We start from the raw sequence: 288,358 nt of genomic DNA, 5'->3' as shown, positions 1-288,358 counted from the left end.
GGCTGCAAACCGCAGAGCTCTTAATTGGCCGATCTAGGACAAACTTCTAAAAAATAAGGGCTGTGTCAGTTCTAACTCCAAGACCCCTACGTTTTACTTCTAAGAGCAAGATAAGGTAAGGATACAATATGTTTTCTGTTCCTCGAGAGGAGCTTTGCCAAGTCTGAAAAATAGGCATTTACCAGGCAGGAAGGGTCTAATGATAGATCAAGTTGCATTATTCATTCATTCAACCTTTTATTTATACTCGAGAAACCATTGAGGGGTCGCCATCCTTTACAATGACATCGAGTCCGTTACAAAGACAAAGGAAGAAAGGAAGCAAGATGGGAACCAGGATGTATGAAACACCGAACCAGCAGTTTTGGGATTTGATTGAAAATATGGTCTTTTAGCCTCTGTTGCATCAGTTTTTTATTTAATTCTGTCTCTTGTGAGTCTCTGATTAGTCAGTCTCTTCCCACAATGCACTGGAAAGAATTGGTCACCTGCAGGACCAGCAGACATTCAAGCATGAATATTTTACAAATTGCTGAGTAAAATGTAGACAGAGTGAGTTATAGGTTTTTGCCCCTAAATATTCAATTTCACAGGTGATTTATGAGCTCCTGGCTCACATAACGCCACAGAAGTCGTAGTTCTCACAGGACGGCTCAAATAGAAAATTGACTAAGGGGATTCAGCAACACTCCCTAAAAAAAACCTGCATGTCCTAGCCAAGTGCGGTATCCGAAGCATGTGCGATCTGAGTCCTCTCTCTGCAGCTCTTGCGAGGACATTTCAGGATAATTATAATAGGATTTTGTTGCTATCTATAGAAAGGATAGAGAGAGGTTAGAAGTGTTTACTCACTCTTTCCACCCCCTACCGGAAGAGTCAATCAATAGTTAAAAACCCCTAAGAAAAGCTTTATATAAAAATGAAATGAAACAAAAAGGTCAGAAATAAAAGAAAATGTCAAAACAAAGTGGTAATGACGGCCAGGAGGCAGTGAGAGATGCTGTTATAAAAAGAGACAGTGGTAGCTTGTGCTCACTGTGTGCTGATGCATTAATGGAGATGGCACGTCATTATGTAAAGCTAGTGAGTTGATTACAACTGAGAGGGATTTTATCAGGAAATTCAAACATACACTCCATGATTTTAGCAAAATGTCACATTGAGTGATTACAAATGGAGCCTGAACTATGTGGAAACAGGCAATATAATGAGTGTCAGTCTTAAAAAAGGCCTTTTTTCTTGACAAGATGACATGTTTGGAGATAATATAATAATATGTGTATTTGATACAGCCCCAACTGTGAAATAATAACAATATGAAAAAAATGAAATAATATGATATCACCACTATCAACCAAACAGGTTAGATTTGGTTTATAATAACATTTGATTACATATTATGCAACCATCAAGTGTATGAAGTTTTGACTATAATGGAAGACTTTCTCAGTGTGTAATTATGATCAATAAATAAGCATTACTAAGTGAAACATTTAAAATATAAAAGATAGTTATATTATGTCTCTAGATTATCCATTTATCTACCCAAAATCCAATCATTTTAAGAAATGCACTGCATATTGTTGCTTTTGGTTACTCATCTGTCCTTGTATCATATTCAAAGTTAAGGTATTTGTTCAGGTGCTGCTGGGATGGATTGAGCAGTGACAGTTAAAACAGTGTGTGACTGATGTGCAGATAAACCTAATGATCAGGTAAGAAAGGGAGAACTTTTACTAATCTTTATATCTGCACTTTCTTTCCATTCTGCTATGACAACTGTCCCTAAGACGCAATCGAGAGTTCCTGTGAAATCACGTGATGGAAAGATTGTCTCGGCTGTTTCCGGATGAAGGACCTTCTGGCCTATCAGAGACATGTCAAAGGACACAGCGCATTACAGCAGTACACAGTGTACAGTGTTTCTGCTGCTCCATAATCCTCATTCAGACCACGGGACTTGGTTTCTGACAAACACTTCTTAGACAACACTGCAACGCAAGCAAGAAGAGGCGAACAGAGAAACAGGGAGAGAGGAAAAAAACAAGCGAGAGAAGACAGACAGAAAGTCGCAGAGAGACAGGACAAAGGAAAGTAAAGGGGCCGGTGTAACACAGTGTGTGTCCACCCTGCAGCGTCTTAATGGCTTAATGGCTGCCAAATGCTGTGACCTTGGCACCCAGGGCAGATTTAAAGCAGTACCAGGAACACACAAGCTGCTTTAGGAGCTGTGCAGTGGAGGAAGAATTAATGGAGGCTCCACATTTAAGATTCGGCTGCTCAGTAACAATTTGAGTTAAATGAACTGGACTCAGCTGAAACACATTTAGTCCTAGCGAAACAGTTTGTCTAATGGGGATAAACGTTTGGTTGAAGGTCAATGGTAATGCTGCTCTGTGCCTTTGTCTCACTCTTTTCTAGGATTATGATCAAAATCTACTGTGGGCTCCTTAATCACTTTGGTGACCTTTCCCCCCTAAACGTTGATTCTTGACAGGTCCAATGAATGACTGCCCACGTAAAATGTGCATTATATATTTACAGTCCCCACAAGATGAATCCTAACTTTTTTCTGCCCCTAAAGAAAAAGAGGTTTCTTATGAGAAATAAAGTGGGCTAATTATTAACTCTTCACAATTTTAGAAGACAGCATAATACCATAAGACTTAATTATTTAGTTTCGCCTATATTGTTTGACGCACTGGATGTCTTTGATGTCACACTGGGTGGTGTAGTGTGTAATTTATCTGTATACATCTAAAAGCATAAACGTGCACTCACCCAACCCATTTGGACCTTCAGCAACACACATATATATATATATATATATATATATATATATATATATAATAGAATAATATATATATTGTGCATGGGATCTTATACACAGTCTCTACACAGTATCTCTATCTTTGGCTCATTATCCATGTACAGTACATGTTCATAACTTCCCATAATGGCCCATTGCTATAATTGTTATTTATATATAGTCTCTCTCTCTCCTTCTCTCTCTTTCTCTCTCTCTCTTTCTTTCTTTCTCTCGCCCCACGCCACCCCACCCCAATCCACCAAAATGCTCTTGTCTGTAAATTATAGAGCGTGGTCTAGACCTACTCTATCTATAAAGTGTGCTGAGATACAGCTGACCCTATAATTACAATTGAATTGAATGATTGTGTCTTACTATCAATACATCATCCCACAGCCAACGTCATGGTGTGTTAAAATAGAAAAGGTTCATTGTCTTGGGAGCATGACTGTGCTCAGTAGATGTTATCAGATCGGTCAGGGGCTCAACAAAAAATTACAATTCATCCGTTGGGGACACCATAAATATCAACCGCAAAGTTGTAGACATAGAGTATCTACCTCTGGACAACAGACTGCTATGAATCAATAAAGCGTGGGGGTGGGGATGATGTCCCAGCCAGGGTCAACGTGAACAGGGCGAAGTAGGAAATTAGAGAAATGGACAGGGGAAAAAAACACAAGATAAAATGAAAGAATGGATGAAGTGAGTGCCTGGGCAGAGAAACCTTGCGCCCTGATCGATATGCGGAGGTATTTCTGGAACAACAGGGACATGGATCCGTTGGACAGCTGCTGTTTCTGCCACCCAGGTCATCTAAGCTGCTGCTCTCAACAGTCATATTGTTTTCATCCATTGTTACACTGAGGTTGTGCTCATATTGACTAATTTATGATGTGCTGCACTATGATTAACATTGGGAGCAGATTGTTTATAGTTCAATTCAATGCAATGTTAATAATACACACAGACTTTTTTAACGCCCGATAGCATCAATCAAGACTCGTGTTCTGCTCACTGGAAGCAGCAGATGTTGGAGGCACAGGTTTCTGGGTTCTGAAAGTCCCTTCTCTATGGAACAAACTTTGAGCTAGCTATGGCAAGGATTGAAAAAACATTTGGATCGTGCAACAAGGCAGGCCTGCTTGGTTCTTTCGGGGAATGATTGTAAAAATTTACAAAGAATACGTTTAGGTAGTTTACTTACTGGGACGTTTTGGGATTGATTGGTGGGGTTTGGTATGGACGAAGTACACACAGAGATACATTGGCAAAGAGCTGATGAGGTTTAACCATGTATCCAGCTAATTTAAACAGGTCACGTTACTGTGTTGTGTGAACAGTTAACGTCATTTAATATGTATTATATTGTATGTGGCATTTGGTGTATCTTTTCTCTCCTCTCCTAGAATGTTTTCATTAATTCTTATATACATTTGTTGATAAGGGTGAGCATACAAAACTAAATTTGGAAAATTTGAGCCGAAGGTGGCAAAACCAGGAGCTACTCTCGTTATATTCCCTCCGACTCAAACTGTCCTCAGTGCTTTTGATTTTGGTTTTATTGCTACGGAGAGAAATGGAGACCACATGCAACATTTGGGGACCTGAGTCAGTAGTTTACATGACAAACTCAGTGTATCATTAGGATCTGAATGGTATTCAGTCTCAGATAGAGACAGAGACACGGAAGAGTCACGATTATAGTAATTACCCCGAAGAGAAGCGTGTGGCTGGTCGATGTGAAGCTCTGGGCTGAAATTACCCAGACATGCTATGTTATTAGCCATCTAGGCAGGGTGATCACTGCCCACCTACACTGGAGCACAATGGAAGCTGCTCTGCTGTGGATCCGCTAGATGAAGGTAATTTGATGAGTCTTTGTTGCTTTGTAGAGACCATTTTTTGGTGATCTTTGTAAAATAACAAATATTCCACAGAGCAAATATTTCAAAAAGAAATATACACACAATGCTTGCACACAGCATCAAAGACAATCTCCAAACCCCCCATAATTTATAAGATTTCCAAGTTCAATTTTCATATTTTGCCCCATGCTCAAAGGAGCACCGCTAAAAATGTTGATTATGTCATAAAAGTAAGTCTATAAAAGAAAAAAATGCAAATTAAAATAAGGTTTCACACTTTTTTTAAAGCAATTTCTCTTAGTATATCGACTAAAATGATCAAATCATTATGATGACTGCAAATATTACTACTCGTCGCCCTTTTCTGCAAAAAACAAAATACAATTCAGAGCCGCTGTTACATGTGGACACATCTGAAGGTTTTAGTTGAACCAGTTATTTAATATATTGATCACTATGGTTTTTAAACAATGCCCTTTGTTGGGGGATTGAATCTTTGAAACATTGCAGCAATTTATCGCTATACAGCACCAGAAAAGTTTGTAAATTAGATAGAATCTTTTCTTAAAGCAGCTATGAATTCAGAAGTAACTTTACACTGCAATAACAAACCTTCAAATGATCCTGGTGGAACTGAGAAGAGACACACGCAACAAGATGGTTTATCAAAAGGTGGTTATCACAAGCTCCACTTACGTAGTTTTTGTGGAGCTTTAAGCGCATCGCTTGGCCTTCATCAGCGGATGGAGTTTGTTCCATATTGAGTAAGTCCATCCTCTGATGAAGGCGATACGATGCAACTAAGACAAGCTCCAAATCAGGAGAGGTTAACAGAATAAAAACAGAAAAGGATATGAGCTGTATGGGGTAAATCTGCTACAGGTGGAGGGGATGGATGCTGGCCAAAAGATGTGCGAAATAAGCAGAGACTGTTAATTGTGGTCATTGTTAGATTGGTTTAATTTAAGCAGAACCTCCATCAGATGCTCATTAGAGTCAGATACTTGGCCGCAGCTCTGACAGGACCCTCAGCCTAAGTCTAAGCCTAAATTACACATCTAGTGACCTTATGTCACACAATGTAATGTTGGAACAAGTGCACACTCACTGAGGCACATCAGATCAAACCTCTTGCCCCTGCACACACCGGTTAGCTGTGATACATGGCTGAATCAGTGACCTCCTCCTCATCTGCAGGAAACCACATTTACAATTTAAGAGATGTGTTTTCAGAGTTTGAGCTTTATGGCCATGGTTCTCAGCAGGAAACCAATGGAGTGCCTATTGCGGGTAGGGAATGAGTTCTTACAAGTGAAGGAGTTCAAGTACCTTGGGGTCTTGTTTGCGAGTGAGGGGACAATGGAGCGAGAGATTGGCAGGGGAATCAGAGAAGCGGGGGCAGTATTGCATTTACTTTACCGCAACCAGAAGGCAAACCGGCTTAATGTAAAGTTCAATTTTTCTACCCTAGGGTCATGAAGGCTGCGTCATGACCGAAAGAACGAGGTCCCCGGATAAGCAGATAAAGATGGAGATGGTTTTATGTTTAGTAGTGCTGCATTACTTGCAGTGTGTGACCAAGTCATTTTTGCTCAAGTCCCAAGTAAGTCTCAAGTCATTTCGTCCATCTCTCAAGCAACTGTCAAGTTGTTCTTTTGGGGTCAAGTCAACACACAGGTTATGTCAAGTCAAGGCGAGTGCTAGGTTAAGCCAAGTCAAGTCCCAAATCAAGTCACTTTTTTTTTTAACCATAGATAAAGCACTCTTACCTGTAGTATGTGGTCTATATAAAGACAAGGTAGCCCAACTAATAAAATGATCGGCTGGTTTGTATGACGTGAGCTTTTGAGTCCAATTGTGATTCACAGTTTGCGCTGCTACAGCTGCATAGCATGCTTGATATTTAGACAGAAACGTCACAACATTAAGTGATATTATTGAATATTTAACAGCTAACATTCAAACTTATGAAAAAACGCAAGTCAGCGAGTCATCATGCGTAGAGTCAAGTCTCGAGTCATTGACTAAAAAGTCCAACTTGAGTCTCAAGTCATTGTTTTTTTTTTAAGCCGTCAAAACGGTGACTCAAGTCAACTCAAGTCCAAGTCCAAGTCTCATGTCCACATCTCTGATTACTTGTGTTTATGCACAGGGCAGAGAGGGATCTCTTCTGATGGGATTCTGTTCCACTGCAGAATTAAACCTCCGAACTCCACGTCATGTGAGGCGAGGCTAACTGACAAAAGATAGAAATTAGAATGAACGTGTGTAGGTAGCTGCATGTGTAAGAACTCTCCTCTGATTAAAAAATTTAAAAAAACAAACTCATTCTTGTAATCCACCATAATGCTTCTGCACAGCCATGCGGTAGATGTTAACATTTAGTCAGCTGCAGGAAATATCACCGATGTCGCTCCTAAACTGAAGACAAATAAAGTAGTGAAAAAAGAAAAGACAGCGTGGCAGCGTGGTAGCTGTGGTACGCTCCTTCCCACTGACAGCCTGACATGGAGACATTTACCAACAAAAGATTTACAGCAAACAGCAAACCACTTTGGATCACCCTCTCTCCTGCTGGAGTGAGACATCCTTCTCGTTTGAATAGAAGCATTCAATATTGGAAAGCTATAGTACATTAGTGTATAAACATCATTCTGCTACACTCTGAAAGCACTGAAGACATCTGAGTGGCTCCTTACTGCCGTCTGGGAAAAGATGCTCCATACATAATGCTGATGCAGACCCTGTACACACACCACCAATGGCTCACTTTCACGTGTCCTGAAGTTTGTGTTTCAATTTTGAAAAGTTGCAAGTGTTTCAATGATTGCTATTTAGTAAATCAACAAAGAAAAAGCTCCATGCCAATGCAACTATGAAGGGCTTAGCTGCTCCCTGCGTTGCTGACATGCTCTGTGTAATACACACGTGTCAGATCCCTCAGATCATCAAGTTAATGTCTTCTCACTATACCAAGAAATCAATTCTTAATCAGCTTAGTAATTTAGTGCTACTCTCTGGAATTATCTACCACAGGAACTAAGTTCTGCTCCAACAGTATCTTCTTCCAAAAGCACACTTTAAAAAAATCCTTTTTTTTCCTCCCCAAGCTATTAGTTAAATTAGGTTGAAAATAGGGATAGACCTATTATCGGCCTTGGGCGATTATTGAGCCGTTTTTTGGGGGATTTTGTAGATGATCAGTATCAGCGTTTTATTCGACGGATAACCGATAAAGTTCATATAAGTTTTAAGTTTCAATTCATAAAAGAAGTGTGCTACTTCGGCTCTGCTACAGCTCTGTCTGTCCCTTTTCTTTGGTTTCACTGTCCACTGAGTCTGACTCAATGTCCCGCCCTCAACACTATCTGACTCCCTGTTACTGGCTGTTATCTAGAAAGTTTCTAATTTGTGAAATAATATCTTAAAGCATTTACACAAAGTTTTGTGTTGGAGTTTGTAACATTCCAACATCTTAAATATGACTTAAAAGAGTTTTATTTTCACTATAAATGCACATCGCTTCAAAATATCGATTATCACTTTCATTAACTACTAATAATCAGATTGGTATCGGCCTTGAAAAACCAGTATCGTCACTCCATAGTTTAAAGTGCGTAGTTAGGTAAAGTAGTACATGTACTTTATCTTAGAAGGAGTATTTTTTTAATCTTTATTATTCCTTTTTTAATAATAATGATATTATGTACTTATCGTATTCTACTTTTACTGTAATACTATTTAATTTTGTTTTTATCAGCATGAGTTGTGCCTTTTTCTTCTTGCTTGCTTTTATTTTGAAGCACGTTGAATTTTCGTCTGTCAGATGAAATGTGCTATAGAAATAAACTTGACATGAATATGAAGCACTGCTTATACTCTGGTGGCTGGCGTGCGTCCATGTCGGGTAACTTGCCTTCACATTACGTGTCATTTTTCTGTCGCGGATCGGTCCTTGCATGTGGAGGACAATGGGACAACGGATTCCCGGTGCTATACAGGAGGGAAACTAAACAAGTGTACAACAGGAACATAGGCCAACATCCAAATGTTCAAAACTACAATCCTAAAAGTAACGTGAAAAATCTGTTTGGTTTTACCTAATCTGATGCCAGATTTGCAGCAAATCGCAACATCGTCAGAGTTTACTGAGGCAAAAGTCACGCCATTCCCCCAAATTAACCATATTACATAAACTGCTCATGTGCAGATGGAAATATAGGCAAACACACCGGTAATCACCCAGATGTGCATACAAACATACTAGCACCAAATAATTGCATAAAGCTAAAGTAGGATGTAGGTTTCTTTTGACAGTAAGTCTCAGTAATAAATCTAACATTCCCGTTCATTTAAACATACACATAGAGTAAGTGGTTGAGATGAATATTGTTTAGCTGGTCCCCAGTCTGACTGCTGACCAACCAATGCCCTCTGTCATAAAACTGTGTTCAGTGGTCACTCTGTTCCCAGATCTCAGTAACAGTAACAATCAATAGAAACAATGTTCACACAGTGGCACGCTATTATTTTATGATTACTTTAGGGATGCAATTGACGATTATTCTCATCATTGATTCATGTATCGATGAATTTGTTTTTTTGGTCAATGAAATGTAAGAAAATGGGGAAAAAACAACCAGTGTTTTCCAAATTTTAAAGCCCTTGAATGATATTATTTATGGTTGAACCTTCTTTTTTGTTGATGGACATAGACATTAAATGCAACATATAAAGAACTATGATTATAGCCATTTACATCATTCATCAGAATCTTAGACTTAGACTTAGACTTAGACTTCTCTTTATTGATCCTTTGGGATGACTCCCGCAGGAAATTGAAAGTTCCAGCAGCAGTTTTTAGCAAGAACAAAGAAATAAAAAATAGATAAAAAGACAGTATAAAGACAACAAAATCAACAAAATACCAATAAAAATTATAACAACTAGCTACTGGAGAGGCAGCCGTCTGCCACAGCGCCAAAACTACTCTGCTCAGCAACAGGCTGGTTTACGTTGAGATTTTTACACAACTCTAAAATGATAATTTCCTCTTTACTAATGAAGTGGTTCATTTAAATATACCAAACTGATCCAATAAACTGTATATCTCATACCTATTTGGCAACCTGATTGTTATTCTAAATTCATCTGTAAACAATATTAATAAGTAGAGGGTGTCAGGTTTAGCCCACGTGGAGAACAGACATAATTATTTTAATTATTTTAGGGTTGCCTTGTTTTATCAGATGGGAAATTCTACATGAGTTGCACATCATTTCTTAACCTAAACTTTTTGTGTCTGGAAACTCCACAATTTTAATCTTATTTAAAAAAAAAAAAGGGTTTAATTGCAAAGCTGATCACCGTGAGACTGTGCACAGTTTGGACCTTTTTTGAGTCAAGCAACACTGTCATTAGATGAAAATCTTATTGGACTGTGTTCGCACTGTAATTGCCCCCCCCCCCCCCCCCCACACACACACACCCTTTCTCCTTCCACCCTTCTGCAGGTCAGACAGTGGACAGGACAGACTATCCAACCTGCCAACAGTTAGTCTATTTACAGCAACAGCAGTCCTGGTAAAAGCTCCAAAGGAGATTAAGCCATACTCCTAAGTCATACTGTGTGTGTGTGTGTGTGTGTGTGTGTGTGTGTGTGGGTGTGGGTGTGGGTGTGGGTGTGGGTGTGGTGTGTGTCCATGAACAGGTGACCATGGTACAGACACGCTGTCATAACTCACTGTTGGTTCCATCCAAACTCATTCACTATACATAACAAGATACAACATAAGACAAGACAAAAGTTTGCTGATATTCAAAATCTGAATATTAGGACAAAGTTTGTGGATGATAATAGAACATATACATGTTCTAACTTGTTAAAGTCTATATTATTGCTTTGACCAATTGAAATTACCAACATGTCTAGCCAAAAGCACTAAAATACATTTGACCGACTTTCAATCAAAATTAAACAATCCTGTTTTAGTGTGTGTGGTGTGTGTGTGTGTGTGTGTGTGTGTGTGTGTGTGTGTGTGTGTGTGTGTGTGTGTGTGTGTGTGTGTGTGTGTTGTGTGACTCGCTTCAAAAGATGCAAAGAGAACATGTAAAAAAAAATGCATTCTGAGCCAAAAATAAGAAGATTACACAGATTATGTAAGTGTATGAAACTAATCTTTATTATTGGAGCATGTAATACTCATGTTATCCAATAAAACTCAAAACTATCATGGATATTTGTCCATCTGGACTCTGAACTGCTGTATGTGTGTGAGACCAAAGGAAAGAGTGTGTTTGCACCAGAACAACTGCTGAACCATGTTTTCCAAATGTCCAGGTAATGCTTTTGTTCTAATCAGCAGTAGCACTAAGCTGTACATGTCACCAGGAAGGGGGATTCCTATTGGCCGAGAGCTGAGCATCATCCCTGCTGCTCCAGAGTGACACACGGCCGGTGTCAGAGCACAGCGGCCTAAGCAGCTTCCCTCCTGCTGACACCACGGTTCCATCATCGTCACATGGAGCTCACATGGCCAGTGTGTTGTATTTATAGAGTGATGAACTATCTGTAAACTCTTATCGTGTAAGACTGCGTGTGCATACATAAATATATTTATATATACTGTATATATATATATATATATATATAATCCTAGTATGGTTTTCTATGATTCATGGTTCAGTGCAGGAAAAAAAGGCCACTCACTTCCTCTCCATTCACTGCTATTAACTTTACTGAAATTCTGCACAAAATGAAATGGAAATCAATTTAAAAAAAACAAATGGCAAACTTCACAACACTTTTACAATAAAAGTAGTTGATATAGAAGCTGTCGCCATGGTCCCGCTACACGTTCTGCAATGCCATGTTCATCTGCTACACTCTGAGGTGCCCAGCTACGTCCTGCTACGCCTTGTAATGCAGCACAGTGCCCTGCTATGCCATGAACTACTACAAAGAACTGCTCCAAACTACTATTTTTTCTATTTTTGTTACTGCCACTCTTCATTCTAACCCCAACCGGCCCGTCAGACACCGCCTACCAAGAGCCTGGGTCTGACCGAGGTTTCTGCCTAAAGGAAGTTTTTTCCTCGCCACTGTCGCACTGTTGCTTGCTCTGGAGGAAACTACTAGAACTGTTGGGTCCTTGTAAATTCTGGAGTGTGGTCTAGACCTACTCTATCTGTATAGTGTCTCGAGATAACTCTTGTTATGAATTGATACTATAAATAAAATTGAATTGAATTGAATTGAATTGAATTGAATTGAATTGATATCGGCTGCATTTCATTTCCAGGACTGTTTAGGTGCTGTCAGGAATTCCACCAAACGCCTGTAATTTTTCGTCCGGATGTCCGTCCCCTTCCGCTTTCTTTGTGTTGATGTTCTAACCTCTGGTAGATTTATGAGGACTATGGTTACCTGGTCCTCAGATCTCTGCAGGGTAAATCCAGACAGCTAGCTAGACTATCTGTCCAATCTGAGTTTTCTGTTGCACGACTAAAACGTTCCACCAAAACAAGTTCCTTCCAGAGGCTATTTTGCAGAGACACCGCCATTGAGTCCGGCCCGTAGCACCACTCAAGATGATTGTGATTGGTTCAAAGAAATACCATTAAACCAGAGCATGTTTTTCTCCCTACCCAGAATGCTGTGTGGACTAGCCAGACCCTCCTATGCTGTGCTGTGGAGGAAGGTCTGGCAACGCGAGACTACAATAAAATCAATTTGTAGGCAGCCTCTTCCTAATGTGCAATATTTCAGCCTCATGGATGGAACTAGAACTAATGCTCGACTCCTTCTTTCGGACTGAAATTATTCAAATGTAGCCCCAAAGATATAATATCTCGTATGTATGATAGAGATTTCAAACTTCCATGTTTTGTATACTTGTGTTGAATCAGCCATTAAAGCTCATATGGCACTCCTCTCCTCTTTTCTCTTTATTTTGTTGACTCACGAACTGGAAAAAGGTCCAATGTATTCCAACACAGTGGCAGTTAATACGTTCCCTCCAGTAATACAGATTGACCATCAGTAGTGTTTTTAAATTATAATGAGAAATTAGTTATGGCCTAATTCTGACAAATGCTGCTTGAATAGTGTTTTAAGGCGCTGTCTGTCTGCTGCCTGTCTGTCTGTCTGCTCTGCTGCAGACAATTAAACTAGCACAGTAAGCTTACTGTGGTGAACAAATGTTTGTTTTAAGCTTGCAGTGTGTACTACTGCACAAATCTTAGAGGGAGCAATCATTTGACAGACACTATGCAGCTTGCAGTACACAAACACATAAAGCTGATCTCCCTGGAAATCCACAGGCTTCCTATTTATACAGAAAACATCATCAATGTCTTTTTTTTCATCAGATGCAAAAAAAAATATTGAACCATGTGAACTCCGTCATGACATCCGGAATACTTTAATCTGTCCCCAAAAAATGGAAATGAAACTAAAGAAATGTTGCAGTAATCCTGGAAAGGAAATTTGTTTTTTTTGCCTTGACATGCACAAACGCACACACACACGCACGCACGCACACACACACAACACACACACACACATATATATACAAATATCTCATTTAAAGCTGAGTGGGAACAGTGCAATTTATTGTGTCATCGACTGCATTTCCAAACTCAATCTTTTCCCCTTCCATCAAACTATTCTTTATGAATAAGTTGTGGTGCAATAAAGATCAGATTCAGAGAGATCAACTGTGCAACAGATTGCTATTGATCCGTCAGACTTTCTCGTACTACTACTCCTTGATGAAGGCAAGGCTAGTCCTGACAGCCGAGAAAGATAGTTATACATGAGTGGCGACAGATGGTTAAAGGTTTTATTCTGTGTTTTTCAAGCTATTTAGATGAAACAAACTGCAAAGTAACGTTATTGGATAATTGTACACCTTTAACTAACGTTTTGCCACTGACAGACTCAGATTATTATTCTGAGTAACATCTAATGTCTGGCATCATTATGGAAAGGATCCCTACAGAAGTCATCCTTTTTGTTTAAAGAGTAAATTTCTTTTTTTTTTTTTAAACAGGGAACATCCCCAAAATCCCTATCACCAAATCCACCAGACTCCATTTAAATTAGGCAGTTTAACAAGGACATTGCTTCTGGTGTAACAACAGTTTCAGCATCATTTACTGCATTCAGGTAAATTTGTATGCAACAATTTATGGTGCAAATGTCTTAATTTATTATTATTCTCCTTCTCTTGTTCAAAACTTCCAGCATATTCAAAACATCATGTGGATCTAGAGAACGAGACCTTGTTAAAGCCGAACCGGCCACGTTTACGGTACATAAAAGACATGTAATCACAAGCTTTTTCACACTCCTGTTGTGTTCTTTAGTCACTCAAAGTAGCACAAGGAAGACACAGTTCTTGTTTTCCGAACATGTTCCCAGCCCCCTGAACAGTTATTTTGCCTCTTTTTGGGGAGTGGGTTGTCTTTCATATATTTTTAGGCGGACATATCTACCTATTCTGAATATTTTCCTCTTTTTTTGGGGGGGTGGGGGGGCATATCCCCTGCATCCCAACCACCCTGAAATCTAGTGAATCCAGTTATCTCCAGTGTATTAGGTTGCAGGCTGTATCCTTAGAGACGGATATGTCACACCCTGGACAAATAAAACCCCAAACCATCTGCATTGATACATATTGCTAGAGGAAACGTGAAAAGTATGTTATGTTTCGTTTGGTCTTTTGCAATCTGGGTGAATTGATCCCTCAAACATCAACACCCCCCCCCCCCCCCCCCCCCACCCACACACACACACACACACTAGCGAGGACCATAGGACAGTCCTCTACAGTGCTAACAAGCCAGAACGCAGGAGAATACGCAACAGTCCAGTAATCCATCCTCCCCCGTCCTCCTCAGTGTCTCTGTTCTTTGCAGGTGAAGAGGGATTATGGTCTTGATAGCTCCCTAATGGCCTCTGATGCAGCTACGTGGATCGGCATGAGGCTGCTAATCATCGAGACAGGCCGCTCGGAGCAGGAGGAAACGGTTCAACAGAGTTCACGGGGCGTCTCCGACTCGTGTCCAGGAATGATTGAGAACTACCTCCGAGTTTTACATTGTGGCATCGACACATAAAAACACACACAATCCTGTTTTAGTGGTGTGAAATAATTGAGTGTGTGTTGTATAGGAACTTTGACATCCAATTAGTTAAGTCCCAGTTGTAAGGGGCCCTTATAGACATAGACATATGACAAAACATAAACAACATAAAAAACATAGACATTATATGTCTATGTTTATAGAGCTCAACAGTGACCGCCCAACTTTTTTAACGGCTCTGTTTCCAGAATGTTTTTTCTCCCATTCAATTGTTTCATTGACGTTTTTAAAACTGCTTTAATAAAGAGTTTTAAGTCTGGAACGAAGCCAACCAGCTACAAGACGATTAGTGAGCATACAACATTTGATTCAGCACAAAAAAAAGTTTTGAAAATGACAAAGAGGTGAAGGTACAAGACCATGTACAGAAACTATCATAGACTTCAATGGAGAAGCTCTTTCTAGCCGTTTGCGGTATGGTAAATGTTTCTATGGCAACAGCGAGTTGGATCAATCCGAGGCGTTGCTGTTTCACTTAGGATTGTGGGTACTGTATTTTTTTACTATAATATCATGGATGTTTTGGATAAGTTAACGGATACGTTTTTTCTTAAAACAAGCTTGATTTCATACAGACTTCTAGCTTCTTCAGGCGAAACTTTTTCTTCCACAACCACGGAGCTCGTGGTCCGCCTACCTCGGATAGTTTAGACATTATGGCTGATGATCTAAATCCTTTTAGAGAAAATCAATGGGATTTTAACTTCCGAATTACACTGTTGAGCAATATTATTGCTGGTGTTGTTATAGTTATGTTACAGTTACTTTCCTTCACTGTCAAAATTATAAATGGCCCAGACAAAATCTGCCCCAAATCATTTTTACCCAATATTTGAACAACTCATGGGCAATTTTAGACCCTTTTTAGGGGGGTTACATTTAGTCTCAGCCCCCATAAAAATTATAACAATAAAAAACTTTTTAAATCAATTTTGGTGCCTCAAGTGAGAGGTTGTGAACTTGTCTGTTAGTGACGAAAGACAAACAATTACAGGTTCAAAGGGCTTGAAACAGGTTTAAAATCCTGTGCGTCTGTCTCCGATGCTAGGCAACTGTAACCCCGTCAAGGAAACGGTCAACGGAAACGTGATGTTGGCCAATCAGAGGAGGTTGCGCCAGACTTCCACCTTTGGCTGATCTTTAATCTGCCAGAGGGAGAGTAGGAAACGGTTATGATGTTTAACGTTGGTAGTCCCCAGAGAAGAGGGTGAAGGTGAGAACGGTAATTTCATGGCAGAGATTAGAACCCAAAATGAAACGTAAACCACTCAAATTATCGCTGAATGTCAGAACATGGTGTCAAATTGGTCGTTATCACTCTGACTTATACATTGTTTTAAGTGTTTAGCTCAGAGATTATCGGCTAATGAAATTAGTGCTGATTACTGAGCGGGGGAGGGTTAACACTGGAGCACTGTAACACTGCACCGTGTCAATAGGGCCCCTAAAGGTCTGATCCTAGAATCACCCCTGGAACAACTTATTGGTTGACATCAAAATATTCATATCATGCATGCAACATTATGCAAGGAACGAACATCTCGGAACAGCAGTGCAGCTCTGCTGAAGCCAGACAGGGACAGGAGTCACTTCGTAAGTTACAATGCTAAGCATCACAGCAGGACCAAATGCATGCTACTAAAGCTTACTTTGACAATTTGGTGCCAGTTTCCTGCCCTCACAGCTGATTCATTGAAGAGAACCGTGTAGATGACAGAATAGAATACTCGGATCATACAAATCCTGTGTTTGTGACAACTTCTGAAATCCACCTTTACAAGTGAACATACCTAAATATTGTTTCTATAAGCTCAGTTATGTCAGGCTCTTTAACCGGGTACTCCAGCACTTCAATAAAGTAAAGGGACTGACAGCTCCGTATAACAGTTATTTCATAGTTGTTGGCTCGAGTCGAGTTAAGGAGTCTCGCTTTTGTTCTATGTCAGTCCAGTTTCTGTGTCTCCGTTCTACGATCAAACTAATGGAAAGAAATGATTTAAGCAAGAAGGGTTAAAAACCTGTGCAGCAGAGGCAGAGATATCCTGACATTATGGATCAAGCTTCAAAGGCATCAATATGTGTATCATCAATAATGCAACTCAAAAGTATCTTCTCATCAGACCCTCTCTAACTGCTAAAATGCCCACGTCTTTCACATGAACTCCACAGCTCCAAGGTCAGATAACCCTGATGACATCATCAGGGTTAAGTTTCTCAGTCTTGACAAAGCCCGTCCAGAAACACAGACGGCATTTTACAACTTGTTTCATAAGCTGAATACGACTATGACTAACTGTATATCCACAACGTTCCACTTCTGGGAATGCTCTAGTGCTGTACTTAAAGAAAAATCCTCCCATTTAAAAACTGGAAACAATCCAAATAGTCCTGTGTTTAATCAGCTAATCATTCCAGCTGGGCTTGTAGCCGTAGCTACATGTAGTTTTGTGTGCAAACATCTTAATCTGTAAAGGAACTAGTGACTAAAGCCATCAGATTAATGTTATGGAGTAAAAAGTACAACATTTCTCTCTGAAATGTAGCGGAGTACAAGTAAAAAGTGGCATGTAAAGAAAAGTACGAGTACCTCAAATTTGTCAGTCTGCCAGTGTCTGCCAGTTATTTTTTTTGAAAGTGCCCGCCCTTTTCCAAATAGTTTTCAATGATGGATTCTCAGATGGTTCAGTGTAACAATCCATGTCAGGTAACAGTGAGCGTACTATGGAGCAGAAAATCATTCTAGTGTGGATCCGGGGGCGTTTTATTATTTTTTCCCAAAGGATCATAGCACCAGACTCTATTTTAGAGTGTAATTTCCCTTTACGAGCATGAGTAAGTTTCAAATCTGAGTAGGTAAACAATTTGCCGGGCTGTTGCCTAGCAATATAATTCCACTGGAAAAAAAAAGGTGTGTGTGCAGCTGTTGTTACCTTTGCAGCCACAGATGAGCTGGGTTTCTCCAGCAGATCCCAGAGCTTCTGTCTCTTGTCGGGACAGCAGCCGTGTTCCTCCTCCTCCCCCTCGTTCTCCCTCAGTGTATCCGCCTCCCTCCGCAGCTCCTCGTTCATCTGCTCCTTCTTCTGGTGGTACCGCGCCTGGCAGCACGACTCCAAGTAGATCTCGTCGATCCCCCAGTAGTCCAGCTCCTGGCCGAAGGACAGGGCGCACATCTCCTCCATCATGTGCAGCTTCCCCGTTCTGTAGAAGTTGAGGATGGAGGAGAAGGCCACCGGGTGCCGGTCGAAGAAGTACTCGTTCTCATTTAGGGTGTAGTCGTCGCAGATCTCCAGCAGCGACTCGTGGGTGTTGCAGTCTCTTAGCCGCCCCAGACGGGTTCTGGGCAGCCTGTCCAATGTTCTCCACAGGACTTCATGTGTGAGACCTCCGACATTGAGCCTGACTCGCCGGGAGCGGGCCTTAATGCGGATGATGTCGATGGGCTCAGGGGGGAGCACAGGCCCTGCGAGCGCGGGCCCTGCGGCAGATCGCGGGTTGTTGACTTTGGGTGTGCTGAAGACCCCTCTTTCTGTCATGTTTGCTCTGCGTGTGCTGCTGTCTTACTGTGGGAGTGGGTTACCTCAGGTTTTCGTGGCCAGTGTGTGTGTGTGTGTGTTGTGTGTGTGTGTGTGCTTGTGTGTGTGGGAGAGTGTCTGGAGCTTGTTTTGCTCAATGAGATGATGATGGTGCTCCACCGAGCTCACCTGGGTGGGTTCGGACCACTGAACTCCTCGTTACATCCATGGCTGGAAAACAAGACATCATGCGTTAACAAGTCGAACAGAGTAGTGTAAACTGTTTTATAAAATTCTCCTAAACGGCCTCTGGAGCCTCTTCACTGACCACAAGATGCGCAACTATCAATATAGAAATGACAGATGGTTTCAAAACATTATCCTGACAAAGCGCTGACATGTACCAGCCTGTGATCATCCATCTACCTTCTTCCTGTCTTAACTATAGAGAAAATAATTCATAATCTCTGCTCATTTTACTCAGCAATTAGGTCATGTAAATCAGATTTATCAAAAAAGAATTCCAAAAAATGTGTAAAACTAGTTGTAATAAGTTGTCTAAGAAGGTGTTACACAGAATTTGGTGACAATTTATACTTCGTCCTTTCTAAACAGGCAAATAAAAACAGTTACATTTTGACCCAGGAAGACAGCAGGTGGGATTATGTGCTGACATTAAAACAATTGATATGATTTCAAAACAGTATTCTGACCAAATTGATATACTGAATACCAGCCTGTGAAAATCCATCAACATACTGCACGTTCCTCTGATGTTACTAGTCAAAAATAGGTCATAACTTCTGCTTTTTTAACTAAACAATAGGTATATAGGATTATTAATCATAATTTCTAAAAGAAAATGTAAAAATAGTCAGAATAATTGGAATGAAGTTGTCTAAGAAGGTGTTTCACAGAAGTGGCTGATGATGTATACTTTGTGCTTTATAAACAGGCAAACCAGACCGGGTGATATTTGACCCGGGCAGACAACAGGTGCATGGTGGAATGATGGAAGACAACACGAGGGTTAAAGACACCGAGTTATACAGTCCCAGTAAGTCCCATGGCTTGTTTAGCTTGCTAAGGGGCCCCAAAGCAACATCATTTTTCTTCCAAAAAAACTAAATCTGTGGTTGCATGTCTCGCTCAATTGGACAATTGGACATGAGAAGCTGGAGGTCTTGCCATCAAAACCTACAATCAGCATCCAGCCTCTCTATCCAATGCAATGGGCTGGTAAATATTTCCTATATTAGGAACATGGCCTATATATGCACAAAAAGGGTCTTAAACTTGAATTTTAAACCTCTACAGCAGAGGTCTTCAACAGGGGGTCCGCGACCCCTAGGGGGTCCTTAGAGTCAAAATATATTTGTTGTTATGTTTTCCCCAAAAAATAAAAAATGTCTAAAAATGTATATTAACATGAATCTAACCTATTATTAGCTAAGCTAAATCGGCCTATTTGTAAAAAACAACAACAACAACATTGATGATAGGTTTGCTGGCCTGTAGGTAAGGGAGACCCTATGGAAGCTATCCACAGATACAGGTAAGATTATGATGATCCACATGATGATATATGAATATGTAAATAATTTTTAATTGAAATAGCTTAGTATTGTAGGGCAACCATGAGAAGGTGTGTTTATAGGCTTTAGGGCACCATACACGTTACTGTATGTACACTGTGTGTAGTGGGGGGGTCCCTGATCGTCTCTCTTTCAGGTTAGGGGTCCTGGGCCTGGAAAACATTGAAGACCCCTGCTCTGCTCAACAGGATGGGGGGTCAAAATCAGATAATGCTGAAGGGCCCACCTCAAGGCCCTGATCATGTCAGTCACTACTCTGCTACTACAGTAGAAAAATGTTGAGAGAGAGAGAGAGAGAGAAAAAGAGAGAGAGAGTGAGAGAAAGAGAGAGACGAAGAGAAGGTCAATAGAGGCTAGCAGCTAACCCTTGCAGGTTAATCTGTCCATGTCGACTAGATACAGGGGCAGAGCACGAGGGTGTGGGTGGCACCGGACAGATCCAATCCACTTATCTACTCTAAAATACCACGCTCCGTGTCATGAGTTCACAGCCTGCATGATCGGAGAGAGGACTTGCTGCAGATATAAGGATTATGGATGCCATTTTATTGTATTCATTTCATTTGTAGTGATTATTCAGATGTCTGTCTGCAATAAATATGTCAAACGTTTCATCTGAATTGTAGGCTAGTTGGCTGGAACACGACATACAGTTTGAGATCTTAAAATCATATATACAGTATATATTTGGTTCAGTGAGTTGCAGACACATAACACCAATTAAAAATGACAAATGTGAGTAAATGGAAAATATTGGAGATGCACTGTGGTATCTGGTAGCCCTGTCAAACCCCGGAGACTCATCAACATTTAGAAAACATTGGCATTTTTTAATTAAAAAGAATGCTCTAAATCACCGAATAATGAAACGGTATATGTTTGAAAACCTGTTCAAATGTTTTCTTATGCAATGAATACCAATTGGAATCCAGTCTGAGAGAAGGAAGGAAATCTAAACTGGATTTTTTAAATATTTGTTTTTACCTGGAAGCCTTTCCCCGGTTTAACTATAAAGGCTTAAGTTGCCATTAGAAGTCCTCTGACTGCGGGATCTTTATCTGATTGTGTAATGGAGTTCCACAAATCCCAGTGGTGGCATTAGGCTTCGTCTCCCCAGGCTCAACTCTGCCTTAGTTAATTATAGCCCGGCTGTGTTCTCCTGGGACACTCATAAGGACACGCCGCTACGTCACAACCAAGCTGCTACTTCACTAAAAATCTGTCTTATTTAGTCCTTCCCCTCCGAAATACACGAGGATTCCTTTCTGTGACATCGACATTAAGATTAACGACTGATTACAGTTCATATCTTGGGTTTATTAAACCAGGCTTCACTTAATTACATGACTAATTAGATGACATAGCTGACTGTTTTTTTTTTTTAGTATCCGACTCATTTCTTCTTCATCAAACCAGACAAAATGCAGAGCCAAGTTAAATCCTTTACATACAACACAGAATAAGAGTCAATAGTGTGAGTGTCCAATTGGTTGTCAAGGGATTAAGGAGACAGGCTTTACCTGTGATTATGCACCTGGGCCCACATTAAGTTTAAAAAGTACAAGGTAGCGAGAAAGTGGATAGAAAGTAGATCTGGACCAACACAAAGGACGACTAGGTCTTCTATCACATTTGTCAATCAACCTGCCGCTGTTATTAAAATACATGTGTTATACATACATATGAAGGGTCTGTAAAGTCAAAAAGTCTCCATGTGTAGCCCACCTCTGTGCAAACTGCTGCCGACATTAGTGGAAAGCCGAACTCTTCCAGGAGGTCCCACCATAGCACACAGTTAGTTATCCCAGCTGCTTCGTCTGCCCTCCGGCCGCTGATTCACGAAGCCTCCCGAGAGCACCCAGACCGCCGCAGATCCACATTATGGCGCAAATCTATTAGCACAAGAGGGAAAGTGTCCCGGGAAACGATGCGTCTGCGGAGCCGAGCGCCATGAGGACACACACAGCGGCTACAGAGAGAAAGAGGGACAAGTGTGAGCCGGCTGGCCCGAAGAGCTATCGGATCGTCCCTGAGGAAGAGAGAATAAGGGGATGAGCGAGAGGAGAGAGAGAGAGAGAGAGAGAGAGAGAGAGAGAGAGAGAGAGAGAGAGAGAGAGAGAGGTAATTGGATTGAGGCGTTCAGCACCATGGACAGCTCCACTTGCTTTCAGCTGAACTCTTTATTAAACACACTTTGTTGGCTCTGGGGAGAATGTGACTGACTGATCCATCTTTACTTCTGATTTCTCTCAAAAAATCATATAGATATTACCACTTAAATGATGCAGTTTGTTAGGTTTTCAACTTTATATAACATACAGAAAGGGTAGCAGTGCCAAGGTGCTTAACCTTTATCAGAATACGTAGTGTGGAGAGTTTCCGCTGATTGTCAGGTTTCTGACCCTATGATAGTCATAATTTCATAATTACATAGTGCTCCGGCGCCGTAGCGGTGCGGGTGTAAATTCCGCGTTCCGATGTAGCTCCACCCCGGCTCCGCCCCTCTCCCCCTGAGCCATCGGTCAAAACTCCCGGCTCCAAAAAGCTTCTGATCACCGGCAAACAAGAGACTCAGGAAGATGTCAATCAATAAATCAATCAATCGATACCCACGCAGTCCGGGGAAGAGGTCTAATAAACCAGATTACCGTAGACCCTTTTTTAAAAATGTCTATATCTGAAATCTGTTTTTTTTTTTTAACCAAATTACCACAAAAAAACTGGATTGGATTCCATACAACGCTCTTTGCAAATACAATTCACAAATCACTTTCATTCCTTTTGATCTTAACTATTAGTCAAAATAATTCATAATTTCTGCTTTTTTAAACTCAAATATTAAGTATAATTCTACATCAATGAGGGTTACTGACCATGAATTCCCAAAATATACTGTACAACTAGTGGTAGTAAGGTGGTGTTAGTGAAAACAATAATCTGACATTCTGACAAAAGTGGCAATTCTTTTGTCCGCTTTTGACCCGGGAAGACAACACAAGGGTTAAAAGCTGAGGGGTGAATGGGAGCATGGTGCCTTCACCTCCTCCCCCCCACACAGGGACTCACTCGGCATTGAATTATAAATCTGACATTAAAGCAATGAAGCTTTTTTTCTTATATTTTTTCCCCTTTTATTTCTTGCCTACTTTAAGAGCACTTGAATTCAATTACATTTTATTCATAATATCAAATCATAACCACAACTACAAGCAGTTATTACGGGGTCCAAGTCTCCCAGCGACCCGGGACCCAATGCGTAACGGGGGGGGAGGCAAAGGTCTGGAAATATGGAAAGGTGTGAGCCGCAAGGTCTGCGGTGCATCGACGTCGCAAATATCCCGTTAACTGAGTAACAGGGCCAATCCTGGTCTACGTTGACTGTAGCGCCCCCTTATGGCCGACCGTCGCCAAATCTGCCACAGAGCCTCAGAGCAGCATGCCGAACAAGCATCAGGAGTTTCATGTTGATATCAATGTCCCATTTGCATGCATCGAGTTACAGACCAAAACATAGAAACGTTGATTATAGCGCCATCTAACGGCCGAGCAGACATTTAAAATCAAAGTGTGTTAAAACAGAGAAAAGTTATATTTATTGTAAGTACACACATGGATGTGGATATGAATATGGATACAACATGGAAACACAACCAGCCACCTTGAATACCAATTCCTCCTTCTACTTTTCGGCCCTAATGAGAGTCTGGGTCACAGGAAGAAGCCCAGACATCACACGCCCTCAACAAGTTCACCAGCTCCTCCCAGGGGATCTCAAACTGTCCCCAGGTCTGTCCTGGTGTCTCCGCTCAGTCCACATTACCTTCACAGGGAGGGGGCGTCCTGATCACATGGTGATGAATGAAATCTTTATTTCAAGCGATAAAAGGAAAAAGAAAAGAATATACAGTACATGGAAAAGGGTTAGGTAAGCCCCAGTCCTTCCCACAGCTAAATCCCATTTAAGGAGTCACAAATCAACAAGATAACTGAAACAGACCATTTTAAATAACACAAACATACTAATCCAATTTATGTCCTTCTTTACCTAGCGATTAGGACCATAAGGAACATTATGATTAACATCAGCAGAATTCTTTACTCTCCTTCCTCTGTACTTTTCAAAAATATAGCTATTGCACCTATATATTTTTTTTAAAAATTGCAACATATTTACAGTTTATTTGATCAATTCCTTCAGGCTATTTCACCAAGAATGGGATGTTATGCAGACCGTGTGTAGATAAGGCACCAAATCTGACCACGCTGCCGACAGGGTTGGTAACTATTTCAGATTTACACTTTTTGTTTTAATATAGTGTCTGAAATAGTCTTTACACCCCGACAGCATTAAATAAGTTATGGGCTCTGAAAAAGGAGCAAAAAAGAGCCGCCATTTGTAGCTGCTGTAATCCTGTAAAAACTCCCACCAATCACTGGCTCGCTGTCCGCTTGGAGAGAACCAATGAAAAGCCTGCTTGCAGCGCTGTGCACACTCTACCCCTCCCGCGTATGAGCCTGAGCTCAATGCGCGTTGTCGCCGCAAGTCTACAGGAAAGAGGAGAAAAGTCAGCAAAAGTTAAAGTGCGTTGGCCCTGAAGCAGTGACATTGCTTTGTATTGGGCAGTTGTCATTGATGTCAGTAATTTTTGTTTTGTTAAACAGTAATGAAAGACACATTTCTAAAAAAAAAATTGATAAAAAGTGAAATCTAAATTGTTCGTATTGACAGTTATTACCCATGAGGATGCTCATGCTACTTAACGGTTGGATCATACAGTGTTGAACTACCTGAACAAAAGAAACTACGCAGAGGCCGGCCACATTTTTGCATCCTGAAAACAGGACGAAACTCAGATTTATTGGTTTACAAAGTACACAAAATTCCTTCTATATCCATATATCATTTATAGAATGCCTTCCATTAGTTGTGCATCATAATGCAGCTTTAACATTAAGACTCAACATCAACAGGAGTACATGCATAATTAAATAAACATATTGGTATTAGAACATATAAAAATTGCATAACTCATCCTACCAGCATTGTATTTTTTTCCCAATAAAAAAAAAGAATTATTACTAAGAAGAGATTAGACAAGCAGGAAACAGAGAGCGAGAAGATGCTTCGGATATTTCTACCCTTTTTCAGATGAAAAAGCAAAGTCATGCTTTGTTTTCTGAACACAGTGTGTGCGTCAGTGGAGTGCATACAGAAAAGAGAAAGGAGGGAAGGCGGGGAGGGGAGGGGGTTGGTCATATACATCAGAACAATACTGTGGTCCCAAACACTGAAACAATAACACCACCCTGAGCCAAAATATAAGGACAAAAGTCTCCAATCCAGAAATACATGAACAAAATGCATAGAAAAAGTCTGCATCCAAATATCATTGAATTTGAATTATTGGTTAACAAATGAGTCAGCAGGGAGAGGACACAAGAAGGGAAATAAAAACGCAACCTAAGTATTTACATCCGAACAACAGTAGAGCGCTATAATTACATTGTTTTGTTGCTTTTTTCCTTTTTCTCTCTCTCTCTCCGTCCGTATCAAGCTTAAGTTTGTTGGTCTGTTTGTGCTGAGGTAACACTTCTCCAGCAGAGGAAGCTTCAGTCTTTACTTGTGTTCCAGTCGCAGCAGCTGCTCCTTACCGTTAACGGTTAAAGACCGCAGCTGCCCGTCCTCCTCCACCTCCACCCGCTCCTGCCCGTTCTCCACGATTCTGGAGGAGACAACCACGAGGAAGAGAGGGTGAGGGAGAGGGGAGAGGGAAACATACACGATGACTTTGAACTAGGGCGGCACCATACGAGGAAATGATCTAATTGTGACTATTTTTGACTGATGTTGCAACAATGATTCAGGATATTGGAGGGAATGCTCATTTTTGTATCATTATTCTCATTTTCATTCAAAAATATCAGAATTAAAGGATGTGTAAATATTATAGCGTGATCAAACAAAGGTTTTTTTCTTTAGTCTGTAGGATACGATTTGTAGCCTGGCACATCTCTGCAGCACCACAAAACTATATTCTGAATATTTAAAACATATTTTGGCTTTAACAAACATTGCACCCCCACACCGTGCAATTTGGACATTGCACTAGTCCATATCGGATTTTGGTAAAATTCGAACTAATTGTGCAACTCTCCTTTAAAGCAGACACTATTTAGTCTGGCATTGCCAGTCCACACAGCAGTGCTGGATGGGAGAAAACCGTGCTGTTTTCTTGGCATCGTCGTTGGGGGTGCTAAGCGCCGGACGGAGCCACGGTGCCGCTGCAAAACTCCCTTGGGAAGGAACTTGTTTTGGTGGAACGTGTGTATGTTTAAAAGTTATTTTAGTCGTGCAACAGAAAGCTCAGATTGGACAGATAGTCTTGCTAGCTGTCTGGATTTACCCTGCAGAGATCTGAGGACCAGGTAACCATAGTCCTCATGAATCCACCAGAGGTTAGAACGCCAACACAATGCAAGAGGAAGGTGACGGACATCTGGATGAAATGAGGGACACCCGGGGTACCTGAACGATCCTGGAAGTGAAACGTCATCGACGTAGACCAGCCTTTACTTTAAAACGGAGTTCTTAGTACAGACATGGCTGCTGTGACATTAAATAGAAGTTTATTTGTTCATTCAGAGAAAGAGCCCTATTGACCAAAGGTCCCGTAATGGCTTTTATTCAAACATGTCAAGACAAAAAGACAGAAAGAGCCACAGTGCTTGTGTGATATTTGCGATCTGGTCCACAGAGGGAGTGCTGTCACAGCTGGAGAACAGCTGGGCACCAACAACCCCATCCACAAATATATTTCCTCATCGATGTGACCGTGGATTACACGACGCACGTCTGCTATCACTCAGAAACACGGGCGGTGTAACAGAGGGGCAGAAATCGACCAATCCCCACTCACAGAAAATGTGCTCCAGGTGTTTGTTTTAGGGATTGCATGATTCTGATATTGGACCGTGCCGAGACCCATTTAGACCAGAGAAAGTGATTGGCCGCAGGGTTGTGCAGTGGTGGGGGTCTCACTTAAATGGTCCATTTGTGTGACATCCTGTTGTGTTATTTAACCCACAAAGTAGAAGAAGTAGACTTTGTATTTCACAATTACTGTTTGTTGTTTTCCAGCCTTTGCTTCCGTGATGCGTCACTTTGTAACACGCGTTACACTGCTCGCCTAGCTGCTAGCATGACCCGCCTTAAAGCAAGCTCTTTAGAGCAGAGGCTCTAAGAGTTCACATAGTTCAAATTTCAAATGTTACATATGAAAGACACATTTGTTAACATTTAAATGATTTCCTACTCTGAAACATCTTGCTCCAGTCTAGGCTGAACCAAAGCCATGGGCCACTGGCTTCTGACTGGCTAGTAGTCCTTACCTAGGTACTGCGGATGTGTGACTCCCAACAAGGGCTGCCCGATATGAGGAAAATATCTAATTGCGATTATTTTGACTAATATTGCAAAATGATTCATGATACTGGAGGGAATGATCGTTTGTGCATCATTATTCTCATTGAAAATTATTAACATTGAAAGAAATTAAAATGATTACAGTGTGATTTAGTTAGGGATCTGTACCACACAAAGATTTTTTTTCCTTTAGTCTGTAGGATAGGATTTGTAGGCCGGGATGTCTCTGCGGCACCACAAGACTTCATTCAGAACGGTTTGACACATATTTTGCCCCCGTGATTTGGATATTGCACTAGTCCATATTGTGAATTCGATACGACTGCGATTACTTGCGCAGCCCTACTCCCAACAAAGATGGTACAGAAGTATGATGCCTCACTCAGTAGCTTAAAACAGAGCGCTGCAACAATGTGCAGTACACCAAAAATATGGTGTTTTTTTGAAAATTAAACCATGTAAACCTATTCTGGTACAACTTCTCAATACAATTACAAACTTGAAAATGAGCATAATGAGCACATTAAGGCAACTTCATCATGCAGAGCAAGAAAGAAAAGCGACGTATTGCCGGTGTTTTGTTGTAACACAAACTCTTGGGCAGTTCAGTGCTTTTTTGTTCTTTAAAACTTTCTAGTGGCAGCAATCGAGGCAGTGATGCTTCCTGTTTCCTGTACGGGACTCTCACACGCCCTCAAGTCTGATTGCTGGTTAGATGACTGGCAACCACATTTCGCCGCATTGTTTTTTTTACCCCCCCCCATCCCCACAAATACAACGGAAGACACTGCATTTTTGCCGGACCGCCCGACGACTGAGTCATAGACTATTACTGATTACTAGTGGGTCGTAAGTGTTCAATTTCTTCTGAAAATTTGCGCGGTGTATGGCTTGCAGTGGTTCTGTCTCAGCTTGTTTCTTCTGTATTTGTAGCGAGTTTCTTTGCGCCACATGTTGTCAAATTTGTGATTTTTAGGGGTCCAAGCCCGGGATGCGTGCACCGCGGTATCGCAAGGCGATACGCGGTTCACCACAGCAGGGCTGTGGAACCCTATTGTTTTCGGTAAGATTTTCCTCCATTATTTTTCTCTCCGCATAAAGTGGTGCTGCAGCCTAAACCGTACATGGTGGCGACACGCCATTTTCAGGACTGGTCCGAAAGTCCGCAAAGACCTCAGCCAAAAAAATTCATCCACTTCTACCACTAGGTGCGCTATAGCAGAGAAAAACACGTTTGGCCCTATAACTCCCAAACCGTACATCGGAAATTTAAAAACCTTACATCCACGCGTTCCCTGGATCCTACTGAATCTCGTGATATAGGCCACGCCCATTCCGCCTAGACTTTTCTGCGTGATAAAAATCGCGTATTTATCAAAAACCTACTTTTTCTATCTCCTCCGAGACCGTGCAATGGATCTGCACGAAACTTGGCACATAGCATCTCCAGACCGACCTGACACAAAGTGGTATAAAGAATTTTTATAGGATAAAAATTGCGCGTGTTTACACGCAAACAAATTTGTGTAGCTAGCTATGGAACATTTCCTTTGCCATATCTCGGCCAAAGTAAATGCTATCAAAGCAAACTTTACAATATTACTTGCTATGACCCCCTGAGGCTCTGTACCAAATTTGACGAACATTGGCGCTAGGGGGCGCCACAAATACAAAAATGTGTGTTTTTCACGAACAAACTTTGCCATATCTCAGCCAAAATACGTGGTATCGACACCAAACTTGGGGTGATTGTTTGGCATGCCGCACGGAAGCTTCATACATAATTTGGTAACGATGGGCCATTAGGGGGCGCTATAATCGACGTTTGATGATTTTGTGGACAAAGTCAATGCGTTTAAATGGGAATTTGCAATTGCAATATCTCTGCCGCAGTAAATGCTATCAAAACCAAACCGGCAATTGATTGTTTCACCCACCGCCCGGAGGCTCACTGCCAAATTTGGTAGACAGGCCCTCCGGGGGCGCTTTAATCAACATAGAACAATTCCCGGGTCGCTGGGACGACTGCGCGCGGGGAGGCTTGGACCCCGTTGAAACTGCGTGCAGGTTCTAGTTTTTCCTTCTAATTGCAACAAATGTGCTGTCAAAGCGGTGCTTTGCCTGTGTTTTCTTACAGTAAGTTGATGTGTACGGAGCTTTCTCAGCCACCATGCGATATGGGAAGAATGTCTTCAATTACTTCAAATTGCTTCATGCGTTTTCTGGTGCATTAAACAGATTTTTTGACATTTTATTTTTTTTGTAGATAATGGAGGACGATTAGAGCCCGACCAAGGAACTAAATGATTTTTAAGGTCGATACCGATACAAATATTTGGTTATTTAAAAATCCAATATTCCAACTTATCGGCCAATATATGTTTAAAAAAATAATAATCCAGAAACGCGTTAAAACATAAACAGAATTCCCTAACATTTGTTATTTGTAGGTATTTATAACTAAAAGTTCCTACTAAAATAATATAATAACTTGATTTTTTGTCATAACAGAACAGAGGAACATCAAAATATAGTAAAGTTCTAAAAATAATAATAACTAAATAAAATGTTATAAAAATACCAACTTAAGATATGAAACTTAAAGTCCTTTCAAGAAAAACACAACAACAAAAGATAAAATAAGAGTGTGGCCAACAAGGATGGTGTGGAGTGCCCTCTGGTGGACAAACTGTGCAACGCCAACACTCATAACATGGCTGACCGTCCGTTTTTATTTTTTTTTTTTTAATATTAATCAGATACATTTATTCATAAATATAAATGAATCTGATGAATGAATATTTGTATGGGCCATTATAAATGCCGATAATGATAGTTTGAGAAATATAATCGATAATATCGACCCGCCGATATATCGGTCGGGCTCTAATGACAATGCAACCTGTTGTCGGTTACGTACCCTAACGTGGACGCCTTCATACAGACACCAGCTGTGTTGGAAGGGTTACAGATCTGACCTAGATCAACACTACTTCTACACGCTCACCACCACTGGTAGAAGTAAAAACCTTGACCAGTTATTTGTTAAAGCTCCTCCAAAATCTTTGGCCTGTTTGATTTTCATCGGAGCTTTGATGCAAAATAAAACGGCATTCAGTTGTTTTGCAGCTTATCCAGCTCAGGAGATTCTTAAAATCCCACAACCTAATGCTCTGAATGAGTGTAGAGACCAGCTGTTCTCACTTCAGTTTTAATCTGTCAAAAGCTGACTTGGATGTATTACGAACGCTTATAAAACAGTACATTTATTAAATGAAGGAACAGAAGATGAACTGTAACTTACTGAGCAAAGCTGCTTTTTATTGACTTTTTCACCTAGTACGATTGTTTACAGTTTGGTCAGTATTTTAGCCACGCTGGGTGGATTTAAAGTTTTGTACGGTCAACAGAGGGCAACTGTCATTCTCTGTCTATTAGTGCAGGCAGTGTCATCTTTACTAAACTTGGATTTTCAATTTCCAGTGATGTGTGTGGGCAAGCATGTAATCAATAAAACCATCCCACGCATACTGTTGCAATGTGTAGAGAAAGCGCAAAAGTCTAAAAGCCACAATGCACTACATTAGTGTTAGGGCCCTATTTTAACGATCTAAGCGCACAGCGCAGGTGCGTTTAGGGCGTGTCCGAATCCACTTTTGCTAGTTTGACGGCAGAAAAAAGGGTCTGTGCACCAGGCGCACGAATCAAAAGGGTTGTACTTAGTGTCTTCATTAATTCATTGATGGGTTTTGGGTGAACATGCATCAACCAATCAGAGTGTCATCTCCCATTCCCTTTAAAAGCAAGGCTTGTTTGAACCTCGGCACAATGTTATTATGATGCTTAAAAGCAGTGTTAAAAAGCAGTTTACAGCATGTTTGTGTGCTGCTGTGCTTCCCTGTGTGTGTGTGTGTGTGTGTGTGTGTGTGTGTGTGTGTGCTGTGTCTGTGTGTCAAGCATAGTGTGAGGGCGTTGTGCATAAGCCTAGGCCCATTTTACTAATTTGCTGTTAAAATAATGAAATGCTGTGCTATTGACTTTAGACCAGGTTTTTGTTGGTCATTGGCGCGATCACTTCCGGCTGCCTCAAGATATCAATACGCCAAGAATTCACACCTCCCTGTAAGACCAACACACTCATGGTCGCATAGATGGGCAAAGGTGCATTTGCTATTTAAATGACGTGGACTTTGGACGGGTAATTGACAACTGCGTCGGGCTTAAACTAGCAACTACCTTCGCCCTTTGTGCAAGATGAGGCCCTCCGTGTCTAAAGGCAGATACCAGTCACTGGGATAATCCAAGTTAGTCAGCATGTAGTCTGGTGGAACGGAAGTATCTGGATGTTAGTCTTTACCCCTTCCCTTCTGCCGTCCGTGTTACCGTTCTCAAACTCCCTTTGCTACGGGAAGTAACAACCACCAAACCAAAAGCTGAACCGCAAGTTTTAGGGAACATTTGGATTGTACAACAAGGCCGGCCTGCTTGCTTCTTTCAGTGAATGATTGTAAAGCTTTACAAAGAACATTTACTATCTAACAGTTACGTGCTAGCATGTTTGCCCACCGGTTAAGGAGCTGGGCACGATGAAGACACAGATGAAACAATTACTGCTGGTCAGTTCTCAATCCTTAAGGAACCAGAAACATTTGGTGGCAACGATAGATGGAGAGCCATCCTGCAAATGACAACCTTAAAGGACTCTCTACCTGGGACGTTACAGCGCCTGATTAGTGGGATTGCTGTGGATGAAGTACACACAGCGATACACTGGTAAGAGCAAATTACATTTAACCATGTATCAAGCTAATTTATATAGCTCATGTTACTTCATTGTGTGAACAGTTAGTTTAATTTAATATTGTATGTGGCTTTCGCTTTTTTCAGTTTCACAAGTTCCTTCCCAAGACTATTTAGCAGAGCCACCATCGCTGCAACTGTGACTGGTTTTAAGAAATGCAAACAGCCCAGAGAGTTCTTTTCTTCTATCCCAGAATGGACGTATCGCGATAGCCAGTCGGTATGTACCTTTTAGTGGTGATCTTCCTGCCGTTGATGATCTTGGTGGAGGTGGACACGGAGCGGAAGTTACCCATGCCTCCTCCACCACCACCTCCTCCTCCTCCTCCCCCAAAGGAGGTGGAGGAAAAAGAGGTGAAGCCTCCACCTCCCAGACTGCCCATGGTTGTCATGTGACCCATGTGACCCATGTGACCCATGGGGCTCATAGAGCCAAAAGAACCGAAGCCTGCGATAAACAGGACAAAAAGAGAGAGAGAGAGAGAGAGAGAGAGAGAGAGAGAGAGAGAGAGAGAAGAGCGAGAGAGAGCGAGACTCATTTAAACTGGTGACCATGGTTTGCAACCACTTTGTGATGTTTTGGTTATTTATTCATTGCTGCATGTCTTACCCGGGTCAAAAGGTGAGAAGCCAGCGCCAAAGGGAGGAAAACCGACAAAGCCCCCGAAAAACGGGCCGCCTGCCCGGCTGCGATGTGCTCGACTTTGGTGCCGCCGCCCGTTGCCGAAAAATGGGTCATCACAAATGGGTCCGTACCTGACAGAACAGGACAGAGAACAAGAGGCATGTGGGTGGAAAAGTATATTAAAACTGGTGCAGGAGATCAGAAAGATTATGATTCAGGCTGAAATTTATCAAATCTGCATTTGGGTAAAAACTCAAACTAAAGCACTGGCAGACATGATGACGTACCAACTTCTTCACACTGCGACTTACCAAAAAAGTCTGCAAATGGGTCTCTGCCTCCGAAGAATTCTCTGAAGACGTCGTCTGGGTTGCGGAATGTGAATGGTTCATGGAAATGATCTCCGTTGTGGAAATGGCCTCCTGAAATGCCAATGGAAACTGCTGTAAACGGTGTAAACATGGACCAAATAACAGCAGCCATCCAGCCACCTCAATCTGTTCCATTCAACATCAAGCTGTGCTTCTGTTGAATTACCCAGCAGCCAACTCTGTTGCAACGGACACACACTGTCGCCACAGATGATTTTTCCTCATTTTTTTAATTAAGGCATTTGGATCAATTGCCAAAAGATGTTTTTATTATTCTTTTTAGTCAACTTTGGCATGGGTGTGTATACTTATGCGCACAACTGTACATGTTCTCTTAAGCTCAAACTAAAACCAGCTGATCTCTCTCTCGCTCTCTCTCTCTCTCTCTCTCTCGCTCTCGCTCTTGCTCTCACAAAAGATTTAATTGTGGTTAAAGTTTTGAGCTTATCTTTCTTACCCCTTCCTCCGTTGCTCCCCGTCAGTCCCTCCTTGCCATAGCGATCGTATGTGCTCCTCTTGTTGGCTGGAAGAGGAAAGTGAAAAATCTCAAAAGTAGAATCACAACAGTTCCAGGGGCGAGAGGAGGAGGAGGAGAGGAGGTAAAGGAACTCGTCTACACCCATCAGACCCAGTGTTGTCGGTATTCCAAATCCAAATTTATTTACAAAGCACATTTAAAATAAAAAAAATAAAAACAGTTTACCAAAAGTGCTGTACAATCAGAGAGAACAAACACATAGAAAGAACACAGTGAACACAAAAACAACATACCAAAAAAATGACAGGATCATAGAAAGGCAACTGTTCTGTGTTAAAAACCTGTTTTAAGACTGGATTTGAAAACAGGTGGTGTAGGGGCCGGCCTAATATAATAATAATACTAATTACAACAAAATAATAATAATAATAATAATAATAATGGACCCTTAACAGAATTACTGTGGCTAAGCTAAGGGAGGTTGTAGGCTGTGGTAAACAGCTGTTTGTTTTGTTTTAGGAGTTTTTGTTAACTGGTGCTTTCACAAAATATCTTCACAATGAGATTTAAGATAAATAATCTTCAGTAATGAGATATAATGACTAAGTGGGTAAAGGTAAAAATTACAGAGGAGCTAGGACAGTCTGGTAACAGAAAATGACATGGAAAAGACACTTAACCCATTTAAGATATAAAGATATTCAAATCTAAGACAATATCTAGTCTCATATCACAATATCAATATAATATAGATATATTGCCCAGCCCTAGTATATGCTTCACTCCATTAACTATAGCGCAGTGCTTCACTGGTGTTTGTGTGCAGACTTGTACAGAGAGCTGGGATACAAACCATCTGACAGGACTTCATACGCCTCGGACAGCTCCTTGAACTTCTTCTCAGCCTCCTCCTTGTTCTCTGGGTTTTTGTCAGGGTGCCACCTCAAGGCCAGCTTTCTGTAACTACACGAGGACAGAAGGAAGAGGACGGCTGCTCAATAACACGACTCAAAAAAAATGAAAAAGTTGTGCTTATTAGGGCTGAACAATAGTGTGGTTGACACCAGATGGCTTTTAACGGGAATGGGAGATGACACTCTTTATTGCATGTTATGCTCTATGATTAATGAAGACACTAAGTAGAACCCTTCTGAACCATGCGCCAGGCACACAGACCCTTTTTTCCATCGTCAAACTAGCACCCTAAACGCACCTGCGCCATGGCTTCACACCGTGTACATCGTTAAAATAGGGCCATGCGTCTTTATCAAGATGTCCTGCTGCTTTACATTAAACACAGATCACACTGTCAACCACTGAGTATCTATTTTTTATTTTTTATATAGCCAGAGAAAACACAATGGATTTGTCCACACAACAAGACAATGTGATAATTCTATGGCTACATTTACATTGCTACGTTTTGGTTAAAGAACAAATATCATTTGCTGTGTTTACACTAGGCATGGGCCAGTTACCGGTTTCAAGTTATACCGCGGCTTGAAAAAAGATATCACGGTTTAAAAACCACTACAATTTTCCAAGATACCGTTCCCGGGGTATGAGCTATTCTTTTATGAGTTGAGAAGAGAAAGCGCAGCTTCCAAATCCCTTTTCCTGGCAGTGTATTTAAAAATAAAATACATTTGAGTTCAATTCGAGTTTTTTTTACCCAGACATTTCAAAATAATACATTTTAAAGTTGTAATTACAATACAGCAATACCGTGAGCCTGTGATATTTTTGCTGAAGGTTATCATACCGTCAGAATCTCATACCGGCCCGTGCCTAGTGTACACCTCGCTAGGGCTGCACAATATGAGGAAAATATGCACAATGCGATTACTTTGCATACTATACAGCATAGTATGTGAAATGTTCCATGGCAACATTGTATCAATACACAGACGCCAAGTATCAATCTCTTATTAAATACTTATTGATTACGTAACAATGTAAAGGTAGCCCGAAAAGCCCCTTTGTGGGGGCAGATCGACCAGACACTGAATGTGTTTTGAGATAACCACCTGGGAGGAAGCACACCCCAGCACTTAACTGCCAGAGAAAAACACTAATGGACCCATGTCCTAACTGTTTAAATCAATAACTCGTTCTGACTTTACAAATGTGTAGCTTCCCTGCACACTCTTTTATATAAAAAAAAAAGAGCTGCGTGTTGTTAATGAAGCTCCTTAGAAAGGTCATCTGCCTACAGGGAGTGCATTCATTAGCTGCAGAGCTGCCAGCCAGGACAACAAGATGATAGCATCGCTGTGCAGATGTCTGCTCAAGTGTTTAAGAACATTGCAGCTTAACATTTTAAACTTAATCAACTCACGCTTTCTTGATTTCTTCTGCAGACGAATCTCTCCGTACTCCTAATACCTGGTAGTAGTCCAACATGATGAGTGGATGAAGGGAGAAATTTCAGTTAACGGGATGAACCTGAAAGAAGAAGAAGAGCCGTCAGCCAAACGCCAACATGACACCGATGAGACTGTCTTCACTTTGAGCCACTCCGTTTAGGGTCCTGGATTTAATAGTAGAACAGCAAACCATGTCAAATAAGATGGGACCATATGTCATTTCACAGTGTGTGTGTGTGTGTGTTGTGTGTGTGTGTGTGACCAAGGTTCGAAATGAACTTTTTTTGTCCACCCGGCCAAATGGCTAGTTTATGTTCAGTTCAGCTCAGTACAGCTATGTACAGAAGATTGTGGCTTCTGGAGACTTTTCCCGCGCAGAAGCGCCTAATCCTTTGTGTCCTCCTTGGCTACTAGCAACTGCACAATCACGGAAGGCTTGTATCATGTGAATATGCCGACAGTTTTGTTGGCATAACTTACAATTTGACGTGGGGACGACAGAAACTACGCACCATAGCTTTAACACTCGTGAGTTTGGCGACCACTCGATTAGTTGATTTATTGATAGATACGTAACAACTGGGTTTCTTCATAAACGGTTGTCCAAAAGCAATACTTTAAAACTTGTTCACAATAGGTTTCTTTGATATAAGTATTCAGCATGAAAAAGGATTTAAAGAAAATCGACTAATCAACTATGTGGGGGCCACCCAAGTGTAATACATTGTAACTTGGAAAAGATGTTAGTGATACTGGCTTTAAACAGAAAGTGCAACCAGCCCTACAATTAAATTACAAAATTGAAAATGTATGATCACAAACGTGCAAAGTAAAGTTTTGGCTCTTGGACTGTTTTTTTTAAAGAGCTTAACAGTGTCTACTTGTGTCCCCTTATCACAGGTTGCCTATGTCCGTGACCTTTGTTCAGCCAACGACTGACGTTCTCTTCTAAGATAGATTAGTTTGAATGTGCATGTTCATGGTTACGTGTTTAACAAAAGGTCCTTTGTAGCTACTGCTATATCAAAGAGCCTTTGGTACACTGAGTCAGTCTGAACTGGTCTAAAGAAGCAGCGAAAAGGCAGGAAGTTACACTCCTAAGAAAATAGACAATAAGGCATGGCTGGGTGATATGGAGAAAATCCAATGTCACAATATTTTTTTACCAAATACCTCGATATCAATACCACAACAATATTGTAGTGTTGACTATTGGTGCTTTCACCAAATATTGACACAATGAGATTTTTGATAAATAATCAACAGTAATGTGGATGTAATGACTAAGTGGGTAAAGGCAAATAATACAACAGTCTGTAAGTTCAGAAAATGACATAATTTTACAACAATTCAGCTTTTAAAACCAGGAAAAGACACCACTTCTGCCATATTACGATATCCAAAATCTAAGACGATATCCAGTCTCATATCTCGATATTGAGATAATATTGATATTTTGCCCAGCTCTACACTGAGGACAAGCAAAAACCAAATTAGTCATTTTGATGACTTAGCTAAATCCTAACATCCTATGGAATTCTTTGTAGATACCTGCTTTGTTTTTTTATTAGCAAGTATTACGTTATTATTAACATGAAATAGTTATGAAACAATTTGAAATCCCATATACATACAGTACATTGTATTCATGTGTCAGTCGTATACAGTATGACCTCTATTAGAGATGGAATAGATTATTTGTCACTGTGGATTAATCTGTTGATTGTGGTCTTGATTAATCGATTTGGTGTTACCAGAAAAATCACAAAAGAAATTTCAATCAGCGTTTCCCAAAGACCAATAAGACGTCCTTAAAAGGTCCTGATTTGCCCACAACTCAAAGACATTCAGTTTATTATCACAGAGAATAGAAGAAACTAGAAAATATTCACATTTAAGAATGGAATCAGAGAAATTTGAACTGTTCTTTCTTTAAAAATGACTCAGAATGACCGATAAACTAAAGATAGTTGGCTATTAATTCACTCGAAGCGATTAATCTTTGCGCCTCTAAACTCTAAAAAAAAGTTGAAGTCATAAAAAAAGTTGAAGTCAGCCCCAGAGGAATATCACCAGCGCCAAAATAAAAAGGAAATTGAGAATAAAAAATAGCAATTTAAATCCTATCTAAATGTTTTTAAGAGCAATTTAGCAAACAACCTTTGAAAAAGAAGAACATAACCTTGTATATGATCTCAGTTTTATTTACAAAGTCAGCCTGTGTCAGAGTCTCCCGGTGATTCATTTACATATTCATATTATTTTTGTAACTAGTTTTGTTAAGCATAGTATACATGTTTGTTTATCACATTGTCATTACTTCATGATTACATACACGGTTTATGAAGTTAGTATGCATTTTGTAATTAGTTAAATATATGCAGCCCTATTCCCTCCCTTTGCATTTGCCATATTGTACACAGTACACATAAACACCATTCGTATCAAAATGCTCAACTTAACATACGAAAATCAGGGTGCATGTGAAATTTGATGCATTTAAGCGTTGAAGTTTAAAGTATTTTAGAGCCAATACATCCAATATTGCACATGGACAGTGATTTCAATTAGCCTACTCCGGTCTGCAATCAATGATGGAGACAATGAGGCAAGAAACTATGTGTGAAAATAAAGGAAATTACTCTGCCACAGTCATAAGGAAAATAGATTTTACATGATAATGTGAATCATTTCAAACATTGGCAGCAGAGTGACGCCACACTGCTGTTGCTTCCACCAATCACATGCATTTTCTTCTGGAAATTATTCTCCAATAACCTTCATTCTCTGTATTCTCTGCTCCATTCTGATTTTAGGGGTGCACGATTCCAAAAAAATGTCCCGATTCAATATCAAAAACCATTCTCAATTGAAAAATCGTTACCAACCAATTTAAATGTCGTTACTTTCCCCATGTGATAGTATACACGCCATTACAAAAGGAATTACTAAATAAATATCAATCGATTTTTGGAACTTTTGGGACATTTTTTAATCTGTAGAGCTTGAACCGCCATACAAAATGTGAATCGAGTTTTTTTTTGCACACCCCTGATATTATATTGATACTAATCCATACAGGGTCTTCTTGGTTAATGTTAAACATATGTACATATTTGTTTCTGTATTTCTTGTTTGCTTATTTCATTTTAATGTTTAATATGTTAATGTATGAACCAACAAGCATGGCAAATTCGTTGTAAGTGATACTTACTTTGTAATGAATATTTTTTGTTTTGATTATTTCCAACTGATTTAAGCATGTCACCAATAACCATGTTAGGGCTGTTGGTCATGACACTCAATACTAATAAAATATGAATACCAACTGAACTATGTATGTGTCCTGATTCATCACCACACGATATAACTTTCAGGTCGAACATAGCTAAGACATGTAACGTTCAGACTGTTAAGTGAAGGACTTGAACGCCTCATAAACCACAGCGTTCATTTACATCCCGGTATTTCGGTGCACCGGGCTCGGCTTTATGAGCGACGCTAGCTTGTTTATCTCTCTTTGACCCCGAATGCCTCCTGTAACCTGGCAAACAATAATACAAGAGAAGGAGCCAGGAACGGCAGCGTTAACGGGGAAGATAGTACGTGAGAAATCCAACTGAAGAGTAGTTTTTTCACTGAAACAAACGGGTTTTGTTTACGGCGGTAGCCGCTGTTAGCTGCTCGCCGATCCTAACGTAAGCTGGTTGGAGCGTTAGCTTAGCTCTGCTGAGCAGTGGACACCAGTAGCCACATTAACGTCAGCTCTGCTGTCAAATACTCTTACCCAATTCAAGTCCAGCTGTCCGTGGTCCCAGCGGATACGTGGGACAGATAGACACTCTGTTATTAAAGTCGTGTCAGAAGCTAAACCGGTTTATTCATGTTCAGCCGCCTGCAGGTTCTCAGATTAGACGCTACGTCCTGTTTCTGACATCGTCGTCTTCTTCGTCTTCTTCTTTTACGTTGAGCGGCAGCTTGCATCCTTTAGCGTTGCGTTACTGCCACCTGCTGGAGTCAGTTAACTCCTACGCTGCCTGGTTCTCCTTGTGATGTTAAAAGATTTTTTTTTTAAACTCTCCTTAACTTACCCATTTATTTATTTCTTACCCATATGAACAGGAACCCAAATAAATGTGATGTCAGTCCCTTAATGCATTTGAAATAAATTGAGACTATTTCAAATAGTACATCTTTACAATCACTGGACTCACCTGACGCACTTATGTTAGTCACTACAGACTAGAAGTTTCTCTGGCTTCTTCTTTGTTCAATTCATTTTTAAGCCATCAACGTGGTTACATCTCAAGCGTTCTATACATATTTTATGTTTATTTGCATATCTCAACTCTATGGATAAGAAGCGCTGTAACTGTATCTTTATATCCATCATTAAAAAACATGCATAGATTATTCCCTGAACCTCTCACCCTAAATCTGCACTTTAATTTCTTGACATATTTTCTTCACCATCTTCTTGTGTATTGAAGGAACAACATGCACATTACCGCCTTTCTACATTGTAGTACATATTTTAGGAAATCTGTGTATATATCCTTGTTGAAAGGACCCAAACTGTTTTTATGACAATTAGTCATGTCGATTTAATAAAAATAATACAATTAAAATCCTGTTAAATATGTACAACACTATGCACAGTACAATGATGTTTTTGTGTATACGAATCTAAGGACTAAATTAGAAGTAAAGAATTGTTTTGGTTAATTAAATCTGTTTAAAAATATAATTATTGAAATTCAGTAACTGATTTATCTGAGCTGAACAGGAAAGCATAGTGATATTTTCAAACCTTCATCTCGGCTAGGAATATTAGCCAAGTAAAGTTTTTAGTTCAATTTCATTAACCAAAGACCTTCAATCCAACATTACATAGTATTATAGTATAGTATAATAAGAAAATGTCCCCGCTGTGGGATGAATAAAGTATAATCTAATGTAATCTATTTACTTCATTATACTATATGTATAGTAACATACTTCCTGTTGTACTCCATGGTATTTTCTCTATTTGAAATCTGGACCCTATAATATCAGGGCCTGTTTAGAGTTCTTTTGTAATGTTTCCTTTGGGCTTTTTCGTCCTTTTGTTCACTAACTTAGCGTGTGTGAGTAACTTGTGAAAAAAGAAAGAGGAGGAAGAAAACAAAGAAATCGTCTTGTCATTCTTTAACCACTAATTAGTAGTCATCCCACACTTTCTTACAACTATGATTTTATTATTGTTGTTGAAGCACACATGATCAGAGTGACAATTAAAACAGCAAAATAAGGAGGGACAGACAGAGAACACGGTAAACAATTAAAAACAGCAGTGTCTGGAAAAAGAGGTTTGCTTATGTTATCGTGCCTGAAGGTGCTGAAGGTGAAAATAGTGTTAGGGTTGTTGGCTTTATTTGAGCAGCTTTGCAGTCGCCATGGAGGTCATGGTCGTCATGGTCGTCATGGTCATGGTGGGCACGGTGATGTCTTTGAAGATGGGCTGTGTAACACCAGAGTAGGACACTTTGTTTTCGCTGAGTGTCCCTATGATCATCTGGCGCATTTCCCTGCTGGCGTCGCCACGCACCGCCAGCAACGCCTGGATGTGTTCCTCCCTACGGAGAGCAGGAGGGACCAAAAACCTTAGTGGTAATGTTTAAAGGGACACTTCACCCCAAAGTTTTAGATACATACTTTAGCTCAATCTGAATAGTAGTGTTGGAGATATCAGCCATAGAGATGTCTGCCCTCTCTCCAATTTAATGGAACTAGATTGCATCATGACCCGGTTACTCAAGATAATCCACAAACCTGGTTGTGAGTTGAAACTGTTTCCTTGCTAAGGAACTACAACCATCAAATGTATCATTGCACAGAAGGAAGCATACTGATGGCTCAGCCGCTGAGAAAACCATTACATTGTCAAATCTCACTCTGTCACAAGCATTGTCCATTAATATCATTCATTCTGCGCAGTGATATGGTTGGTTTGGGTGTGGTTCAGTAGAAAGAAAATAGTTCCTACATGAAACCGCTCACAATCAGGTCTGTGGATTATATTGAGTAACTGGGCCAGATGGTCACATCCTACACAAATATGCTTAAATGCTTTACTTTTTTTCTGCTGATCAATGCTCATAAAAACCTTTATTATTAAATACATGTTACAAAAGGTGTATGCACTGTAGGCTTGATGTGTTGGATATCATTGTGTGTGTGTGTGTGTGTGTGTGTGTGTGTGTTAGGGCTGCTAGAACAAAAATAATTTAAATAGTAAAAAAAAAAAAAAAAAAAAATACTATTTAAATGACGAAATTACTATTCAAATGTGATTCTTTTTATAAATAGGTTGGCTAACTTTAGCTAATCTCCCTCTTCTCATGTCATGTCTGATGAACAATAAGTACGGGAGTGAGAAACACAGGGCACTGTGAGCTAACGTTACGTACCAAGTAACATTATAACAGGACTCTAAAATCGACATCCACTGAGCCAAAGTGCTTTTGTTATCATTAGTTAGCTTGTTCTGGTTTCTTAACTGCGTCGCGAGTTATAGGAGCTTAGCTGGGAGCTTCATGGCGACAGATGAAGTTAACGTTAGCTGCCCTACAGCTGTCAGAGTTAGCTTCAACTTCAGATATTACCTTCTAATATCTGTATTCTCAGTAACGTGACAATCTGAAAAAAAACAGGTTGTTTATACATCATTATAATAGTAGTGGCAGGACAGTTTGGCTTAGTTGTCAATGCCGTTAGCATCGTGGCTAACACTATTACTTTGCTTTATGACAAATCGTTTTGGCTGTGCTTTCTAACAGGATGTCGTTGTGCTAACCGAGCACCGTTAGCCTTTACAACAGAGCCGCTTTGCTAGCTACACTTGTTAGATAATGTTTCATTACACAGCTCTCTGTTGATTTGCGTTAGTTGCTGTGTACCCGCGGTGGAATATAACGTAACAACCACCACGTGCTGATAGTGGCATTGAAAATGTTTAAAAGTGAGTAGTGCATAAATATTAAGGCGCTTTTGAGTAAAAAAAAATTAATTTTAAGGGTTTTATAGGGAAGCCCGCAGTCGGGTGTGTGGGGTTGTGTTGTGTGGGGTTTTGGTTTGGGTGGTGGTGTGTGGGGGGGGGTATTTGGTGTGTGGGTCAAGAAATTACAGGCTTAAAAGTGCAAAACGGCATCCGTTCTTCCCTCCCGCATCTCTGTAGTATTTTGAAGGCCTCGCATTCCCCCGGGTTAGTGCGCCGGAGGGTTTGTGATTGGTTTAAGATAAAAAAAAAAGCAGAGTGTAGCGGTTGAGCCGACCATACTCCGGGGCAATGTGAATATAGACTATTGAGTGTGGGTACCTGATGCGGGATTTGGACACCAGAGTGGGACCTCCGGGAACAGCAGCGTGGGGCGTAGCTTGAAGACTTCAGCGTGGCGCGTGGCACCAAAACCGGTCTTTTGGCTCACCCTGCACAAAAACAATCCCCAAAGTTAGGAGCCCCCACCTTTTAAAGGACTTTCCTGTCATACCACGTTAACTGCTGATCATGTCTCCGGGCCCAAGAAGGTTTTCAGGATTACTCGCCAACTGTGTACAGAAATTTTTTGACATTTTGATTGTTCAACGGATTTTTTAAAAACTAAACACACGGTTAATTTTTATTTTAAAAAAATGAAATGTTTGGTAAAAGTGACAATGTTGACTTTTGAAAACCCCATTGTGAACCCCGGGCAGCCTTTCCAAAGGGAATTTGACACAGCCTTTGTCACCTCTCAGTCCCTTCCCCTCTCACCGTTTTTAAAGGTGATCCTCTTGCTCACTGTTTTAAATGTCCCCCCACCCCCCTGCGAGGGTTTCGCTCGTATTCCTGCACAACCCGCCAAAATTTTAAAAAAATATAACAATCGCTATTCAAAAGGCATTTTTTCGTGGGCAATTTTTTAACGCCCCCTTTTTTGGTTTATTTTTATTCGGTTATATAGAAAAACTTTATAAAAAAAAGAAAGGGCACTTTAAAAAATCAAAATTACAACTCGTTTTCTTTTTGCCCCACGGACGCCAGGATTAATCAACGCCCCCGGATTAAGCCCCCGATCAGAAAGAGGTTTTCATTTGCAGTGTTTTTTTTGGTTCCTAGGAAAACCCCCAAATCCCCTCCTTAGTTTAAACCTTTTTTTGTCGAATGAAAAGGGGGAAAAAAATGAAAGGTCAGCAAAGGCAAGGAAAGTATTTTAAAAAAGAGGTCCATTTGGGCCCCAGATTGACACTTTTAACATGAATTATTTATGAAATTTTGAAGTCCCCTCTAAGGGAAAGTCTCTAGAGCGAATCAGCCTTTAAATTTAGGCCCGAAAAGGGCCCAGAATTGACAAAATTCAGCCTGAGCCACAATCTTTTTTGATTGAAGCTTTTGAAAGCCAAACCCCTTTTCAGCCGAAATTATGAATGGAGCATGCAAAGCTTCCCCGCCTTTTTTCGGGGATCATTTTTTAAAAAAATGTAAAAAAATTTTTATGTAAAGTTCTTTTCAAACGTGGCTGTGGTGACGAACAGTAATCGCCCGAGGCCGGGCCCCGTTTACCCCCTAATCCATTTTCCCGCTACAAAAAGTAACCCCCGGCCGAGCCCCCCGTAAAATCAAGAAAATAAGACCCAACCCGACGAAACAAAACTTCAGCTTAAAGTGATTTCTCCCCCTACCTGTTTAAGGGGCCTTTTCTTGTTGAAATCGTTGAAGTAGCTCCCGGTCCCAGATGGTGTCCCCGCGGGGAGAGCCCGCAGACTTCCTAGTCAGAGCCTTTAGTGTGCTGGCAGTGCGATTCAAATCAAAAGCAAAAATGCATTGGACATTTTGAAAACAAACTCCTTTAAATTTGTTTTTTTTTTTTTTTTTGTAATTTAAAATGAAATTGTATTTTGAACATTTTTAGTGATAGATAAATTTATTTATTTCAAAAGGGGTACCCCAAATTTTCATTGGTCTTTTTTTGGAAAAAAAACGCGGCAGGCGTGGAAGAAATTGTATTTTTAGAAAAAAATGTTTTTTGCCACAAAAAAACCAAATTTCAAAATTTAAATTTTTATTTTAAAAATCTTTGCCAAAGTTACTCTTTAGACACACCCTTTTTAGGTTTTTGGGAAAAAACCGTTACTTGGGCCCCAATAGGTTATGGGGAAAAAGAACAAATCTTTGTCAAAAATTTTGGGGTAAGATTTTTTTTTCCATGACTAAGATAAAAAAAAAAGCGTTAAGAAATAATTTTTTAAGTTTGTCTTTTCCCTGCAAAAACTGTTTTTAAATGATATAAATAAAAACCGGCAAAAAGGTTTGGGTCATTACAAACACATTTCATCCAATGTTAAAAGGCTCATTCGTATAATCTGAGAAAACTTGAGACCCTTTTAATTATACAAAACAAAATTATCTGAAAAATTTGGCCTGGTTAAAAAAAAAAAAGCAAATGATCCAGCTGGGATTCTGCCGGGAGGCAATGGAATTTCAGTGACCCCCCAAACTTTTGCCGGTAGTGTATTATTTTCTAATTTTTTTTTTTTAAATTTAACCGATAAAATTTCTTTCATTTTAAAGGGGTTTATTAAAACCCTAAAAAAAAAAACACCCAAACCCCTTTAAAAAGACGCCAAAGAGAGCTCTTTTACCTCGAGTCTAGGGAAAACTTCACCAAAGGAACGAATCCTCCTTTTTCCACTATTTGGCGTTCCTAGGGTCACACTGAGGGGCTGGGGCTGCGATACTTTCCTCTAGAGTTTAAAGGCTCTTAGAAAAAATGGATAAAAAAATTTCAAATAGAACCCCAAAAAGTTCATATCAAATATATATAAAATTTTTTATATTTTATTTAAAAATAATAAATATTAAAATTTTTATTTAAATTTAAAATTTTTTTTAAAAAGGATTATTTGTTACCAAAAGGTTTTAGTGTTTGGGTCCCTGGTCACCAGACACATGCGGTGTAAATCTGGGGTTTCCTACTTAGTAGAGACACGCAACTTTGGGGGTTCAATTTGACTTCCCCATTATGACCAAAATCCCCATTTTTTCAAAGTGTAAAAGCTCTTCATCTATGAAATTTAATTTACTTGAAGTTGGGATTTTTAATGATGGTACAGTAGTACTAACCCCAGGCTCTGTTGTCTCTCAGTGTCCCTTTGTAGGGCCCCCGCCCCTCCTGTACCTAACAAAAAAAACACACCAACACACACCAAACCCTGTTTCAAACATATTTGACAGACCTTCAATTCAAAAAGATTACAAATTTTCATTCGACCTTTATTACTCGAAAAAAAGTAAACTATGAAAATTACCTGAAAGGGAAAATGGCATCTTTTTTAGGAGAGCTTCAGACTTGCTTTTGAAAAAGTTTTCAATCTGGCCCAACTTGCAGATTCTGCTCAAACACTGATGAAATAAGAAAAATTAAAAAAGGGCGAGAGAAATGAGCGGTGAATGTTTTTTTTGCACCAAAGGCAGTATTTCATGGATCCAGGATATGTCATCCTGTAAAGTTCCCTTTGGGCCCTTTTGGGAAAAAAAATTTCGAAATTTTTCAATAAAGAAAATTTGGGGCCTTAAAGGTTGGGTTTTCCTAATTTTTTAATTAAAGGGATTAGTTAATTTCCAAAAAAGGGGTTTTTTTACCCCTTTTTAGTCAAAATTTGCTCGGGGGTAACTTATGGTCCCCCGAAAAGCATTTTAGCCCATGAGAATCTTTTTTTCAGTGTAAATCTTGTCATTCCCTAAAGTGACTGTGTGTGTGACTGTGTGTGTGACTGTGTGTGTGACTGCGTGTGTGACTAGGTGTGTGACTAGGTGTGTGTTACCTGAAAGACTATGGCAGGCAGTGTGGTCTGGTAGTATCCATCTTGGTCCGCTTCAGGCTCTGTTTCTTTCTGCCAGTCCTTCTTGTCCGTTTCCAGGGCTTTCCTCAGCCAGCCTGTTATATTAGACTGAAGATATGGACAGTCAAACTAAGAGTCTGGATCCACACTTAACAAAAAAAATGCTATATAACTTTGTTTTTGTGCCACTTCAAACTGTTTTTTTTTTTTTTTTAATTATGACACATTGGCATATTTATTATTAAAGGGGAATTTCACACTTGTTAAGGTGACACACAGGGAGCCAGCACAAGAGGAAGAAAAAAACCAGACATAATTTATTTAAAAGGCAAGCTGTTTTTTTGTAATTAAGTTACTGTGTTTAGATGTCCAAGGAGCAGGTCTATTTGCAGTGCAGCACTTACAATGTGATTATGTGTGGATTCAAACCGCAGGCCTAAATGAAATGAACGCAGGCATAATGTGTATAAAGACTACTTTACGAAATAAAGACCTGAATAGGACATCCATTAGCATTCCTGTTAATGTGTGTGGTGTCTGCCTACTGTGAAAGTCTTGACATATTTGCTGAGCAGGTCATCCACCACATCTTGGGGCAGCAAAGGCTCCAGCTGGTTGATGTCACACTCTGAAAACAGCTCTGGGTGGCCCATCATCTCCGCACTGAAACACAGACAGGCACACATACACAGATTCTATAACTAAAACTCAGTTCCATCTGCCGGTTTAAGCTGCTCTGAGATTTTAATAAATGTTAGATACATAAATAAAACTAATCAGATTTGTTCATCAACGGAGGAATTTGTCTTTAATGGCTGTACTATGTGCGACAGATAAAGCTCTGGTAGCTCCATAGTTAACCCCCATCACTTTAACTGTGTGTGTGTGCGTGTTACCTCTTATATGTATTGAGGACCCAGGTTAGCAGGGATACGATCTCATTAGCCTCTAAATCCTCAGAGGCCAGTTCTTTGACACGAGAGGACACAGCATTGTGGTAGAGGCCAAAAAACCTAAAACACATATACACACACACACACATGTGAGCAAACACTTACCTGAATTTGTTAAATAAAAAGGAAAATAAAAGCACAACTGAATACTTTGACTAGAAGCTTTTCATCAGTTAAGAGCCTAACAGTTCACTAAATTCATGGTTCAATTTATTACATGGCTCTGATGACACAATTGTGAGAATGAGGCTTTCAAGTGCTTGGAGGTGGAAGGACAGTTAGGCGGCCAAGAAAATGAAGTATTTCTATTCTGAATCTTGTGTTTTAGGACCGGTTCTGTGCTGACAGACACACTGATTCATTCTGTGTGTGTTACCTGTTGAAAGTGTTGTAGTGCTGGGGGAAGCACTGCACCATGAGGTTCTTGACAACGATGAGGTCATCCAGAACATATTTCCTGGTTATTTCTAAAAGACGAACCAGCCACATTTTATCAGCCTCTTTTGTCACTGCCTGGGTGCCCTCAATGCGGGTGCCGACTGTACCCTCCAACACCTGCAACAGAAACGGATCAAAGTCAACGTTTAGGGACTGAGTCTGTACAGTTGGCCAGAAAAATAACTCTTCTTGAGGTAAAAAACTAAAATGTCAACACCACATCTATTTTGCAAGCAAATCAAATCTAATTTCCCCATGAATCCTATAATGTTCAAGCTTGGTCCTACTTGACTCTGGTACATTTTATTTGTACAAAGAGTCTAGCCACTCTACATTGACAGGTGTTAACTTCCTTGAAGGCAGGAACTCTGGATCTGGATAGCATCGCTAGCGTTCACCTTAGCCTCGCTAGCGTTCGCCTTAGCATTGCTAGCGTTCGCCTTAGCCAACTCTTTTACCACTAACGGAGCGAAAATCAAACTTTTTGGACCGGCAAAGATTTGACCGGAGAAAACCTAAGAATATACAGCAAACTCAGGGGGTGTACTGAAGGAAAATGAAAACTGAGCGGAAGTATGCAGAAGGGTGGGGCAAGGCTAATAATGGTCCATACTTTCACAACATTTAGATAAATTCCAGCGTCTTAGTGTTGACATCAAAATACAGTCCACAAAGAACAGGGAGACCAACGCCTTTCATTCAGGATGCACATCATTACTTTTAATCAGCATCCTCCATACGGGCTCCATATTTTGGTATAGATCATTTTAGACTAGAGCTGACTGCTATGTAACTGCTGACGTTTTACAAGGAGAAAAGGAAAGAGAAAAAAAGAACAGAATAACAAAAATACGTGCAAATACAATCGGATAGCAGCCATTAGGGCAGGAGGAGAAGTTTGGGATAGCAGGAATAATCGGAAGAAGATTCAGATGATAAGTTAGATGAAGAACAAGAAGAGTTAGAAGGCAAAGTGGAAGAAGAGCTGATGAAGAAAAATAAAATAAAAAAGGGAAGGAGAGTTGGATAAGGAAGGAAGAAATATCAGAGAAGAGGAGGAAGAAGAGTAGGATGAAAAAACCCGAAAAAAGGGTAGTCAAACTAGGGGCACAATAGTACACAACCATGGGGCAAGCCCAAATAGTACAAAGAGATAATCAACTGTGATCTAATTGTAGTATTGTTTATAACTTTCATAATTTCTTTTACCTGAAACATCTTGTCCTTCCACCGTTTGGGGCGTCCAGGCGGGATGAAGCCCGTCTGCTTCTTACGGTCGACCATCCGTCGATCAATCTTCTCCTCCCGCTCAATGATGCGAACCGATGACACCAACATAGTCGGGTCACGGCGAACTGTCAACATGGACCTCTGCAGTATCATCCATAATTGCTTGGCCAGTTCATCTGACAACCCCTGAACCTGGAGGGGGGGACACAGGGAGATTGAAAACAGACTTAGAGCTTTGACTTATGTGGTTACACAGTCAAAAAAAATGTCTAAGATAGAGATAGTCCCCCAGAAGGGTACATCTTTAACTCAAGAGAAAATAAGCTTACAAACATATAACATATATGCTTACAACCATATAACAACAAAGTGAAGTACTATTGTAAGTTAACAGAAGAAAGGGAGAGCAGCAGATCGGTGAGTGTGACACAGCCCTGTTGTTACACTGACGGAATTTACATGATGTTCAGATCTTTCACAGTTGTGTTACAGCACTCAAAAGCTCTATCACTTAAACTTACATCTTCAAAGTAGATGGAGATGAGGTTCATGTCGCTGGTGTTCTTGCTGTCCATACGGTACTGTTCATACATGAGGTCATCCCGTGAACACTCCAGCTCCATCAGCTTCCTGTGGGCCTGCAGCAGCTCTCCCTGCTCTATCAGCTGCTGCGTGTCTGCCACAATCTCTGGTACTGTACACACAGCAAAGTGACAAAGACACAAAGACACACAGAGTACTAAGAGCAAGACAAAACAGGAGAGAAGTTCCCTGTGAGTCAACTCAACCGTCAAAGATAGTTTGTTCATGGGTTTATCCTGCATTGAGGAATGTTTGGCGCACCTCTAAGAGGTTTTAGCCAGCCCCAAAGAAAATCCCCAGCACCAAGATGACAGGAATTGAGAAGAAAAAACAGCAATTCACACTCTCTCTAAATGTGTTTAAGAGCAATTTACCAAACACGCGTTGAACAAGCAGAACTTGTATACGAGCCCTGATCTCAGTTTTAGCTCCAGAGGTAGGCTGTACCGGATTCTCTCTGTGATTTATTTAAATATTCACATTATTATTTTTAACCAGTTTTGTTAATTGAGGTTTTATTTACTCAAGCATAATATACACTTTTGTTTATCAAATTGTCAGAAATAAAAGGAAAAGGCATTGATTTCTGTGAAATAAGTAAAAAAATAAATTAAATTAAAAAATAAAAGTCCCATTCTGAGCCTTGTTGTCTCGAACCTGTATAAAGCGCGTTTTTTTTTTTGGGGATAGTAAATGGGACACACTGTTGTTGACATCTTTTAGGTCGGGCTGAACTAACCTTACCAGAGAAAATGTTTTTAAGGTTTTCCACAGCTGAGGCCAGCTGACTGTGTTGAACTACAGCATCCTTGACGTCCTTCAGGTTCTCTATGGTGTTGATGCTCTGCCTCCAGTCTTTACTCACATCAGCCAGTGAGCCCTGGATGTCTTTGACATCCAGCAGAGCACTGTGCAGCTGGGTCAGTCCGGTGCGAACGCCATCCAGCTGGGACTGGATGGCTGCCTGAGGACGTCAGGGGCAATCAAGACACAGATATTACTGTTAGTTACAAACCTAAGTATTATTATGCTTTGTGTCAATTAATAATAATGTGGTATGTGATGAATTGTGCTTTCATACGGAGTATTTGTCACACCATGTGTAGTACAATAGCATACTGTATGCTTTGTCACTATTAAATACATTTCAGCATTATTACTAAGCTAAAAAGTAATAAAAAGTAAAAAATAATAAAAAGTAATAAAAAGTTAAAAAAATAAAACAAAAAATAATAAAAATAATAAAAAGTTTAAAAAGAAGAAGTATGCACCAGAGACTAATGATTCCCATCTGCTGGGGAAATTATGTAAACTGTGACATAAAATCAGAAAGGAACTAGATTACAAAAAAACTGAATTAGTTAAACATATGCCTGTTGTTACAAACTGGAGCCAAATCAGAGGTTTACAAGTGATGGAGACCCAATACAAACATTAGTTCAAAATGGAATTTTTTTTTTTTAGTAATTACTGATTTAGACAATAAATACCAACATTCCTTACATTTTATTGATTATTTCTGCATTTTAGACTGTTGACATTTTTAGCAAACTTGTGATTTTTCCAATCTTTTTTGACATTTCACTGACAGAAACGGTTGTTGCTGAAAAGAACAGTGAATGAATACCTAAATGTGTAAAACGAAGGAGTGACAACTGAACTATACTGCACTGTCTGTTAACACAGCACCTTCAGCCTGGCTTCCACAGAGGCCTTTTTCCGAGCCTCTCTTCTTCTGTACTGCTCCACTTTGTCCAGCTGGTCCGATCGCTGCAGCATCCCTGCCACCCGCTGCACCGCCGTGGCAACCGCCTCCCGACTCGTCTCCTCCATAGCGTCGCTCAGTAGTATATAGTACCGGTCTTATCCAAAGGCTTCATGTAAACACTCGAGCTGAAAGATACAGACAACCACAGACTGCTAGTGACTGGCATGGGGTACTTTCCATAAAATCATCTCTCACTGCAAATCAAACCAGCTGTTAGGCTAACTGAAACAAAACCATGCATATGTCTAGGTATGGTGAAGGGTATGTGATGATGGGGGGCTATTTTAATTTCAAAGGCCAAGGGAACTTATTTCAAGATGCATAATATCCTTTAAAAATACAAATCTGCCAGCATCTATAGGAATTTAACATAGGGGTTTGTATACTTATTTTTTAAGGAAGAACATTTATTTATTTACGATACTTTATTATTCACAAAGAAAATTTGTGTCCTTAAAGGTTGTATGTTTCCTATTTTTTCTAAATTAAGATCAATTTCCAAAAGGTAATTTTTGTTATTGCTGTTTTTAGTCAATTTTAGCATGGGTGTGTAGACTTATGAGCCCAATTGTAAACATGACACTCCTTTCTCCACGGTTACCTTCAGGTGTGAACGTGTGACCAAGACCATAAAACGACAGCTGTGGCACCGCCTTTCTCCAACTTCCATAGAGCTATTTGGTTGTCAAACATTATTAAATGGCTAACGTTGCACTATATAAAGTCAGGTTCACGTTAGCATCGAGTAACGTTGGCTAGTATTTGGTGAAGATGTTATGACAGCTACGCTAGCGGTTAACTTGCTAACGTTAGCGTAGCTTTATTTGGACAGTTTGTACACAGCAGCTAACGTTACACGAACTAGTCCCTAGGCCATATTATGTCAAATATACACACCAGCTAACCCTTCTAGCTAATTAACATTATAAAAATGTTTAGCTCAATAAATGTATTAGCATAAGCTAAGCTAAGCTAACAAGGGAAAAAGGCTAACACAATCTCAGTCGCCTGTAAAACAAGCTCGCTACACGAACCCAAGAAGCAGTCCTACCTCAGGCACCTAGGGTCTACACGTAAGGGAGGATGAAATGCATTTCTACGATTATTACTTTGATATTTCTGACTAGCTAGCAAAGTTATGTTGTTGTGTTCCTCTTCCTCGTGAGAGCTCCGCCCAGGCAGCACCCTCACCCCACGGCTATTCTTCTTCGAGGTTTTACGGCAGTTGGCCTTCACGATGTTGCATTACTGCCACCTTCAGGTTTTGGATGATCACTACCGGCGGAACTGTGACATGATGCTGGGTGGTTACACGATTTTATAAGCTGATCTTGTTTTGTGTTTACAAATGTTGTTTAGAAAGAGTTAAACTGTCAAAAGGAGGGTTTAAAACCTAGACTACAATATCATATTTTCCTCTCAAATTTAGTAGCCAAGTAAAGCACTGAAATGATAAAGGGATCCAAGCAATTGGAGAGTGTATTTACTGTAGTTACAGCACCTGAGTAGTCCAAGACTGTATGGCTGCAGCCTGGAGCGTCCCGTGTCATGCCGTGCCATCCCGGAGCTTCTCCTTTTCAAAATAAAAGTTCACATCTGGAATAAAACAATCTCGCGTCAACTATCATGCTATATATGAAAAATTTAAAAAAATATTGGTCTGTCTATAAAATAAATGCAGATTATAGGCAACTAAAAAAAAAATCCTTCTGCAATCCCACCTGGTGCCGTCCTCGAGTTTTTTCAAAACCTTTCAAAATAAAATACTTAAAGAATATACAGTACTTCTCTTAGCCTGCTTTTCAAAGTAAAAGCTTGCGTCAACTATCATGATAATGAATAAAATACTTGACGCGTTTGGTGTGTTTTTTTAACTAAACAGTAACAGCAATCTTACAGATAAATACAATTCTTAAAAAATGTGTCTACAAGGTAAATACAGACTATCATACTGATGAATAAAACACTTAAAATATGACCGTCTATAAAATAAATGCAGATTTTGGGCAAACTTAAAAAAAATCCTTCTGCCATACCGCCTGGTACCGTCCCCGAGCTTGTACTTTTCAGATTAAAAGCTCGGATATGGAATACAATTCTTTAAACAATAGGCTATCTCGCTTACTTTTCAAACTAAAAGCTCGCATCAACTATTACGCAAATGAATAAAATACTATAAATACAAATATATAAATACAAATAAATATTTGGTGTTTTTTTTTTAATACTTAAAAAAACATATGTCTGTCTCTAAAATAAGTGCAGATTATGGGCAAACTAAAAAATTCCTTCTATGGCGGCAACTTGGAGCCTCTCCCGTCATGCCCTCTGGCCATGATGATAAATTTGTATTTACGTAGGCTACATTGTATTTGCAGCAGTGTCCCAAGGAAGTGTGAAAACAATATAGAATATCAAATTAAAAAGGAGTATTGGAAAGAGTGTAACATGTTTATTTTTGTGTTCTTGTTCTTGTGTTTGCAGATTGATATCCATCCTCATGATATCCTGCCGAGTTGGCAGAAATGGCTGCGTCGCTGATGTAGGTTTCATCAAATGTAAGCTACGTTAATATCGGGATACAACACAACTTCGAAATGAGAAAACATATTTATGGCAAAATTGTTTTCTTTTGACAGTTTTTAACGGGTTTTTTAATTGATTGCCAAAAAACTCACTCAACTCACATCGGGTATGACAACTATCTTATGTTATGAAAATAGTTTCTGATTTTCTGAAAACATTTGACGAGGAAAAGGCATACGTTGCTGATCTGTCTTTATTTCAGATTGACCAAGGTCAGTTGGAAAGATTTTTGTCTACTTTTATTCGATAGGCACTTGAAGTTCAACAGATTTGACACGCAGCATTTTTTCAAAAGCAGCGCCGACTACCCAGGATGCTTTGAGGGTGCGTCAAAGTCGCTTGACGTCACCCATAGGAATAAAGTGGAGCGGCGTGACAGAAGCATTGCACGGCCAGGTGGCTCTGCACTGTTAGAACTCCTCATGGGGGTGACAAAACCCACCCACTATAGCTTTAAATTAAAATTATAGACCCACTGTATTTCCATGTAGTTCCTTTTGTGAATGCTAGGTGTCATTATCACCATATGTGTAGATGGCTTTCACAATTTGGAATCTAAAAAGCCAAAGTCAATCTCTGGTGGTAGAGATTGTGTGTAGTATTCTTTTTTTTAAAGACAAGAAGTCACAGCCTTGTTGAACTGAGCAAATCTGAGTGGTTGGCAGACCTCAATTATGTAGTTTAGCTCATATTGAACAAAAGCGTGCAAGCTCATGTCGCAAATGAAGGCCACACATGACATTTCTTTATAATGAGCTTCAGCTTTTTGAGTGGCAAGTAGCAGCAATACTGCCAACTGTCCAACTGTGTGAAATTGTCTTGTTTCCAAACTGCCTGCATTTCTGTGAAAATGGGGAAATGGGTGACTGTACTCACAACACTGATCACAGACTTTTAAGAGTTGGCTGTCATTAAGAAGGACATGAACCCTTTCTCTGTTGATGTAGAAGGAGTAGGGGCATGTGCAGATCGAGCTTACTGAAATACAATGTGATGATACTCTCTGTAGTCTCCACCAGCAACTCCTGCTATCAGACTTCCACAGGGAGGGATATCTCAACGCCTGACCAAATAAAACCAAACGATGTCAAAAGAAAAGTGAGAATGTTGTGTGTTTTTTTTTATTTGGGCGAGCATACCCTGAACACTGTGATCAAATGGAGAAAAACGCCCTACATGGCACAATGTTACATAAGAAAAGCATCATAGCAGCTGGCTGCAGACCACACCTCCCCTCACCTGCTGCTCTTTAAATGCAGCAGGCTGACACCACTCTGCCTGTGTGCCTCGGGTTGGATGAATTACTATCACTGACTTCTGAGAACTCTCAGGCGGACCTGTTTATCCACAGTATTTACAGCGAAAGAGAATTCAATGCAACATCATTTTGGGGATATCTTGACTGTTTTAAAACAATAGCAACAGTGGGACTGAACTAAATTGCTCATCTTTGAAGAACAATTTCTAATTTGTATTGATATGGATTTCTTACAGCTGCCAGGTAAGAGTTTGATGACTCTCTATATAATGAAAAGTGTTAATTCGAATGACCTAGAAATATATATATGTAGCCCAAGTGTAGAGTGCAGTTATGTATTTGCCTATGTGATTTGAATGCAGACGGCATCAATGCATACAGCCACACTATCTGAAATGGGTACATCAGAGATAGCTGGTGACACGTCACAACATGAGCTAAACTTAAAAACCACAATATGCAAATCACCATGTGAGAGGGAAATGTCAAATCTGTTTTTATGAAGGAGTACTCAGTCCTTTCCTTGCACAAGGTTTCTTAAGATTATGGCAATTATAATGCATTTATTGTTACACAGAGTAAGTAGGCTAACAGGTTATACCTAAAGTACTACCTTAGAAGGTGAGGATTTAGAGTTGGTGGGTGCTGGTGCAGACTGCTAGGACATCTGTTGAAATCTAAGAGATCTGTTATCCCCAGATCGTAGGAACTTATTTTAACATTTAAATAAGAAGCTTTTCTAACAACAAACGCAGCTCCCTTATTTACTTTCCCAAGATCTTGAATGGCTCCCTCCAACCTAGTGTTAATTTCGTCAGACAAGACGAGACTAAATATGTTCGTCAACAACCTGTTTTCCATGACGAAGACGAGACAATGAGACGAGACAGCGCCAATTTCCAAAAACGCTGACTAAGACGAAATCAACATGCATTGTTGTTGACGAAAAAAGAAATGTGTAAAACGCTATTTGACTGAAATGCTTATCATAAATAAGGTACCTTGAGTTCTCTTTTGAGTGAAACTATAAAATGACTAGACTTTTATTAAAACTTAAGATATGTGAATGACTAAACATGACTACAACTAACAAGGACGTTTGGCACAAGACTGAGACTAAATTAAAAATAGGTGACAAAATTAACACAGCTCCAACCAGATAAAAAGATAACTGAGAGCTTAAACAAGCTGAAACTTTCCACACATTCTGAGGCAAAGAAGGAGCTTTTCTTGTGTTGCATGTCACGTTATTGTAGTTTATTGTTCTCGGCCTAAGTGAAATGTACCGACAGAGTCAACTAGACACAGAGTGTCCAGCTGTGTTGAAGCATTTTACTCAGAGCAGATGTGAATGATCCCACAGACCTAGCTAAGCCATCAGCAGCACATTTACTGACCGACATGCATATTTGGTGCTTTCAGAAAGAATCATTGCCGAATCGGTGGGAATGGACAAAAAGCAAGAGAACTCAGCAGCGGTCAGAGACCGAGGACAGACGCTTGCTGACTTCAGCAGCATCTACAGCAAAGGTGAGAGCTCCTGCTGTCCGGAGTCCCGCCAGGTTTGGTCCTCCTCACAGGCTGAGGCTTCCATCGCTGATGCAGGCAACGAGTTCTTTGGTTACGTTAGGGGTGAACAACACTAAAATCAAATTTAGAAATCTGGTTTTAAATCTGCAAACTTCTACTTGTACTTGCTTTGCACTATTTCTTTCTTTTGCATCCAGTTACGGAAGAGGATTAGTGCCACATGTGAAAAAAATGTATTGAGTTCTGAGTTTAAAATCTGAGATCAATGTCAGAATTTTGAGATTAAAGTCAGAATTAAAACTTTTTTAAATGAAAAAAAACAATTTTAGACTTTTAAAAAAAAGCACAAAAAACTAATACATTTCACATGTGGCTCTAATCTGCTTCCGTAATTTATTCATCAAATAGTTCTTTCCAATTCAGAAAGTTTTATTGTCTTTCTATTTTTTTGTATGATGGTGCAAATAAAGTATAAAAATAAAGCCAATCAAGTTGTAAAGTGATCATATAAGTAAAAAAGGCAGTTTAAAAAAAATGAATTCTATCTTCATTCAAACCCAGGGGACAGGGTTGGTTCTTGAGGTGAAAAGGAGCACGAGGCTACTAGTGTAGGTCCACTGGAGAAAAATCCCCTGTGTTTTGTTACACTATTACACTTCAATCTGTGTGTGGAGAGAAACTGAAACTTGTCTTCAAATATTTCTGTCATAGTGGGTTGAACCAGAGATTGACTGTAAACTAAACTAAAAACTTCTTTAATACATCTTTCAATTGTAAAAGGCTGTTTTCTGCTGATAATCTATTTATCTCATAAAAATGTAAAACTGTCTTGAGCTCAAACGAACTAGACATTAGCTCACACGGCTGGACTGTCGTACCACACATTTATGTACTTGGCCTGTGAAGCACTTTGTGATATTGTCTGTGATTAGTGCTATACAAATAAACTTGACTTACTGACTTACTTACTTACTTACATTGCACTTGACAAGTGATCTTAAGAACAAAAGCTTGTTTTGTGGGAGTTGACTGACAGATGTTCCTGTACCAATATTACAACAAAACATTGACAGTACAGGATGTCTTTTTCATCTTTGGCACTTCTCTAAAGTGTTTCCACAACCCCTTTATTACTTTCTTGGTTGAAATCTGTTTAGTATAGACTTTTAATGATACAGAATCAATAAACAACAAAGAAAACCCGACAAACATGGCATGACATGATTAAATAAGACCAACTGGCTCAGGTAGTGGCGGACATAATCCAATTTGAATAAAGACATTAGACAATATTTTACCAACCTGAAGCTTTTCCATAGTATTTATTTAAAGATGATGTCATTCTCCACACAAGGTTTTAGTAAATTCTTTTTTACTTGATAAACTGCATCCAGCTAACATTTTGCAACTTACCAGATACATTTATCAACACTGTTTCCTCATTATAGTCCTCATCATATTAAGATATAAACTGTGATCGGAGTGGTATCACATCCCTAAAAAAAAGTTATTAGGACATGAATGATGTCTTAATGTCTAGAAGACAGAGTGGCAACACCCCGGGGACTTTACTTAAAAACCTAAAGGTGAAATGCTACTTTCTCTGTGTTAGCAGTATGTGTTAAAAGATGTCTAATTTCCTGGTTGGTTGTATAGCTACATTTTTTCATGCAAATATGTGCCATGACTCCCAAGTTGGGCAACTTGAAAGGGATATGTGTGTGTGTGTGTGTGTGTGTGTGTGTGTGTGTCTGTATGTGTGTGTGTGGGTGTGTAGACCTGCTCCCAGCTTCAGGTGGTGAGGACGTTACCAGAGGATTTCTGCAGGAGCTGCTCAACATCTTGTTGAGCTATATCAGCAAGTCAAGCCAGAGGGGCTCCAAGGTACCTAATTGTTACGTGTAGGACTGCTGTGTTGAAATCCTGTAAATAATGTTGCTAGACCTGCGCTTTGTGGGAGGGGCGTGACATACATATCTCCTTGGTATCACATTTTTACCATCTGCTTTCATTGCTAGAGGCTTTGGGCATGTGTAGTGTTGTTTCCCCTCACTTGTGGAAGTTAACATTTCACTTCTCTAGCCAGCCATTGACCATCAATTGTAAATTAATGATAAATAACTGCAGCAATTATTAAGGTCATACATTAATCCAGAGTTATGTTATTTTTTTATGTTAGTTAGTAACCCTAAACCCACACTTTCCACTGCTGCCAGCAGATAGGGCTTAGCCTTTAGGGAAGTGATTTTCTTTTTGGGATACAGCCAATATGGTTTGGATTGGAAAAATGTGCAATAAATGTTTATTTTTATGCACACAATGAAATATGAGACACAAGGTATGGCATAATGAAAAAAGCTGTTCCTTGTTCCGTGTTTTAGATACTGGACTTCCACCATCCTCACCAGCTGAAAGAGGGACTGGAGGGCTTTAGTCTGGACCTGCCGGACCAACCGGAAACTCTGGAGCAGATACTTGTGGACTGTAGAGACACACTCAAATATGGCGTCAGTACAGGTGTGTGTGTGTGTGTGTGTGTTTTATATACAAATGCAAAAAAATGTGTTAAAGAAGGGAAGTCTTCCAGGGCTCTAGCCCCAAATGTTTTTTCAAAAGCCCTGGACCCTTTAGGCCAACTGTACCGTCTATCAGAGGCTGAAGCGCAATCCGTTTAAAAGCTAGGGAGAAGATGTTGGCGTCTTGTTAAACTATACACCCTGAGGAATCCAGTGGTACCACCAACCTAGCTTGCATCCCCTTTTTTATAGGGAAAGGGGCTTAATGACACTCCAAAGGTAGGCTAACATTGTATTCATTTGTGATGATGTTATTCCTATACAGCCGTTTCATCGTAGTGTGAGATGTGACGTCAAGTGTGTAAATCGACCTGTTGTAACCGTTAGGACAGAAATTTTCAACGGGGGGGGGGGGCTCTGAGTTACTGCAGGGGGCCCACCAAATTATTGTTGTTTGAAAGTTTCCAAGAAAAATCCAATATATGACTGGAAAATATATATTGGCCTATGTGTGAAAAAAATAACATTGATGATACTGGCCTATAGGTAAGGTAGTCACTGAGATATATAAATAATAACATTTAAAGCAACACTCTGTAACTTTTCCCTCTTCGGTCCCCCTACAGGTTGTCTCACTGGAACTACAGGTCACACAGTTCGCCTCCAGACAACCTGTAGGGGGACTAGTGGGATGAGTTACACAGTGTTGCTTTAACATGATTTATAAAATCATGTCAACAATTATTATTTTAATAGCTTAGTAGTCTATGCAACAACGGCATGTATAAAGGCTTTAGGCCGCCCAACATGTTTAATGTTAAATTAAATTTTTGTGCAATTTAATACATTCTTTTGGCGATGTGGTAGGGGGGTCCCTGCTCCGACCCCTGGTCTAGGATAATCCCAGCCTCATGAAACACAAACTACAGACCTGGGACACTGTGTTGCAGTTAGATATTTCTGAGGAAGTGTTGGCGAGTTTCCCTTGGATATTCTGTCCGATAAACAAGCAGCCATTTCGACCGTGTGACATCTGTTTACAATGTCTGGGGACTTTTGACAAAGTGCAGCCTGAACACTAACCGAAGCATAAGGAAAATGCGACAACGTTTCAACTCCCGAATCAGAATCAGAATCAGCTTCATTTGCCAGGTATGAGGACACATACGAGGAATTTGACTTAGGTTGGAGCAAGCCTCCGGGCGGCAGCCATGGAACAGCGCCACCACACGCTTTCTCGAAAAGAAACAATGCAGAAAGCAACATGGTATACACTAACAACATCACAACATCATGATGCACAGGACAACACACGGGTCACGTGGTCACATGAGGAATGTTTTGAGGTGGCTTGGGAGGGTGGAAGAAAACACAAGACGGAAGCGGGGCGGGATGGGGGGGGGGGGGGTGTATGATGTGGTGTAAGATAATTATATGTGTATCGGAATGTAGAGCGTCAGACTGTGTTATTAGAAGTTCAGTTCATTCGGCCTTGTCCTTGAGGACGAATCGCACCGAGTCTACCGAAATACAGGTGTGAAAGCTCTCTGAAAGGCTTGAGGCCCTATGCAGCCACACCCCTCGTACGCCCCCACATTTCTCTTAACTAATGACTTGCTTGGCCTATGACCTCTGGCTTTTGTTTTTCCAGGCCATCCGCGTTTCTTCAACCAGCTGTCTTCAGGTCTAGATGTGATCGGGATAGCAGGAGAGTGGTTAACCTCTACAGCCAACACTAACATGTAAGAGATCATCATCAGTGGTGTAAAGTCATGAAATAGTCTACTAAAGTACTGTACTAAAGGACAATTTAGAGGTACATATTCTTTACTTCTACTCCACTACATTTTAGAGGCAATTTGTGTCACACAAACAATGTGTGTACTGCCATGTACCAGTTTTGTCCTACCTTTCATGTGTACCTGTCTCTGTATAGTAATGTGGTTGAGTCATTCAAGTCAAGATAACATTTTTTTGCTCAAGTTAAAACATGTTCAAGTTGAGCAGATGAGTCCTGTCTTTAGTTCGTGCAGCCTGAGGTACTGTAGATCTACATCTCTTACCGTCTTTCCACTGACTTTGCATGCCTTTGTTGCGAGGTGGGATGGTGGGAGCGCCCAGAACCAAGCAAGGCACCACCAAAATACAGAAAGCCCACTGGTTTGACTTATGCATGATGCCAAAGACATAGATCCGTTAAAGACAATTATTTTATGCAAATACTAAAAAAAACGCAAGTATGAAATGCCACCAAAACATTATATACCCAAGGGTAGGGAAAAAGGCGAGGATCAGTGCTGAGGCCTTACCAGTGGAGGGATGGGGTCAAGGGGTTGAGGATTTCAGGAAAGGATCAGTCCAATCACACGTGAACACTTACTCACAAAAACACACGGTGGTGAAAACTCAAAATAAATGGAAAACAACGTCAATCCAGGGCAAATCTAGGCAGTCGAAAGTGTATAATAGATGCCCAGAGCTAAACAAAAAAAACAAAGATTAACAACAAATAAACCAGAAATGAAAGTCTTTTCAACAGAACTTAAACAAAAAGTAGAAATGAATCAAAAACCACTTCATCCTAATTTAACAAAGAAACCCACAAACGTACAGTAGATCCCCATCTCTACACACGTACTATGAATAAACACGGGCAGGCCAAAGAAAGGCAAAGCTGTGTTAAATCACCAAAACAATCACTCAATCTCATGCAGCCCTGTAGGGCACCCAGTTGGATAACAGATACCGGAAACACGCGTGGAGGCGTTCCAACCCTGGAGTGAACTCGTACACAAAACCCGTTGACGTTTAACAGGAAACGGTGAGCATTTACATACTGTGGCCATGGAAACAGAAGTCAGTCGAGACCAAATAGCTGCATGGCGGGCGAAGAGGGGCTAGCGCAGACACCGGTTTACAAACCCTGGCGTACACAAACAAACCAAATACAGTAACAGTTTATCATTAAATAAAACAACAAAACAATGTATGAGTATGCCTGTTCAGTTATGGAATAACTTTTCCTTCAATATTAAATACCTGAATAAAAGAATAAACCATGTCGATCCATTTGACTCAGAGCCCACCGCTGTCTTCCATTATGTCGGCACCAGCACCTCGCTAGCCTTTTTTTGCCCACGGCTCTGTTCTGAATGTGAGAGATATCCACACCCCGTGATGAAAGTGCAGGTTTGAACCTGCCACTGAATGCACCTCAGCAGTGGTGCACTCTTGACTACTACCTTACTGTGTAGGGGATGCTCTCCAACGTAACAGTCTGGTGTTGACTTCACACAACGTAATCCTCGGGCTGTTGAACATTTTGTTGAAACAAAAGTGTTTTTTCCAATAGAAATTCATTGCTTTAACCCTTGTGCCCTCCTCAAAAGTACTACCCTCTCGACACCTTTTATGGCCAAAATGCACACGCACAAAAAAACTGCTGTTAAATCTTCATACATCAATGTTCTTTTCTGTTTTTTTCCCCACATAAATCTCTTGGAAAACCCTGCTCGAAAATAGCAAACAGTCAATAATTTTCAGGATTATAACCCTCTAAAGCCTTCAAAGGTCCAGTGTGTAACTTTTGTTGTTGTTCATTGTCAAAATCTGTATTGCCCTACACAAACTTGTCCTTTTTTATGATTATTGACCACCACCATCCTTTTCAAGTATTCCTATTGGCTTGAAATTTTACATTTGCGCTTGCATGAACTGAGGTAGACTTATTTGTCTTTGTGATACATTTCTTTACCAGGTTTACATATGAAGTGTCTCCTGTTTTCATCCTCATGGAAGAGATTCTGCTGAGAAAGATGCAAAGCATTGTGGGATGGTCTGATGATGAGGGAGACGGATTCTTCTGTCCAGGTAATACATGCAAGAAACGGGTGGATGGATGAACAGTTAATTGGATAAAAACTGTTAAAAGTGATACTAAACATCTCCAGATACAAAAGGTTGTCACCTTCATTTTGCCTAAAACATCCAGGAAAAGATTACTTTAAACAACAGTTTAAAGTGGCTAGAGTTTACATTTCTTTCAGTTTGTGTTGATTCTAGTGGACGCTTTGGACAACAGCAGTAGTGTATTTACACACCTGCATTTCCAAAGAGTCTTTTCTTTACGATGCTGTATTGCCCACTCTATCATTGAGATAGCGTTAGCGAGGTCATATTGCGAAATAATCCATTTAGGCTACAATAAGATACGTCACAGATGCATCGTTGCATTTCAAATGTTGCATACGGTAACTTAGCCTACTTTGGATGTATTGAAAGCTAAACCCGGTATCACGGTCACTGTGTTATGAGCCAAGCATTAAAGCGTGACTCCCGCCAAAATCCAACCTAGGGTCTTCTTGTAAATGGAACCTAGTCAAACTTTCATTTAAAAGCATAATTAGGACGGATGCTCCACTTTTAAGATTTGCCGTATTATCGTTTTTTGGTCAAATGGCCTTTTGAATGGGAGTACTAGGGGCACTACTATGATCACATCAAAATCAACATTTTCAATTTTAATTTTGTGTACAAAGACTTAACTAAAAAGAAAGGTTTTGAACAACTCACTTAGCTGTTGTTGTTTCTTTGCCATTCAAAAAGTGAATCTTCAAATACGGATGAGCGGACTCCATATGAGGAAATGTCATTATTTTATAAGGCTTCTTTTTCAACTACAAGGTCAATGCTGTTTTTCACTAATGACAAACCAACAAATGATACCACTGAATAGAAGGGGGACATAATTTCATGTAATTTACTGACATAGAACCACATCGCGCAATGTAACGTTATTTTATTAATGAACATGTTACACACCTGAGGGCTAATTCGGGGTGGGTTTGGAATAATTAGAATAATTGTTTCCATCTATTAAAGCCCAACCGACTCTGGTTTTACCAGGCATCTTTCACTTTGCCTTTTAGCTTTTAGTCTTCTTTTTATTTCCTTCTTTTGCTCAGATATCTGCTGCGCTAACTGTTCTCTGCCCGCTCTTCTACCATCTACATGTTCCCCCTTAGTCAGATCATGCGCCACGCGGCCGGGTTTCACGGCTATGCTGACAACACCCCTCTTAACATAAAAGCATTGATGTCATCCAACCTATTCAATTTAAACAGCAAAAAAACAGGGTTCATGATTGTGATTTTTTCCTCGACGTTGACGGCTGCCCATCCCAAGAAGTCGTGGTCGTTGTCCTGGACTCCCTCCTCTCATTTCAGTCACAAATCCATCGTTAAATCTACTTCTTACCATCTCAAAAACATCTAAATGCCACTCATCACTCCGGAGGGACTCAGTGGCAGAGACCCTCACCACGCCATCATCATTCCCTTCTGGATTACTCCAATGGAGAACTGGAGACAGGCTCCAGGATGTACAGAATAACGTGCTCTGGTTTATTGGCATTTCTTTAAAGCTATAGTACGTAGTTTATGTCGCCCCCATGAGGAATTCTAAGTAATGACAACAATTCTGTTATTCTCGGACAACATTGCCACCAATAATCCATTTATCCATGTCTTGTTTTATTTTGTTTGTGTGTTACTTGTTGTGCCTTCATGTAAAGTGTCATTGGGTCCATTAAGAAGTGCTTTAAATATAGTTATCTGCAACTCAATAAGAAATTGTTACATTCATTCACACAATATTACATACATACATCTTCCAAAACTGTACAATATCAATATCAGAATCAGAAATACATCATCATACAGATAGTGTAAACTTACATAAACATATGTTTATATATTTAGGATAAAGTATGGAACTGAGACACAACAACAGCCAAATCAACAGAGGAACAACACAAATAAAGAGGGTGGAATACTTGTGAATAATTTCTGCATTCTGTTTTCTGAAGGAGGCACAATATCCAACCTGTACAGCATCCTGGTAGCCAGATATCACTTCTACCCAGAGGTGAAGACCAAAGGGATGGGACGTCTGCCTCAGCTGGCCCTCTTCACTTCGGAACATGTAATCACACCTAAGACACTAACTATTGCACTGTTTGGGGCTTAAGGAGCTGTGATCACATGTAACCTCCCACTGACGTTCTGTGAAGTTTGAGCAATATTAACCCAGACTTATACTAAGTTTGAGTTAACGTTTCTTTTTTTGTAGAATTTTAGCAAAGCCATAGGCAGGCCTTTTAGTTGCAATCATGAAAATCTATTCGTGGGACAAATTTGAGTTCAAATGTGTAAACAATATTAAAAATATTTCTATTTATAAATTTATAAATTTATAAACTATGTGTGATTCATTCATGTTATTTCTTCTATGTAATGGGAGTACAAAGGAACTAAATGAAGTCCATCACATACTGTATGTGAATTATTGCACACCGTCCATTACTGTTTATCTGTAGCATAGCCACAAAGATGTTGTATTCCTTCATGTAAGGGTCAGCTGTGACTCTGATACACTGAAGGCTATGAGCGTGCACTCGGTGCTATGAGCTAGCAGCACCGAGCTTTAATCTCCAAATAAAAGAAGGTCATAGCAGGGCATCACCTTTTTAACACACACAGCTCAATCTCTGGAGATGTAAGCAGAGCTCTCACATTTATGTGTATCTGGGAACTTCTACTGCTGTCAGCTGGATGAAGGGTGTACCTGTTTGGATTTTCTTTGATTTGAGACCAATGGAGATGAATAGCTGTGTTTCCACCCATTCAGAGTCACTATTCAGTGAAGAAATCTGCAGCTGTACTGGGGCTGGGCAGTGACAATGTGGTCATGGTGAAATGTGATGAAAGGTGGGTACACTCACAAAGTACACAAGTGTTTGTCAATAGTCAATGGGATTTACGACAAAAGAAATGTTTGCTCACCTGGGAATGTCTACGTTACGGGAAAATGTGAGCTAGTGGGCTAGTACACAGCCTGTATATTGGGTTGCATGTTGACTGCATAGTAAGCTATTTTATCTTTAAAATGCATTGTTTTCTGTTTAAATATAGAGAATTCTCCCTTTTAGAGTGTCGATAGAGAGCAGGCTTGTGTCAAGGCTTGGTCAAATCAATATGGCTTATGTACGCTGCATGAATTAAGGGCTGACTGTGGTCAGTTGCTGTTCACTGAACCTTTGTCTACTTCTGGTCATTTAAGAGGGAAAATGATCCCAGCTGAACTGGAGGCTTGCATTGTTACAGCTGAAAAAAAGGTATGACTGAAAGGAAAATCGACATTTCAAGATATATACAGTTTATATGAGAAAATACTGAATTTGTTCAAAATGTCCCCTATTTCACAGCATTAGGACATACTTTCAATTTCTGGTTTGTCGGCAAAACCTCATCCTTAAATTGAATTGAGATTTGTTATACATGATACAGTCAGAATTAGTCAACATCGGGCACCCAGATAGCTCAGTGGGTTGAGCGGGTGCCCATGTACAGAGGCTTGCTCCTCGACGCAGCGGGTTCGAATCCAGCCTGTGGCCCCTTTGCTGCATGTCACCCCCCTCTCTCTTTCCCCCTTTCACTCTGTCTGGCTATCTATCTAATAAAGGGAAAAAAACCAGAAAAAATAACTTTAAAAAAGAATTAGTCAACATCCCCGACGTTCCTCTTCCGGGACTGCTCACAATCGAGGTAGAGCTGACAGCTGGAACAGACAGGACAGCACATATTTAAGATGAGGCCAACCTTCGTTCTCTCTTTCTCACCAGGGTTTGGTTCCGTTCTTTGTGAACGTGACAGCGGGCACCACCGTGTACGGAGCCTTCGATCCCCTGAACGCCATTGCCGACATCTGCCATAAACACACACTGTGGATGCATGTTGATGTAAGTTGACATGCCTGCTATTTTACATAATTACCATACAATACTATACAAATCCCTAACTTTGACAAACAAATGTAGATGTAGGCCTCAAAAACAAAATCATGTTTCACTTAATCTTCTTATTCCACAAACAACAATTCAGTGGATCCAGATTGTTAATAGATTTGGAGGATTCAGATCACATTGAGTGAATTTTACTCAGTCTGCAGTACATCCTATTAATGGAACATGTAATACGACTATAAATACTGGTACACTTCAGTCCAACATTTTTTTGTAAAGGTTTTTTAGTTACATTTTTAGTTCCTTCTAAAGGTACAGTTACTGAAGTCAGTAGTGCACTGATTGAGGTGTCCACAAGGTTCAATATAGAGGGGGGGGGTTGAGATCTCCGACTATCTAGGGAGGTCTTGGGACGTGTATTCATGTATCGAAAAAGCACAAAAACATTAAAAAAAAAATTGACAACAAAACTGATTAAACAAAAGCATCAAAGGCGACAAATGTCGAAAAAAGCCCCAAAAACTTCAAGAAAAAACTCAGAGAAATGCAACAAAAACATTGAAAAAAGCAGCAAAGATACTAGAAAAAGCTATGAAAAAGAGTAACCAATAGTAGAGTGTGAATGCTATTGAAGGGCGGGTCTTGCCTAGAAGTTGCGTGGGTTTCATTACAAACACCTGATTGGGTCATGTAACCCGCGTCACACATGTTCTGACGCACCCAGAATGTGTTGGACTTAAATGAATCGGTATGTTTTATGAGAATTTGACTCTTTTTCTCCAGGCAGCGTGGGGGGGAGGCCTGCTGATGTCAGACAGGCACAGGATGAAACTACAGGGCATTGAACGGTAAGTCCATCAACACACAACCTCAACACTTCACCTGGCGTGTCTTTGTTCTCTCTCGGGATTCCTGTGGGACACCACTACAAAGAACCTATCAGACTAACTCTTTGTGAATTCAGCTTGAAAAATAAAGCAAAGCATGATGACAACTGACACTATTTGCCAACATCAAGTGGTTTGTCCAACTGAATAAAAATCCCTCTGTAATATGATACACACCAGCCACCTGACCAGTCCTTGCCTTGTTATTTTCCACAACGTGCATCTTATTGCAGCTCATCACTATATGTGAGTTACTGTGTGTGTCACTTTGCATAGGCTACTTCTGGGTGCTGGTGTGTCATCTTTTATCATATGGGTGACAAACAAAAAAACTCCGTTATTTAAGGCTCTGGCCAGATGCTGTTTTTTGAATTATTAGCAACAGGTTCTAAGGTTGTAGGTCAGTCAGTGTGGCATTGTTAAATCTTGAATGATTCTTTTCCCCCAGAGCCTGGTCTGTAACATGGAATCCGCACAAGATGATGGGTGTCCCTCTGCAGTGCTCTGTCATACTAGTCAAGAAGAGAGTAAGACATTATACTCCACCCTTTGATTTAAGTGTACATCACAAAATAGCAAAACACGAGTACCTTTAGGGCATGTGATCACAACAGACGCGTGGAGAATCGATTTAAGGTTATCCATGCAGTTGTATCTTATATTAATGTCGCATGTCTCATCTCCACAGGGTCTCTTGCAGGAGTGTAATGAGTTGGGGGCTGAGTACCTTTTCCAGACAGACAAACCCTACGATGTGAGCTATGATACTGGAGATAAGAGCATCCAGTGTGGCCGGCATGTGGATGTCTTTAAACTTTGGCTCATGTGGAAGGCAAAGGTATTCATGGACTACACACTAAAGTTACTGGGTGCTGCTTGGTTTCAGACATTTTTCACAAATTATTCTCATTCTTACCTGTGTGAGATGTCTGTATGCTTACTTACCCTCTGTCACTCACCTTCCCAGGGTTCAGAGGGCTTTGGATCTCAGGTCAACAAATGCTTAGAGAATGCTGAATATCTGTATGACCAACTGCAGAGGAGGACAGACTTTGAACTGGTCTTCAAAAGCAAAGTAAGGCTGTTCTTTTCAGGATACATATATATGTATATATATATACTGTATATATTCAATTCAATTTTAATTATTGTATCAAATCACAACAACAGTTATCTTGAGACACTTTACAGATAGAGTAGGTCTAGACCACACTGTATAATTTATAAAGCCCCAAAAATTCCCCCAAGAGCAAGCATGGTGCGACAGTGCGACGTGCGACCATGTGGTTGCACTGTCGCTTCCTGAAAGGAAAAACTCCCTTTTAAGAAGAAACCTCGGTCAGACCCAGGCTCTTGGTAGGCGGTGTGTGACAGTGCCGGTTGGGGATGTGATGCACTGTGGCAATAACAATCACAACAAAGAAAATGGAACAGTGATTAAAGAATGGTAGTAGTAGGAGGTTCATGTCTCAGCAGGGCTTTTTATCTGTTTGATCAGTGTCTACATAATTGTTTTCCAAATAATTGTTTTCCAATTGTGACATCTGGACATTGGATTTTAAACAAGGATAAATCTGATGTACACAGTAACTGTAGGTTACGTTGTAACCATTGTTCTCTGAGTGAAGAGCCTATCGCTCCACCTTGACCCGTACATAAAGAATATGTGGCTGGGTGGAGAGAGAGTCTCGATACAATAACCATTCTTTCAACAGCTTTTCAATGACAACAGTTTTTTGTGTCCTAGACATATAAAGCTTACCTTTCAACTTACTTTAGCTTGACTTTAAACTACTGCAGATTTCAGACAACCGAAATTGATGCATTTGCACCTGCAAAGGGTAATTTAAACCTCTTGCACTAACCATGTACAAAATATTACCAGGCGTGATGTATATATTTGTCCTGTTGTTTTTGTTGGTTCAGTTTATAGTGTTAGGGTTTGCTTGTCCATCTACAGCTTTATTCAATTCTTTTGGCATGTTTGTCCTCCACCTGTCACACAGCCAGAGCACAGTAACGTGTGTTTCTGGTACATCCCCCCCAGTCTGAGAGACCTGCCACCAGGACCTGACAGAGACACAAGACTCCATCAGGTCAGTACCCAACATCAGTTTTCCTCTGGATTTATTCAGTGATGAAATCCCACCGCTGCAGTATTTTATATTAAATGTTGAAAATGGATGAAAAGAGCCTGACAGTACAGAACAAAATATAGAGGGCCATACTCTTGATGGTATAATCCTCACTTTTTATGTTGTTGCAGGTGGCTCCTCGGATCAAACGCAGGATGATGGAGAAGGGCTCTGTTTTGATTGGCTATCAGCCTTTGGGAACCAAAGTCAATTTCTTCAGGTGTGTGTTCTCCAATCCTGCCACACAGCAAGAGGACGTTGACTTCCTGCTGGACGAGATCACCCGGCTGGGTCACAACCTATGACATCTTAATTGATTATTTGGTCTTAGCCCAGTGGATGTCATTGTTTTGCTGTGGAATGAGCCTACAGTCTATCCAGTCTGGGTACACAGGGAAACATAGGTACACAGGCTTTTGACAATTACTGTACTTCTAGCTATGCTCTATAGTCCTTGCTGAACATTACCACTTTTTATAGTTTTACAGCATTACACATGCTTACATTTCAAAGCAACTATTTACTATCATTTCACAAGAAAAGTGTCCTTTTTTAACATTGATGTGACTTTGCTGACCCGAGGGCAGCATGGTGGCCCAATGGTTAGCACTGTGGCCTCACAGCTAGAAGGTTCTGGGTAAATCCAGGTCCTTTCTGTGTGGAGTTTCTATGTTCTCGTCCGGGTGCTCCGGTCCCCCCCCCCCCATCCAAAAACAACATTGAGCAAGGCACTGGCTCAGAACTGGAGTTGGTCACAGCACGCTGTAAATGGCTACCCTCTGCTCCCTTGAGGAACTGGTTAAATGCAGATAGTAAATTTTGCTTCATGTGCTGTATATGTATGTGACAACGAAGTACCTTTTTTAAAAATGTGTTGTCTCTTCTCTCATGTCTTGGTTTGGAAGCCTCTAAAAAACTAAAACTAAAACTAGCAAACACACCCTGGAAGCTAAAGCTTAACATAAATGAAACTGAAAAGTCAAAACTAAATGACAGCTGATTTGGAGTTTTAAAGCCTCACGGCAACACTGAGGGCTCCTGCAGGACTGGGTGTCAGTTAGCAATCTGAACACTAGATGGAGTCAAACTCCAGTCAGACAGTGCCAAGGGGCTCCGCTCCCTGTTCTGAAACCTGCAATACTGTAGATTAAAATTTCCCATCACACATGTGTGCGCATTTTATCTGCACAGAGTTTAATGCCATCGTTCTTCCACCTTTTCCTAAATCTCTCCAGCCAAACACTGAAAAAGTGCATAATTACTGTGAGGAATTAAACTAATTAATGCACACTGTTCTTGTTTCACAAAAATTCCCCTAAATTTGGGAGGTGATAATGATAGATAGCCCAGGCCCCTCACTATTGGGGTGGCTATAGTTGAGCGGGTGTGAGTGGCTGTGTGCTTGGGGTTCGTGTTGTTACATGATGTGCTGTTTTGTGTAATGTGGTCACAAATCAGTGAAATGTTGGTATATTAGTATAGAATGTATCTGCTGTTATAATTATGTATGTAATAATGTGCACTGCATTGTCCCTGACAAATTAACTAATAAGTAAATAAAAAATTCTTTAATTCTTTAACATCCTTATTTTCGGATTACTAATGCCTCTAAACATTTGTTTTATTAATAATGCTGTCCAGACTAGAGCACTCTGTACCTTGCCCTTCATGGCGGAAATTTCTTTTATTTAAGTGGAGATTTACAGTACAGTCTAGAAGTCTTGTGATGTCTAGTATGTTTGTGTTTGCTGTATTATCTAAGAGTCAGTGTTGGTACTCTAAACATTTTACAGATTGTACTTTTGGTAATGTGCTTCAGACAAAACAAAAACCAAAGCAACTAGCTGTATACCCTGCTAGAGTTTAACACAGTAATATGACATATTCAGCATAATCGGACAATAATGTGGGAACGTTTTTGGCATACACTGTCTAATAGATTGCATGGTGACATTCAGGCCTAAATGTGATCAATGTATTGATTTTCACAATGTCATGACCTTTCTTTCAGCCACAGTCAGGACAAATTTGGTGCATATAGGATTGTTCTGGTTTATTACAACCTTGGCCCAATGTTCTCAATCTAAAGGTCTCCTTTACCCAGAGATGGGAAGTAACGGAGTACAAATACTTCGTTACTGTACTCAAGTAGATTTTTCTGATATTTTTACTTTACTTTACTACTTATTTTTGTGGCGACTTTTTACTTCTACTCCTTACATTTTAACACAAATATCGGTACTTTCTACTCCTTACATTTTACAAAATTGGCTCGTTACTTTAGTTTTGTACAAGTGGTCGTCTTATCGGAGAATAGCGCGGACACGCGCCACACACCGCGAGCGGGTGCGCGCGCCACACGGAGAAAAAAGTGAGAGAAAAGAAAAAGAGGCAAGCTGTCCGGAGGATAACCAGCTGAGATTGTGTGTGTGAGTCTTTGAGAACTGTAAGTTGTATAACTCATGTTGTCAGTTCACTTAAGCCTGTTACTGGTCTATAGTTCTTGCACATTTAAAGTAAGTTAGCTAGTGGGTTTGGTGTGCTCTTCACCTGTTAGCTCGTGGTTTTGGTGTGGTCTTCACATGTTAGCTCGTGGTTTTGGTGTGGTCTTCACATGTTAGCTGGGTTACACGTTGGTCTTCATGAAGCATCAACACTTTCACCAACTCTATTCGCATGAGTTTTTTTTAATTTATTTTTTTTACCAAACTTCAGATTCTGTAATTCAATTGACAAGTGGATGGAACCTTAGCTAGAGAGAAGTTGTCTCCGTCTGTTTTAACAGATACACCTGGGGCCAAGTTGGACACCAGAATCAGCTTTCCAGTCCTAATTTAGTCCTCAACTTTCACATCATTTCACTGGAGTTTTTGTTATTATTGTTTATGTCATCAATACCATATTCAATCTAAATGGATGGGAATATATCTACTGTACGTTGCATTTGACGCACGACTAAGAAAACTCAACAGATTCAGCATTCATTCACAGCAAATCATTGAGGCTTGATGGCGCTAACGTTAGCACATAGTAGTATGGATGGCGCTAACGTTAGCACATAGTAGTATGGATGGCGCTAACGTTAGCACATAGTAGTATGGATGGCGCTAACGTTAGCACATAGTAGTATGGATGGCGCTAACGTTAGCACATAGTAGTATGGATGGCAACATGATTGAAAATGAAGAAAAAAGGGCAGACAAGCAGCAATACATTCCCATCATCCTCGACCTTATCTGAAAGAGATGTAAACAGTAGGCATCAAGAAAGACTCCTGGCCAATGTGCTGGGGAACTTCCTCATTAATGTCAGTTTGTTTATTCATATTTAATCCTTTATTTTCTTTCCAGAAGCCATATTTGAGCACACGCACATACATGTAGATTCATTTACATGTTAGGGGGGAGATTAAAAATAGAAACTGGATCTGTGAATTCTTACAGATAACAACTGAATTCATATCTTGCTAATGAGTCAGAATCTTATTAACCTGGAGTCCCAGTGTCTGTCATAATAATAATCATATATGTTATGTTTTAGGCCTATTGGCAGACATCCATTTAAAATGTAGCCATTGCCATATAAAGACGTACCCTCCATGTCCACTGAAGTTCCTCAGCGTCTCTCTAGTAACATTTGTGTGATCCAGGTAGCTTTGCAAAAAATATTGTTGTCATTCTAAGGCTACTTTTACTTTTATACTTTAAGTAAATTTCCAAGCCTGTACTTTGTTACTTTTACTTGAGTAAAGAAGTTTAATCAGTACTTTGACTTTTACCAGAGTATTTTTTAACACAAGTATCTGTACTTCTACTTAAGTACGGAAAGTGAGTACTTTTCCCATCTCTGCCTTTACCGTCAATATCACATGCTTGGTCGGGTCTACTTTACGTCATATAACACCTGCTTGGTCGGGTCTACTTTACGTCAAATAACACATGCTTGGTCGGGTCTACTTTACGTCATATAACACATGCTTGGTCGGGTCTACTTTACGTCATATAACACACGCTTGGTCGGGTCTACTTTACGTCATATAACACATGCTTGGTCGGGTCTACTTTACGTCATATAACACACGCTTGGTCGGGTCTACTTTACGTCATATAACACCTGCTTGGTCGGGTCTACTTTACGTCATATAACACACGCTTGGTCGGGTCTACTTTACGTCATATAACACACGCTTGGTCGGGTCTACTTTACGTCATATAACACATGCTTGGTTGTCTCCTTTAGCGTCATATTACGCACTAGTACGGGACTGTTGGCCTCCCTTTTGACGCTGTTAGGTCAAGGATAAGGTCGTGGGTGGGTTTACGGTTCCATCACAGGCGGTAATAACGGTTAAAGAAGAAAGCGGCTTCCCTGACAAGCGGCAATTACTACTCTGTATGGATGCGATATGATTTATATCTTAATCATACGGTCTGGCTCAGGTTAAAGTTTTTTTGAAACACAAACAATGAACGCCATAGAACTTTCTTTTAGTATCCAGTTTGAGTCAGTCATAACGGAGAAAGAACATAAATAAACAACTTCAAAGTAGATTTTCTTCGAGGCTAAATTACGTGGTATCGTAGCGGTGCACACGCAACTAGCTTTTCAGATGGTATTGGAGGCCGAAACTGGAATCAGTATCGAAAAAAAATCTAGTTTAAAGAAATGCCAATAAACCAGAGAACAATTTTTCTCCCATCCTGGAGTGCTGTGTGGACTAGTCAGACCCTCTTTTGCAGCGCTGTGGAGGAAGGTCTGGCAACTTTGGTGCACATCTGTGCTAACCCCAACAATAAAATCGTATAGCACTTCCATTAAGGCCTTGAAAGGAGGGAAAGGAGGGACCAGACGGGATTCCAGCAGATGCTCTTAAGGCCGACACCGAAACCTCCACAAACATTCTTCACCACCTCATGAAAACCATCGGGTGAGGAAGAAAATGTCCCATATGACTGGAAAGATGGCCACATCTTGAAAATCCCCAAGAAAAGAGACCTCCAGGAGTGCAAAAACAACAGAGGAATAATGCTCATAGACTGGGTTATGAAAGAAACAACCAACAATAGACGAACCGGCATACAGTGGAGCTTGACAGAGCAGCTAGAGGATCTCGATTTTGCCACTGGCCCACTCACACCAACAGATGCAAGAAAAATCAGGAAAACTGAAATAAACAGCTGCTCTGCTTAGATTCAAAATAAACTCATCAAAAACTAAAGTATTGCATATCAACAGCAAGAACAACACACCCATAATCATGGACCAAAACACACTAGAGGATGTGAACAACTTTACATACCTTGGTAGCATCATTTCAGTGGAACGTGGCATGGAGAACGATGTCCAAGCCAGGATCGGAAAAGCAAGGACAACATTCAACATGCTAAACAATATCTGGAAGGCAAACAGACCCTGTCACTCAAGACCAAGCCGCAACGCTTCAACTTAAACGTAAAGACCACTCTACTTTATGGCTCAGAAACCTGGAGAATTACCACCACCATACTCCATAATAAACTGCAAACCTTCATCAACCGGTGTCTCAGACGCTTCCTGGGTACATACTGGCCCAACAGCAAATCTAATGCCAACCTGTGGGAACTCACCAAACAAGACAAGGAGGAAGGGAGGCAGACCGAGAACCACCTGGAGAAGAACCCCAGAACACGAGATGAAGAAAGAAGGGCTAACTTGGCAAATTCTGGAGCAGAGGGCCCAAGATCGAAAATGATTGAAGAGCTGCATCAATGGCCTCTGTACCTATGAGAATTTAAAGGTCTAAGTGAAGTGACTGTTTTGCACTGATTAACACATATAATGATGTCTAACACCATGAACACCTGCAGAATAATCAAAGTATGGTCCCATGAGGACGAGCAGCCACAAACACATTGCTCATTTCAGCCTGCAAATATTCCAATGAAAAGAAGCTGTTTCTTCACCTTCCCCTTCTTCTAGATTTTATGATATGAACATGCAGTTGCCATGGTTACTGTTGTCACTCAGCCGTGAGTGGCATTGTATGTCATTGTGGGGCGGGGGGATGGGTGCTCGTGGTGCCAGAGAGAGGAAGCTGGTTGGGGAATCCTTTCATTACGTAATATTTGGAGTTAACACAGAGGATTAGTCATGCATCTCTCTATCAAAGCAGGGCAGAACATGAAGAGCAGCAACAGATTAAATAAAAACCATGTTTACAATCACAACCCAGCCCTTATCTTTAAAAATCCTTCACCATTTTCAGTTCGGTTTCACTCATCTGTCTCAGCCTGTCATTGTCTCTCACTGAAACAGTGGTCTAGTCTGTGAAGCAGAGATCCATCAAAGCCCCTTTCATATCCTGACGGCCACGCTACACATGCACAACCACACGCAGGAAACGTAACCAGTTTGTCTTTGAAGTGGACATGGCATTGCTCTGTGGAGCCGCTGCCCAATCTGTCCTCTCATTAATACCCTTTCCAAATTTCTCAATCAGGAGAGGACAAGAACAAGGACGGACTGGAGAGAAATTGGACCGTTGACAGAACAGAAAAGAAACAGTATCATAAGCAAAAGGGTAATTACTGTCTAATAGTTGATGTGGTTTTCCTTTTACAAAGGAGTATTAGTGTTTGAGAAAATATCAGAGATTTTGAAAAGATAATGAAAGAAATGAAAGAAATTATTTGATTTTTTAAAAATACTTTGAGACAAAAAGTCGTAATAGTTGTACATATGTAAAATCCACTCTCCATCCATCAGAGGATCCTGGTGGCTCATCTCAGTCAGGCTCTTCTTTGTTCTGGCTCCACAGTGGTGGAATGAGCTAATTTCTCCCCCAAAAATATAAAAAGACAAACAAACAAAAAAACTCCCCCTACACCCCTCCCATCCTTCACTGCAGCTGAGACACTGAAAGAGACTGTCAGAGACTTTTAAATGGCCAACAAAGACCATCCAGCTAATGGTTTGTGATGATGAGGACTCAAACAAAGGAGTGTTGGTAGAGACACCAACTACCAGCCAAACATTGTTACATAAGGCTTTCACCAGTCAATACCACTCATCCTCCTCCAAATGCAGCAGAGCTGTTTTACAATTGATTCATAACAGAATCTCAATTTGTAATTCTTTCCTAATTATATCAAAGTCTGCATTGTGTAAAGTATCATGTGAAAGGAATTAATTATTGCAATAAAGCATCCCATCCGCCCTCATTAAAATTTGGTTTAACCAAGTAAAATTCTTCACTCAAAGGATGTTACAACATAGAGTTGTACTTATGAACTTTGGCATCTTTAAAATACATTATACTTAATTTAAATACTTGATGTACTCTGGACAACAGGACAGCGGAATGTTAATGTTAGCGTGTTAACATGCTCACAGTGACAACATGCTGATGCATGGTTGGCATTTAAACACAAAAGAAGATCAGCTGAGGCTGATGGGAATGTCATCGGTTTTGCCCTCCCAAGGTGCCTTTGAGCAAGGCACCGAAGCCCCGACTGTCCATGGGCAGCCTGCTCGCTCTGATATCTCTCCGTGTGTGTGGTTCCTGTCTGCAGGTGTGTGTATTTCTGGGCCTTTGTGAATGTAATTTGTATAATAACAGAGTGAATATTCCTCTTTAGTTTTGCAGGTGCTAAACTAACAGGTCATAAACTAAAGTATTGGACAAAGGTGAAATGTTGACCTGATAATGGTGCTAGATTAGTTGTCATGGGAACACCAATGGGAACCAATCTTGAATCAAATTACATGACAATCCCTCAAACAGTTGTTGAGAAAGTTCACTCAAAACCACAAATATCAACCCTAATGGAGGAGCTACAGGAAAAGACAGAGGATCCCCAAAGGAAGTTAGGATTCATCCTCTGGAAACCACAAAGGTCTGTACATGAATGTCTATGCTGTCCATTCAATGGTGAGATATTTTAATCTGGACGCAAGGACGCACACATTGCTATCCTCAGTGCCGCAAACAGTAAAATATCTGTGATAACTAAATTCTGTTGAGTAATCCTGTAACGTGTAGATCAAATTAAAGTTAACATGTAGGAGTTGTGCGAAAGAAGGACAACTTGACGCATCTGCAAGTTATGAGCTTTTATTGATACGATTATTGTCCGTTATGACATGATAGATTCACAAAAAAACATTTTCCATCTGTAATATGACAGAAGCGACACACTTGTAAAATGTTACAGCTAAAGCCACACTCTGAAAGTGCTTTATTACATTGAAAGTAACATTGAGCTGGTCTGCCATTGATCTCAGTTTAGTTTCAGTAATGACTCCAGACATTGCTGGGAAACTATGAGTATTTCAAGAAACATTGACATGAGTCATAAAGGCATATGTTAATGCACTGTGGTGATAGGTAGTTCAGTTGATAGTTTTTATTAAACATGGAGTGACACTCTGTAGTACTGTAGACAGATGAGTTGATCCATGGCATCAGTAATGCGGATGTGCCAGTGGGGTTGGGGCTGATTTTTGCAACAAAAAAAACTCCATTCACCCAGAATGGCTGGAAGCCCGACACAGACAATAATCGTCACATTTTCTTTTTACATGCATTAGGGTAGACATGGCCTGAGACTGAGCCATCAGCCAATAGGTAGGGCTGAATTTCACAACATACTGAGGCATTCTGTAGCATTACCATCATGAGGTGATCATAAGTCTAAAACCCCACTTGTAAAAAAAGTGCCAATGGATGGGGGGTTGTCGCAATGCATAAATGTATAAATGTATAGTCACCACTGCAAAATGTCACGGCCAAACTCAGTATGATCACTTTGTCTCAAACTGACAAAATAAGGCTTTGATAAAAACATGAGCTTTGACAATCTGAGCAGCTGTCTGCAGAACAATATCACAACACAATAAATGCACGGAAAGAAGCTTCAGGGCATTGATGAAGGCTTTCGTTTTCAAACAAGGTAAAGCATATTACTTATAATTATTAAAAAGTACGGAAGGAGTATTATGTTTTTTTTATAATTTATAGTTTTTTGTACCTTTGCCTGTAATTAGAAGAATATATAGAATATAGCACAAATCATCGCATTTTTCACTTCAATGCAACAATGCTAACACAGTGTATATTACTGTTGATTGAAAATTATACTCTTATAAATAAGAAAATAATTTAGATTATTAGTTATAAAGTGACTAGAAGAAATTGGTTGCATAACATGTTACAAACAAAACAAGGTCAGGGGTCAGAATTCCTGTCCCAGCGTTAGTATTTGTGACAATTTCAGTCGATCACTAGTCCCTTGGAACCTGTGTTGGCTGATATAGACTTACATTCTTAGGCTATGGGTGTTAGTGCTAAGGCAGTGTCTGACCAAGCGGAAAATGCGTATGCAATATGTAATATTTCTATGAATGGCACATATGTGACCAATCTATGACCCCATTTATACATAGTTACTGAATGCGTCTTGGTAGATCGGATCTTGGTGGTTTGAAGTGCATTATGGCCAGGTGTTAAGATGTAAATGCATCTCTCTCTCCAAGACACGTATATGATATTTAATACTCCCACAGAGTCACCTATTTCAGTGAGAAGTCTGTGAAAATAGCCACTCAGTGTCGGATTCTGTTTTTAAATAGATCAATGGTCTGTCTCTGTCCTCTTGATAACGGCAATTAGACTCACACAAAAATAACAGTGAAATTAGTTGTGGTTCTCTGTCTCATTCTTAAACTGTAGAACGTGTTTACATGGACGTTGCAACAGTGACGTCACCCGTTGGTTTGTAGACTACCGTTTTGAAGCCTCAAGTTTGGCATTTGGCTGTCGCCATCTTGGTTCTTTGAAACCAGAAGTGGCCATATTTGGACTAGAGGGTGGACTGGATTTAATCTGGATACAAAACACTCAAATTGAAAAGTGTAAATGGGGCCAATGTCTTGATGGTGTCAAAGCTTAAAAACGGCTCAAAGTTATTTTATTCAAGATACATCCAGGTAGTATATGTCATAAAACGTGTAAGGAGAAGTTTCTACATTTCAAGTTAATGTCAATAGGGCTTATACAAGCTAAGAAAAGACTGCATATGAAGAAAAATGGGAGTACGAAGGTTCAGGAAAGGAGGGAAGGATGAGCCCCAAGGGGGTAAGGAAGCTATGGAGATGAAGCAGGGTTTATTTGAAGGAGGCGCGGACCTTACGGCCCTTTAGAGGCTGAGGAGGCCTGTAGTTGTCCTCCATGCAGCATGGAGATTCTCCTTCTCCAGTGAAGAGGAGGCCGCGGAACTTGGCCATCTAATGAGGAAAGGAGACACAGAGAAAGCAAAAAGAGAGAAAAAAAAAGATAATCAAGATTTAAAGTTTAAATCAATGGACCTGTGTCCTGAAACTAGCTTTGACCTCCACTTGGATACAGCAATCTATTTTATTTATTTATTTGATTAGGACAATGCACATTAATTAACATTTCGTTAATGCGCCAGTCTTCGCCAATTGGCAATTTTTCAACTGTAGTCCTACCTAGGATGCATGTCTTTAATGGTGGGAAGAAAGTGTAGCACCCGGAGAAAAACCCACACAAACACAGGGAGAACATACAAACTCCACACAGAAAGTCCCAGAACAACCTGGATTCAAACCAAGAACCTTCTTGCTGTGAGGGAGAAGTGCTAACCACTTAGCCATCGTGCTATATACAGCAACCCTTATTTTTGTCATTACTGTATTTAATTCAAAGCATAGAAGTCCACATTGGTTTTGTTGGGGATGCTTGATTTGCAATTAAAGCTTATTAGATTATTATTTTTAGCAGATTTGTCAGATAAACATTACTGTTGTGAACCTTATTCCAGCATAGTATAACAGAAAATGGGTTCAAGATTAGTAATGTGGTTTACATAAGTTTCCTACCCTACCTATGAAATGTAACCAGACAACACTTGGCGGTGGCAGGAGTGATAATCCGGAGTAAAGCTCCGCGCCAGTTAGACAGGGCACCCACCTCCCACCCCCCTGCGGTGGTTGTTATCTACAATGTGCACATGATAGTGCAGAACACAGCCCTGCAGACGCAGAAACGAGCATGCAAGCCTCAATGTGGCATAAACAACCACTCCTCTGGGAGCCATTTAGCCTTTAGCTAGCTGTTAAGCTTGGATTTAATTTCCCGCAGCAGGCTCACTGAGCAAGGCTTGCACTTCTTTCTTTTTTTATGTTGCCTTGTTCTTTACTGCATGGGTGGCTTAATTTATACACTGCAGAAGAAAATAGTCTTCTACAAAAGCACACCTCATACACGTACATTTATCTTATATTTAGGGGAGATAAACTGAGCGTTACACATAAGCCTTTTGATACGTTAAGAGCCTTTTACCTATGAGTGTTTTATGTCACGTGAAAGTACAGGGTGGCATTAATCATGTAAAGAGATAAAGAGCAAACTGGCCACTGGAGATACAGGGAGTCAGTGTAATCTAAATAAAACAGAAGGCCCTCAATGCTCACACCCACCCTGCTCTAAAGCATGATATGGCTTCTGACACTTGACAGTGTTAGGACCAATATGTTGGCCCCCTGTACCATGCACAAACACTTAATGAGATGACTACCAAATAAGAGTGTGTAGGAAGGTATTTGAAAAATACTTTAAGACTATCTGAGACTAATGAGGGAATAGCCAGCGCTCTTAATTCTGCAGCAATTTGCGACATTTTTTTTTTTCTCAGACAACCTGAGGCATGACACTAGTCTTATATTTTCTCATTTTAAGATGAGCACTTTCAGCTTTAACTGGAGAATTCAGCAGCAGTCGCGCCAGACCACCTGACTGAAACGCTGTGCTGAAATGACTCAATGCATCGATGTGGACCTGGATGATTCTGCATCGATACAGTGATAGAACATTATCGATTATTGTATACAGATGTTCCAGTGGCTGCTTTTTTTGTTTTTGCCTTTTGTCTCTTTTCTGCTGTGTTCAGACTCCGCTGCATTTAGGAAGAGTCTGTTTCTTTGGGTCAAATTTCACCCATTTTCAAAAAGTTTCTATATCAGAAATTTGGGTTTCTTTCAAACAAACTGTCCCAAAAAATAACGAGTAACGAGTAATCTGGATGATCAGTTCACTACATTTATTTAACGTGGGTATTTATTTCATTTTATGGTATTTGAAGAATTATTTTTTTATAAAATAACGTTGAGAAACGTGACAAAAGAAAAATGTTGGAAAAAACAACAAAAAAGTCCCAAAAAACGTCAGACAATAATCAACCAAAACATCGGAAAAAGTGACAAAAACACTAGATTGTGTCCATTACAAGTAACACATTACAAGAAACCTTTTCATAGTTCTAAGAGCCCCCCATTTTATTTAGATCTTGGAACGCCATTTTGAAATGGCCTTTTTTAGCTCCTATTTTTGAGTCGGTCCTCGCCCTGCAAGAGAGGAACTTTGTACAATGATTGGTCTTGAAGTGAGTGTATGTCGATGATTGATCAATCACATGGCCTATGCAGCACCGGCAACTACCATTTTTAACCACTTGCTAACTAGGCAGTCTCTACAAAAGTACGATTTGACAACTTATTGCTTCATCACACTTTCCTAACAGCATAGAAAGACCCGAGCTAGTTAGCTAACCTTAGTCTCCCAAAGGCAAGTACATTAATAGTCAAAACATTCCTTTTGATTTGGATTTTGAAGTGCGTAAGTTTGTAAAGAAAGTGAAGTACTTGTGCAGGGCTGACGCTGATTGGCTCCTTGAGGACGATCCAGGTGACACTCTCCAACAAGGGAGGCGTGGTCAGAGAGCCATCATAGGTCCAGTAATGCAGAGAACCAGGAAGGAGAGTCTTTGGGTCAAAGTTTGGAAAGGTGGTCTGCTTTCCCTGCAGGTGTCAGGGAAGAAGGGAGGGAAAAGAGGGGGTAAGGAAGGAGTTGTTGCTCCTGTTTATCATGAAAATTGAGCTGACAGTTTTAAAAACTTATTAATTGCTGTTCATAGAAGGCATGAGCACATTTGTATTCAGGAAATCTGTTTTGTGAATTCTGGGACCTTTTTTTTTACCTTAGTCTTAATAGCATCCAAGGCATCCAGAACTTTCTGAAGCCTGGGGTTGGCAGCACCAATCTAGAGCACAACACAAATATACACAAGGTTGAGTTAACAATACTCAGATTCAGTGTTAATTATTTGGCTTTTCTCTTAAAAGTACTTGCATGAATCACTGATAACTCACCTTGAGAAAGACCCCGACCACAGCGAGTCCATCCGGCTGGCTGGCTGCCTCGCCAAAGCTAGGGTACTTAGTGTTCCAGTGCACCAGATGAAGCTAACAGGAAAAAGAAGCAAAGTTTGACCTCTAAGGCACAGGCTACAGACAGTATCTCATCTTATCCACAACCTATCACGAGCAATAGTGTTTTTATTTAACGCATTCTCATGATTGGGTTTGTATGATAGATAGATAGATAGATAGATAGATATTTATTGATCCCAAAAATATGGGAAATTACAGTGTTACAGCAGCACACCAAATATACATACACACAATATACATGAATAATAATAATAATAATAACAAAATATAAGAATAAAATATAAGAACAAGTATTTAAATATATACAAGATGGGAAAAAAACAAAAACAAAATGTGCAACTGTTTAAGTATGAGCATGCTAAAATGTAAATGACCCAATCGTGCCGGTTGTCCTTATTGTAATGTTGGGGTGTCTCAGAGTCTCATCTAGCACCCAGGGATGACGTGTTGAAGAGTTTTATTGTCTGTGGTAGGAATGATTTCCTGTAGCGGTCCGTGCGGCATTTAAACTGTCTGAGCCTCTTAGAGAAGCTGCTCCTCTGTTGGACCAGTGTGGGGTGGAACAAAAACGGTTTTGTATCATGACGAAAAGTTATGCTACAACGCATATGATATCCTATGAAATTACGGCGTGACAGTGATGTTAAGCAATCGTTAGTTGAGTTTGGCTGAGGAAAGGTAACTGTAAGCTGGGTACAGGGTAGCCTGGTCCTACCAGACTCGTACATTCAGTTGTACAGAGAAGGAAAATGAAAACTGAGCGGAAATACATAGGAGGGCGGAGCCAGGCTAGGACAGAGGATGTCTAGGCACCGAAAAGACTAGAAAAAAGATTTTGGTTACCATTAAACACCAGCCCTCTAAAGAAGTACTTTCAGCACACAAGCATCCGTGTACTGGGTGAAAGTTGTGTTTTCCCTTTAAATTCTTTAGGGACACAATCTCCGCTACCCTTCTTGACAGTTATACGAGCCAACCATTCACCCTGACCTCGTCCCTACGCAATCTTCGCGGTCATACACGGTACATCAGCGGTCCGTGTGGGGCTTACAGTAATAAATATGTGGTACACATACAAATTACAGCTAATTGCTTTTCCTAGCTGTTTGCATGAACGGTTTAGCCTGTAAAATGAGACAGTGATCTGAAGAGACAAGAGCCAATTGCAATTATTTTCGTCTAGATCCAAAAATGTCGGAAAGAATAGAGTGGGAGGCCCATCTGTGATCGTTTAAGACTTTATCTGGATCATTTTCTATAGTTCCCCTCGCGGCTGTGCCACAGTCAGGATTTTGAAAATACAGTACCGAGGTGATGAGGATTTTTTATGTGTTTATCTGTACATTTCTTCTTCCTGAACCATTTATTCATGCCTTTGTTTATTGGCCTGACAATAGTCACATTTGATTTATTGGTATACATATACATTTATATATATATATATATATATATATATATATACATCTGCAAGGGAAGGTGTGTGTTGCTGCAGACATGGCACCCCTTCCTTGTCTCTGCTTCTCTTCCCAGTTGCTGGATTCACCTGCCAACCCATTGTAGGTTGGCCCAGGTTTGCCTGCTATAGTTTCCGACTGCTGGGGGACTTCTTTTGACAAACTGAGCTCCTCTCTATCTCCACCCGTGTGCATTCATGTCCCATTAATGCTTGTTGTTAACTTGGCTCCAGGGAGCTTGTTACTAGGAGTCCTGATGTTTTTCCATCTTGCAAATCTCCTTGGATTGGGGTGGCGCCTACGTCGTGGTTGCAGCTGCAGCCATGGTCCTCTTCAATGCCCTGCTACGCCCTGCAATGCTTCATTAGTAGACTTGACTACTGTAACGGGGTCTTTACAGGTCTCCCTAAAAAATCAATCAGACAGCTGCAGCTGATTCAGAATGCTGCTGCTCGAGTCCTCACTAAGACCAAGAGACTGGATCACATCACTCCAGTTCTGAAGTCTTTACACTGGCTTCCTGTGTCTCAAAGAATTGATTTCAAAGTACTCTTGCTAGTTTATAAATCACTAAACGGTTTAGGTCCAAAATATATTTCTGATCTGCTACTACACTATGACCCCCCCAGACCTCTCAGGCCATCTGGGACAGGTCTACTTTCTGTCCCCAGAGTCAGAACTAAACAGGGTGAAGCAGCTTTCAGTTTCTATGCTCCTCATATCTGGAATAAACTCCCAGAAACCTGCAGATCCGCTGCTACTCTCAGTTCTTTTAAATCAAGGCTGAAGACCTTTCTTTTTGATGTTGCCTTTCTTTAAATGAATGCTCATTTCTTTAAATTTCTTATGCTGCACTGTAACTTTTATTCTTGTGTTTTATGCGTCCTAATGTTTCTATTTGGTTTTTAACTGTCTATTCATGTGTCTTATTGATTTTTAATGCTTATGACTTTTAACTGTTTGTACTTGTGTTTTATCTGTTTAACTGATTTTGTGTAAAGCACTTTGAATTGCCCTGTTGCTGAAATGTGCTCTACAAATAAAGCTGCCTTGCCTTGCCTTGCCTTGCCTTCATTATTTTTAGTCATGGTTCTGTTATCTGTATTGTTACTTACTAATATTGCTACTGTTCATCAGACCACCTGCTGTAATTTTTATGAATAATATTTCTCTATATCTGTGTATCTGTGTCCCAATCGGCAGCGGCAGATGGCCGCCCACCAAGAGTCAGGGGCTGTCCGTCAAATCTTCACCCTTGGATGGGAGGGGGGTTGGAAATTGTTGGGTCTCTGTAAATTATAGAGTGTGGTCTAGACCTACTCTATCTGTAAAGTGTCCTGAGATAACTCCTGTTGTGATTTGACCCTATAAATAAAATGGAATGGAAATTTAATTGAAAAGATTTGTTACTTTCACATTGTTCACCTAATGTAATGTAGTGCATTCCAGTTGCACTCGGAACCCGGATTTCCCGAGGTCAAAGTCAGTAACACACCCCCTAACCTCGGATTTCTGACCCCGGAACTCGGACAACCACCGAGTACCACGAGCTAAAAAACACAGCTGCAACAGGTTGTGAAAGCTGTAGCTTATAAGCACATCTTTGTTATTTGTATCTCACTAAATCAGTCGTACACGCAGGGCTGTCCATATTCTATCCGTGGACAATGTTGTCACTCTGTTTTTACGCTCAAAAACAGCGTAACATACACTGGCATGGCAACAATGGCTAACCTGGTTAGAGCTAATGAAAACAAGAAAAATCTGACTTGGAAATGGAACGCATTCAACTCTATAAGCCTCTCGACAAAGACGGATAGCACCACCATCAACCCTCATGTTGTCCTCATGTTGACCCGTTTTCCTATATCACATATCAATGTTCTTTTTAACTACCCAAAATAACATGATTGATTCCACACAACGCTCTTTGGCAAGTACAAATCTCTACTTTCATTAATTTTGGGGCGTCTTATTCAATTTTATTGCATTTGAATAAACAAATTAAAGTGATTTTGAAATAGTATGAGTAAAATTTGACATATTCCAGTCTGTGATTGTCCATCAACATCCATTCCTTTAATTTTAGCCTTAATAATTTCTAATTTCGGCTTTTCTAACTCAAACATTAGGTATAATTTCCTATAAATGAGGTTTGTTGAACACAAATTGCAAAAATACCTGTAAAACTAAAGTTAATGAGTTCGTGTTACATAGTGTTAAACTGTCAAATAAAGTGACAAAACATTTAAAGAAAAAAAGCGTCAAAAGTGTCGAGAAATGGGACAAAAACGTAAGAAGAAGTTAAAAACATCAATAAAAAGCGTTGGTTTTCAATTTTGACGGGAAGACGACACAAGGGTTAACACCACGCAAGCGAGTTGTGCATGAAATGACACAAATGGCGGCGCTGTTACTGCATGTGGTGGATGCAGGCAGGCGCTCCAGCAGCTTCAGTACCTCACAGGGGAAGTTGATGCCATTGACAGTGTGCTCGGAGCCTCTGTCGTCACTGGCTCCCCAGTGGAAATGAAACTGCTTCAAACGATAAGTTCCAGAAATAGGACCTCCTGTCAGGGCTGGTTAGAACAAAACAAACACATCGTTAGTGATGCACCCAGGAAAAGACCGATCCAACACCAACACCAAGGAAATCCATGCTCGTCAGTATCATGCACACGGTAATGACGTGTTCTTCGATTTGTTCAGAATCCATTTTAATGCTTTTTTTTGTTTCTGTTTAATGTCATATGCGTATTCTTCTTTGAACATGTGTTGCCGCGGTCCTGTTTATCAAAGGGATCAACATGGTTTCATTAGTTCTCTGAGTTAAAGGCGCAAATTGAAATGGTAAATTAAAAGTTTTGTTTTTTTTAACCATTAAACACAGAACCATGTCCTGTGAAATTTCCCTTGCAAGACATCCTCCATCACTTTTTAAAGGTGCACTCCACTGACTTTTACACATTAGTAAAGGTCATGGTTACCACTCTAGCTAGCCCTGAGGATGTCACACTGAGGATGTCATGATGATGTCGTTGGCATGGAGAATACACACTTACAAGCCTGTTTCAAACTGGAGGTGTGGACTTTGAAAGGTGTGGGTGTATACCATGACGGGGAAGTTCTAATAAAAGACACTGTTGAGGTGCATCATGGGAAATATGTCACAATGGGTTTTTGGAGATTGTCTCATAATCTCTGCCTGTTTTGACCATTCTTTTTTATTTTTATTTGTCTGAATATTAAACATAAGTCAGTCTCTGTTGACCCTGTCTGGTAGCTCATGATTAGGGATGTTCTTGTTAACTTCTGTATAATATTGGGCAATATTTGGTGCCATAATAAACTCAGAGAGTCTACATTGTACATTGCTTATTTATGTCTTATATGTATTGGATTTAGTTTATACTTATGTATTACATTTATTGCTGCTATACAAAGATAAATCGTACTGTTGGATGACTGTTTAATAACCAGTGTCAGTGACAGTGCAGCAGGGTGAGGCAGGGCGCAGATGTCCTGTTGACCTCCTGATACTCAAACAGGGCTGACATCATCCGGCGCTCTAATCTGCCACAGTACACGCAGGGGTGGAGGCATTAACAAGACAGCCAGATAAAGTCAACCGATGCTAATACTGTTGTAGAAAATTATATATTTGCTGCTAAAGCTGTTTAAAGCAAGTACATGTATTCGAGGACGACTAATGTTCTGTCCTCACCCAGAAAACAACCTCATAGGTCGATAATGCGAGCAGATCGTGATGCCCCAAAATGTCTTGTTAGGCTCCGACCTCTCAACACTTTTCTCTGGAGATCAGGGTCCGTGCGCCGTCAACTGTTATTTTGAAATGAATCAACTTTTACCCATGAGTTTTATGGCCCTTAGTCTCTGATTTCAGTAGTTTAACGTGACTCATTTTAAGCCAATCGCTGATGTTTTACTCAACCAAAGTTTATTTCTGTTGCCTAAACGTAACTAATTTGGTTTTAAAATGTTTACTACATGCTTAAACTGAGCCGGTTACATTACATAACGTTACATTATTAACCCGCCATCGTGCGACGGTAAATAAAACGGTCTCATGTCATTTTGGGAAGTTTTGGAAATCAACTTATCATGTTTAGGTATGGCAATGTGTCAGATGTGCATGGGTAAATGTCTATATGTCCTCATTGTGTCCTAACACTATAGGTGCTGAGCGGTGCTTACTAGAACTGTCTGTGTCGTCCACAAAGTCCACCTGGAAGGAGTGTCCGTTGTTGAGGATGCCGTTGGAGTTGGAGGGGTCGTACTTGAGCTTTAGAGGCTTCAGAGTGGAGTCGTATTGGGCCTCCCCTGGGACGATGTTGATGGGAGACTGTCTGGCCCCGTTAGCCACAGGAAAATCTTGTCCCCATTTTTCAGGTCCTACAAACCCAATTTCAAATATTTAGAAAAGGACACGCTAATAGCACATTGTTTTGTCCAATTCTATTATTTTTCAGTGTGTGGAGTATTTCCACACCAACCTCTTCAAGCCTCTTTATTTCACCAGTCTAAAAAAATAACAATTATCATTTCTTTGCCATTTTTTCCTTGTTCTATCAGGCAGTAGTGCCACAAGAAGTGTTCAGATACTTCCCATGATAGCACAGTTAAAAAATGTACATTGTATAAATTGTAAAAACTAGGAGTAAGTAAAAATACAGAAGTATTATCAGAAAAATGTACTCAAAGTGAAAAGAGAAGTACAATTATTCAACTATTCTTCCAGCATGATATTACTAGTGTACTATTGGTACTGCATTGCAGTTTAAGCAGCATTTAAAAAAAGTAAAAAAAAAAAAGTAAAATGGAAGTAAAAACGGGCTGTACCTTGCAACTGAGTAAAGTAAATGTACCCACCGGTGGCTAATTCTGATCTCTGTCCTTACTTCTGTAGCTTTATAAGAAGCTATTTTAGATCCTTCATACACATTCTTCTCATAACTCAATAAATCATTTTAATCCATCAATAGTAAAGGATCCACATTTGAAAATGTTCCCATTTTCAAGTCAATTTATAAATGAATGACCTGGATGTTTTAGCCAGTGTTAATTCTTGGGGTAGTTCAAATTCTAGCAATAGTTCACTTATTTTTTATTTATTTTTAAGTTTTTATATATGTTTTGCACAACCTCCCCAGCCACTAACTGGCCTCTAGAATGGCTGGATGTAAAATAACACACTTTTCTCTGTTTAAGCAATTGAGCAGTCTGAGTTTAAAACTGAATTGTTCAATAAAATATCAACTCTAAATGGAAGTTATGCTACTGTGGTAATGTAAACATTTGAGTACTGAAATTGTCATTGAGGAATGGCACATTATCGTCTGCAGTGATGCAAAATAGATGTCAGAGTGGGGCAGCAACTTGTTACATATAGAAAAAACTCAACATCTCTGATGAGAGCTCCTCACCGTTAGTTGGTCCGTATCCCCATCCGTGAGACATGGTTGCTCCTGCTCTGTGCTATCCTGATAACACAACAACAAGAATGAATCCAAGTCAGGTTACAGGTCGAAAAGATGCAGAAGAGGAGGGTGATGATGATCTGGTGACGGATGCCCGCTGGAAGCCTGCTGCCGGGCTTTATATATCGGCTGTCTCCTGTCAGTGCTCACAGCGGAGGGGGAGGGTTGGCTCGACGGCCCTTCAGCGGGCAGGTCAATCCGGAGAGCAGGGCAGCCATCCAGAGCGTCGGGTCCTGGAGCTCTCCACCTCCTCGCCTCTCCTCCGCGTCCCTGCTCATTTGGAGTATTCAGCAGATTATTGAAGATATGCTAAGATATTTTTTTTTTTAATCCCTGATCTCTCCGCTCCCGACAGAGATGGATTAGTCCCTGATGCGCGCACATCATCCCCACATATTCTACTCATCCTACCGCCGCGTGCACGCGCTGCGCTCAGCTGTTAAAGGATCAGCGTGTGGAGCAGCGCTGCGAGGATCGGAGGTCCAGAGGATTTCATCGCAATATCCTGAAGTCGACATTTTTCTTTTAACCTCTTGCCAGGCCTTCCTCGATCTCGGCTATCCAGATCCCGGTGTGGGCATGGGCTACTGCTCAATGAAAGGAATCCCTTGAATTTCCCCTCAGGGATCAATAAAGTATCTATCTATCTATCTATCTATCTATCTATCTATCTATCTATCTATCTATCTATCTATCTATCTATCTATCTATGTGCACGCCTGTGATTCTCTGCAGGAGACAGAGACGTCATGGGACATAACCCTGCAGCCCCCCCCCTCCAACAACCACTCTCAGTCCAAATTGTATTTCTGATTATTAGTCATGTTTGTCCTGTAAAATGATTGTTACAAGCACACACACAGACACACAGACACACACACACACACACACACACACACACACAGACACACACACACACACACACACACACTAGCCTTAATTAAAACTAGCCAATCAGAAATGACACCCCTCCTTTTAAGTAACTCACAGGTTACACACCACTTTCCAGAGGTATGTTCCTTTGGTGTCTGTTGTGGATAAACAGACACAAATACAAGGAGATATCATATAAAAGTTCCTCTTGTAGCTATATCATAAGTTGGTGTCTTCAAAATAAGAACTTTTCTTTAGTATTCAGTTACCAGGTGACGGTATCCGTGGTAATAGAACAGCAAGTTTTGCAGCTGATGTGAACTGTTTGGCTCAGGTGACTGTTGGTAGTGCAGACTGTAGTCAGAGTTTAGCACGTGTAGCTCCAACTGTGCCCACTGTTGTTTAGCAATCCAAAAAATTTAGTATAGAATAGGGGGTGGCCAAGCATGTTGCTTTTTACTACTTCTTGGAGAGGAAATTTATCCTTTGGCCAAATCAGGTGGCTATGCATCTATCAGTGAAAAAGTGGGCTGAGAGTATCAAACTGCACCAGTTTTTACAGACAGTGTTTCAACATGCTACAAACAGAAATGTGTGCCATCAGAATAATAAGAAGGATGTGATAATCCCATAAGAGTCAGCACAAAGTAGCCTAATCATGATGTGTGCTTTCTGGTGGGATTTCTCCGCAGCATACACACGTCTCTAAACAGGCTCAGTGCAGCCAAGCACTGTCACCAACCCTCATTGAGATAATACACACTGTCACTCATTTCAATTCAATTCACACTTCAAACTACTCAATAGTTTATTTAAAGAAAAGATATAGATTTTATGTAATTTACCAATTTTCACGTGAGGTAAACAAGAAGGAAAATCAGCAGTTTGCTTCAATGTAGTATTTTGTCTCTTGTAGTTAATGGAATTACTGGGAAGAATAAACTAAAGGTACATATAGTAACAAAGAATAAGAATAATAATCAGGCACCTAGTTGTCTTCATCACAGTGGATGTCTGCATCATCTCTAAATACTAATGAATGGGCGGTTTCCACTGCTTTCACCTCCATTACTTTCTGAAAAAACATTAATAACGCAGTTTTACTATAGTAAAGGTAATGTTTTTCACACTTTGGTTTTTATAGCTGTGTATCTAACCTCAGACATCTTACCTGGGCATACTGGAATCTTTGCTCTTTTACCTGTTTCTCTCAAACGGTACGATGTATAAATCTTATTTGGTGTTTGTATGAAAAAAATGCATACGTTCACTAACTGGTCTAAAACAAGACACCTGCTTAGGCTTTCAGCTAAAATTACAACCAGCAGTGTTTGATAGGCCCCAGACTGAAATCTCTTCTGTTTTTAATGGATGGTTAACAGTTAATTTAAACGCAGTGCTGTAAACCCACAGTGTTGGGCAGGTTGTGGTTAAACCATGGGATAAGTGTGTAGAGATTTGAAAACTGTGTTCAAGCAATGAACGAACTAGAGTTTGGTCCAAATAGCAACCATTAAGGGAGCGGAGGGGGGGGCGGATCATGTTAAATCAGACCTGGTTCTTTTGCCTTGAATACGCAGCACAGGTCTAGACAGGTGAGCCACCACAGCCCTGTGATGACCATTTTTGGACTTAGATGAACATAGATAGAGAAATAGATATTTATTGATCTCAAAAAAATGGGAAATTATGGTGTTACAGCAGCACAGGTACATCAGTCACACAGCACAGAATATAAATAGAAATGAAATACTAGGATAAAATGTACATACATACAATATACATGAAATAATAATAATAACAATATTTGATAATAAACAAATATTTTAATATATACAGGATGGGGAAACAAAATGTGCAACTGCTCAAATAGTATGCTAAAATGTATGCTGAAATGTAAATAAACCAATTGTGCAACGTACTTAATATGAAAGATAATGTGATGTTTAATTTCCATACACATCTGTAACACAAGTATTGAAAACTGCTTTGTTTTGCCACTGATTTTGATCATGTATTGGTTTTATTGTATTTAGCTTTTTTTGTATTCTTTTTCATTCTACTCTTTAAAGCGTGAATTGTCTTGTTGTTGAAAGGTGCTAAACTAACACACTCATCTTGTCTTGTCTTGTCTTGTCTTGTCTTGTCTTGTCTTCACACAGACCAACTCGTAAAGTATTGTCATCCCACCTTGTGTTATTTATACACATTTTTGGTGTACATGTACGGTATGTACAATAACATCAACAACAATATATCATTTTTTTATAGAGTATTCTGCATCTTGCTAACACCAAATTTTCTGCAGTATCACACAGTCAGTCAACACATTTGCTGCCATCTTGTGGCTCAGTGAGAGATAGCTGTGACATCCACTGCTTCTTATTTCTGATTATCCAACATAGACCGTGGCTATATGGTTTAATGCCAGCAATTAAGCTTTTATTCATTCACAGAAGTACATCAGGTCAATTTCTTGACAGACATTTACTGACTCAAATCTCAAAATAACAACAACTGGTGTATTCTGGGTAGGGGTTGGGGGGGGGGGGGGGGGGGACTGTTTCCCTTCATCAGGAAGTCAAACTTTGATGTACTCTACCATCTACTCAGGATGTGAAATAATCTATTGCTTACTTGCTTTTTTTTCAGAGCTGCCATCCCCAATTCTATGTCTTCCTTCAGAACTTGGGTCACATGAGAATCGTCCATCATCGTCCTCCCAGACAAGAGGCTGTGCTCTGTATCCGAGGCTCCCCGCCACTGAACTTTGATGCTGTAAATGATGGTGACAATGCTTCGGGAACAAGTTGGATATTGTGTTGGTCATTTTTCCGGCAAGAAGCTGTTATTTAATTTAATTAGTGTCAATTATTCACAATGCTCGTATTGCTGATTGGGATAATCTGCACCACTTGGTGGAGGAATTGGAGGTCTTGTTTTCCATTGGTAAACGCTGTAAAACAAGTGTTACACTATTTAGTTACCTTCATTCAGTTTATGTTGCACATTGCGTTCACAATGCAACTACATAACATAACAGATCGTTTTTTTTAAATGGAATGTAAAAAAGAAAAAAGAAAGCAAATCAATGACGCCACACAGCTTTTGTTTTATACATCATGGTCATAGTTTATGCAGTGTTTATGATAGGTCATTTTTATTGGACTACATCGGTTTTCATTGCCCCCTGCTTTGGTCTGAAGAAGCGGATAACCAGTCACATAACTGAGTCTGTTCTGTTGGTCTTGAGATATAAGAGAATAATTAAATCAATGACAAATGGTGATGACGAAAAGATTTTGGAATATGACAATGAAACGCAACTGGCAAACTAAAAATAAAATGCAATAAACTGTTGTGGAGAAAAAGTGTTGCTGAAATAGTGACTAATCAGAGACTGAAATCTAAATGTGCTTGTACCATAGTTATATAAGGATAGATGTGGTGGGTCAATATAGTGAACTGTAGATATGGACATTATGACTCAGGTCTGGAACGTCAGATTTTAGTGGCCTCAAATTCACCGACACAGACACACACGTTTTTAGAAAAGCAGCCTTTTGTTGTCTAAAAAGCTTTAGAGGATTGAAAAGGTTGATAACATTAGACGCATGATGATCTTTCCACCCACCAGTCATGAGGAAACTTTGATTTGATTGACTTGGAAGTTGATGTATTTATTTTGATTTATTTAACCTTAATTTAACCAGGAAGTCCCTTGAGATTGAAATCTCTTTTTCAAGGGAGACCTGGCCAAGACGGCACACCAGTTACAATATAAACAGAAGTACAGCATGGTCAAAATCACACATAGAGGAAAGGAACAGGTCACATGTGGCAGTTACATTTTTGAATTACATGACATTTTAAATTCATTTAATGGGACTAGATCATTTAGATGGAGCAAGTTTTGCAAGTTATTCCAAGACCATGGAGCGAAGTGGGAGAAGGCTTTCTTCCCCAGCTCAGTAAAAATAGTGTGTATAGCGTTCCAGTGTCTGAGAGACGCAATAAATGTTGTGAAAACGCTCGGGATCAGTCAGTTCTGGATAGGATCCACTAGGTCCTGCAGATGATCCAGCTTCTGAACTGATACAGTCCCCTCTCAATCACCCCCCCCCCCCCCCCCCCCTCTGTCATCACATTTACAGCTTTACTTCAGGTGAATCCTGCTCCACATAATGAAGTGCTAATTTCAGTGTGAACTGTTTAATCATTAGCACTCTGTTAGCTAAATACACCACTTCATTTAGCAGCCCTGCTGTCATCAGAGGGTAAACACTGCGTCCTGAAAGCTAACTGCTATCTGTTCAATTTCAATTTTATTTATAGCATCAACAAGAGTTATCTCGAGACACTTTACAGACAGAGTAGGTTTAGACCACACTCCAGAATTTACAAGGACCCAACCGTTCTAGTAGTTCCCTCCAGAGCAAGCAACAGTGCGACAGTGGCGAGAAAAAAAAAATCTCTTTTAGGAAGAAATCTCAGACAGACCCAGGCTCTTGGTAGGTGGTGTCTGACGGGGCCGGTTGGGGTTAGAATGAACAGTCACAAAAAAAGATAATGGAAAAAGGCTAAAAAAAAATAGTAGTTTGTTCATGGCACAGCAGGGCACCGTGTGGCATTAGATGGCACAGCAGGACGCAGCAGGACGTAGCAGGTCCATGATGCAACCATGATTTTGGAGCCTCCCTGATCCATGGAAACATGCTGGGGGGAAGAGGAACAGAAGGACTCTGGGTAATAACTCCCCAGAGATAGGTTAGTAACAGGCATGTCTGGGACAAGGATGTACACAAATGGAAAGATAAAGGCGAGAGGCGCTCATTGTGTCTCAGGAAGTCCCCCGGCAGTCTGAAACTGTTACAGCATAACTAAGAGAGACAGGGTGAAGACAGGAGCCTGGTCAGGCTGTACTGTCCTGCCTCTCTCTAGTTTTATTATATTATTGATTATATGGTAAATTAATCTGACGACTATGAAGAGAAGCAGAGAAGAGAAGGGGTCTGTAGCCATACACCCTCCCCCCGCCGGTCTAGAAGCTAAATTCCACAGTAGGGGAGCCTGATAGCTGAAGGCTCTGGCTCCCATTCTTTGTCTAGAGACTCTAGGAACCACAACTTACTCTGAATTCTGGGAGCTCTAGTGGGACAATAAGGCACAAAGAGCTCTTCAAGATACGAAGGTGCCTTGAACTACCTTCTCAATGAGCTTGGAGAGAAAGGGAAGGTTAGATGTAGGCAGAGATGGCAAAAGTACTCACTTTCCGTACTTAAGTAGAAGTACAGATACTTGTGTTAAAACTACTCTGGTAAAAGTGGAAGTACTGATTAAACTTCCTTACTCAAGTAAAAGTAACAAAGTACAGGCTTGAAAATTTACTTAAAGTATAAAAGTAAAAGTAGCCTTGCGAATGACAACCATTTTTATGCAAAGCTACCTGGACCACGCACATGTTACTAGAGCACGCTGAGGAACTTCAGTGGACATGGAGGACACGTCTTTATATGGCAACGGCTACATTTTAAATGGATGTCTGCCAACAGGCCTAAAACATAACATATATGATTATTATTACAGAAACTGCAATGATTTGCTGTAAATGCAGATTGCTGAATCTGTTGAGTTGTGTCAAATGCAACGTACAGTAGATATATTCCCATCTATTAGATTGAATATGGTATTGATGACATAAACAATAATAATGATAACTCCAGTGAAATGACGTGAGAGTTGAGGACTAGATTAGGACTGGATTAAAGCTGATTCTGGTTTCCAACGTCCCCTCAGGTGTGTCTGTTAAAACAGACGGTGACAACATCTCTCTAGCTAAGTTCCCATCCACTTGTCAACTGAACTACAGTATCTGAAGTTGGTGAACATGTGAAGATCACACCAAAACCACTAGCTAACAGGTGAAGAACACACCAAACCACTAGCTAACTTACTTTAAATGTGAAGAACTGTAGACGAATACAACAGGCTTAAGTGAACTGACAACACAAATTATACGACTTACAGTTCTCATAGACGCACACACACACAATCTCAGCTGATTATCCTCCGGACAGCGCTTTTTCTTTTCTCTCACTTTTATCTCCGTGTGACGCGCGCACCCGCTCGCGGTGTGAGGCGCGTGTCCGCGCTATTTTCCGACATAACAACGTCTTGTACAAAACGAAAGTAACGAGCCAATTTTGTAAAATGTAAGGAGTAGAAAGTACCGATATTCGTGTTAAAATGTAAGGAGTAGAAGTAAAAAGTCGCCACAAAATTAAATAGTGAAGTAAAGTAAAAATATCTGAAAAATCTACTTGAGTACAGTAACGAAGTATTTTTACTTCGTTACTTCCCATCTCTGGATGTAGGTCTATAGTTTGCTGAGACCTCAGGGTCGAGGGAGGGTTTATTCGGGAGAGGTTCTATCACAGCTACGTTAAATGACTGTGGTACATAGCCTGTTAATAGAGACATATTGATCATATCTAGTAATGGAGTGTTGACCACGGGTAACGCTTCTTTAAGTAGCCTTGTTGGAATGGGGTCTAAGAGACAGGTTATCTGAAGAGACCTTTGACATCAATTGTTGAAGGTCTATAAGACAGAAGCAGTCTAAGTATATGTCAGGTCTTGCCATTCTTTCTAGTGCTATTGCGTTTAAAGGTGAACCATTACAAATTCCGGGCAAAAGGTGATGAATTTTATCTCTGATTGTTATAATTTTATCGTTAAAGAAGCTCATAAAGTCGTCACTGCTCAGAACTATAGGAATCGATGGTTCAATAGAGCTATGACTACCTGTCAGCCTGGCTACAGTGCTGAAAAGAAACCTTAGGTTGTTCTTATTTTCTTCCATTAGTGATGAGTAATAGTCTGATCAGGCTTTTCTGAGGGCCTACCTATACATTTTACGGTCTTGCCAATCTGAATGAGATTCTTCCAGGTCTATGTAGTTCAGTATCTGCATAGTAAATTTGACATGTAGGAATTTAGTGTGCCAAGGAAAATTATGTGGATTTGCATGCTTGTTTTTTCTGGGGGAGGATTACTACTGGTACTGTACAGGTACATTTGAAATATGTTACGTTACATTATATTTATTTAGCTGACATTTTTATCCATCGCGACTTAAAATAAGTGAATTCAACCATGTGGATAAATCCGAAAAATAACAAGAATCACACAAGTCCATCAACTTCATCAAATATCCTGAATTGCTTTAAAATTACCGGTTTGCATTAAATATTTTTATTATGGGGGGTTCCCCCATCGTACACATGCACACAAATACATGAATTGAAATGAATTAAGTTATTCCATTTCTGGTCTTACAAGCGCCATGTAGAAGAAACGTCTTCTCTTTACCTAGGTTGGACGAATTGGCCAGAATGAAGTCAGCTGCAGTAATACAAATCTACTTCCATTTTGCTTCAAAATAAAATCCCTATTTCCAAATCAAGCACGTAACTGTCAGAAAGAAATGCTAATATTTTTGGAACAAGGCTGAATTCACAATTTGATTCGAACTAAATCGCAAATGCATGACAATATGGACAGCTAAGAGACAATGTGAGCTTAAGTGATAGGGCCTTGATAGGTGGCTCCTGCATTTTCCCCTAATCTTAATGTACATGGTCTTGTAGAGGGATCTTGTGTTATTGTTGATGTCAGGCTACGAATGTAGTTGATTACCTTTTATTATTTGACTTGCGATATGTAGATGTCAATTCCTTTTACTCAAATTATTGCATACAGTACTAATGGAACCAGCAAACCTGGAGCACAAAAATGGAGTACAGTTGTAGCCTACTGTACATCACTCACAATAATCATGTGTGACCGCACGTCTCTTTCAATTTTATGAAGATTTATAGAAATTCATGTTGAAGGCCATAGGTATGCTGTTATTAATAGGCCTGTTTCAAACTAATTGCACTAGGCCTATGTGTCAACATAGTATCCTACATGAGACAAATCTGGTAGGCCACGTGCTGCATGATGGTCCCCTGGAGGATTGATCTACCGTAACCACACCTCAGGCTACAGTACATCCACACCACTAGCTACACCACATCCACGAGCTAATCTCCGTCCATATTAAGCTCCCTTCTGGCTCTGGCTGGATGTATTATAAGACTACATTAACACGTGTAACCAGTGACACATATGCCGGTGTAAAAAGGAAGAAGATTGTCCGTTACAAAAAATACTTTGGAGAAAGAACAACAAAGGCAAAAAGTAAGACGAGGGATGTATTTGCTTGGACCATCGACAAGGTGGAATTGTTGCTGAAAGGTAGGCCTACGTAGACTGACACTACCAGTGGTGTAGTCTACATGATACACAGGTATACGCAGTCGGGCTATACCCACTTAAAAAACACCAGGATTTCCATATAGCCTACCCAATTAAAAATGGGCAATGGCACGTAACATACTTTCCATTATAATTTTGATATATTGTGAATTTTCGTCTGTTTTTTTTTATTTTGTAGGCTTAATAAAGATATTTCATAAATTGGTGCATCAGAATGCAGGAAATTAAGTCTTTGAATTTCCTGTGGGAGGGCACCCAGACACCAGACTATGATGTAGGCAGGCATCCCCAGGCCCATCTTGGCCCATACATAGCCTATACAGTACAGTATACCTACTACAACACATTAGACAACAGACTACTGAAGCCCATCTAACAGATAAGACTGACTGACTGAAGTCAGAAGATAAGGTGAGTGCCAGTGAGGACATGCAATAGGCTACGTGTGATTTGATATTAAATACATTATGTGTTTAAGCACATAGAGAATGTAATTTAGTTGACCAGTTCCGTTTCCTTGTGTTGTGTTTTCCATTCCATAGCCACACTAGAACTGTCTGCTTTTATTTTGTAAAGCAAAATCGCCTGGCTTCCGGTGTCATTCTGGCTAACCTCGGTAAACTTTCTGCAGTACACGGACCACAGCCTTGTGCCACTTTCTCACACACACGCACGCACACACGCACGCACACAAACACACAGACACACTTATACACGCACGCACGCGCGCGCACAGACGCACACACACGCGCGCATTCCACCAGTGACTCTCTGTTGTGTTCGCCTTGCTTCCAGAAACGGACGTGCTTTTGGATTTAGCCGCCGGTGCTCCGTTCAGCGATGGTGTGAAGACCTGACACAGTAAAGGTAAGCTGAGCTTTAAACCGTGTATTGATACATTCAGGTTGGCGGGTTCAGAATTCAACAGCTTATCAGCAGCCTACGACCGCTGCCTGTTGATGAAATGACTCACACCGGTAAGAGGGACCACCGGTGATGAAGTGTCCCTTAAAAACGGCGTTCTGTAATGTTACGGCCATCATTAACGGCCGTATGCTTCACGTTAGTTTGGCTCGCGGCTGCATTGGCGTGGATGAAAGCCTCGGCGGCAGCCCTTTACGTGCCGTTCTCGCGCGTGGGGAGATGCACGCTGCTGTTGCCTCTCAAATTTCTGGCCAATTTAATATGTCCTTGCTAATTTACCAAGTGTAACACACCTAATAAACCCATGAAACATGGCGAAAAATCTTCCGAGTGAGTCCTCGGAAATTCGTCTAAGAACATCAAGCTAATAACGAACCACGTTCATTTAAAATGAAAGTTAAAGTTTCTGGATTGATTGAAGCTGTGTGATAGCTCGCTATGCCGCCCGGTTGTTGTTTTTTGGTCGGAGAAATAAGTGATGACAAGAAGCCAAATAATTTTCAACCGAGGTGCAGTGGTCTAAATTAGCAGGGAGGTCTTGAATAATCACCTAAAATACAGATGGGTTTGCGTCAGTAGCTTTGTAAGCCACACTACCGTCCATGGTCGGAAATGTGATGTGACATGACATACAGCCACCATAACTGGGGGGGGGGGGTCCCCCAACATGCTGTAGGCTAATACCTTGTGATGCTGTCAGATTGAACATGCTGTCATGCAGACGGCACTAGCACAGCTGGATGGAGGGTTGCTATGGAGGAAAGCCACAGAACTGCGCACACATACGGTTTCTACAATGCCGAATAATTAGCCCTATAGCTTGGGATCAAAATGTTAAAAAAAAAAAGGCTCATGTGATGATGTCAGAAGTGAAGTGCTGTGTGCTGCAGTAATCTTCGGTGGGGGACGACGTGCACTCAGTGTCTTCCGCCTCAGTGAGAAGTTGTGAGATCAGAGGAGCTTGCGTCAGTTGTCGCCTGTGGCTGAGGATGAGAGGACAGAAGAGCCCAGCATGTTTCTAATTCAAGGAGACCAACTGGTAATGATAACGGTGTGGGCAGAGTGTCAACTCGGGAAAAGGACACATTTTGTATTATTATATTCCCACTCAACATGTGAAGGACAGTCAGTCATGGTCTATAGTCATGGGAGCCGTATAGGGGGAAGAAGTTAGGACAATTCCAAGGGCCCATAAAATAAAAAAATAAAAACTATTATAAAATTACTAAACTAACCCAATTTGGCCTACAGTACATCACCTACCTTCACTTCGTTTTTAACAGCGTGGACTGGTCCCATGATGCTCTATATCCTCGGCATTCATCATAATGATGTAGTCTTATCTATTAATCCACGGCTACACAAAGTGATTCATAACTTAGTAAAGGGGGTCAAATACATTATGTGTGGTGCGCCAATCGAGTCAAATGCATTTTTATTGGCATTTATTACAATGATGGTAATAATGAAATGACATCACAGGGCCACACTAGACAGGAGCCAATGACACGCCTCCTAAAAACAGACAAGGAAACCAAACCGGTCTAGTTCCAGTACACAGTCACAGTGAGGTCTGCGGATTATTCAGAGTAAAGTGGGACATTTCCTTCTGAAAGGCAAGTTGCTTTTGAGTATTAAATGTGTTTTTGTGTGTGTGTGCTGCTAGGACAATGACTCATTTGCCATTTGACATTACATCTATTTTTATTATTGTTGTTATAATGTATGTTAACACAAGTCTAATTCTTTGCTGACAACCCCAGCCTAGAAACCTTTTCTGACTGTGTGCTTCTCTTAAATAGTACTCTACGGGGTAAAGCATGCACACAATGACATCATGGTTCTCAAGCATACCTCAAATAGGCTGCTGTCGTCCACCTTTGGATACTCTTACATTACGTACAGACAGAACACTGTTACGGGTTTTCCCATTTTGAAACACACGACTGTTCTCAGAAGTAGTATCCATCAAATGTTGAGTGCTAAAATTAACAGGCGGTCTTGTAATGTTTCTTCAACTTAATCTCACCGAATTCCATGAAATGAACACGGCTCCTTCTGGGCTTTCATACTACTCACTTGTTTTCCGTGGTGGCCACACGGACTTTCCACACAGTCGGTGCAGTGGTTGAATTGGCTTTTGTCGGGAGGGGGAGCCCTTATTTACGGTGAATGGTCATCATTCAAAATTGCGCCGTAAAGTTACTTAATGTGTTTTTACACCAAAGGGTTTCTTTTTCCAGTATTAATGTGTAGGTAGGTAGTTATCCAAACAAAAAGAAATACTTTACAATTCACTTACTTTACTACTATTTTTTACTAGTGCTGTGAAGAGCCTGACCGATATATCGGCGGGCCGATATTATTGGCGGGCCGATATTATCGGCCGATATTAGGCATTCTATCGGTATATATATACAGTATATTCTTTTTTTTTTTTAATTATTCATTTATCAGAATCATTTATAATGACAAATAAATGATTGTGATAAACGAAGCTGTGCTCCTGGAGGTGAACTGGCATCTCTCCAGTTACGCCGTACTTTACTCTGTACGGGGAGTTGAACCAGTGACCCTCCAGTTCCCAACCCAAGTCCCCACGGACTGAGCTACTGACATCCCCCAAATTGTATCATAGGACACCCCAAAACACTGCGAGACGAATCATGTTGCTGTGTTGAACGGTCACAAGAGTGTGTCACGCAATTGGAACCTGGATGTAGTCGCAGATGAATTCATCAAGTGCATGGCTGCAAGGACCAACACTTGCCTCATAAAGAAGCTTGTGGACCTGAGGAGGCGGAGCTACGCTCCGGTGCGCTCCGGCCCAGTTTAACCTCTGATTCCGTGCCACCGCCACCACGTAATGCAACAGTTTGTGATCATTTCACAGAGTTCTGTGAGACCAGGCTGGTTTCTCACGTGTTACCTGCCTAACTCCGTAGCTGACCTCAGGGTTTGCCCGTGTCACCACGAAGAAAGATGGATTAATGCCTATGAAGACAATGAATGAATGAGATGGATTCATGAAGACAATGAAGGAATAAGACCTAAATAGCTGTGCTGATCACAGTAATCTGCTCTATGTGTAAGCTCTTTGGTTGCTTTTTCTGGAGTGCAGTTTTTTCGAGAACAGTTTGTCTCTGACCTTCTTCAAACTATTTCAATACATTAGCTAGTTGGTGAGTCACTTGTGGTGTCAGAGTGAATTCCTGTTGCTACTTTCACAGCTCTTGGTTTTGATATGCTGCCTAGACAACACATCTCGTGTGAACACGATGAGTTGCTGACACTTAGACTAATACGACACTACAAGTTCTGTCTGAACGGCCTGTTAGGCCTACTCTTCCACTCCTAGTTCCACTCCATTTGTGTTTTTTACTCATGGAATTATTTTTTTGCTTCAGGATGACAATTTCCTTTAACCGCTTCTCATTGTGGCTTTTGCACTTATGAAACATCCCCTTCAGACAACTGGGAATGAATATATGCACGTCTGACTGCTGTAACTGACAGTACCTTATGCAGGGTTGCCATACACTATGGAAAAGTTGGAACATTGTGGGTTGTTTTTACCAGTACTGAGAACAGCTGAAAAATAAGTTACATAAAGCAAAAAAAGCGATATATCTTGGGAATTTAATGTCACATTATTATGTTTGTCCTTTTTGTGAATTAACAGTCGAACTGAATGGGCTGTGTTCATCACACGGCGAGGGCCAAATGCTGGTTAACAAGTCAAAGTGTTTGCAATAGGCAGCATTTTATAGGCTGTAAAAGACTCTGAATGGACGACAGTGTGGTTATTTACGTGAGAGCATCCCAGGTTGTATCTGTCTCATTGTGTGAGATATTGTGTCCTGCTCATTAGGCAGAGCAGGACACAATTATGATACTGCATGACAGGTTTAATGATGAATAAATGAAGTCGTTCATATTTCAAACGTGATTCACATCCCTGTCGTGGTCATTTTAATTTGGTAAGGTTCTGTTCATTAGGTACGACAACAGTTAGTCCTTTTTTTTTTGTATCTGTCATCTCTTGAGCACTTTTGAACATGCGTTGGATTTTATTATATCTGATTATCTAATGGTAGTATCAAAAAAGACACTGTTGTACAGCAACTAGGGGTGTGTGATTCAGAAAATGTTTTCAATTCAATTCAATATAGATTTTTGATTCAAACACGATTCTCAGTTTTAAAAAACATTCACAGTATGGAAATGTAGTTACGTTTCCCATGTGTGTATGTATGTATGTGTACAGATATATACTGTATATATCGGCCAATATATCAGAATATCAGATTTTTAAATAACCAAATATCATTATTATTATTATTATAGCGGTATCGGCCTTAATCGGTTGGGCTGTATTCTATAAGATCTCTTTACTCTGTGTACTTGAACCCACGGTGTAGTGGTTGTGTCCAGTGCTGGTGCATAGGGGGGGGGGGGGGGACTAAACTGAAGATGAACAGACTTCTTTCACAGCAGACATTTTGACTCCAATTTTGTCACCATTAGCATTTTTAAGAGCTGCATTGCAATAATCAATAGATTGGAGATACCCGCGATGACGGGTGAAAATGTCGACCAGGACAAAGAATCTGATTTAGGGATCAGCTGACACCGATGATTAAAAGTCAAGAAAAACCGGTAACCAATATTTGGAACTGATTTTGCACTGCATTTACAGTGAAAATGAAAATCTTTATGCGAAAATTAAGATTTTGGAATGGGATTACATGATTTAAGCAATTATTTAATAAATTAGAAACTTTCAACATAATAGCCAGTAACAGGGAGTCAGATAGTGTTGGGGGCGGGACAGTTAGTCAGACTCAGTGGTGAGTGAAGACAAGGGACAGACAGCGCTGTAGTGGAGCTAAAGTAGCACACTTTTTAAAACAATGAACTTCATCGCTTTTACCAGACTAATAAAACGCCAAAAAAACAGCGTCGGCCCCTGTTCCGATTCATTTGGGAATGATAAAGAAAAGAGTACTCAGATGCTGCAACATAATCACACTCTCCCATCGCATAAAATATGGAGGCTTGGTCACGTGCGTTTGGCGTTGGTTATTCATGTTAAAAGTCTACGATGAGTACAGTAGTAGATCCCTGGCTGTGACAGAAGTGTTTCAGGATCCTTTGTTCTCATGTCACACTGCATTAGCTGTGCACGGTGAATAGCAGGGCTGTCTTATGGAAGGGCAGACCATGCAGGGGAACTGGAGTCACTCCCAGTAGGTGATACGGAGCATTATACTTCCACCGACATGGGCGACAGTGGGCACCCACCACTGGAAGGTCTTCTGTGGAACCGAGGTAAAGGCTGGACTACAGCAGAGCTGTTTGGAGCAGTTGGTGAACAGGGTTTTCTGTTGGAGATGGTAAGTCCCTTTGGGGGGGGGGGGACTTTGGGCTTTTTCACTTTGTAAACCTATAACGTGCACAAAAAAGATATATAACACAATAAAGGAAAGGGAAAAAGCCAAAAAGCATAATATGAACACTTCAACACAAATAAAAGGAAATCATTTCCAACAATTTGAACCTTTAACCCTTGTGTTGTCTTCTCGTTGACCTGCAACTCTGTGTTTTTCTGGGTTGAAATTTCAACATTTTGTTGTTCTTTTTCTACAGTTTCCTCAATGAGTTTGTCAATTTTATTCCTATTTTCTGTCACTTTTTTGACTTTTTTTTATTATGTTCTAGTCAGTATTTTTTCACAATTTCTTTGTCACTTTTTCCAGTGTTTTTGATGTTTTTTGTCACCTTTTCCGTTTTCTTGGTCACTTTTTCAGCGTTTGAAAAAAGAAGGTTTTTGTGTCTTTTAATCCTAAAAAATAAATAAAATAAAAGGCACCTCTGAAAAAAAACAGCAACAATTAGATTTTAAAGTGCAGTTTTCTACTAAAACACAAAACGACGGGTTTATTGCGTCGGGTGGTATCGCGATGGGCGATGAAAGATAAAAACATATGTTGTGCAGCCCTACAGGGCATTTAGTTATGTGTGCAGCTTTTGAGTCAAAAGAAATTTCCCTAAGGGGACAACAAATTATGACGTATGGTATCGTATTGAACTGACAAGTCAAACGATGAATGATCTTGTTGGCATTGGCCCGATTATTTCATGATAAATGGATAGTTATTTCCAGTTGACTGTTACTGAAGCAATGAAGCATGGCCTGAAACATGATCTACCTCCTGCCCACTAACCACGCAGAGAGTTGTCAGAGACATGGAAAAATGTATTTCCCACTAGTCCTGTAACAGTTATTACACAATTGTCTAATTGTCAATTTTTCTTTTACATAATCTCGGTTTCTTGGTTTAACCGCAGTTCGTTGCTCACATTAGCTAAGGTCCTGGGGCGTATGGCTGGTAATTGCTTTTGTTTGGATAGGCCAGATTGTAATTATATAAATGATTATATTATATTGTTATAGTAATATATGATACTATTGGCCGGACTATACATTTTTATTGTTATTTCAAGTGTTAGTTGTTGGATCCTATACACGTTTATCGCAACAAAAATGAATAGGCGGGATAAAGTTTTATGATAACGACGAGACTTCATGTGTACGTTATCTTGGTCACAGGACAGTATATTTACCTAAAAAAATGTTTCTTGAAATCCCTTCAAAACTCTAATTTGTTTAAAAAAAAATCATAAATAAATACATATTTTTAAATTTAAATGAAAGAGACAATTATATTGTTGATGGCAATTATTCCTGAGACAATTAATAGTACAGCAACATTTGGAATTGTTACAGCTGTGGTCCCCACTGTTCTTGAATAGGTCTAAAAGCCCATGCCAGCTGTTTTTCTTCCCTGGCTGCTTGCCCCCCCCCCCCCCCCCCTGTTCCTCTCCCCTATGTCTCATCTTAAGTGGGAGTATTTTGGTGTACTGTTATAAATTATACATACAGAATACAGAATATTTCTTGCATTTCATATTGCTGCCATACTGAAGATCTGTCCTCTGCCCCCCCCCCAAGCCTCTGTGCTGCCTTGCTACACTGGAGCTCCCACTGTCTTTCATAAGGGCTATTACAGCTGTGGAGCTTCACCCATACAATTCACATCATGTTCATGTTTTTGGGAGTTGCACCCTTAAATCTTAGCAGATGTCCAAATAGCTGTAATTTTAACAAGATTACACTTACTAACACAGAAAGATACAGCATGAAGTTCTGATCCTAGTCCTTAAAAATTGTTCATCTTCTCAAAAAAGGCCACATTCAGACAAAAATTCGCACACGTGTGTCAATAAACACAGCCACCTCATTTTTTTTTTTTTTTTGGTGGGATGTCTGAGGCCACAGCAAGAAAAGTTCAACCTGGCTCAACTCCTGCGGTACTGCAATGTACGACACCGGGCAAGGCACTGCGTCAAGTAATCAGGTACACTATGCAAGTGCACGTTCCCAGTAGCATATATTTCTCCATTCAGTGCTCAGTGCTGTTGGATTCTTTATGAGGCAAGTGTTGGTCCTTGCAGCCATGCACTTTCATCTGCGATTACATCCAGGTTCCACTTGGGTGACACACTCTTGTGACCGTTCAACACAGCAACATGATTCGTCATGCTGCTCTATCACTGGGCAATATATTGATATTGTATGAGGCTAGATATCGTCTTAATTTTTGGATACTGTAATATTGTAATATGACACGTAAGTCTTCCTAGTTTTAAAGGCTGGATTACAGTTAAGTGATGTCTTCTCTCAACTTTCCAGACTGTTTTAGCTGTTGAGTTAGTAGTCTTTACCCACTCACAGTAGACATTATATCCATGCTACTAATGATTATTCATCACAAATCTCATTGTGTAAATATATATATAAATATCAAGCACCAATTGCTAGCCCTACGATAGCACCGTAGTGTTTTATGGTGTCCTATGATACAATTTGGGGGATGGCAGTAGCTCAGTCTGTAGGAACTTGGGTTGGGAACTGGAGGGTCACTGGTTCAACTCCCTGTACAGAGCAAAGTACGGCGTGTAGGCTGGTAACTGGAGAGATGCCAGTTCACCTCCAGGTGCTCTTGAGCAAGTGGTTGACCCCCCCTCAACCGCTCAGGGCGCCTGTTCAGCAGTCACAGCCACTCACTCTGACCTCTCTTCATTAGTGCATGTATAGGACTTGAGCATGTGTATTTCAGGCCCATCTGTAGTGTGTAATAACAACACAGTGTAATTTACCCATATTGGATCAGTAAAGAGTATAAATTAAATAATTTAAATTAACACCTAGATGACTGTATTTGCTAAAGTACCTAATGCATTTCTTCAAATGCTTAGAGGTGTGTGTGTGTGTGTGTGTGTGTGTGTGTGTGTGTGTGTGTGTGTGTGTGTGCAGGTTGACAATAAGCTTATCCCACTTTAAACGGTTTTATTGGAAAAGGCCTACTATAGGAAGTGGGGCAGAGTAAATCCTGGGGATAGCCCAGGCAGATGGAATGGTTTTTTTTTATCAATCATAGTGCATTCTGTCTGTGTGTGTGTGTGTGTGTGTGTGTGTGTGTGTGTGTGTGTGTGTGTGTGTGTGTGTGTGTGTGTGTGTGTGTGTGTGTGTGTGAGAGAGGGAAAGAGAGAGAGAGAGAGAGAGAGAGAGAGATTTCCCATTTGTCAGATGGTGCTTGAGTTGCCCATTGACCTTGGGGAAAAGAGGAGTATCCCATCTGAAGAACAGCCTGTCACAGTAACTACCAGTACGTACCCATGCACCACTAGAAACATGTAAAGATCTCCTCTAATGCAGTAAGCTAACGTTTTTACAACCATACTGAAACCAGCTGAATAAACCAAGTCAACAGGAAATGTTGGAAGTGTTTCTGTTAAGAAATAGTTTTCATACATGTATGGGACGACACGAGTAGGCTATTTTCAAAGTGAGAGTGGTGCTGATGTATCATACGGTTTGTGTTCAAAATGAGCTCCACTGCAATGGAGTGAACTGATAGACTGGTGGTCCCACCGGGAGGACTGAGCCAGCAGCAGACTGGAGATGGAGGGAGGCTCAAGTTTTTCCTCCGGGATACATTCACTAAGGTGTGTGTGTGTGTGTGTGTGTGTGTGTGTGTTTGTGTGTGTGTATGCATGTGTGAGTATGCATGTGTGATGTGCGTGTGAGAACATTCATTTACAGCAGCAATCTTAAAGGAATTAATTCTCATTTTAAAGGAGAAGCTGTTTGTCACACATAAGCCAGGGGGGTTTCAGTGCCTCGGGTTTGGGGTCACAGTTCGGTGTGACAAAAAAACAAAAAATGCAGAAAATAACTTTTATTTTAGTATTATTTGTTTTTTAAAGTATAGCCTTAATCCAATTATTTGCAATTAATAATTAATACGCGGTTAGTCTGGACCGACGACAATTCATTTACTGGATAATCAAAGAAAATTTGGATCGTGGAACCAGGCAGTCCTGCTTGGTTATTTCTGGGGAAAATTGTAAAGATTTACAAAGAATATGTTAAATGTCACGGTATATACTATCTAAGTGGAACGTTTGGGGACCGATTGGTGGGATTGCTATCAACAAAGTAACGTTACACAGGGCAATACACTGGTAAGAGCAAATTACATTTAACCTTGTATCCAGCTAATTTAAATAGCTCACCTTACAGTTAACTTCATTTAATGTTTTATGTGGTGTTTTCTTTTATCAAGGATCCGACTTTCAACCCAAATGAGTTCCTTTAGCGGAGCGACAGCTTGGGTTTAGCACCACCCAAGACAATTGTGATTGGTTTAAAGAAATGCAAACAACCCAGTGTGTGTTTTTCTTCTCCTATCCTGCAATGTATGTGTGGAGGAGCCAGACGTTACTCTGCAGCGCTGTGACATTGCAGGACTAATCTGCAGTTTATGTGTGCCGAACCAGCAAATAGTAAACGTATAAAGAATATTTTAATGTGTTTGGGTTGCAGGGTGTAACGTCCTGTACCAAAGCGGTTCAGGACGAATACGTGTACCGTTATATTTCTTCCATTTTGATTGTCTAGAGTTACACTGGTAACATATTAAGGCAGAGTAAGCAGGGCAAGTATGTACCTGTTTTACCTGTAGTAGCCCTGGTACATACCATGGACAACGCATCCGGTTCGGCAAAGTGCTGCAAATACGCAGGTGCCTTAAACCTGCATTCTATCTGATGTCCAGCAGGGGGCGACACATGCGTTTGCAATAGGAGGTCGGTTTCTGGAGAAGTCTATGAGAAAGTGACCCACTTCTCACTTGATTTATTACCTCAGTAAACATTTCCATAATGAGTTTATGGTCTCAATCGCTAGTTTTAAGTAGAGCCTGACCGATAAAGGAGTCTTAAGGCTGATACCAATACAAATATTCGGTAAATTAAAAATACGATATTGCGATTTATCGGCCGATATATATTTAAAAAAAAAAATTCCAGAAATACGTAACAAAACATAAACATTAGTCATTTGTAGTTCTCACTAAAATAATATGATAATAATTTGTTTTGAGGAACATCAAAATATATTAAAGGTCTGATAAATAAAATGTATAAAAATACAAACTCAAGATATGAAACTTAAAGTCCTTTGAACAAAAAAAAAAGATCAGTGTTGCCAACATGGACGTTGTAGAGCGCCCTCTGGTGGACAAACTATGCAATGGCAACACTCATGACATGGCTGACCGTCCGTTTTTATTTTATTTTTTAATTTAGCAGAATCATTTATAAATGAATATATATTAAAAAATATATATAATATACACTGTATATATATTTTAAATCCGCCATTATAAATGTCGATACCGGAAAATGCCTAATATCGGTATATCAGTCGGCCTCTAGTTTTAAGCTTAAGTTTTCTGCAACACAGAATGATTTTGAACATTTTTTTAATTATGGTCAGGGGGTGTTTTAGGCCGTGACTGACTTGATTGCCATTGAAAGTGTGGAACGTAACGTAGAGTGTAAGGGCTCCTCCCTCACTCCCCCTTCTCATCTACATATATAGTATATATAGTCACATCCGCAACCACGATGGCTGCACCCATAACGGTAAACTCAACAACTCATAGCAGATCTCCACAAACCAATGAGTTACATCACACATGCACTGTCTATGATACATACTCAGGAAAAGATTTGTTTTGTTTTTTTGCCATGCATTCGTTTTTCGACTGTGCCACCCAGTGTTATACCAACTCCTGCAGAAGCTAAAAATCAACCCAAAAGCACATGCAGAAAAGCAGGCAATCATGTGTTGTTATTGGTAATGGTAAAAGGGCAAAAGAGAACTGGGTCCCTATAAGAAGAGAGCATCTCTGTATGTTAAGGTCAGTGGTCTGGCAGTGTCCGGCAGTGTGACAGGACACGGAGACAATGTTAATCTCCTCAGGAGCAGTCAGAGAGCTGACAGAGTTCAAAAAAAGGATTTGCCTTCTCAGCACAGACAATAGTACCATTTCTCAAAGGACATGCTGGATGGACAGTACGCTCTCTGGATGACTACAGGAACACTCAGAAACAAATCAGAATATCACCTTTCTCACAATCAATAACTACCATAGAAAAGCTAAACAAACAGTAACTGTCCTTTACTGTAACGTCTGTTTGTTATGAAAAATAGAAGAATAGGAGGCAGAATGCAGATTTTCTTTTTTCATGACTCAGTTTTCAGGTTCATACTTGTATTTTGTAGAACTTCTAGGACACGTTACATGCTTTTTTAATGTAAAAAGAAACACGTTATTTTTATCTCATACTGCCCATGGCTGCTGCACCTGTATTCACCGTCTGTCTGAGACGCTCTGATGCAGCGCCTGTCTCTTTAATGCTGCATTCACGTGCTCCTCGGATGGTCCCATTTCCAGAGTTGGGAAGTCATTCTTATGAATTCCGTGTGTTCATGAGCTTTAGTCCTAATGTGCAAACAACATGGATGCTACAGATATTTGTCGTATTTTATTGCTCAGTGCAAACAAAAGCTGTTTCCAGTGTGTCCAGTTTAAAGCTTTATATTAGTGATTTTGTCCCCGTCTTGTTGCTGCACCAGTAACGTTACATTCCTTATAATCTATATCTTTGACGTTCCACTTCCAGAATTGCTCCGGTGCCGCAGGAAATTCAGCCATATGCATGTATTTTTGCCGATGTCCGTCACCTTCTGCTTTTTTGTGTTTTATGAATTTATGAAGACTATAGTTAACTGCTCCTCAGATCTCTGCAGGGTAAATCCAGACAGCTAGCTAGACTATCTGTCCAATCGGGGTTTTCTGTTGCACGACTGAAACAACCTTTGTACACATCTTCCACCAAAACAAGTTCCTTCCCAAGGCTGTTTTGCTGTGGCTCCGTGCCGAGCTTAGCACTGCCCATGGCTGTTGTGATTGGTTTAAAGAAATGCCAATAAACCAGAGCATGTGTTTTACCCCATCCGGGAATGCTTTGTGGACTAGCCAGACCCTCCTTTGCCGCGCCTTGGAGGATGGTCCAGCAAAGCGAGACTTCATTCCCCAAAACCACTAACACATTGTTTACCTAACTTGTTATCAGGGTTAATGCTACTTATTCATTTTTCTAACTGATCTAGTGCGACTCTCTGTTATTCTATCTGACTTTTCACTTGAGAATATTCTTTCATTCTCTTTTATGTCTTCACCTTTTTTTATCGCGGTCCATTTTTAATTGTAAATCACTTTTGAAAGGTACTATACTGTATAATTAAGGGCTTGCTGGACTAATTAGCCTATTGCTGGGTTAAGAGTGACTACCTCTGCATCCCCTAACAGATCCAAACTGGCGATCCAGTGACTTTAACCTCCCCAATGACACGTGTATATGTTTGCACTAATAAAGGATGTATACATAGCTTTGAGCTCTGTTAATCCCCCTCTGGTAGTGTCACCTGGTGATGAATTTCAAACACAATGCGACCTTTACTTTACTGATAAAGGTCACTTTCTCTCTTACTTTCTGAGGCTGTTGTCGCTCGGGAGAGAGAGCGGAGGTCGTCTACTAATTACAGGGTGGGAGGTTCAATCCCTGGCTCCTCTTCCTCATGGCTTCTGGCATGGCAGCGCCGTTGCCATCTGTGTGTGGTGTGTGTGTGTGTGTGTGTGTGTGTGTGTGTGTGGTGTGTGTGGTGCTGGAGGCTCGCTGGAAGTGAATATATTGAGAGCGTCTGCTGGTGAGTGATAGAGATGTCCCATTTAACTTACAAGGCTTGCTTACTGTGTGTGTGTGTGTGTGTGTGTGTGTGTGTGTGTGTGTGTGTGTGTGTGTGTGTGTGTGTGTGTGTGTGTGTGTGTGTGTCTTCCCTTTTGAGATGGAAGCACAGGAATGAACAGGCAAAAGACAGTTGGTTATCAAGCCATTCTTTCTCTGTTTATCTTCGTGTTTCCTCCCCTCCACATGATTTCTTCACGCTGTCACATATGTTTATTGACCACCTGTTGTTGGGGGGTAGCATGTGCAATCACATGCAATCTATGACAAACAGCCCAGCATTAAATTACTTATGTGTAATGAGTTGATTATGTGTCACAGTTAATCCTTTCAGCGCCACACTGAAAAAAAAAAGATGTCAGAAAGACATTCTTTGGCGTTAAATCAATGGCGTGGGTACGTATGTAGGTACCTGGGGATACCGGCCCTACGCTGTAGTCTGAAGTGCACTTATTAAAAAATGTAACTACACGTCGCAGTGACGCAGGCTGCTCGGCAGTGGCTTGGTAGCGTTGCTTTTCCCTCTACTCATTTCCGAGTTCTCTTCTATGAACAACATGTAATCAAGGAGAGGGTTAATTTTTCTGAAACAGCTTTCCAGCCATGGTCAGAAATCACAGGGGAGACACTTTGTTTCTCTCTCTATGCCTCTAGAGTATTATTCGATGTGATATAACTGACAGATGAAACATGGACACCGGGAGGTGATAGTGGGAAAAGAAAAAGAGAAAAATAATGTGTGTATGAATGTGTATATGGGTATGCATGTGTACATGTGCTTGTAAGAAGGTATATATTCATGTGTGTGTAAGTATACATGTGTAAGTGAAGAATTGTTTGTATGTAACTCAAGTAGAAAAGTAGAAAAAGGAGGTAGGACCAGAAAGGTTTTTTTGAACTTCTTCCTACTCCTTTTTGAACATGGAAATCCTTATTTTCAATTCAATTTAATTTCATTTATAGTATCAATTCATAACAAGCGTTAAGCGTCTGTGTGGAGCCTCTGCAGCACCAGGAATCGGGGGATCTCAGCGATGTCGGGCGACGTCACTTCTTGTTGTTCTTGTCGAAGTATTGTCAAACTCGCCCGTCCTTCCTCCTCATCAAGGCCCCTCCCCCTCCCTTCCGCGCACTAACCCCCCCCCCCCAACCTCCACCCCCTAATCCTTCTTGTCGGTTCTTGGCTGGAACGCTGTTGTGGTGCAGGTTGGTGCAGTTTGTGGAGCCTGGGTTGTCTACAGAGACCGCGTTTTTTAGAGTGTGTTCTGGGGACAGCAGCTAGTGGATAGTGAGGAAATGTTTGTGTATGTGACAAAAAAACGCAACTTTAAGACAGTATACATTTTTCTTTTGTTTGAGGGAAAGCATGCGGTATTGCCAGGGCAAGATCGTGCGCATATGATACCTGATGTTCACCACTGCTACCAGACATGTTTTAATACCTTGTTTTTCTCCCCTTTTTTCATTTAAAATAAATAAGTCAAATGAAATACAATTTCAAACTGGCAATAATATTTAAATAAGGAGCAATCTGATCAAACAATGAGAAGAACACAAATCAGTCCAAGCATTTAATACCAGCTTCCAGGACTCCACAGGTTTTGATCGTCTTTGGTTGTTACTTACCGCTGAGGTTTAATACCCAGCCCTCTTTATGTTTGTATTTTCAATGTAATCATCAATGTAGAAGAGATGACATGAAAAAACCAAAACAGTGGCAAGTCACTGACTAATCATAACTGCCTGCTGTCGACCATACACCACAGAGAATGGCTACCAGAAACTAGCTGCTATGCTCATTAATATTTGTTCTTGTGTGCATCTCTATGCCAAGATTTCATTCATGCCTCAATTTAGAAGCATGACAGAAAAAATACATATATTTTGCATTTGCTGCAGGATACCAAAGTCCTTCTCCTGTTGTTTTGTGTAGCTTTCCGTCTACACAGTGATGACCTCTTTTAAGTTAAAAGTTGGCGATGTTTTGGCTGTTTTGTGTTTCAGGGTGTTGAGCTGAATCCTTTTTTTGTGGCACTTTTTGTGTTGCGATGTTTTGGCTGAGGGCTGGGATTAAAATGCTTTAATGGATTATCATATTAAACCACTGAAATGATTAGCTCCCAAACGCGCAGCCGTGCCCTAGTCTTAACACAAACCGCCCTGTTGACTGTTGGAAGCTGATCCCTCTCTGCTACACCAGGAACACGCCTCCAACACACAACACAAAAACAACTTCAACTGAAGCCAAGGTCACTGCCATGCACAACTACACAAACGTAGCTTCTATGGACGGTTGTATCTGTAATGTGTGGAATATTGCATACGTATCATGTGGACTATAAAGACTAGTGCTGCTTGATTATGGAAAAAATCACCATCACTATTATTTTGACCAACATTGAAATCCTGATTGTTTAATGAGATTACGCATTGACTTTTGGAAAGATGTTGCATTTATTGAACTCCACAGCGCTGCGGAGGAGGGTCTGGCTAGTCCACACATCATTCCGGGATCGGAGAAAAACATGCTCTGGTTTATTGGCATTCCTTTAAACCAATCACAATCGTCTTGGACGGCGCTAAGTGCCGGACAGAGCCACGGTGCCACTGCTAAATAGCCTCGGGGAGAAACTTGTTCTGGTGGAACGTGTACAGTTCAAAAGTTGTTTAAGTCGTGCAACAGAAAACTCAGGTTGGACAGATAGTCTAGCTAGCTGTCTGGATTTACCCTGCAGAGATCTGAGGACCAGGTCACCAGAGTCCTCAGAAATCCACCGGAGTTTAGAGTGCCAACACAAAGAAAGAGGAAGGTAATCCGGCCGAAAAAAAGAAGGCGTTTCCGGAGGAGCAATCCCGGAAGAGGAATGTCCTTGAACTTAAAAAACAGTGAACCAGTTTGAAGCCTTAAGCATACTCAACTTGCCAAGTTGAAACTCCCTAGAACGGCAGTTTAAATGTTGAGCACTTGTACTGAGATTTAGAACATTCCGGTTTAAGGTTGTAATGGTTTATCACCAGACAGTGAGTAATATGTTTATCCTACATTGCAGAAGATAAAAGCTTAGGAAAACCACAATGTATTTTAGAACAGCAAAGCATGGCTTTAATATGTAAAATAAGCTGTGTAGGGTTTGCTTACAGTCAGCTGTTTGAAGTGCAGCAGCTCTCTGATCCTTTTATCACCCACAGCATAGGCCCAGATAGGCTAAACACACGCCTGCCATTCCAACTCCGGGTCGGAAAAAGCTGCATGTTTTTAATGAGCCTGTTTCCAGGCAACAACTTCATCAGGTTTTCACCAGAAAAAAAAAAAAAAAAAGGAATAGCTCCCCGGGGTGTCATTTCCCATCATCAGTTGTGGGACAAATCTCAGACAGTTAACAAATTAATCTGTGAACACAGAAGATTGGAAATTGCTTATTTGTAGACAATTAAGCACCTGCTGTTGGTGTTTGTGTGTGTGTGTGTGTGTGTGTGTGTGTTGTGGTGTGTGTGTGTGTGTGTGTGTGTGTGTGTGTGTGTGTGTGTGTGTGGTGTGTGACGCCAAGCAGCTACAAACATTTGTCATGCCAATGGAGAAGAGCTTTGAGCCACAAAAAAAAAAATCAAAAGTCATTTAAATTCAGCTCTGAAACTGGTGCCTGTTGTGCCTGTGTTGACCTGAATTGAAGACAAGGTAAACAATATAGAAAATGGAAACCAGAAAAGACTAGAAATCGTCTTTCATATGACTTGGCACTACTGAATCCAAATGAAAAGATTATCGTTTTGAATTCCGCCAGAGCCTACGAGCTGCACAAACATGAATTTAAAGGCTTGATTATTGAATGCGTAGTGCATTAGGTGATCTGCGTGAGACAGCTGTTTTTATTTTATGTTTTGGTTGAACTACAAAGCAGGACTTATTGTGAATGAGTGAGAGTTTCTCCATAGGCCGCGTTGCTATTTCAAAATGAATAGGCATGCACAACTTGTATTACATTTTCAGGATGCTTTTAGGGCGGAAACGCAAATACGCAGACACTTCCAGCTACCAGTGGTGGAATGTAACTTTTAGTTACTAGTTACTTTACAGTTTAAGATTTTTGCCCACAAAAAACATGAAAAAATATGATGTTTTGTTAAAAATTGAATCACCCAACAATATAAAGCACTATAATTACAGCTGAAATGATTAGACAACACTACACTGAATTTCTTTTTTTTTACCATTTCCAGTTTCTAAATTGTTTGGATGTTTCTGCATTGAGTACTATTACTTTTAATACTTTAACATGTTCTTGATAATACTTACTCGCTTTTACGTGGCATTTTCAATGCAGGACTTTAAGTTGTAACAGAGTATTTTGTCAGTGTGGTGTTCATGCTTTTACTTAAGGATCTGAATGCTTCTTCCATCGTTGCCAGCTACGCAACATCAATTTCAAACATGAAAGATTTCTTAAATGAACAACTATTAAATGTATAATATCTATCTTTCTTTGGTATGCGATCAAAGTTGGCCCCTCCCCCCCGGCTCAACGCCTCAGAGAGAATGAGCTGGAGCGCAGCGGTGGTTGAGCAAGCTATAGAGTGAGAGAGGGGGCGACGTTAGCAAGAACAAAGCTGTGAATTAGAAGAATAAGACGTTATTTTCTGATTGCTTCACGGCGGTTACGTTGAATAGCACAAATAAAGGCAAAACCCTGCAGGAAGGTGCCACATTGCCAGATTTTGTGTGAATGCAGATCTTCATCCTGTGTGTGTGTGTTGGTGTGTGGTGTGTGTGTGTGTGTGTGTGTGTGTGTGTGTGTGTGTGTGTGTGTTGTGTGTTGTGTGTGTGTGTGTGTGGTGGTGGGGGGGGGGACACACACCGCACAGCAGCACACAGCTCTTAGAGCAGAGGAGAGAGAGAGGAGCAGGGAAATACTGAAGCACATAAAAACACACAGCAATGTAAAAACAACCCATTCATCATCAAATAGGACATTACATTTAGCTGATGCTATAAGAGCATTCAAACATGGAAGTACACACTCGGAACAGAAAGAATCACATTGAGGTAGTACATAGCTTCAAATAAGCCACGTGTAAGTGCCGCTTTGTATACGCTAAAGGTTTGCCCTGGGGGCCTGTAGAACTCGAGTCCTGTCTACGTCTTGAGTCCCGTCTCAACACCACTTTTTTGAAATCTTGCGCTTGGTGCCTTGGTGTTGTGCCTTGTTGGACTCAAAATGGTCTTGGTCTTGGCTCTGCTATTGAGAACAGACCTACTTATTCCTGGCTGTTTTTATTGTTATTATAATAATAATAATAATAATAATAATACATTTATAAGACGCCTTCTTGGTCACTCAAGACCGCACGGGAATCATAAATTAAGACAGCAAAACAAATACTATCACAAACAATTACACAGCAAACAATACTTACAGCAAAACAAATACTATACAGCAAAACAATCTATACAGCAAACAATACTATACAGCAAACAAATACTATACAGCAAAACAAATACTATACAGCAAAACAATACTATACAGCAAAACAAATACTATACAGCAAAACAAATACTATACAGCAAAACAAATACTATACAGCAAAACAAATACTATACAGCAAAACAAATACTATACAGCAAAACAATACTATACAGCAAAACAAATACTATAACAGCAAAACAAATACTATACCAGCAAAACAATACTATACAGCAAAACAAATACAGCAACATACTATACAACAGCAAAACAATACTATACAGCAAAACAAATACTATACAGCAAAACAATACTATACAACAGCAAAACAAATACTATACAACAGCAAAACAAATACTATACAGCAAAACAAATACTATACAAACAGCAAAACAAATACTATACAGCAAAACAAATACTATACAGCAAAACAAATACTATACAGCAAAACCAAATACATCAACAGCAAAACAAAACTTACAGCAAACAACAAAAAAACAAATACTATACAGCAAAACAAATACTATACAACAGCAAAACAAATACTATACAGCAAAACAAATACTATACAGCAAAACAAATACTATACAGCAAAACAAATACTATACAGCAAAACAAATACTATACAGCAAAACAAATACTATACAGCAAAACAAATACTATACAGCAAAACAAATACTATACAGCAAAACAAATACTATACAGCAAAACAAATACTATACAGCAAAACAAATACTATACAGCAAACAAATACTATACAGCAAAACAAATACTATACAGCAAAACAAATACTATACAGCAAAACAAATACTATACAACAGCAAAACAAATACTATACAGCAAAACAAATACTATACAACAGCAAAACAAATACGATACAGCAAAACAAATACTATACAGCAAAACAAATACTATACAGCAAAACAAATACTATACAGCAAAACAAATACTATACAGCAAAACAAATACTATACAGCAAAACAAATACTATACAGCAAAACAAATACGATACAGCAAAACAAAACCAATACTATACAACAGCAAAACAAATACTTTACAACAACAAAACAAATACTTTACAATAGTAAAACAAATACTATACAGCAAAGCAACAGAAAAGGCAGAGCAATAGACATTTAACATTTACTCACTTTAGATGTAACCACACCCGCTTCTGTACAACAAAAGCCTTGATGTTACTATCTGACCACACACGGGACAAGAATTATCTAGCTAGCGCACGTCGCGGCCCCTTCATTCTGAGAACATACATTTCCAGAGAAGAATTACTTTAGTGAGTCCTCCAAATTCAACACCATTACATCACTAACATCTGGTTTACTTAAACACAATGTACATGCATGGTTTAAGTTCAATAGTAAGCCTCTTATATTTCCATATATGATGTGCTGATCACATGCGTCACAGTGAAAATAGCTCACACGTGAAAAATGCATGCGCAGCCTGACATTTCCGGTTCTGTTGCAGCCCTCTACTGTGACTTAAGATCTTACATGCACTGATGTTTCAGTGTCAGCAGTGCTGTTGTCAACAGCAATTGTTGACGGCATTGTTGTGGAAGCCTCGTAGGCCCGTTGGAGGTTTTGTTGTGTCATCAACTGATGTCAGAATCCATTACTGGAAATTCAGAAGTCAATTAGGCTGAGGGGTATAGTAGGCACTGTAGTACATACCAAACGGCTTATACTTAGAAATAAAGTTCAGAGATGAATTGTGTCTTCACTTTTTAAATGAATATGGTGGTAGGATTCAGTCACTCTTAATCACTTTTGCTAAATCAAATAATGAAAAAAATAGCAAATAAATTATAAAAACAGAAATGTGAATTAATACCACCAGGCATTCACAAGCATTGCTTTAAATATATATAAACTGTAATTAAGTACAAATTTGAAATTGTTCAAATATATGTACACTTCTTGGAGCATGATTGAAATATTTGGGAAAACTTTGTGCACTCCATCGCGGGATAACTGTAGCTATTTTTAAGTCTTTACATTTCAAAAACCTGATGCTGCAATGTCTGATAATCACCATATAACTTACCACTGTAAAACATCCCAGTTTCATGTTTATATCATCTACAGTGTAGATGATATACGTGTAGATTCTACACAAACACACAAACTGTAGCGTGATATCATCTCACTTTCACATACTGTAATCCATTCCCAAAGCCTGACAGGGCACGTACTTGCAGTTAATCACATTTAATGTAGAGGTAAAGCAAGCTGCTGTACATGAAAAGCCTGAGAGCTCCAGGCCACACTAACTATGAAAATACAATTGCAAACAGATGAAGCTTAGTTTAACTTCAATCAGGAAGACTCTCTTTACTCACTCATTCATTCTCATCTGTGGGCCTCAGCTCTAATGCCGCCTACACACGAGCCGAGAGGTAGGGCGCCGAGCAAAGAGGTAAAGCCCAGAAGAAGAACGTTCTGGAATTATTTGCGCCCATGGAGCAGCACGGTGGCTCAATGGTTGGCACTCCGGCCTCACAGCAAGAAGGTGCCGGGTTTAAACCCTGGAGCCTTTCTGTGTGGAGGTTGCATGTTTCCGTGTGTGTGTGTGTGGGTTTTCTCCGGTTCCTCCGGTTTTCCCCACCACTAAAAATATGTTCCCCCCCTACCAAGCTGATGTGTGGTGAGCATCTTGTGTCGTAAGGATGTTGTGCTAACCCCCCCGAAGCGCTTTGAGTGTCTGTGATAAAGAGCCATATAAATGTAATGAATTATTAAGGTTGTGTCTTAAAAAGGTCAGAGGCAAAGAGGTCAAAGGTAAAATAATTTGACCTTTTGAGCTTACAGCGGCAGTGTGAAACGCCAAGGGTAGCGCTGTGCCGAGTTGGTGAACGCGGCTTACTCCAACCAGATCTGGTCACAATCTCTCTTAGACAGACATATCCTTGCTGTCAAGCTTTAAAATCCGTTCTCCTTTCTACTGCTGTCAGTTGTCGTTTCAATACAAACGGATGCGACCCTCTTCCACCCTTTGTCTTCATCATATCCCGCTCCATATTCATTCCATCATCCAGGTCTTCAGCAACTCTCTTCATCACCAGCACCACCACCAGTTTCTAGACCCCAGGGGGAAATATCCTAACTCTTCTAATATCCTAAATCTTTTTATCACGCACTTGAATAAAAATGGTTTGTCTCTTAATAAAGTCTTGCATGATTGAAATGCAGCTTACAGTATTTAAAGCTATAGTGCGTCTGTCTCTGCTAAACTGCTAAACTGCATCCACATGATCCAAGCCTTCCGTGATCGTGCACCACCTCCACCCATCCACGCAGTAGCTTGTACCCAAAGAGAAAACGGAGCACTAAAAAAACAAAATTGACTTTTCACTCGAGCTTCTGCGCACAATATTTGCTGGACGACACCATTTTCTGAACATAGCCATACCTAGAAATACGTAGAGAGTTGTGTGGAGCTGATACTCATAATTAGCTATGTATCAACTCATTTGGCAAGGGCTTGAATGAAACGGGCAATCATTAAAATAAAAGAAGTTATGCACTAAAGCTGTAGTTATATACAAATCCACTGGATAGTTATCAAAAGATCAGAACTACGTACAGTAGGTACACAAAATGCAGCATTTCACATGCTGATATTAGCAACAACCTGATGCAGATTCAGCATTTATCTTAATTCATGAAGTCAATTTCACAAACTCTTTCTACAGCACTGAGGCATCTTGTCATTTAGTATGTTTGGTTTATGTTATTGTCACTATTTTGAATCTGTTCATGGAAGATACAGCGTGGGCTTCAAAACAGGATCTGGCTTCATCCAGAACAAAACTATCCAGCATTGGTAATAAAAACGTTGTGCAATCAAGTAAAATATATACACAACATGTAGAACACAACCACACTCACACACACAAACACATACACCAACCATAACATAACACATAGAAAAACAACAAACTAACGTTATTCATAGACTTTAGTAAAAAAGCGGGGGTTTTAGCCAGTTTGTGAGAGTAAGGAGAAGGGATACAGCTCACATGATTTTCTCAACCTATATGTCGCACCTGTAACTTTTATAGTAATGCTTTGTCTGTGTGTGTGTGTGTGTGTGTGTGTGTGTGTGTGTGTGTGTGCGCATTGTGTCTTTTCCCAGATTACTGGAGTTAATGTGAGACCAGTAATACAGAGATGTCAATCCCTTCCAGTTAGCGACAACTCTACAATGATGGGGATATAAAGGAGGTGAGTGTGCATGGACCTAAACTTACTATCCAACTCTCATATTCTACTAGATTTTATTCCATTGTGTCTACTTAACATCTTTAGATCATTTTAACCATTGACACACACCTGGGGCCTCAGAATCACAGGGTTGAAATGTATTAAGCCCGGTTATGTTTGTTGGTTGAAATTGTCTTGATTAAGGTTCGGAGGGACCGAAACGTTAATAATCGGCGATGCTAAAGCAAGAGCAGAGTGCAGGATTTGTTCCTTTGTTTCCAAGTCTGTTTTTTTCCAACGCACCTGGACAGAAGAAGTTTTGAATGCGCGAGTTGTTTCTTCAAAAAAATACTGAATCCATACAGAGTACACTTCCAACCTACTTACCTATTTGACTCCGTCCAGAAACCAGAATAAAATAATAGTGTTAATGTCCGTATTATTTTCATCTCCTTCTTCATCATGTTTGATAGAGAGGGAGGGAGCAGTACATGTTCGGCTCATTTCTTTAGTCTCACTCTGCAGAAAGTGTTGTGTAATCATCTAAGGAAAATGATTAATGTTTATATCATCCATAGTAGAGCCCGGCCGATAAAGGCCAATGTCGATACAGATATTTGGTGATTTAAAAATCTGATATTCTGATATATCGGCCGATATATAATGAATTGATGAATATTTTTGTATAAATTTGACTGAAAGAGACAACCATATTGTTAGTCACAATTATTTTGGAGACAATTCATTTTACAGCAACATTTGGAATTGTTACAGCTCTAAAATCGAGATATGAAACTAGATTTTGGATATTGTAGTATCGTAATATGACCAAGTGTTCCTGGTTTTAAAGGCTTTATTACAGTAAATTGATGTTGTTTTCCTAACTAACTAATATTTGCCTTTACCCACTGAGTCGTTATATCCATGGTACTGAAGAATATTTATCTCATATCTAATTGTCAACCCTACAACATCATCGCGGTATCGACATCGAGGTATTTTCGGGAAGAATATTGTGATATCTGATATTTTCTCCTGGCTGTGAATTCATTGTCTTTTAAATTCTTCTGAGACAGATGACTTCTCTGAGTGTGAATTGTCAGTTGAAGCAGAAAAAAAAAGTAATCCGTCTACCATAATTTGAGAGAGGAATATGACAGGAGAAGATATAGGTGTTAAAGATATGATTCACGCTTCTTCCACAGTCAGCTGGTTGTTTTGGTCCCCACCTCCTTCACACATCCCACCACTGAGCTGTTCCATTCTATCTGTCTATATTGTAGGCTTCACAGGCATGTAATAACCCAGGATTTAATTTCTGAGTCAAAGAGAGCAGCTCTGCAGCTCTGTGAAGAAGGGAAGCCGGTTCTGAGATGGAGAGAGAGACACAGGGAGAAGCAGGTTAAGCCCACGCGCTTCTCTTCTCTTCTCAACCCTGCTCTAAAGGCTGAGTTGATTCATAACAGTCAGTGGGCGAAAAGAAAGAGAAAAAAACCCTTTCCACGCAGATTCTGACGTACATCTCTAGTCGATTGGGGGTTGTACGGATGGGAGAAAAACGAAGAGAGGGAGGGATGGGGAGGCAGTTGTTGATAGCCTCCAGCAGTGCTTAGTCTGTCCCTCTCTCCATGGGATTGTAATAGCTGTTTTGTCTCTTCATAAAATCTATCCAGCTGGATGAAATACTCACAATTTTTTTCAGTGCAGATAAAGAGTCAGTCAATACTTGCGTCAAGGAATTAACCGTTTATTAGCAAATCACTCTGCCGTTATATTTGGCACTAAAGGCTCTTCTCTGGGAGGGAGTTCTCACAGAATCAACGCATCAAGAGGGACAAACTAACCCCCTCCTGCTCTTACAGCATTCAGAGATAGCTGAAAACACATGCTGGGTTATTGACTTAGACCAGGTTTTTATTGGTCAATGGCACAATCACTTTCCGCCGTCTCAAGATAGCAATACGCCAAGAATGCACCTGAACACACCTCCCTGTAAGACCAGCACGCCCATGGGCGCACAGATGGGCGCGGATGCATTTGCTATTTAACCCTCCTGTTGTCCTTGGGTCAAATTTGACCCGTTTAAAAAATGTCTTTATCTGAAATATGGGTTTCTTTTTAACCAAATTACCACAAAAAATAGATTGGATTCCACACAACGCTCTTTGCAAATATAATTGATCACTTTCATTCCTGACTAAATTTATCTGTACTTTCCTCTGATCTTAACTATTAGTCAAAATAATTCATAATTTCTGTTTTTTTAACTCAAATATTAGGTATAATTCTATATAAATGAGGGTTATTGACCATGAATTCCAAAAGAGTACTGTAAAACTAGTGGTAGTCAGGTAGTGTTAGTAAAAACTAAAAAAAAGGGACAAAATGTCAAATTTTTGACCCTTTATTGACCCAAGAGGACAACACAAGGGTTAAACGATGGGAAATTGACGACTGCGTCGGTCTTAAACTAGCAAAGACATTTGCGTCAGGCTTTGCGCTGCGCCGGGTGCAAGATGGCTGAAAACATACAGTACACAAACCTTGAGTTGAAGCAGTCAGTTGACATATGACGATAACACCACGGCACTTCCTTAGAAAATCGGTTTAGTTTTTGTTAAAAAGCAACTTAGGAAACAAGGTCCTATGAATGGAAACAGGTATGTTAGTGCTGAGTTCCTGTGTATCATTTCCCTGCTCCAATACATCTGACTTTGCACTTGATAATTAAAACATGAACACCTCACATCAGCCAGTTCTTGAGTAGCATGGTCAGTAGACTGACCAGCATGGCACAGGGACCTGAAATTCAGGTTTAGAGCCACTGATTGAGCCTCATTGTATTTTTAAAAGACATGTTGCATAATGCAGTTGTAACCCATCTCCTCTCCTTCATTTGTGCCGTAACTAACAAGTGAAGGCACTAAGCAACCATGGCTTCTCCCTAGATTCACTCTTTCCATGGAAAGCACCAGCATTCGTAATGCTGTGCATATCCCATGTGCTTGATAGATGCAGTGATATAAATATCTGAGAGCAGCTGAAGAGGATTCACTCCACCAACAGTCCTCAACTACAGCAGGTTACAATGGCGTTACAGGCAGATCTGCGGTCTGACAGAAGTCACACACAAAAGATTGGTAATGGATGCATTTGATCTTCAATCAAAATCAAGTTTCAATTGATCATCATAAGCACAATTTAAGGGAATTTACAGAAGAGAAAAGGCAAAAGGCTTCCTTCTGTCCAAATAATCAACTGTCAGTCACATCGTGTCTATCTCAGTTGAAGGTATGGTAGGCTTGTTATGCCCAAAGGTTATAGTTTTTTCACACTGTGAAGGGCTTTTTGCAGATGTAAGAAAACACAGAAGTCAAACAGGAATCCTTTAAGAGGTGAGGTGCAAAGATGCTGATTAATCCTGTGAAGTGCTCAAACTGAAAGTGGAGTCAGACCAAAAATCCTTCCCCATTCATTTCAAAGAGTATGGGGTGAGACATCTTCACTGCCAATTGCAAATTGACCCTGCCTTGTTCACTTTACAGCGGGTTCAATCTGATTTACCATTAAATTTTGAACTTTGTCATTTAGGAAATTGTGATGTCCATATCATAGTCTATACCTGCACAGTGAACTAGTACAAGCACAAGTACTCTTGCTTTGCTAGTCCACACAGCATCCTGGGTTGAGAGAAAATCTTGCTCTTGTTTATTGGCATTTTTTTAATCCAATCACAATCGTCTTGGGAGGTGCTAAGCGCCGGACGGAGCCAACGGGCCGCTAATAAATAAGTAACTTGTTTTGGTGGAATATGTACATTTAAAAGTTGAGAAAACTCAGATTGGACAGATAGTCTAGCTAGCTGACTGAATTTACCCTGCAGAGATCTGAGGACCAGGTCACCATAGTCCTTAGAAATCCACCGGAGTTTAGAATTACAAACGTACAACACAAAGAAAGCAGAAGGTAACCGGAATTTCTGGGGGCCACTGGGCAACTGAGGGGGCTATGGAAACTATAAAAATGGTAGTACTTTCCAGGCCATTAGGGAATCTTAAACAATCAGAATCAGAAAAGGTTTTACTGCCAAGGATGTTTTTTATATGTACAATGAATTTGTTTTGGTGTTGTAGGTGCATGTCACACATTCTCTAAATAGTGCTGTCAGTTAAATGTGTTATTAACGGCAAACCCATTTTAACGGCGTACATTTTTTTACTAGTAACTAGTAATGAAAAACTACAACACCACACCGGATCTAGCTAGACCGGAAACAAAACAACAGGCACAAGCAAGCCGATCCACTTTTGACGTTGATAAAAGCATTAAAATGACATTATTGCAATTAATCACAATTAAATATTTTAATTGTTTGACAGCGCTATCTTTAAATATAATGAGGTCAAGAAAATCAAGTACTAAAATATAAACAATATAAGTATAAGCATATATACATATTACAAATAAAAAGAGCAGTACAGCAGAGTAAGTACAGTGGCATGTAGAGCTAGAGGTGGAGAGTGGAGAGTGTCAGGGTGGGTTCTGGGCCTTGTTGATAAGGTTGTTGGCGGATGGGAAAAAACTGTTCTTGGGGTGTGAGGTTTTTTGTCCCAAAGGGACCTCAGTCGCCTGCCTGAGGGGAGTGACTCAAAGAGTTTGTGGACGTGGTTGGAGGGACCAGCCACAATCTTTCCAGCACGCTTCAGAGTCCTGAAAGCGTACAGGTCCTGGAGCGGCAGCAGATTGCAGCCAATCACCTTCTCTGCTGACCGAATGATACTCTGCAGTCTACCCTTGTCCTTGGCAGTGATAGCAGTGTACCAGGCGGTGATGGAGGATGTGAGGATGGACTCGATAATGGCTGTGTAGAAGTGCCCCATCATTGTCTTTGGCCGGTTAAATTTCTTCAGCTGCTGCTGGAAGTACACCCTCTGTTCTGCTTTGTTGATGAGGGAGCTGATGTTCAGCTCCCACTTGGGGTCCTGGGAGATGATATTTCCCAGGAAACGGAAAGACTCCACAGTGTCAATTATGGAGTCACAGAGGGTGATGGGGGCAGGTGAGGCTGCTAGGCTAGCGCTAGCATGCTAGCTCGTTCTTAATGGCAAAACATTGCTACAACACACACTAGTTGACCATAATCTACAAAAGAACTACTTCCATGTCCCTGTTCTGCAGGTATTCCACAAGTGGCCCTTGTCTAGAAGAAGTCTCCCAGCTAATCCCGCCTGACCAACTGACCAAAGTTGGAGAAAGAGTTGTCTAGCTGATGTGATCTTACCGAGCTAATGAGCATCTGTAGCTAAACACACAGGGTGAAAAGAGGATCTGCAGCAATGTGCAGTACAACAAAAGATGGTGTTTTTTGAAAATGAAACCATATATACCCTATCTGGTACAACCTTAATATACCATTATGAACCTGAAAATGAGCATAATACGTGTGCTTTAATGCACAATTTCAGACAGATATTCAGAATGGAGTAAAGTAATTAGCATATTTTAGGAAGTTCTTCGGCTGTAAGAGATTAGTTTTGTTTTGACTGGGTCTGAACTATGAGCTAGCGTTAATCGGAGAGAAGGCGGCAACACTTATCCGGACATTGTCCAAAGTGCATTTGAGGAAATGGCTTATATGGACAGGAAACAAACATTTTTAAATCATATACGGTATATAAAAGCCTGATATAACTATTTTTGATCCAAACTAGCTCAATAGTTTAAAAATAGCAAAGTTGTATCATCAAAAAGTGGGGATGCACATTTGAGTTTTTCATGTCTCAAATTTATTCAAACACATCCAGGCTGCATTAGGAAAACCCTCCTGCCTTCGCTGTTTATAGACTGGTTTCTATGGTAGTGCCTGAAAACGTGTGTGTGTGTGTGTGTGTGTGTGTGTGTGTGTGTGTGTGTGTGTGTGTGTGTGTGTGTGTGTGTGTGTGTGTGTGTGTGTGTGTGTGTGTGTGTGTGTGTGCGCGCGTGTGTGTGTCCTTCCTGGTAGGACAGTACTAGTACCAAATGCTGTGGGATGTAGGAGGTATAATGAGTGGTTTTTTTTCACGTGAAATTTCTGTTCACCCATGTCTGTTTCACATACTGCTGTGGTTACCATGGCTACACATCATTTCTCCTTTTGGTTATCTTCTAAGACCAGAAGAGACAGAATGAGAAACAAGTAAAATTGAGAGAAAATCTCAGCGAAAAACACACACATTAGACTGCATGTGATACATATTGCAATATTCTGCAATTTAGTACCAACATCTGATTCATCTAATAAGATACATTTTTCTGTTTGATCATCACACGTCAATTTTATTGCTGAAAAATGGGATGATCAAGCAGACAAACTGACCAACGTACACATGAACACATGATACTCGATCGATACTTGGCGTCTGTGTATCGATACAGTATTGCCGAGGAAAATATCATGATACTAAGCTGTATCGATTTTTCCCCCCACCCCTAGTAGGTATTTGGGTATGGTATATGTTTATGTATTAGTATATGTACTGTATGTGTGTATGTATACATCCTTTTTTGTGTGTGTTTGCATTGAGCATCACAGCGCCATAGGGCGGAGGGTGGGGGCTGGATGGGCTTAGAAAGCTGTGCATAACTGTAGAATGAACTTTCATCTGGGATTTCTTGTTAATTGCAATAATAATACACATCATATATATATATATATATATATATATATATATATATATACTAGGGCTGCACAATTAATCGAATTTTAATCGCGATCACGATTTGGACTTCCCACGATCAAATTTGCGTGATGAGCGATTATTTTTTATAAAGCGTCATTTCATAGAACGCTCCGTGTTTTTTGCAAAGCCAATCTCCCGCTCCGTAAAGCCGTCTGCTCATGAGCCAGTCAGAGTAGTTTACTGCACCGCGCAGCTATGTTTCTAGATATAGACAGTCCCAGAGGACAGAGTAACGGGAGGAAAATTCAACAGATAGCAGTCGGTTATACGTCAGTCTCAAGGTTTACCAGTTTACCAGTAAACGCAACATTTTGTCCCGTCTGTTGTTTTTCAGACAACAGCAGTGACCAGTGCTAGTCGGTGCTAGTTAGCGTCTGTTAGCTGTTAGCTAGTAGCGTCCGTTAGCTGTTAGCTCCTCTAGGACGCACCGGTGCTAATGTCCTCGCATCTGCTGCAATGTTGTTTATAAGGATATGGTTTAATTTTGCGTTACATGACCCATTTCGTCTGTAAAGCCGTGCCTGTGTTGGATCTTTCTACGCTCTCTCGTCCTACTCTCTCTCCTCTTGCTCTCCGCGCCCCGCCACACAGCGGCCGCCGGTCCACACTTCAGATATTTGTCCACAGTTTTAATTTTTTTTTTAACACAGCTGTATATTGTTAAGTATGAGGGGCAAACCAGTATTTGTACCAGTGTTTCCATGGTAACTCTACTATCGCGGCCGCTACGGCGAAGAACATAGGAGAAGTTATTGAATGCAACTAACTTCAGTTGGTAGAGTAACAGCGTGTGAGACACAGCTGCTGTACCGAGACCGGGGCCTGGACCTGGCCAGAGATGTGACCCATGGCCAGAATATCATAGTTCATAAAAATGCAGCGCAGTGAAGATACAGACGTTTCATACACACGACGTGTGTATCCGCCGTTCGACCCGTGCTGGACCCGTTCATAATGAGTCAGCCGTCTCTCTGTGAGTAGCGTCCATCACACTCCCTCTCCAGTTATAAATAGCCTATGTGACAATACAATTTGTTTTGGTTAAAATCAACAAATAATCGTGAGAATAATCGGGTTCAAAATTTTGATCAAAATAATTGTGATTATCATTTTGGCCATAATCGTGCAGCCCTAATATATACACATATATACAGTACTGTGCAAAAGTCAGGAAGGTGTGAAAAAATGCTGTAAACTAAGAATGCTTTCAAAAATATCAAGAAAAAAGCCTCCGACTATGTTTTCGTGCACAGTTGAGTCGCTTAGCCTTGTTTCCATGTCGGAGGTAGGGCCTTTTGGCTGCAACTCTTCCATAAAGACCACTTCTGGCTAGGTTTCTCCAGACAGTAGGTGGGTGTACCTGGGTCCCACTGGTTTCTGCCAGTTCTGAGCTTGAGCTAACGTCACTGCTGGACATCTTCTGATATCGAAGGGAAATAAGCTTGATGTGTTTTTCATCTGCTGCACTGCGAGTTTCCTTGGCCGACCACTGAGTCTACGATCCTCAACGTTCCCCGACTTTTTGCAAGTGTACCTATGAGAATTGATACGGGTTTGAAGGCAAATGGCAGTAACACCAAATATGGATGTGATTTAGATTTTTCTTTTTTTCTTTTCTTTTTGCTCACTTTGCATTTTGTAAATCGAAAGCATTCTTAGTTTACAGTATTTTTTCACACCTGCCTAAGACTTTTGCACAGTATACTGTATATACACACACACGTAAATATATCTCTATATATACACTTCCAGGCCTCTAGTATTACAGTGCCGTGTGAGCAGGCAGAAAGATAACAACACTGCAAAGTTTTACTTCATTAGAAATAGGGAGCTGTGTGGTTGTTCCTCTCGACTACTGATACCATGACCCTCGTCACAGTTTAACGGAGGCCTTTTTCTAACTTTTTAGTTCACTACTCAGATCCACCAGCCTCCACACAAACAAAATTGCCTCAGGTCTTCTGAAGCAAAACATCCGTTCAGTCATACCATTTGTGTTTTCTTTTCAACTATCTATAACTATTTATAAATAACAATCAGCCTTGGGCGGAATTTGTTATTAATAATTATATATCTCTGCCGTGAGCGCAGCAGGAGATGTGGTACAATATTCAGCAAGACTGCATGGAAGATCAAAGCACTATGCGATTAGAAAATACAATCAGCAAGTACTCAAAAACAAAAACAAAGCACTAGTTTATCATTTGAAGCACTATTCAGTTGACCTGTAATATACAGCAACTCCGGACTTAAGTTTAACACATTTTTTTAAATGTAATTTCTAATGAATACAAAGTGTATCTGTCATCAATTTGTATTTATGGGGGGGGGGGGGGGCAACAGTAGCTCACTCGGCGGGGACTTAAGTCCTCACACAGACCAAATACGGAGTGTGAACTGGTTGCTGGAGAGGTGCGAGTGTACCTCCTGGGCCCTGCCTGCAATGTTGGGAAAGAATAACTCTCCATTGGCCAGAAAATAAGAAACCTTTCACTGGATAATGACAAGAACTGATAATGCCCTCACCATCACACGAAACACAAACAAAACTTGCACATATAAACATATAATAAATCAGGCCACCAAGGTTATTGGCTTCCCCCAAACCCCCCTAATAGAACTTCACACCTGGTCCGTACTCGGGAAAGCGACTATAGTCCCACAGGATCCCACTCACCGCTTTGCCAGTCCTGTCAGTTATGACCAGGTCTATGCTACAGAGTCCCTTATGCGAGGAAAAACATATATAACAAATCCTTCATCCCCACTGCCATCACCACACTGAACTGCCATTCAACATCAAACAGCTCCATTCAAACTTCTTCTTGCACGTCTTCTCTTTGCATTTTGCATTACACAGTTTCTATATGTATCTTTATGTTCTTATGTGCATTTTATATCATTTGAGCCTGCCACTGTCAACGTTCTTGTTATCGTATCTTGAAAGACAAAGGCGATCGAGGGAGGTTTTGGTAAAAAAACACCAAACTAGTAAACATGGATCAGAGAGAGAGAGAGAGAGAGAGAGGGAGAGGGAGAGGGAGGGAGGGAGAGAGAGAGACAGAGCAAGAGAGACAGAGAGAGAGAAACAGAGATAGAATGAGGGAAAGAGAGAGAGAGGGAGAGAGAGAAAAAGAGAGAGAGGGAAAGAGAGAGACAGAGAGAGAAAGAGAGAGAGAGACAGAGCAAGAGAGCAGAGAGAGAGACAGAGTGAGAGAGACATAGAGAGAGAGACAGAGTGAGAGAGACAGAGAGCAGAGAGAGAGACAGTGTGAGAGACATAGAGAGAGAGAGAGAGAGAGAGAGAGAAGGAGAGGGAGAATCAATATATCACTATAGGGTCTTTTCAGTGGTTGTCCCATTTGGTATTGATTCCCTCCGCCTGCATAGTGATGTCTGAACATTAACTGGTTGCCAATAGTGGTTGATGACTACAGACCATTATAGAGCCATTAAACCACATCTTGCCCAGTTATAGTCTGAATCACCGGAGATGTGTTCTAATCTGGGCTCAGTGTACAATTGGTAATGTCAGTATTTGTACTTTTAGCTTCTTGTCAGAAAGTTTATTTATTTATCTATATTTTAATTTAAGGAAGAGGATTTTTTTAGGTCATTGAAACTCATATTATTGTTATATAGATGCACTGATCAGTCTGCCATACTATACTATGATATATGTATACTGTATAGATATATTGATGTATTGAACTTCAACACAACTGCTGCTGTTGTTGTTGAATGGGGGCTACAGCTGCACGATATGAATAAAATATGCGATACGTGATAACGTTGGCGTTTTTTATTGACGCAAAAAGTGTCCTTTAGCGTCATGTTTAGACCAGGTGGTTGGGACTCTTGGCGTCACTTTCTGACGCTCTGGGTCAGGACTCTTGGCGTCACTATTAGCTCTCAGGATTCCTGTCTAGCCCTTTGGCGTCATATTCACTGTAGACTTACTTGGTAGACTGTAGACTTACTATAGGGCGTCACCTTTTGAAGCTCTGGGCCGAGACGTTCATTTAACTGAAATGTGGCACGAGAACGGGACAGTTAGGTTTAGAAGAAGATAGAGGGCGGGGTTCCAAAATGTACATTTTAGTGACATGCGGGTCAAGAAGGGGACACGGTCTCCTAGGTGAAAGTTAATGTTGTTTGACCCATTCACCACCCCAACCAACCTCGTTATGTGGATTTCAGGTCTTTCATACTAATCCTCGCTACAGTTGTCACTCTTAATACTACGTCATCTTACAGCGCTGCGGCGGAGCTGCTGCTATGCCTGGTGCGTCTGCATTTTCCCCAAAAATGTAAATCTTAGACGTCATTTTAAACACAAATCGTCTTTTTATTCTATTCATCCGTTAAGCCTCTTTTACCTGAAAAGGTCAGAGCAATTGATTACCGATCTACAGATTATAGTGCATTTTAACTCAATAAAGAAATGAATAACCATCTTTTTAACCGAGCAGTTTAAACAAGCTGTGCAATGAATTACAGCATTTTAACTAAGCAGTTTTAACTTATCCTTTTATGCACATTTTTAAGTATGTTTTAAATTATATATGCCTATTAATTGTATTTAAGATATCACTATTACACTAAAGGGTGATTTTTACGTCGGTGATCGACGCTGAGCGCACCTGACTGAGCATCAGTATTTTACGAGTTGGCAGCATGAACGTGTTGAAAAGACCTCCCTAATTACCACCAATGAAAATAAGGTCCTTCACCCCAACTACTGGAGCTGTGAAGCTGATCAGAGGCCAGTAGATCAGACTGGACAGCCTCCGGGTGGGACTGTGATCAGGGCGTTCCTAAAAAAGAGAAAGAGTTCAGCTGCCGTGTCTTATGGGTTTCCTTTTCTCACACCGTTCAGCAGCCAACTCTGCTGTCTAAGATTTCACAGCTTCTCACCAGCACATTAACACAACATCAATAGTAGACTTTCAAATGAGTGCTAATTTATTTGTAAATGCACAACGACTCAATGACCACACTGGTATGAGTTACCATGAGTGGGTGAAAATATGACCACATCACACCCATTCTCCATTCACTTGACTGGCTTCCCGTTTCCGCCAGGATATGACATCCCCCCCCCCTCCCCCCCCCCCCCCCCCCCCCGCCCCCCCCATCTGGAAGAACTACTCACCCCTCTAACAACAACTCGATCCTTCCATTCAACAAACTCGAACCGCCTCCTTCACCCCAAGACTAAGCTCAGCACCATGGGGGATCAGGCTTTCTGTTCTGCTGTTCCTCGGATCTGGGATTAACCATAACCTGAGAATTAGTGGGATGGCTACCTCGGTTGTCAACAGCATGGCCAATATTGATGGCTGACAAATAGGATCTCTTATGGTATCTTTATATCGCCTGACCTTTTGCATTTCACATGGTCATTAAATTCACTTTGATATTGAACAATGTTGAATTGTTGAAATAATACTCAATACATTAGAATAAACATTCTTTTTGAAAGACACAAACTAGTTCTTTGGTGAGTTTGATAATGAGGTATATCCTTTGTGTGTGTGTGTGTGTGTGTGTGTGTGCGCGCGCCCCGGTATGGAAGTAAATGCCCATCTGGCTACATTAAATGAGTATTCTGTCTGTCTTCGGCTCTGGTATCCACCCTCAGAGGGTGACTCAAAAGCTTTTTGTTCGCCTGCTTCCATTTAGCCCAAAATAGCTTGATCTCAGCCCTATTTTCATTTCTCCTTCCGCCTACACACAGCATCAACCCAGCCTGCATGGCACATATGGCTCTTTGAAAAATGCAGCAGGACGTGGTGGTAGAAGACGTGTTGGGTTCAGCTGTCAATCTCTCATCTGTTTTTCATCCCTTCTTTATAATCTTGTATAGACTTAGTTTCCGTCCGTTGCTTTACCTCCATTCCTCTTCTCATATAACTTCTTTTTTTTACTTTCAAGTGGCAGTTGTATTTATAGCTAATCTCCAGTTTGGAGAATAGTGTGTACTTGCTCCTACCGGAGATCTCTTTGGAATTAAAATGTAAATCTTAGCCTACATTCAGCCAGGAAACAAAAGCAATTATCACAATAATAATCAAGTTTTGATGACACCAGTTTACACTCTGACCCTCCTTGGTTGTCTTCTTTCTGCAGCTCATTTTGTTAGATTCTCCCTGATGACATGATCCCTCTCTCCACGTGAACTACAGTGGTTCTGTTCACTGCTGAGGGAGCAGCAACACTCACTGATTATTGGAGAGTTATAGTTCCGACGTGGGCATTAGAGCCCGACCGATAAAGTATTTTTAAGGCCGATACCTATATGAATATTCGGTTATTTAAAAATTCAATATGCCGATATATCGGCCGATATACTGTATATTAAAAATAAATCCAGAAATGCGTTTCAAAACATATTCAGATTTGCAGTTTGTAGTGTTTAAAGGTGACCTATTATGCTCATTTTCAGATTCATGCTTGTAGTTTGTGTTTCTACTAAAACATGTTTACATGTCCTAATGTTATTTTTCTCATACTTCCCATGGCTGCACCTGTATTCACCCCCTGTCTGAGACGCTTTGTTTGAGCATCTGACTGGTCAGCGTTTTACAGTCTTGTGCATCTGTGCTCTTGCTATTTCTTTCAGGCCCCCAGGAAATGTGTCACCCTTTTAAAGCCAATTTGAAATAGAGGCCAAACAATAGAATTGCAACTTCCATGCCATGATGCCATGGGGCTTAAAAAAGACCTTTTTCCCATTGACTTACATGGTGAAAGAGACGTCTCTAAATCAGTGATACATTTAACTGTCAACACCCCCCTCATAATGACTCGTTTCCCTATCAGAATTGGATCCATTCGATCCAATAACATGTGGAGAGTCTAGAACATTCCCATAGCAGCACCGATCTTCTGGTCAATTTTTATACAAGGAAGTTGAACTTTTTTGGCTTCATGCAACACTGAGCAAGTCTCATAGGAATAAAAGGGGCTATGCCTCAAACACTACAGCCAGGTTTTATTATGCATTAATGGGCTCTTAACCATCCGTCATTGCAGCCGGGGACTGACTTTAATGGGGTATTGCGGCACGTTCTACCATGAATATTCACAAATAAGGAGTCTAAACCAAACCTACACAACCATGTTCCACCAGGAATGTTTCTTAACTGGAGAGAAAATAACAACGTCAGCAACCAAGATGACGGTTTCGCTGACGTTAGCATGTAGCTACACGTTGCAGTGGATGTGACGTGAACACTGCAGTAACTGCGGGAAACTTTCTCGGCTGTAATGTGTTGATGTGTTCAGTAGTGGGCAGTGCCATCAAAGTCAGGGGGAAACCCAAAGATGAATGAATGAATAAAAACTTTACTGCTCTGAGGGGAATTTGTTTTGCACTCAAGAGAGCCACAACGAACATTAAACACAGACAACAGTAAATAATAGTACAAAAAAAACACACCACACATCCAATCACCATTTGTATCAGTTCCTGTTAAGTAGTGCGTCTCCTTCCATTCAGAATCACTCTCCACCAGCATACCTCAGACTTTATATTGTCTCAGGTCCTTTTATATTGTCATATTTAATGTAACCAGATGTATATTGCTGCCAGTAGGAAAATGCTGCTTATTCAAGCCCCCTGTTCTTTGCACATACCATACACACCATACATGTACCATACATACAACTCTTGGATATTAATGAACGTCTGTTACATTCAAGCCGTTGCCAAATGAGTTGCTACAAAGCTTATTAAGACTATCAGCTCCACACAACTCTCTCTGGATTTCTCAGTATCGCTATGTTCAGAAGATTGTGGCGTCCGGTGTTTTTCCCGCGCAGAAACTCAGGTGAATATTATTACATGATTACATCATTGCCAGGGTTTGTTTTAACTGAAACAAACAGGTTAGGTAGAAAAGCACCCAAAAAGATTTGTAGTGGTAAAGGTAAATTCGCCGGATGATGATTACCAGAGTAATTAACCTCAGCTGACCTGAGAGATCGGCCGGGGGTGTAGGGGTGCAGCAGCTCAGAGAGGTAAGGTGGGGCAAGGCCATTCAATGCTTTAACAGTGAGCATGTCCAAATACAAGCAGGAATTACATTGAGTTCACTAACTAACATTGTATCGTGTTTGTTTGTTCCAGACAAATGTTGAGGTGATTTTGTGTCCCGGACTATTTGTTGTCACTGTGGGTTCACCAGACATCCAGCAGCCATTTCAGTTACTTTTCTGGGCCAGAAAATACCACACAACTACCAATTCAAAAACGGACTTAAAGAAATTTGACAGTAGTTTTTGTGCGGCAAAAACAATATAATATAAATATAATATATAGTAAAATTATTACATTTTTAAATATATCAACATATATATATCAACAAGCAACCGAAAGCCACAGAGTGTATGTGATAGCTGTAAGATTTCCTATAATGGAACTGGGGCCGGGGGGGGGGGGGATCTCAGTGTGTGTGTGTGAGTGTGAGGCTTATCCCAGCTCACTGGGAGTTACTGTGGCTTGTTAGCAGCCCTTCTACCAGTGGAGCTGTCAGGTTGTGTTAAGCAGTCCTGTCACGGGCCAAGTAGGACAGGGAAAACTCACGCACTCTCTCAAACACACACACACATGCGCATACACACAACACACACACACACACACGCACGCACACATGCACGCACACACGTACCTTTCCCACAACTCTTCCACAAAAGCGAGAGTGCAAGAACACACACAGCCATGCATGCGGCACACACATCAACACTGTGGCCCTGCATGGCTGTTCATCTGTAATAAAACTGCCTCGCGAGCAGTCTGAACCCTGGAGCCTTTTGCCATAGTCGCCTGAGATGTGAACTCACTGTTATATAAGATCGAGAGAGGGGACTTCTTACAGTCCCGTTACCTGCAATATTAAGTGCAATCTGATTGGATGAGTTTGTCTAGTACACTGAGTACAAATGGCTGGCAGACAGACTTTGAACTGGAAAGACATTTACTTTTAATACCATGCTCCTATGTTACTATCATTTACTTTTACATTTATTGGTTCCAATTCTTGAATCATCCGCCTACTTTTTTGAATGGATCCAGTGATTTTGACGTTTGGCATTGCCCCAAACAACGACTTGTTCTTGGTTACCAGCTGAGCCCCTCAGTGCCACTCGGAGCCTTTAGGTGTCGGATTTAAGTTGATGATGGTACGATGACATTACACTTTTGCCCTACAGATGTTAGCTCCATCCTCCATCCAGCTCAAAAAACACACAAATCCAAGCACGCCCATTCCATTTCGCAGATCAGAGTTCACTTGAATTCAACTTTGACCATGTGGATGTGCACGATCAGCCAATAGAAACACACTGATGCTCTACAGTATGAGTTTGAATAGTTAGGCATTCTGGTGTGTGTGTGTGTGTGTGTGTGTGTTGTGTGTGTGTGTGTGTGTGTCTCATCGTCCTGTTTAGTGCAACAGTACACTACTAGACTACAATCTGGTTAAAGTCTGTGATAGAGCCTGACAGATATTTGTGTTTTTGCTCAAAGGACTTTAAGTTTCATATCTTAAGTTAGTATTTTTATACATTTTATTTATCAGAACTTTTAATATATGTTGATGTTTCTCTGTTCTGTTATGACAATAAACAAATTAGTATCATACTATTTTAGTGACAACTAATGTTAGGGAAATCTGTTTGTTTTGCAATGTATTTCTGGAGTTTTTTAAATATATATTAGCCGATATATCGGCATATCGGATTAAAAAAAAACTAATATTTGTATCGGTATTAGCCTTAAAAATCCCTTTTGGTTGGGCTCTAGTCTGTGATTGTAATTTTACATTGTCTTAAAATCTAAAACTCTATGTTTATCAATATACACACATGCGTCCATACATTTATACTCATACGTAAGCATTTACAAAAACAACCATACACACAACCATTCATATATTAATAAATAACATGAAACAACAATATACAACACAAACACACTGAAAAGATTAAATAACAAACACCAGAGATGTCAGCTAGCCATGTGTTGTTCCATTTGGTTCTATGTCTGACTGCTGTAGGCAGGCTTGTTGTGCACTGGATGCTGCTATATAGCAGGTGTTTGTATTTTCTGCTCGTGTCTTTGGGATTTGGTGAATAAATCTGAAATCGAAACAAAGGGATAAGTTAAGGTTTATAAAAAAAAGGGTAATTAAAACTGATTATTTGAAACACAATTATGTGTTCCTCCTGCTGGTTTTCTTTATGAATGCACTTCCTATCTCCCAGAGTTTCCCAATGCTCGGCACATCCTAAGTGTGGATTTTGATGATGCTTATCCCTATGAGAAAAGGAAAGGATGATCAAAATCTGAAGGAAGGCATGGGTGCACGCACTTGGTCCCATTAAAACAGGACTGTGGGGCACATGGGTTAGCTTTAATTAAAGGTTAAAAGTTGAAAGGTCTTAACATTTGCAACTCTAATATGGTTTAATTAAACCCAGAGGGTTGATCATTGCCATGGTATGACTTGTTTTGTGTTGGACTTGTTGCAATGCATTATAGTTACTGTTTTTCTTATTGCTCCTCTCTCTTCCTGTCTTTCAGAGTCTGCAGCTCTCCTCTCAGGGATAGTCTTCTGCAGCTATCTCTGGTCACAGGCCTGCCTGGCATCACTCATCCATACCATTCCTCTTTCCATCCACCCATCCTTCCCCGTCATGAAAGGCCTGTCCAGTAGTCGGAGTCACCATCACGTGGTCTCCTATGAACCATCATATGATCTACTGGGTCACCATGTGGACCGCAAGCCATATTTAATCAGTCAGAATGACATGCCCGTGCCCATTCCCATGCCGCATCCAGCTGAGCTGTCCTACTACAATTCTCAGCGTACCCCGTACCCCTCCGACAGCAACAGCATCGTCCCATACGGAACCTTCCCAAGGAGGTGCCACTCCACCTCCTCATCTCACCATCCTGAGGTAAAGGATGAGTGTATGGCCATGGTACCATATGTAGGAGGAGGAAGGGGAGGAGGAGGAGGTGGAGGAGGCTATGGAGGTAAAACTCCAACCCGGGTACCAGCAAACTTTGCGGACCCGTTTGAGCGTCAGCCGTCATTTCCCAGAGATGGCTACCATACACTACAGTACAAACGAGGAGTGCTGGCCCACAGTGGGGGGATGGGGGCCAACAACAACAACAATGACAGCCCAGGGAGAATTCGGCACCTGGTCCACTCAGTCCAGAAACTCTTCACCAAGTCACATTCACTGGAGGGGCCGCATCACACACAGCCTTCAAAGGGGGCCAATAATGGGAGCGTTAATGGTGGTGGTGGTGGCGGAGGAGGTGGTGGTGGTGGTTCACGGGCCAGCCCAGAGGGTGAAACTCCACCAGTGGGAGTGCGCCAACGGAAGCGCAGCAAGAGCCGTGAGCGCTGTCGATCAGCGGAGCCCAAGCATCGAAGCCACCACCACCACCAGCTCCACGGCTCAGCGTCTGCTCCAGGCTCCGGATATTGGAGCTCAGATGACAACCTGGAACGGGAGCTGTGTCTCTACCACCCTCACCACCACCAACCTCCACCCTCACCTTCACCCTCCATTTCCCCCTCGCCCATCGCCATGACAATGGGCCGGTATCCTGGCAACACCCACGACAAGTTTCCCCAGACTCCCCTCCCTAGTCTCTCCTCCTCGCAGTCCCAGCAGTACTTCATGATGGACCCTTACAGCACACTCAACGAGCACACACACACCCACGCACACCATGGCCACACACACCACCATTCTGCACTCAAAGCCTCCCGGAGCAACAACGATGTGAAGTATGCAGCGTCGTCGGCATGTGTGCCAGTTAGTGGTAGCAGCAATAACAGCGGTGGCGGTCTCGTTGGAGGAAGTGGCCCCTTGCTGCCACTGGGTCTTGTGGACGGGCCCCTTGTGAAGAAAGGGGCATGGTCATCAAGCCTAACGGTGAGCAGGGCCCGAGAGGTCTACACCAACAACAGCAGCCACAACCACCTACGAGCCAGCGCAGGATCCGGTAACCTAAACCTAGATAGAGCTCTATTCAAATCTAAGGGCAGTCAGCAGCAGGAGCGCTCTTGCCATTTCTTACAGGTAACTAATTCCTCCCCGACTCCCATCCAAAACCAGTCGATTCCCTCTTCTCCCCTTTGTTGCCTCCCTTTTCTCCACAACTTACTTTCCTCACCAATGTTTCCTTTAAGTCAATGGTTTCCAGTCTTGTGAGTCTTCAGTTTTTAAGTTCTACCAAACACTACACTCTGGCTGAAGAACAGCATTAGTTGAAGAAGGGCAAACCAAACAGTGGAATCCATTACTGTGAGTGGACAGGTAGCCATTCTGAAGTTTTGGAAAATTCAACCAAAAGTTTCAGGATGTGTACAGCTCAACAAATTCAATTATTATTGTTTGAGTCACAAAGGTCATAAAGTACTCGTTTAGCAAGAATGACTGTAAAGGTTTTAGGTTATCCCCTTGCCAAAGTGTTTTCACGACACTTGACGTTTGATTCTTTAAAGGTTCCCAGAATGTTCAGTAATGAACAGTTAGAATCACTGCAATCTATTGCCACAATCATTGGGTAAAGTACCCATGGTTACAACTTGAACTACTTGCTAGTGTTACTTATAATATGTGTGATCTGATCACTGAATTAATAATGTCATGTACATATTGTAGTATTCACAGAGAACACAAGTTGGAAATATATGAAATATATGAATTCACTCTTATAGTTATTAGGACTCTAAAATTAGAAGATTTCTACACACAAAATAGTCATGACAACGTTTCTTAGATATATGGTAATATATTTACAATATTTACACGCTCAGGGGTTAGCACTGTCACAGCATAGCAAGCAAATTCTGGGTTCAAATCCCCAAGCCTTTCTGTGTGGAGTTTCCAAATTCTCCATGCTCTAAATTCAATACTTCCTTATCTAGGGATAACACCCATGAAGTTAGTTAAGCACAAAAAGCAGAGGCCACTAGCCTAACATGTAGTGAAATGTAAATAAGCCCAAAGTGGAAGACGATGCATGTGCAAGGAAATCAGAATAAGTATGTTATCATATTGTTTAACAGTCAATATATTTAGCTTATAGTGACCTGAAAGAGTTGGCTGTATATATGGAAAAAAGCTAAAAATGATAAAGATAAATGGTTAAATATCTAACCTAATGTGTATTTCTGTAAGATGGATGTCATGACACACTTGGGGACGTATGGTCATGGGAAGGGGATGAGTCAGCAGTGATTTCAAATTCTATCAGAGTGCAGCTCCTCATGTCTGTCCATATATGTACAGTCAAGGCTGCTAAGGTCATCCATTTTATGCTTTTCCACATCAGCAATTTTAGTAGATGCAGCTTTAAATGAAAACCTTTCCAAGGAATCGGTGGATGTGCATCCCAGGTTGGTGGGCTGCTCTGGGTCAAAGTCCAAACAAAATCCCTGCATTGCTTTAGTGTTTGCCTGGAATGACAACAGCAGATTTACATGACTGAAAACCATGACTGGATATCACTGGCTAAGGCTGGGGACACACAATAACTGGGAATATGAGGGCTTTTGGCATGATTCAATCTTAACCACGTTCATTAAATAACAAACAAGTTTGAGCCATAAAAATATTACAATTTAAAAAATCTGTAGGGTCCTTTCAATCCCTATATTGTGTCTCTGTCTGCGATAACAAACTTGGATCTTTAATCTATTTAAATAATTCAATTTCATTTAAAATGATTTTGTGCATATAGTTTGTTTTATCAAGTATTAGACCTGCAACTAAAAATGAAATTAATCTGCGGATTATCTTTTTCACTAGATCCATTAATTTTAAACTTTTGGTTTACAAAAATGTAAAAACAATTTCCTAAGGCTCAAGGTAATGTCATATTATTGTTTATTTTGTCCGACTAAACCGCCAGTGTTCAGGTAAATGTCCGTACGGGGTAGTACGGGTTCCAAGAGTTCCAACACATTGACCAGTCACCATAACTATTTCAGCAGTAACATGAGCAGGTGATCTCAGAGCTGTGCAGGAGACCAAAAATAATCTGCACGGTTACGTTAAGATTGGTCGATGTATGTCAGACTACTGTAGAAGAGAGTCTCTCATGTTTTTCCAGGTGTGTCTGTCCTGTTGTACGTTGTGTTGTAAAACTGATATTTGGAAAAAAAAGTTGGCACAAGGTGATCACAAACAGCCGATGCCAAAGTTGACAGCGTGACACATTCCCACTTCTGGTGCAAACGGGAAGGTTAAAGACAAAATAACAGTCGGAGCGCTTCCTTGTTGCTAAAGCACATTAAGTCAGTAGCAGATGGTGACATCATCTGTCGGACGTTTGGCTCGGGCCCTCGCACCTTTTCATGTACCAAAGTGCATGGAGAAAGTAAGGATGATGTTAGGCTTCACATACAGTAGAATTGAGGCATTAATAGTAGTTGGTCCTTTTTCACTGGGCCTTTATTATGGAGACAGACCTGAAATGAATCTGGTGAATCTGGCAGAATAAATATTTATATGAATTTAAATTTAAAGTTCTTGCTCTTCTTTTAACATCTTTTGATACTGGTTAATAGTTAAAGGTGTGTCCTCGATTCTAATAGGATTCCTTTAATATTGAGAATATGGGATTAGACCTGCCATCTTCTAATAACTATCACCAATACAATGTCCAAATCAAAGCAAAAACAATGAAGACATATTGTTCACTCTTTTTAACTGTGGGTGTCTTCTTATTTTTAAATAGCAACATTTACATTGAAACGTTTACTTCAGAAAAACAGAGACGTGAGAATGATTAATGGAGTAAAACTCTCATAAATAGAAACCAAACCAAACACCAGACCAAATTTTAGGACCATCTATTTAACCTCTGACAACCTGGAACTAGGGGTGAGTGCTATTGATAAAGTCTTCTCCTTGCATATGTCATTTGATATTGTGACAGCGATATACTGCATAACTTCATGTATGCAGTACATGAAGTACATTTTGTAGAAGTTAAATTGGTAATTCTAGCAAAATAAATGCCTGATAAATCAAAGAATGTCATCGCGTTGATGCAAACATCTTGCTGATGTTGTCATAAAAAAAAAAGCAAGTCAAAAAGTAAAATAAAGCAGTCAGGATCAGTGGCTTGGAACATTGCCAGTAATGGTCTACTATAGTCAGATATATCAGACGCACAGAGACCTCGATAGAAACAGAATAACAAAATATTGAGTGCTTCACCTATTTCCTATAAGGCACAGCGTCCACAGATTTGGGTTTAGGTAGTTTTGCACATAATAGCCAAACTGAAAACAACCTGCAGTGGCGTTAAACAGTGCAATAATGCAATAAGCTAAATCTCTAAGCATCCCAGAATTGCCCTGTAACAATGGCTAATTCATGCACGGGTTCAATCTTAATAGATTTACTGTCCAATATGTGTCTAGCGTTGGGTACTATAAAAATGTTGTAGTGCATCCACAGCCTTAAAGGGAACATTGCTCCCGAACCCCAATCTATTATTCTGATTTCCCAAGAACCTTTCTGCCACCTCCTCCCCCTTCTCCACCACTCCTCCCCTCCTGCCTCTCTCCTCCACTCACCCAACTCACCCCCACACTTCTAATCCACCCAACCCCCTGCCACCCACCAACCCACCTCCACCTCCTTTACTTCCTCTTGGTTTGGGGAGCCTCCCTCTTCCTTTTCCTCTTCCTCCTCTTTCCTCCTTTTGAGTTTGAAGAGAGAAGTAAGTGCAGAGCCAGTAGAAGCCTTACTCTCTGAATGCTAGGTTATCACATGAACTCATGAAGAACGACATCCTTTCCCGTTTGTAGACTTCATTTTTAATTTAGTAGTGCTTCCCTTCCTGGCTCTCTACCAGTTATCTCGCCTTTCCTCACTGTTTTTGTCTTGATGGCTTGTTGTTTTGCTGTTCTTTGCTGAGTTCAGCTTAGTGTTGGGGAGGTCTTTGACTACGTATAGGAGGGGGATCTCCCTGGATAACTTGCTTCAGAAGAGTTGAAAATCAGCAACTTTTCCTCTTTGGCGTTTAGCTTAGAGTAGCGCCATCGCAACCATTACCAACACTCGCTTGGCGGCATCATCCTTCCCAGCTCATTGTCAAAATGGCAATCTACAAACCTCTCCAGAAATGTAACTACACGTCACGGCGACTCAGAACGCAACAACTGGGATTGGTCCTATTGGCCGTGGCTGTCCGATACTTTTGATCATAAATCGTGTTAAATCCTCACTACTGCGTAGGCCACTTGCATAGGCTACATCGCAGGCTCTGCGTTGAGCCTACATACAATCATATGTCAGCCTTAAATCTGTTTTAGTGGCCAACCTAATGGCTAATACTGAGAAGTCAAATGAGGATTGTAGTTCAACTCATTACAATGTGTAGTGAGCTGTAGCTGTAAGAGTTAAATGGCCTCCCCAACACCTGCTGCTGTTGTTTATGTGTTACCTCTACTGCGCTGTGTGGGATAATCATGTGTGTGTGTGTGCGTGTGTGTGCGTGTGTGTGTGTGTGTGTGTGTGTTTAGGAATTATTGTGCGGGTGCATGGTTGCACAGTACACATACATGACATACATCAACATTACCAACACAGTGAACATTCACATGACCAAGTATAACATCACTAGTGAAATACTGGCCGGGGCTTTTATGTACCTCATGGAACCAGGTCTTTGTTTGTAGCAGGTTTCTATTAGAGACAGGCTGTTAGTCCTAATTCTCTCTAATGTCTTCCTGCTTCCATTTCCATTTGGTTTTGATGCTGTTTGCAATGCGCACACAAACACGTTCCACCCCGTTTACCTGTTGTCTTGAAAAATTCAGTATAATGTATAATCAGTACAAGTTTCTGTCAATACACGTCAACAAATCCTGCACAGAAAAGCCACATTAAAGGCCTTCCAGCGGCTCAAAGGACATAAAACAACAGCAGTTCCTTGGCTGTCTATCCATTGAACACGATAATCATGAAGCATATATCCAGTGCCTTTTACAGTGTATCAGTATAGGTCATTGCTTAACCGAGCCCAGTGTGTGTCTTTGATGTCAACTCTCTGTAAAATATAATTAACTGTCAATGTTTGAAAAAGGCAGAGGGTCATTTAAAAACTCTTTTACATTTTGGATGTCGCTCCAGAATCCTCAAAGACTCTGTTTGGAAGATGCACTGCATGATAAAAAAAAAAAACCCCTTTTTTTTTTTTTAATCCTTTCTGGGTTTCTCAAACATTATTGGTCAATTATCTTTTAGAGAAACAGTCACCGATGGTAACTTCTGTGACCCGACTTTATGCTAACACATGAGAGGCACAAACTGGGGCTATTCTGACACCAGGTGATAGGGAAGGAGGTGTACGTCAGGATCCAGCAGTCGACCTGAGTGATTGAAAGACAAAGAGACCAGTAAGTGGCACAGACTCTCTCCCTGTTTGCCTTCTGTCAGTCTCAACAAACAGCAGTGTGACTCGTGTATTCACTGGGAGACAGACGTACATTTAAACTTTCTTTTTAAGGGCAGTGTTTCAGGCAGTTTTGTGTTCATTGCCTCAGCTAATAAAATGAACACCTAGACTATGATGAACAATAGAGACCACCATCACCTAGAAATGTTGTTTAATAGTTTCACGGATGAAAAACGTCCATGTGACATCATTGTTTATCAGTTTTCATTTGGAGTGGCATTATATTTCTCAATAACTATGTCATTTTGAATTGCAATATATATTATATATATATATATATATATATATACAGCATATGTTCATATAAATATTCCAAACCATCCAAAAATACCAGGAATGTCTGTTTTTGGCTAATCTGGCAAAGTAAAAGATCAGAGCCCTTCACCAAATTGCAAAAAAAATATCATAATCAAATCCAATATTGTCATAAAGTAGTATTGCCTAATTGATTTATTTCAACGATATTCATTAACCAACAATTCATCATATTTAACCAAATTTGTCAAAACGTCCCCTTAGAGCATTTTGTGATCTGTCACCTTAAAGCCAAAATATGACTTTGAAAGTACAAAATAACACTTTCTTACACGTGAAAAGTGGAATTCATGAGTAATAAAACAGATTGTGGCTCAGTTGAATGCATTCAGGAGGTTAGTTGATCCGGTACTTGAATGACCAATAGTTTATGGTAATATTAAACTTTAAATGCTGCATAGATTTTGCTGTGTGGCTGAATTTACTGAGTCAGTTTGCTGACATTACAACTCTACTCTACCTGTTCTACTTTTTCAATGTTGATTTAGCATTTGGCATTATCTCATCATTTGTACTTGTTGCTACATTGACTGCTGTACTGTAACATTTGAATCTTTCTTTAAGATATTCTCAAGGGTTGGGAAACAAAAGCTATGCAGTTTAAGTTAGAGAATTATGGTTATCAACAAGGCTTAGTAGACATGTGCAGTTATTTTCTGCTGGGCTAAGAAGTGGGAAAAATCCCATTGAGTTTAGTACAAACACAACAGAGATCTGTGAGTGTTTGAACTGCAGATTAGACAGCTAGTGAATTGGATTTAGGTAAACAGCAATGAAGCACTTTCAGAGAGAGCGAGAGGCGTTCAGGATTTTCTTTTTAAACCTGAAGCAAAGAGACAAGTCTAAGACACAAACTAAAAAAGAATACAACATTCAGAAGCTGAGCAGAAGGGACAACTGCGAAAGACATACATTTTCCCTTTCAAAAATATAGTCTTCCTTGATTGTGGCAAACCAAACACAGGGAGCAGAGTTGCTGTATCAGTCAGGTGAAGAAAACACATTAAAGCTGTCCCCATTCCCCTTGGCGCTACATGTTTAATCTGCAAATTATTATCTTCAGCATCTCGGCAGCACGGCTGCTGGCTACACGGTTACAGTACCGGCTTTTTCTAATGCTGCTGCTTTAAGCCATCAAAACAGCCAAATGTTGCCAAGGAAACAACCTACAGTCTGTAATATAAAATACACAGTAGACATAGGTCATACAGTCTCCACACACATGCACAGCGACTTATTTCTTAAAACATGGACAGACAGATAGAGAAGTGGTTGTCTTGTTAAACCTCTGAATGCATTAAAGCTCCAACAAACAGCATCTGCACTAAATACAGCTATGTAACCCGTAGAAAGCAGTGTACCACTCTCCCTCAGCCATTACAGTAGAATGAGTATTGAGCTGCAGTGGAAGTGAGGCCTGTGCGTGGGTGAGAGGCGCTGCTGATGCTGCTGCAGCTGGTTCTTTCCCCGCATTCGCTTTTTATAGCCAAACTGCTCATTTGTGTCTCTTTGACGTCACACACACACACACACATACAGAAGGAGAGAGGGAGACATTGAGCCCAGCAGATCGGTTCAGCCTCTTTCCCTCTGTGATTCATATATAATTAGTCAGAATAGCGGTGCAATTCTCCTGCTGTCTGTCTCTGTTATTGTCTGTCAAATTCTCACACTGGCCTCTAGTCTGAAGGCGGTAAAGGTGCTGGATTCACTCCAGCTGGCACAAATTTACTAAAAGGTGTGGCTAATTAAAAATAATGAGCTGTGGTGGGGGTATATATAGACTATAAGCTATATGTAGAGACATCATGTAGCTTCATTACAGCTTAACATGCTATTATTATCAGCGGTGTTTCAGTTCAGCAGCCTTGACGAGACCCAGAAGTCTCCAGAAAAAAAGACATCACAAAACACCGGAACGCATGTCAAGGCTTTGTAAGGTCTGAGGAAAGAAAAAACTAGCTGTAAGGGTTTGGGTTTCTCAAGTTGCCTATTTAAACATTTCCTTGATCAAAAACGCTCCATTTTGGTATGGGTATGCCCCTTCACATGTCTGTATAGGTTGTCGGTCTTCCAGGTCATAGTTATCCAGGGAACCCAGCTAGGCCTATTTAACCCCTGGGGGGGTCGATGTCAATCTAATCGATAATGCGTTGTTCAATAGTGCTCGTGGCGGCTGTTATATCAGGCATTATGGTTGGTGGTAGTCTGGATCAAGGGAAGTACATTTCCAGGATAAAGCCTGACATCCAGTGCATCCCTTACCTGCCGCTCTATGTGTGTCGCCATTCTCAAAATCTCTTTCGCTTCAGGAAACAACAACAAACTTAAACCACCAAAACAAGTTCCTTCCAGAGACTACTTTGCAGAGCCACCATCACTGCGTCCAGTGCTTAGTGCTGTCAAAGACAATTGTGATTGTTTAAAAGAAATGCAAACAACCCAGAGCATTTTTTCTCCTATCCTATAATGTACCAGTGGTGTAGCCAGACCTTACTCCATAGTGCTGTGGAGATAGATCTGGCAATGCTAAGACTAGACTGTTAGAGATACCGGAAGCTAATCTGAACGGCCATCATTGGCATTCTCGTGTGGCCAAATGTGAGCGTGTTTAGTTTCCTAAGAAAAGATGAAAGGATAGAATTTGAAGTGGTGCTGCAGCCCTCCTGCTGTGTTAAGCGAAGGTTTCTCTATCGGGGCGTAATTGGCGCCCCTCTCAAACCATCCGTCCTGTCTGTCTAGAATGTTCAGCTGGTGGTCCTCAAATAAGTGTCCTTTACCCTTCAGATGTAAGGGAACTGCTAAGGCTGTGTAGAAATGGCCTTGGGTGGCTCTAAGGACCATCATGCCCGTCATTACAGTAGCCAGAAGCAACAAACGGAGCGGGATCGATCGCCTTGACGACAACTTCACAGAGGTTGAAAAAGCTGGGTTTTTCGACCGTTCATTCAGAACTGTAGAGATCCCTCGGATGAGAGACAAAATGTCTTCTGAGCACCTTTAACCAAGTCCAGTCCAGACTTGAACCCTTCCCCTTTCAAACAAAATACACATTATACATTCTCTAGAAAAAGGCCAAGAGCTGCTGTTGCAATGAAAACTGGACTGGGACCAGAATCAGTCAACAATTATTATATTATATATATTACAATACATTACATATAATGGAACCTACACAGAAAGTGTTAGGTTAGTCTTAAAATCTTTGGAAGGCGGCATGTGTCGACGACCGCTATAGTCTTGCCTGACATTTGGATTTGTCACTAACAGCATTAATAACGGCTGTATCCCAATACAAGTGTGCCAGTTCCAGGTTCTGGTCTTATGCTGGCTCTCTGTCATGGCTTAGTGACACAGCTAAATGGAGCGCAGTCTCATTACTGTTATTAGTTCCACCAGTGCTTCTCATTCTATGAGTCAACATGTCCACTGTGACAGAGAGCTGTGGTTTAGCTCTTGCTAAATAAGTGTAAATGTTCACTGGTTTCACTCTTAGGAGAAACACGTACAATAGTCAAACCATTTTAAACATTAGCCCATCATTCCAGAGCCCTTCTTTTGATTATTTTCATCTCCTGTGTAATATTACTAGAGTAGGCTAAAGCACTATACAGTGTACAGCAGTGTTTCTCAAACTTTTTTCAATATTGAATTGTTTTTTCAAGCCAAGTACCCCCTGACCAGCGCAAAACATTTTTTGGTAGAAAAGAAAAGTCTATATGAAGAGAAACAATACAGCGTCGGCAGTGATAAACTCACTAAACAACCTTTTTTAAACAAAAACATTTAAATGCTACATTTCAAATGGTTAGAATCCATCACTTATTTCATTCACTATTTTAGTATAATTATTTTAGGAATTATGCATGAGATATTTTTAAATTAGCATTTTTGCAAAAATGTCACCTACCCCCTGCAGTACTCTGCACGTACCCCCATTTGAGAAACACTGGTGCACGGTATAGTGCCTATATTTTTCACATGGCGTTGCAGGGACTGTGTCATTTGTAGTATTGCATGTTTCTCACATTTTAGCAGGACTTCCTTTGTGTCCATGTCAAACTCAGAAAACAGTTATTATAAGAAAGCCCTTATTAGCCAATTGCACCAATTAACCGCCCTCAAACTACAGGCCTCTGCTGTTTCTCTGTGTTGTTTCTTTTTACTTGTTGTATTCTCTTTGTATCATTTCTCAGTCTTTGTCTTTGGGTCCACAGACAGTCTACAGTTACAGCATTGTCATTCTCTTGTAGTACTATTTTATTTTAAGGTGTTAAAATGGCTTTTGTACATATAACCATAAACACTTACACATAATCACCCTCAGGTTGTTAGACAGTATTATCACTGTGAGGAAACGGAGAAGTACTTTTGTTGCTGACTGTTTAATTAAAATACATACATTTCTTAATGCAGTGAGAAGCACAAACTACTATAATCTACTTCTATTCACCTCCGTTGTAGTGGGATAGCGGCCTCTCACTAAGATAAACCAGGCTGTACTGGTTTGCTTATCCATAACTAGTAGGAAGTAGTAGTAGTAGGTCCAAAACTCCAAGCAAGCTAACCTGTGACACCCATTTTCTTCCACTGAAATGTTGCTAGACTCAACTCGTGTCTGTCAGAGAGAAGACGTTTTATAAGTTTATGTGCTCAGTACTTTCATAGCTACTATGGGAACTCTGTAGTTTGCCTCTTGCGTTTCTGTTTGTACTTTCAGGTATATGCTTTATTCTACAAAGCAGTAATACACGCTTTACTTCAATGGTACTGACCTCGGCGCTGGCCGCATCATGCTTTGTAGGGAACGTGGAATACTGCATGAATACCGCACATATAAAATACAAAACTGCCTTGCTAGCTCAATCTTATAAGATATCTGCTGAAAAAAAACGATTTATTTTGGACAGATAAAGCCAAGCCAGCACATGTCTATGGAAAAATCCTAAAAATGGACTAATAAAACAAAAACTATCTGACTGTATCTTTTGAAACAGTACTAGAGGCGAGTGAGAATATATACTGTATACTTTGAACCAACCCTTTAAGTCCCTTCTGAAAAGAGCTTATTTCCCTCCATCTTTTTATTCTGCAAACCTCTCTTAACCTTGATGCTATATATAAGTTTGTTTTTATTTGATTTTGTGCAAGTATAGCCAGTAAAACCGTCAGTATCCTAACCCATATAACAAACAGACCCTCGGCTCAGATCAGTGCAGACAAACCCACACACAAACGCTCATCAGCACCTAGACACTCTCCTGTGCTCATGTAGGACACTGGTGTGAATTGTCTCCTGGAAAGCAGATGTATGAGTTAGCCAGAGAGAAATTTCTCTGACTGACTGACTCAAGCACATACACATACTTTTCCACGCTAATTAGCCAACAGACTGCGCCACAGCAGTGTGGGAGCTGTGTATGGATGCATGTGTGTAAAAATAGTCATGCATTACAAGAAAGGCCAGCCATCAGTTTAGTCCAGTCTGTGTTGCTAGATCTTGTTCTGTATTGTGTTTGTTGTTATTGTTGTACGGCATGTCAGCTCTGCTTTTATAGTTCCATATGTACCATCAGGATAGTTTAGTTAGCCAGTTTGGTGGCTGGGACTCAGACAGCAGTGGAGTGGATGTCCCTGACGGTGCTTCACTGTCTTCTCCACCGGTTCGTCAGGTACCCCAGGATGAGTGGAGCGGCTTCTCTCCACTGGGGAAGGAGGACGACATCCCCTGTCGGAGGATGAGGAGCGGCAGCTATGTCAAAGCCATGGCTGAAGACGACAGCGGAGACTCAGATGGGAGTCCCAAACCCTCCCCCAAAGTCCAGGCACGCCGAGCCAGCTACCTGAAAGCCACACAGCCGTCACTGACTGAGATGACCACTCTACAGTAAGACTGAACTATCTCTCTACTTTTCCTGACATATATGTACTTTGAATCTCAGACCTGATTCTTCTCCACTCTGAACTTTATTCTTACCCTTGCCCCATGTTTAATTAAGGCCAAAACGTCATGATTGAAACAATGCAAAAATGTCATGAAAACAGTATTCTATGATTTTGCTTTTGTTTTTTTTAACAATGCACGTGTTAATGATACACATGTGCAGGCCTATTGTTCTATTGTTTTACTCTGATTAGTTTTTGAATTTCTGTTGGCTCCATTTTTCTCCCTGCATTCACATTTCATTTTATAGCTGATTCAAGTCCATTTTACTTCTCATACACAGTATTACTAGCAGATTTTCTTAAAAGGTACAAAGCATATTTTGGTCTTGCAGTTGACATCCCGACCCCTAACAGCGGCCTTACTGGCAGACAGAAAACATGTTTTTCTCTTTCCTGCTCGCATGTAAATGCATTATAGCTTTATAAAAAAAAACTCTCCATCATAACTATCAAACAATGTGTAAAAAATGGCAGGAACACAAGCACTGCACTACCAAACACAGAGTTAAATTTCATCATATTCCTCTTTATAATCATTCATGAGATGTGTGGGTATATGCAATGAAAGCACAGTGACAAAGGAGAAAACTACAGAAGAAAAGACCTTTGTTGTGGTTAAATGTGGAGCTCACAACGCTCCGCAGTGATCATGGTCCTGATGATCGTACTGATGACTGATGTCTTTGTTTAGAATCTGAATTTGGTACGATGATTCAGGAAACATAAGCTACTCAGGAAGTTCCTATTGTCACATGATTAAATAGAATCGACTTATTTCACGCTGTGATCCTGTGTTATTGTGACGACTTGACAGTGTTTGTTAATCATATGTGGCCAGATCTGGTGTTGCCTTTTACATGAGTCGGGTTATATAATTGGGAAAAAGATACAATAAGATAAAACTTTATTGTTGTTTACCTTTACACTATTTACAGTTCTGACAGTGTTTTATTGTAATAAATGAAAATGAACTTGATAAATATTCAGGATTGATGTCATTCATAAGGATACTTTGTTTAAAAGAAAACATGTTTTATAACTCAAATGATTGTGCTACCTTCATAAATTCATTAGATTAATGATGAAAACTACGTTTCCTTTAGGATGGACATCAGTTTAGAAAAAATATCCTGTGTTCTCTGCATTGAAGACTTTGAAACTGACTTTTAATCTGATGAATTTAATAAGCAATTTACACACCAGTATTTACCCAGTGTAATGCCTTAGCTTGCACCATGGTAACTTGTATTTTTAAATTGTTAGTGGTTAGATAAATCCGCTTCATTCGGCCCAATTGAAATTTTAAACCAGTGTATTGTTATTGGCGGAAAATAATATATTTATTAATTGTCCATTCTGTCTGTTCAATTCACCTCTTTAAGTAAAATTCTGGTGAAGCATTCTGACGAAGCGACATACAGTCTTGTCGCCCTGACGCAGCTGCTAAAGGCGGCTCGGTAAGTCTGCACCTCAGAGACATGTAGTCTTCAGTCTGATCTACAGCAGGAAGGCAGAAATATCACCTTTGCCTAATTAAGCTTTCACAGCTCTCTAAATAGTGAGAGTAATTACAGTGTGTAGTCGAGGGACCGTCGCTCTGCTTTTTCTGTCCTCTCCTCTTACTGTGGCTTCGACACACAGTGTGTTGAAAAAGAAGATCAGGGGAGGCTGGGTAGCTCACCTGGCAGAGCACGCGCCCATATACAGAGGCTCAGTCCTCGCCGCAGCGGCCGTGGGTTGGATTCTGACCTGCTGCATGTCATTGCCCCTTTCTCTCCCCTTTCCATGTTTAAAAGAACAGAAAGTGGACTGATCCCAACCCCGGATTGAATTTCGGTTTACAGCAACACATCTCAACAGCCACTGCTTAATCGGACCAAATTGGTGTTGTTATGCCTTGGTCCCAGTGGATGTGGTTCTCCTGGGTGGCGTTGCATCTCTGGACATGGGCCAGTTTGTGCACTCAAAACAGTCTTGTAGAGCGGCTGGAGCTTCGTTTTTAAGGTCTCCAAAATTCCGGGGAAGGTATTCAGTTGGATCCAGTGTGTGTCCCGAGGTCGAGCGCCAGAAACCAGAGCAGTGTGTGCAGGAGTGGAGTGGAAAAGTATGACATTCAAAGCCTTTTGTTTGGAGAGTGACACTAAGAACATCTTCATATAAACTAATAATAATATCATTGACAAAAAGGATATATTAAGTACAGTGCAGAGAACAATTTAAGAGCACTGAGAATATTAACAAGAAATAGCAATATTATATTTCTGGGACATTGGCCGGATGCTATTTTAGTATAAGTTTTGTATCTGTGAATGTGAAATTGCAATCTAAGAATGGATACAATTCAACCATACGGATGTTTGGTGATATTTACAGTTGTATTGTTTTGATCGATTGGTTAAAAAAAAGTTGTATTATATTCATTAAATTTGTATTAATTATTTGTATTTGTATTAATTTAAAACAACCTGCAATATTTCATTAACGTTGCTAGCATTGTTGCCCTTAAACTACATGTGTGTTAAATGTCTTCGCAGTTAAGAGGCAAAAATGTGATTTCAAAGATGTTTAGGATACTAGATATTCAAATAAATATGTTTTCGCTGACTTTTGATCCTGCCACATCTAAACTATATGTCTGATTGACACGTTTGTATTTGTGAGAAAGAGGCTTTGCAGCTTGGCATAACATTTGTACAAAGACAATGGCTTGTTCTGAAATTTTGACAGCCATATTCATAAATTGATTTAACTGGAACACTGAATGAACCGCTGTTGCCATTGTACTTCAACTAAAAACAAAGAGTGGCAGACATTCTGCCTTCTTCAGATTTTGTCGTTGCTGTGGCTGAGATAGAGTGTTACAATGCCTAGATAACTAGATAACTGTGTATAACTCTACATCTCTGTCGTCCCTCTGTCAGGATTTCGACGGAGCACTCCCCTAAACTGCAGATCAGGAGCCACAGTTACCTGCGTGCGGTGAGTGAGGTTTCAATCAATAGAAGTGTGGATACCCTGGACCCCAAAACCCTCCTCGACCCCAAATCGCTGCTGTCCTCACCCCAATACCGCTCACGCAATGAAAGCTACATGAGGGCCATGAGCACCATCAGTCAGGTTGGTTGCCAACGCTGCTGCTTTTACATTCAAAGTATGCCCCATCCAATCATTTTACCATAGATACACCAAGGCTTGGATGGATGTGATGGGATATGTGGCGCGTGGTCCATACTACATTAAAAACAAAGCCTTGACATTGATTAAATGCCATTATTTCTCAGTTCTCTGTCTGTTTTGTTGATCTGGAAGATGACTCCAATCACATGTAACCCATTGAGAGCTTGGGCATTTCACTGTCTTTAAAATGACGGGTTCACTGTTTTCCAACACAGACTATATTAACCATCAATACTGTATAAATACGATACAACAATTTCATCATACCTTTATTTCTAAAAAAGTTAGCATTTCACTGCAGCTGTGTTTTGGCTTTAAAAGTGTTGTCAAAACAACCTCAAGGTCCACTTCTTTGGTCTGGAGTTTTTGACCATATCCCACGGTCTTCTTCAGCAGCGAGATTAAGGAATGTTACAGTTGCCAAGGATCTGTATTTTCAAACTTGCCATAATGGAAACAAGCTTTGTACTGTCATTGTCATTGTTAAGGTCCAATCAATTGTGAGAAGCTACTTTAGAGACTAAGTTCTAAAAGCTAAAGCTATCCCCAAGGCTCTGGTATAATGCATGTACTCTATATTTTAATACCTCTAGGCAGGGGCAATTAAGGGTGGCTGTAGCTCAGTGGAGAGCGTTGCCTGCCATCGGAAGATTGGTGGTCGATCCCGCCTGCAGTCATTGTCGAAGTGTCTGGCAAGACCTTGAACCGTTCCCCCGTGCTGCGCATCGGAGTGTGAATGGGTGATGTTTATCTGATAGCAGTGGCACTTGTACGGCAGACCCGGCCCAGTGTGTGAATGGTGAATGTTCCTGTAGATTTAAAGCGCTTTGAGCAGTTGTTAAGACTAGAAAGCGCTATCAATAAGCACAGTACTTTAGCCTATCCCAACTACAAAATAGCAGAGACGTGTACCAGTGTCTATCCTGTGAAGCAAGGGAGCAGCTAGTCATGTTATCTCATGTTCATGGTAGACTTTGTTGTTCCGACTTAGGGAACACAAGCTTTGAGGCACTCAGTTTTGTCCTAGGCATGCATTTAGACAGAAAACAGCCCAGTGTTAAAGAAATGCTGTGTTTACGTGCTCGTGGATGTATTTGATTAGGCAGCTCAGCGCCTTGGCAAAAGACTTTGCATTGCATTGCATTGCAGCAGTGGTCAACTTTTTTTGTCGGACGACCCTGGGTTGTTTCTTTTTCGTGTTGTGGTGGTGTCGCCCTGAAATGGAGCCAAGCCTGAGGGGAAGCTTTGTTTGGATAAATCTAAGGAATAAAAGTCCCTTCCTTCACTGTTGACAGGCTACTGTTTGCATAAGTCTTCAAAGCTTCAGCACGTGAAATGAAGCTGTGCCTAATAAGCCTTCATTTGTCCCACCTTAACCTTACCTTGAACCTCCACTCGTATCACCGTACTCATCCCGAACCTGTCCCTAATTACCATTACTATACAGAATTGCCTCTATTAACAGTTTTAATATCCTCCTCTGCATGGACCCAACCATAAAACCCAAATTAAACAACTTCCCGTGACATGCTTTTGTCTTGCAGTTGAGGTCCTTTCAATTTGTTTTCCATTTAAGTCAATGTGTGTCAATGTGAAAATAAAGCTCATTGTAAAATAAAAAGAATAGAGGGAATTCCAATAGAAGAATAGAATTCCAATAATGGGATGTTGCAGTAGGCTTGCTCTTTGTGTTAAATGCAGAGAGACAAAATAATTGATTTACTTTACATGAAATTTAAAAATTATATATATACAGTATATACAGTATATATATATACTGTATATATAATATAAAGTATGTCCTTTAAACACTGTTCGTTGCTCCCCCTTAATTCATTGTTTGCTGTCAAATTCAACAGTTTTAACTGCTCTTATTTTAACACAAATACCAATAAAAATAAAATTATTTTTTATACAACATTCATTGTAAAAAGAACCTTATTAGAATATTAACATCTACAACATGTGTGTCTCCAGAATATAGTCCCGAGCCTCTATCACTGTCTTTCACCTCTTCGTGGTGTTTGCAGAGTAAAATGAGGGCAAAGCAGCATTAAAACTGCTTATGTAGTGTATGTCAGTGGAAATTATGTTGCTCTTGTGAAGGGAGGGGCACATAGCACGAGAAAGAAGTAGATATTCATACATTGTTTGATTTGGAATGCTCTTCTCATGGGGGAGGGGCACATAAGCTCCCGTAATTTACTCTAAGCTCTCTTGTGGAAAGTATGATTCATGTGTAGAATGGGCTCACAAGCACAGGAAAGTTGTAGGAATGTGTGAATGTAGATGTCTTTCATCTCTTGGATGAAATTATACTCTTTCATGTTCATTTCTCATGGCCGTCATTTTTAACCGTAAAAAAAAAAAGTGTTGAATAAATTACTCAAAATTCAAAGAAAGTAGTTCTGTTTTTGTTTATGTGTTCAAATGCCATTTGTGAAGGATATGATAAGGTCTTGAGGCAATCTGATGAAAAATGCCATATTTATGGTACAGGGAGTGTGTAAATCGGTCATTTTTGACGGGAACGGTGTTAGATGGATGTATGTGGTTTATAGTACCAGCTGTATCCTCTTCACTTCTAAATGTCTAAATATCCGTTTAGATAAGTTTAACGGTAAATCATTGTGCGGAGTGCAGGGCTCAGGTCAAATTGAATGAACAATATGTATAAAAAATGAACAATGGTTAGGGCTGCACAATTAATTAATCAAAATTGTATTATATACAAATATTTAATATTTGTTAAAGGCAAAATAGATGTCAAACCATTCTGAATGTATTATGGTGCTGCAGAGACGCCCCAGCCTACAAATCCTATCCCACAAACTAAAGAAAAACAATACAGTACGCTAGAATCATTTTCATTTACATTTTTCATTGACAATGTGATAATAATTACACAAAAATGATCATTCCCGCAAAATACCGTGAATCATATCGCAATTGCATTATCAGTCAACATAACCCCAATTAGATATTTTCCTCAAATCGTGCAGCGCTAAGAATGTTTTGAATGACAGTCTGGAAGTTTCCCCAATGTCCATCCTCTTCATTATTCTCTCTGTTTATCCCGTCCTCTCTTTCTGCCTGCTCCATCTCTGATGTATTTTACTCTACCTTTCCAGCTGAGCGAGGTGGAGTTGAACGGGCAGATTGAGCAGGTGTGTGAGCAGGTGTACAGTGCACTGCAGGCCCAGGCCATGGAGGCTGCCATGGACAGCATGGAGACCATGGACACCCTGCCTATGCCGGGGTGCTTCCGGATGCGGAGCCACAGCTATGTACGAGCCATTGATCAGGGCTGTTCAGGGGAGGAGGAGGGAGAAGGAGGGAGACCGCTGCTCATCCTGCCTTCCTCCCCACCGCGGACATCTGCCACCACTGTCAGGACCATCCAGAGCAGCACAGGTAGGGCCCCAGAAGGCAGGGATGGAGGTTCAGTCTGAATGTGTTCGTATGTGTCTTTTTTTGTTCAAAGGAAGGGTTGGTAACTATATCGGGATTTGCAGTTAATTGGAATTTTAAGCAATATACGTGTCAAACCATTCTGAATATAGTTTTGTGGTGCTGCAGAGACGTCCCAGCCTTCAAATCGTATCCTACAGACTAAAGAAATAAATCTTTTTTTGGTACAACACAAACGCAAAAATCACACTAAAATCTTTTTTTTTTTTTTTTTTTTTTCAATGAAAATGAAAATAAATAATACAAAAATTAACATTTCTTCCAATATCGCAATTGCAATAACAGTCAAAAATAATCACAGTTAGATATTTTCCTCATATCGTGAAGCCCTATAACTACTTTCAATACCAATTTTTTAATATACAGTTGTGCTCATAAGTTTACATACCCATGCTAAAATTGACTAAAAAGAGGAATACAAAATTTGCATTTGGAAATTAATCTTAATGCCTTAATTAAAATAATTAGGAAAAATCCAACCTTTAAGGACAACAATTTTCTTTGTGAATGAATAATGTATCGTGAATAAATAAATGTTCTTCCTTAAAATACAGGGGCATAAGTATACACCCCCTATGTTAAATTCCTGTAGATGCAGGCAGATTTATTATTAAAGGCCAATTATTTCATGGATTCAGGATACTATTCATCCTGACAAAGTTCCCTTGGCCTTTGGAATTAAAATAGCTCCACATCATCACATACCCTTCACCATACCTAGAGATATGCATGGTTTTATTTCAGGTAGCCTAATAGCTGGTTTGATTTGCATTGAGAGATGATTTTATGTAAAGTACCCCATGCGTTTCCTTAAAGGTTGGATTTTTCCAAATCGTTTTAATTAAGGCATTATTAGCAAATTCCTATTTTTAGTCAACTTTAGCATGGGAATGTAAATCTATGAGCACAACTGTATTGTTCGAAACGGTCTTTACACGCCCGACGATAATAAATGAATTATGGGATCTGAAAAGGAACAAAAACGATCATACACATCTGTGTATGGGACGGAGCCCCGAGGAGATGCTGCTTTCAAATGTTGCTGGCTTTTCAATATCATCAACCATGCCTTTAATGCAAGGTTGTCTAAACCTTTCATACCAGGGTCCACATGGAGAAAAACAGCACAGTCCTGGGCCATGAGCCTTTTTGTTTAAAGGTTCTAGTGCAGTGCTTGTGCAAAATCTGTTTTTGTGTGTTATTAGTAATTGTTGGTTTGGTGTGTTTAGGTGCTCATTGTTACAATAACACAGCAACATTTTTTATTTGTGCATGGTAAAAATCAGAGACTGATACTAACATAATGACATACAATAAATATGGAAAATGAACTACACGGTTGCATAACAATTTATAACGATGATATTAGGTGACATGTATTTGAGTATCTGTGTACAGGTGGCAGGAGTTTAGGTTAGATTAGATTTACATTAGTTTCTTTTTACTTTCCTGTCATTGTGCAGAGTACAATTATAGACACAATGGAAGGCAGTTAGCGTCTAACCAGAAGTGCAAAAATGCAAAAAAGTGCAATGTAAACAGTGCAGTATAAAGTGCATTATAAACAGTAAATGATATATAGACAGTAGGCAGAGCACTACACACTATTTAACATAGCACATTTAACATCACATAGTTACAGGCTAACTTCAGCGCGCATTCAATTTTCAATTCAATTCAATTTAACTGAATGACACAGTAATAATTTGAGACCAGGCTATGCTTGAGCAATCAGTTTGTGAATAGGCTACTACGAATGATGGCCATGAAAGAGACTAAGCAGCACAAAACCTGCCTTTAAGTGTCTTTGCTATTTATTTATTTTTTGTGATCTTTTTTTTTTATATTCAGAGCAAATAATAATGTAAACATAATATTCACGAACAGTTACAAACAACACGCTGGGACATAGGAACGTGTCCCAGTGCCACAAAATCCCAGAGAGGAAAAACAGGAGGGAGGGAAACAAAACAAGTGTCTTTGCTATTTTAAGACTGACGCTGTTGTTAATTTCCCATTCAGCGCCCACGTTGTTTAAATAGCAAATGCACCTGCACCCAACTTTGCGCCCATGGGTGTAGTGGTTGTACAGGGAGGTGTGTTCAGGTGCATTCTTAACACACACACATGCAAAAGATTAAAAATTAAAATATTATGGCGCAAATTAAAGATAAATGGGAATAGGAGATGACACTGATTGGTTTATTGCATGTTACGCCCAAAACACACCCATGATTAATGAAGACACAAAGTACAACCCTTGTGAACCATACGCTTGGCGCACGGACCCTTTTTTTTCACCGTCAAACTAGCAAAAGTCGATTTGGACGTGCCCTAAATGCACCTCCGCCATGCGCTTGATGCCGTGGGCTAATATATAATATTCAGAATTAACCTGTGTAGCTGACTTACAGAATTAGTTAAAATCCACGAATGAACGTAAGTGCAAAGATTCAGGTGAGGTTCAGAGCAGGATACTACTTCGGGTGAAAAACGAACATCCACTAAACGTAAAAGGCAAAGTTTTAGTGCTGGAGTAGGTAGCCACTACTTTAGGAGGGGGCAGGGTAAATAGAGTAATGGGCGACGATTCAAGGGGTGGTTGGCTACTTTAGGAGGGGGCAGGATAATTAGAGTTGCAAGAAGCTATTTTTCCATTACATTACATGTCATTTAGCTGACGCTTTTATCCAAAGCGACTTACAATTGGTATATTTATCAGAGGCCACACGCCTCTGGAGCAACTAGGGGTTAAGTGTCTTGCTGAGGGACACATTGGATGATGTATCGCAGTGAGAGTTCTAATTTCTTATCCAAACAACGACAAACTTGGCACTGCACACACTCATGCCCCTAGCTAGTGATGGTCAAATGAAGCTTCGCGAACCACTGTCTTTATTTTCTGAGCTCACTAGATGGGACTCTCCAACAAACACACTGACATAAAGACGTTCCTGTAAACTAATGGATAGCCTATTAATTAACTATAATTGATGGTAATAAAGTCAAACCCTTTTGTGGAATGAGGCATCATCATGCGATATTTGCAACGATGTAACTAAGAAGGTAAATCATTTAGTTTATGCTGCATTTGGCTAAACTTTTAATTCCCTTTGAAAGGTGAAGCACTAAGCACTTCAGCATGCCTCTCTTGCCCTTGAAACTAATTAAGAAGTCAAAGTTTAACTCATATGTACGATATGGATTTAAAGTTTAGATACGTACGACTTAAACGTTTTTTTTTGGCCACCAAGCTTCTTTTTTTACCTTGACTTTTGGGGCTTAAAGTACCAAAAGATAAAGTACTTATCTACTCCCGAGAATATTTTATATTATGTTACTGTACTGTACATACATTGTATGTTGTATTCATGTCTTAATCACTTTAATGTTATAGCTGGTGAAGCAAATTTTAATCCTTGTATATACTGCTAGGTAGTTTGATCTATAATAATACATTAGTCAATCATTTATTAGTTGATTTATATTTTGTTTGAACAGGCACGCTGTGAGCGGGCACTGCAGTATGGTAATTGCGGGGATGTTACATCATTGGCTAATCATTATGAGTAACAAGCACACTGCTGCTTTAGTCTGGGAATGGTATTCACAATGTGTGATAATATGATGAGCCAAATGAATCAGTTCCCCAGTTCTCTCAAGAGAGCTGACAATTATCTGGCCGTCCTTTTTCCAGTGACTTTTTTTCCCTGTGGAGTCTAATGGTGATGGGACTGTCATTTTGCACCTATGTCATTCCAAACATGGTAGTTCTAAAGTTCAGATATATAATATAAATACTACAAACTCGATTAATTAAGAAGCTGGAAAAATACTTTACAAAGTTGCTTGTCTTCCGATATGAATAGACAGCTCTTATTGTTAGATTCAAGGTCTGTTTTAAAACATGAAACTTAATTAAAAGGACAGACACAAAAAAACAGACACACATTGAAGAAGACAGTTGTTGTGGCCGGGCTAGCTCAGTCGGTAGAGTAGGTGCACATATATAGAGGTTTACTCCTCATTAAAGGCCTCAAATGCTCCAAAAAAATAATGAAGAAGAGAGGTGACTGGTATTGCACAGCTCTGATCCTAGGGGAGACAGTTGTAAAGTGACGGAGTTACAAGAAGCTTTCAGGCAACCGATGCATTTATACATTAGATTTCTCAGTGAAGCAGAGAATGTATTGACTCCAGCTTGACAAAACAATGCACTTGGATTGATTGTACAATAAAAACATAATTGATAGTGACAGCATTCAAAATCTGACCCTAAAGTCAGTGGTGATGTGCTGTAAAATAAAACAAGGAAAAAGAAGAGTTGAAAAAGACAAATTCCTCTTGGAACAATGTAGGCCACTGGTTTAACAGGGATCAGTTCAAACCTCATTTGGTTATTGTCTTCCTCTTAATCTGCACTGCAGTTTTGTAGATTACATGAACATAACTCTTCTCACTGCAGAGATCCATTTCGGGGGTGGGGGTGGGGTGGGGGGGTGCTATCTAGTGTCTACACTGTATCAGCGACAGTTCTGCTTGTGTGCTCAGAGGCACATTGACAGAACTCACAGTCCAAGACAACATCATGTTATACACATAGAACAAATTGTGAAATGCTTCGGGTTGCAGTTACGTGCATAACTGCACTCTGCTGTGCACTGTAACAATGAAGCAGAAATCTCACAGAGATAATCTTGTAAAAGCCGCAAAAAAAAGGCTGTCTTCATGCGTGGTATTCAGATGAGAACATGCCAGAGTGGATGCCACAGGGGACTTGGTGTTTTTGCTGTTTGGTATTAGAGTTGTCTTTATTTTCAAAGTGCTCAACTGGAGATGACCTACATTTGCTGCTCCTCTGGTGATTCTTATAGAGTTAACCAAGAGGATAAATGGACATACACACACACATGCAGATAAGAACAAATGTGTGTGTGTATATACTGTATATAGATTGTTCAGTCATGCACACACACACACATTCGTCTGCAGTCACACAGTACAGTAGATAGTTAGCTCCACTTCCACATGACTGGATATTGTGCCGATGAATGTTGGTCCAATGTCCACTAAACTGAGTTGTCCACTCATGCCTATTGTGCAACTGAATTGCTATTACCAAAGCCCTGAGCAGCTTCATTTGGCTTTTTTTTTTTTTTTGTTGACCCAACCTCAGTGTGGCGTATTTGATCCAACATGAGTTTTCACACACAAGGCAGAAAAAAACAAGAGAAAACATGCGGTCTCTCTGACCCAACCCTCCAGATGACAATATTTTGTTGTTGTTTTTTCTCTCTTGCTACCAAGAGAGAATGTCATTGACCAAGCAGTAATTAGCCTGTCGCAAAATCCCATACTGTGTATCAACATCATCAAAATCCTCCTGTTGACTGTTGTTCAGTAACTCGTGCAGTTAGTTAGAAAAGTTTGATCAGAGACTTATCTTTAGTCCCCCATGAATATTCCAATATTCGCTGCTATAAAACGAGCTAAAGAGCCGCCAGGCTAGTGTTGTTCACAGAGCTGTTCCCTTCCAGATACACTGACAGTTTTTGGAATCCTAAATAAACTTTTCTTAGGTGGAAACTTCTTCATCTACCTTTATTGAAATTGTGGAGCTCCAAACGACATTTTGGTCAGCCTCGTTTAAAAAAAGATGCACAGTCGTTGCCCTAGGGAGCCAGTGTTGAGGATGGAGACACTTTTAGTAATTCACATTTGTTGTGGATCTGGGTAGTAGATGGGTCAAACACAGGACTTTCCCCCAGACTTTAACTGCATTCTCCCTTCATTCTTGTCCCGCGTGTCACTGAAACGTACATTTTGTAACCCCACCCACTATCTTTTCCTAAACTTAACTGTCCCGTTCTCGTGCCCACATGTTAAACGTATGTTTAAAAAGTGATGCCAAGAGTCCAGACCAAGCACTTCAAAATAAGACTCTGAAGGAGACTTTTTTACATCAGTAACGAACGCTAAAGGCACCTGACCAATGGGAGTGACAATGTGTTGAAGAAACATGTTTTTGATATACTCGGATCCAGATAGTAATTGGCGGCACACTGATTTTGGTTTAGCAACAGGATAGACTGATGTATAAGAGTTCTTAGGCCTGTTGTATCTAAACGACGGGAGTCTAAATCACTTCTTAGAAGGCAAAAGTTGCAGTCAGAGGTTTCAATAGTAAAATGCAACTTAAATGAGGTCAGTGTGAGTTAAGCAGCTGAGCAGACTGATGAGCTGTGTAAGCCCAGTTAATCACCTCCTCTCTTTGTGCTTCCTCACAGATCCAACTTTCCCACCAGCACTGTCTGTGTTCTCCATTCAGCCTCTGAGGGCACACTTGACTTGAGATAACGTTCTCCATATTTCTTTAGAGAAAAAACTCTGAGCCTATTTTCCCATGCAAACATTGTTGAAATTGGTCCAGCATTGAACAAAACGCTGTAACTGGCAGACGCAAATTGGGTTGCAATGTAATCCCAATTTCTGTCCACTAAAAGTGCTGTTCTTGCCACTGACAGGCTCAGATTGCCTGACGACATTATCCCTACAGAGGTTGACCTTTTTGTTAAAGAGTAAGGTCCTTTTTGTTTAAATAGAAACAGCCCTGAAATTGCCATCGCCAAACTCACCAGACTCCATGTAAATAGAAACTGTCAGCTCAGCTTTTATTTTTTGTGGAACTTTTCAGTGACATTACAACTTTATCCAATACATGTTTTTCAATGTCAATATTTCCTTTTAAAGTTAATTTGCAATGCCAAAGTCCCTGTCCTGGCTCCAGAGGTAGAGAGCCCCAAAACCCTTGCGGCATTACTACTACACAAACTACACACATCTGCATTAATTTCAAATTGAACTGTTTATAGTGTGCATTACATTTTACTGCTTGCTAATGATGGCTATTTAGCCACAGCTGGAGGTGGCAGAACAGCTGACATTGACCTGACATTGATACCGTTGGTCATGCAGGCCAGTTGAGCAGATGGCTCTTGGCCAAGTTGGAAATGAATGTATTTGAGCAGTGGAGGGGCCAGGAAGTGTGGCTGTTACAGATGTCCAAGGTACAAGGTCATGCCCCATGCAGGGAGACTCATGCAAGTCAGAAAAAAGTTTATTGTAAAAATAATGGAAGTGGTTTCACATAAAGGTTATGCTTGTTATACATGTGAAGTCCCCCAGGTTCACTCCCCCTTTTGTGGGATTCAGGCAAACATTTTCACAGACTGCTGAAGGCTAAAGAGAAGCAGAGCAATGTGAGGAGATGTTATTTTTGTTGTACTGCACATTGCTGCAGAGCCTCTTTTCACCCTGTGTGTTTGGATCTCTGTTTTAGCTACAGAGTAAGACGCCTACTTGTCTCACTCTGTTGAGAGAGTTAACTTTTCCCGCTACAGATTTCCCATCATGGTCAGAAAGCACAGGGGAGACACTTTGTTTCTCTCACTATGACTCTAGAGTCCCTACTCCCTCTGAAGCTAATCACTGTCACACACACACACACACACACACCAATGCCGGCCCTGTTATTATCTTAAAGAGATCGACGCACACATCAATGCAGAAATATAAACTTCCGGCCACTTACATAGGCTACAGAGAAAGCTCCGGTGGAGCCTCCGCAGGACCGTGCATCACAATTTACAGACAGGGTGAGAAGCTTTGACAACCAAAAGGAGCTGGGAGTTGAGCTGCTGACTGAAACCAGTAACGGTGGTTTGGACATTGCATTAATATGCACCCTGGATGCCTTGCTGTAGAGGTATTCCAGGCACATCTAACTGCAAGACCCTATAGGACAGACCAAGAACACACTCAGGGGAATACACATCCCTGTTGGCCTGGGACCTCTGGGACCCCGCTGAGGAAGTAGTTAGAGAAGACATTTCTTTATTTGTATGTATGAGGACGAGGAAAGTTAGAGTGACCAAAGATTCTCTTAATGCTTATATGGCACGTCATTAAAGTCCCTTAACGAGAGACGAGAAGTGACACAAGCAGCCAACACATTACACGTCAGTCAAAGGAGCTGACTTCCAAGAGCAAGATGCTATAGATTTTATTTTATTTTTTATTTGAGAAAAACAAAAGGGGACAATACATATTAATGAACATTTTCACAAATGTAAATATGCCAGATTGTAGCCTTAGGCTAATTTCCATCTGCAGACCCCCTGGCAGGTTGATGGTACACAAAAAATAATAAATGCATACAAATACACTATACACAGGCTATATACAGAGAAACAAGGACAAAAACAGTGATCACATCATGTCAGAACAGACAGTCACAAGAATAATGGAGAACAAAGGACATATAGAGACAAAAAAAAAAACATCGACTATATTACACAAACCACAATTTTGCACATGCCCTGTCTAACCTGATATTGCACTGACCCATATAACACCACCCTATATTGCACTGACCCACATTTTTAATAATGCAGTAACTCTGTTTTACGTCTGATAAATGAAAATTCACTAAACATGATCACAAGTTTGTGTGATCCCTCTTTCAAACGTAGCCCCAGTAAACCTTTAGCATTCTGCTGATGCATCAAAAACCAAGTGATGAGCTGCCCTGACCCTGTCCAAAAGCAACCTGAATATTCTGCTGAAACACTTGAATTACAAGAAGCCAGCTCTGTCTGGAGACGAGCAGAGGGAGAGGAGTGGTTTGCCACTGTGGATGACTGATTTAACAGAGACAGGAAGGAGGAGGCTTTTCTCCATGTAAATTTTAATTTACAGGGTAAAAACCTCCCTCTATGGGGATTATCCTCATATTCCATGTTTAGCCCTTAGGCACCCTTACAGCCAACACTCAAAGTTTGCATCTAATTCTAAGTATTACAGAGAGATAGATGGAGGAGGATGAAGACAGATGTGGGCAATGACAACTTTGATTTTTCTGTAACAACCAAGAGTTCCCGGTAATTAAAGTACACCAACCCTGTCTTCTAGGAATAACATTCATACGTACAACATATGTGCAACAGCAAATACCTTTTGAAGGAAACATAACACCAACTGATTTTATGTTAACATAATGAGGAGACGTGTTGTTGGAGCATCTGGCAAGTAACAAAGAACAAAATGATGACATTTTTTTGGTTATGTTTCAAAACTAGCAGCATCCTGGATGTTAACCCCAATCACTGTCCTACCCATTGTGCATCCACCTCTCTTTGTATGGTACATCGAAGTAGCATTTTAGCAAGAGGGCAATCCAAAGTGCTTCACATAAAGAGCAGTTAAAAACAATTAAAAACAGATGAATAATGAGAATAAAAGTTACAGTGCCAGAAGGAACAATTATGATGTAAAGAAAGGCAGCATCAAAAAGAAAAGTTTTCAGCTTTGATTTAAAAGAACTGAGAGTTGCTTTGCTGTGGACCTGCCGTTTCTGGGAGTTTGTTCCAGATGTGGGGAGCATAAAAACTGAACACTGCTTCCCCCTGTTTACTTCTGACTCTGGGGACAGAAAGCAGACCTGACTCAGATGACCTGAGAGGTCTGGGTTATAAAAGTTATATGTTATTTTGTTATCGCCAATTTTTTCCGGACCTCTGACCTTTTATAAAAATCAGATTTGGACCTTTGAGTGATACATTTGAGGACCCCTGATTTACTGACTGACCTATCCAGGCTTCGTAAAGAGTTGGGAAAAAGTATTGTCTTAATTCCAAATGTGGGATTGAGCCGGTGAAAACCATAAACATTATGTCTATTACTTCCTCTGAAAGTGCCACGGCCTGCCCAAATGCACAATCATCCAAAAGCCACGTGAAGGTAGAAGATCATGACAACTCAACCATATCGCCTGAACAGGGACTTGAACCCTGGGCCCTCAGATTAAAAGTCTGATGCTCTACCAACTGAGCTATCCAGGCTCTCTGGAAGGACGTCATCTTCAGTGTTTAGTTAACAGGTCAGATTCTGATTTGCACGTTGCCTTGGAAATCAAAATGAATTGCAATTGGGTATGTGATCTGCCCAACATAGACACATTTGGCTAAATGTCAATAAAGTGGTCCTGATAGGTGGGTCCTTGAAGTCTTGTAGACAAAGCCAAACTCTTCACAGTCTCCTCCAGTGGAAACTACAGACATAATACACAAACTTGTCCTCTGAACAGTAACCCTGGACTCTCAGTATAAAAGCCTGATGCTATACCAACTGAGCCATCTAGGATTCAAATGGATACTTTATGGGAAAGGATCCTCCAAATTTCAAATGCGGATTGAGCCAGTGAAAACCACACAAAACGCTTTTGTCTGTTAACACCACCTTCTGGGCAACATTCTATCCAGTTGGATGAATGTCACATTTCTTTAGGCACCTAATTAAAATAAGTCGAGCATGTTTTTCAATCTGCAGAACACAGCATCCTTCATTTGCAGTATATTTGTGCATTTTGTATTCATGTTTATTTAATGTTGTGTATCTTAGGCTCTGCCAGGGAAGTTTTTGAGCTCAGGGACAGCCTTTGCTGATCTGATCAGATTCCAAAGCATCACATGAGCAGAGTTACACCATCAAACTAAAACCTTGTCAAACCTTGTTTAGTTCAGTGCTCATGAGATCAAACTAGGAATTGAAGATCACAGTGTGGCTAGAGTCGGATCCAATTCTCCTGTATACAATCTTCCAACTAACTGAATATGAGCCGTTAGCGCTGTGTCTGCAACTTATACAGTTTGGAATGTTAACGTATGTTATCCCCCTGACCCATCTTTGTCATTCTTTGCAGTTTCATCTTGCATCACCACCTATAAGAAAACCCCTCCACCAGTGCCGCCCCGGACTTCAACCTGCTCCACAGCCTCCAAGCCCTACATCTCCATCACAGCCCAGAGCAGCACCGAGTCTGCACAGGTACTGCACAGGGCTATTACGTTAACCTACCCCTACAGAACATCAGCACTTCAATCTTTGTAATAATGTACATTATGGATAAGGGTTAAACTACCCTAAGGGGTTATTCCCACATTGCACACATGCAAGTGCACACTAAAAATGTGTGGTATGTGTATGTTTCTTTGTAGTTCAGGTTGTTTAGACAGGAAAGAAGAACACCTCTTCAACTTTGAAGGTACAAAAACCTGCAACACATGCTTGAACATACTCCAAGAAAATTTTTACAAGAAAACCACCTTGAGGAAACTGGACATGCGCTGAAAACATGTTCTACATTTTTAATGGGGTGGGCTAGATACGTTTTGCGTGGGCTGAGCCCACCCCTGCCCCTAGCTTAGGGTGACCAGACGTCCCCGGTTTCCGGGGACAGTCCCCGATTTTGGCTACCTGTCCCCGGAAATATCCCCGGTTTTCACTGTGACTGAAAGACCCGAAATTGGAATGAAAGAAAGAAAAAACTGACAAAACGTAGCCGATAATCGCACACCCAACACACGCAGGCTCTAGACCGCCAGAGCCAGCGGTGCTCAGAGAGGTTTTAGAAGCCATGTTTTACGATGCTAAAATCACTGATTATTTACATGGAGTCTGGTGCGTTTAGCAAACGCAATTTCGCGGACTTTTATGTTTTAAAAAGGATCTTAATCTTTAACAGAAAGGTCGACCTCCTTAGAAATCCTTCCCATAATGTTGTCAGACACTTAGAATATTAATCTGAGTCTGTTAGCAGCAAAACAAGCACTTTTATGAACGTAAATACAAGCTGGACAATTATCCTATTAACTTAACTAGCGATCTCGTTTAATACTGCATCAATGTCAAAGGAAAATATGTCCTCAGTAGTTTTTGTTGTATCTGATTCTCAATGAGCTGTTGCAGAAACAAGCCTTGAGCAGTAAAGCAAAAGCTGTCAGTAGTTCAGTAAACATTACAACATTATGAAATATTGAGACTTTCTATCTTGAAATATTAAGACTTTCTATCTTGAAATATTAGGACTATAAGGACTTTCTATCTTGAAATATTGTGACTTTCTATCTTGAAATATTAGGACTATTAGGACTTTATATTTTGAAATATTAAGACTTTCTATCTTGAAATATTAGGACTTTTTATCTTGAAATATTAGGACTTTTTATCTTGAAGTATAAGGATGGATTTTTTATCTTGAAATATTAGGACTTTCTATCTTGAGGTGTAGTGGAGTGGAGTAGGAAGTAGCAGCAGGGGTGGGTCCAGGATCATACCTTGGGGGGGGGGGGGCTCAGCCCCTAATAAGAACAGCTCTAGGTCTAGTGTCCCCGTTTTAAGTTTTACAAAAATAAAAACATTACTTGTTTTGGAGGTAAATACGCTTCTGAGCTGAAAATGTCCCCGGATTTTGTCTGAGAAATCTGGTCACCTTACTCTAGCTTCTGCCTGACTTGCTTCTCAATGTGTTTTGTAACCCAACTGTGATGCATCTCAACCCAACAACAATGTCACAGTATCAGCTCATTACATTAATGAACTTATAGCCTGGACAGCTAACAGTCAGGACTTAGTAGAGCGGTAGCCCTGCCCCCTTCGTGGTGAAGGAGTATGAAGCCGATTGGCAGGAGCAGAGCAAAGTAGATGGTCTTGGCTTTTTGGTTTGATCATGCCCTGGATGTAGGATGGGCCTGATCCATCTACAGTCCATGTGACATGTACCAGTGTCTTGAAAAGGATTCAAGCAACCCTTAAAGGCCAGTCTAGGAGGTAGGGAGCGGGGTAGAGTTGCTCCCCTACTTGCCCAGCTCCAGATTTTTTAAAACTCAAATTTAAATTTCATGAATGATACTATGTGATATTAATTGTGATATTAACACTGAAAGCAATGCTCCATGTTTTCTAAAACCAACCAGGATGCATACATGGAAGAAGAGGGACCCAGAGGTGACATGACCATCCAATCAGGGCTCAGTAACTCAACAGAAAGCATTGACAGCATGAAGGCCCTGACAGCTGCAATAGAAGCTGCAAATGCGCAGGTTAGTGCTTTGGACTGTTAACGTACAAATACCCCCCCCCCTAAAATGTTTTCCAGTTTTGGGAAGCAACTATTTGTAGACTAATATAATTGCTTTTGTGAATATTGTATTTACACATTTGTCATTATTTCCATGTAGGTTCATGGACCAGCCAGTCAGCATGTCAGTAACAGCACCATGACAGTCAGCACCCCCACCCCCTCAATCCTGAGCAGGGGGCCGGTTGTTGAAAACCACCGGGATGTATACAGGAAAGAAGCACTCAGGAAGGGCAAATGTCTTTCCATAGGCATCCAGGTATGTATGAGACAGCAGTGGCGGCGGAGAGACATGGAGGAGGAGGCCAGAGGACATAATGGGCTTATTTACATAAACATTATGTAGAGCCTCTATATCTGTGTTTCTGCTAACACATACTGTATCTTCTCACAACTCACTATAACCACCCCAAACCAAGAATATTTGTCAAAGCACTGATTTCACATACAGTAAGATCCTGTGTTGACATGAATTAAGCAATGATGTCCTTCTTATGATGTTATCAATGTGATTATTTAGTTGTTGTAGGTGATTATTAGGAATTACATACTTGATTTAGATTGGTAAATCACGGCATTCTACGGTCTGTTATTTCTCTACAACAGACTGTTGCTAAGTATAACAGACCATTGCTAAGTATAACAGACCAACAGACCATGGACGGAGACTCTGGTCGGCCATTTTTACATCAATTAAATCCTTTCTTAAGCTATATTAGTACTCATACTGAGCTCATGCCACTGAGCAGTGGATCACAAAGGTAGAGAGAGGGAGGGGGAAACCTGGATCGCTAACAGCGCTAATGGCAACAGTGCAAATACAGAGCATTAGTTAGCGTCATGTTTGGCAACCTGGTTTCTGCCTTAATCAGCGGTAAAGCTAACAGTCACAACTGGGATATAGGCATCATCAGTGCGTAACCTCTGTATGAATTGCCATATTAAGAGCTGTGTTTTAAGCCTTGTGATAAGCAGGGTAATGAGAGGAAGCTGCTCATTATTGCAAATCAGAACCCCTTTCCGGCTGATTCAAAACCTTCATCTCTCTACATTCAGTTTTATTCCAACTCTTCTCCAATGAAAGTAGCTATCACAAGCTCCAAAAGTCTCCACTGGTCCCTAGATGATGTCATACGCTTGTTTTCATGTTGATGGAGTCAACTTGTATACTTTGCATGCAGCTCAGTGGCTGTCAGTTGAATGGCACAATAGGAAAGGGATAGAGAAAGAGACCCCGTGCTGTTGGCCAGACAGGGTTTCTGCGGGGTCTTAATAAGTCTAAAAAAGTCATAAATTTCAAAATCAAAATTTTACGCCTTAAAAAGTCTGGATTTGTAAAAGTATTGGTTTGTAGTTCTTAAGTACATTTTTCTATGTCCATGTAACTCTACCACTAATGCACATTGACATTTTTTTCTTTTTATTCCATGGTGTGGTAATTCTTTCTTTCACTAGTCCAAATATACTTTGCTGTATATGTTCAGATCATTATTACTCCGTGTTTTTTTTATTCTATTTTAATAATTTAATTTACTTTGCAAGTACTTTTGTGGCTCTGCATTACGTCTTATATTTTATTATAAAGGTCTTAAATTTGACTTGTTGAAACCTGCAGAAATCCTGCAGAAGAGTTCTGGACTGTGATTACTTTGAGCCACATGCATTGAAATCATTTACAGTGTAATATATCTAGCTTTCGCCCTAATGGTCTGAAGTCGCTTAATTTGTTGTCAGTCACTTTTTTGAAATAAAGTCGCTAAGAGTGTCCGAAAAGTCATTACATCTAGCAAGAAAGTTGCCAAGTTGGCAACACAGACTAGATTATCCCTAACTTATCCCGCCTGTCTCCTGTAGGTGGATGGACCAGAAGAGGTTCCAGATCCGGAGGACCCATCCAAGTTCACCTCAGTAGGGGTGCAAGTAGAGGATGACAGAGGGTGAGACACACTTTTTTATTTATTTCTCTTTAGTTGACTTTTTACTCAGTATAGACTTGACCATTTAACATCCACAGCACATATGAGCAATTTGGTTTCAGAGCAAGCAAGGATAAGTTATTCATGAATATAGTCTTCAGAGCAATAGTTAAGTGCACATGTACAATCTGAAATCGGTTTTGTACAATCTAAGAATAATTTCTCCCTGTTAATAATGGCCATTAAAAGGTCCTTCTCTAATGTGCTTCCGATGTAAGTGATGGTGGACAAAATCCACAGGAGGAACTAAGCTTTTAAAGTATTTAAATCAGTAGCAGGTGTCCAGTACCAGGTATCGAGTACGACATTAGCCAAGATGCACTTCTTCACACTTCACATGTTTTCCTTGTGTTTGTGTGTTTTTCCATCAACACGAATACTCTGAATTGCTTGTAAGTAAATGTGGTGAATGATTAATATGTAAGCGCTACACTGGCAACCGGTTCAAGATGTTTCCCTGACCAATCATCCATGCAATCATGCCATGCATATAGAATGGATGCATAAATTAACTTAAGAACAGGGTAGAAAATGTTATGATTTAGTAAGACAGAACCACAGAGGTAACAGAGAAAAGAAGACAGGATACAGTTCAGGTGGTTTAATGTGAGCGGAGGAGCACAAACGTAGAAGTAGACTGACGGCAGGTAGGCGTGAGGATGGTAGACCGCTTAGATGGACAACGGACGGATCTGTGAGGGAAACACAAGGTAAGTACAGAGCACTAGAATAATCAAAGCACGAGTGAAAACGACTAAGGCCAAGTTACCACTACAGTGCATGTAACGATCTGGCGCTGAAGAGGCGGTCAGCCCGGGTTTATGAATGGCGGTGGGATGATGAGTAATGAGGTACAGCTGTGTGGAAGACGGAATGAAGATGGAAGCCACGCCTCTGAATCCCCCAGGAACGACCTCACGGCAGACAGACAGACACAGGGAAGAAAAGGGGAGACACAACAGGTTGGGGAATGCAGCAGACCACAACAGAAAATGGAAGACCTCGGGCCCCCATGTTGGTAGAGCAAGCGCCCATATAGAGGTTTAGAGCCAGAGCTTGTTTTGCAGCTCAAGTCGTACAGTTAAGCTGGATTTTTCCTTCCAAACTGTGTTAAGGGAATATGCCGTACCAACAGATTTATAACCAAATGTTTACCCATCTGGAGTGCTGAGGTGATATCAACAAGCGCTTAACAATTTATATATCTAAACCTATGGCATCAGAACTACAGTGGGACTCCTGTTAACCCCTTGCTTCGACTATAAATTCCAGCTTTACCATAACATAAATCCTAAAAGATTAGCTTTTTTGTTGGCAGTTTTGTCCATTGTTACTTTTGGCAATAACAAAAGCTTACTCTGAGACTAGAGACAAAATAAAACTATGTACAGATATTATGATAGCCACAGTACAAGCATATGGTCTTACATACCAAATAAGAAAGTAAAGTTTTATTTTTTCATAGCACCTTTCAAAATCTAGGTTTAAAAGGGCTTTATAAAAGCTAAAAAGGCATAACTACTCAAAATAGAGCATATGGCTCAAGCACAAAAACATTTAGTAAAGAGATAGGTCTTCAGCTGAGACCTAAAACACCCAAGAGAGTTTGCTGACCGGAGTCCCAGGGGGAGACTGTTCCACCGCCTGGAACCCAGGCAGTACATTTACTGCTATATTTTGCACTAGTTAAAACACTGTGAAGCCAGATCACTGAGTAAAATATCAAAATCTCTGGCCTTAGTTTAGTTCTTTTAGTTAGTCACAAGTTTTTTGCACGGTAATCTGATTAGATGCTGTCTTCACTCATTGAAGTCGTGCTACATGAGGCGTATTTCCTTCAGACTAGAGGGGTAAATTTAGACAGGTAGCTAGACTATCTTTCCAATCTGAGTTTTCTCTCGCACGACTATTTTGCAGCGTATCTGTGCGGAGCTTAGCGCTGCCCATGACGATCGGGACTGGTTTAGTGAAATGCCAATAAACCAGAGCACATTTTTTTCCCATCCTAAAACACTGTGTGAACTAGCCAGACCCTCCTCCGCTTCGTAGCGTGTGGATGGTCTGGCAAAACGAGACTACTGATACCATAACCCTGAAATGAAAATTTGACATAGTGTCTATAAAATCATCTGTTCATCAATGTTATTTATTTGCTTTGAGTCTGGGTCAAAGTGCTAGCTAATTTCATGGTGGCAATGGTATTTTATCAGATACAGCATAGAAAACATGCTACACATGACATGAAACAATCTTGGTGCTTAGTATTTTCTGTATGTCTACCTCTTGTTGTCAGGTATCGTCGGTTCCAGCGCTCCAACAGTGTGACAGCAGCTGTACAGGTAAGCTTCCACTACTGCTCTTTAATTGTCGAGATACTCAGCTCAAATCATTACCCGCTCCAAGGTAATTTGGAAATCCAAAGCCAGTAGCCAGTTACACATTTCATAATGTTCTCTATTGATACATTACAGTTTAGAGGATTGTACAGCCTTGGCAGAGGTGAATATCGTCCCAGTAGAATACTGTAAGCAGTTTTAGGAATGCTTCACTTTTGTGTCTTCTTATTTTTGAGAGTTATGGGTCCTTTCATATCATTTCGTGTTTGAAGGATGAGGGTTTCATTCATGTCCCTGATAGATACATACTCAAAGATGACATTTTCTTTCTAGAGAGACATTGCATATTTCCCACATGTAAAATCGCTTTCAACTATCTTATGAACCCAGAAATCAGCACATTTCCTTGTAAAGCTTTCAGACTGTTTATGAAGCTGTGGTGTGTAGGGGGCCATAAATTTGGGTTTGTCCTAAAATGAATCAAAACCTAAACATGATGCACAAAAATACATTTTCAAACAAAATGGACTCTGAGATATTAGACCCAATTCAAAATGATGTAGACTCAAACAGACCCAAGTAGAGGAACACAATAATCTAGTATGGATAAAAAATAATGGATGATCGACAATGTGTCCATTATCTGGGGTTAATGGACAACGGGCGGTTCTGGCCCTCTGCCTGAGGCCATGAACTGGACACCTTGAAGGTCATTAACCCACTTATACCATGTTTAATTGCCAAATGACATTTTTTAAGACCATTCATTTATATTTATAAACAATAAATCTGTTTCCGTGGTAACACCTGAGAGTCAGACTTGTACCTTGAACAATAATTCCCATCCCATAAGGTTTCTCTATGAAATGGAAACGTTCAATCCTCCAGTAAATAGGACAAACCTTAACCTTAACACGTGGCTCAGACGGCTACAACGTTAGGCTAGAGAGTAAATATAATTTGACAGTACGTTTAACAACAAGACAAGCTAGCTATCCATGTATGCCATTCTCCTAAAATTAATGTCCGACTTTCACTCTCAATTAGCAATTGAGCTAAATTTGCTAATTTTCAACACCAGAAACAGAAAATAATGGTAGCAATAACAATGCTTATAATCAAATAGATAAAGATGAAAGATGATCTCTAAATGTGAAACAAAGAAAATTTAGAGGGGCAGGGTAGTTTACTCTTGAAGCTTTTGTATTAGCGTCATCCCGTGCTTTGTGAGGACGAGGCACTGGAGGACTACACTTGGTGTTTTTTTTTTTCCCTGGAACTCCTTAGTAGGTGTACTATCATTTTTATATCACACAATAGACAACCTGCAGCCGGCCTGCAGCCAATCACAATTAAGTTTTTGCCCAAACCATGGTATAATGAAATGTTTTCATTATTCCATCCAGGCAGATTTGGACATGCCAGACCTGCTGGATACCCCTTTAGACTCCCCGGACACTGACATGGAAGTCCTGTCATCTGGTGCCATCTCTCGACAATACTCCCGCGATGCTGCCACCTCTACGGTCAGCATCCAAGGCTCAGGGAACCACTACCACGCCTGTGCCTCCGATGACTTTGACGATGTGGGCTTTGACCCGTCCATCCTCCCCCCTCCAGACCCCTGGATAGACAGTGTAACAGATGACTCACTTGATGTCAACTTCAACAGCTCTGCTATTCTGGAGGTTTGTGGGAGCGTATTCAGTGATATTTATAAGAACAAGTCCAGGGACGTCAAGACACATAATCAACAATATTCATTTCTCACAAATGCAGTCATCATGCCAGAAATACTGTTATCACTCACTAATTAACTCCAGTCATTTGCTACTTTATCATTTAGCTACATTTATAGCAGCACTAATGAATGTTTTAATATTAATAATGGGGGAAAAAATCCCTAGCAGTGACAGGTTCAGATAACCGTTTGCCAAGTACTTTTGTTGTCATGTGCTCATAGTTGGCAATAGTTAGTGGAAGATAGTAACTGCAGTCACCATGAACGAAGTGGATTATCTTTTTCAGCACAAATTTGAAAGTCTGCCTATTGATGAAAAGATTGAGATTAAACAATTATTTGAATCTACAAAAGGGGGCCCTGCAGAAAAGACTTTGGGAGCCACTGTGGTACATCATTGTAAATGAGGAAATGCAATGGTGTATTTCAAATCAATCTACACTTAAACTGTATTAAAATGCAACAGTAATATCAAATTGCCATAAATGAATGCTTGATGTGGTCTGTGATGGATAATACAACTCAAACGAGTTTCGTGAGTCTACTAATTGACTTTCATACCTTTACAGACATTAATGGAGGCCTGGAACAGTAGAAAAAACATATCCAAACATGTAAGATTGTATTTAATGCATTTGGAAATGGTCACCAATGGTCATAACCATGATCCTTTAAATCAGAGATCTTCAACAAGGGGCCCGGGACCCATAGGGGGGTCCTCAGAGTTGCTGCAGGGGGGCCACCAAATTATTGCTTGATGGTTTAAAAAATAAAAATAAATTTAGTTTATTATTGTTCATAATATACATCATGAATCCGACATATTACCACCATGGGTACCAGAGTATTCAGTCTTATTATCATTATTATTACTAGTATTAGTAGTAGTAGTAAAGGTACATATTTTTAATGCACACAACACTAATCATAGTACATTACTGTACTATGGCTAAGGTAGTCATAAGGACATCCACAGATTAAATTAAGTTAAGGATTCACTGTGCCACATTTTAACATAAAAAACATGATGTATAAATATATGAATATGCCAACTGTTTTTATTTTAAAAAACGTAGTATGTTTGCACCATAAAAAGGTATGTGTAAAGGCTTTAGGCCGCCCTAAACATTAATGTGTTGTAGGCCTGTAATGTAGTGTAACTACGTTTTGTACAATACATGCAGTAGGGGTCCCTGCTCCGCCTCTCTTTCAGCTAAGGGGTCCTTGGCCTAAAAAAACGTTGAAGACCCCTGCTTTAAATAGTTAAATGATGTACTATTAATGTGTTTGAAGTAAAGTAAATATTGCAATAAAAAACAGGACTCAGAATATAACAATGGTGCAATATTTTTTTCTTGAAATTATATTTTATGTCAAGTTATAAGTAAGTTAGTTATCAGCCATTCCAGGATTTTTGATCTTGCAATATTAATTGATAACAGGCAACAAAATGTTAACTCTCAACATGTATGAGCTTCATGTATTTTTCACATTACTTGGTCTGTTACATGATAGTGAGTATACAAATTGTCCGTGCAGCTGTGTCTCTCCATGTTGTGAACGTCTGAATGTTTGAATGGCAGGCGGTGCAGCGGTCGGTGTGTCACAGAGATGGACGCTGGTTCCTGAAGCTGCTGCAGGCCGAGACGGACCGCATGGAGGGCTGGTGTCAACAGATGGAGCTCGACCAACGGGACAATGACCTGCCTGAAGATAGTAAGTCTGTGTGTGGTTGTTGTCCGTCATGCTTAGATTCCAAGTGTGTGTGTTACAACATAGGAAAAGCCTTATTTTATTAAGAGAGACAACCATGTTTCTACAGTAGCCCAGAACGGACAAACCAAACACTTGTTCTAGAGAGGGCCTTTTACATTTGTTACATTACCTGAAGGACACCGCGCTGGGGGTAAGGGAAGAGGTATCAGTTGGTTGCAAACTGCAACCTTGCCACTAGATGCCACTATCTCCTATACTCTGGTCTTTTAAAATGATTTTTGAAGTGCTCATATTATGCTTTTTGGTTTTTCCCTTTCCTTTTTTTGTTATATATCTATTTTGTGCAAGTTATAGGTTTACAGTCCACCCCAAAGGAACTTACCATCTCCAACAGAAAACACTGTTCACCAACTGCTCCAAACAGCTCTGTTGTAGTCCAGCCTTTACTGCTGTGACAAAAGCTCGTCACTTTGTAACACAAGTTATAATGCTCGCCTAGCTGCTAGCGTGGCCCGCCCTCATACTCTGCTTCTGACTGGCTAGTAGTGCTGACCAACAAAGCTCCCAAAAAAGATGTCGCTAAAACAGAGTGAGACATGTGTTCAAAACCCATTATAGCTCTTCCATGTGCCGATGTAAAGTACATGAACTAAGAATGCCCTCGGTGCAATTATCAGTTTTTGGACTAGTTTTGAAAAAAAATACCTTAAAATAAATAATAAAGAGGTTGTGTTTTCCATGTGTTTGTCTGTTAGCAGGATATCTTTAAATTGTAAAAATTCTGTTGCAATGGGCCAAGGATACAAGTGATTAGTTTTAGCGTATTTCTTTAGTGACCCGACAATCCGGATGGTTTGTTACACAGAACCTTCTGAGTTGTTGGAAACCTTTGGGGAAAGGACAGGCACTTTACAAAGTCTGTAGCTAAAACAGCTAAAACAGAGTGAGACATGTGTTCAAAACACATTATAGCTCTTCCATGTGCCAATGTAAAGTACATAAACTAAGAATGCCCTTGGTGCAGATATTAGTTTTTGGACTCATGACAACCCAATTGCTAGGCAAGTGACAAAATTTTTCTAGGAGCCCATGCACCTTTTGAAGTACTCAGGTACTTTATATAAATGTGGATATACAGTTGGCTTTCATTTCTGCCCCACAAAACACCCCTGCTCTTGAAGTTGAATTTTCTGATTGTTGGGACTGTGCCACTGTTTCATGACTGTTTATACACAGACCTTAAGACTGCACCGTTTCATTTTAAAGTGCTTATATTATGCTTCTTTTTTGGTTCATAACTGTATTTAGAGGTTATATCAGAATAGGTTTACATGGTTTAATTTACAAAAAAACATCATATTGTTGTTGTACTGCACATTGCTGCAGCTCCTCTTTTCACCCTGTGTGTTGAGCTAGCATTTATATAAAGTAGCCTACCTGAGCACTTCAAAAAATGCATGGGCTCTTAGAAAAACTCCTGAGATCAAACATTTCTAAATCAGTTTTTGTCACTTGCCTAGCAATGGGGTTGTCATGAGTCCAAAAGCTAATAATTGCACCGAGGGCATTCGTAGTTCATGTACTTTATATCGGCACATGGAAGCGCTATAATGTGTTTTGAACTGTCTGTTGTACATTTTCTCAAGAACAGATGGATATTCTGTAGTTTAGTCTCTTTCTAAAACTCTGTGTCTGTCCTCGCAGTCCTCGGCAAGATAAGGAGTGCTATAGGAAGCGCTCAGCTTCTGATGTCCCAGAAGTTTCAACAGTTCAGGGAGCTGTGTGAGGAGAATCTGGTGAGTGTGAAACACTCACACTGACAGTAACACCCAGTCAATAATTTACACCTTTCCCTTTTTGTCTAATAGACTTTTGAACAAACTAAGATCTGATTTACTAAAAATTAATTACTTTTGATGTTCTTCATCCAGTCGTTTCTTTCCTGCTTTCTCTTCTCAGTTCCACTACAACATGTTAACATGCTTAATGTTTAAAAATCACTCTATTTTTTCATACTGTCTGTCTGAATATACTTGTATTCACCCTCTGTCTGAAACACTCAGTTTTAGCACTTGTCTTTAAGCCCCCCTTTAAGCCCAGTCTGCTCTGATTGGTCAGTGTTTCCAGGTCTTTCACATCTGCGATCTCTGTGAGTCTCTGCAGTATCATTGCAGCCAGGGAATGACTGTAACAACACTGTGGCAGCCATTTATATACATTTATTTGATATATTATATATGTAGTTGTCACGTTTCCTAAACCCAACTGTCACTTTCTTGTCCCGGTGTCACAGAAAAATACTTTTTATAAGCCCACCCACAATCTTTTCCTTAACCTCACTGCATCAAAAGTGATGCCAATAGTCCCGACCCAACGCCTTTAGATAAAGTGCGTTTAGATATGACGCTAAAGGAGACTTTTAGCGTCAATAACAACACCAAAGGCACCTGACCAAAAGTCTGTATTTTACGCGATGGGAGTAAGAATGTGTTGCCTAATGTGTATTTTCATTCATTTCCTCTTCCCGGCTTTCAACTTTGACACTATTTCTTCTCCACCTTCTCCTCCTTTTCTCCTGTCGCAGAACCCCAACGCCCACCCTCGTCCTGTGGCCTCAGACCTGGCAGGTTTTTGGGATATGCTTCAGCTGTCCATTGAGAACATAAGCCTCAAGTTTGATGAGCTTCACCAGCTCAGAGCCAACAACTGGAGACCCCTGGATCCCCCTGAGAGAAAGGTACACACACACACACACACAAGCTTCCAGTATGTTGACTGGTTGACCTTAATCTGAATAGAGGGCTTAATGTTCTTTCCCTTTCATGGCTATTATGAATGTGAGTAATTATACAAATGTCTCATTTGGCAACAAATTACTTTTGTTTATGGTAACCAAAGGGATATTTCACTGCTCTGCTGTTCCGCTGTTAAATCACAGCTTTTTTCCAAATCTAATTTACTCTACAACTGAACAGTCTTGTTTTTCGTCTAACTTTGGTACTTGAAATGCTTTGTAGTCAATTTAGATAGGGTGAACACCCAGTGGAAACACAAATTGTGTTAGCCAGGTAATTATTCATCAGGCTCTACAGAAATCAACTGTTCCTGATCAGACTTATGCAATCGGTTTCAGATTCACAAAGAACTGCACAGTGAAGGCAGTTTGCCTGTTTATCGTTATATTCTAGAGCTACTACAACAGCATGGAAAGTTCCTTATTCAAACCCCTAAACACTTTGAGATTTTGGAGTGTTTAAAGCTCTTTCAGACATGCATGCCATTACGTTTTTCTGATTATCTAATTTATTGGCATATAGTATGTCTGAACAAGCACACAGGTCACTTTCACACAATCACTTTACATACAGTATGTGAGCTTAACATCCTGTCGTTTGAGGCTTGTACTGTACGATATTATAAAGCATATATCAGAGTTTGCTCTCAATGGAGGTTCAAAAACATTTAAATGGAGGGAAAATGTAATACTGGGTTCACTACGAGAAGAGTGCTCACCATTGTCGTAAACAAAAGCTTCAACAGCGAAATCAATTTTAAAATTGATTGCATTATCGCTTTAACGTACAGCATTTGAGAAAGGAGGGATGAAACGAGACTCCCAACTTAACATCCTGTCATTCAATGCTTTTACTGTCGCTTATTGTAAAGCAAGCAACTATCCTCACTCTCTATTCATGTTAAATAATGAAAATGATGGGGAAATCTATTGGGGGTTTACTGTGAGAAGAGAGCTCACATGGTCATTAACTAAACGTTTTAACAACAAAGTCAATATTAAAGTACATCGGTGGTGCAGCCTGCAAGAGAACTGAAAACACTCTTGGTTTTCCTGATCAGAACATTTTTGAATCACCTCTCTCTCTCTCTTTCTCTCTCTCTCTCTCTCTCTCTCTCTCTCTCTCTCTCTCTCTCTCTCTCTCTCTGTCTCTCTTGCTCTCTCTCTCAGACACACACTAGGCACCAAATATTGCACAAGCATTGTGGCTCTTTCTGTAAATGTTCTCTCATGTCTGAGTGAAGCTGTAAGGAACATTATATGTGTCTGAATGTCAAAAAGCTACCATTTTGACAGATATATGAATCTAATAATGTTAAATACAGTTTTACATGTCTGAAAGGGGCTTTAGATTAAAGTTAGCAGTAATGAGGCAACCAAAGTTTTGTTATTCACCTACTCCTGATTTAGAGCTTTCAAGACCAAAAACAACCTGCATCGCAAGTGTCACAAATTTTAAACTAAGTTCTCACAGTTTAACGTGGCTGCTGCTACGACCCATGTCTACAAACGACCCAATCAGAATACAGCTTGAAATGACAGCGTACACTAACTGATGCCACATTGTAATCACCAATAGACATGTACTGTGCAGTTGATGTAGATACCACACTGGTATGAAAAGCGTTGGCAGCTCTAGCGCCATACTGTAGCTTGCTTTTTGTTGTATTTTGCAAAGCTTGTGATGATGCAAGTTGATGTCTCTGCTTTCCTCCATTTATATTTTATTTCATTTACATTGTGGACGATTGATGACCAGACATTTGTTACACAATCTGACATGCACAGAGTTCATAGTGTGATGCTTAGTTTGAGACTAAGATTTGATTACACCATCTCACACATTGTATCATGACATGATCCTGTAGGACTGTTGTTATAAGGTGCCAGAGTGTGTTGGGGCTTTTACATCAATATAAAATATGTAAGATCAAGAAGAACTTTCCAAGCTCCAATGGTTTAATCTGCAAGACTCATCCTTTTCACAGTAACACTCTTTATTAGCTCATAATCCGAGGGTAAATCACACCTGAGGTTCCTGGATGGAGGCCTTCTACCTTTAACCCTGGTAATGTGTTAGAATGCTGTACACATCTTTTGTGTTAGTGGGTCATAATTGACCCGTGATTTAACTCAGCTCAAATGATATTGATTTATTGTTTTTTACGTCATGGCTGACTTATTATTGGTGTGTGGTGTGGTGGGTTAAATTTGATCCATAAAGCAACACACAATTTATGCAACAGCCAATATTCTCTGCAAGGTCACACTTTTTTATTAGAAACATTTCTAATTTACTAAAATTGTGACAACATCTTTTGTTGTGATAGAATACCTGTTTCTGAGGATATCATGAAGCCTAAAGCAATTTAGAAAGTAAATTGAACTTTTTACTTATCTGAACTGAAGTAAAAACGGGTCCGATTTGACCATAACACAATATAAGGGTTAAATGGGGATTTTGTGGTGAATTCATGTTGCAAAAGAACAAGCAATCAGTAGGGAGAAGTTTAGCGTCACTTCAAAATAGCTTCTATCTTGGCAAATCAACAATCTATACATACACACACATAACAATCCCAGAAGCAAAGAAAGCCTTTTTTAATCGGGCAGTATCACTCAGCTTTTCTCTCATGGTGCAGAGTGCATGGTTGTCTGACTTGGTCTCTGTGGCGATACAGATACTCTTCCTTCTGCGTATTGTATCTTTAGGTGTATCTGTAAATCTCTTTCAGATGTCTTCTGCCTGGCCTGTTTTCTCTCTTTCAGCAGTGTTTGTTGTGGTTTTGCATCATTGTAAATACTGACTCTGCTGGCTTCCTCATTTGCTCTCATTATTGTCTTTTCCTTTCTTGTGCTTTTTTGTGTTGACAGTGAAGGCGCTTGCAAACAGCCACGCATCAATCAGCATAACTGCAATGCCAACAACACCACAGGGCCTTGACACCTCTGGGCCTCCGTAGATCCATCATATCTGTCTTTCCATCCATCTATCCATGCTTCCTTCTGCTCCTCCTTCCTTCCCTCTGCCGCCTGCAACCGCCTGCGTGGCTTTTTGTTGTTTGTGTTATAGCTGCCAGTGTGAAGATAGATGGAGCGCGGCGAGTGTGGCTAATATTTCTTCTCCACAAATACACCTTACAGCACACTGTTAGATACAGTTCTAAAGACACGCATAAACTCCAGCCCTAAGACACTAAAAACAAAAAAGGGAATTAGGAGGCAAATAAAAACAAATAAAACACCAGTAAAAAGAGAAATATGCTAACAAGAAACAAATGAAACATTAAATATGACAAGAGATTTCAACCAAGATTGATCGCAACTAGATAGGAAAAGTCTAACTTATTAACCCAATTTAGCATATTCATATGTTTGGGAAGTCTTTATCTTTCCCTATTGGGAAGATGAAAATGGCTACTGCCTTTTGTTAGGATGCAGTCCAGCCCAGTCCTGCTAATGTGTGCTGTTCTGGATTATGGAAAGTCAGCATTAGTCTTCAGTCCATTTTAAAGTGAGCTCAGACGCATGTGGACAAAAGCTCAGCTCAGTGCAGAATATGATTTCAAAACCAGCAATAAATAAGGCAATACAATAAATACAGAATTTTGACAGGGTGCAAAGGTAGGGAAGCTGAATCAGAGCAACTACTGTAATCCAGTCGCTTGTCTCTCAAGAAGAACTTGGCTTAGTACAATGTTGTCTTAACTGGTAGAAATGATGGACAAAACTAAAAAAAAAAGAATACTGAATATAGTAATCTATAGTAAATTTATTGAGCTCTTTTCAAAAAACACGTTACAAAGTGCTTCACAAAACAGCAAGTATAAAACATAATGTAACTGAATTGTCCTTAAGGGCATTTGTGGTGTCTGTAGAAAGAGAGGGCATTATGTCGTCTCCATAGTGAAACTGGTGCCATGATTTATGATGAAAAAAAAAAAATGGCACAGAAACAGACCTTGCCAGAGGATACTCTTGCAAGCACTTAATTATATACTTATATATTATAATGTTACAATACTGTACTACCTATTTTGCATGCCTATGAAAGCCTCAGACTATGTATGGTTGTCACATACAGTACACACATTTGACAATAATGCACAGTAGGTATGATCTTAGCCGTCCCCAAGCAGATTTGCTGTTTAGTCAAGTTTGTTGTACAGTAAAGAAAAAAGGTTTTTTAATAGAGAAATGGAACAAATGTGTGAATCAACACATGTAGGGAATAAGTATAGAGCTGCAGTATTACAGAAATGGCGTGTAATGCACTAAAAAATGTGAAAGATGATGAAAAAAGAATTAGACACAATGTATTTTTTCTGACCTCTTATGTACTTACACTTTTACACGTATGTAAAGTGCAAAGACATAGGTTCATTAAACCAAAATCCCCTAAACAAGCATTACAGATAGCACTTACAATGGGCAAAAAAAAGGCACACTCACACACAAATACATGTGTCTTTTTCCTGAAATGTTCTCCCCTCCTCCCTTACCGTCCTCTCCCACCAGGAGAGGCGGCTCCCACCTCCAGTGCCAAAAAAGCCTCCCAAGGGCCCCCACCACCACCCCCCTCTTGCCAGAGACCGCTCCCTGGAGAGCTCAGAGAAACAGCGGCAGGAGGCCAGGAAGCGCCTGTTGGCCGCCAAGAGAGCTGCATCCGTACGTCAGAACTCAGCTACGGAGAGCGCTGACAGCATCGAGATTTACATCCCCGAGGCTCAGACAAGGCTATGAAGACACTACCAGGGACACATACACAGGGTTGACATGCAGTACACACATACCACACACAACACAAACACAAAAATGAATGGTTGTCCACACCAAGGTACAGGGGTGTAACCTAATATGAATACTTTATTTAGATTTCCCCAGATCATGCGCTGTGAACAGATATGGAAAACAATTTCCTACATCATACACAACTTGCTACAGTTAGCACAATTCAATCTTTACCGTGGTGTTTTTAATTCTGATATAAAAAAAAGGCACTCCTCATATTTTATTTTATGTTTCTTTGTCAATAGTTTTCTAATTTTTCATCATAGACCATAGATTATTAAACCAACTTTAAAATTCATCTGAGCCTAACTGCCATTTTAAAAACACCGTCCATTTAAAAAAAAAATCAGGCAAAATGGCCTAATGCAATTCTGACTTGTTTTTTTACCACAAAACTCAACATCAACCCTTTCCAAGACACGGACATTGGCTTTGCGTTACACCCCTACCAACCTATGTGCATTTGACTTTCAAGACCCTAGACACAGTACCCTTCAGCAGGGAGCATCAGTTGGCCGTGGCCGAGAGCTGTCCAAGAGCTGTCCAAACCTCTAACGCACCTTTTACAGGGTAGACCCATTATTAAGACACATGCAGATATTCAAATACATGTTTCTAACTTCTAATATTGAGGCCAACTGTCACTCTTTATAAAGCTGCAACTGCAGCTATGTTACAGTGGTTCTCCATGGTCTGTGTAATCCACCCTAAATTTGAGATAAATTAAAATACAATTTTTTAAAAAAATGTCTAATAACTGGGAGGACTCATTGTCCATCTGCTGAGAAAGATCCTAAAAGGATCTCGTCACAGTGTCAAGTGCAAAGACTCCGCAAATTATCAGTCATTGTATTAAACCCATTTTTTTCCATTAGTACAATTCATTCATAGTGTTGTTTGAGAGATGACAGGGAGGCAGTGGTGTGCAGCCAGGAGGAGGCTATGGTGTCAGGCTTTCAACACGTCCCAGTACCTAAACGACAGAATACGTTTATGCCAATGACTCATAGAACAACATATATGACCGTTTTATTTAATGCTGTGAAACATCTGCATGGTCCAAAGCACGTGACCAAAACATGAGTGACCATTCTATATAATGTAAGGATTGCAGTTTTAAACACATAGTTAATGGTTTTAAATGGAACACTGAAGTTAAGGTTAGTAAAAGATCAGGGATTAGGCCTTAAAAGAGTCACGTATGTAAAATGAGGACGTAGGACATCTGACTATTGGTTTCACATGAGACACAAACCCCGGTCTACTGAGTGAAAGACCTTTCTTTGTTTGACCTGTCCACCACCCCAACCTTTCTCCTAAAACAGAGGTTGTCCCTCTTCTACCTCACCAATTATTACTGTTACTAAAGATCACTGCAAAACAATAAATGTCAATATAGGTTGTTGTAAGCAGCTTGCACAGTCAACCTATATAGTCGTTTTCTGGGTGAGGACGCTCTGCAGGCATTTCACCTCGCCTTCCATTCTGTCCTGTCGTGGAAGACAGGACAGAATGACATGTCTTACAATGTCTTACAAGTCGTTTTGATTTGGGTAACATGCTTATTTCACAGATAAGAAGATAAGAAGAACATTTTATTTTTAATTATGGGTGTTTTACAGGCTTTTTCACTGTGAAATAAAGCCACACTTTAGAGTGCGTCTTACTATGCTCCAAGAGCAAGCAAGAGCTTGGAAGTACGATGGCCTCTATGGAAACCAAAACTTTGTTAGTTACTTGTGTTGAATTTGGAACCGATGATCAACGGATTCTAAACCAAATTTTCCAAAAGTGGGAACTGGCTCTCAATGCCCAGTCCTACTTACAAGCTAGTTCTTTTGAAGGATATTAATCTCTTTGAGACAGAAATCAAGTTTACTAACTAACTAACTAACTAACTAACTGACTAATAGAGGAAAAGAGTCAGATATTCAGTACAACCAGCGTGGTGGCAGAGTGATTTCAGTCTTACAGGTTTGGTCAGATCCTCCAGGACTTGAGATAGATGTTGGTAGATGTTGAAGGTTTTGTCTCTGGGTCTTGTAATATTGCATATGACATTAATATGTACAGAGGTGGTGGACAATGTTACACACGCACATAGTAAACACACAATCATTGACTGTCATGTGGACTCCATACTCACACAGTCTGAACACATCAGCACTCACAGGTAATACTTTCAGGTCTTGTGGCTGTATGAACACTGCAGGCTGTTGTAATATAGACACAGTGTCTCTCTCTCTTCCCTCTGGAGAAGAGCCCGCCATGATCACTGTTGATCTTTCATCTGCCTCTCCGTCTCCACACTACATCAGTTCTGTATTGAAGTTGGGAACTTCATGTAATGATCATCTGGTATTTCCTTTCTCCACGGTGAACTATTCACTATGTTAGAAATGGGGACTACTATTAAAAAAGAAAATTCAGCTTTTTTACAAACTTAGATCTATTGTCATTGTTTTTGACACACATTCTTTTTGGTTGGGATTATTTTGTACTTGCCAGTTGGGTCACATGAATTACACAGGGCACTGCAAGTAAGGCAGTTTTAAATCAAGTTTTCTAAAACTCTTAATTTAAGATTTTTTTCAAAACTGTCTGGTGGCTGATGTGGCTGCGTATTTTACCAATTCAGCTTTTGATGACCAAAACTACAAAATCTAAGTTGTAAAAAAACACAATTTTCTTCTAACATAGAAAGCCATCAAGTGGATTATGAAGTGCTAATACTGTGAAAGATACTATGTTACAGAGGAAAAAAAATGCCTAATGATGAAATTAATTATTGTTAATTAATTTTAACACTTTTTCTCCCTCTCTGTTTTAATCCTCTTGTCCATTCTCCTTCTTGGATTTCAAGGTGATTTGTATTTTACAGGGTACATTTACACTTAAGCAATATTTAGTGGAGATGGTGAGCTTTATGGAAGTGTTCAAAGATTTATCATGTATCATAAGACCCTATAATTAATAAGACGGAAAGAGACGGAATCTGATGTGCAGTATTGTAATAATGAGGTCTCATACTCTAGTTGTGCAATTAAAACGTTGAATTCATCTTTCTAATTTTAAGATGTTTAAAAGAATTGTTTTTATTCATTAGATAAATAGATGCATAGACAAGCCATGTCAAGATTCAGTTGCTTTAATTCTAGTCTAACTGGTATTAACACAGATATCATCTTCTTCAGCTGTGTAGAAATCCATCAGACAGATTCAGACACAAAGGGCTGTGAATCTAGCCATCAGAAGTAATCTGAGTAATCTGCTGCTTCAATTCTGACCACCCTAGATTAATCAGTCTCCTGCGAGTCATCCCAAATTTTATGAAACTGCAATACTAAATTGCTTGAGTACACCCTCAACTAAAGAAAACTACCAAAACCAAAACAAGAAGCGTTTAAAAAGCACACCAAACTTCCTATGAAGTTTGGACTCCAGACGTGTTGTCCTAGTGAACACACCTGTTCCAGCAGCAGATGGAATTTGGTTGCAGATGTTATCAATCAAGGAATCTGCTGTTTGTTACTGCTGCCCTTTTATTGACCAGAACTCTAAAGTGCTATAAGGAGACTTTCCAAATCCATATTTCATATTCAACAGCTGAACCACACCTGGTTTAACAGTGACAAAGGAAACAACGTTGGGGCCAAGATTATTTTTCGTAGAACCACTTCATGTTGTCATAATGCCATTTATACTTCTATTACTACTTATGCCAACATTTATTGTGACAACCTCTTATACAACTGCCATTTATTTCTCCAGAACAACACTGGAAATCAAAAGTACGGTTCACAGACTATTCTATGATGATGATGATGATGATGATGTGTTTTTGATGAAAGTATTCAGTATTTATTTTCTTCTTTTGTAAAGATTAGTTGTGTATGTGTGTGTATGGGGAGGGGATGTAATTTTGTACAGGATCTAATTACCTCTGTGTTTAAATGATGATGCCAGTGAGCCATAATTAATGTGAAATATCCTTCTTATCAAGAGGAAAGGGCCATACAGATGCTGAAAGAGTTTTTTTGTTTTTGTTTCACCGTTTACTGAATCATTTCTTTAGTAGCAAGCTTACTGTCTGCGTGTTTGGGAGGAACAGTAGAACAGTAACAACATGACACGAATGGGAACCGGGGAAAACAGGAAGACATGCACACTGGGAATCCACTTGGGATGACTCACATTAGGATAGAGTTAGATGGAGAATGTCCACACTTTGAAGCTGTGGTGTCAAAAATTACAAATGTGAAACGCGAAAACAAAAAGGTAGAATCTATGGAAGATCAGGAATGCCAATATTGAAACTAAAAATGTACCAAATTAAATGATGAATTTGTTTGCATGTTGTATGTGACTAAATTAAATAGAAAATAAAGAACTAAAAATTCACCTAAAAATTAAAAAAATATATATCATTGTACTCCAAAGGTAACACACATTTTAGGAAAATGAAATAAAATTTCAAATGAAGTTTATATTTTAAATTGGCAAAAAAAAAACTTTGCCACCAAAACCTGAAAATAAAATTGGAAACTAGTTTGCTTTAGGGTGCTTTCACACCTATAGTTTGGTGCGTTTCTGGGGTGAAGTTGCAGCAATGAGTATGTTTACATGCAAACCAATATTCCATATTTTTCAGTATATGACAATATTCAGAATTTGATACAAGTCATGAAAACAGCCGCTTGGGTATTCCAAATAAGGCCTTTTTCCGAATATAGCATTTTCCGATTAAGACGTGGGATATTGTTGTATTATTCGGCAGTGATGGCCAAATGAAGCTTCATGAACCATTTTTCATTTTTTCTGAGCTCACTAGAGGGGGCTCTCTCTTCAACAAAGGGTTGAAAACACACTGAATTGCAATTCCTTTAACCTTTTACTTTGAACAGAGAGCGCCATCTAGTGGGCTCAGAAAAAAAGAGAAAATGGTTTACAAAGCTTCATTTGGCCATCGTGATTATTCGGGTTTTAGAGGCATTGTTTGGACAGCTTATGAATTCAGCTTCTCAATCGGGGCTGTATTATGTGCATGTAAACGTAGTCATTGTTGCATTTTTCATCTGGGTCGGTTGGCGTTCACACTGCACTTTGTCAAGAGCTCAGAAACGATGTAAACAAAAAAATCATACAGTCTAAGTTAAAAATTCAAATTGGCACTCTCCGACTTTCATGGAAACCAACCTTGGATCTAATGCTGCTAAAAACCCAAGGAACTCCAACCAATGGTGTGCTTGAGCTGGCTCCTCAGGAAAAGATGAGAAATGTAGTCTTTAAAATCAGGGTCTCCCAGACATGGTGGTCTGTTACTCAAACTGTGTGTGTGTGTGTGTGTGTGTGTGTGGTGTTGTGTGTGTGTGTGTGTGTGTGTGTGTGTGTGTGTGTGTGTGTGTGCGTGTGTGTGTGCGTGTGCGTGTGAGAGTTTATGTGTTATAAAGTTTGTATGCATTTCATATGTATATATTACCATTATGGAGATGACTTTGTGTGTGTGTGTGTGTGTGGTGTGAGGTCTCTATAAAGTGCTTCCTGAGTCTCCTGTTTTCTATGTCGGGCCTTTCCTCAGTACGGTCTAGTAGCCTCATAGACTCATTCTGTACAATAACTCTCCACTCGTACCTGCGACAGATCTCTTGTGTTTGTACAGAAAATGGTCGAGGGTGTTCCATGATGCATGCAGACACAATATTAGAACATATGAATCTAGCTATCTAAGTTGAAAACATGTATTTGGTTTATTTATGCTCTTATTTATTGATTTCTTTTTTAAAACTCAGATTCTGTTGAAGTGGTCTGTCAAACTCTTCTGAACTTGCGTTGTATTGTAAAGAGATGATTATATGTCCATAACTACTGATGAACCCATAATAAAAATTAACTATCAACTCTTCCTCCATGACTGATCGCTAAAGCTATTTGCAACTTAAAACACATTAATTGAATTGTATGGTTTGCATGGACTAGTTTTGTTTCAGTGGTGGAGTAAATATTTCCTGCAGCCATCAAGTGAATTAAACCATCGAGGCAATGTATTTTCATTCACTACGTATCAAATACTGAGGAAATTCAGCCTGCTTGAAGGCAAAGAAATGCATTAGACAAAAGTGGTTAGATATGCAGAATGTGATATAAAGTATAATTACACATAAAATGATGGACATATGCGTAAAAGAAACAAGAGGGCAGAAAACTATAGAAGTGCATTGTATTCACAAAAGGAAAAAGAATGAGACACCTGATGGATTACACATTATAAATAGTAGAAACGAGATGCAGACATTGTAACATGCATCCTGAGTGTGTTTTCCCCTTTAAACACATGATGGCAGTAGTGCACTGAGGGTTAAATAACATCTGCTGCAGGATCATGCTGATTTTCCTCCAGAGGGATCCGTGCGCTACTGTGGTTTTGTTCATGACTTGCAATAACAATTAGTTTTTATTACAGAGACATTTAATCCTCTAAAGAATGAAAGACACACCAGCGAGTCCAAGCCATGCTTGACCACACTCAACAACTCAAAAAGCAATATTACAAAATTTAATTTTAGACATTTATTAACTATTTTATTAACCTTCTAAAGTCTAAGAGCATTTTACTTTTTAAATTCAACCTTTTAAGGGTATTTTCATATAACTGATCCCTGTGTGTTTCATAGCAAAATGTTCAGAACAAACTCATCTTTATGTAAAGTCAGGCACAAATTTATCCCGGAGCATTGTATAAAGAGACAATTTGGACCTAAAGCTCAAAAGTTAATTTTCTCAAATATCTTGGGAAAACAACTTGTGAAAATACACTCAATTGTTTTAGTGCTTGAAATGAGTGTAAACAAGTTTTGGGTTCACAAAAGTAGCTGAGATAAATCTTAACTTTTAGCCACTCTTTCACATGTTTTTGTCAATTTAACAGCAGAATCTGGTGAGAACACTGTCCTACAGAACTAAAAAATACATAACTGATTTTTTCTAACCTGTTTCCTGTGATTAAAAAAAAATATTTTGTGTTGTTAAATGTATTTGTTAAACCTGGCTTTGGTCATCTCATCTATGAAAGCCCAAAAGATCATAAAAAAAAAATGAGAACGAAATGACTCACAGCTCAACACATCTTCGCTCCCTTTGCGAAAAATACGGACACTTGTTATTGCTGCTAAAAGTCTCCTTTGGCGTCATATATTAATGCGCTGTATCTAAACGCGCTGGGTCTGGACTATTGGCGTCACTTTTTATGCAGTTAAGTTAAGGAAAAGACTGTGGGTGGGCTTAGAAAAAGGCACGTTTACGTGACACCCGGGACAAGAATGGACAGTTGGGTTTAGGAAAAGAAGAACGGGACAGTTGGGTTAGGGACTAGAAGAATGGGACAAGAACGGGACAGTTGGGTTTAGGAAAAGAAGAACGGGACATTTGGGTTAGGGACTAGAAGAATAGGACAAGAGCGGGACAGTTAGGTCTAGGGAAATAAGAACTGGACAGTTAGGTTTAGGGAAAGAAGAACTGGACAGTTAGGGTTTAGGGAAATAAGAACGGGACAGTTAGGTTTAGGGAAATAAGAACGGGACAGTTAGGTTTTAGGAAATAAGAACGGGACAGTTGGGTTTAGGGAAATAAGAATGGGACAGTTAGGTTTAGGGAAGTAAGAAAAGGACAGTTAGGTTTAGGGAAATAAGAACGGGACAGTTAGGTTTAGGGAAGTAAGAACAGGACAGTTAGGTTTAGGGAAATAAGAACGGGACGGTTAGGTTTAGGGAAATGAGAAAAGGACAGTTAGGTTTAGGGAAATAAGAAGGGACAGTTGGGCTCAGGAAGAGAAGAACGGGAATGTTGGGTTAAGGACTAGAAGAACGGGACAAGAACGGGGCAGCTGGGTTTAGGTAAAGATCGTGGGTGGGTTTATAAAAATGAACATTTCAGGTGGGACACAAATCCCGGTCTCTGGGGTACAGTACTGTGATGTTTCGTACTAGTCACTACCATTGTCGCTCTAAAAGACAACGTCATCTTCCCGCGCCGTGGAGCTGCTGCTCTGCCCGGTGCGTTCCATTAACATGCTCAGGGGTGCTTAGTGCGTCGGACCTGTCGCTGAGAGCCACTGACCAAGCGTCCGTTTTTAAGAGTTTGGAGCGAGAACGGGTTGCACTGCTCCCCTCTGTGAGGCTTTATGGCCTAGCTATATGTATTTCCAATGGCAATGCCATAAGCTTTAATGTTGTATTTGTGCTGATTTTGTTGTAATGTGTTGTAATTTGTTTTTTTTAAATAGCCCCTCTCTGTGAGGAAACGCCCTCTTTGCTTTGCTTTGTTTTCATGTCTGTTGTATTAAAAGTTGACTATCCTGTTGAGAGTAAAGCTCCAACGTCACATCCTCAGATGACTGAGAGTCAGTATCAGAGACAGCAGTGCTGCTGTCGAGACAAGTCCCCGTGTTTCTCTCTGAAGAAGACAAAATGAACAGAATCCATCAGGTTTTTGTCAACAAAACAGCAGATTCTCTGCCAACAGCTGGTGAGTACACTCATACAAAGCTAAAATACACTAACTAAACATCTGGTCAAATTAGGTTGAAACCAGAATCTGACTTTGGTACATGTGGAAATACCACGGCATAGAAATGTGTAATCTTTCATCAAAGAGTTAAACACTTGACCACAGTGACTGCAGTCCCAGTTTAAGTTATCCACTGACGTTTTCCAACCTGTTTCCTTGAATTGAAAAATGTATTTTGATTTAGTAAATAAGTTTGTTATGTAATACATTTGAATGCTCTTTCTTCAGGAGTTAAAGGTAATTGTTAAGATACAGCCATTTAAAATATTCATTGATAGACTGAAATCAAACAAAAAAGTCATACATTCAAAGATTTGAAAATAACAGCAGCATACTAAACAGCTGTGGACAAAAAGCCTTACACATCTGTACAAAGCGTGCTTACTTTTTTTGTCACTGGTTTAAAAAAAAAGTCTTTAAAATGATCAAAGATATGCAAAATGCCACTCCCTCCATCTTTCAGTTTAATTTATAAAGCTCAGCCTAACCAAAAGGCTTGGAACGTTGTTAGAAATGACTCACTGGGAGGAAACGCCCTCTGTGAGCGGGCAGGTGTCCTCATGTCTGTTGTGTTGAATGTTGTCTGTCCTGTCTGTCCTGTTCAGTTCACCAACGTGAGGTCCCAACGCCGTTTGTTGTGATGGCAAAAAAACGTCAACTCTACGGAAAGGAGAGGATTTCTTATATGACTGTCTCTTCTGAGGTGGGTTTAATTTGTATTTAAATGTTTAAAGGATAGAGTCATATTAGCAGACTGTCCTCATTCAGAAAACATACTATGGCTTTTTTTTCACTTCTTTCGACATACCGTAACATGAGTTTTTTTATTTTTTTACTTACTATACCATGACTTTTTTTTTAACCACATTTTTTAACATACTATGCTATGACGTTTTTCAACCTGAGTTATATGGGTGGGGTGGTGGCTAGCACCAGAAAGTAGGCACTGCAGACTATCACCTGGTTCGATCCCCGGTCTGGGTTTGGCTTTTACTTTGTAGAGTAAGCATGTTTTTCCCGGCTTTCCCAAGCACGCTATACTTTGAGTTTCTTATGACATTTTTCAATATACTGTACTATTACTTTTTTATTTCTTTTTTCGCACGTACTTTACCATTACCTTTTCATCATTTTTTTTTCTACTATTCTACAAATTTGACATCACTTCTTAAAACATACTGTACTATACATCACTTTTTTGACATACTATACTTTGACTTTTTCATGACTTTTTGTGACATACTACACTAGGACAAGAGACTGGCACAAAAATTTGGAGGGGCTATTGCTCATATCTGGAAAAAAGGCAACCCTTGGTACAGCTCAGAGCAGAAGCCTCTCTTTGTCCTCAATTCCTGATTATGTCTGTGTCCTGTCCTCGTACTCAGACTCTCCAATTAAGAGAATGTCTTAGAGCTCTTTTAAGGCATGGTCAAAGTGGTCAAAACACTGAAAGCATTGTTCATGTTATGATCAAAGCACGATCTGGATTTCTCTAATCACATTATAAAGGTTTAGACATTCTCAGCAGAGACTTAGGAAGATGCCGCTGTCTCCAAAAGAAACGTTATAATATAACTCTGAATAAGTTCCATAACCTTTAAATTAATAATACTAGTGTCCACAGCCTCTATCTCTTCCTTATCACACATGACCTTTTACAGTAACTCTATAACACTCACCACCCTCATTATGTACCTGTCTGATACGGTGTGTGATGCTCCACATGCTGTCCCTCTCTCTCTGGTCTAAATCATTGTTGTAGGGCCTCGCCTTAATAGAATTTTTAGAGTCAGAACTAAGTAAATTAAACGGTACACTGTATTTTTCACTGCTAAAAAACACAATAACACAAGTGAACACTCCAGTGAAGCCAGTTAATCACCTTACTTCCTGCTTCATCCTGTCATGACTTTTCTGCCACTAGAGGGCGCCACCACTATAAACGTTGATATAAGTTGTATTTTCTGCCTAAATGACCTCTGGGAGCACTTCTCGGAGAAGAAGAGTCTCTTTACTTATAATCATATCTCTTTCTGTGTTGAAGGTGTTCTGTATTTCTGTGATGTTCTTTTGTATATGTTAAGGGGTGTTACATTACAAATTTGTAAAATTCGTAAGTTGAAGTTGTTGAAAATTCGTAAGTTGAAATTGTTGCTGGAAATTCGTAGATTCGCAAGTTGAAGTTGTTGATGGAAGTTCGTAGATTCGCAAGTTGAAGTTGTTGATGGAAATTCGTAGATTCGCAAGTTGAAGTTGTTGATGGAAGTTTGTAGATTCGCAAGTTGAAGTTGTTGATGGAAATTTGTAGATTCGCAAGTTGAAGTTGTTGATGGAAATTCGTAGATTCGCAAGTTGAAGTTGTTGATAGAAATTTGTAGATTCGCAAGTTGATGATGTGGATGGAGATTCGTAAATTGAAATTGTTGCTGGAAATTTGTAGATGAATACAAAGTAAACCACATTCATTTCTCTCAAACACTCCTGTGTGGCATACCTCAAGCGGGGTTTGAACCCGTGACTGCTGGTTGCCGTCGGTGTACTTCCCCACTGGACCATCTCCGAGGCTGAGAAGGAGGTCTAAAGACAAAGAAGAAACTTCACCTTCCCCCTTCATCTTCACCTTGTCTTTTCTTTTTGTTGTCCCTTAAACACTTATACATGCAGATAATCCAGTTAAACATCTTAAATGTGCAGATAACCCTTTTAAAAACCTTAACACTTGCAAGACATAAATGATAATCTATCAAACCCTTTAATATCGTGGAATGCATTTATCTAGCCATGAAATAATCCAAAACCTGCTTCACGCTTCATGCGTGAAGCGACTTTGTGAAGTTATTTGAAATATTGAGATGATGTGTCAGAATGCTAAGAGCTGAACCGGTAGAGAAATGCTCACAATCTGAAGGTGGTGAGTTCAAATGCCAACTTTGCCATTTGTGGTTTTCTGTTTCATAAAGGAGTCCCTTATGCATGAAAGCCTGTGCCTGAACTCACTGAAACGCTTTATGTTGGGAAGAAGGCCCGATATGTCTTCTTTTAGTACAAAGAGTAAAAACATCTCTCCGACCAGTCACTCATGACTCAGCTGAAACATCTTAAAGGAGTTTGAGTCTGCTGACTGAGACCACGCTGGGGCTTTTAACCTGGTCTTAAGAGACATACAGTATGGACCTCTGGCTACTTTTTTGCAGCCTGAAATACTTTGTCATAACATACCATGCCTTTTGCTATTACTATTACTTTTGTCCACATCCTAAACTATGATTAGTCAATGTCTTTTTCGACATAGGATGCTTTAACTGGTTTCAACACAATGTCTTTAGTACCACCGTGGCTTGGAGGTTAAGCCTATGCAACCTTCAAACTGATGCTGCTGACTCTGACCCATGTTCGATTCCCAGTCCTCAACTTCAACTTTTTTTTTTTTTTTTTAACATACAATACTATTACTTTTAAATGGCTTTCTCGACATTCTGTACTTCGTCTTTTTTGGCATACCATACTACGACTTTTGAATGGCTTTTTTAAACGTATGATGCTATAACGGCTTTCGATGTTCTTTGAGGCCACAGTGGCTCAGGGGTTAAGCCTGTGTCAAAAGATAACTAACAAGTAGCTGTTGTACATTCAGAGCCAAGTTCAACTCCCAGACATGGCATTCTCTTTTTTTGACATACCATGACTTTAAAAAAATGCTTTTTTCAACATACAGTACATACTATGTCTTTTTACGATGCATTATATTTTATGTGGAGGCACAGTGTCTCAGTGGTAAGCACAGCTCCCACTAGCAGTTAGGCACTGGAGACTATGTCCCAGCTTTGAGTCCTAGTCCAAGCTTTTGGAGTTTGTATGTTCTTCCAGACTTTCTTTGACATACTATACTATCAATTTTCCAAAATACAATGGTTATTTTTGACAAACTATACTATTAATCCCTATGGATCAATTCCATTTATACTAATTAAAACCATTGCCACTTTTCCAACTATTCTTACAACTTCACCTTCTTTTTATGCAATTAAGTTTAGCTTTAGCAATTTAGCTTTTTAGCATTCACAATTTTTGCAGGAAATGCATTTTCCAGTTGGTGGTTTTTCCATACTCAGTGGTTTTGGCGTATTTTTATTGAAGTCTTGTTCTGTATTGTGGACCTATTATTATTGCTATTGTATTGTTTGTGATGTTAAGCCTGTTAGAATTGCAGTGTAGCGGTTGGATGTTTACAGCAGGAGACTAGAAGCAGAGGTGACCGAGGTTTCTGCCTAAAAGGAAGTTTTTCCTCGCCACTGTCGCACTGTTGCTTGCTCTGGAGGAAACTATTAGAACTGTTGGGTCCTTGTAAATTCTGGAGTGTGGTCTATCTGTAAAGTGTCTTGAGATAACTCTTGTTATGAATTGATACTATAAATAAAATTGAATTGAATTGAAATTGAATTGCGGTACGGTACAGACCAAACAGGTGTTTTCACCAACAATTATTTAACACAAAATGGAAGCCAAGATCTCAACATAAAAAAGCTGAGGGCAACAGGCAGCATGTGGTCCTGACAGCAGCAGCGCTAGAGGGAAACTGGCAGCCTTCTATTGCTTGCCACTGACAAACAATTATACAAAATTTACTTTACATTATGTTACCTAGTACAACCAAACATTGTTAGCCTGAACAACTAATCACAGTACTCAAACACCCCGTCACTAATTGAGAAATGGTATCTCCCTGAACCTTTAAAATGGGGTTTGATAACCCGGGGACTCTTTTAGACCAGACACAACACAGGTGAGAGACTTGAAGACAAATGTTTTACTATTGCACTGTCAGCAACAGAAAACCTGCATCCAATTAAGCTGGCGAAGATTAGGTATTCAAGCTAGTAAACTGAGTGCATGTGTTTCTCTTGACAGGGTTGGCCTCCAATCAAAACCAGCTGCAACGTCCACAAGACACATTGTTAATATAGTTCACGAAACATTCCAAATTTGGCTGGTCACATAATATGAGCTATTGGACACTTATACTGAAAAATGTACTGAAAAGGACCTTCATTAAAAAGCTGCACAGATAGAGTTGGTAGGACTTGACCTGAAGTAGCAGAAGCAGCAAAAGTTGAAGTAGATTTGTTTTCAGCAGTGTTGTATCCACCACCAGAGGGAAGCATTGCACAGGTTTTAATTGTGACAGCAGCAGCAGCACTGCAGCTGTCAAGATACTATGTGAACATAAAAAGAAGCAGAACAACATACAGCTATTTTGTGAAGTTTTATGATTAGATAAATAGACATATGTATATATAAGCAACTACACACCAACTAACAAACCTACAGTATCTAGACAGGTGGCCTTGTTGATGAAAATATAGACCGAAGTTGCAATCTAGTAAAGCTTTGTAAAGTGGAGCTGCAGATTCAGCTTTTTCCCTACCAAAGACACAAAAACATGTAATTTCATACAATATTGTTTACTTTTCCATTACAGCAGATTTAATGCAAAGTCAAACTGTGTTGCTCAGTTTATGACATTCTGTACATAAATATAAATCCAAATGAGGTCAAATTAAAGTGAAGATGCGGTTGAGCAGTCAGAACTGAACTAACAAGCTGTTGTCCCTTTTGTCCAGTTCAGACTGAGTTATGGACTCTGAAGCCAGCGGGACGATGGAGGTGGCGGCACTCGGCCGGCCTTTCGGCCTCGGGATGTTGTACGACTGCCGCAAAGACTCACTCGTCCCTGGTAAGGATTCAGATGTAAAGATACTTAATTAATGCATCCCAACCTCAAAACCTTCTCCCGTCTGACTGGTTCTGGAAGCCTAACTTGATTTATTTGTTCTTCTTTTGCAGGAATGACACTGTGGGACCACGATGACTTGAAAAGTAATATTGGAGAAAGACCTCAGAACTATAATGATTTTGAGATAGTTGCATCTGAATCAATTGAGGACAAATCGTTAGCACTTAATGTTGAAACATCGTTGAAGGCAAGTTTTTTAGGTGGACTGGTAGAGGTTGGAGGATCGGCCAAATACTTGAATGACAGTAAGACTTCCAAAAATCAGGCCAGAGTAACACTGAAGTACAAAGCTACCACAAAGGTCAAGGAACTGTCGATGGATCATCTTGGAAGAGGCAATGTGAAGCATCCATATGTCTTTGATCAAGGATTAGCAACACATGTAGTCACAGCTATTCTTTATGGGGCACAAGCCTTCTTTGTATTTGACCGTGAGGTGTCTGAAAAGGAAAGTCATCAAGACATTCAGGGCAAGTTGAAGATGATGATCAAAAAGATTCCCAGCGTTGACATAGGAGGGAAAGGTTCACTGACAATGGAAGACAAGGAAAAAGAAAATGCTGAGAAATTCTCCTGCAGATTCTTTGGAGACTTTTCTCTTGAAAAGAATCCTGTGTCCTTTCAGGATGCAGTAGAAGTCTACCAAAGCCTGCCAAAATTGTTGGGAGACAAAGGGGAAAACGCGGTGCCAATGAAAGTCTGGCTGTTGCCACTGACAAGTTTAGATTCTTCTGCTGCTAAACTTGTCCGTCAGATAAGTACAAGATTAGTTCAAGAATTACAGAGTGTCCTGGAGGATCTCAGTGAGCTAGAAATGAAGTACAGTGATGCATTGAGAACCACAGCTGCACAGCAGTTCCCACAGATTGGCAAAAAGCTTAAAACGTTCAAAGGAATGTGCTCCGAGTTCAAGCTGGAGTTCCAACGAACCTTGGCAAAGAAACTTCCGTCAATCCGAGGCGGAGGAGAAATGGAGAGTGTGCTTGCAGAGATACTGAAGAAGAGACATTCTTCGCCTTTCAACAGCAAAAACCTGAACGAGTGGATGGACTGTAAAGAAAGAGAAGTTGACACATTGATGTCTTTCACCAAAATGATGCCAAACGCCAAGATCCTCCCCTCTCAAAATCATCTGTACAAAGAAGTTCTCAGTGCAGAGCATGCTGTGTGTTTTGTTTTCACCTCACTAGGAAGTGCTGAACCGTACCTCTCCGCTTTATCAAACTACTTAAAACAAATACCAGAAGACCCTCAAGATGCACATACTCAAGATGTAGAAAAGGAACAATGGTACGCCTCAAAAGAAGTAGCAGAAAAAATGAGGCAAGAGGCAAAGCTTTTCAGTTACTTTGCAGAGGCCAACAAGGAGAACAGGAACATTAAGTTCCTGGCAGTGGGTTCAACAAATGAGACACAGAAAGGTTCAAGCATCTTGCTTTATAAAGACGGCTTTTCTGTAAATGAGAACTTTGAGCCTCCTTCAAAGCCTGAAACAGTGACAGTAAGTGAAATAAGCCACAACAGTGTGACACTGAAAATTTCTCCACCCAGATTTGGAGCACAGAACATCACGTCCTACTCTGTTGAGTACTGTGTGAGTGGAGAGGTTGGATGGAAACAGAAGACAGCATCAAAAGCCCAAAAAGAAGTCACAGTGAGCGATCTTAGTCCTCACACAGAGTATATGTACAGATGCAGAGCAGTGACCTCAGCAGGTGTTGGGCCAGCCAATGAAGTCAGTGTTCCCATTAAAACCTTACCTTGCTACCCTCCTGGAAAACCTCGAGTTGAACCAAACTCAAGAGAGATATCAGTTAGCTGGGAGAAACCTGCTGAGCTTGGAGAAGATGTCCAAATTTTGAGGTACATGGTGGAGCACGCCAAAACAAACAGCGGACTGAAAGAGGAAGATCTCCAATGGAACCAAACAATGGCAGTAGCTGAAAAGGCGATCATTTCAGAGCTTGAGTCAGAGACAGAATATGTTGTCAGGGTCAGATGTGATTGTGGTGAGGCTGGCAGAAGCAAAGAAAGCATCGCTGTTAATGTCTGCACAACAATGTTTACACTAGCAGAATTCCTCAAAAGTTCAAGCAAAAGGATAAATTCTGAATCCCCCTCAGTTTATAAACTGACTCTGACAAAAGAAGAAGATATGGACATCAAGGGATGCCAGAGATTCAGTTTTGGCAAAGAGAGCATGAGGCAAAATTGCACTGTAATGCTGTTCGGCATGACCGGATCAGGAATATCTACTCTAATCAATGCTATGATCAACTACATTGTTGGCGTAGAGTGGATGGACAATTTTAGATTCAAGTTAATTGATGATGATCAGCCAAGATCGCATGTGAAATTCAGACTTCCGAAGTCACTGTGTACAAAATCAACCACCAGGAGGGTTTTAAAATAAACTACTCGCTGACCATTGTTGACACTCCAGGTTTTGAAGACACAGGAGGCCGAGAAAGAAACGAGGAGATCATTGAGCATCTGTGTAATCTCTTCTCTGCTGAGTGTGGGCTCAGTGAAATTGACGCTGTGTGTTTTGTAGCTCAGGCTGCCATAGCACGACTCACCCCACCACAGAAGTCTGTGTTTGATTCCGTGCTCTCAGTCTTTGGCAGAGATGTGGCAGAAAACATCCAGGTGCTTGTGACATTTGCAGACAGACAGCAACCACCAGTTCTAGAGGCAATCAATGCTTCAGGTATCCAATGTCCTAAAACAAAAGACGGGCTGCCAGTTCACCTCACGTTCAACAATTCAGTGTTGTTTAGAGACAACAGATCATCTACAGCACATAGCATGAGTGGAGAAGATGAAGATAGAAGCTTTGATCAGATGTTTTGGAACATGTGGACAAAAAGCATGAAGAGGTTATTTGTTGGTTTGGATGCCGTAGACACCAAAAGCTTGACAATGACCAAAGAGGTCCTCAGAGAAAGAAAGCACCTCGAGAGTTCGTATGAAGATTTGCAGAAGCAGGTTAAAGTTGGGTTAGCCAAGCTCGTAGAGTTGAAAGAGACGTATGAAACCCTTGAAAAACACGAGGCAGAGATCAACAGAAAGGAGAACTTTGAGTTTGAAGTCACTGTCATGAAGCCTTTTAAAGTAGATATTTCTAGTACTGGATCTCACAAGTACAGGTGGGAGTATGAAGAGGTTAGAGAGAAAAAAACAGTGACAGAGCTGAAAAAGAAGTACCTAGAATCCACAGAGGCCAACACACCTGTTGAGGCATTGATTGATAAACTGAAGGCTGAATGCAATCGTGTGGAGGCGGAGGTGGTGAAACTGCTAGAGAGCTCTGCCGAGTGTTTGAACAGACTTAAAGAGAAAACGCTGAAGCCAGATCTGCTCTCCACTTCGGAGTACATTGACATGCTGATTGACGCAGAGACATCGGAGGCCAAGCCAGGCTGGAAGAAAAGAGTTAAGTCCCTGAGAGCCAAACAAAAAAAGAAGAAACACACAAGAAAGAAAATACGCAGTTTTTGGGTTTTAAAATCCAGAGCATACACGGCCTAAAGAGATGGAACCATGATGAACAGGAGATCCATTCAGACGCAGATAATAAAAAACAAACAAAACAAGGAGAGAGAGTCTCAATATGGCGACTTCCATGACTTTGAACGTAAATGTGAGATAAAGACTGAAGATTTCTATTGTACAAACATATTCCTGCAGGAGGTATTTACATGTGCTGTTTAACAAGAAGGAAACACAGATTAACTGTTGATGGTTGACCTAACCTTGTGCTGGAATTACATTGTCTGTAAGATAAATAAATAATTATGAATCCATAAATCAAGTTCCATATGCTCAATATTTCCACATTGATTTAAATGTAAATGTGCTGTATTTATATAGCGCTTTTCCAGTCTTAACTGCTCAAAGCGCTTTTTAATACAGGAAACATTCACCATTCACACACACTCATACACTGTGGCCGGGGCTGCCGTACAAGGCTGCCACCTGCTCATCAGATAAACATCCATACACATTCACACTCCGATGCGCAGCACCGGGGGCAACTTGGGGTTCAGTGTTTTGCCCAAGGACACTTCGACAATGACTGCAGGGGCGGGGATCGAACCACCAACCTTCCGATTGACAGATGACCGCTCTACCACTGATCCACAGCCGGCGTAAACTGGTGTAGTTCTGATTGTTTAACATGATTGCCTCAATCTGGGCCTTTCCAAACAGGTCTTCTGTGTGATCCTGGGGCCTTCCATAGGTTTAGTCATCCAATTTTTTTTTTTTTATAAGATTATTTTTTGGGACTTTTCCCTTTTATTATAGTGACAGTGGATACACATGAAAGGGGGAGAGAGATGGGGGGATGACGCAGCAAAGGGCTGCAGGTCAGATTCGAACCAGGGCCGCTGCTGGACTCAGCCACTACATGGAAGCCTTCAAGGACCCCAGATGCTCTTGGACTTGGATCGTTATACTTGGAGTCAATAATGTGGCCTAATTTGATCCTTCCTTTCTCTGTCTTGACTGTCTCATCTGGACTCGATCTTGACTTTGACTTAAACCTTTTTTTTTTTTAACTCTGTCTTGACTCGGTCTCTTGACTAGTCCTGGTCTTGGACTTGACAAAGGTGGATTTGACCACAGCCCCGGTAAACACTGTCAACAACTCTCTTTAATGTAACTGCATCCACATTTGCATGCAGGACTTTCCCCAGACCTTGACCCTCTGTCTTGTTGCGTCGACAGACAAACAGATCAACAGTTCAGCCGAGTTGTCCGTGCAGGACGCTCAGAAATCTCTCTTAATCTGCTCCAATCCTCCCTGCAGCCGTCAACAGCCCCGGGCAGAGCTGGACTCTCTCCAGTCCCCTCACATATTAGCCCAGCTCTTAGTCTGTAGACACCAGATTAACGCTCAAATCAATTAGACCCAGTAGCAGATGAGTCAATTACCTCCCACCCCCCACCCCTTCACACTTCAGTGGTGTTTATGCTTGACATCTTGTAGGGAAAGGATATGGGAGGGGAGTTTTGCTCTCTTCATTATGGTGGTGTTTGTTTAGAGGTTAAAGAGGCGGAATAGGAAGTCTGAATCACAAGGCTGCCTGGGACTGTCTGGGTGTGGAGGCCAGAAAACGTGTTCCCGTTTAGAATTAGGAAGTAAGCATTTTAGCAGAGCATTTCAAAGTTTGAGTGTAGTTTTGCGCAGTTTAGGTTAAATTATTTTTAATTAAATTGAGATTACATTATGAATGTATTACTGTGAAAGGTCTCATATTGACAAACATTGAATGATCAGAGCAGACTTGGCTTTTTCCGTTGGGGGGTGCTTTAAGAGACAGGTGCTAAAATGGGGTGTTTCAGATGTGGGGGGATAGAGGTATATTCAGACAGTATGAGAAAGATTTCTTTACATCAGAGCATTTAAATATGTTCTATTAGAAAACCAAAATACAAGTATGAACCTGGAAATGAGCATGTTATGAGACTTTTTCATATATATATGTGTGTATTTTCATACAGTGAGAAATAATTTAGCAAAAATCAATACGAAGTATCTGAGACGTGTGAAGCCGTCAGCCACAGATCTGCAAATGAGTCGGTACAATTTGATCAAAGGTGTAGGACAAACACAATTATAGTTGGTTTCATGGAATGAAAGACTGAAGACATCCACCTACAGTTTTTGGTCTTTCTCTCAGTTTAAGACAAGAGAAAAAACACTAAGGTGTCTGTTGTAGCCTCCTTGTCAACTCATCATCTGTAATCATTTAAACCAGAAAGTTAAGCACATGTGCACATGCTCGTTCTGCTCTAACTAAACAAGACAAATGCTCTTTTATCTATAATTATACACTTGGGCTTTTCTTAATTATGTTTTAGCAGTTTTGGCTAAAACATAATTAGCCCAAACTGCTAAAATTCACCTGTTACTTGTATTGTTAGTATTTTCTATCTATTTATTTGGTTCCAAGTGAGCATAAAGCTCTCTCTAAACAGTTTGAACCTAAAAAACCTCAGAACATTCATGGAGGGAGGATTTATTGCACAACCCGATGAAGTGGACACTTTGTTTGTGTGTGAAACTTGTGTTGAACCTGCTACTTTGATCTATACTACCTGTCTTTCTATCCCAGAAGGAGGATCAATCCTTGGTTGGTTCTTCATGCGTCTTTTTCCCCCTCCATACAGACTTTTTTGTGTATTTCTTCTATAACTCAGAGTCTAGGTGTGGTGTGCTGAACAGATATTCTCTGTTATTATGTTATGAGACTTGACTATTTACAGAGTCAGTAATGTGAGTTATGGAGGTCCACCTGAACTTGAACTGGAACTCTGTGATGCCGTGCTTGACTTAGACTTAGACTTCTCTTTATTAATCCTTTTGGGATGAGTCCCGCAAGGATATTGAAATTTCCAACATCTGTTTTTAGAAAGAAGAATACAGAATAGACTGAAAAAAAGAGGAATACAGTATAAATATAACACTAATAACGGTAATAATAATAACAATTAATAAAAACACTTTGAAGTGAACTAGCAGTGCCCACTCATTGTCCTCCACGGAGAGCTTTTTATTTGTCTGTCAGTCTGCAGAGCGAGCGCCCTCCTGACGTCTGTCCCCGCACTGTCCGCGTCCCGCCTGCATGTGGCGGGATTCCCAGGCCTCCCCGGTGCTTAGGCAGCAGCTCGTTCGCTGACCCTCTGTGACCTGCTTTCATCACTGTTTGGATGTATGTGTGTGTGTTTGAGTGTGTGGGGGAGAGAGAGAGTAGAGCTTCATGAGAGCGCATGTTCTGCTAACAGGTGTGTAAATGTGATGCTGGTGGCTGCCTCAGTGCAGAGTGCTGTCCAGTCAAAGTCCAGCAGTTATCAGTTCAGGAGTGATTATCTCTATCATTAGGCTGCAGAGGACACAGCAGCCGCAGGACAATGTCCTCTCTATAACCAAGATAGTCCTTTTGTCAAACAGCTTGAAAGCCCATGTGTTTAGGTTGAGTTTTAAAGCAGGAAGTAGTCTGACAAACATGATTATAGAGCAGAGAAAAGTAAAGAAGTGGCTCAACCTTTAAAAAAAAAAAATATATATATATACATATATATTTATATATATATATATATCACCAAAGAAGATTGTCAATACAGGATGTAAAACCCCGGATTATGTTTCATGATTCTGCCTTTTAAAAGATACTCCCTTCTACAATATCTGCTTTTTAACAGCTATGGTATGGTTACGCTCCGGGTTGTTGGCACACAATCGTCTTGCTCCCGACGCAGCGACGGTAGCTCTGCAAAGTAGTCTCGGGAAGGAACTTGTTTTGGGCCCTGATAAATCCCCAACCCTAACCCCGATCCCTAACCCACATGTAATATTTCATCAAGTTTACTGTTAACACAATACAGTGATGTTGAATTAGCACGATACGTGGTTAATTTGCTCTTACCAGTGTATCACCATATGTATCTTGTCCATAGCAAATCCCCGCCAATGGGTCCCAAAATATACCAGTTAGGTATTTAATGCAGTAACCATATTCCTTCTTGACAATCGTTCCCCAAAAGAACCACACAGACCTGCCTTGCTGCACGACCCAAGTTGTCTTCAAAACGTGCCATTTTATAGCGTGTAGCTTGCAGGCTCGAAGTTTGTTGTTGTTTCCCGAAGCCAAGAGATTTTCAGAAAGGAAACACACAGAAGGCGGAAGGTGAGGGACATCCGGAGCCTGAGCCAGACTGGGAAGTACATTTCCAGGATGTCAAGACTACCTTACTTCATGCTTTGCTGCTTCCATTATAATTACGGGAGGCCACTATTAATAAACATTAACACGAGTCTTAATTGCTGCTCGGACATGATACCTATGGGAGCGTTTTTCAGGGGAGGATTGGGTCGGTCTGGTAAAGGTTAGGGAAGAATTGTGGTAAAAGAACATACACACTTGGATGAGATTATGGTTATGGTTTTTTTTATAATTAGACCCCAAACTATTGGAGACACACACAATCTTCATGGGTGCAGCAGAGAACATGCTTAATGGGTTGTTTTGGAAGCTATGCTGACAGATGACTTGTCCTGTCTTTGAGGTATGAGGACTTCATTTATGTTGATTGATTTAGTCCGTATTGTCTGATCCAGATCCTTGCTGATTCTAATTGTATAAGGAGGCCCATTCAAAGACGGATGACTGCAGTCAACAAACTTTGAAAGCAAAGATTCTTACCAAGGAACCTAGATCCTCTGACAAGCCGGACCCACATTAAGATGTCAGGTCTGGGGACTCACCACAGGCGAGGGGCAGGATAAATGGCTGTTTTTCAAATTCCCCCGAATGCAATAGAATAGCTCTTCACTGACACCTGGAATCCAGTGATCGGTTCTCAAGAACCGACCTAAGGACTACAGAACCCGATTTACATTCCCGAGCTGTTGTCACAATTATAGAAATACTGAGGTTGTGAGTCTAAATTACTCCAGCACAACCCCAGCCATGTAGGGAACTTTCAACCAGACACACACCAAATGCTATAAACATTTGGGTATTTGTTGCATGATCACATTTACTGTCAATTCTACCTCCAAAGATTATGTTTTTAAATGTTAGAGCCTAAAGCACACTGCCAGGGATGCAAATCTGGTGGAGAATACTAGATTTTCATTGATTTAGTGTTTTGTCAAGAAGGAGTCAACGTCAGGACATTTGGTCTAAAAAAAAAAAGGTCACAACCAGCGCTAAGAAGCCTCCATGTGGAAGGTGTACTGACCGTGTGAATGCTCCTTTAATTTCCAAATCCTTAGAAACATTACAGAGGACATGATCAGATATTACCAAAGAGTGTCAACTATCAGAAACGTGATACAGTCACACGACAGGGTAGCAGAATGTTAAACATGTTAACCTCTGTTTACGAATTTAAAAAAAAGTCTCAGCCTAGAATCAGCTGACTGCAGGGGACTTCAAGTGGCCCGCATGCAAAGGGGACGGTGAGGGTTAAAAATACGTCGAATGAAGTTGTTAAATTACTGTTGAGTAAATCCCTTTAATTTGTTTTAGTCATCCAGATGGATAATCCCCTGGAGCCAGAGATTAGAGGGATTACCACTGAATCACTGTGTGGGAGGATTAGCCCCACATCTAATTCCACACACTGTACTTCACTTTCTGGATTTCCTTTTCCAGTTTTTGAATGGATATATCCATAGAGACTGCAACATTTATAGGTTAAGGTTAACCCAGCGGATCCTATTATTATTATTATTATTATTATTATGATCCTATTAGAAGTTTTTGGTTGCAGTTCAAAGCTACTTGGAGAACATGTGAGGAGAAACTATTCATGATGGAGATGTGGATCAGGAACAGCTTTATTGTATGGGATCATGTCATATTAATTTGCTGGCAGTTTACGTTTCATGAAAAGAAAGATGTAATTTAGTACTTATAGAAATATGTTCAAATGAAGTATTGTCCCACAGCTAAAACTAATTAACACAGGCTGTAGGCAAACAATTCAACAAGTGTGGTTCTTGTGCAGTTCCAAATAATAATTGAAAAACAAATTCTTTCTTCAAAGAACATTACTATTTACTATAATTGGTACCAAATGACGTACCTATTTATTGGACTCTAAAGGAAGTTTTTAGAAAATGATTTGGAAGTCACAGACATTTAAAAAAAGAAGAGAGAAGCAAAGCCCCTTTCCATCTGAAGTAAAGTAGGATCTTTTTCTCTTTTTTTCTCAGCATTTCTTTTACTTAAACTTACTTACTTACATACATATATGGTATATATATTCTCATACAAATACTTAAATGATATATATTAAGCAATATATACTGTTTAAGTATGTTTGTTCAAGTTCATATAAGTATATATGTATATATATACACATATATACTTATATATACATATACTCTATATATATATATATATATATATAATATATATATTTATATATGTACTTGAGCAAACAATACTTGAAACAATATATATATTACTGTATTATAAGTATTGCCTATTTATCCACTCATTTAGATATTTATATATTTAAATATATTTTATATATTTATAACACAATAATTGTTAGTATAGCAGATGGGATTTGGGATTTTTTTGAATGGGGGATTGATTTAAAACAGAGGAAGACGATAGGAATGATGAAAATAATCACTAGGTTATCTCACAATAAAGACGGTCCAGATGATACCTTTATGAGACTTTACACTATCGACATTATCTAATGATTATATATATATTCAATCAAATTTCACCAACTGTCATAATCATCTTTTTTATTATTCATGTTGGTGTTGTAGTGTAGGCCTGCTGCTATATGCAAGCCGCCTGATTCATTTCAATGTATTTATTTCTGATTCGCGTTTAATTCTGAGATGCAGGCGTTAATTTAACCCAACCAGCAGGAAACTCTGTGGTGTGTGTGTGTGTGTGTGTGTGTGTGTGTGTGTGTGTGGTGTGTGTGGTGTGTGTGTGGTGTGTGTTGTGTGTGTGTGTGTGTGTGTGTGTGCGTGCGTGTGTGCGCGCGCGGTTAGTGCGTCTACCCGTCACCACCACCCCTTGCGTGCACCGTGACCGGTGCGGCCGGTTTCAATGCCCCGTCCCGCCCGCTGCATGCTGCAGACCGAGGGACTGCCTGGGAACCCGAACACTTGCTCCGCTCGCGCAGGTCGGCCCGTTAAGAAAGACAGCACGTTCATCAATGAGACGGCGTGGAGCGCGCGGTCACGGCGCATTACAAACCTGCACGGTTCGAATTATCATCTGGTTTGGAGCAAAAGGGGGGTCACACACACACACGCACACACACACGCACGCACGCACGCACGCACACACACACACACACACACACACACACACACACACACACACTTTTCTAACATGTCAGGGAAACACGCACTGTTGCCTTAGTGAGAAGGTTTTAATAAAAGGACTCCCAATTTAGAGTCAAAAAGTCAGAGAGGATCTCAAAAACAAATGATTGCAAATGTTTCCCAGTGTGATTCTTTGTTTATTCGTCATCAGACAAATAGCGGAAAACCAACACAGAGACATTGGGTTTATTGAAATTACCGTACTTCTGCAGCACGGGTGCTTGAAATGAGAAGAGACCGTATTAAAGAAAGAAAATTACTGAAATTGAATGGAGCCTCAGATTCTGTCTGTGCGCAAAATAAGTTATTTTTTCGAAGTGTGGCGACACAAAGATGTCATCACATCGGCATTCTGAGACCTACATGTTAAAAATATAGATATTATTTCAAAGTTAAACCAGGACTTTCAGGCTTCTCAATGGGACCAATCTACACGGTTAACTGTGAGAGCCATGCATTAATGAAGGAGAGTAAACTCACCCTAAATATTTCTCAACTTTACATTTTCTGAAAGTAGAATAAAAGATATAATATCCGACCTAACACCATGACAGGTCTCATCTTTTTTTTGTTTACTTCTTTACCTTTATAATTTTTCCTTGTTGTGCAATTCTCACCAAAAGAAATCTTATATTTTTCCACACATGAGCTAACATTCAACTCTAATGAATGACTAATAAAACACATCCTGGACAATGGTCATCCTTTATTTGGATTACAGCTGAGGTTTTGGTCACCATTGTTGACTACTCTTACATTCATTAGTTAGAAAGTTAGTTGAAATTGTCAAAATGGCAACTGAATGTAATGCTCTATTCAGAGGACACTTTATTGGGATGGATGGCCCCATCAACACTATATTAACGATGATGAATCACTAAGAGAAAAAGAGGAATCCGCCGCATAATTCTCCTGATGGAAGCTGATTTTCTTTCTTCCGCACTGCGGCTGTAAAACGCCGTCCTGCGTGGTCCTGTTGTCCGTGTCTGGTGTTGTGTTCGGCACCTGGTTGGTACCGGGACGTGCGTGTAATGTGCGTCTTCTTCGAGGCATGTGGGCTCCCAGCTACAGCTTCATTATGTAGACAGCAACACAAGCCTCATTTATAACACGACATGTTGCATTGACTGGAGATGGGGACGCAAATGGCCTTCTTCCCACGGCCACGGCCCGTGTTGCAGCTTTTTCCATCGCACCACCAATGTCCACAGACGCGCGGTGCGCGCGCACCCGGCCTGGCGCTGCGAAAGGGCCATTTTCTCCGCAGAACAAAGTGAGTCCTCTCATTGAATGGGCTGAATAGATGTGTACTTATAGACCCCAGACCGGTGGGTAGTCTCCTTTCGGTATACCGAGGAGCGTTAACACGTCGCGTGAGGTGTCAGAGAGGCGCGCGCTCCAGGGCCCCACCACTGTGCTTTTATTTGTCAACCAGTTCTCCCACTCAAAACCACAGTGGCTGGCACAAGTGGCGCATCGACCACTCTGCTGGTGCATGTATTTATGGCAGCAGCGCTGCCCACTTACTGCTGAATGGATGACCGAGCCGAGGCTCTGCGACAAGTCCCCGGGCTTTTATCTTCTGTTTGTCCTTCAGAGCGACACGGTGACAGCTTTCCTCCGCATTCTGCACCCGGTCATGTGTCAGGGGTGTCAAAAAAAAAAACGGTTTCATTTTTCTAAATTGATAATTGATGGTCAAGAAACTGCCATTCCAACTTTGTAAAACGTAAGCAGCGTTGTCTTATGCCTTTACGAACACGAGCTTTCCGTTTTGTGTTGAAGTGATTCAGTTACATTTAAAATACATTTAACAATAATAATAATACAAAATTCAGTCTCTTTACGTCAGGGTTTTGAGCCACTTAAACCTCTATAACAATATTTACGGTAACATTAAGTCCGTTCAGTTATTGACACCTGTTGCTTTAATAATATAATAATAATAACCAGATGTATTCCCATAGACCGGCGTGGCCTTCTCCTTTCCACCTGAGGATTGCAGGTTAACATCAAAATAGCTTATGCTATTTAAAAAAATATATTAAGATTTGCAACAACAACAACAAAAAAGCTTTAACGGGTATTCAAAACTCAATTACTTGTGTTATTATTAAAAGAAACCTGTTGCTACATATGGACTGAGCATTTCAATGAACATGGCCTGCAACATTTGATCGAGCAAAAACCACCCGTGCAGAGAAACTGCACATTAATTCGGGTGTTTTCTGTCATCTAAAATATCATTATTGGCACAAGAACAATTTCTGTGTAAAACCGTTTTCTCAAAAAAGACCTATGTGTCACTATTCGGAATCTACATTTGATCAATCTGTTCCAATTCGGGGAAGAAATTCATTTAAACCTGTCAGACAAAACATGTAAGGCTATGTTAAAAATAAATAAATAAATAATAGCCTAATAAAATAAAAGGGAATCTAAATTGAGTGATTTGTAAACGGAGTCTGGCAGAGGAGAACAGCCGGTGGGAGTTGAGATGTTCTCTCAGAGCCGGACAGTGGAGGACAGACAGGAGGCGTGGCTTTCTGGGGGGGGGGGGGGGGGGATTATCTCGAGGTGCGCCTCGCGGACAGAGCTGTGATTGGTTGGCACTCCTGGCAAGCGGCACGCGACTATGGATGTCGCTATAAAGAATCCTCGCGTGCCGGTTCTTCAACTAAACACTGAGTGTTGACCGCGAGCGCAGCGCAGCGCGTTGATACAGAAGAAAGAAGCAGTGCGTCACATTGTTAGCGCGACAACAGGACAGAGAAGCAGCAGCAGGCAAACATGGACAGTGTGCTGGACCCTTTCTCTGGACTCGACTCTTTCTCCTCCCCTCCTTATTTCGACGATGACGAGTTTTTCACCGACCAGTCCTCGAGAGACGGACACTTGGACACGGATGACTTTTTGGATGACGACGTCGACTTCCTCGCCAGTCATTTCCAAGACTACTACAGCAAAGACGGAGGCGACAGAGCAGCGCCCCACGATGGAGACTACGACACCGGCAACATGTCCTTCTCCTCATCGTCCTCCACTTTCTCCTACGGCACCCCGGACCTGTCCCCCCGTCACGGCGGGCCGTTGCTGAAGCGGAGGCGGCGGATGCGGTCCGACATGGAGATGCAGCACCTGAGACAGGCGGCCAACGTCCGGGAGCGGCGCAGGATGCAGTCCATCAATGACGCGTTCGAGGGTCTCCGCTCGCACATCCCGACCCTGCCCTACGAGAAGAGACTGTCCAAAGTGGACACGCTGCGGCTCGCCATCGGCTACATCAACTTCCTCGCCGAGCTCGTGCAGTCCGATCTGCCCATCCGAAACTCCAGCAGCGAGACGCACGCGCAACCCAAGAAGGTCATCATCTGTCACAGAGGAACAAGTAGGTCCAATTTAAGACCATATATAGCCTACCTCTTCTCCCCGAGAAGTACACATAACTGGTGATGGGGCTTGATAGTAACAGATCAACAACCGTAATTTAATAGTTTGGATTTATGCAAAATGAAGCAATTTTAACGCGCTTCTTCCTTTTTCTCTTCCCAGGGTCTCCGTCCCCCAGCGACCCGGACTACGGCCTGCCCCCCCTGGCCGGGCACTCTCTGTCCTGGTCGGATGAAAAGCAACTCCGGGAGCAGAACATCATCCGCACCGCCAAGGTGTGGACACCGGAAGACCCCCGAAAACTGCACAGCAAATCGGGCCTCACAGACATTGAAAACGAGCCTCCTTTCGGCCTGGTGGCCTGAACAAAAAACAAACACCCGAGTCCTTGCGACTTGTCCTGTAAAACGCACACAAATGCACGTTTACGCACATTTACGCACGTGAATGTGAAGACTATAACGTTGACTATGTTTATGTTAACGTGCGCTCGAAAGGCGCATTGCAAAAGAAAAATGTGAACACCATGTGAGCTTACTGTACGCCTTTTTTCCCCGATATTGTATTCAATGTTGTAAATAGTTTTATCATGTTGATAATTTTATTTTTGTAATTCAGGCAACTGGCAATCAGGTATTTATTTTTCTCCCACAAGTGGTAATATATGTTTTAATTTAAGCCAATGAATAAGAGAACATATTTTTTATATTGTTGTACAATGATTTATATTTATATTCAATCTGCAAATAAAAGCACTTACTAATGAGAAAAAAACGTTCTTTCTTTTTTTTTCTCATGCTATATTTTGTTATTTTTTTATCTGGTCAAATGTGAAATAAGATGTAAAGCATCAGCATGTTAAGCCTGGCAGCAAATGGTTTTAATGGAGACACACATATGAAGACAACAGAAAAGAATACAGGAAAAGGTATTTTGCCACGTAACACTAAAGGAGTTTGCCTTGATGGTGGTTGTTGATTAACAAACAAACATATTGGACATTGATATGAAATAAACAATAAATGCAGAAACAAATACAGCTTATACATAATAGATGTTTAACATGAGGAAAAAGAGGCTGAACGGATTGAGTGCACTTACTCAGTCCATACTGACACAAGCAGAAAGGGCATTTATATTTCGTGTTTGTGACAAACTACATGCTTATCATATTGAATCATAAGCCTGTGTTGTCACCCGCTCTTCAGTATTATGACGAGGAGACCTGAACACAACAGCGTGAAAAATAAAGATGTAGATTTCAATTTTGGAGATTTTCATTTTCTAATAGATTTGTTGTTAAGATGTGCTTTAAAACTATCCAGAAAAAGTGTGATGTTTGGAGAACGTTTTGAACAATACAAGAGAATCATGCTTTCTTTTTACATAAATACTGACATCTGCAACATAATGGGATCCAGAAAAGGCACAAATTGTTGCACAAAAATTCACCAGAATGCTGGAAATGTTAAAAGGGACGACCCCAGAGGGGCCCCCAGTTCTAATGTGTGTCCGCCCCCCCCCCCACCACCACCACCACCAATGTTACATCAAAACCTACACCCTTGGTTTTATGACAGTGTAAATGTTGGTCCTTCAAATAATGAATGTCCATAAAATACACATGTGATGGCTTTTTTATTCAGAAATTATCAACAAACAATTCACTGATACACTACAACGAGTCCCAAAATCCCAAAAAACACGGAGAGGAAAGCTGGGAGGGAGGAAGACCAAACAACACAGAAACAGACACACACAAACACATACATAAACAGACACACACACACACAGTGACAGACACAAGACTGGGGTCTTGCTGTAGCCTTAGAGTCCGCTATGTTTCGCCAGGGTCCAGGGTCTTACTTACGATCATTTACATTACATCCAAAAAGGAAAGGGTTCATGTACGGACAGACAAGTCATGAGGTGGTTTCCAGCGGGTTGCAATCATTTTCTTCGCAGCTGTAAATCCAGCAAATAGCCTAGTGCACCGAAAGGCTGACAGATCATCAGAATCAAAACCTTGACAGTAACAGGCACAGTAACATTAATCAAGGCGGACATTTTGGATGCAATATTGTTCCAGAACTGACCAACAGGAGAAAACTCCCAGAACATGTGAAGATATGTGCCTTGTGCTTTTATTGGGCAAAAAGTGTATGAAGGACTGTTAATTATTTTCATGTGGTGTATCTTCACGGGGGTGAGATATGGCCTATATATGAAAGTGAAGTGATTCTGCTGGAATCTTTGACCAACGTGTCCAGATCCTCTCAATAGGAAGGGCAGAGCGGCCAGATATCACCGAGAACCGATAAAGCCTCGATACCGTCCCACAGTCTTTAGTCTGCACAGTAAATAAGGATGGCTGGACAAAGGCCTTAGCCAGGGAACACCGTACGCCTTGAGTTCTGATCTTAATTAAAGGTAAAAGAAAAAAGAGGAACGTGGTTGAATGCGTTCTGCAAGCCACCCTCTCTAAGAAAAAGACACTGAAGCCCCCACCCACCAATGGCGTAACTTTGCGTTCAACATGGGTGGGGGGGGGGGGGTGAGTTTGTGTATTTAAAAACAGGGTTAGGGTTAGTTAAAACATCTAAAGAAATATTTTGAAGAAAAACGGAATCTTTTGGAAAAAGGGGCTGAAGCTTTGGAAAGACAACTCAAAAAAGGTGACAAAAAAATGTAAAAAAACAACAATAATGTTGAAAAAAGCACCAAAAATGTGTGCAATTGTCATAACTTAGGAATCATAAAGACCAGTTTTGACGGGGGGGGGGGGGGGGGGGGGGGGGGGGTAATCACACCTATGGGTGAGTGTGTACCTACTGTGTAAGGTGAAACCTTTCAGCATGTGTAGTTACTTTTCACTGTAACAGTCTAAAGGAGTAACAATTAGAAAGGGAAGCCCACAGTTAACCCAAACTAATACAGGCCCCGATGTTGTGTGACATAAATATGCAAATGAGATGCTAATGAGGAGACAGCGTTCACTCACAACAGCTGAAGGTGTTTAAAGCGCACGCTGGCGTGCAGCAGTGTGGTGGGAAGCTGTTGAATGCTCCTCTGTGCTGCCAGGTGCTGCCGGGACAGATTTTCCCGTGGTACAGCGGCATCCCTCCAACATGTGTCCCCACGCCCCGCACCGCCAACACACTGCAGCATGCATATATGAACCACGAGGCCCCCCAAAGAAGCTGCAAACAAGGCTGAGGCGACATGCTTAGCACTGCTGCAAGTAGCCTATTCGCTGTTAGGATTGGGAAAGTTTGGATTTTTAAAAACCTTCAGCACAACAGGTGGGCTAGCTCATATTTCTTTATTACTAACTATTGGCCTGTCAGAGGATTTCCTATGCCTGTGTGTTTTACAGCCAACATTCGGGTACATCTGTTTTGCATGTATTTATGTATTTTGTTAGGATGCCACATTATTCAGGTTTTTAACTTTAAGGTTCCAAGAGTTCCCCTTTCTCTCTCTCTCTCTCTCTCTCTCTCTCTCTCTCTCTCTCTCTCTCTCTCCTCCTCTCTCTTTCTCTCTCTCTCTGTAGCGCGACAGGAGCATGTAATCCTATTACAGCCATTGGAAAGTCAAACGTTAGGGAGTCAATGCTGGGCAACTTCATCTTTTTGGCAGGAGGGCCGGTTCCACTTTGATTGTGCGGCGGCAGAGCCGGGGGGGGGGGGGGGGGGTTAAAACAGTGGTAGCATTGTAGTTTCCTCGCACCTTAACGCTTTTGTGCCGTTGATGGTGTTTTAGTGCGCGGAGCGCGGAGCGCCCCTCTACATCCTTTGGTGCGCTCGCAGCCAAGCGGAAGGGACAGGCTGAAATACTCCCGGCTATCTTGTCACTCCGGCTATGGGCTTTTGGCAAGGCTTTAAAGGACACGACCATTTTGCTGTCTGACAGGTTTTATTTTCCTTTAGTTCTCTGCAGGCCTGGACATTAGAGGGCCACGCCAAGAGCCGTGATTTGGTTGAGAAAGGGCTCGGCGCTGAGCTAAAAAGGCCGCTGATTCACAGCATAGACAGGCAGCGCGCCTTCATACCTACAGCCTACAGTAGGCTCTCCGGGGCCGACGGCACACAGGGCGACCACGCTGCTGGGACAGGGCCGCGGACCGATGGGACATGTTATACATTTGGCTCTCTTCTCTTCTCTTCTCTTCTCTTCTCTTCTCTTCTCTCTCTTCTCTTCTCTTCTCTTCTCTTCTACTAGCCTATTATTTTTGTGATTAATGTATTTCTGAGTTCTGAAAGTAACAATAGGCCTGCCGTTGGAGAAAGAAAATCATATTGGTCTGATTTTTTAAAATTAAAATCTGAAATTACGTCCAGACAGAAAAAAAATCAGAGTAGGCCTACGTTTAAAATTCGGACAATCAAAGTCCATTCTGAAAAAAAACAACATAACAATAATGACATATTCCACAGGATTTACGTTAAATAAAAGAAATGTAATTTGAGTTTTTTGTTAACAGTTTACAGAAGATTTGAGTGACTCATGCTCTTTACTTACTGTAAGAACTCCCGGATGTTCATTCTATATCACCTTATAATGTGCTTTATTATATATTTTGGATCCACTATGTATCTGATGATGGCTGTTAGTCTGTCATTAAGATCCCGATGCATTCCTATACACTGAAGACCCACTTTGGATACAAAAACAAAACAAGGAACATTGCTATAACTATTCATACGCAAACTGTTTTTTTTTAATGGCTTCTTTATTTTTTAATAATTGAGTAGCCTATATGTTATAGTATTTCCATGGAAACAATGTTCCAGCATATAAATGATATGACAGTAAATACATTGCATTCTATAGAAACATGCAGTAACTCGGTTATTCTACTGCATCTGGTGTTAATACTCACTATTCAAATAACTCAAAGGCTTCTTGAATACCTAATAATCTGACTCGGTTGCTCCAACCCTTAAAATAAATGTCAGCTGAGTTGTAATATGAACGTTTTAAAAAAGGTACACAGTTCCCCTGGATTTTCTATAATAAATTACATTAATGATCAAAGCACTTTTAAATGAGCCAAGTCCCATAATTTCCTCCCATTTTATTCGGGAAATGTGTGGCTGTTAATGAGTCATTTTCCTTCTCTCATGCAGAGACATGTCTTGCTTATTTGGATCTCCATTGCATAGCTTTACAGACGTTTCAGTCATACTGTTGAAAGTCATGCGATGTCAGGTACAATATGCAGAAAATGGCGTTTTTACGCATCAGTGGCTTTGAATTTGTGTATTGCACCCACGGCTGAAAACTGAATTAACAGGCAATAAAGGACAAATAAAAAACAGGCCATCGGGTCTAAAACTTCTGCGATCAAATAAAAAAAGGCACCAGAGAAGGTGTGAAGCTTTACTTAAACGGCTTTGACTTATAACGAGAAGAAAGTATCGCCTCTAATGCTGTCAAATCCGCTTTAAGCCCGTATGTTAGGGCGCTGGGAGAGACGCCTAACAACACCCTCAAATCGGCTTGACTTTCAGATTATCTCTCTTCGGAAATACAGCCCGTGGAGTCATTATTAATACCTCGGACTCTCTGGGTGTTCTCCTGCCCAACATGGCATCAGTGTGCCAGCTGTGAGGCTGCCCTGCCCAGGCTCTCAGACCCATGCCGTGCGGGCGCTCGGACGCTCAGACTTGCGTAGCAGAGAGTCTGGTCTGTGGTGACCAACATGGGTCTGCTGTAGTCGCATTGACAGAGCCCGAAGCATAGGGAGATGTGTGGAAGGGATTGGAGGTGGCTGGGATCATTCTTCCTTCTCGTGCGCCTTTTTCTTTTAGACGTGACCTTCCAATCTAAATTGCATCTTTACGAGCACTTCCTTGTCCAGCTGCAACAGATCGGTCTCCTTCGTGTGCCCCGATGGTGCACCTGGTAGTTCAAACTTGGTCTCTTTTCATGTCCTGACGCCTGAGTCCCCTGCCCAACAGCTGCCTAAAAGCAAGCAAAGAGAGAGGCCCTCGCAGTGTCTTCGAGACGGGTTGGCACTGTTTCCACGTATTTAATGTTCCATCAGCCTTTGTCCGGGACACAATATGGCAACTGTAAAGCATGTGACGTTTTTGCAATAATAAAACACATTTTCAATGATGTGACACCGGGCTGAAAGCGCATGGTAGGCCAGCCAGGCTAAACATGTCCCTGCGTTTGTTTTGTGCGCCCCGAGCCAATTAACAGCCACTTCTTTTCGCCGCGCCTTGATAAGGCAATTAAATTTATGTCTTCTATTTTTTTTCAAGGAGAGAAAGGAGGTGGATTTGGTGTGTTCTCATCCTCGGAAGGCGACTTTCTTGCCATCACCTGGCGCTTTTCTCCACAAGAGAGGAAACTGTGCCGGGTGCCCTTGGAACCATACGGCCCTCACCATCCTCCCCCATTGTTTCCAGCGTTGATCACTCATTACCGGGATTTAACACATCCTTTATTAGCAATGTTTTGTGTCATATTTTTATCCGCAAGATTAAGCAGATGCTGCGATTGTAAAATCCAAACTGTAGGGCTACTTAAGGCTGAAAGAGAGACAGGCACTCGGTTGCAAACGAGGGAAAGAAAAAAAAAGAAGCTTTGGGCACATCTTCAGAGGAATAAAACATTTAGGAGCCATAAACAGACTTCAACCTGCTCTATTTCAGCCTTTGTGTTGTTTGTGAATAATTAATGTTAATAGGGGCAGGTTTGTATACTTTGAATGCGGGACCACAGGTGCGGAGTGACAGGATGAATGACCGGCCCTGATTTTTGCCAAAGCTCGAGGGCTCTTGTCCAGGGTCTCCAAGCTGATGGAAAATATTGTCATGTCTTTGATTCGCAGCATTACTTTCAACGAGAACAAAGCCGGGTGATGAAAAGCTTATGTTGGAGTGAAACGGGCGATGACGGTGGCCGCTTCAGACTCCTGAAAGACAGAGAAAGGGGGCGAGTCAATGGCAATGCGCGCTTCTGGTTTTGTGCGCAAGTGCTCCATCTAACTCAAATAAAGGAGCCTTTCCAACTTTTAAAGGACCTCGTTTTGGCCTTTAATAAAGGATGGAGGGCTGTAGCCATTAAGCATATGGTAAGGCGCTGGTCTTTTGTCCCCATAAAGCCCTTGACATACTAAGTTGTGTTCTTTCCGGGATATTTAACTTGCTCCAACTTTATGCGCCGGCAACAAGTGGCTCTGGGGCGCACGAGCAGCTTTCCCCATTGAGAAAACCAGCGTGGCTAAGGAAGAAGATTTAGTGGGTAACTCATCACATGAGCAGTTTATTTCTAAATGACACGCACTGTCGTACATTTTAGGGAGATTGGGCTACTTTTTTTTAAACTTTTTTTGAACTTAGAGGGAGATGCGTTACTTTGGCTATGTTCCAAAGGACTACTCTTTTTGGCACATGGATATCCATGGCAACGCATGGACAAACCCAGAACTGAAGTGAGTGCGCATGAAGTAAATTTGTAACTCTAGAATAAAATAAGATCAGTTAGTCAGAAATGTCCCTTTTAAATCCCGCTCATGTCAATCGGGACCGGAGTCTACAAAACAAATGCCTAAAAAGTGTCTAAGAAAGTTACAATTTGACCAAGGAAGTCCCAAAAGATATTACATTATGCTTATTAACTCTGATGTTGACTGCAGTGCATTTATGCGTAAAAGCTGGTGGCGTGTTTCCAGTTTAGCCTTATTGCGTAATGGTGCCTCTGCTGCGCGCTGGAGTATCTACGCTTGACTGCATGTCACTCCTCCAATGAGAAGACCAGAGACATGTGACGTACCGTATCAACAAATAGGACCAGTTTATTTGAGGAGGCCTCCAATATGAAGCGACGGTGGAGACGGTCGGAGACAAAATGTGGGTTGTGACGAGACCTTTCGATGAAAGCTGTAAATGCATCAATGTCAGCACGCTCGCATGTCTAATCTGGGACATCATCAGGTTCACGAAAATATTCAACACAACATATTGAAATAACAAAATAGCAGGCTGTTATTACAGTGTGTGGGAGTAAAACCTATGTTTATGTGTGTGAGTGTGTGTGTGTGTGTGTGTGTGTGTGTGTGTGTGTGTGTGTGTGTGTGTGTGTGTGTGGTGTGGTGTGTGTGTGTGTGTGTGGTGTCTCAATCTGGTACATCAATGCGCTGAAAATTAGGTGTTACAGACAGATAGTCTAGTAAGTAGTTCCTAGACGTAGCCTATTCTTGACTTTGTATTTGGTCTGATTACAGAAAAGTTTGGAAACTGTGTGTGTGTGTGTGTGTGTGTGTGTGTGTGTGTGTGTGTGTGGTGTGTGTGTGTGTGTGTGGTGTGTGTGTGTGTGTGTGTGTGGCGTCGTGTGACGGGGCCAGCTGGCCGCCTCTGGCCTTTGAAAACCCCCCTGGTGGACGGAACACGGCGGGCTGACCTCCGCGCCGGAGGACGGGAGATGCGCCTTTGAATGAATTAGCCATAAAGACGTCTTGCTATGATCATTGTTGCGGCTGAAAGCCGAGTGGATATGAGAGGCATTGTGCACAGCTTTTGCGTGCCCCATCATGAAATATTACAGTCTATTCATGAGGCAGCACCATTGAAAAGATATGGAAATGAAGCAGACTGTGCTGATTTCAAGACAGGAGACAAAAAGCAAATCATAGCCTTCATAAATAGGCTATAATAAATACGTAGCCTATGCAAGCACTCGTTGCATTTTTCAGGGAAACAGAAAAAAGTGATCCCAGGCTTTTAGCAGTGATTCATTTGTTGTGTAAGGTCTACCAGCTCGCAACCCGCACGCGTTGACAAATGATCCATTTTCTTTTTTTTACCTCTGCAAGAAGAAAACAAAAATCCCTGAATAACTCAACAAAAAAGTGATAAATTACAAATATGCTAATTTCAGTCACGGCCGTTTGTACGTGTGCGTCTCCATCCATCTCCTACATTCTGCGCTGCTGATCCCCGTCGTGCGCTAGAAGACACTCAACCCGTTTAGACTGGGGCTCTTTTGTTCAACTTCAGCCTCCAGGGAAGTTTAGTTTTAGTTTTAATATACCCTCCCCCCCCACCCCCCCCCCCCCTCCCGATGCCCATCCCGTTGCTCTGTCAGTTGCCAGGATTCAGATGTGTAAAAAGCATGCATCTTTTCACCAGCTCTCCGGTTTGATATCGACAAAGCGGCTGCTATGGAACAGCCTCCCGCTGTCGCTGGCTTGAACTTCACTGACGTCCGACTGCTCTCTTTTCCTCGTCTGAACGCGGCGCAGCGGGGATGGATTTGCAAGACAAATGCAGCTGTGTGTGTGTGAGGGAGTCAAGTGGCACAAAAAGGCCGTTTAAGTCAGCCGATGGGATGGAGAAAGTCAGCATTATGCGGATGTCAAATCAATCAAAAACAAAAGCCTGCATGCAGAAAATACTGCGTTTGTGGTGTTTAAACGTATATGTTTGTCAGATTGGGAAGACTGCAAAGCATACTGTTGGTGTGTAGTTGGGACATTTGAAAATGGTCAAATATTTGAAAGACCTTTTTTGGCACTTTGTGGGTGTTTTCCATTCAGAATGAACCCAGATTACCCATCATCCTCTTAAAAAAAAAGCAAGACAGATCATTTCTTAGCGTTAACAAGTGGCAATGCTCCAGAGAGACACGTGTCTGCTTGAAATAGAGGACAGAATGTATTTTAATACTCAAGATGAAGTTAGTAGACTGGTAGAACAGGGCTCAACTCTCAGGGTAACAGACAACCATAATAAACCCATACTGCACTATGTGCAACTTGCACATAATAGTGATTTAATTTCATCTTTATAAATACTATTAACTGACAATTAATTTTTAATTCCAACTTGTGTACATAACTTTAAACTTACATTCTATCCTTTGTATTTTTTTACCTTTATTGTTTATGTATTTGTTCTTGTATTCTATCCTATTAATTATACAAGAAATAGATCCTATCAGACAATCTGATTGGTCAAAGGGCATTTCGAATGTGCTCAAATCAGCATGACAGCACACCCAGAGACTTTTGAGCACACCTGGCGCTTCACTTAAAATATCACTCCGCCACTGACGTTTTAGTTTGGGACAGTTAGGCCTTTTTTCTGCCAATCTGCTAAAAAAATTCTTACCAAAAGCGTTTTTTACAATGTGTTCATATAGGTGTCTAGTAACACATCCCAATTTATCCAAACGCCAATCAAAGTTAGGGTGCCCAGAGGACCTGGGTGAAAATAGTGAAAAAGTGTTTTTTGTTTTTTTTTACTAATATTAGCTTTTGAGATGTCTAACTAGGGTTTTTAGGGGGGCTGAATCACTTCAAGCCATTAGGTTAATAAATAAATAAAAAGGACTCCTTAATCCCTTCTTCACCCAAAATCCATAGTTCAAATATGACAGATTAACTTGATATGTCATATTTAAATTGAATTTTAAGGGAATCAATGTTGGAATGCTTGAAAACTACGCCGGTAAGTTACCTGTCTGCTCTGTTCTCATGTTTGAGCTGACATTAGATGATTATATGATTGCCTCTTCAGCTACCGAATCTATTATTCCAGATAGTGCCGGCACATGAAGTACTTGGCCCAGACATTACCCTGTGTCTTTTCATCTTGTCCGATCGTTGGTCCTGTGCATCTTGTACTCAAACTCACGATTCAGCTTGACCACATGTTTGGATCAAAGTGGCTTTTATTGTTGCCCTCCATTGGTTTCCTGCTGAGAACCTACTCCTCACCCCAAGTAAAGGTGTTCAAATACCTTGGGGTCAAACTGGTTGACTGACCGTATTCATCACTTAGGATACTCTGAATCATATGTTGAGCTCCATCACTACAAGTATTGTTACTTGAACGTGTAAAACAGATGTGGTAGCATGGACTAGGGTACTGTAATCACAGATGAGGATGGTAGAGGAGCTGTAGAGGTTGAAGAAGCAGATTGTTGTCAGTCCTATCTGCTGAACAGCCAGCGGAGCCAGAGGAGGATGGAGCTGGAATGCTTGAAGAAAATCAGCAAACCCAGCCCGTCTTTGTTCCAGCAGAAAGCACTGTTCATATTATAGATCTCAACATTGTGTCACTACAAAGAAACACAGCATTCCATGCAGTGGGCATGATCAGAGTAACTACTCCTGCTACAGCAACGAGACAATGGTCACCTCCATCTTTCCAGTCCTCATGTAGTCTATTGATCAGCACTGCATCATCTACGTTCTCAGAATAAGATACTAGCTGCTGATAACCTTTGTGTCTGACTTTTGAGAGTTTTTTGCATCTCAGTCCCAGGACCACCACAGATGAAACACCTCAAGCCTCACCTGCCCCTCATGCAGAATGGGTCCATACTGCCACATTAATAGATTCTAATCTCAATATTATATAGTGAACCCACAATACAATTACACAATTTACAGCACAATTAAAGTTGGTCAACAACACAGAGAGTATTTACAACGGTTTACGTAGCTAAGCTACTAGATTTTACATCAAGTTTAGCTAACTTAAGCTTGATGCTCACTAGCAACATTCATTTTAGGCAGTAAGTAAGAGCTAAAAATGGTATAGGGGCATATACAGACATTTATAGTCTTCTAAACTTTAAACAGCTAAATGGATTTACTTGCCATTACAGAAAGTAACTTTGTCATATTTTCTTGCTCCTGCTCCTTCTCTACATGCAGAGTGGTAATTATACAGAGCATGTGCATAGCAGGTGTCATTACTGCAGTGTCTTGTAGCATGGGTTTATCTCAAATTGAATGTTTAGAATCCATTCTTCACCCAAAATCCATTTAAATATAAGACCAATGGCTTGAATGGATTCAGCATTCCTAACAACCCTTAGTTAGACATCTCAAAAGCTACTATTCAAAAAAAAAATATGTCACTATTTTTACCTATGCCCACTTTGATTGGCTCTCCAGGCGTTTTCCCGAGGATTTGGCCGTGGATAAGTTGGCAGGTGTTATTAGACACCTATAGGAACACATGGTAAAAAAAGCTATTGCTAAGAATTTATTTGGCAGATTGGCAACAAAAAGCCTTAATAACTCTATGTGTTAGGGAAATATGTGTGTCTACATTTGTGTGTCTTTGTATAAAAGTGATGGCATCGCTGTAGGCGTAACAGGAGGAATAACAAATGTTGTTATTGTCATTAGGTTAAGAAACACCCGTTTCCTTCCTCTCTCCCTGCAGCTGATCCCCAGCCGGCTGCGTCGTGAGCCAGAGCTCCCAGTGGCTGGTGGCCAGTGCTGACTGGGAACGCTTCCAGCCTCAGAGGGACTGTGATTAACCCAGGAGCGGTCAAACTCGGCAGGAAGTCCTCCACAACCAGCCACCGCTTTTTATCCACTTTCCAATGAAACCAATTACTTTTACAGCGAGCCTCGGTGCCGACACTATATGTGTTGTTCTTGCAGACCAATAGAGTATGGCTGTGAAAGGAGAGGCAGACGTGAAGTAGGAAACCCTCCTGAGCCGCTTCAACAGGCTGTAAAATATACCTAAAGTCAGTTTCCATGGAGACTCACTGATGTAGTAGAGCAGCCAAAAGGACACACAAAGCCTTTAATCTAAAACTCAAGTATATTTTACATTAAGTATATTATCACTATTTTTTATTACCCATCTTCTGATATCAATGGAGTTTAGGAGTTGTAAATGTTGCCTGGTTGTAGCCAAGGATAAATAAACATGCATTTAATTTACACCATTGTCAATTGTTAGAATGTGCTTTGTGTTTTTAAGACCGTAGAGCATTACAGCGGGCCAGGGTTTTTACTTTGTTAAAGCATCTTATCCCTGGTAATTCATCTTTAATCAATTTAGAAAAAAAATTCTACATAACTAAAGAGTTTCTAAAACGTTTTGTAACTCACACCAACGTGTGTCCAAACTTTCCCAGCCTGCATTGGTTTCCGTCCATCCCATTTCCTGTTCATTTCACCTGAGTATGACAATGACCATGCACGCTTTAAAGCTTTTGGAGGAAAGGTAAACCCTGTGTTTGCATTAATTGTTAGTGGTTATACAGCTAAAAATGCAGAATTATTTGGAGAGGACATATATTTGAAATCTGCAATGTCCATCCCCCTTTATTTCTGCGTTTATTTCTACTCCCTGCGTTCATGAGAATGCGGTGACCCGAGTAAGTTTCCCCCCGTCTTTTAAACTCCACACCTCCAGTTTGCAGCTAAGGCCTCCTGTTTAGATGTGTTGTCTCTGGGGTGCCTGGTTAGCCCAACCGGTAGAGCAGGCTCCCACATGTAGAGGTTAACTCCTTGATGCAGCGACCGTGTGTTTGACTCCGATCTGCAGCCCTTTGCTGGATGCCATTCCCCCTCTCTTTCCCTTTTTAATACTCAGCTGTCCTATACAACTAAAGGCCTAAAATACCCCCCAAAAAATCTTAAAGCGCCCATATTGTGCTCATTTTCAGGTTCAGAATTGTAGTAAGAGGTTGTACCAGAATAGGTTTCAATGGTTTTATTTTTTTTTTAAACTCCACATTATTGTTGTACTGCACATTGCTGCAGCTCCTCTTTTCACCCTATGTGTTGAGCTCTCTGTTTTAACTACAGTGTGACACATCTCACTTCTGTACTGTGTGTGCTTGACACACAGTAGCATTTTTTCTTTGCTGCGAGGGGAGGCTCTAATACAGACTGGATTGATATTACCACCCTGAATAAGCTGAGAGAAAATGGAATGAAGCCATTGGTAATGCAGATTTGAGTGCTGAAACAAAAACACACCAAGCAATGGGCCTTCTCTACACAGTCCACAAGTCAAAAGGGTGCTGGTGTGTTGAGGTGCTGTCGTGTGGTGCTGAGAGTTGGACTGCGACGCATCTGTCTAATAAATGTCAAGTAAAAGTGTTGTTATTAGGTTACTAGTTGTAAGTAATGTAGTAAGCAGAGGAGGAGGGCAGTTGGATCAGCTAATGAAGCAGTCACATCCCCAATCACTGGCCAGCCTAATTGACAGCCACATGAAGAGAGAACAGCTAATTGATTATAGGCTTGTCGTATTTCAACGCACAGGGGGACTGAGGGGAATTTCTTTGGGACTGACTCTGTGTGTGAGTGTGTGAGTGAGTGAGTGTACACTTGAATTTCTGTTCTTAGGGAAACACGTTTGGTTATTGTTCTTAGAAGTGAGATCTTCTTTGCGAGTCCTCAGTTCTTTAAGGAGCCATAAATAAACCAAATTGTCGGGCCTATTTGCGTTTTTTGACTATTTGTGTTGGGAAAGTCCTGCAACGGAGCAAAGGGCTCTTTGACGTCCAAATACTTTTCCACAGAGACTATATCCAAAGCCTTAGTCTTTTCTAAACAGGGCTAAATGCCCCTCATAGTGTGTCTGTGAGCTGTTACTGACAAAAAAAAATCCTTTTTAACAGCATTTCTCTGTGTTTTGTGTAGCACGGTCATTTCACAGTCACAGTCTTCAAGTCGTTGAAGCTACAGGTTACTCAATTCTTCAGTCCACCAGTCAAACACTGGCAGCAGCAGCACAGAAAGACGGTGGAGAACTCACTATTTAGTATAGTAATTGTCTGTTACAGATTTTGGGCAACGCATTGGCTCATTAGAAATGAACTGTGCTTGGCATAACTGCCAATTGTGTGTCCACAATAAATGTGTAAGCATTGTCACTATCCAGACCTATGATGTCTAAAACAAAGTAAGTAAGTAAACTTTATTTATAAAGAGTCTTTCAAAACCAGCGTAACAAGGTGATGTACAGTACAATAATTAAGAAAGAAAACAGGAAATAACATGACATTAATAAAAAATACAAAATGAAATAATGTTGAAAGAAGGGAAGCAGAGAGAGCTGGACCCAGCAGCATTAGACATCTTGTCCTTCAGCGATTGCGTTGGTAATGTTACCACACGTACAAGACTTCTGGATAAAAAAAGTGTTTCAAAATTTTTAAATATTTCCTCTTGCTATTGTCATTTTAAATTCGAAACGAATACATGATATGTACAAAATGAAAGTCACTGACTGGATGTGAATTAGGACTTTATATCTGAAGGGATTTACAAAGTGGAGTTAATTCTCTAGGGAGCGTGAAGGTACTCAATGCAATTTACGCCTAACTGGCCATTACATTTGGAAAATTTGTGGATTATCTAATGCAAACCAGTAAACAAGGACCTGATGGTCGCAGACTGCAGTAGACGCAAGTTCAGCGGTTAATGAAACATCAGAGCTTATCCTCTGGGTGCTACACTCCTGTGTGTTGGACAGACGGACCAGCCAGTCGAAAGGCAGAACCGTTCTCATCCTCCACAGTCTCATGATAAAGAGATGAAACTCCTCCAAAGAGCTTGACATCTGAGACTATAGAGTGAAGCAAAATGAATTCACCATCCGCTGATGTCCCAAGTGTTTTTGATGCCCTGTGATTTCTATGAACACCCAACCTTCCCACTGTGGCCCCAAACTAACTTTTCCCTGAATCTTCATTGACTTTACTTGACTTCCTGTTTAATTAATTAACATTGTTTTTCCACTTCGGTTGAGCCGAAAAGAACTAATGCAATCAATGTGTGAAACGGCATTCTCCTATACTCCTGGCCAAAAACAGACAACTTGTTTGTGAAATACGTTGATGTCTCCACCCCAGTACAAATTTGCCAAACTCTCTAACTTCTGTAATTTGTTCTCAGTGTTCGAATCTATTTTAGGGTCTGTGACCATTTGTATACGTGTGTAAGAAAAAGACTCTAACTTCAGCTTTATGGTTGTTGTTTGTTTGTTTTTTAAGTCCTTTCCTACCATTGTTTTTTAAAATCTTATTTTCATGTGTATTTTTAAAATACACTTCATTTTGTGTCATATTCAGCATTTTCATTGCAGTGTAGAGACTTACTTTTGTAGTGTATAAGCTGAGAAATGTGCCATTTCAACGAGGTCTTCCGTGCAATTGTTTTCCTTTTTGAAGCTTTTTAATTCAGCCTGGAATTACAGTGTCTTTGTAAAATATTTTAGGCATCCTAAAAACACAATGTGAAATGTCTAAAGAATGGTGTGCTGTGTTCACTGTAGAGATCACATCTCTATATTCTAAGTAAAAGTTTCCAAAATTTCCCATCTTTGCTGTAAAACTTAAATTTTTCAGAAGCTGTTTCTGTTTTTTCTGTTTCTGATATTTAACTTTCCACCAATGCCCTACATACGGCAAAGGAGTGAATCACCGCATCCTCCACTTCAAAGTCCGCCATCACTGTTGTGTTCCACCATATCATGGCAATTCATTGTGGTTAAAAAGAGCCATTGGTTTTAGTCCCATCCCAAGTCATTTTTTTGTTACCTATCAAAGTGAATGTCGGGTCCGGCCCATGGGAGGGCCGACATGACATTTCTACGGCAGCTTCTAAACAGGTCAGTCAAGGGAACCATGGAGTCCAAAGCGGTGGGAGGGGGACACTTTCAACCAAAACCGTGTAACTGAATCTAAACCAGTGGTTAAACCCATTCAGCAGTGCAGGAATGGGGAGAGCCCAAACAATACAATACCATTCATAGGCTAACACAGCCCCAGCGGAATGACCAGGGAGGGGTTTTAATCAGGCAGAAAGGCTCTCAGCCAGCCAGCCATCCAGCCAGTCAGTCAATCAGACTACTGAGGCCCTTGCTTCACATAAAGCCCCACATCTTCACACTTACATTTATCTCTCTGTGTTTGTTTTGGGGTGTGTGATGCTTGACTCTCTCATTCTTACAGAGAGCTCGAGGAATAAGAAAAATGTAAAGGCGCTTCAGTTGGCCGCGGCTGAGAGATGTGATAAAGTGAAATGGGAGTGAGTGGATGGAGAATGGGGAACTAAGAGTCAGTCTGCCCTCACCCTGACCTGCAGCTTTCAGGGGGCTTGAACACATCAGAAATCCTATTGTGAGAGGTGATTAATTGAGAGTGATAACTTACCATGAACAGAGATTGTTATAGGCTTTAATGTGGTAGGCCTGGCTTTTTAAACGCTGCTTTCACATAGCTTTGTAGTCCAGCATATGGGCCCAGACGTATTCACTGACAAAAGACGAACGGAAATTTATCACGCTTGTACGTCCTGCTAACAACGTGTTCTCTCTCTCTCTTTTTATTTAACCCCCCCCCCCAAATCCCCAATTCTCTTTTAGCCTTACTGGCTTTTCAACCTTAAACACTAATGGGAAAATATAACGTGTTTTGGTTAAAACTAACGATTATTTTTTATAATTGATTAAATGTCAAATATAATGACTATCACAATTTCCAATTACAAGAGACTTTAAACAAATTTTGTCAGACCAACAGTATAAAAACCCGAACGTGTTCAATTTAAAATGATGTGAAAATATTTACATTGGAGAAGCAGCAAATAGATGGCATTTTACCTCATTAATGACTTGAATAAAGGTTGCATTATCAAAATGAAATCGTTTTCTGCCAACCTTACCCCAAACCCCAAAAACTGAAGGCAAGCACACCGACTTTTATTAAAAAGTTGAGCTAACCTTAACCCAGCACTGTCAAATTTACAATATGATTACTGTTAGTTTCAGTAGGCTGACGTTTGTGTTCATGGAGCGTCAGATGGAATGAATCCAGCTAGCAGTCAACCATCTAAGTCTTTCCCTAAATGCAGTAACTCACCTCTTTGTAAAGGACGGCATGCTAGCCTGTCCGTCATCGTGTTCTGTGCAGTATTTTGTCCATTTTACAGCATTTACATTGCTACGTTTTGGTTTAAAAATGAATATCTTTTGCTAATTTTACACCCCGTATTCACACTGCTGTGGCGTTTCAGAGCCCCTGACCCAAAGAATTTTGAAAACACTTCTGACCCTGTTTTGGTTTGGAATCTTGCGGGTTGTGTTGCAGTTTCAACGGCCAAAAAACGGAGCAGAGAATAACTGGGGAATGCAGAGTGTGTGGTGACACACAGTGTTTGTTCTCGGCTTTTCAGTGGTGTCAGGACCCTGGGGTCTTGTCCACTGGCCCTTATCTATCCCAGCTCAATTACTGATGTGTCAGCAGTGATCTATGAGCTGAGAGGGTCTCGGGGGGGGGGAGGTTGGGACCTGGCCGGAGGAGGCCTGGGACCACATGGCCGAGTCATGGTGGGTGAGTGTGTGATTGTGTGTGTGCATGGACTTGGGTAATATGAAGCACCCCAGAACTGCTGGTGGTGGTGGTGGTGTATAGGATGGAGAGCGAGGGTCAAGTTTTGGGTGTCTGTCCCATCGGGTCGCATTGTGTCTTTCAGGGTGGGAGCGGCTGAAGGACGGTTGACACAGAGCAGTGTTCACAAGCAGGACAGACGCGGTGATAGATGGTTGGACATATGCTGAGCTGTTGACACTTCTTTCAGTGTCTGTGGATTCTGAGGGAGGTGCGCTTTCATTGGACAATAGAGGACCCAAAGATTACTGCCACGTCTCGGCTACTTTCAGCAGGATAACGTGCCATGTCAAGACATTCTCACTCCCAACTCGCCAACATACTGACACTCGGCTTGGACCCCTTTGGCGCCGCTTTTTCAAGCTCTGGGTATCCCTTCGTAGGCGGGGTTAAAAGATGTACTTTTACTCTAAGTGACACACGGGACAAGAAAGACACAAACCCTGGTCTCCTTGATGTTGTTTGGCCATCCACAATCCCCAACCTACCTCCCTAAAGCTAAAATCATCTCAAAGTGTTTTCTTAAACATGAGTGGCGGTTGGCTACCAAACGGAAGCTCATGGTTCCTTCCTTGGCCCCGCAGTGCCATGTCCCTGGGCAAGAAACTGAACCCCGATTGCTCCAGATGCTGCACCATCAGTGTGTTTATCGGAGGATCACCTTGTATGGCAGCCTTGGCCACAGTGTGTGAATGGTGATTGGTTCCTGTACTTAAAAGTGCTTTGAGTAGTTGTCATGACTAGAAAAGTCCATTTATGACAATGAGTTCATTGTACTCAAGGTCACGTTACATTCAAAATGGTACTACACAGTTATTATTTATATTGTTATTATTAAATGACCATCACAGTCCCCAATACAGCACGTTCTCGTTGCATTATTGCCTTGTCTTTACTCTTTAGGCAACTCTGATTGTAAAAAAAATTAAAAAAATCACTTTTTCAATGTTGTGGGTGCTTTTTTTAATGTTTTTTTCCAAATTTATTTGATATACATTATGTTTCTGCATTTATTTCCAAGGCCCATTTTTTGTGAGAAAAAAAACTGAAAACGGGTCAAATTTGACCCAAGGACAACATGAGGGTTAAAAGCTTGCTTATCCATATTTTCTACATGAAAGCTTTTACTGTACCACTGTGCCGTTGTAATATCCTCATTAATATACGCATACTTTAATATTTCACATGGTTTCTACAGTAGTCATACATTATCTAAGATTAGAGGATAAAAGACACATGCCATGCAACAGCTTTTTAATGAAATGTAAACACTGGTAACAAGAAGATGTTCTTCTTTCAACAATATGCCCTGATTTGGAGATGCACTTCTCACAATGATATAACTGTGAGAAAAAGATTGATTGCACTTCTGCACTGCCACATGAACCATATTAATGTAATAAACGTATTAAATGGCTTTTCCTGAATTTCATCAGTTACTGTATAATCTCCTCATAGCTTGTGCTGTGATCCAGTGTACACAGGAGAAAAGAAACTAACAGCTTCCCCCCTCAACTTCCCCTGAGGCCAACTTCTCACATAGGAGGTCTTTTCAACAACAATGCTGGAATCGGGTAATAATGGTAAAATTAATAGGCTTCTGTGCATCTGATACCTCAGTCCGTGGTAAGCTTCCATATTGACAGGGGATTTAAATCCCCCCCGCTCTAGACCTAGACTTATCTATGCTCATTAAGCCCGCAGACCAATTATCACCAGGTCAATATCAAGCCTGCAGATTACTGCAGTTAACTCAGCTGTCCAGGTCAGTGGTCTCAGCTTCCTCATCAGGAGCTTGAGGAGGAAACACAGCCGTGATCTTTGCTCTTTTCTCACTTCATCACAACCCCAAGGAAAACACTGCCAGGTGTCAATGGTGACAGGCAGTGGAGATAAATGTAACATGACGTACATGTTACACTGAGGCTTCAACAATGGGTCTGGCTTTTTGAAAATGGATTTGCTCAAGAGGGTCAAAGGGTCATCTATGGTCATTCTAGCACACAGAGTTAAGCAACAAAATGCGAGATGTAGTCCCTTTTAACAAAAAAAACCAAAATAAAATAAAACGTTGTCCAGTACATGTCCAGCATCTGACCAGCAACTGAAAAAAGAGTGGATATCTTAATTTATATACAGTTGAATGTCAATATGTAAGGTTGGTGATCAACAAGATTTTTATTAGAAAAAAAAGGGAGAACAAATGGAGAAAAGGGGAAAAGAAGAGCCATCATGTAATCATTCATAGACACACAACAAATACCAACATTTGTTTTTTTGCTTTCGATGCCACATTTAAAATATTACAAATATTGGGAAACTTATTCATAGGATTAACTGCTGGCTTGATTAATCTATAATTATACAACATTTAGTTGAGTGCCTTCAAAATAAGTATTTGATTCTTAAGTTGAAGTACTAATAGCTCAGTGATCCCACTTTTTAAAAAGATTTTTGGGGGACTTTTTTGCCCTTTATTGACATGAAAGTTGTTGACAGGAAAGGGGGGAGAGAGAGGGGGACAACACGCAGCAAAGGGCTCCCAGTTGGAATCCAACCCCGGCTGCTGAGTTACCAGGGCACCCCAATATTCTCATTTTTTAAAGACAATGACATGAGAAGAGTGTAAGTGTGAGCTTCACCTGGGTTTTAATCAGACTACAGACGTTTTTTGACTTTGAGGTGAGTTACCAGTGACTTGTCCTCGCAAGGGAAGCACAGATGAAACTAAAACCCAGATGGTGTTGCACTGTTACACTCCATTCACAGCAAGTGTCTAGTAGAGGCAAGCACTGTTTTGAGCAACAAGCAGTAATCTTTCCTCCTGTTCATAAAGCCATAGATAGATAGATAGATAGATAGATAGATAGATAGATACAGTGGGGGAAATAAGTATTTGACCCCTTGCTGATTTTGCAGGTTTGCCCACTTACAAAGAATGCAACGATCTATAATTTTAATCATATGTACATTCTAACAGTAAAAGACTGAATCCCAAAGAAAATTCCAGAAAATCACATCATATGAATTTATTAAAATTGATAACCATCTGATGAGGAAAAACAAGTATTTGACCCCCTGGACAAACAGCATGTTAATATTTTGTAGAAAAGCCATTATTGGCCAGCACAGACGTCAAACGGTTTTTATAGTTGGTGACAAGGTTTGTGCACATTTTGGCAGGGATGTTGGCCCACTCCTCCCTACAGACAGCCTCCAAATCATTCTGGTTCCGAGGTTGTCGCCTGGCAACTCGAATTTTAAGCTCCCTCCAAAGATTTTCAAATGGATTCAGGTCTGGAGACTGGCTAGGCCACTCCAGAACCTTGATGTGCTTCTTCTTCAGCCCCTCTTTTGTTGCTTTGGCAGTGTGCTTAGGGTCGTTGTCGTGCTGAAACACCCATTCTCGACCCATCTTCAGCTCTCTCACTGAGGGAAGGAGATGTTGGTCCAGAATTCCACGATACATGGCCCCGTCCATCCTCCCCTCAATACGATGGAGTTGTCCCGTCCCCTTGGCTGAAAAGCACCCCCAAAGCATGATGTTGCCACCACCATGCTTGACGGTGGGGATGGTGTTCTTTGGGTTGTACTCTGTGTTCTTTGCCCTCCAAACACGACGAGTTGAGTTGAGGCCAAAAAGTTCTATTTTGGTCTCATCTGACCACATCACCTTCTTCCAGGCCTCTTCTGAGTCGTCCAGGTGGTGAATGGCGAACTTCATGCGGGCCTGTACATGTTTCTTCTTGAGCAGGGGGACCTTGCGTGCGCTGCAGGATTTCAATCCATGACGGCGTAGTGTGTTACCAACCGTTTCTTTTGTAACTGTGGTCCCAGCTGCCTTCAGTTGATTCATCAGTTCCCCCCTTGTGGTTTTGGGATGATTCCTCACCGTTCGCATGATCAGGGACACCCCACGAGGCGAGATCTTGTGTGGAGGCCCAGACCGAGGGAGGTTGGCGGTGGTGTGGTGCTTCTTCCATTTCCTGATAACTGCACCGACAGTTGATCTTTTCTCTCCAAGTTGCTTTCCGATTCTCTTGTAGCCCATCCCAGCCTTGTGCAGATCTACAATCTTGTCCCTGATGTCCGTAGAAAGCTCTTTGGTCTTGCCCGTGGTGGTGATGTTGGATGCTGGTTGTTTGGGTGTTGACAGGTGTCTTTTATGCAGGTAACGAGGTGAGGCAGGTGTATTTGATGTAGATAATTGGTTGGGATTGGGGCTGTGTCTTAAAGAAAGACTACCTGGCTTGTAGGAGCCAGAATACATGCTGTTTGGTAGGGGGTCATATACTTGTTTTTCCTCATCAGATGGTTATCAATTTTTATAAATTCATATGATGTGATTTTCTGGAATTTTCTTTGGGATTCAGTCTTTTACTGTTAGAATGCACATATGATTAAAATTATAGATCGTTGCATTCTTTGTAAGTGGGCAAACCTGCAAAATCAGCAAGGGGTCAAATACTTATTTCCCCCACTGTAGATAGATAGACCCCCACCAAGCCTGGGTCTGTCCAGGGTTTCTGCCAAAAAGGAAGTTGTTCCTTGCCACTGTTGCACTAAATGCTTGCTTTGGGGCAATTATTGTGTCTTTGTAAATTATAGAGTGTGGTCTAGACCTACTTTATCTGTAAAGTGTCTTGAGATAACTCTTGTTATGAACTGATACTGTAAATAAAATTGAATTGAATTAAATTGAATTGAGACAGATCAGCTAGATAGATAGATAGATAGATAGATAGATAGATAGATAGATAGATAGATGAGATAGATAGATAGATAGATAGATAGATGCTAGATAGAATCCTAATAGAAATACAACAGAGTTTCTGTTTTTCAGAGTTTCCTTTTTATTTTACTAAATCTACTAAAACTATAATTTCCAAAAATCCTGCTAAGGGTAGAAGATTAAATCTCAGTGCACTAGTGTGTTTGTGTGTGTGTGTGTGTGTGTGTGTGTGTGTGTGTGTGTGTGTGTGTGTGTGTGTGTGTGTGTGTGTGTGTTGTGTGTGTGTGTGTGTGTGTGCACATGTGTGTGTGTGTGTGTGTGTGTGTGTGTGTGTGTGTGGTGTGTGTGTGTGTGTGTGTGTGTGTGTGTGCACGTGTGTGTGTGTGTGTGTAGAGAGAGGATGCATTTGTTTTCCCCGTGGCCAAGAAGACAAATTGAAGTCTCAGTGAATCAGCGTTGGACCCAGCAGTATGAATATTCATTGGCTGAGTGAAAAGCTGGATGAGACGAGTAGGGCTTAACGGGACCTGCACCTGGTGAACCTTGATCTGTTTGTATTAAAATGTCCTGCAGGGAAAAAGAAGTGGAAGAAACCAATTCACACATGATATATGTGGGCGTGTGTGTATTTGCGCATGTTCATAAGTGCTTACATGCGTGTGTGTGTGTGGGCGGGGACTACATAAAAGAGAAGAATAGACACACAATGTTGAATGAAGAGATGAATGAATATGTATGTAGATATTAACGTGTGTTCACATAGAGTCCTATGTGAGGTTAATATGATAATGGTGACTTCTAGTTTTTGTGTGTATGTATGATTTTTGTTTTTGGTCATATTATGTAAGATGCACATGTGTGGTACGTACATTTAAATACTCCCACAGTAAATATCTAGGTTTTGTTTGTGTCTGTCTTTTCCTAGTCTCGCTTTGCCAGACAGTCCTCCAAAGCTCGCTGTAGGAGGGTCTGGCTACTCCACATTGCATTTGGGGATGTGAGGAAAGCGTGCTCTAGTTCAGAGGCCATTCTTTAAACCAATCTGAATTGCCATGGGCGGCGCTAACAGAGCCACTGCAATAGTCGTGTGAGAGAATACTCAGATTGGACAGATAGTCTAGCTAGCTGTCTCAATTTACCATGCAGAGATCTGAGGAGCACAGATCTCATAAATCCACCGAATTTCAAATTCCAACACAAAGAAAGCGTAAAGAAACAGAAAAAACATGCATCTGGCGGAATTTCCTGCATTACCGGCTCAATATAAATATAGACTAGTCTTTTCCCAACTTGTCCTTCACACGTTTTCTTGCTTTTGTCTTTGAGGTCAAGACATTTGGTCTGGAAAGTATAACATGTTTGTCTGTGTCTGAAGAAGTCAGACGTCAGAGAGTTGTTGTTCCTGAAGCCATTTGTCCATGTATGCTTGCATGCTCATTGTGGGTTTATTTGCAGTTGTGCAGTGAGACAATTAGAGACTCCTCTCAGACCGAGTGACTTTTGACTAAAGTACACACGACAAAAAGTATTTTTTTGCAGAAAGTCCATTTATTGGGTTATGCTTTTCTGTGAGGTTCACATTCAGCAAAAGTTCCTTAACTGGAGAAAACATGTTGTAAATTGACCATTTTAGCAACTCGAATTCAGGCGTGGTTTCATTCACAAAAAATCTTTTCCCAAGAGTAAAAAGAAGAATTTTACACCACAGCGCTCCTGCTGTCTGAAATCAGCAAACTAATTCAGCAGTCCAATAATATAGTGGTATAGATGACCCAAAAAAATAGTACTAATAGTAGTGCAGCTGTCAACGTCGTGTGATCAGAACACTGCCAGGTAGGCAGCCAGGTCGGGCCTATTGCTGCTGAGTATGGACACGCTTGTGTTTCAGTGTTGGAGGTCCAAACATGAACCACGCACCCTGAAGCACTTTTCTCTACTTGCGAGCATTTACTTATTAAAGTTAGCGCAATGGTTTTCATACTTTAAATGAAGCCGTGTGACCCTGTTGTTCCAGATTGCATGCATTTCACACAAAAAGGGAAGGGGTGCAACAGACATCATGTTGTGTGGTAGAAAGATGTTGTGCTGATTGATAAGTTGAGGTATTTTAATTGGGTGTTGCGCTGTGTTTTTCATGTTTCATGGACCAGTGTGAATTTGACAAGTCTAATGATCTCTGCATATTTGACTACAAATCAGTATATCACATTTGACTGAGTAAAGACGTCATTCGCAACATGTTAAGTGCACATCCTGATTACAGAGGCGTAGCTTTGTATGTTTCTTTTAAATCCATTGTGTGTTTTTCTGACATTCTCAGGCTCCACCCAGTGAATGGCGGAATTTGTGCGTTTAGTGCTCGCTGTGCCATTAGCTCCAGTTCTTACAAAGAGCCCGGGTTGACCTGGCTAGTGCTGTCCTTTCTCATGGCCCATGGTCCTGCATTGTGAATGGGCGTGCTGGCCTTTCTTCAGGACCTTCGGCCAGTATTGTGAATAGGTTGCAGCGGCTGATTTAAAGCTTGTGGTCAGAGAGGCAGGTGAAGGTCAGGGCAGCAGGGGTTAAACCCGGAACATCTGATTTACTTCAATGTGCCTTGCGGTCACATAGATGAAGCTGTAATGACCATTAGGACTGAATCAGTCAGCCAGGGCAGCCAGCGCACTGTCACACAGACATGATGTAGAGCTTTCACAGGCAGCCATGCTCTTTATCAGTCATCTAAATGTTCAGTTCAGAAACAGTAAGACAAACAGACAGACAGTGTGGTCTTTAGATTATTCAGCGACACCAAATCAAGATTATTATTTTCATCATTATTGTTTTGTTTCTTTGTCTTCTCTTTCTCTCTTTCTGCTGTAATATTAACTCTTAACTGACTAATCGCCCTCACTGTGTTAAGAGTTTAGGAAAGCTGTTAAAAGTATTGAAAAAATTGTCATAGGAATCGCAAAAAATATCTTTCTCGAAATCAACCTTTTTGATCTTGTTGTAAGACTTCTGATAGCACTAACTGCACTGGCAGACAACTTTGCTTGTTTAAAGAAAACGTATTGTTTTTCAAATGAAAATGTTTTCATATAAAAATGTTACCTTGGTGATAGGTTTATTTCATTCTTTCTTCAGTCTTCATGGCATTGGAAAACTGATGTGTGTGCCACTTGCTGTAAGTGGGAGTAAGTGGTTGCATTTTGATGAAGAAACTGCACAAAACACTATATTTGCATTGTGAGCTAGCTTGTATCCAAATATCCACTTAACAATGAGAATAATCTCAGCATAGAAAGCCGTGGTGTTGGGGGGGATACCCATCACCTTCTTGTCACATTATCAACTGGAGTGAAAACGTGAGTTAAAAAGACTTTGAGTGCCACTGGGGTGTTGACTGTGAGTGTGTGTGAGGGTGACTGTGACTCCATTTGTGTATGCTTATGTATGCATGGAAGTGTGCTTTTGTGTGTGTGTGTGTGTGTGTGTGTGTGTGTGTGTGTTGTGTGTGTGTGTGGTGTGTGTGTGTGTGTGTGTGTGTGTGTGAGAGAGAGAGAGAGAGAGTGAATGAATGAATGAATAGCAGCCTGGGCTGTCACATTAGCCATGGTTGGGAGTATTAGTGGGCGTCTTTCCGCCACTGTGTGTTTTGGTCCGGTTGAGACAAGCCTGCCAGAGTTAAACCCTCAGTTCTCTCTCTCAGTCTAAGAGAACAGAAAAGAAAGAGGGGAGTCAAAATTGAAGAAGAAAGAGAGACAGACCTCCTGCTCGTCCAGTCCCTGATGTGCTTTGTCCATCGAGACAAGACAGTAAATGTGTAGGTGTTTGTCACTGACAATGGACTGCAAGCAGCATCATCTGCTTGCTTAGTTACAAACCTACAGCTGCCACACGTTCAAATCATCCGCTGATACCGCTCACTGAGTCCTTCATTGACTGCCTGTCACTTAAGATAAAAAAGATAACTATGTGCTTTCACTGCTAAAGTTTAAAAGCACAATCTAAGATGCAAAATGTAAAGAAGAGACTCGCTCAGTCACCCAGAACATTGCATTGTTTGGAACTTCACTCCCTGGAGCAAAACATACAAGACATTTCATCTGACACACAAAATACTGTAAAGAAAACAAACCAACAGGATTTTTAGTCCAACTAACGAATGAGAGCCCAATCAGTAAGAACATTAAAAGGTGCCCTATTGTAAATGTCTCTGATAAGGTATATATCTGTAGTTCCCATGAGACATAATGGGACAATTCCGCTTCCAACCTGTAGGGGGACCAAAGCGGGCAAAGTTCTCTAGTGCTCGTTTAAAGCTTCATGCTGAGGCCCTAAGATCATCGAGCGTTTATCCACATTCCTGATGTTGGTAATAAGTGTTGCTTCGGACACCCTGATAAATGCACTTCATTGACTCCGCGCTGAACCAGCAGTTGTACATTAACTAAAAAATCAATAGTGGCGGGAGCCGTATGTGTGCAGCCAGTGTCTGTTTTCTCTTTGTCTGATAGCACTAATGTTTAGATCAGAGGCTGCGAGGTGTTGTTGATTAAGCATTTAAGAGATGCACAGACTTTAACCTTCCTGTCACTGGGGCCACAGGTGACATGTTAACATTGGACTATGTCACATTACCTGCCTCGGCAGGAACTCAGCTGTCCAATGTCTGTGTACTGTTGTTCATTATCTTCCACATTTTCACAAGTTATTCTCCCCAAACAAGTGCATTTATAATCATACTTCAAGCTTGGCAAAATAAATGCATTGAATATATATTTATAAGAATGTATTAGATCTGGAAAGCAAGTAGACATGCAAGACCTTCTATATGAATTGAAATGTAAAATGTTGCATTTTTGTCAGCTTCATTAATTACTATGTGTACATATACTAAATTGTTCCTATCTTCATTTCTATGTGCCTACAGTATGTTGAGTGTTTCCCTTCAATATAGTCTTTAGCCATCCAACTTGCACTTGCTTTTGAAAACAAATCTTGACATTAAATCTTTACTTTACAATTGCACATAATTACAGTAACACAGTTTGTATTTTGCTATAATCAAAATCTGTTTTCACAGTTTTATGTGTCCACAATACTATGGTGTATCAATTGATCCAGGAGAGTTCTAGTGAAGCTAGTGCTTAAATCTAGCTTTGTTGAAGACACATACAGTGGTGTGAAAAGTGTTTGCCCCCTTCCTCATTTCCTGTTCCTTTGCATGTTTGTCACACTTAAGTGTGTCGGAACATCAAACCAATTTAAACAATAGTCAAGGACAACACAAGTAAACACAAAATGCAATTTGTAAATGAAGGTGTTTATTATTAAAGGTGAAAAAAAATCCAAACCATCATGGCCCTGTGTGAAAAAGTGATTGCCCCCCTTGTTAAAACATACTATAACTGTGGTTGTCCACACCTGAGTTCAATTTCTCTAGCCACACCCAGGCCTGATTATTGCCACACCTGTTCACAATCAAGGCATCACTTAAATAAGAGCTGCTTGACACAGTAAGGTCCACCAGAAGATCCTTAAAAGCTACACATCATGCCGAGACCCAAAGAAATTCAGGAACAATTGAGAAAGAAAGTAATTGAGATCTATCAGTCTGGAAAGGGTTATAAAGCCATTTCCAAAGCTTTGGGAATCCAGCGAACCACAGTGAGAGCCATTATCCACAAATGGCGAAGACATGAAACAGTGGTGAACCTTCCCAGGAGTGGCTGGCCGCCCAAAATTACCCCAAGAGCGCAGCGACGACTTATCCAAGAGGTCACAAAAGACCACACAACAACGTCCAAAGAACTGCAGGCCTTACTTGCCTCAGTTAAGGTCAGCGTTCATGCCTCCACCATCAGGAAAAGACTGGGCAAAAATGGCCTGCATGGCAGAGTTCCAAGGAGAAAACCACTGTTGAGCACAAAGAACATCAAAGCTCATCTCAATTTCTCCACAACACATCTTGATGATCCCCAAGACTTTTGGGACAACATACTGTGGACCGATGAGACAAAAGTGGAACTCTTTGGAAGGTGTGTGTCCAAGTATATCTGGCGTAGAAGGAACACTGCATTTCATAAAAAGAACATTATACCAACAGTAAAATATGGTGGTGGTAGTGTGATGGTCTGGGGCTGTTTTGCTGCTTCAGGACCTGGAAGACTTGCCGTGATAAAAGGAACTATGAATTCTGCTGTCTACCAAGGGATCCTGAAGGAGAATGTCCGACCATCTGTTCGTGTACTCAAGCTGAAACAAACTTGGGTTCTGCAGCAGGACAATGATCCTAAACACACCAGCAAGTCCACCACCGAATGGCTGAAGAAAAACAAAATGAAGACTTTGGAGTGGCCTAGCCAAAGTCCTGACCTGAATCCTATTGAGATGTTGTGGTATGTCCTTAAAAAGGCCGTTCAGGCTCGAAAACCCTCTAATGTACCTGAATTAGGACAATTCTGCAAAGATGAGTGGGCCAAAATTCCTCCAGGACGCTGTAAAAGCCTCATTGCACGTTATCGCAAACGTTTGGTTGCAGTTGTTGCTGCTAAGGGTGGCCCAACCAGTTATTAGGTTTAGGGGGCAATCACTTTTTCACACAGGGCCATGATGGTTTGGATTTGTTTTCACCTTTAATAATAAACACCTTCATTTACAAATTGCATTTTGTGTTTACTTGTGTTGTCCTTGACTATTGTTTAAATTGGTTTGATGTTCCGACACACTTAAGTGTGACAAACATGCAAAGGAACAGGAAATGAGGAAGGGGGCAAACACTTTTTCACACCACTGTAAGTGGGTTGGGTGCTTACCAGACAATTTCTAAATTTGTCTTAATTTATTGTTTCTTTCATTTTTATACAGTAACAATATTATATCATACCATATAATACCAGCCATAAACCCCTGTTAGATTAAGGGTCAGTTAACCACTAGGTGAAGGTTACTACAAAATGACATGGTAAATGACAAAATCCCAGCCCTATTGTTCAGTGATTCAAATGGGGTCTTGTGCTCAATCAGTTGAGGGGGGGGGGAGTGTGAGATAGATGCAGCCGTAGAGGTTACAAAATATCAACTCTTGCTGTGCCACAGCTTTTATGCCGACTGAAAATTCAACTGGTTAGAAACCCATTGCTTTGCAGTGTTCATCACCAGAAGCAGCCCTAGCACCTACAAAGAAACACTAATGTACCATTACTTGCTTTTGCTTCGGCCTTTGCAATTGTGTTATGGTAAAAAGCAGCACTCACACCCAGCCAGTTGCCTTGTGCTGAGGCCCTGCAAAGATTGACCACTTCTTTGAATATAGCACCTGTTACAAAAGGCTATTTTGTCCTCCTGAGGATGATTAGTGATTGCAGAGATCGTGAAGATGTGCATGTTTACTCTTGACACTTAAGAAAAAGCCACTTGAGCCAATTCAACAAGGAGATTTCTACTTAAACTCAAGAGAAGAAAGATAGGGCAGTGATTACCGAACAGTTCAAGTGTCATTGTTGTAAAAGAAGTAATATAGTGGCTAGCTTGAAGATGTATGTAGCTGTTTGCGCATGCGGACTGAGAGGCCCATCTTTAAGATTAGACGGAAAAAGGACTAACACAATGCTGTGTGAAAAAATAGCCAGTCCAGATGTCCAGATGGAGGTGGATGACTTAAGTTGATCCTCTGCCTTTTCATCTAGCACCAACAGCATGGCCTGCTCTCTGGTGCACAGGCAACAGTTCAGGACGTAGAAGCATCACTACACATGCTGTTAGTTAACATCACACTTGGCATCAGGTCACCACAGCCTATCATTAGCCTATAGCTGCCTTAAACACTAATGTTCACAAATGTTCAAAGATACACAGTCTAATGTGTGCATGTATTTCACTTTAAAGGATTCCAACACTGGGACATGCAACAGTCTGCAGCTAAAGACACAGAGTAGACTAGCTGCACTTTTGAAGACACCGTGACCACTGCCACACTCTAGGAGAAACAGTACTGATGGTATGTTTCCACTGGCAAGCGTCATTTCCACTCTTCCATTTCATCATCTGTGTAAGCAGCCGGGAAATGCATTCTGGTAGCGACTTTCAATAAGCTGGGCGTCAAGTTGCCCTCATTTGCATAAAGTTGAGTTCTAAGCTATTTTACAAAAAGCAGGGGGGGCCTTCTAAACTCACTCCGTCACGAAAACTAACAAAAATCTTTTTATCTGACTGTTGGCAATCTAAAATGAAGACAGATTTAGCAACTGCAGCTAATTTCTTGCATACATTTTTTTTTAGAACCACATTTCGTTACTATTTTTGTAAAATAGGAGAAAGTTTCCAAATTAGCTACCGTGTTGGCTCGTCTTTAAAGTCCGGGAACAGACATCCCACAAGTGAAATGTTCGTTCTGGTAAGAAGTAAGTTATACACTTACTAATTTAAAGACATCCCAAACTTAAATACCTGATTTCTGTTTGACCAGATATGGCAGACTGTATTGTTTTTGGTGAAATATATAAAAGAGACGACATGAAGATGAAGTTTGACAACAAAAATAAAGGACGATATGTGTTGATCTGCTTGTTAAGGGTTTGGTACATAATTGATGGTGAATTTAGCTTAGCAACGTATCGTGTCTTCAGTAATGGTTCTGGTTCATTTAAACCACAAGGGTCAAACTGGGACCATCTGTTTGACTTTTTTTTGGTTGAGACATATCCAAATGTATTATTTCAACTTTGGATGGATTGCTAAATGTGGGACAGACAATAATTTTCCTCCAAAAATGAACTGTAATAAATTTGTTGAGCCTGTTCCCCACTCATCTAGCGCTAGCAGGTCAAAATGTACTTTGTTTTACGACCAAATGTCTTCTGTAGGCCTACTGTGTTTCTTGCTACTATAGTGCCAGCCCGCTAAACGTAGATAGTGGAACTGAGTACTGCTGTATTAAGCACAGTCTAAAGAAACTGCTAGCATGGCTTATAGACTCGCGTTGTCTACTCAGGATGTTTTCAGCAACATTTTTCATTGGTCTGTCTCACACGCTTTTGATAGAACGCATGAGCTTCTATCTCATCACCACAGCTGTTTATACACGTAACAGCTTGTTTTCACGTTGTGTCTTTTCTAGATTCAAGATTCAAAATCCTTGATTACTGTGATCCTACAACAGGGAATGTAGAAGCACAAAGGGATAGTGCAAAAAAGTACAAAAAATAAGCCCTAAAGATAAATGAACAATATATATATATATATAATATATTATATATATATAATATATATAATTTATATAGGTAAAGAGAGTAAATAGTAAAAGTTGTATCAACATTATTTCTGCACATTTTATCAGTCCTGGTGTGTGTGTGTGTGTGTGTGTGTGTGTGTGTGTGTGTGTGTGTGTGGGTGTGTGTGTATGTTTGAATGGTATTTTAGGCACACCCACAGAAGAAGGGATATTCCAGCTGTGACTTTGGCTTCACACTGGGAGGCCTCTCTCCCCAAACACTACACAAGCCCGCTGTTATTTGCTTCATTGATCAAAGTCACTACAATAATGACAAAAGCTACACTTTCCAACCTGTCTTTCACACTTTACGCTATGGCACCATGCCACAATGTGGAACTTGGACACTGAACTTTGTCTTTCCTAAACACACACGCGCACACACAACAAAGAGAAAGCATTATGATTGAAATGGTGTGTGTGGCGGGGGGGTTATGAGACAAAACATGGCATATGATTATAGTGGCCTGAAGGGGAAAGGTCTTTATTAGCAAGACGTCAACAGCAAGGGGGCCTCCATCAGCATCTGCTTCCATATTCCATATTCTATATAACATATATTCTATATTGTTTGTCTGTCCATTCACCCCCTTTTTCCACCTTTTTGTGTGCTTGTCTATGCATCCATCATTTTGCAGAAGTGAAGTGAATATACCAGTGAGAATAGCACTATTGATCTTAAATCCAATCTTTGTTTCATCATGCTCACTGCCTGCCCATTTTGATGGTCAAATTGCCTATTAGTATTGTCAATTGCAGTTGCATGCTAACTCCTGAATTCCACTTCCATCCACAAGCTGTGAGGGTAAAGTGCTTTCTTTCTTTCTTGATAATTTTCTCTTTATTCAACCGCTCAACCACCTCTCTTTATAGTATGGCTATTATTGTCCTCTAATAGACTACTCAAATGTGAGCCTTGTTTGGGTTTTCTTACAGATGCATCTGAAGAGGTGTTCTAAAACAGCAAATGGGGTCAAAGAACACCAAAGGAAGGCCCCAGAGGTCCCCTGACATTCACTCTGGCCACCATTGTCTCCTCACATGACCTGTTTAATTAATAATTCAATACTAAATTAAGTAGGTAATCATTGGAGTGTTGAGATATCCTTAGAGGGATTAGTTCTTGGAAAATATGCTTACTTGCATTCTGGCGGAAAGTTAGAGGATAAGATCAATACCAAAGTCATATCTGTCTGTTAAATATGAAGCTTCAGTCAGCAAGGGGTTAGCTTTGCTTTGCACAAAAAGAGATTTGCTGTTTTGCGAGGTATTACATTCCCAACTATTTGTAGGCTGTGACCAGTAACTTGATGGAGGCTATAATGGTTGCCTGGCGACTACTCAAAGCAAAGAAATAATACAGCACATAACCTCCCATAAATGTCAAATGTTGTTATTACCCTTTGGATCAAAGAAATGATTTAAAATGTATTAATATATCAAGAGGTGCCAGTATTCCAATTTTGTTACCTTTAGACAGGCCAAGCTAGCGGTTTCCCCTTGTTTACAATCTCAGTGTTTAGCCAAGCAAACCAGCTGTTGGCTTTAAAGTCAACAGAGATCATTTTTAATAATTTACAATCTAAACTGTTTATTGATCCCCAGTGGGGAAATCACAATTTACACTCTGTTTTGTTAGTAATCACCACACACAGGCCTGAAATGACACACACACACACACACACACGTGCTCAGGACCTATACATGCACAATGGAGAGATGTCAGAGTGAGTGGGCTGCCAGCTTGACCAGCGTCCTGAGCGGTTGGGGGGGGTACGGTGCCTTGCTCAAGGGCACCTGGCAGTGCCCAGGAGGTGAAGTGGCATCTCTCCAGCTACCTATCCACACTCTGTACTTTGGTCCTTACTGGGACTTGAACCATCGACCCTTTGGTTCTCAACCCAACTCCCCTATGGACTGTGTTACCAGTAGAGATGAAACTTGTGTATCAATCTAACTCATCCTCTAATTTAGAAAGAGAATACATTTATTCCCCAAATCTTTAGCTTGAAAGATCACTGCCTACTATAATAGTCCAAGTCCAAACACCATATATCTTTTGAATTTAACACAAAAACAGAAAATTTGACTTTGTGGTTTTAGAAGCAGTTACCACTGAAGCTATTTTTGGCCAACAACAGTTTGTTAGAGGGGTTTACCATCACAGGTTTTCCAGCTGACATGATAAAGGATATAAAATACAGCTTTGAATTTATTGGAAGGTATGTTGTATGACATATTTTATGACATTGACATTATGACATTTCACACTGATCTGGCAACACAACCTGTGTACTATATATACGCACAGATTCCATTTAATATTTTCATGTGACGGTGGTTAAAACGGATAATAATTTTCCTAAATTAATGTCTTAAAAAATTCCACACAGTTGTTAACATTCAATTCTGAATTGTTAGTTCATTGCCGAACAAAACAGCTGTGTTCTACCTTCCTTATCTTTCTTATTATTTATTATGTGTTTAGTTTTTCTAATCAGTATAATCCATGGCGCAACAAAGCTTAGGTTTTACTGGCACGGAGGATGTCATCCAGCGAGAGACAGGGGTCAGGTCAGGACACTTGAGTGTGGTGAAGTGGCCTCTTTTAGTCTTTCAACAATGCCTGTGTGTTTGCAAATGGGGGATGTGAGGAGAAGTGAGGACTCCACTCAAGCACTGATGTTCGAGATGTCCTAGGTATACATGTGTATAACAGATAAACACACAAAAACAAATAATCTAATGATAAAATGAGCCAAAAATGAGGAATCTGAATCATACTCCATCCATACACCAGATAATAAATCAATGTCATAATAGGAAAGAATACCTACCTAAATACGGATATGAAAGTGATTGTAACTCTACATGTGTTGTCCTATAACTGTAGCCCTGTGGAGGAAGGTTGTGACCTTTGCTAACAGAGGAGGTGACAGCACACTCAATCGTTAAAATCGTTCTTTTTACCATTAACCCTTTGTCTGTTGGCTTCCAGCAATTTGGGCTTTACATTTGAAAATCACTTGATTATTGTGTTCTTTGGGCAAGAGTTGGTTGCCATATTACATTAACAATTGATTGATTGATTGATTGATTGATTTTTTTTGTATTTAAATATTAGGACCATGTTAAACCAATGTAAAGCTTTGAAGGCCAGTGCCAATGTTTTCAATATTCTTCAAATTAAAGTGCTCATACTGTGCTTTTTGGCTTTTTCCCTTTCCTTTATTGTCTTATATATCTTTTTTGTGCATGTAATAGGTTTGCAAAGTGAAAAAGCCCAAAGTCCCCCCAAAAGGTACTTACCATCTTACAGAGAAAACACTGTTCACCAATTGCTCCAAACAGCTCTGTTGTAGTCCAGCCTGATGGATGTGCTTACAGTTTGTCATCATTTCTGTACAATAGCCTACATTTGGGGCACAGGCACATTCCCAATCATAACCGCTCTCACATTGCTGCTGCTATAAGAACACTTCTTCTTAAAAACAGGCTCACAGAATAGAAAACTTTAAGAGACCATCACCTTTACAAAGGCTGGTCAACTGCTCTCATGTTTCTTTTGGCACCAGTTCCAATACAAACCCTTTTACTTTTCAAAAGTAAAAAGACAATAAATAAAGTAATAATGAAATCCTCAACAAAAGTAAAAACCGTAGAATCTGCCCATCCCACCTGGGGCAGAATCCTGGAAACCTACAAGATGGTATCATAAAGGGTTCAAAGCTACAACTTAACACTCACCATGTGCACATGTCAATGATTAACTGGCTCTGTGTTGCCTCAGAAAAAGCTGATAACATCCAATGAAGCCATTTAGTGTCTCTCCGTCACTCGCCTGTTGGTTTACAGTATCACACAGCCTCAACTCCATTGGCATCTATTGTATTTGATGCATGGTTGCACAAATAGAGAGTGAGACATGAGGTGGGGGTGAACTTTCACTGGTCACATATAGTATAGTAGCTGTTCTAAAATGCTGCCATTTGCTCTGGTGCTGTTTGTTTCCCATTATTAAGCAGGCAGGACCCTTGAATCAACACAGTTTATATCAGCCTATCTATGACAACCGCATCATTGTATTATATCAAGTGCATGATGCAAATTTGTGTCTGCATTTTTCACACAAACAACTCTTAAACTTCACTAGGTGTGTTTCCATTCAATTGTCAAGCAAATTTTAAGCAAACTTTTAAAATGTCGTAAAAAAACGAAAAGAAGTGAAAATTATGTGAATTCCAGCAACTGGTTTTGGAGGGGAAAACTAGGCTACAGCATACATTGGTCAAAAGTTGAAGAAGCAGAGGTTGCTATTTAAATAAGAAGTTGCCTTGGTCATCTACACTATCTACAAAAAATGGAGAGAGGGCTTCAGGAATTTGGTCTGACTGGGAATACGACGAATTAGATGTCTGAAGCCAGCAGCTCATGTCCTATCTTCTACCAACAGTCATTGTTGCTGGTTTCTTTCCCCATATCCAAGACCTTCTCTAATGTCAACTGAGCCATTGAGCCCTTTATGACTTCCAGTCAGTGGCCAGAATGTCATGAGGAAACAATGAACCCATTGTACAAACTACTGTAGCTCTTTTCTAACCTAGCTCGGCCCTTACACCTTGCAGAAGATCACAGTTCGAGAAGACCCCAACATGCGTTGTTTACGTCTTTACGTAGTCCATATCCACGACCTTCCACTCCTGGGATTGCTCTGTTGCCGTCGGAAATTCCGCTGTATGTCCTTCTTTTCAGCCAGATGTCTTTTATCTTCCACTTTCTTTGTGTTGGAATTCTAAACTCCGGTGGATTTATGAGGACTATGGTTACCTGCTCCTCAGATCTCTGCAGGGTAAATCCGGACAGCTAGCTAGGCTATCTGTCCAATCCGAGTTTTCTGTTGCACGACTAAAACAATATTTAAATGTACACGTTCCAGCAAAACAAGTTCCTTCCTGAGGCTATTTTGTATTTTGGGGCTCTTTGCGCCGCTTACTGCCACCCAAGACAATTGTGATTGGTTTAAAAAAATGACAATAAACCAGAGCACATTTCTTTCCCAATCCAGGAATGCTGTGGGGACTAGCCAGACCTCCTCCTCCACAGTGCTGTGGAGGAAGGTCTGACAATGTTAGACTCTTTATACAGCCAAGACCAGCCAACCATCACTGAACGTTACTGGCTCACGCCCTGCCCTGATCGTGACATGGGTCACTGGACAACAGAGTAAACCTCTGCACTGACGCCTGACCCTCGTCTTGCAGTAAAAGTGGTTTGGATAGAAAAGAGGTACTTAAGAGGTGTGTGTGTGCGTGTGTGCGTGCGTGCGTGTGCGCGTGCGTGCATGCGTGTGTGTTTGTCCAAGCCCCATTGTTTCTGGTCACTTGGTTTTTTGATGAACGCGGAGGGCCCCTCTTCGTCTTCTGACAGCGTCCTGACTAGGTTCTGACCTCCAAACCACTGAGTTCAAAGTTCTTTATTGTGTTTGCATCCAGCTCCTTAAGTTAGCCACACTAGAATAGGAAAACACATCCTGTATAGCAGGCTGCTCTTTGCTTTCTTTTCACCTCTACATGTTCTCTGGTGATAACAGAGCACACTGAGCTGGTAATGTGAAGTTAATACCCATCAGACCCATTGATGGCCACTGGGACAGAATGCCAGCATGGAGTGATGAGGTGTGATCCAGTCTAATCTGCTAACATGCTTTAAATGGAATTATGAACCCCTAACACTGACCATGTTAGTTTCCCATTAGTCTTGCACAACTCGACCACTAATACATTCTCTAGTTTAGATATGAGGACGGAAAACGCTGGCCTAGGAAAACCCTAACAAACTTCCGGCAAATTTGAGATTTGCTCTGCAAGTCAGTTGGGCCAGAACCCATTCAAGCCCATTTCCAATTTTTCCAAATCTATGCACCAATCCTAACCTTTGAGGCGGGATTATGAACAACAACGATATTACAGCTAGGCAATCAGCTTTTTGTTTTTTTTTACATTCAACTTGACGGCCACCGAAGCAGAGCAACCCGGTGATGCCACTGTCGCTGCCATGTCACCCGGACCGTTGGTAGGATTGGTTAAAGGACTATCCAATTGCGCCAAGAGGCATTTGAGCGGCCTCCATTGGTGACACCCCTTTGGAAATGGCGCGTGAATGAAGCTTGCCCAGACGCACTCTCAGTTACAACTGAGAAGGGTCTGGTGTCAGCCAGGCTAAGAAAATGCTCTTGTCGGCCGAGAATCAATTTCAGCCCTGTCAGACGCTGACAAATCTTCAACTGTACGGATGAAAGATATCAACACAATTATTTCTAAACAGACAGTAGTTTCCAGTGTGATTATAGTCTTACTCTGATAAAGCATAATGGTCCTTTCTGTTCTTTTAAAATGAAATTGGCCTGGCTGTCCCTGGTGTGAACAAGTCATCAATCACTGACAGATATGATGCATTTTGGTCTTGTTTGCATACAGAAGCCCTTAAGGTAGTCTGGCCAAGTTACATATACTGAATGGCAGCCAAACATTTGTGTTAGATAAAGAGGCCCTTGAAAGCTGTGAATCCACCTGTATGCTGTTTGTTTTCTGTCAGAGAGCTCTCACACATTGTCCGACAGTGGTCAAATATGCAAGTGTCAAACACAGCAGGGTGTTTGCAATCTGCACTGAGTGTACGTCTTCTCTCTTTATGTATTTGTGCATGAATATACATTTACAAGACAAAAGCAAGCAGTGGTTATCAGACTGGAGCATTAAGAGGACAGTATGCTTTTTTCAGAATTGGATGCTGGATGGTCTGAACTAGCATAACCCGACCCTTGGACATAGAGCTTCTGAATGTCCAGGAGAGGCTTTCATTTCAAAATAACAATCTGTCACTCTTCCTCATCCTCTCTTTTTTTCTTTTTTTCTTTCGCACTCTCTCTCTCTCTCTCTCTCTCTCTCTCTCTCTCTCCTCTCTTGAAATAAACACAGTACATTAGATACACAGACCATAATTCAGGGCTTCTGTTTGTTGAGGTGGAGGATGTGCCTCATACTGGTGCTGGATGTCACTCAGGTCAGTGCTTTGTAGAGGGCCAACATTGGCAGCTGGGCCTGTCCACAGCCCCCGCGCACGCACACACTGTGCGTGCGTATGTGTGTGCGTGTGTGTGTATGTGTGTGTGTGTGTGTGTGTGTGTGTGTGTGCGTGTGTGGTGTGTGTGTGTGTGTGTGTGTGGTGTGTGTGTGTGCGTGTGTGTGCGTGTGTGTGTGTGTGTGTGTCCATTCTACTGTTTGTTGAGATAGATAAGTAGAGTCCTGTAAAGTGAAGTTGCAATGGCTGAGTTTCCATTTGACTATTTATTTTAACTTGAACAGCTGAATGGAAACCGTTTTATAATATTGAGGAAAATAGGCTGTAATAGTAATTGACGAAACGATAATTTCAGTGTTGTGGGCAATGAACCAAGCACTGTTTTGACATGTCCTTTGTTTCACACAGGACCAGTTGAAAATGGAAATGAGTGTATGTGGCAGTGTGTGTGTGTGTGTTTGTGTGTGTGTGTGTGTGTGTGTGTGTGTGTGTGTGTGTGTGTGTGTTGTGGTGTGTGTGTGTGTGTGTGTGGTGTCAGCAGTGTCACATCATCTGTCAGAGGTATAGAGCACATCAAGCCTACACAGTCACACACACACACACAACCCTCACTCTCCATAATCTTCTGACAGTGTGACAAATGTGAAAGATGGTGTGTGTGTGTGTGTGGTGTGGTGGTTGTGGTGTGTGTGTTGTGTGTGTGGTGTGTGTTGTGTGTGTGTGTGTGTGTGTGTGTGTTGCCAACCTAGTGTACTCTCTCTTCCCTCCATCCTTCCACTCTCTCTGTCTCCGTTAGTTCGGTTTCATTCACTCTGAAAGACTTCAGGACTGTTTTGTTGAGCCGAGATCATATTTGAGTAAAGAAAATCTGCACTTTTTTTTCATAAACTGAAAGGGATCTTTTCTGCCTCCACTGGAAGGAGTCCAGAACCTTTTCAATACAGAAGAGGCGACAAAGGCTTCCATAACACCCGCTTTCATTCAGGTTGGCAAAACGACACATTGGAACGCAAAGAAAAGGAAATAAAAAAGAAGGGGAGGAAAAATCAATTCAGGCGGTGTCAGAAGTCACGCTTCAGGAGGCTGAGTGTGTGAATGCTAACTGCACCCAGTCAGGGGCATGACAGAGCGTCATAAACAGCCCCGACAAAAGAAATAACACAACAATCACTCAGGGATTAGTATTAAGCATCTGTGTGTGTGTATGTTCGGTTGTGTTGTCCAGTATACTGTGCTTGGTTGGCCAGTTGTAGTTGTTGGCCATGTGTTGGTGTCTTGCTGGCTGACTGGCCCTGGCTAATTGCTGGTCTGCATAATCTGTGTGGGCACTGAGCCATTCACCTTGGCATCAACAGATGACCACTCCTATCTGACTCAACTGGCCACAGTGCGGGCCTACTGGAGGGCCACCAGAGGAGCACGAAGTGGGGGAGATAATGGTATCACTGTCTTTTACTGTTATAAAGTTTTCATAAGTAGTAACTTATGTAGTAACTTTACTGGTACGGTCAAATCATACATTCATTTCTCACAAAATGTAGGCATCCCATCAAGGATGCTGACTGTCGTTAGTAAAAAGAAACCATGGTTTGGTAAGGAGGTTAGAACTTTATGAATGAACAAAACCCAGGCTTTTAAGAGCAAAAAATGTAGATCTTTATCAGATAGCCAGATATGAATTAGAGAAAAGCTAAGGACAAGTATAAGGACAGTCTGCAGGACAAACCACAAGTCAAAGACATGAGAGGGGGTCTGGCAGACTCTACAGGTTACAGTGTACAAGAACAACAGACAGTGCAGGATGAGGACCTCCTACTGCCAGATAAATTGAATGAATGATATTGCAGTTTTGATTTATCCAGGAAATCCAGACCCAAATCTGAAAGATTAAGGCTGTGGCAAACTCAAGGGGCGGCACCAAGCATGTATTTGAAAATCTCACTCCACGCAATTGGATAACACTACGACAAATCACAACATTATCCAGAGACAGACCACAACCACCAGTGGGTTTTCGCTAACCCCCATACGCTTATCTACCAGCGGAGCTAACTGGTAGATTAAACTCTTGCCGTATCCGGCAAAAACCGCCTTCTTGCAAAGGAACGATTCGAGCGCAGTCTTCTGTTCCTCTTTTAGATAAAAAAGCCAAGTCTACGGAACTCATTCATTGTTGCAGCCAAAGCCGTTTTAAACGACTGGTGCTCAGCCGTAGCCATATTGCAATGTTTGCTAATGACTTTGACAACACAGCGCCGTCGTACTCTGTTTGGTTTGCCTCTGGCCCGCCTATATCCGATACACTGATGTGATTGGTGCAACTTGGCTACAATGGTATAGTTAATGAGCATCATCACTGAATGCTGTAGTGACTCGTTGAGCAATTTCAAATGTGTTCTTGCAAGAACATTGGATTCCCAGGGTGGTTTTGATTTGCAGTCCGATAAACAACTGAGAGTGGTAGCCTAGATACAGAAGAGCCTGCAATCCCTTCTTTTGTGGTTAAAGAGCATGAAGAGGATGAATCCCTGCTCTGCAAACAAAATAGCAGAAAAAGTCAGTCCTAATGATTACAGGTCTGTTGCTCTGACTTTGTTTTTGTGAAGCCGTTTGAGCGACTGGTCCGCAACCATCTATCCAGTGTCCAGAGGGCCATCCAGTTTGCCTTCATGGTGAACAGGTCTGTAGAGGATGCTGTGTATCTACACAGTGTTCGGCTTTTTCAACATTTGGCAACCACAAAGTTGCTCTTGTGTATGCTTATAACTGATCACTGGCATTCTTTTCAACATTAATAAAGCCATAAGCTGCAACAAGCAAATAATTAATGGACTTTGTAAATGGTACCTGGATTAAAAGTGGTACCAAAAAGAGTTTTACAGTAATCTACCTGATGCCCTGTCTATTTGGCATTGATCGTCAATGTGGCGTCCAAGTCACACGTTTGATTGTACCAATAAACCAATGATGGGACCAGAGCACACACCTCACCTACAGCAGGTGTGCTCTAACCTCCCTAAGCCACAGTGCTATGCCAACCAATAATATTTCCTAAATGTCCAGGGGAAATTTCGGGATCTTAATCCTGTTTATCATTAATGGTAGATTCCTGTAAACTCTGCCTACAGTCTCAAAGGTTAAGGTAAAATAAAGATATATTGTTATTATTAACCATGACCAACAGTCCTAAATGGTATAAAAAGAAATCTCTAGCTTTTTAAGTGTCCCTCTGTGAGTCTTTGGCTTTGATAGATTTTCTAAATTGCAGCACACTAGAAAGAGAGCTGTTGCATCCTTTCAAGACAAACCAATATGTATTGGGCCATTTCATCCATTTTAACCGAAAATAAAGGCCAGAAGATTAAAAGTAATACAGCCAAATAAATACTCTGTCTTATCTCATATAGCACGTTTGCCATATGTGGAATGCACTCATGTGCAAGTGAGTTACAAAAGTCGTATGGGCATTTCTTCTTCAACTATACAGTTTTTGGAAAAGTACATAAAAACTTTGCAACACATGGATTGAAGCATACCAAGTAAAGCACTGTGTTTGCACTGGGCTTCTCCCATTTGACCCTAGAAGACAATACTAGATGTAAAGGTGTGCATTTATGAGGCAGTATGAAAACAAGATGGAGCACCATAGCACCCAGCTCATTCACAGTTGAATTCCAAACATACTTCGAACCGGGAGTAAATTTGAGCATTTGAGGCTCTGTTGTGTGTTGTAACAAAATGTGGAAGTGTGTGTTTAAAGAATAAGCCAGTCCTTTTTTACGACTCCTCTTAGTCCAAGCCTTTCAGCTAGTTCACTGCTGAGCTTTCTGTGCTCTGTGTTGTGATGAATAGGGACCACAGTGTCTGGAACTGGCCACCATTAGCCTGCCAATCAATTTGTTTAACTCCCCAGGCGAGTGCAGTGATTGGTGGACCCTGCACACACACTCCCTTCCTGCCAACAAAGCAGCCCATATGCCCTCCCAGCAGGAGCCGGCCCTGATATGGGGGCCCATGCATTTAGAGACCCAGTTATAGGAATTCGGAGCTAATAGGATGAAAGGACTACCATCAGTGAATTGAAACACAGAGCAAATCAAGTGGAATGCACATTCAGGGTGTCACTCATCATCCAGCCTATACCTTCACTTTACACTCCCCACGGCCACGCTGCACCGCCGACACGGACTAAACACTCTGAGGATCATTTCATTACAGCATTATAACTTATTTTAAACACGCCCAATGAGAAGGTCGTTGTTGTTTGTTGGTCAAAGCAGTTTTTGTCAGTGAGCTATGCTTGGTCTACAACATTAGAATTTCGAAAGTTTTAAATGTTATTTTGTGTTTGGTGTTTATTTTATGATTGATTACTGTTGGATTGTGTGGTGGCCATTTGGGATCAAAATAATCACTTTGTACAATCCCATTTTTGAAGAACACTAAAGCGTTATTACATATAAATAGGGTGAACTATTAATTAAACACATGTAAATATATAAACATAAAAAACAATGATGCACTGTATGCATACCGCAAACAAAATTATTAGCGAGAAAAAGACATGGGTATTCACGGCAGAGAGAGTCTAACAAAAGGCTCTATTACATTGCATGATGGGAATTGTAGTTTCACACATTTTAAGGACTAAAACTCACAATACCTTTGCTTCATCAATTTTGACATCTTTTTGAACCTGTCTCTTTTAAGTCATCTAACTTTATGGAAGGGCAACATTAAATCGCTGCCGTAATTTTGAATAATGAGTAATAATGAGTGAATACTTCAAGCAAATTAATAACAAAAAGGTTTTTTAATTGGGTTTTATTAACCTTTAATCTTCTAGAAATCGATTTATATAGTTGTTTCCCCAATTTTGCTGATAATTGTTGATGTGTTGTCATAACATAATCGCTGGCTAGATAATGTTGTTTTGTTTTTAAGTAAATGATATGCTACATTTGCATTCTATAAGGGATAGACGGATGATAGATGGATGGATGGATGGATAGATAATGGATGGATAATGGATGGCTGGATGGATGAATCCAGTGGCTATGACACATGCCTTTGGTGTGGGAGATCTGGGTTCAATTCCCACTGCGATACATCAACCAATGTGTCCCTGAACAAGACACTTAACCCCTTGTTGATCCATAGGTGTGTGACTTCTGATATATATAACAAAATTACAATTGATTTGGATAAAAGCGTCATCTAAAATGGCATGTGGTGGATGGATGGACAGTCTGCAACCTGAATGATTGTCTGACTGCGACTGTGTCCCAAGATCTCAGCTATTACTTGATGAGTACAATACTATCATAACTCACACCACAACAACTAGAAGTTGTTATAAATGAATTATCCTATCATGAATAGGATGATTTGAATTATCCATAGTTATAAAAATGTCTTTTAATGCAGTGCTAAAATACATTTTGGTTTGTTGGTCCTAAAAGTCCTAAAATTACACATGAAAAGCAATGTATCTGATCCACCCAGCATAATTACAAATCCAGCCAATTTATTATTCATTCCATACAATGTTTTATCTTTGCATTAATAATTAATCTGTGCATTTTATCCATTTGACTTGGATTAGTGTTCATGACACTATGAGGATTTCTAATTATACCCCAGCGATGTTCTATGCTTTTAATTGGGTTTTGGAAGCTGTCTGGTAATAGTTGTTGGATTAGTAAAATCAAGCCAATTACACTCTAACCTCCCAAACATATTGAAACCAATGGATCTGAGAGGATTTGCAGGGCAGATTTATCTTCCATCCATCGCTTTTACATCTGTGGGCCATTTGATGCCTGTAGCTCTCTCCTTAATCACAAAGCTGATTGTTTTCACCCAACAAAACTATTTGGAAATAGTTGTTAATCTCCCTCCCCGGTGGAGTCTGTTTTGGTCAGACATAATCTGCCAGAGTCTGATTGAGCTGCATAATCCCTGGATGAGGAAATGTACGGCCCCGGCCCCCGGCCCCTCCACCATCTATTGGATATCTCTGTTGTTGGCAGGAGATGTGACCCCACCCCCATCTCTTCTGGCGTAGCTTCTCTACTGTATGAGTCTGCCCTGGGGGCTAAACAATATGCTCCTATTTTTTTAATTAATCAAAACCTAAATCTGGGTCTCTGAGAGCAGATCTGCACTGTCTGACTGATGGTGTTGATCTGAGATACTGAGGGGTTTTCCCTCTTGATCGTTTACCCTGTTGTCCTTCCTTTCCTCCTTCATGTCCCCTTCAACTTCTTCCTCTTCCCTCCCTCCTAACCCCCCCCCCCCCCCTCCCCTCTTTCCCTCTCTTGCTGTCCTTTCTTCCTTCTTCTGCGGCCAAGTGTCCCACTAGGAACTGATTCGGGGTCAGTGTTTTTTGTCCCATGACCTCTCTTACCAGTGAGCAGGCAAATTGCATAACTGAGCCCAGATCAGCGTCTGGAGCTTCACTGTGACTCTGTGCAGCCGTTGGAGATGCAGTGACGTGGAAGTGACTGACAGCTGGGGCGGTCGAGGAATGAATGGAGGATCAATGACACATATTAACAGACAACTGTGAGCAGTGTGTGTGTGTGTGTGTGTGTGTGTGTGTGTGTGTGTGTGTGTGTGTGTGGTGTGTGTGTGTGTGTGTGGTGCGTGTGTGTGGTGTGTGTGTGTGTGTGTGTGTGCAGGGATGTTGGACTGGGATGGAAAAGGGGACTGAGTACCCAGGACTCTCACGTGAGAAGGGCCCAAAAAGATTATTAGATGTATAGCTGTGGATGCGGGGAGGGGCCAATAAAAATTACATTTCTACAGGACCCAGAATTTGTGTGTGTGTGTGTGTGTGTGTGTGTGTGTGTGTGTGTGTGTGTGTGTGTGTGTGTGTGTGTGTGTGTGTGTGTGTGTGTGTGTTTGTGTGTGTGTGTGCGTGCGTGCAATAATGATATAAATGATCATCCTCATTTTGAATTTGTTGTTGATTTTTTATAAACCAATTGATGTGTCCATTGTTTAATATATAAAATGTAAAAAAAAAATGGGTGAATAAATAAACAAAGCAACATGGTCCAACCAGACCAGAACCCTAACGTGTTTAAATTACAATGATTCAGAAACAGCAGCATGGCAAGTCATAGAAGTTGGAACCAGTTTGCCATTTTTTCTTGATAAATAAAGATTACTATAATTGATTATCAAACATTGTTGCCAATTCATTTTCAGTCAACCAGTCAATCGATGTGGGACTGGCAGCCGGTCCAGGGTTTTAGATTCTGCCAGTGGGCCTAAGCTTTTAAGTTATTGTAGTCATCATTTTCTTATTTGTCCTATTTGGCAAGAGTTGTATATCCAAGCCATACTAACAGAAACTTTCACAACTCTCCCTCCAGTTCTGCTCACTCTATAAACTCTAAAAAGAAAGAACAAATATCCTCTGACAATGACTCACTGAGACATCCATGGGGATTCTGTGTCAGTCTCCCGTTTTTTGTTGTTTTTTTGGAAAGTCACTGTGCATTTCCTGCACTTTGAGCACCCTCTGCTGGCATTATTAGAGTTGAACATCATTCCCCTTGTTGACCCTCAATGTAATGGTTCTCCAATAACCTGCCCAGTGATCAGGTTGGGCCACTTGAAAATCTCAAGCTAGAAATCCATTGTTGTATTTTGCCATGTCGTTTTTTTCTCTAATTTAAAAGATTGCAGAAGGAAAATATCTCAAAAATAAAATCAGCATGGATAGGTTTTTTTCCATGTTTGCGGCTGTGGCTCAGTCGTAGAGCGGTTGCCTGCCAATCGGAAGGTTGGTGGTTTGATCCCTGACCCTGCAGTCCCATGTTGAAGTGTCCTTGGGCAAGACACTGAACCCTGAGTTGCCCCCGATGCTGCGCATCGGAGTGTGAATGTGTGTGAGTGTTTATCTGATGAGCAGGTGGCACCTTGTACGGCAGCCCCGGCCACAGTGTATGAATGTGTGTGAATGGTGAATGTTTCCTGTAGATGTAAAAGCGCTTTGAGTAGTCATTAAGACTAGAAAAGCGCTATATAATACTTACATTTTCATTTGAATGCGTGTGGAAGCATACATAGAGCAGGAAGTTAGTGAGTACATTTAAAATATTAATACACTAATGCCAAACAATTAAAGGATGAAGATCAATTCCATTAGTCACTTTGAAGGCACTACAGCCAAACAAAATGGAAAGTGATTAACAGAAAGCTATCAGGATGGAACACTGATAAAAGCCCACTTAGATACTGCAAAGTGTCGGTTTTCATGTGCATGGTGTGTGTGTGTTGTTGTTTTTTACAGGGAATATGGTTGTGTGTTGTTTTTATTATCAGCAGTCAGGGTACAGATATGTTCAGGCCACACTGGCAGAGAACAATAGACCATCTGGGATCAAGAACAATAGTAATGTCAGATGAAGGGGGGAAAGAGAGAGAGTCAGGCAGGGGTGAAGGGCATGAGGGGGAGAGGGAAGGGGTGTGAGGAGAGTCCCGGAGTGGGAGACACTGTCAGTGGCATGATCAGCAGAGAGAATAGATAGACAGGTAGGGAGAAAGAGACAGACAGACGGACGGACGGACAGACAGACAGACAGGAAAATACTGTCTGTCCATCCTTATGGCTTCATGGTTCATGAGTTTATTTATTGCAGTGTCAGCTCCCCTCCATAGAAGCCTTTTACTACATTTGTGTTTATTAGCGGTTGTATGTCTCCCTCTAGTGTACATAAGGGACTACTGCATACTGAGACACTGACATTACTACAATACGTTGTGTGTGTGTGTGTGTGTGTGTGTGTGTGTGTGTGTGTGTGTGTGTGTGTGTGTGTGTGTGTGTGTGTGTGTGTGTGTGTGTGTGTGTGTGAAGCTTACACCATCAGTGTTACACAATCCAACACTTCTGTAATTAACACAGGGCTATTGCATGGTATTTAACATGGGATGCATATGTGTTTATAGATGGGCTAATATTGAAATTGATTATTTCTAAATAAATAAATAAAATTGAACTATCTTGAACTATATTTTTGTGACAATATTCTAGCAAAATGTTAGATTTAATTATTTAAATCAAACCAAATGAATATTACTAATAGGATAATCATGAAAAAGGGTGAGACAGGCAGATGTATTTTAGACCAAATGGTGTGCCATATTGTCTGTTAGAATTTTGACCCTGAGCTGCAGGCTTTATGCAAATATGTGATGGTAATTAAATTAATCAGTGGAAAGGGATTTGCTTTCTTTCTGACATTCTGGGGATTTTAAGGCTGACATATGGTTGGTTTGTTTATCAGGACTGCTGGAACACACAATGGTGAGAATCAGGGGAAAAAAGAAAGCTATCAAATACAGTGTGTTGTACCCTATGTGTCTGTATTCAGTCTATTCGTAAAAGCAATGTAGCATGACTTCAGTCTTCTTCTTTTTTAACCAAACTGAACTGGTAGATAAATGATGCAATTAGGTTTTTGTAGACTGACTACAACGGGGATGCAGCAGAAGAGCAGCGCGAGACCTGCGTCAAGCACAGCAGAGAGAACTGGAAACAGGATCTTCCTTTTAACGAGAAAGCAAAATGTTAATGAGTTAGCCAGAACAATGATGCCCCATGCTAAAAGGACAAAGAAATATCACATATTGGTGCATGGTCTGTTATGTCTGGCACTTATTTTGTTAAATGCTCTGACAAGTAAATACTACAATATGACGCCATTATGAGGCCTGATCTTATTTTGAAAGGTTAGACAGGAAGTCCTATCTATCTTTTAGTTTGACGCTGTAACCGCAGCTGGTCTGGCTGTCTGCGCTGCCAGAGCTAACGCGTTTTCACTCTACACGCCGCTCGGTTACCGTCTCTAGTTAACAGAGACAAAGCTGAGAGTTGGAGGACGGTCCCGTTGTCTGCCGGTAGATTTACGGGCACTGCAGCAGCACGAGTCCCCTCGGTAACGGAGGCGACGGTCAGTCAGAGGATGAGAGCGCGAGCACTGCAGTAATGATGCGTTTTATTCTGGACTGCCTGAGGACACCGAGAGCGAGAAACCCGAAGGATGAAGGGTAAAATTACCGTTAACGCTCTTCCGGACATAATGACAAAAGTAGGCTATTTTCTAGCTACATTTGCACGAGTAGCTAGCAGGTTTTCATAATTTTAAGGCGGTTTTAAACTTTAAACAAACACAAATGTAAATATAAACGGGGGCTAGGCTACCTTTTAAATTGAGAACAGATTCAGGCATAAAGTAAAATAGTGCAGGCTACAGACACTCAGGGCCTGCCAAGGTTTGTGTTTTTTTTAACAGACGAGCTTAATGAACCTAATATGTATCGGTATGTGATGTGTGTGCAAAATATACGTTCACTAATCCTACATACAGTGGCGTACTAACCAAGTAGGCCTACAAGTACTCAAGTAAATACAATTTTGACGTGCTTTTTCTTTACTTGAGTATCCTGTTCCCATTTTATGCTACTCCGCAACATTTCAGAGAAAGCTCATTTAAAAAGACATTCACAGTCAGCTACAATGTTGCTGATACTAAGCAAATAATGTAATGGAAAGTATAGCCTGGCTGAAAGCTTATACTGTTATCAAAATGTTAGTTGGAAAATCGTATTGCAACATATTAGCCAATAGTAGTCTTTAAAAAAACATGAACACCTAATGAAAAATGAAGCCAAAGGAATGCCAAGAGTGTTAAAAAGTGACGCCAAGGGGTCCTGACCAAGTGTCAGTAATGGACAAGTCAACGTGACGTCATGACTTCGCGTAACCATTAACAACGACTTTCTTAAGCAAAGTGGCGTGTTATCTCTACGCATTTTGAGCTATCCGCGTGTCTGTCTACGCTGTATACAGCGGGCGTAAACATACACGCCACTTGCCGTGTCATCGCAAGGAGAAAGCGATGGTTGAGTTTAGGAAACGTGACACGTGGGTTGGGTTTAGGAAACAAAGAACCGGTTGGTTTAGTAAAAAAAACAAAAAAAAAGACGGTTGAGTTTAGAAAGTTAACGCAGACACAATCATCTCTTGATTAAAGTCCTGTTTTTTACCTCCACCACCACAACCAACCTCCCAGTGCGATTTTGCCTTCACCCCGGGGGGTAATTCAGCCGCTATCGCAGGAAATGTAAGTCAATGGAGCCAAACACTGTAGATAAACACTCTAAAAACCAAAGCATTTCCTGAGATCAGTCTGGACAAGTTGAAAGTGAGAATCTGTTGGCATTTCTGTAACGTTACTGCAACTGTTGTTATTTATCAGCTAGTGCAACTCACTGGATGTAGACTGTGGGTATAATCCTGCCATTGGACGCGTACTTCACACATTTTTCTTTGTTACATGGCACGGCCACTTCACAACCAAAAATGTCTGCTTGACTACGCAACACGCCCGCTGAGATAACTTCATGGATTAACATACTTATTTAAACCAGGCCCCTAGGAACTGTGCCGGGCTTTGACACTGATCTGACAGAGCCAAACGGTGGAATTGCAACTGCTGTTTCCGTCTCGCGATGCCATGGGGCCCAAAAAGACATTTCCCTAATAGACTTACATGGCAGAAGAGACGTCTGTGAATCAGTGGATTAATCTTTGTGAGCGTCACAACCCCTGCAATGGCTTGATTGTAACAGGCGTTCATTAAAATAAAAACGTTACGCATTACTGCTTTAAACCCAAACCACAATCTTTTCCTACACCTAACCACATGGTTTGGGCACGTATACCCTACTAAGTAGTTGTGGTGTCTGGTTTTGAGGGCGGGTCCTGTAGTACAGTGCACAGGTAGATAGACATAGTTGGTATAATTTGCAAGGACACCGTCGGTGCATCCTGGGCTAGCGCCGGCCAAGACGATTATGATTGGTTTAAAGCTATGGGTTCCAAACTTTTTTACACAAAGGACCCCTAAACTAATAAATTAATATTAATATTCCCCCATTTTAATAAGATTTCATCCCACGGTCGCCCATCTGATAGGATTTTTGCTTTATTTTTATTTTTTATTACAGAAAGTGCATGGAAGCCATGACAATATAACATTCTCACATTGTGTTACTTATGGATGGAATTGTAATGATCCACTAACTTCTTAGCTGCAAGATGGTCCAGCACGCAGTGTTCCGTAAATGTGCCAAGACAATTGATTAAAAGGGATTAAAAAGCTCAGCAGAGCAACATTTGGCTAATTATCTTTGGCTTTGAAAGTACAAAAGAGCACTTTCACATCATACAGTCATTGCACTCAAAGTTAGAGTTCAGCTAAAATTAAATGTCTTGTTTAATTTGACAAAATAGCGTTCTATCACACAATATTCTGTTATGGACATTATTTACAGTATCCAATCTGGACATGCCTAAACAATATTGCCTTATAACTTGGCTTGAAAGTCAGTAGTGTCAGTGGTATTAGCAGCAGGCCTAGCTGCTGAGTTAAATAAATTACAGACCTTTGTGAAAATAAAATGCCTGCTTCTAACAGTCATGCATATTTCAAATTGAAAGCATTTTAAATTGATTGATGAGGTGAGTCAGATCCTTTTTGTTTCTCTTAACAGATCACAACAGTTGAATCGGCATACTTACCAACCGAAGCATCCATGTATGAATGAGTGAACACATTAAGAAGCCCTTGCTCCCTGCCAGTAACTGGGTTAACATTAGCACAGTTGTGTAGTGCAGGCTTGTGTTATAGTCATGGACTGTAAGCCCAAATCATAGTGACAGCATAGCTGTGCAGTAGAAATTGCTCACACTGTCACAAGCTCAAAATCAAATGGGGAAAAAACTTGACATGACTAATCACATGTTTAATTTGTGAGCTGTCTTTAAACCCCCAATGGGGTGTAATATAGTTCTTTACAATTCAGCTACAAATGATTAGTTGCTTAATCATTGAGTTAGTCACTACAACATATCTCCACTGATTCCTCGTTTGATTCATTTTCTCAAACGCAAGGTGTTGCTGCTTTTGCAGACTTTTTGACTTGTCACAGGAAAAGCGTTCCTCTGTTCTGTTCAAGTGTTCCCGTGAGTGTGACAGCGAGCATGCATGCCCAATACCTGCAGGTTTGTCCCCCCTATATATACAAAAATGGCTGCTAACCAAAAAAGCAGACTTGGGTTGCATTAAGTGACTGTGACATGTTCACACATTTGTTGGCGCGCACAGTACTGCGCACAGTCAACACGCAGGCCCATACGACTAGGCAAATGGGAAGAGTATGATTTGTGTTTAACACGCCAGCTTTACGGGTTTTTTTCTTACCTATTCTGCTCTACAGCTGCGTTGAGTTTCTAACGAATCGCTCTACAAATTATATGTATTCCTATTATTAAAACCATTACATATTTTACACGACTTGATTAGAATAGATATACAGTGATGAAGAATAGTAATTTTAGTAACATCATAAACCTTACAATAAATTTATGACAGGTGTTGAATGATTGAAGCAGGAAAATAGAAGTTTTACAATTAATCATCTGGCCACATATTTAAAATACATTTGAGAAGGATTATTGATTGATTGGTAACGTTTGCCTGTGGAGACCGCTGCTCTGTGCTCTCTAGGATTTTTATGAATGGCTGTGTGTGGTGTGTGTGTGTGTGTGGTGTGTGGTGTGTGTGTGTGTGTGTGTGTGTGTGTGTGTGTGTGTGTGTGTGTGTGTGTGTGTGTGTGTGTGTGTGTGTGTGTGTGTGTGTGTGTGTGTGTGTGTGTGTGTGTGTGTGTGTGTGTGTGTGTGTGTGTGTGTGTGTGTGTGGTGTGTGTGTGTGTGTGTGTGTGTGTGTGTGTGTGTGTGTGTGTGTGTGTGTGAGATGCATACTGCAGTGGCCAGTGATGGAGGGGGAGGAGGAAATAAAGGAGTAGGTGAGCAATGTGTGAGGACTAGAGAAGCAGCATGACGAGGGTGGGAGGGAAAAAGAAAGGAGGAGGAAAGACATTAAGGGAGGAGAATAGAGGAGAGGAAATAAATTCTCCTATGGATTGATAACCCTACTCCGCTGCTTTAACTCTGACTCATCCCCCTCTCCGTTCCCATTCTCACATTGGTGCATTCTGCCTGTATGCTTCCCTCACCCCGGACGCACACACACACACACACACACACACACACACACACACACGCGCAGACACGTTTAGAGAGGCAGCTCCGCCTCCTCTGCAGTGTAGCGAGGGCAGCAATGGAGGAGCGTGCAGTGCAGCAGGAAAAAATAGAGGAATCATGGGAAGGAGGGCATGATGCGGGGAAGGCAGACTGGAAGAATGAGTGCTCCCTCTCCTCCCTCCTTAAACACTCCTGTCTTCTTTGCTGGTCGTCTCCCAGGAACACCGACGTCGTGGAAACGGATGAGAGAGTCCTCGCCAAGGCAACCGAGATCAGAGTAAGAAGACCGCAGCACCTAGCGCTGGTGTGTGCATGTTTGTGTGTGTACTGCACGTCAGGTTTTCATACATCTGTGTGAGTGGGTTTTGTGTTGGTATCACATTTTTTGTTAACATAAATGATGTGGGCAGGACATAAATCATACGGATGTTTGTGCGTATGTAAGGTGTTTCCAGTTTAAGACTCCTCCATCACTGCATTTCCCATGATGCTTTCATGTGATGTCATGATGCTGTGAAACTAGCCACAGGCTGGACAAATCTGTAGATACACATAGGCTGAGTGCAAGTCTGGGTTACCAACTGGCAAAGCTCGGACCCTCAGGGGCCCTGCAGGCCCCAGCTTTACTTTCTGGTTTGTTGTTATTCAATACATTTTATTTCAATTTAAGTACACGGCATTGCTCATTGCACCAGTGATCATTTCTAGGCAGCTTCTGCGTTTCTACCTGATTCTGAGTCACTGTCTTGTAGCCAGCTACATATCTACATAATGCACATTCTTAAATATATGTTCTATTCTGTATTCAATGAACTCCTAGCTTTTTTGCTTGGTTTCCTCCTTTACACACACAGTAAGTCTTTCCATTACATGCCATGCATTGAATATGTTGACATGCACAGAATATTCCACTATTTTTCGGACTATGACAATATTCCGAATTTGATCCAGTTCTTGTAAACAGTTTAGTTTAGTTTGGACGTTCCAAATAAGGCCTTTTTCAAGTTATAGCATTTTCCGATCAAGACTTAAGAAATACGGCGTTATTATTCAGGTTTTAGAAGCATTCTTTGGACATTCGGAATATGTGTCTCAGTTGGGGTTTTTACCACAGTTTTACAGCCAGCTCTGTGCGTTGCTGTACACAAACCAACCAGTCTACAGTTTGCAAGGCTGTGGTAGAGATGCATACCCAAAAGAAAAGACCACATCTCTGGTCGAAAGGAGAGAAACAGCTACTTTTAAACATTATTTTTAAACATTATAAAAGACTTTGGCACCAACAAGTTTTTGGATATTTGTAAAAAATTGCAACTCCAACCTATTCAAGAAGGTTGAAGGAATGAAAGAGGGAGGCCTGGTCAAACAAGTCTGCTACTTGTAGAAAACTTTAAAAAAAAGCCTGCATGTAAACCAGAGTATTAGATGAATATTCATTTTCATTAGCCATGTAAACAGCTTAGCAAAAAGAGCAAAAACTGGAATATTGTGTGCATGTCAACATAGTCATTGTTATTCTGAGGATATGTTTGGCTACTCAGAAAGCCATCATTCGGCATATCAGTGGTAAAGTAATTAAATTTAATTTTAATTTAAATCTGTTTATTAATTATTAATCCCCAATGGGGAAATTAGATATATAACAGATAGGACATGCTGAGCCTTAGTCCTGTTAAACCAAAAACAGCTCAGCTTTTTATAGCTTATATTTTTTGACATGTTGGTGAATCTGCCACATGAAAAGTGATGCTGCCTGAGCTACCAGCAGTATCTGTCTGCACTGGAACCATGGATGTTCAGACACGGAGCACCGGATTACTTTAGTACTAAAGAAGAAGTCTAACATTTGTGATTATGATGAAGCTCTGACGTGACAGGGATCAGGGCTGCAACTGATTACTTTCACTATAGATTGATCTCCCATTTATTATAAAACCTCTTTAATTATTTATCAATCATCAGAAGTGTTTTCTATTGACCAACTAATTGACCATTTGTTTGAGCACCAATGTTGTATTGAGTTTCCGAGCAGATTGTTGGACCTCTGACCTAGATGGACCTGTACATAATACAATACTGATATCACTGGAACGTCTGTTTGATGATCATATCTGACATTTAGAGTTTGAGTTTTTCATCTGAGGAAAAGTGATGCACATTTTGACACAATATGTGTCAATCAGGCTCACAGGGTTCATCAAATCAGCACAAACTAACTGGCACACAGCAGCCTGTGGCGGGCAGTATCCCAGCTAGGGCTGGGTAACAAATTCAAAACTTTTTAGGCACCAACCAAATTGCCTCTAAAGTATCGTGTATCAAAAAATGCCTCATCATTCAGTACCCAATTTCAATACCTAACAGGAAATCTCATCAGTGTCAATGAGCCAATAAGCACACAGCATGCTTCTACCAAGATCTAATAATGTCTGTGATTGGGTGTCTTACGTCACACATCGTAGAAAACACACAGGAAAAACTACGTTACCACGAGACGGGACTCACGTAGTAGGAGCTAAAGTATAAATAAAAATATTTGTGCTGAAAAGTGTAAGGTTGTAATTTATTTTTCTTTTGCATTACTGGTATCAAAAAAGTGTTTAGGAATCGGTATTGGTATCAGTACCGGTATTGAATATTTTTTAACAATACCAGCCCTAATCCCATCATGACGGACACTTGTTGGTTTAAACCAGTTGTAGTTTTGCAGTGTCCATTATACCTGGTGGGTACCTAAAGACAGAAGGATAATGCACAAAGACTCGGAGGATCAGGGGCCAAAAAGGGCCAACAGCACAGGTTTGCCTGGGGCCTCTTAGTAGTTTATTCCAGTCCTGGCTCAGTGGGAAGTATTCTGCTGTAGCAGGAATTTTCATGCCACTTTCTACTTCTACTCCGCTACATTTCAGAGAGAAATATTGAACTATATAATTTATCAAATCTGATGTTTTATTATAATTAACCTACCCAACTATCTACAGACCTATGAGTACTGCTGAAATGATTAGACCATTAAACACTTATTTGATTGACAGAACTGTTTGGATCATTTCCATTTTCCAGTTTCTGGGTGAGGATGTGAGGATTTTTCTTCATTGAGTACTTCGGGAGTTAAGTACATTTTCCTGATGATACTTACATACCTTTACTTAAGTAAGATTTTCAATGCAGGACTCTTACTTGTAGTATTTTTACAGTGTGGTATAAGTACTTTATAAGTAAAGAATCTACTTCCACCACTGGGATTGGTGACGAGCTTAAAGCTTGTTTAAAGATATAGTGCGTAGTTTCTGTGGCCCTAATGAGGAATTCTAAGTAATGACAACTGCGGCTTGAATGTATCAGATGTTCATAAATATCAAAATGTTACACACTAAAGCATTTAAGGCATATTCATCTTCTTTGGAGCTAAGCTAGCAGAGTTACCCACTTAAAGTTTTTAAGCCAAATTAGGCTAAACAACAGTGCTAACTTGTTCAGTGGACACACACAGATGGAAAGGATATGAATGTTCTTATCAGACTTAGGGTAAATCAACGAGTGTGTCATTGGCCAAGGAAGCTGCTGTCAATCACATGTTGAGCCAAACATACATGTTAATGTGATCAAGCATTCAATGAGGTAGTTATCTCTGTTCACTTTTAATAACAGAAAGCAAATCAAACTATTCTACCTACATAGGAGCCTTTGGATTTTGTGAAAGAACATTTCGCCTCTGTGTGTTGGTGTGTGTGTGCATCTTCATGCAGGTTTTATCATTCCTCATGCATGACAAATCATTCTTACATCCTAAATTTTGTGTGCGTGTGCGTGTGTAGGAGCTTGAGAATGCAGTGGCGGTGGAGAACTTGGAGCTCCAGGAGCAGCAGTCGGACCGTAAGGAGCTGGAGGAGACTCTGGTTAAATTAGAGACACAGAAAGAAACACTGGTGCAGCAAATAAAGGCAACGAGACAGCTGTGCTATGAAGAGAGTCAACAGGTAATGTAACTAATATATATAAGTAAAGTCTGATGTGCAGGTAAATTAATAATGCTACCTTCCCTCTTACAGCTATTTATTTTAGAGGTGTTGTTTTAGTCAGTGATGCACTTCTATGGTCAGAGCAGATTTTTTCAATAAAGAAATCAGGCTTAATCATTCAAATCAATGTGTAATGCTGTTGATATTCAAACAACCGTATACAATTGCATTTCACTGGACAGTGTTCATCTCTATCATGGTAATATTACCAGTACAGTGTATGTGACAGAAAACCACATGCTGATAATTATAATTGCTAAATGACTAGTCTGGCTCACCGGATGTACAGTGCTGGGATAAAGTACCTTCCCTTCCGCTATCTATTTTGCAAGGGCACTGTTGCTGCATCTGGTGCTTAGCTCCGCCCAGGACGGTTGTGATTGGTTTTCCCCTATCCCAAGCTAGAAAAACGGTGGAGCCAGATCTAGCAACCCTATTTTCCTATGTTTTTAGTGTTTAAGTAACTCATGGGTACAACAATCTTTGACATTGGTCCAGTAATAAGCAAGCAAGCAAGCAAGCTACTGTGTACTGTAAGTTAATAGGACAATTGTCCAGCATGTATTTACCTTCACAAAAGTGCTCGTTTTGCCGCTGACAGACTCAGATTAATATTCTAAGTGTCATTTTCAAAGATTGTGTTTCTTCCCATATACACTCAAAAATATAGGAATATAGGGTCCAGGTAGAATAAACGGCAGTTACCCTAATAAGATTAATAATCATTGACCCTCTGCCCTTTCTTTCCAGATCCTGTCTCTGCAGGCGGAGGAGGTGCTAAAAGAGAGCCAGGTGGAGGAGTATGAGAGGGAACTTGCCAGAGTCCGGTGGAGGCTGAAGAGGCTCAGAGATGAGGTGAAGCTGGCCAAGAGGAAGGTGCAGGAGGCCGGAGAGAGGGACACTCCTCTTCAAGACTCCATCCGGCAGTCCTATGAAGAGATCCTGCAGGTACCTGAGGACGTGCATGTTCTCATCTGTAGTAGTCTTTATGTGTATCCAGGATAGCAGCAGTAGGCTTGAACAAAATCAATAGTAATCAGGGTTTCCCTCAGAAAAGTTTTTAGACCCAATAGCAGTTTTTTTGTTATTCGTCTGGGGTCAGTCACAAACCGATGGCGGCATTAATGTAGAGCCCAATAGTTTCTCTGATTTCAGATTCATAGACGGAATTGTGACATTAATAATTTAAAAAAGCTGCAAGACAGATTCCATAGGGCCCCACATTAGGTCAGTGCCAAAATGTAACTAGAATTTTAAAAATAAATATGACCATGTCTTAGCTTCCAAGCTCCCCACTGTAACTGTAGTTAAAAAACAAAAAAAGTCTTAAAATACAAAACAATTTCCAGGGGCTTAGGCCTGGTGGTGGGCAGCTTAGGCCCAGCTTGCAATACACTGGCGGGAACCCTGGTTATTATAAATAGTCTAAATATACATGGGCTGTTTACCGATTATAATGTCTTTTTGTTACATTTTCTGGATAGAATTAGAAGGAGGAGGAGGAGGAGGAGGAGGTGGCGGAGCTTAAATTCAGACAAAGTAAACTAAATGAAACTTTGTGAACCACTTTCTTTATTTTCTGAGCTCACTAGATGGCGCTCTCTGTTCAACAAAGTGTTGAAAACACTGACTTGCCATTCATTTTCTTTATACAGAAAGCGCCATGCAGCGAGCTCAGAAAATAAAGGCATTGGTTTGCTAAGCTTCACTTGACCATCACCTACTACAACCTATCATATGTTTACATGGATCCTGTAGTTCACTAACAATCAGAGTTAGGATGCCCGGATAGCTCAGTTGGTAGAGCGGGTGCCCATATCTAGAGGTTTACTCCTCGACGCGGCGGGCCCGGATTTGATTCTGGCCTGCGGCCCTTTTCTGCATGTCATTCCTCCTCTCTGTCCCCTTTCATGACTTCATCTGTCCTGTCAAATAAAGGCCTAAAATGCCCCAAAAAATAATCTTAAAAAAAACAATCAGAGTTAAAGCCCAGGCAACACTTTTATCTGATAGAATTGTCTTATTCTAAAAGGAAATTCACTGAATTTGAAAATGATAACAAGCTCTGCCTTTCATTCTCATACTTAGAATGAAATGTTAGGAAGTGCTTTCTTTGGTAACTAATACCGCTGTTTCCTCATGACTCCTTGCTCCTCCCTTCCTTGTAGGAGGAGCACACTCTGTATTCTCTGTCAGGAGGCGCAGTCACTCCAGAAAGCCAGCTGGAGGAGTCAACATCCCCTGCAGACACCACTGAAGATGACCCGCTGCCTATGAGGCCTTGGGGAAGGAGCCAATCACTGCCTGCCTATGCTGACCTGATAATGGTAAATCGCAGTAATGATGCTGAGTACTACCTAAAGCCTTTTTAAGCCAACACTGTAAAATAATTGGTTGTGTAATGTTGTGGTTATTACTATTAGCAAGAACCTGATGGGACATAACTGGAGTAATCTCAGTTTGGGATTGCAGACTATTTATGTCTCTGTAACACACTGGGGATGTGGGTTTTGAACGACATTGACCTTTACCAGACAATAAAGGAAGTGTATGATTCAGTGTTTTGGATCTTGACCCATACAAGGGACCAAGGACTTGAATAATAATAACGGGCTGCCGCTTTGATTTAGACCACAAGTGTCAAGCTCAAGGTCCGCAGGCCAAATCCAACCCACATGTCCTTTTTGGTTCACATAAATTTTGGCCCACCTAGTTTTGTTTGCTTTTTCAAGGTTTTTGTCACTTTTTTTAAGTTTTTGTCACTTTTTCCGAAGACTTTTTCTCCACTTTTTTTCGAACATACTTGCCGTTCTGGCTACTTTTCTCTATGATGGCTGAGGAACTTTTTGGCTGACTTTTTTAGGGCTTTTTATTTACTAAACTATAACTGAGAAGACTATATAAGACCGGCATCAATCCAGTCAAAAATAAACCATGCATGTCTGGCCCGTTGTGTGATTCTTATTTTTAAGTTTGACACCCTTCTTTTTTTATAAGTCTCTTGCAAGTCCCCACATGGAATACTAAGGGCTAGTGCAAAGTGTGACCTTTTTTATTTGCGTAATTTCTTAAATCTGAGACAGATATGGGCACTGGTAAGATGGAGGGAAGTTTAACAATATATATTTACACGTACTACCAACATTATTGTGATACAAAGCTGGTTGAAGATTGGCAAAGTATCCTTTTAATATAATACAGGTGTGGTGTGACTACCTTTTATCCAATTGATCCAGTTTCACTTTATTTGCTGTGAATGAACATTGTTTAAAAAATATTGTTCATGTTACAACTCTCCCACTGTCTTTTCCTCTCTGCCTGTGTGGGTGACCAGAGGGCCAGTGGCTCGTCTTTCTGCAATAACCTAGCCAATACCAGAGAAGAAGCAGACGACAGTGGGACCAGCTCCCCAAAGGTTTGACTCCCACAGAACACCTCACATCATGCACAACATTAATTATGTGATACATGGACAAAAAATCAACGGAATCATATCGTGATGAAATCGTATATCGAGATATCGTGAAATACAATTACTTTGTCTAAATTGATGAAAATATGCACATACTTATTCAATTTTCTCCAAAGGTATTTAGTGAAACATTATGAAGGAATATCATTTGAAGAATTGCAGATTTGTTTCAAAGGATAACTCTGGACAATTTTTAACTTAATCTTGATCGCTATATGTCTTCGAGTACTGTCGATAGGAAAACAAACAACCAAAATTGGTGCAATCAAACTGGAGTTGCTGCAGCCAATGGCCAGAGCTCCCAGTTAGCTACAGTGCCAGTTGTGGCGGCATAGTCTAAAAAGTGCTTTTGTGCATCTTAGCAGACACAAAATGCAACTAGAACGGCAAGCAGTGATGACGGGGTCCAAGGTTCCCCGTGCAAGTCGTTGCCGAAATTAGATTTTGAGCCTCAGAAGGTCCTACCAAGAAATAATCTAAAGTTTGGCTTTGACAGCATTTATTTTGGCTGAGATATGGCAAAGTTGGTGTTTTCATAGTTAGCTACACAAATTTGTTTGTGTGTAATATGTGCAATTTGTATTCTATAAAACATCTTTTTACAACTTTTTGTCAGGTCGGTCTGGAGATGATATGTGCCGAGTTTTGTGCAGATGAATCACACGGTCTAGAAGGAGTTTGAAAAAGTTGATTTTCTATAAATTGAGATTTTTCACAATAAAAGTCTATGCGGAAATGGGCGTGGCCTATATGACAAGATTCAGTGGGATCCAGGGAACGCATGGATGTATAGTTTTTAAATTTCCCATGTACGGTTTGGCAGTTATAGGGCCAAATGTGGTTTTCTGCTATAGCGCCACGTAGTGATGGAAGTGGGTCAATTTTTTGTGCCTGAGGTCTTTGCGGGGATTTGGACCAGTCCTGAAAACGGCACACCGCCACCGTAGCGCTTTGCTGCTACTGCGGTTCCCGCATCCTCAGGCTTGGACCCCTTATTAAAATTTCTGTGCAACGTGAACAGGGCCCTTACAACAAGATGCGCTTTCAAGTCAGACATTGTGAAGAAATCGTTTGAATTCAAAGTTTGCACTGTCACTTACCTTGTCTCGATACTGCCGCTAGCTAGCAGCTAGCAGTTCTGTGTAGGTTTCCGTTGCTATGCTGAGTTCCAGCTCATCCATTTAAACATCACACTACTTTTGTGCATACATGTAAAAATAGTAAATAGTTGGAAAATAATTTTTCTCTTTAATTTTGCTTAAAACTTTTGATACCTTTTTGATGATTGTTAATCTAAAGTCTCATTGTTGAAACATTTTGTGAAATGTGGATGCAAACACTGTGTTGTCATGGTTCACAGATGGATAGATCTGACATAGAGGAGGACCTAGAGGAGGGAGCGATCAACAATGAAGGGGAAAAAGAGAGAGAGATGGAAGAGTCCACTATGAACCCAAACCCTGTCAGCCAACTGGACTTCTACCAAGCCGATCCCTTCGCCCACTGTCAGAGTGACCGTATGTATCAGACATGGAGCCTAAGCCACTGTCAGGCTGACAATAGCTTTCACTGAATGACTTGGTAGCAACATTAAGTTTGATATTAAGATGCATTTGGTCATCCATATGTCACAAAACAGGTTGAACTTGTAAAATGGTTTGTTTTGAGGTCCACCACTAAGTCTTCCAGCTGCATTAACGACTGTACTACCAGATCACACATAATACAATCACAATGCATAATACATCCGAGGGAGACTAAGCCATAAACAAACTTTTATACCTAAGGTTGGTTTTTACAAAATTCAATCACCTCCAATGCCCCACTGTAGGCTAGAGAAACCTACACATCCATCAAGGATCTCACCCAAACTCTGTGCCAGTGGTTTTGTGTATTGTCTTATGTATTTACTGAGTCGTAAACTCTATCCAATCCATTTTATTTATACAGGACTTTTTTTTTTTTAAACTAAAAAAACAGAGGTTTACAAAGTGCTGGCCAGGGAATACAACATAAAAAACATATATAAAAGCACAGAACACATAAAACAACATAAGACCACACAAGTGTGTTTTTAAGACGGGATTTTAAAAATTCAAGGGTCGGGGCCAGTTTGAGCTGTGGAGGTAGCTCAGTCCACAGTTTAGGAGCTGCAGCTGAAAAAGCACGGTTGCCCCTGGTTTTTAACCTGGTTTTTGGAGCGACCAGCCAAAGTTGATCAGGAGACCTAAGTGACTGTGAGGGGGTGTAAACTTGTAAGAGGTCTGAGGTAGTAGCAAAGTGTCAACCGATTCAGTGATTTAAAAACAAACAAAACAATCTTAAAATGTATTCTAAAATGGATTGGGAGCCAGTGTAGGGAGGCCAGGACTGGTGTTATGTGTTCATGACTGCGAGTTCCGGTTAAAAGACGATCGGCCGAGTGTTGTACTAACTGTAAGCTTGAGAGAGAGAGAGGTTTGGTTAACGCTAATGTAAAGTGCATTACAGTAGTCTAAACGAGTTCACATGCTCAAAGTGCTTACGAGATAAAACAGGTTTAATTACAGATAAATAGTCATAAACTCTATGCTCCTTCTTGACTGTCAAAGACTAAAACAGCTGTGCAAGTTGGTGAAAACAGTCGTCTTTATATCTTTAAAATGATTTTCCAATTTCTCTGACTTGATTTGTAGATGACCTCTTCAATGAAGACCTGTTCCCTAAAACTGACTCATCCGGTGAGTAATAATACACCACTTATCTACACTTTATTTTATTTGGAACTTAAAGCTGAGTTAGGCTTCCTTTTGTGGACATATTATTATTGGAGATCAGGTATGACAAGTAAAAGTTGTATTATGTTGTTGTTTAAAACTCTGAATGCAAGTTTATCATAATTTATTGGATGAATGTACTGCTGTTTTAACTAAGTTAAGTTCCTCTAGTTCAATTTTAAAGTACATTTTCATTTCATGATACTTTATACTTCTAATTCACTAGAATATAGAGGGGAAGTTGTACATTTTGCCATATGCATTGTTATAGAGAGGCAGGCGATGTCGACAGCAAACTACAAGGTTTATGTCATTCAACATCTCCAAATTAACAGTGTAAAGACTGACTGGAGTGTCTTACCCTGTTTGCCAGGTGGATTTGCTTCGGACCCTTTCAAAGGCAGCGACCCCTTTGCAGCAGATATTTTGTTCCCAGATGCCAACATAGGCACTGATGATGGGGCAGGAAATGTTGGTGATGAGGCAGACACTAGTCTGTCCTGTGCTGAAAACAAAGCCTCAACAGGAACTCAGTGCTTTGAATCTGAGTTCCCAGACGAAGACAGCGACATAGAAATAAGCTACAGTCGAGAGGACCTGGACGCCATTGCTGTGGTTGACGATTCTTGCGGATTTAAACCCATTCAGAGCTCGTCAGAAGAGCTGGGGCCGGAGCCCATCCAGGGTTGGAGGTCCCACGGTCAGTATTCTATAGAATCCGACCCTAATGGGTATGAACTGGACCTTGGCACCGTCTCCCCTCCCTCTGACATAGAAGAACAGAGTCTGGGATCTCTAGCTGGTGGGGCTACCACCGAGGCAACAGCAGGACTGGAACAAGGTAATTTATACATAAATCCATACACACGTCCTGCAGCCCGGCTACCACAGAACGGGCTGCAGTGTTATCCTATGTGGCAATTATGCACCTTTCAGTCGCCAGTCTTCAGTAATAAAGCATGTGGTAGTTATCAAATACTTGTATTTGCAATGAAGTCCAAATATCTGGTAAAGCAGACTGCTTCCCATTTGTTTATTCATTTTGAAATCTTTGCCCTTCTGGATGTGTATTTGGTTGAGATGGTCCGATGCCATTCTTTGTTTCCCGATACTGATTCCAGTACTTGAACTTGTGTATCGGCCGATACCGAGGACTGAGCCGATACTATCGTGTCATATATTTTGTTACGTTTTAACAATTGTTTGCTACTATCCATGTATGGATGTGATATGATGTGATTTCTTGTCGGTGTGGCTCAAGGTTAAACTCTTTGTGAAACATAAACAAACCCAGACATTGAGTGCTGTAGAACTATCTTCTATCAACCAGTTTGACAGTCAGTCATAACGAAAAAACAACATAAGTAAACTACTTTAACGTAGATTTTCTTTAGGGCTTAATAATGTGGTATCGGATCGGTGTATAAACTCCAGTACTTCCCGATACCGATACCAGGGTTTTAGGCAGTATCGGAGGAGAGACCGATACTGGTATCGGAACATCTCTAGTATTAGGCTTTCACCGCATGCATGGCCATTTCTCTTTTGGGAACAATGTATTCTGACTTACGAGCGTGCTTTGTGGTCAAGTTCTACTTGTTATGGAGTGGTATGACAGAAGCTGGTAAAACAACTTGCGTCTGACTTTTTTGTGGATCATCTTTGACTTGTTCAAAACTACACTTTTGAAGTTTTGTTCCCCCAAACATTGGGGTTTATTAAGTAGCTTAAAGACCAGCCAATAAATGCTGCTCTGATCGTCCCGCCGATTTCAATTAGAAACTTGACCCCTCATTGTTCTCTTCTCTCTCTTCTAGGTCTGGGTTCTGGTTCAGCTTCGGCACTCCCTGAGCTTGACGAAACAGTCCTGGTGAAACGAAATTGGACGGGCGACATAGAGCAAACCGTGTCCTGTTACGTTACCTCCAGTGAGGGGGCCGAGTCGGTTGGCAACATCGAAGAGTCAGCCCAAAACCCTGCAACTCCCCAAAACTCACCAGACTCCCAAAACCTCTTCATCCAGCCCGACACAGATCACAACAGAGAGCTTAGTTTTGAGTTGAGCTATGAACAAACCAGTCAGTCTTCCTTTGACCCATACGGCTTTAAACTAAGTCCAGAACATTCAAGTCACACCCTCTTAGACCCTGATGAAGTCGAACTGAGCCCAGAACCTTCTGAAAACGATCTAAACTTTGACCCTGAGCCTTCCTCTTCTCAATCAGACCAACTTAACACTGACTGCTATGGGTTTGACATCACTTCCTCCCAAATTGCACGGGACTCGGACCCTTACGGCTTTAAGCTCAGTCCTGAGGAAGAGAACCAAGAGGTACTTGACCTCTGTGGCCATGATAACCAGGAGGCGATGGACTTTTGCCCCCATGACAATACTGAGCAAATAGAACCATGTTACTATAGCAACCAGGAAGTCCTAGATCCTCATATCCACGAAAACCAAGAAGTGCTTGAACGTTGTAGCCACAGTAACGAGGGACCGCTGGATTTATGTAACAATGGAAACCAAGAACTGCTGGAACCTTCTAGTTTTGACGACACAGGGTTGGTTAGCAATGAAAACCAGGAATTCCTGGATCTCTGTAGTCATGACAACCAGGAGGTAGTAGAACCCTGTTGCAACACAACCAGTGAAGATCTACTTGAACCTTGTAGCTATGACAACCGAGAAGTGCTGGAACCTTGTCGCCATGGGAATAGGGAACTGCTGGATTTCTCCAGTCCTGAAAATCAGGAAGTGCTGGATTTAGATAGCCATGGCAACCAAGACTTAGTGGATTTTGGTAGCAAAGAAAATCAGGAAGTGCTGGATTTAGGTAGCCATGGCAACCAAGACTTCCTGGATTTTTGTAGCAAAGAAAATCAGGAAGTGCCAGTTTCAGGTAGCCACGGCAACCAGGAACTCCTTGATCTCGGAAGCAATGAAAATCAGGAATCGCCAGACTTAAGTAGCCACGACAACCAGGAGGTGCTGGACTTGTTGAGTAAGGACATTTTGCCCGAAGCAAACAATAACCAACGCATAGTGGACCCAGAGCTCCATGTCAGTTCCACCAACAACAGCTCCGACAGTGATTTGGCATCAGAAGACCTGCTGGGACTCGAACTCGGTTACTCCAGGAGCCGCGCTACCAACAAGACTAACACCAGTACTGCCGACACCCTCAACATGGCCATCAGCAACATGTCTGCCAACCGGGACATTGCACCGTCCAATGTTCCCGCCAGCCGCAACTTGTTAGAAGGTGATCTGGGCTCAGTGTTCGGCGCCGGAGGATACATCGGTTGTCCTGATGTAGCTGACGACCTCGAGCCTCTGGCGCGGAGGCAGGCCAACCCGGTAGCAGAGCCAGTACGACCAGTCAGACCAGTTAGGCCTCCTCGGCCCTCGCTCAGGGTGAGTTGGAAACCACACCGATGCAACTCACATATTGTAGTGACTATTTTGTCTTGAGTTTGCTCATTGTCCTTCTGAGTTTATCTGTCCACTCAGTTCTTAATTTCCAAGACCTAACCCTAGACCCATTCGGGCCACATCCAGATTACATTTGTTCTAATGGGTTCAATAGGGTTCCATTGTAGTTGGTTCTGCATTTTGGTTCAGTGGCAGTTCTGGGGGTGGGCACAGACAACTTTATCGGTCAAATAGCATGGCATAGATTTTGTTTTTTTAGATTCCTTTATTTGAAAGGGACAACACACATTAATCAACATGAGTGCAAAGTCGAACATGTAAATGTGCCAGATTTAGCCATGCAGGCTAATTTTCATTCATTTTCATGCAGTCCCTAGCAGGTTGATGGCTTAAAACATCTGATAAGCTACAACAATACAACACATGAACAAGAACACATAAGCATAGACAAGTAAAATGACACAACCACTATTCCAGATCATGACAGCTGGCAGGTTGATGGCATGAGAAAAACACAACACAAGTAGCATGCACAGTAGACAGTGTAAAAGTGCATAGACACACTTTAAGACACATCAACCACACAGAAGCACACACAGAGACACTACAATAGCGACAAATACAATACAAAACACATTAGTACAGTTTATGGCAGCATATTTGCTTCGTCAATAACCAATGTTTGATAGATTTGGGATAGGTTCTGATAGATGTGATGTTCCTTCCACATAAAATTCCTAGTTGTCATTTCTAATAGATTTAAATCGTATTCATCATCATCCTATCCCTTGTCCTATTTGTGTGTTTTAGGCCAAGGAGAAGGCTCAGTCCCAGACTCAGGGCATCGACCTGAAGTGATCGCTCACCAACCAACACTCATGGGGGGGTTACCATGTCAGCAGGGTTCCCATGACCACAACGGCAACCCAAGAGATAAAGTGAATGACGAGAGAAGTAAGAGGACGAGTGACAAAATGGATACGGAGGGGGGGGGCATGAAGGAGGGCTGATTAAATAGACAGGAGAGAGAGGTCATTCTGCTGTTTAATATATATTGCAATAATTCTTGTTTCAGATGTGTTTTTTGTTTTTTTTCAAAGTTGAATGGAAAGATAAGAATTAGACTGACTGTTACCATTAAGGAAAACTGATTGGCTGGCGGCTTCAGTCCATTGTGAGTTATTTCTTTAAGTCAGGGTTGGAAACTATAACTATATGAAAATGAATATTCTTTGAGGGTGGGCTTATTCCTTATGTTTTTACCCCAAATGATGCTTGTCGATCAATCATAAAGTTGATATTATCTGTTATTTATTCCCTTTATCAGCTGCCAACTCTCTCCTGTGTCCTCCAATCTCTTAGTTAAGCTTCCCATCCTTTCCGACTTTCCAGTTTTGACAGAGCCCGATTAGTCCAAAGTAAAGATAATCTCTCCTTTTTGGATTTGAGCTTAATGTTGGAGCATGTGTAAATGGACTGTGTGTGACTTGGTCACATAGATGAAAATGTATATAAGTGATATACTCAGATATTGTGGTTTTCAGATTATATAGTCAATTAGTAGTTTTAGGTCTAAGTTGGACGAGAGCTTTATAAAGAGTTTGGTCGGGTTGTACAGTGAGTGCGTATCTATATCGTCAGCATAATAAAATGTGCAGTGTTTTCAGTCCTCAGTTACTAGGTGCTCCTTAAAGAGTACCTTAACAGCTGACTTAGAAGCAGTGTTTCACTGCCATCTCTGGCTTAGAGTTTCAAGCCCCTTTCACCTGTTTCACCTCTCAGCATGTGGTCGGAAGTGGGCTTTGTTGCACCTGTAACCACACCTGGCATCCCAGAGTACGCCTGCACATCACTGCCGAAAGGTGAGATGTTAAACCACTGGAGCTCGGCAAAGACAACCTTTTCAGAAGGTGTTGAATGACTTTTTAAAGCATTTTAGCCACTGCACTTCATATTTGAACATCATAATCAGCAGCACTACACGAATGGCCCATCACTGAATACTGTTAGCATTAAGATGCCTCTACACTGCATTTCACTACATCAGTGTCCCAGTTCCATATGATGTACTGATACTACAAAGTAAAAACTATGCATTTTGCAAGTTTGACTGTGCGTTTTGACAGTAAGTACACAAGACAGAGATTTCTTACTTGGTTCCAACAAAAAAAAGGACAGGTGTGAAAGTACAGGACGTGAAACCGCATCTTTGAAAGACTTCTTTACTGCCAATTTCAAGTGAGGACAAAAAAAAACCAGCAAGCAAAAAATGCCAAAATGATTGGAAAATGGACGAATCTGTTTTCTGAGCTGCCACTGGTGTCTTCATACCTCTGTCTGCATTTTCTTCACTAATTTACGGATGTGAAAAACTATATTATGCTGTAATTGGGTCAAAATATTCCCATCAAAATAATTCTCAAAACATTAGAAACCACTTTGAAGTTTCTCTGTTTTTATCATCTTTTTTCCATCTTGTTTAGCGTGACTACACAAAAACCAGTGTAGAATTAGAGCTGATTTATTTTTTTCTCTAAATATAATATAGCTATCTGCAAGTACGGCAGCCGATTTGTATAAAAAGAACAGAAATGCCACGGATATTGTTTTAGATATTAAAGAATAGTGTCTACCCGAGAGCACTGACAACTTTGTTTACATTGTAAAATGTCCCACTCACTACATATGTGATCCCCATCAAATATGTTCATATAAATTGTGTATTCATGTGAAATTCATAAGTTTTTAAACTCTGAATTTCAGAACCGGACTAAAAGATCCAGAATCAATTGCACTATAGTATATAGTACTATATACTGCTTTTGCACTTGGAACTCATTAAATCAATTTAACTCACGGCTTCACTAACTGGAATGCCAATGTCAAGAAACTGTACAAGCAAAGCAATATAACATATGAGCAATTTAATATATTTTGATGTCCCTCTGTTCTGTCGTGACAATAAAACAAACAAGTTTATTTTTACTGCATTATCATGTTATTTTAGTGAGAACTAGATGATAAATAACTACAACTAACTAATGTTAGGGAAATCTGTTTTGTTACGCATTTCTGGATATACTGTATATCAGGTTTTTAAATCACCAAATATTTGTATCGAGATCGGCCTTAAAAATGGGTCGGGCTCCACAATCAAGCAGGTCTAAGAAGTATCCTGACACGTTTTAAGCATATTTACAATAATTTAGTGTGAACTCACTTACATACTCTAAACCTGCTTAGAGTTAGTATGAAGTATGGAACTGGGACACGGTAAGAAACGGTCTCGAGGCCGGATCTGGCTCGATTTCATTGCTTTACAGCGCTGTTCGCCAAGACGAATCGGACCAAAAGCTTATCCATGACTCTTACAGGCAGGTGCTTAGAGGAAGGTGTGATAGTCCATCACCTCCAA

At 40.7% G+C, this 288,358-nt stretch overlaps 8 protein-coding genes, 1 long non-coding RNA gene, 1 other non-coding gene and 1 pseudogene across 20 annotated transcripts in view; 6 read left to right on the top strand and 5 right to left on the bottom strand.

Moving 5' to 3' along the window:
• The window catches only part of LOC116699631 (potassium voltage-gated channel subfamily B member 2-like), a 25,586-nt pseudogene extending 3,598 nt beyond the window's left edge, over positions 1-21,988 (bottom strand).
• A 3,447-nt stretch (positions 21,989-25,435) lies between these two features.
• On the bottom strand, positions 25,436-40,000 carry dnajb6a (DnaJ heat shock protein family (Hsp40) member B6a). The gene is made up of 8 exons (XM_032532383.1): positions 39,784-40,000; positions 35,969-36,075; positions 34,484-34,593; positions 33,610-33,675; positions 33,083-33,203; positions 32,767-32,912; positions 32,385-32,604; positions 25,436-25,656 (listed from the first exon to the last, which is right to left on the bottom strand). Exons 2-8 carry the CDS (start codon positions 36,031-36,033, stop codon positions 25,551-25,553), a joined length of 834 nt encoding a protein of 277 aa, XP_032388274.1. The 5' UTR covers positions 36,034-36,075; positions 39,784-40,000; the 3' UTR covers positions 25,436-25,550.
• A 1,355-nt stretch (positions 40,001-41,355) lies between these two features.
• On the bottom strand, positions 41,356-53,113 carry exoc3 (exocyst complex component 3). The gene is made up of 12 exons (XM_032531872.1): positions 52,879-53,113; positions 51,749-51,952; positions 50,804-51,023; positions 49,999-50,171; positions 49,457-49,669; positions 48,186-48,364; positions 47,753-47,869; positions 47,402-47,519; positions 46,839-46,964; positions 46,323-46,416; positions 46,138-46,192; positions 41,356-41,611 (listed from the first exon to the last, which is right to left on the bottom strand). Exons 2-12 carry the CDS (start codon positions 51,890-51,892, stop codon positions 41,407-41,409), a joined length of 1,644 nt encoding a protein of 547 aa, XP_032387763.1. The 5' UTR covers positions 51,893-51,952; positions 52,879-53,113; the 3' UTR covers positions 41,356-41,406.
• A 2,529-nt stretch (positions 53,114-55,642) lies between these two features.
• On the top strand, positions 55,643-72,074 carry gad3 (glutamate decarboxylase 3). The gene is made up of 16 exons (XM_032532342.1): positions 55,643-55,914; positions 57,094-57,201; positions 58,979-59,085; positions 59,583-59,718; positions 61,369-61,459; positions 63,475-63,587; positions 65,584-65,699; positions 66,405-66,484; positions 66,837-66,891; positions 67,399-67,515; positions 68,302-68,366; positions 68,854-68,932; positions 69,094-69,243; positions 69,373-69,480; positions 70,412-70,501; positions 70,672-72,074. Exons 1-16 carry the CDS (start codon positions 55,893-55,895, stop codon positions 70,843-70,845), a joined length of 1,611 nt encoding a protein of 536 aa, XP_032388233.1. The 5' UTR covers positions 55,643-55,892; the 3' UTR covers positions 70,846-72,074.
• LOC116699677 (uncharacterized) lies at positions 69,637-69,799 on the top strand. Its single transcript, XR_004334477.1, has 2 exons — positions 69,637-69,678; positions 69,715-69,799. It is a non-coding gene; the product is annotated as an uncharacterized LOC116699677 (long non-coding RNA).
• An 8,281-nt stretch (positions 72,075-80,355) lies between the features above and the next one.
• On the bottom strand, positions 80,356-90,994 carry cahz (carbonic anhydrase). The gene is made up of 7 exons (XM_032532366.1): positions 90,726-90,994; positions 89,497-89,694; positions 87,742-87,860; positions 83,747-83,839; positions 83,575-83,637; positions 83,240-83,395; positions 80,356-80,803 (listed from the first exon to the last, which is right to left on the bottom strand). The coding sequence occupies exons 1-7, from the start codon at positions 90,757-90,759 to the stop codon at positions 80,684-80,686; spliced, it is 783 nt and encodes a 260-aa protein (XP_032388257.1). The 5' UTR covers positions 90,760-90,994; the 3' UTR covers positions 80,356-80,683.
• Positions 90,995-100,672: 9,678 nt separating this feature from the next.
• On the top strand, positions 100,673-195,173 carry LOC116699625 (disks large-associated protein 1). Of its 6 annotated transcripts, none has more exons than XM_032532294.1 (16): positions 100,673-100,841; positions 123,740-123,828; positions 141,115-142,634; positions 154,020-154,234; positions 157,215-157,410; positions 160,602-160,884; positions 171,701-171,825; positions 173,754-173,879; positions 174,018-174,176; positions 175,772-175,854; positions 178,187-178,232; positions 179,636-179,917; positions 181,554-181,686; positions 183,391-183,482; positions 184,271-184,423; positions 187,355-195,173. In XM_032532294.1, exons 3-16 carry the CDS (start codon positions 141,228-141,230, stop codon positions 187,355-187,357), a joined length of 3,303 nt encoding a protein of 1,100 aa, XP_032388185.1. In that variant the 5' UTR covers positions 100,673-100,841; positions 123,740-123,828; positions 141,115-141,227; the 3' UTR covers positions 187,358-195,173. The 6 variants fall into 6 exon arrangements, with proteins under 6 accessions (XP_032388185.1, XP_032388183.1, XP_032388182.1 ...); XM_032532292.1 differs by having other exon boundaries at positions 100,674-100,841; positions 141,115-142,487; positions 188,999-195,173; XM_032532291.1 differs by having other exon boundaries at positions 100,674-100,841; positions 157,215-157,272; positions 188,999-195,173.
• Positions 170,768-170,840, bottom strand: trnak-uuu (transfer RNA lysine (anticodon UUU)). The gene has a single exon. It is a non-coding gene; the product is annotated as a tRNA-Lys (tRNA).
• Positions 195,174-197,654: 2,481 nt separating the features above from the next.
• On the top strand, positions 197,655-224,181 carry LOC116699635 (verrucotoxin subunit beta). Of its 3 annotated transcripts, XM_032532317.1 has the most exons (6): positions 197,655-197,791; positions 198,439-198,536; positions 203,458-203,570; positions 203,681-206,073; positions 208,221-208,225; positions 224,169-224,181. In XM_032532317.1, exons 3-4 carry the CDS (start codon positions 203,471-203,473, stop codon positions 206,041-206,043), a joined length of 2,463 nt encoding a protein of 820 aa, XP_032388208.1. In that variant the 5' UTR covers positions 197,655-197,791; positions 198,439-198,536; positions 203,458-203,470; the 3' UTR covers positions 206,044-206,073; positions 208,221-208,225; positions 224,169-224,181. The 3 variants fall into 3 exon arrangements, with proteins under 3 accessions (XP_032388208.1, XP_032388205.1, XP_032388207.1); XM_032532314.1 differs by lacking the exons at positions 208,221-208,225; positions 224,169-224,181 and having other exon boundaries at positions 203,681-207,081; XM_032532316.1 differs by lacking the exons at positions 208,221-208,225; positions 224,169-224,181 and having other exon boundaries at positions 197,658-197,791; positions 203,463-203,570; positions 203,681-207,081.
• On the top strand, positions 217,125-218,412 carry ptf1a (pancreas associated transcription factor 1a). The gene is made up of 2 exons (XM_032532365.1): positions 217,125-217,894; positions 218,059-218,412. Exons 1-2 carry the CDS (start codon positions 217,297-217,299, stop codon positions 218,259-218,261), a joined length of 801 nt encoding a protein of 266 aa, XP_032388256.1. The 5' UTR covers positions 217,125-217,296; the 3' UTR covers positions 218,262-218,412.
• A 42,721-nt stretch (positions 224,182-266,902) lies between the features above and the next one.
• LOC116699628 (uncharacterized) overlaps positions 266,903-288,358 on the top strand; it is a 24,238-nt gene continuing 2,782 nt past the window's right edge. Inside the window, exons 1-11 of one of the 4 annotated variants that reach the window (XM_032532302.1) lie at positions 266,903-267,200; positions 271,480-271,537; positions 275,079-275,240; positions 276,033-276,230; positions 277,451-277,609; positions 278,617-278,697; positions 280,115-280,271; positions 281,430-281,474; positions 281,884-282,351; positions 283,328-284,925; positions 285,754-288,358. The exon at positions 285,754-288,358 is cut by the window's right edge and continues 2,782 nt beyond it. In XM_032532302.1, the coding sequence (XP_032388193.1) occupies positions 267,139-267,200; positions 271,480-271,537; positions 275,079-275,240; positions 276,033-276,230; positions 277,451-277,609; positions 278,617-278,697; positions 280,115-280,271; positions 281,430-281,474; positions 281,884-282,351; positions 283,328-284,925; positions 285,754-285,801 (3,036 nt within the window). In that variant the 5' untranslated portion in view covers positions 266,903-267,138 and the 3' untranslated portion in view covers positions 285,802-288,358. Of the gene's footprint in view, positions 267,201-271,096; positions 271,565-275,078; positions 275,241-276,032; positions 276,231-277,450; positions 277,610-278,616; positions 278,698-280,114; positions 280,272-281,429; positions 281,475-281,883; positions 282,352-283,327; positions 284,926-285,753 lie in introns of those variants that run through there. The other 3 variants (XM_032532301.1, XM_032532299.1, XM_032532300.1) reach the window with 3 other exon arrangements.

The sequence above is a fragment of the Etheostoma spectabile genome, chromosome 12, assembly GCF_008692095.1.
Source record: "Etheostoma spectabile isolate EspeVRDwgs_2016 chromosome 12, UIUC_Espe_1.0, whole genome shotgun sequence".
Lineage (NCBI taxonomy): Eukaryota > Metazoa > Chordata > Actinopteri > Perciformes > Percidae > Etheostoma > Etheostoma spectabile.
This window is presented reverse-complemented; position numbering and strand designations above follow the sequence as displayed.

Excerpts from the sequence above, each read along its gene's own strand:
- LOC116699625 (XM_032532289.1), top strand. The coding sequence starts at position 141,228 with ATGAAAGGCCTGTCCAGTAGTCGGAGTCACCATCACGTGGTCTCCTAT. Across the intron at positions 154,235-157,214 it reads ACTGAGATGACCACTCTACA|GATTTCGACGGAGCACTCCC; the intron begins GTAAGACTGAAC and ends TCCCTCTGTCAG. Across the intron at positions 173,880-174,017 it reads TAGAAGCTGCAAATGCGCAG|GTTCATGGACCAGCCAGTCA; the intron begins GTTAGTGCTTTG and ends ATTTCCATGTAG.
- dnajb6a (XM_032532383.1), bottom strand. The coding sequence starts at position 36,033 with ATGTTGGACTACTACCAGGTATTAGGAGTACGGAGAGATTCGTCTGCA. Across the intron at positions 33,204-33,609 it reads GGGGAGCAACGGAGGAAGGG|GAGGCCATTTCCACAACGGA; the intron begins GTAAGAAAGATA and ends TTGGCATTTCAG. Across the intron at positions 32,913-33,082 it reads GACTTTTTTGGTAAGTCGCA|GTACGGACCCATTTGTGATG; the intron begins GTGTGAAGAAGT and ends CTGTTCTGTCAG.
- cahz (XM_032532366.1), bottom strand. The coding sequence starts at position 90,759 with ATGTCTCACGGATGGGGATACGGACCAACTAACG. Across the intron at positions 83,840-87,741 it reads GCATCAACTTCCCCTGTGAG|CTTCATCTGGTGCACTGGAA; the intron begins GTACTGAAGCTG and ends TTTTCCTGTTAG. Across the intron at positions 80,804-83,239 it reads TCAGCGTCAGCCCTGCACAA|ATGGCCAAGTTCCGCGGCCT; the intron begins GTACTTCACTTT and ends TTTCCTCATTAG.
- ptf1a (XM_032532365.1), top strand. The coding sequence starts at position 217,297 with ATGGACAGTGTGCTGGACCCTTTCTCTGGACTCGACTCTTTCTCCTCC. Across the intron at positions 217,895-218,058 it reads CATCTGTCACAGAGGAACAA|GGTCTCCGTCCCCCAGCGAC; the intron begins GTAGGTCCAATT and ends TTCTCTTCCCAG.
- LOC116699635 (XM_032532317.1), top strand. The coding sequence starts at position 203,471 with ATGGACTCTGAAGCCAGCGGGACGATGGAGGTGGCGGCACTCGGCCGG. Across the intron at positions 203,571-203,680 it reads CAAAGACTCACTCGTCCCTG|GAATGACACTGTGGGACCAC; the intron begins GTAAGGATTCAG and ends CTTCTTTTGCAG.
- gad3 (XM_032532342.1), top strand. The coding sequence starts at position 55,893 with ATGGATTTCTTACAGCTGCCAG. Across the intron at positions 55,915-57,093 it reads GGATTTCTTACAGCTGCCAG|AAAGAATCATTGCCGAATCG; the intron begins GTAAGAGTTTGA and ends TGGTGCTTTCAG. Across the intron at positions 66,892-67,398 it reads TTGTTACAGCTGAAAAAAAG|GGTTTGGTTCCGTTCTTTGT; the intron begins GTATGACTGAAA and ends CTTTCTCACCAG.
- exoc3 (XM_032531872.1), bottom strand. The coding sequence starts at position 51,892 with ATGGAGGAGACGAGTCGGGAGGCGGTTGCCACGGCGGTGCAGCGGGTG. Across the intron at positions 49,670-49,998 it reads TCTCCATCTACTTTGAAGAT|GTTCAGGGGTTGTCAGATGA; the intron begins GTAAGTTTAAGT and ends CCCCCCCTCCAG. Across the intron at positions 48,365-49,456 it reads GGAAGGACAAGATGTTTCAG|GTGTTGGAGGGTACAGTCGG; the intron begins GTAAAAGAAATT and ends TTTCTGTTGCAG.